The sequence below is a fragment of the Vidua chalybeata genome, chromosome 2 (genome assembly GCF_026979565.1).
Source record: "Vidua chalybeata isolate OUT-0048 chromosome 2, bVidCha1 merged haplotype, whole genome shotgun sequence".
Classification (NCBI taxonomy): Eukaryota; Metazoa; Chordata; class Aves; order Passeriformes; family Viduidae; genus Vidua; species Vidua chalybeata.
This window is the reverse complement of record NC_071531.1, coordinates 70,471,708-70,753,152: the sequence shown is the minus strand read 5'-3', so window position 1 is coordinate 70,753,152 and position 281,445 is coordinate 70,471,708. Positions and strand designations below refer to the sequence as shown.

The 281,445-nt window shown below is 42.5% G+C and overlaps 5 protein-coding genes and 2 long non-coding RNA genes across 22 annotated transcripts; 5 read left to right on the top strand and 2 right to left on the bottom strand.

Moving 5' to 3' along the window:
• Window positions 1-2,269: 2,269 nt before the first annotated feature.
• Window positions 2,270-19,407, top strand: LRRC58 (leucine rich repeat containing 58). Its single transcript, XM_053935496.1, has 4 exons — window positions 2,270-2,787; window positions 11,944-12,072; window positions 13,361-13,638; window positions 15,074-19,407. Exons 1-4 carry the CDS (start codon window positions 2,270-2,272, stop codon window positions 15,280-15,282), a joined length of 1,134 nt encoding a protein of 377 aa, XP_053791471.1. The 3' UTR covers window positions 15,283-19,407.
• On the bottom strand, window positions 11,738-32,964 carry LOC128784174 (uncharacterized). The gene is made up of 3 exons (XR_008429393.1): window positions 32,609-32,964; window positions 20,237-20,346; window positions 11,738-11,885 (listed from the first exon to the last, which is right to left on the bottom strand). It is a non-coding gene; the product is annotated as an uncharacterized LOC128784174 (long non-coding RNA).
• Window positions 32,965-33,107: 143 nt separating this feature from the next.
• GPR156 (G protein-coupled receptor 156) lies at window positions 33,108-57,475 on the top strand. 4 transcript variants are annotated; one of them, XM_053936590.1, is made up of 12 exons: window positions 33,108-33,219; window positions 40,115-40,229; window positions 41,347-41,491; window positions 41,603-41,744; window positions 44,376-44,512; window positions 46,697-46,832; window positions 47,693-47,803; window positions 48,826-48,951; window positions 49,392-49,487; window positions 52,188-52,424; window positions 54,622-54,780; window positions 55,335-57,475. In XM_053936590.1, the coding sequence occupies exons 4-12, from the start codon at window positions 41,640-41,642 to the stop codon at window positions 56,514-56,516; spliced, it is 2,289 nt and encodes a 762-aa protein (XP_053792565.1). In that variant the 5' UTR covers window positions 33,108-33,219; window positions 40,115-40,229; window positions 41,347-41,491; window positions 41,603-41,639; the 3' UTR covers window positions 56,517-57,475. The 4 variants fall into 4 exon arrangements, with proteins under 4 accessions (XP_053792565.1, XP_053792561.1, XP_053792563.1 ...); XM_053936586.1 differs by having other exon boundaries at window positions 41,600-41,744; XM_053936588.1 differs by lacking the exon at window positions 40,115-40,229 and having other exon boundaries at window positions 41,600-41,744.
• An 18,325-nt stretch (window positions 57,476-75,800) lies between these two features.
• On the top strand, window positions 75,801-218,754 carry GSK3B (glycogen synthase kinase 3 beta). 2 transcript variants are annotated; one of them, XM_053936528.1, is made up of 12 exons: window positions 75,801-75,981; window positions 130,001-130,194; window positions 155,019-155,102; window positions 167,749-167,859; window positions 170,750-170,880; window positions 172,682-172,788; window positions 181,935-182,032; window positions 192,958-193,053; window positions 203,269-203,307; window positions 205,657-205,843; window positions 211,527-211,625; window positions 218,556-218,754. In XM_053936528.1, the coding sequence occupies exons 1-12, from the start codon at window positions 75,894-75,896 to the stop codon at window positions 218,621-218,623; spliced, it is 1,302 nt and encodes a 433-aa protein (XP_053792503.1). In that variant the 5' UTR covers window positions 75,801-75,893; the 3' UTR covers window positions 218,624-218,754. The 2 variants fall into 2 exon arrangements, with proteins under 2 accessions (XP_053792503.1, XP_053792504.1); XM_053936529.1 differs by lacking the exon at window positions 203,269-203,307 and having other exon boundaries at window positions 75,805-75,981.
• A 4,156-nt stretch (window positions 218,755-222,910) lies between these two features.
• On the bottom strand, window positions 222,911-262,629 carry CFAP91 (cilia and flagella associated protein 91). Of its 11 annotated transcripts, none has more exons than XM_053936520.1 (18): window positions 261,656-262,505; window positions 261,126-261,199; window positions 259,325-259,476; window positions 256,380-256,463; window positions 255,014-255,094; window positions 253,927-254,108; window positions 253,039-253,216; window positions 252,545-252,702; window positions 252,120-252,302; window positions 251,826-251,968; window positions 245,579-245,695; window positions 242,479-242,550; window positions 241,029-241,175; window positions 238,312-238,533; window positions 236,926-237,074; window positions 235,603-235,694; window positions 232,114-232,384; window positions 223,081-223,165 (listed from the first exon to the last, which is right to left on the bottom strand). In XM_053936520.1, exons 3-17 carry the CDS (start codon window positions 259,450-259,452, stop codon window positions 232,131-232,133), a joined length of 2,190 nt encoding a protein of 729 aa, XP_053792495.1. In that variant the 5' UTR covers window positions 259,453-259,476; window positions 261,126-261,199; window positions 261,656-262,505; the 3' UTR covers window positions 223,081-223,165; window positions 232,114-232,130. The 11 variants fall into 11 exon arrangements, with proteins under 11 accessions (XP_053792497.1, XP_053792495.1, XP_053792491.1 ...); XM_053936516.1 differs by lacking the exon at window positions 223,081-223,165 and adding an exon at window positions 262,529-262,623 and having other exon boundaries at window positions 231,778-232,384; window positions 261,656-262,400; XM_053936521.1 differs by lacking the exon at window positions 223,081-223,165 and adding an exon at window positions 231,778-232,034.
• A 133-nt stretch (window positions 262,630-262,762) lies between these two features.
• LOC128784700 (uncharacterized) lies at window positions 262,763-267,147 on the top strand. 2 transcript variants are annotated; one of them, XR_008429583.1, is made up of 4 exons: window positions 262,763-263,740; window positions 263,864-264,254; window positions 266,188-266,331; window positions 266,915-267,147. It is a non-coding gene; the product is annotated as an uncharacterized LOC128784700 (long non-coding RNA). The 2 variants fall into 2 exon arrangements; XR_008429582.1 differs by having other exon boundaries at window positions 262,763-264,254.
• A 7,186-nt stretch (window positions 267,148-274,333) lies between these two features.
• On the top strand, window positions 274,334-276,731 carry LOC128784681 (cytochrome c oxidase copper chaperone). Its single transcript, XM_053936504.1, has 3 exons — window positions 274,334-274,750; window positions 276,207-276,315; window positions 276,523-276,731. Exons 1-2 carry the CDS (start codon window positions 274,632-274,634, stop codon window positions 276,289-276,291), a joined length of 204 nt encoding a protein of 67 aa, XP_053792479.1. The 5' UTR covers window positions 274,334-274,631; the 3' UTR covers window positions 276,292-276,315; window positions 276,523-276,731.
• Window positions 276,732-281,445: the final 4,714 nt, after the last annotated feature.

The window sequence follows — 281,445 nt, the reverse complement described above, 5'->3', positions numbered from 1 at the left end:
AGCTGCCTTGCTTTATTCCACTTGGTGTGCTCCTTCCAAAGCTGTTTAAAAAAGAAAACCAAACAACTCACAAACATTGGCTCTTCCATGTTATTTTTCACACCAAATGGCCTCTTTAGCATGTACCAGCTGCTGCACATGCAGTCTTTTCTGTGGCATTCACTGCTCAACTGCAAAGTGAGGCTGTTTATTACTGCAATTTCTACTGTGAGAATTTCCCAGGATTTTAAGAAAAAATTAATGGAAGCAGCAGCCACAAATTTAGCTAGGTGGCACTACAAATATTTTGCCTTGTGCTCCAGGCATATTTACTAAAGCAAAGTGGTTTTGAGGTGGGAAAAAGGAAAATCAAAAATTCTGTTGCCTGCTGCTTGTAGAGGCCTGGGAAAAGCTCTGACCTGTTTATGGAGTTGTGTACATCTGAGTATTAAATTACTGCACTATAGTTACATACCCTTAATAACAATTCTGCAGTGCTGTTAAGCTTCAGGTTGAGAAATAGGCTATTTAAGTGGTAGATCAAGAGACTGAACTGAATTTGTAAGGTATTTATTAACTTTAGTTCTGAAGACAGGAGCAGACTGATCTGTAGTAAGACTTAGTTCCTGAACCATGTCACAGGACACACCTTGAGGATAACCAGGCTTAAAGCACTACAAAAGCACAGAGCAAAATCCAGATGACCTTATACTTGTGCTTACGTACTCTCCTAAAACTATCCTGGAACAGCACAATGTTTGTAAAGTGGGAAAAATTATGTTGATAAGAAGTTAATGATACTGGTGAAGTGTCTGTTCTGCAGCTATCTCTGGGTTCACATCAGGGCTTATACTTGTGAATCCACAGACTCTTGGAAAACAAATGAAACAAGTCCAATGGAAACTGACCTGTTCATTCCTACCCACTATGGCACACTTTCTTGAAGGCTGGGCATAGCCCTGACAACTTCGTCATCTCAGAAACAGGAGCTGTCATGTCAAAATATTTGTGGTGATAAAATTCAGCGTTCATAACAGCACCAAAGGAAGGACAAGTGGACCGTGGTTTTTTTTCCATAGTATTCTGGACACCTTTGAAGTCAGCATTGTTGCTACTTCACATATTGTTTTAAACTCTTGGCTGGTACCTGCAAACTGTGATTTTGTTTGTGTTTCTTCCAGTCTAAGATGACAAAGACTTTTGTGTACATGAAGTGTTTTGAGCAGGTGGGAGGTTGCTATTCCCTTCTTTTTGGCTTCTCTATGCATCACAAGGAAGCAAGTCTGCTTCTTAAGCCTGGACTTAGTCGAGGCACAAGTTCCCCTGGGTTGTGAATCTTCTCATTGTTATCACACATAGCTGCTGCTTCTTCTTCTGATTACTGACTACACTATTCTGTGTTCAAAGAGCAATGAACTGAAATCAGATCCTGACTTGCCTGTTTGCATATGTATGGTACAACAGGGGTCAGCTCCATGTCCATCAGTGACCAGCGTCAGACCACTTCGCCTGACAGACTTGTGTGTTATGGATTAACTCCTGCCAATGCCCCGGCTCAAGACCAAAGCTGTCTTTTCACATCCAGGCAAGGACACGCACTCAGGTACTTCTGGGAGTACCTCAGTACCCTTTTGGTGCTCCACGGTAGCAGCTCACAGAACCACAGAATGTTTTGGGTTGGAAGGGACCTCAAAGGTCGCTCAGTTCCAACCTCCCTATTCTGCAGGGACCAAACCAGATCAACTCTTGGACAAAACACCCGCTGACCAGGGATGCTGGGCCAGGCTCCCACATCAGCTGCCACAAGGGAGAGGCCATGGGGCACAGGGCAGCACCTCTCCTTCGGGCTCCGAGGATGACCAAAAAGGGCACAGGAAAGGCTATGGTTCAATTTTACACTTAGCAGCTCTGGTGTCCCGAGCTTGGAGTAAAACACTTGGCAGGGAGCTGGTGGTATTTCCAGCCGGCGGTTCCGCATCAGCACGGCAAGTCAGGCCCGCGGGGTGCAGACTGAGGCCGCAGCCGGGGCGAGCAGCGGGACCGGGCCAGCCGCGGCCCCCGGGCAGCCACCGCCATGGGGGCACCTCCCGCCCGCCGGCACGCCACCCTCCCGTGCTCGTTCCGGGGCCGCCGAACGCTCCCTCTCCCTCCGCCGCCCATCCGCAGGCACCCGCAACGTGCATAAGAGCGCGCCCGGGATCGAGCATGACGCGGGGGGTGGGGGGGTATGCAGGTTCCGGGGCGGGCCGGGGCGGGGCCACGCGCGGGGCCGTCGGTCGGTGCGGGCGGGATGGCGGCGGCAGGCGGGGAGGGCCCCGAGCTGGAGCCGGGACCGGAGCTGGCGATGGAGCCGGAGTCGGAGCCCGAGCCGGAACCCGAGCCGGAGCCCGAGCCCGAGCCGGCGCTAGCGGCGGAGCTGTCGGCGCGGCGCAGCGCGGAGGCGCGGCGGCTGGTGCTGTCGCCGCGGCGGCTGTCGGGCCCGCTGCCCGCCGGGCTGTCGCAGTGGTTCCCGGCGCTGGAGGTGCTGGACGTGAGCGGGACGGGGCTGACGGAGATGGGCACGGAGTTGCTGTCCCTGCCGTGTCTCCACACGTTGCTGGCCAAGAACAACCGTCTTGGCGGGCCCGGCTCGCTGCCCAAAGGGCTGGAGCAGGCGCCGCTCGCCCGCTCCCTCCGCGTCCTCAACCTCAGCGGGAACCGCTTCTCCGAGGTGCCGCCCGCGCTGCTGCAGCTCCGCGGGCTGCGCAGCCTCAGCCTCGGCGGCAACCGGCTCCACGGCATCCCGCCCGACATCCAGGAGCTCCACAGGTGAGGGACGGGCCCCGCGGGAAGAGGGACAGTCTCGGCAAGCCCGGCCGGGTTTTCTGCCACGCTCCCCTCGGGGGGTCAGTTTTCTCCAGCCTCAGGGTCTCCAAGCACTGCTGCCGCTAACGTGGCTCTTCCTCTTCGTCATGTTGAGTTACCAAAACTCCAGGACGTTCTTTACCTCATCCGCATACATATATATAAAAGTATCTAAAGGGTGGGCATTGAGGATGAAGGCAGGCTCTTCTTGCTGGTGCTAAGCAATAGGACAAGAGGCGGCAGGCAGAAAATGATGATGCACGGGAAGTTCCTCCTGAACATGAGGGAGAACTTTAATGTGGAGGTGACCAAGCACTGGAACAGGTTGCCCGGAGTGGTTGTGGAGTCTCCCTCACTGATTGTGTTCCAGTGGACACAGTTCTGTGCTGTGTGCTCTAGGGTGATCCTGCTTGAGTAGGGAGGTTGGAACAGATAACCTGCTGTGGTCCCTTCCAACCCAACTGATCCTGTGTATTCTTGAGGCAATGATGGGCCTTCTGTGCTCAGAAACTGGGTGACTCTTGGCACTGCTCAGTCCGTGGGCTGCCCTGGTGCAGGGCCGCTCTCCTGGTGATGGTGTGGTTGGTCTGAGTGTTGGCATAAGGAAGGCTTTCTGCAGTTTTCCTCTTATGTCCGCCCACATCTTTGGGTGACAGCGAGCTAAACCCCATGTGTCCTGCAGCTCATGGCTGCACAATGGGTTGCACAGGAGGATAAAGATGTGTTTGTGGCTCATGAAAACAACAGGGCCTTTCTGCCCATACAGCTGCAGTCCCACTGGGGGCTTGCTGTCATAGATGGGGTTTTGTGCTGTTTCTTTCAACCTGTCAGCTCACGTAGATCTGACAGATACTGACAGAAGCGTGGAGCCCTGGGCTGTGCTTGGCTGCGGTGGTACATCTGGCTCTGGGACTGTATCCAGCCACCGGAGGCTGGTCATACACAGCAATCACAGCAATTGGAACAGTAGTGGGGTGGGACACAGGCCTTTGACAGCACAGGGTATTGGCTGCCTGCATAGGCCTGGGCTGGCTGCTCCTGAAGCCTGGTGTCCTCCTGGGCAAGCAGGATGCTTGTTGTGGCTTAAGTGACACAGGCTCCTCAGTGTGTTCTGCTGCATTCCCAAGCCTCAGGCTGGCCTCTGTGTGGCTCTCTGCTAAGACTTTGGATCTGAACTTTGTTTGCTCCAACTCTTTGCCAAGGGACTTGCCAGAAGCAGCCCCTGTTATGCAAAATCCAGCACCCTTGACCCTAAATACCTGGATTCACTCTGATGGCTCAGCAGAGCTGCATCCAGTGGAAGCACAGGATGTGTGGAGGGATGTCTCCCATGGGTGTAGGTGGGAGGTATCAGAACTGCATGAGTGCTGTTGAGGAAAGGTTTTGTCTGCTGCAATATAATACAATTGGGTTTGTGGCTTTGTCCAGGTACCATAGCATGCACCTGTTAAGGATTTGAAGCACTTCTGGGTTAAGCTCTCTGGGCTGAGAGATGCCATGAGACATTTTGAGTGATGGAGAATGCCTATATCCTTCCTGGCAGAGTTGTGATACATCCTGGGTTGGGCCTGTCATGAGGAAGAAGAAGCTCAGCTTTTTTTCTGTGTGGGAACGGGCGCTTCAGGGATGAAAAATGAAATGAGGCAATGGAGAGGAGGCCAGTGGAGGAGGACACTTGTATGAGGAAGGTGATACACATTGTCTCCATACCATGTCTGATAGCATCCAGCATGTGGCTGGGATCTGATAGTTGCTCCCACCTCTGAGTCAGAGGCTCCCTCCTGCTATTTCTGTGGTCTCTGTGTGTTTTGGGTTTTTTCTCTCTCTTTCCTTTTTTTTTTTCCCAAGAAAGCAAACCTCAGCCCTGTTTTTCTTCTGTGATGTCCCGAGGAAGGTACTGGGCTGCGTAGCACGACACATGGTGCTCCAGCAGGCTGTGACTTGTGCTCCACGCTGCACCTCTGTCATTCTGCTTTGTTCCTCTGACCTGCCCTGAAGCAGGGCTCCTTGTTGTCCTGTCCTGCAGCTTTTCTTGGACTGGTCATGCTGGAATCTCCAGAAGGAGAATTTGGAGAGAGCAAATGCAGACAAAGCTGTTGAACTGTCTGTTCATCATTGCAAAGTGATGTGTTGGGTGGAAAAGTTACACTTAGACACAGCTTCTGTCTGCTGCCCATGTCACACTGCTACCTCACTGAACTCTGCTAACACATCAACATAATACAATTGAACTTTAACTCAAGATAGCAAATCTGTGCCCCACCAGGATTGTCAGCTTCTTTACCACCCTGCCATCAGTGACTTCTGTATCTGGGTCTGCTTAAGTAATGAAAGGGAGCTGCACACGGCTTTGCCAGTGCTGGGAGAAAACAACATTTTATAATGTGTTGTTTCTCTAGAGGGAATCCTGAATCTATTCATTGCAACCCAGATAACCAGTGGCCCTTGCCAAAAACACAGAAAGTACATTCTGGAGAGAAACTGCTGCCAGACTCTGCTCCTACCTGCTGACAAGAGAGATGTCATCAGTGTGAGTGTGCTTGTTGTGAAAGTGGGTAAAATGAGCCTGAGCAAGGACAGAACAGAGCTAGCTGTTACTTTCTGAGGTCTAGAAGCTGGAGGTGGGAACTGGTGTTGTGGCTTTTATTAACCTCACAGCTCAATCTGCAAATGCCAGTCTTGCTGTTGCTGACAAGCCAAGACCTTGACCCTTTTTCTATGTGCAATATCTCATAAAAAGAAATTTTTCTTTTATCTCAGGGACTCTGAGACCACAGGGGAATGGAGGCTGTCTTACTGATCAAATTCCTCCTGCTGCTACTAGACTTCCTGAGACCAGCAGTGATCTCTTCCCGTGACCCATTTCCTCCAGTCACTGATTATAGAGCATACTGGAGTTGCAGAAATCTAGAAATGCTTCTTGGATTTCCAAGGAATGTCTGAGCTGTGATGAGTTTTTAAAAAAAAAATACTCCTGTTAACTAAGCTTCATGTCTTTCCTCTGCACCCCATAGATCCTGTTTTAGTTTTTGAAGAAACAGCATGTCAGTTTTAGTGAAGGTCAGGAATATAGCAGGTAAGGAGTCTGTGTATGTGGTAAAAAATGTATAAAAAGATGATGGGTCTGAGCTGCCAAAGGAGAAGGAACATGCCGGTGACTGAATGCAAAGGTCCTGGAGCGGGAGATGTGTGCCATGTATTGTTATTCACAGGAAGATAATAAATCCACCACTTCACACGAGCTCTATTTGGGTCAGAAATATTGTGCAGGAACTTCCCTGGCATGTTCCTGGTGTCTTGGTAAGTTAATGAACTTGGTGATAAGAGCCACAACCAGTCCTGCTGCTGTCATGTCTTGCTCCTTCTGGCTTCAGCGACCTGCCCCATCCTTGCCCACTCAAATGTTTTGTGTGCAGTGCAAGATCCTGCATGGAAAGTGAGTGCTGTGTTCCTGATTATTGGTTGTCTCCTAGGCTGTTGTGGAAGGACCACCAAAATGCTTGAAGCTTCTTTTGCATGGCTTCATAAGGTATGATTGTGATTGCTCTGGTGTTGGCAGTAGGATGATGCTAATCATAGCAAGCTGGCACCAGGGATGAATAACCTTTGCTTCATGTTTTCCATTAGGAAAATTCAGTGCTCTTTCATTATAGTTCTACTGTAAGCATTGAGTGTGACCAGCAATAGCCTTGTGTGTTTCTGAGAAATGTAGGTGTTGAACCTGCTGAGAGCTTTTTCTTGATCATGTTGAGGCCATGCCAGGTCCTTCTGTATACCCAGCATCCCCAATTCCTGTCACCTGGTGTGTCAGTACAGTGCAAGATCTGAGTATTGGCTCTTGCTGTGAATTTAGAGTGAGGAATGCACCAGACATGTGAGAGCAGCCATCTTTGCATTGCTTTCCTGTTTGTTGCCAGATGAAATACAAGCTTAGCATAGGCAGACACAAGTGTTATCTTTGTAGTTCTTCCTGCTGACCTTGCTGTGTTTTCAGTGGGAGATGTTATGGTCAGTCACTCTCTCTGACTCAATTCACAGTCCTCAGCAGCTCCTGATCTGCTGAGAGATCCCATTGCACATTGGCTCTGCATATCCTCCCTCTGCTGATCCAACTGGGGATGCACTATGGGGCAAGGTGTATTACAGCTGGTGAGTTAGATATGTGGCCATCTACTTGTGTCCATCCTGGCACAACATTTGAAGGGCAAATCTGGTAAAACATAGCTCTGATCTTCACAGTGCAGCTGTGAGTTTTGGATTAAAGGGTGCAAGGTTTGCCCTGATCAGCGTGCAGGCCTGGGGAAACGTCCTGCAAGTGTCCTGTGAAATTAATAATTCTCAAGGGCCTAGTGAAATGCAGCTGATACTTCAAATCTCCCATGGGAATTTTGAGTTTAGTCATACTCTCCTGGTGAATACTCTCAAGCTCTGTAGAGCCCTGGGAGCAGGCAGAGCTTGGAAAAGACCCGTGCATGTTCCTTTCCTTCTTGCTGGTATTCCTCTAATAAAGCCTGGCTGTGCGAGGGCTGGGATCAAAGACCTCAAATGCCTAACTGGATTCATGCAAGGTTTGTGTAAAGGCTTGGATGCATTGAAAACCAAAGTGTTTGCTTTCATTCGTGGGTAGTATTAAGCATGTTAGACAAGCATACACTTAAAGGATGGCTGTTAGTGTGGGAAAAAGGGCAAGCAGAGCTTTGATAAAGATACAGCATTAGGAAATCTGCTTGCTGTCTCCCTTCTTCTTCCCCTCTTCAAACGTTTTGCAAATAGTGTTCAGACGACCGTTTGATCTTAAATTTGCGTGTCAGCAAAGGCTATGCAGTTCTCTCAGGAATTAGCAAATCGTAGAACAGGGTTAACAGGAGTGTATTGTGGGCTGCTTTGAAATTCCTCCCTTGCATGAGCCTCAAAACTGCCCTGGAAATTTCTTGCTAAAAAGTTTATCTTAAAAAAACCCGGAGCTATTTCAGGCACCATTGTTGGTTTGAGTTTTTTTATATTACCTATTTAGATGCATCTGTTTGATGTCAGCTGTTAAATTTTATCCAAAGAAGCATCTATGGGGAAACAGGGTGGATTGAAAATTTGAGTATCTCCTATGCCTGAAGACATTATCCCCTTGAAATATGACTGTGGGAGTGCTGTGGTAATTGATAGGGTATAAAAAATACCTCTAGTGCTCAGAGTGGCTCTTCTTATTTACTGAATATTTGGGGGCTTTTGGGTTTGCTTTGTGCTATATGATGACCTGAAAACATCAAGGACATACTCAAGCAAGAAGGTACAGTCTCTTTTTATGTTAAACTTTGCTGCCACCCCCTGAATTGATCAGAGTTGTTTGAGCATTTCTCCACTCATTTCCTAGTAGGTAAAAGTATTTTCATTGCTACCCTACAGCCCAGTGGTGTGAAATGCACTGCTGGAGAGGAGCACCACATGATGGACTCAGTGTGCTGGCTGTTCTTGGCTGCAATTAGGACTGGTTGTGCTGAGCAGGGGGCTGCTGGGTGTGAGGCTGAAAGGGACTCTGGCCTTTTATTAGTGTATTTGTCAACATTGCTAAAAGACAGGAGAGTAAGTGTCAACCCTCCTTAGTAACTCTGTCACATGGTTGTTGGGGTTTTTTTCAGATTCTGTTGAGATTGGTTTTGTGAGTGTTTGTCCCCTCTTGAAACTCATTCAGCTGAGTCTGTGTGGCAGGTTGGAAGTAAATCGCTCATTCTAGCTTCAAAAATTGGAACTGAGCTTATGTCTATTTGATGATAGTTGATCTCTGGCTTTTTGAAGGTTCTGGAATTTTGAAAGTACAGAAAAAAAAACCCAGTTCTACCTCTGTGTACACAGCAATTCATAAGACTGATCGATCAAAATGACTGTAAAGATTAATGATTGTCAGAAGGACTAGGTCTAAGTGTGAAAGGTTAGTTAGAAGCATTCACCTAGCTCAGTGCTATCCCTGCTGTGGTCCTCCTGTAAAACCTGGGCTGAATGTTGTGGAATTGCCTTACTGCAGGCTCTTGTGTGAAGAGGGCAGAGCTGAGCAGTGCTTTTGCTTGTCTTACCGAGCAGCAAACTGCCCTGCTCTGAGCAGGACAACTCTAGAGCCAGCATCACCTTTGCCTCCCGATACAGGCTTAGTAGGAGTGTGACATGAATATCAGGCCAGGAGCAGATGAGCTGGGAACAAACTGCTGGGAACAAACTGCTGTGGTCAGTGCTCTTGATAAAAGGGTCATGCCTCTTGAAAATCCTTTTCTGTGCCATGATTAGCTTTGCTCAGACAATTCTTGACACTTCAGTTTGAAAGACACTTCAGAAATGGCTGTTTGTTGATTCCTTCACCTTCATCGGCCTAGATCCTTCTTCCTAGCAAATTGTACTTAAAGGGATGAGACTTAAGGATTTTGTTTTCCTATTGAGAAGTGTTTCAGTGGAAGCTATAAGAATCTTTCCTATGTTTTAAATGAAACTTTGTAGTTTCAACACTTCCTTCCTGTGTTTTTTTAGTAAATTAATCATCTAATTAATACCATACGTTGATGTGGAAGTTCTGAATTTGCTGTACCAGACTGGGCCCCATGAGTTTTCAGTCTACTGACCCCAAAAAGGTGATTCAGAAGATGAGTAAAAAGAAAACATTTTTTTAAGAAGCATTTTGTTGCCAGTGAAAGAGTTAACTTATTTAGTGGGTTTTTGGTTAGAGACAGTTTGTATTCTGATGTTAGGTCTGTGTATCCTTCCTGGTATGACTGAGTGTTTTCATTACAGACTTTAAAAAGAACAAATTTGAAGCTGTAAGAAGTTTGTAGGCAGTGTTTTTGCACACTTAGTTTGTACAGTAGGCTGCCCTTGAAACATATGCATTTTATGCCTTGAAATGAATTCCCAAAACATTTTTACTGTATAACTTGTGCCCTCTTTTCCTTCCCTGGTAGGAAGTGCCTAACCTTTTCTATGCCATGTCACTTTACAGGCATTAGTGTTCTCAAACACAATGGATGAGGAGTTAATTACTCATTTTTCCTAGGAAGTGCAAACTCATACACATCTAAACCTTGTTTAAATATTGAAATTCACATTGCTAGAATTCCCTTGCCCAACAGCTTTTGGTGTGGGCTCCAGCAATGTTATGGAGTTAGGAATTGTATGGAAGTGTATACTCAGCAGTTAAGTCCCTAATGAGAGCCAAACAGCCTAAATCTACCTCAGGAAACAATGGAAGTTTGAAGGAAGAATTTTGGTTAAACTCAGAGCTTTGTTAGGGGATCAAAAGTTAATTAAAAATAATCTCTCCTTGACATGGTCTCTGCACAGCAGCCTTCCTCCTACCCCCACTCCTCAACATAGAGGTTGTTGGAGTAGAAGAAAGGTTAAGGTTACTTTGGGTTACTTTGAAACAATGGCTATTGGTGGTGGTTTTTCACTGTGCACTTTCTTGCACCTTCAGAGTAACCTCCAAATGTGCTGTCCCACTTGGTCTGTAGTTACTGCCTTCCATATAATCCAATTCAGTTTAAGGCTTAATTTTCTGTCCACTTTGTCCAATTTCTATTATTTTGCTTGCCTTTGATATACTTGAAAAATATGAGAGAATCCAGGGAAAGCTGAGCTCTGTGAACATCTGGTGTGTTGCAAAGGTCTGTCATTCTGTTCTTGCTGGTGGGCAAGTGCATTTTTGCTGCAGTAGTGGCCACTGTAGTCCAAGCAGATGCTGTCATCGGATCTCTGGGGTTCAAGTTTCTTGCAAGAACTGAGCGAAATAGACTCACTGTGTAGTTCTCCTGCTTCATCCCAGGGGAAGTCTCAGGGGGGAACTTCTCTGCACTCCACATATGCTGTGACACAGTTTCAGGGCTTAGACCTTGTCTGGGTGGATCACCATGTCCTTTGGGTGCTTGTTCCTGTGTTTCTGTGCCAGTTGTATCCATAGCATTTCTCAGTTGCTGGGGTGAGATGAAGATGTCTTCTACTCCAAGTTATAACCTATACTTAAAGAAAGGCTGATGGAACCTGGATGAGTTTACTTTCCCTGGCCTGTAGGCAATGCTTGCAGGATCAGAGAAGGCCAAGGTGCATTGGAATTAGGCAGCCTGAGCGTGTACTGGAGATACTGAACCAGGACTGTGGGATCCACCTTTTTCAAACATGGGAAAAATCTTGGCTGGACTGTGGTTAGCAAGATGTACCCAGACTGAGCCTGCCTTTGCTCCTCTTTCAGACAACATCTGAGAACAGGGAAAGAAAGCTACTTGAGTCTGTGGAATGGAGACTTTAAGCTATTATGTCAAAGAGAAATGCTTGCCAATTTTTCTTCCTAGAAGGGCAGAGATGTGCAGCACATACTGGCTACTCCACCTGGCAGAAGGGATTTAGTGCCTCTCTCTGTTCCTGTCTCCCATCCACTGAGTTTTCACAGGACATCCAGTGATTCTTTTATTTGGGCCCAAACTACAGTGAAGTCCAGCTATGGTTTCTGGTTTGGGCTTCATGACTTCAGAGCAGTGAAATCAGTCTCTCTGAGAAATTGCATGCATGTACTTGTGTGACTTAGGTGCACTCTGTGCTGTTGCAGCTGTGGTGTTGGTATGTGAATTGTATCAAAGGGGGACTGGCTTCCTCTGACTAATGGTTCCAGTTAGTCACTGAGGAGTCAGATGATTCCACAAAGAGCAACTAGTGTTGGTGCAGGGCCAGGATTCCCAGGGAGAGACACTGTGCTTGTGCTTCATTCCTGCTGGAACTGAGAGCTCCCACTAGCTGCAACAGGATCTGTGGAGGTGCTGCAGACCCTGTGTTTGCAGGCTGCACGTCCTTGGAAATAGGAACAGGAACTTGGCATGAGGGGTTGGTGTAGGATTATACAGTTGTCCGGTACCTACCTGCAGGTGTAATGGTGACTGCAGGAGTCTGGAGGTAAAAATCTCAACATTATCTGTTGTGAAACAGCAGTCCTGTGGTAATTTTGATGTGCAACTCAGCGGATTTTTTCTTGCTCAGCAAATTACCTCATAGGTAGTCATCTGTCAGTTTCCTTTAAGAAATGCAGTAGCTGTGAAAACCTAGGTGTTAAAGGATACTTGAAATTAATGAAATAATGCACTCTTTTCTGTTTTTCAGTTTAGAGTTTCTATACCTTGGAGGGAATTTCATTACGGCAATTCCACCTGAATTAGCAAAACTGCCTTCTCTGAGGTATCTAGTTCTGTGTGACAACAAGATCCAGAGCATTCCACCTCAGCTGGCACAGTGAGTATTTAGTGTCATTAGCCACCAGCTGTAATTAACTCTTTGAACTTTTTCTTCTGTGTGTGTGGATAAAAGTACCTGGGAAGATCTATTTGTCCTTCAGTTTGTTAATGTGACTGGAATAGAAAAAGAACATCCTTGGCATGGTGCACTGCAGGCAGAGCATGAATATATGATCTGGAAAACTAAATGAAAGGGTTATATTAAAAAACAATCACCGAGATTACACCTTACAGTGAATTAACAGGTTTTTATAGAGGACCCTGAAAAGTACCTGGGCAACTCAGAAAAGATAGATTGCTACTTTAAAAAGTAAGAATAGTACTGATTTATTATTAATGAATGCTTGATGGGTTTTGCCTTTCACCCAAAACCTTTTTGTGTGTACTTTTGTCTTGTACCATCCTCTGTGTTCCCTTGGCATTCCTTACCTTAGGATCTCAAGAGTGTTTCTGTAATCCTACAGCACAGTTCTAATGGCTAGGTTACTGCTTTATCTGTTCATAATGGGGGAAAGAGGACACTGCAGTCCTGTATGTGTAGCCTAAGATGGGAAATGAAAATGGGATGTATAGCTGTAATCCTAAAAACAATTGAATGGCAGCATGGAGTTCTCCAAGTTGGAATTTGAGGCTGTAGTGGGATTATTCTTAAAGTACAATGTCTTGTAACTTCTACAAGTTTGGGAGCAGCCCTGGATGCTGTGCTGGAGCACTGCTTTGTGCTTCCTGAGAGGAGAAAGCCTTGTCCAAAAGCAAAATAATTGCTTGTCTCCTGTGCTGCTGCTGGCCTGGCCTGACCTCGTTCAGATCTGGTGGTATCAGCGTGAGGTGGTGCAGCCGCAAGCAGTGAAAACATGGGGCTTTCCAGGGCTGGCTCCCTCCCAGCAATCATCTTTAATGCATGAGACAGAGCAGGTGACTTATTCAGAGCACTGCATGGGACTGTTCTTGATGCATGTGCTGGGTACAAGGAAATGTTATGTCCCTTGAAAGCACTCAGTTTGTACACTTTTGTTCTACCTTTTTTGGGGGCTGTGTGTGTACTGAGAGGGATAGCAGCATGTTTAAGACTGTGTTTCTTTAGCAGGTATTCTGGTGCTGAGCCGAGTTTTCTAGTGCATTGTGTGTACTGGAGTAAGAACAGTTATTTTAGTGTGAATTTATGTTTTAAAAGGGAGAAAAGCCAAAGAAAAAGTAGTTGGTGGGAGAGTAATTAGGTCTGCTTAATGCAGCTGTGGGGCAATTTTGCTTGCACATCTTGACAGGGTTTCCATCTCCATCCTTAGGCTGCATTCCCTGCGTTCCCTTAGCCTGCACAATAACCTGCTGACTTACCTTCCCCGAGAGATCCTTAACCTGGTTCACCTCGACGAGCTGAGCTTGCGTGGGAACCCGCTGGTGGTGCGGTTTGTGCGTGACCTGACCTACAATCCCCCGAGCCTTCAGGAGCTGGCTGGACGCACAATTAAAACTCGCAACGTTCCCTACGCTCCCAGCGATCTCCCAGAGAGTCTTGTCCGCTACCTGAGCTTGGCCAGCAACTGCCCCAATCCTAAATGTGGGGGTAAGTTCACCTTTACAGCTCTGCTTCCTGCTCGTACCTTGTGGTTTCCTCTCCCTCTGACTTACTGTGACTTTATAAGCTCTCTCGGGTTCAAAGTGTTACTTACTGCAGCCACATTCTGGCTGTATTTCTCTGGCTCCAGGTCTCCTGGAGACTTGTTTTTAAGGAGCTTTGTTCACTTAGGAACAGTATTCAGAGTTGCAGTGATGTTTTACTGTATTTGCATGGGAGTGTAAGACAGCACTTCTGTCAGAGTGTTTATAGCTCATCCCAGGTCTCCACTATGGTTTTATGATCTGAAGTTTCCAATCCATTTGCCTTGAAATAGCTCAGAGCAAGTAATGGACAGCAGAACTTTTGCACATACTCTTGGCTGAATGGTGAGCATCATTTCTGGGTGGAAAAAAGGAGAGTGATTAGCAGTTACCAACAGCAACTTGCTTAGCTCTAGCTTGGGACCACTAGCCTGCAGTTCTTGGAAGGAGAGGACTTCATAAAACAGCCTGGAATGATTTGGCTTAATTTGGCTCAATGCTTAATCTTTAACCAGAGTAAATGATCTGCACATCTAGCATTTAGAAGAGTAAGGGAAAAGAAATCATTAATTAGTATCTACCCTGCAGTCATAATGCAAGCTGTTATCTTCTTACAGGACAATATCAAAGCATGCTCCATAAGCAAAGATGGAAGGGCCAGGACTTATATTGGGAGGGAAAGAAAAGTTTCTTTTTTTAAGAGTTTTACACAGCTTGGATAGCAGTGCTTTTGTGCTTTTTCACTATGCTGTATGTACTTGCACAGTACTGCAGCATTGCTCTAGCACTGCAGGAGAAAAGTATTCTCCTGACCAGCAAGGACTTTAAACACTGCTGGAAACTTCTGAAAATGTCAGCGTCTAAAATCACTTGCTGTGACAGGAAGAGAACATAATTGTGTGTTACAGCAAGACTGTTGCCATGGAAAGTAGCATCCAAGCTCAGCATGGTGGCTTCACTCAAGCAGAAGAAAAGTAGAGCTGTGAAGGTCTATTCGTGAATGCATTTTTACTAACTGGTAGAAGAGGTTTTACAAGTTTGAAGATAGAGTGCATTAATTCATTTGACGTTGAAGAAGTTTGCAAATTCCCAGCCTGAGTTTTCTCCGTAATGAAGAAATTGCCGCGTTATTTGGAAGTAACTGCCCTGTGTCTTTATATGAAGAGTGTGCTGTTCTGAATCACCTATCAAATACAGTTTTACAGGATTTTTTTACTAAGAAAAGAAATTTCACATTTTCAGAGGTATTCCACCAGTATCCCTTCTGCTCCTACATGTAGTGCAGTACAGTGCCAATGAAATCCTAATTGAAGGCATATGCTCCAGGCACAAGAGCCCTGTGGATTTTGCAGGTCTCTGGGTTCAGGGTCTCATGTGTTTCTGTTCCCTCTCCCCCACAGGTGTGTACTTTGACAGCTGCGTCAGACAGATCAAGTTCGTTGACTTCTGTGGGAAGTATCGTCTCCCGCTGATGCACTACCTGTGCTCCCCAGAGTGCTCCTCTCCCTTCAGCTCTGCCTCTCAGAGCTCCACTTCCCAGAGCGAGTCTGACTCTGAGGATGAGGCCAGCGTCGCCGCGCACAGGATGCAGAAAGTCCTTCTGGGATAACGGGCAGCCAGAGGGGAAGACGGGAAGGAAAATGGATTTGAAAAGCAATAGTGGAATGGTGAAGCACGAGCCACCGGCCTGAAGGGCTCATGAGAAATTGTCCTCAAGTTCATGCAGGGACAGAACATCTTAGCAAGCCTGGACTTGCTTGGTGCAGTGCTGCTTAGGAGATCTAACTCAGTAGCGTGCTGCCTGTAGGTTGCCTGGGGTTGTTAGAAATGTCTCCTGGCTGGGAGGCACCCCCCCTCCCTCAGATGGGCTGGGAGAGGGATTTGTTCTCACTGGCGGATTCAGAAGGATTTTAATATATGAAACTTGACTGGACTTCAGTCATCCTGCAGAGCAAAGGAGACTGTCCAGATCCTTTAACACTGTGGTAAATCAGAAACAGGCTAATGATGCCATGTGAGTATGTATGGACCCCAGTGTTTTACATAACAGTTTGATTCCTTTCTGTCTCCTTTGATCTCAGTTACAGATTTTATACCCATCCACTGAAAATGAAAGTTGAATTTTTTTTATTCAGGACTAGATTTTTCCAAACTCTGGTTACTCTTCCTTTGCCTAGAGGTGTAGGGTTTCTGAACTGTTACAGATGTTTTCGCCATCATAGAACTGAGCCACCTTTTTTTCTCCCTTGTTATACTGAGCTGCTCTTAGTGTTTCCTTCTAACAATATTTGTTATTTTTCCTCCTCCTCCCTCTTACCATTACACCTGAAGTGTTGCTGTCTTTATGGTGCCTTCAGAAAACAGACAAGTTGTTCTGTTATAATTGGTATTACTTCAGACTTGTGGCCTGTGCAAGGGACCAGATGTGATGCTTTGTTTCATACTTTTGAGTCTCAGCTTACTGGAACAAATCTGCTTTTATAGCTGTGAATTGTAGGAAAGGTCTCAGTTGACATTTTTTGTTTATAAACAGACACACTTTCCCACAGTTTGCTCTGCTGTGCTTGGTACAGAGTACTTTCCATCTTTAAGGTCATGGGCCTGAGGTACATAGCAGCTCAGTGAATTGAAATACCCAGAGAAATGCTGTGGAGAATGTCTTTTTTTTTTCCTGATTCCTAACAGGAGAGGAAAAACTGGTAGGGAGGCAAAGGCATGTTATCTGACTTCTTGCACAAGGTGCTTTTGAAATGTCTTCCTTATTTGTTTGCATTTGCTCTTGTGGCAATAGCTTTGGCAGTCTGTTGATAGTTCAAATAATACACTCAGTTATCTTAAACTATGTTTAAGGGAAAGCTGCAGAAAATAGCTCAGAATTTTTAAGCATCAAGAAATATCTTATAAAATTAATATTACAAATTGACAGCTATCTATAAATCTACTTTATGAGGCTGTTGTGTGCTTCACTCAGTGAGAGCTGCTCCTTTATTAATATTTCATGGTAGACAGTCCTTTTGATGCAGTTCCTGATAGAGCAAATCCAGCTGTGCCTTTGAATGCACGAACAGAGCAAAATCATCATGTTAAGAAGCTGAAATGAACAAGAAAAACTTTCTTAACCCACTTTGGCCCTGCAGGGTAATTAAAAACCTGTGCTTCTCTCCTGCATTCAGAAAACACATATACCTATTTGAACATCTCTGTGTTAATGGTCCTGTTTAATTATGTTTGACACTTCATGTATTAAAGCACTTTGATAATTCTGCTCTTTATAACTAGCTTTAGTGATTTTTTTTTAATTAGACTACAATTCTTGCTTTCATGTAACCTGAAGAACATGGTCTGTGAAACTTTGTATGTTCCAGTCTGTCTTGGTGTGCAAGCTGAATTTCTTGCCTTGCATTTCCTTGACAGAACTCTTTATTTCCCCAATTTCCCTTGGACATAACTGGAATTTGAAATTATCTGATAGTAAAATAATACCCTGTTCATTGTTAATCATTGCAACTTAGTTCCCACACACACGTGATTCCCTGTGTGCCTTGATCCACAGGGAATTAATTGCATGTGCTCTATGCTTTTCCAAATAGTTTTTTAAAGTATATTTTTAAGACACAATGAGGAGTATGTGCCAAGCAACTGGACGTCTCTTTAGCAGATTCTATGAGGTTTGCTTGGGAAGAAGAATCTACACGTTTTGAGAGAAACCGACTGCATGCTGTTAGTGAAATTGCAACCTGTGAGCGGCCTGTTGTGTTCATCTCTTTCAGATGCTCCTTGCTGTCCCAAGTGAACATAGGCATAGCAATGCTGAATGACAGTAAGATGATTCCAGAGCCATAGTTTTAACTTGCCTGCTGGTATAACTGTAGCAGTCAACTGAGTGATCTAGAGCTTGACTCTCCTGCCAGCAAAAGTGAGCCACACAAGTTGAGATCTCAAGATCTTTTCAGCTCAGGGCCATGAGGTACCACCTTCCTTTCTTGTCTTTAGCAGCAGCTGCCTTGAAGTCATGCATTTTTTCACTTCACAAAGCTAGATTTCATCAGAGTTCCTGCTTGCACAGTAGCACCTCTGTGTGTGATGAGTTCAGTCCAGTGGTGGCTGGTTCTAATTTAGCTCGATCCTTAACTGCAGTTTCTTTCCTAACTGAACAGGCATCCCACTTCTGCCCAAATATTATATGGCCTATTAGGGTAATCTTTTTTTTCCACAGATTCTTCACTGTAGCCAGATCAAAACTTGACAGCTTACACAGTTGATATCTATGCATTTTTAGACTTGATAAAATGTGTCTTAAAATTATTATATATATATATATATATATACATATATATATATATATATATATATATTCCTGAATATAGCTACCAAGTTTTCTTTTTGCTGCTGGGCTTTAAAGTGCAATTCAAGTAAGTCAGAATTTAAAACAATCAAGAACTTGTATGAAAAACAAATGTTGGTTGGTTGTTTGGATTTGAGGTTTTTTCCCTCTGAGGTAATTTTGAGAAGACTAGGGATGTGGATATATTCTGTAGTGCCTAACACATTGAGCCCCCATGAGTCATTTTTCAGCAATTGTTCGCCCCCAAAGACTTGAAAATGTACTGGGCAATAACATAGGTGAGACACAACTCTTAAATACACAGGTGGATGATAGGCACTAGCTTCTACCATCCCCTTCTCAGGGGCCCTGAGAAGTAGGCAGTGTTTTTGCCACTGTCTGTCTGTTTGTTTGTTTGTTTTCTGCCAGTTTGTAGCAGATCTCAGCTCCTGAAGATGCATCTTTAAGTGAAGTCTTCAGTCAATGTTTTGGTATCCGTCCCCTTGTTGCTGCAGCAGCCCAGCATGACCAGCTTTTGAAGCTGTTCTTAAGCTGAGACACAAGTGTGTTAAGCAAAGTTGCTCATTCCTTCTTCCATGTGGGGCCTGGGGCCCTGCCTGCATTCATCCACTGCCCCACTGAGCCTCTGCCAGGGAGAGCTGCTGGTGTGTTTCTGAATGCAGGTACTTGATGGGAACAGTGGGGTCATGTTAAAAAGAAGCAAAATATCAATTCGATGGGAAGCAACTTAGACAGTTGCCAATTCTTTTATGTTTCTTTAATAAGAGGTGAGACCTGAGGAAGTCAGTAATGAATATTTAAACATACTCTGAAGTGGCCAGATGCAGTTTTTCATGGGCTTCTGTCCTGGTCATTTTAAGTCTTTGAAATCTTGTGTTGAATTATAATGGGACTGGGGGGGAGGGAAGGGAGAACCAACTCCTTTTTGTTCCTTACTCTTGTTGGCAATAATGAATGGAAGGAATTTAATCCAATGAAAGTAATGAAACTTAATCCTTGCAATGCATCTTTGTTGCCCAGTTCAAAGAACTATTTTAATGCATCTTATTCACACCATGCCCTCCCTCCCCAACTGAAGACACTTCAAATAGACTGCTCCAGAGTGCACACTAATAGAGCAGTAACTCTGTCTTGGAAACCTTTCTATTGATTATTTCACTTGCTTGCCTGACTAGAGAATTGATCGTATACTGACCAGAACACTAAGGGTAGAAAGGGTTCTCATCCAGCCCTCTTGTTGAATTTTTATATAAGCATTTGTTTTGGGACATCTTAAAGTGCCTTATGATTTTAAAACTGTATTTTGCCTGAAACATATGAATGTAGACTATCTCTATTTCATTATAAGCTGTAAAACAAATTGCAAACACTAAACCTACAAAAATGTTATTTCTGCTGTTGTCTGTCCATTATTTCCCGACATCTCAGTTCTGGTGTTTCTGCAGACAGAACTCTTGTAGGATTGGAAGCATTAAAAGGGGGCCGTACGTGGGAGTGGATGGGATTTGATCTGTGCTGTGTAAAACCACGGAGTAGGTGAGACTTCCAAAGGGAATGCTGAAATTCCTGGTTCTTGGGGCCTACTTGTGACAGACCAGTGTGTGTTACAGGACCAGACCCTGTTTTACTTCTGGAAGAGTGTTGCAGAGATTTGCTCCACAGTTCAAAGGCAGAAGTAACTCGCAGACAGGATAAATACCCGAACAAGAGCAAGTGGCATCATGGTGGAGTTTTCCAACAATATGGAACAGTTCTAAACGTTGTGAATTGTTTCCTTCTTAATACACTAACCTTGAAACTTGTAAATGACTTTTTGAATGCTAATTTTCTGATCATGTTAACTGGCTAATGTGTTCCCATTTCTTGAGTAATCCCATGTTTCCTCCTACATCCTGAAGAGTTTTGTGATCTATTGCCAAAATGTTTTGGATCCTGCCATGCAATTACCAGTTGTCAGTGCAGAAATGTGGTGTATTGGAAAATGGGACAGTGGGAAACAAGAATGACTTGATACTAACTTCAGCAGGGACTATTTCAGAGATGGTTCAACTTCATATGTAAGGAAAAACCTCTCAAATTATGCAGCAGCTCCATTTTGAGTAACATAAAGCACAGAGGAATGCAGTGACCTTGCAGTAATAGCCAGGCTGAGAATATTCTTATTTCTTTTTGTTAACTAATTTAAGGATACATTTTTCTTTGCCTTCTTAATGCTTACCTTATATGTGGAAACAAATCCTTGAAGTGATGATTCCTGACACGAGTTGCCCGTGTTTTCATCTTTAGGAGCAAATCTTGGCTCTCAGACCCTCTCCTCTGTCGTTAGCACTAAAACAGCAGGAAGAGTACAGAGGAAATGTGAGTGACTAGGTGGCTGAACCAGATGCTCAGAATGTCAAATTGACGTTTTAGGCTCATGCAGTTGCACAGATCTAAAGGGCAGTATTATGTTGTTGCATTGGAAGTGTGTCATCATAAAGTAGAGCTGTACTTCTCTTAGACATGCTGCCTTAGGTGATCAAGACAGTTAGAGCTGAATATATGCACCTTTTTCTCTGCACTAGGGTTGCGAGTTGCAGTTGCCAGCCTTAAAAAATAAAATTCTGGGAGAAAGTCCAAGTGCTGCATTGAAGAAGAGCAGGGCCATCTCTTTGTCCTGGCCTGGGACTTACTGGTAGCAGCACAAAACTACTCTCAGAGTGGTGAAGGATTAATGTATCTTCAGAGTGTTGTGCAAGTGCCCTGTCTGTAACCCCTTCTTGACTCCATGGAAAAAGCAGGACCCAGAGTCAGTACTGGTAAGTGAGTTGTGTTGGCAAATAAATGATTTCATGGAGCTCTATCACTCCTCCTGTAAGGGAATGAGGTGGACCAGAGTGTAACAGGGTCCTTGCCGGAGCTTGACTTGGGCACTAATGAACAGGTGAGTTGGGAGGGCAAACAAACCCTTCATCTGAGTGATAGCTTAGCTGGGGGCAGGGGGTCACAGAGTGAGGCCAGCAGGTCAGCATGTCACCCTTTGCATCTGCAACGACACAGATACTTAACACTGGTGAAAGGACATGTATGAAAGGTACAGCATTGTTTTATTTGGGGGTTGTCCCTGAAAGAGTAAATTTCAGACTAATGCCTTTGAAAATGGATAGGAAATGCCATTGTGGAAAAATGTTTTTCAGTAATTCCTGGTGTTCCTGGCATCCCTAGTAAAAGTTAGTGTAACAAACATGCACAATATTGAGCAAACAATGTCCTTTTTGCCAGCCAATGTTCCGTGGTTGCTCTAAAGCCTTGCTTTGCAAATGCTCTTTGTTGACTCGGAAGGGCAGCCTGTGGTTCCTCAGGAACAGCCATGTCATGGGTGTAGATGACTTAACGGATTCTCCTTGTGAGCAGGGTAACACTGAACAAATCTTGACCAAACTGGCATTTCATGGGAATGGGGCAGAATATGGATGAGGGCCTAGATGCTAGAAATGAGGGACCTCTCATTTCCCTTAACAATAACCCTCTACTTCAAACATGCTGGGTATTTCTTGAAGGCTGGGGTAAATCTGTCCTTTTGGGGACGTCCTTTGTATCAGGTTAACGGCTCACTGCAAGTCGTGTACTTTCCTGGCAGCAGATCCCACTGGGCCACTCAGGACAGGGATTTGTTTCCCTGTGGGTTGTCCTGCTCTCCCTCAGAGGGCCCTGAACTCAACCCCTGCTCATAAAACCTCCCCACAGGCACAGGGGGCTTGGTGAAAGCACTGGCTGAACCCAGCACTTTGTTTCTGTTGTGAGTAGTTCTGTTCTGTTCTGTTCTGTTCTGTTCTGTTCTGAGGGCCTTGCTGGAAGACTTTAAAACATCCCTTGCATTTATAAAACCAAACACCCTTTATAATCTAAATCAGACCCGAGTGGTTTGCAGCAGTGGTTTTTATCTTCAAATAAACACTGCAGTGTGTTTTCCAAAGTTGGGTTCCCTACTTACTCTCTTCAGGCATTTGGAGTTAAATTGCATCTTTTTGTTTGTTTTTCTTTCTTTAAAGCAGTCCTGAGTCTTTGACTGAGAGATATAATCATAAAAGGCCTTGCAGAAAACCCCATGCAACTGGGCTCGTCAAAACACGTTTTGAAATGGTCCAGGAATGTCTGAAACTTTGTTGGTCTTTCACAACTTGCAACCCCATCTGGCTGCCTTGCACTTTGAAAACCTGTTGAGAGATGACCCTTTGCCATGGTTTGTAGGGAAAGCCCACACTGGTGCCTGACCACAGCTCGTCCCTAGTCCCACGCACAGCCCTCCAAGAATCCTGGCTAGAAATGCTTCATAGTGCTTCTAGGAAAACAGATTTTGTTTGGTGTGTGTGTGGAGGGAACAATTATGGCCTTGGGAAGCAAAAATTGCCCTTGACTGAATGCTGACAGCTGGCATACGCCAGGTGTGTCCTGGCAGCAGGTATTTTCAACCCTGTGCTCAGAGGTCCCTACAACTGTGGGCCATGAGGAAGAAAACCACTGTGCAGCATGTTCAGGAGCATCTTGTTTGCTTCCACACCTCTCAATACAGGGCTGTGGGCATGTTACATTTCAACTCTGCGTGAATAAGGGATCTGCTCTGGTTTATTGCTATAAATATGGTCTGCATTAATAGTGGCTGGCAAAGCCCTGATGGGGTATATTCCTGCTCCTGTGATCCCACTTCAAGCAGGGCATTGCAGCTAGTGAATTCCCCACAGGAAAGAGGGCAAAGGCAGAGCGTCTCCCAGGGCCAACGTGTTCCTGCAGCAAGGAGGAGCCTGAGCTTGTTCTTGTTTACCTGCACCAGTTGCACATAAATGCCATTTGCACAGGAGGGGATTAGCAGGGCTTGTCTTCCACCAGCAGCCTGGAAAAGGGCATGTGCAAGGGCAGGGGGTATCACTGTAATTGCTGCTGATGCTGCAGGTGGCTGGCCCAAAAACAAGTTATAAGAGAACTGGCTGCTGGTGAGGATGTCAAAAGGGCCCATCCCTGCATGGTCCAAGGGAGGCTCATGTCAGGTGTCTCCTTAGGATTGGGAAATGGCAGATGCCTTTGCCATTATACAGTTGAGTATTTGCATCCAAAAGGTCATTTCTCGTGGAGAAAGAGGTTCACCAGTGGCTGCCTGCTTCTGCTCTGGGTTGTCACAAGAGCTTTGCTCCCAGAGTCACAGATGTGCCCCTCCAAGGTGACTCCCTTTGAGAAGCGTACTGAAAATGGGTGGCAAAAGTGTCACTTTTGTGTCACACTGCCAGTTATCTACATTTTTTGGGGATTCACATTATGAAATAACATTGACTCCAGGGTAATTCCTCAAACCCAACACCAGCTTCTGAACCAAGGGTGTCGTGGCAGAGAACACCTTCCAACATCATTTGTAGTCTCCTGCCAAAAGGACATCACCAGGGGTGATCTCTGCTATCCATCAGGTGCTCTGAAGGTGGCTTCTGTACCAGGTGAGTGAGGAGGAAACATCCTCTTTAATGGCATTTTCTGATTGCCACTCCCTCTTCAGACAGCTTTTCAACAAATATGCCTTCTACACCATTCCACACATCACAAGTGTCTAGTGAGGGTGTCTCACATTATGCTTTTTAAACCATCATGGTGTTGTCCCCAGATTTCTGTGGCCAAAGGTGAAGCCTGATGATAATTTGATATGACAAAATGAGGCCCTGGGCGGACATGACTAAATAGCAACAGTGGTGTGACAAAGGGCCTTTGGATAGTGCAGAACATATTTCATCCTGTGTAAAGGAAACAGATGCTGCTTTTTTCCAAGGAAAGGGATGTAGGAATATGGAAATATGCCCCACAAATAATTCTTTCACATTCATTAATGCATCAACAGATGAATCTTCCAGTGATACCTGGGATGGATGAGGAGGTTCATGGTTATCATGACCCAGCAAATCTTTAAGGTGATGGCTGGTTCATCACCAGCAGAAAAGCCTTTCATCCTTCCACAGGCTCTACAGACAACTTTATGTTGGTTATATCTCAGTCCAGGCAACCACAGGAGTTGTGCATGGGTCTGCAGTAACTTTGCTCATTCAGTGCATTCATTTCTGAAGTCCAGAGTAATAGCCTGGCAACAGAAAGGCTGGAATGACATTTGAAAAGGCTGTTCCAGTCATCTTTTGCTACTGTTCCAGGTGCCAGCATAATGTATTTCCCCAAGCCTGCTTCCCAGAAGCCTGCTACATCCTTGGGTTTAACTAACCATTGCAGAAGCTGAGTTGCTGTTTCATGAGAAGACATCAATGCTGGCACTCCTGGCTACAGTAATAAAAACATCCTCCCTTGCCTGTGTTTTCTCCTTGTCGTAAAGGGCCTGAACATCCCAGATCTGAGAGCTATTCCATGTGACTTTTGAGCTGTACATGGCAGCCCAGCCATTTCCTCCCTTCTTCTCTCCTCTCTTTTTACAGTAACAACCTTTTCATACTTGCAAGTCCTGTTGCTTTTGTCACAAACTTTCTTCAGAATTCTCCAGGGTGAATAAAGCTGAGAAATGTCTTGTCTTCACAATCTTTTATTCAGGAACAAGTGTCTTCTTCATGCAAATTTCATTGGCAAGCATCTAGTCAAACTTTTTCAAAGACATCCATTTTTCTCAATTTCTTTTTAAGAAAAGAAAGGTGTGTTTCTTTTATTTTTAAAGCATCTCATGATGAATGGGCTGTCAGAACCTTCAGAGAGACTGAGGAGTTCACAACTTCAAGGCTGGTGTGTGTTGTCCTATGAAGCCTGTGATTATAATCCCTTTAAAGGACAGTAAGCAGAAACTCTTGTGAGTTGTACATTATTTTCCCATCTCAGATTCTAAATGTTGGGGTAAAGCAATTAGCAGTTGCTGCTTTGAATTTCTTAGTGGCAACAAAGCAGTGAGCTTATTGATCAACATACTTCACAGCTTAGTTAAAAATTCTGTACTAAAGATCTGTGATTTTTCAGATTCATGTCCTTAACTCAAAATAGCTTTAAAGGCCATGGAAAATCTATCATGTGACTTGTAAAATATGAGCATATTTAGATCAACATCCACCAAGGGTAAGGTGTACTTTAGTGGTTATTCAATTGGGTGTTGCACATCCACAGAAAGTTGTATTAGAAACAATACTTTTGCTTCTAAAATTTGTTTGTGCCAGCTTTTACACAGAATAACTGTTTCCTTGCATGCCAGGCTTGCATTTGTCTTGTTTCTCAGTTGTCACCCCTCCTGTTCCTGCTCTACTTTCCTTGTTCACTTCAGCTGACGAGCTCCTGGCTTTTAACTTCCTATTTAGTAAGTTATTCTTGGCATTATGGATGCCCAAATGTAGATGGTGGTAACTTTCATTTCCTGTCTCTGTTTCTCATAACCCCTTCTGCCTTTGTCTCTGAAGTCAGCAGCGCTGTCCTTGTGAAAGCCAAGGCTTTACATTGATTTAGCAGACTGATTCAGCTTTTCAGCATTACAGGCTTATCTTTACTCCCATTTGCCTCCACACAGCACCTCCTTCCTGTCTTCTTGCTCTTCCTTCTGCACAAGGATTTTTCCATGGCCCCATGGTAAGCCATTTCCCTTCCATTCCTCACACGGCAGCCCCTTCTTTGGCAGCTAACATAGACATCCACTATGCCAAGGAGCCCACTCTCATGGGCGTGCTTTTCTACAGGGCTTGTTGGTGCAAGTTGTTTGTGGCCTTTCCTTCTGTCCTCACATCTTAGTGCCTCCTCTTCTTCCTCCTAGTGAGCCCAGAAATACCTTCCACAGCTGGCCCCCAGCACTCCATGGCTGTCCCCATGGGGACAGAGAAGGACACATACAGCAGGTCTCTGCTCCAGGATGGCCCATTCAGGATGGATGTGGGACCCTTCTCATTCAACACATTCCCACCAGCATCAGGAACTAATCTTGAGTGATGAAATCTCCCCCTCAATGCCCTCTGTGCCACATGGTTCTCAGCCTCAGCCTGAAGTCTTTGTTTCTAAGGATTGCCATGAGCAAGAGGGCATTGTCTGTGAGTATCTGGAAACAGGGATGTGCAGTCCTTACCTGGCAGCAGAGTGCTTAGCATCCAGGGAGACAAGTGCCAGGCCCCTGCGGTGACAAGGGAACACCTTAAAAGGAAGGCAGTGGCCTGTCTTTCCTGTTCTTAGATGGAAAAGTACTTCAGATGGGGCAGCTAGAGCCAGAAACAAGAGATGCTTCTGTTGTGCACTGTGTGTGCATTAGATCTGTATTAATGGGGATTTGGGTTTGGTTTTACTCTCTACTGTTAGAAAGAAAAACATCTTCACTGTGTCAGGTAGAAGAAAGAACATGGTGAATAACTGAGATGAGATCATTATATGACTTCATGAGTAGTCATGGACTGCTACAATTGAAGGAAACTATCATTTACCACTTGTTATTTAGCAGATGGGCACAGCTGAAACTCGGTTCCACTGCAAACTTTATTGTTTCCCTGTCAAATCCTAAGAGGCTGAGATACCTCCCAGGAGACCACTAATCACTGCTGGCACTGGGTGTTGCTGGCAGCACGAAGGGAACCTTAAAAGCTTTGGTGGTTCAGATTAGCATCCAAAAGGCTGAATGTTTCCTCTGGGTTCCAGGTCATGCTAAACGTTTAATAAAAATCCTACCTTAAGACTCAGTATGAAAGGAAAGAGTGGGCAAGCTTACTGACTGCATCTGGCATGACCAGTCCCTTACCTAAAATTAGCTGAACTCCTCCTCTCCTGTGTCAGCATGCACTAGAGCTTGGGCAGAGCCTGCCTGGTCCTTCAGGAGCTCAGACCTCTGCAGCCTTTTCTGCAGTATGGTACCAGGCATGGCCTTTCACTGAAGCACCATCCAACCTTGGAGGGCATTTGTTATTCCCTCACCAAAACCAGGGACTGATGAAAACCAAGTCTCCAATGGAAAATACAAGTGGAAAAAAAAAAAAACAAGAAAAAAACTGTATGGTTCTTCTTCTGCTTCCCTCTATCCTACCTGCACTATTTTTTATATTATGGTAAATAAAATGTGTCAACCTGTGGACAGCTCAGTCAAGGATGCCCTGTCCTCCCACTGGCAGAACCTTTGCTTTGCCATAAAATATGATTCTGCCCCATCCCATTCCTGTGAGAGGGATTTGCTGATGTTTAATAAAAGCTGTGCATGTGCTCCAACCATATGTGGAAGAGGGAATGATCCACCAAGTTTCTCTCTCCACTTTGTGCTGGTTTTGACTGGGGTAGAGTTAAGTTTCTTCACAGTGACTGGTATGGGGCTGTATTTTGAATTTGTGCTGTCCACAGGGTTGATAATATAGAGATGTTATTGTTGAGCAGATCTTACACAGAGCAAAGACCTTTCCTGCTTTTCATGCTGCCAGGCTGGGGAGGAGGCTGGGGAGTCCTGGGGGGTTGGTCACAGACAGGACAGGTGACCCCAACTGACCAAAGGGATATTCAACACCCTGTGACTTCATGCTCAGTATGTAAAGTGGAGGGAAGAAAGAGGAATGGGGGGACATTTGGAGTGATGGTCCTAACTGTTTGGAAAGGATCTCATCAGAGACGAAGCCATTTGTCTCTGAGTCCCAGGACCAAATCTGTATGAGCATCCTTGTTTGTAGAGCCACAGAGCTGCTTGGTGCCTCCTCCACCGGAAAGCTTGGTCACAGCCTCACTTGATTCCCACACAATCTGGTTACACACTGCAGCATAGGATCATCCTGCTGCTTTCTCAGAAGCTGTACCCTGGCTCCCTTTTCCTTGCCACAGTACCTAATTCATAACCTCATGTTTTCCCCTTGATGCTATCCCCCAAAAAGGCAATAATTAGAAAGCATGTGGGAAACCAGCTTACAACAGCTTGTCAGCCTCTCTCCCACATCCGACAGACTTGACTGAGGGTTTTCTCCATACAGCTGGTCCCCATCCAGCAATGCCACTGGCAGGATGCAAAGAGTCTTCACACAGAGAGCTTCTAACACCCCACAGATTGGCTTCATGGATGGAGCAGAAAGGATTAGGAAGAGTTGAAGCAGACCAGCCTTTCTTCCAGTAGTGAGCACCAGCTTCGCTTCTACAGGGAGTTGCCAAACAGCAGCTTTGAAGGAGGTCATGTCTCAGGCCCAAGCCCTCTGTGACTTTCTGACCTGGCCCCCTGTCAGGTGATTCTGGGATTAGCCTTACTTTGCATAAGAGACAGGCAGGATGAGCAGGGTGTTGCTAACAAACCAGTTTTCATGGGTGGGAGTGAGCTGCAGTTCTAAGCATGGTGGAAACCACGCTGGAGCTGATCTTCCTGCCCTAGACAAGTTCAAAGTGCTGTAGCTTCTACTACAAGGGGATGTGGGTCACATGTCACTCTTCTTCACATGGTGCTATTCTTCCACCATATTCTTTATCCCTCTGGTTTTCCCCACACTTTCCTATTTCTTTTTCCACCTGGCTCACTCCTAAGATCTTGGCTTGTCCATCTAGCAACAGTGGGGTCCAAATCAACCATAGAAAGATCATCTTTCTGAGAGACTGATTCTCTCTCTGGGAAGATGCAGAGCCTTGTACGACAAAGGTTTTTTAACTTGCCCTGGATGGAGAGGCACTAACTGGGCTCAAAATTTTCTGTGGCATGAGTGAGTTACAAAGTTATCTTAAAGTAGTTCACAGAGCCATGGAAAATGGGCTTTAAAGGGAATGTGACCTGGTTCATACTCATGTCCTCAGCTGCACCTAACTACTCCTGGCAGAGATTTCACCATCTGAATGGACAGTCTTCCAGGATGTACTGGGAGGAACAGAGTGAGCAGTGGCAACCTCCCTGAGGGCAGTTCCTTTGTATAAGAATCGTCCACACATGTTCCCAGTTGCCTTATCAAGGTAAATGGTTACAATGGGGAGCTTCTGTCAAGGGGAATGAAGAGGAGTTGAGAAGAGGTTGTTTGGAAAGTGACAGAAAGCCAAAAGGATGGTGTGGGAACAGCAAAAGATTGTTCAAGCCTTCAGAAATCTCAGGAAAGTAGAAAAAGTCCCAGGTCCTGCTCCTGAGAGCTGGAGAAGAGACTAGAAACTCCTGAAGGTTGAAGAAGTGGCTGGTGTTTGCTGAGAGGCTTCACTGTGTGGGGCACAAGCCCTGGTTCTTGCAGATGGGTTCTCTGGATGGCTGTCTGTCCAAAGTCCAGTGCCCAACCTTATGGCCTGGAAATGGGCTGGGAAAGGCAGGATGGCTTTAACAAACCTTAAAATGGGTAAAACTTAAACATTTTACACCCAAAGGACCATGGACTAGGTATGAGAAAAGAAAATTATCAGTTGTTTAAACTCACAAATAGGAAACTTTGTAAGAGGAAAACGTGAAGAAGTTGCCCTTTTAGGAATGCATCGAACAAAACTGGTGTTGCCTAAGTGTGGCTAGATGCTTTTTTAAAGGAGGATGTTACAACTGCTGGCTGCCACATGCTGAGAAAGGAGAGACTGCCTGAAAGACAGAAGGGTGGTGCTTCATGCTAATGGCAGTATTACCCGTTCTACAGCAGGGACTCAGAGCTGACTATGTAGATCAGGAAAGCCCAAGAGGGAGCACTGTGTGCAAGCCTGTGTGTACCTGACTGCCTCATCAAACGAGGCCCAGCACGGGTCTCTCTCTACAGGCTCATTTGCAATGTGTGAAAAGAAAACTGTATTTGCATAGATAATTTAATTCTGGGACACATCTGTGGAGATTGGCTGCAGGCCACAGTCAAGTCTCATGAGAGTTTCTAAGTGTTCTGGATGATAATTTCTCAGCAGAGGATGCGTCCATCCAGCACATCCTGTCTCCCTTTTAGATCCATCGTGATGGGTAGAGACAGTGGAGCTGAGCAGTTGCAATGGACTTGAGCAAAGTCAGGACAATCATAGGTAGTCATATATCAATTTGGCTTTTCCAGGACACTAATTTTCCCCAAGATGAAGCAAAAACTGAATGCAATTCATCCTAAAGAAAACTCAGGCAAATTTAGTGAAATTTGACTGCAATGTAAGTTGCTTAAGAAGAGTTTAGCAGATGACCAAAAGCTGCAGTTAAAGTACAGCGTATTTTTGATGGTTCTGTGTGATACCCTGGTTTGGTGTGAACCCTTGAGGATGGACAAAGCATAACTGTTAAATGGGCTAAAACCCTTAGCCAGACCCCAGAAGAGAAGTGTTATTTCATTAGTTATAGCTAATGACTGGCAAGCAGGGGGGGGTCTCAGTCCACAAAAATCAGCTCCAAGCCCCCTTTTTTCAACAGTAAACTTGAAACAAGGATCCAACCGTTATGTACGTCTTGGAGCAAATGATGTGGGCCAGACCTCCAACATGAGGTGCTGTATCCCAGGTGATCACAGCTCCCACAAGGGATCCAGAAGCTGGAAGGTGTAAGTAGCTCCATGCAGGATGAACAAGGTGCTAAGGACGAAGAGCCAGAGCAGCAGTGAAGAGGCATGAGCAGGTGGTTTATCCTTCTTATCAGGCAATGTTGTGATGGTACTGAACCTCTCCAGGGAGCTCTGAATTCAACTCTTCAACAGGATGTTTAAAAAGAGTAAGGGGTGAGAAAAGACATGGAAGACGGAGAAAATTGCATCCTGCCTCCCCTGGCAGTGTCAAATGAGTTCAGCTTTTGCTTTCCCTTCCTAGGACCCAGCCTCAGGCTGAGCCATGCTGCTGCTGGGCTCCAGCTATTCCCTGGCACAGGGTGATGTGTTCCCAATATGGGGCTACTGACTGTGCTTTAAGCACAGCAGAACCCTCGTCCCTGGAGAGTTTGTAATACAACTCACCTTAACTATGGGCTTTCTGCCCTCACTTGTGCCTTTCCAGACCTCCATTCCTTCCTGCTCGGCAGCACAAATCCTTCTTTGGTGCATACCTGTAGTGCAGCAGGCACTTTCCTGCCTCCAGACAAAATACCCAGGCATTTTTCCCAGACTCCCCAACATCCTGGCTGCAACTACATGTTCTCTGACAATGCCAAGTGACACCGAGAAGGATGTCCCAGCTCTTGTAGGGCTGCAAAGCCAACTGGGATGAGGTTGTGGGGTCCCACTTCTGCTGGGTGAGGAATAAGAGGTGATGCACATCCACGTGTTTGTAACAGTTGCCAAGGACAGTTGTCCATACCTCCAGAATTTTGCACGCTTTTTTTTGTTTGTTTTTTTTGTTTTGTTTTTTTTTTTTTTTTTTTTTTTTTTTTTTTTTGTTTGTTTTTTTTTTTGTTTTTTTTTTTTTTTTGTTTCAGTGCAAAACTGAAGCACACACAAAGCGGGCATTTCTCATTATGACAGTTTACAAAGTGCTTAGTAAAAAACATGAGTCAGTGGGGCAACAGGAGTGTTCTCTGCTAGCTTTGGGAAGAACCAGAAATAAGTCACTTCACTCCTGCTCCTGTGTGGTCAGGGTCTCACTCCTCTCCCCTCATTTCCTGATGAGAGATGTTTCTACTTATGGTCCTGGTTTCATGGAGGCAGAGACCAGATTGTTAAATTGAGTCTAAGAGCCTGTGTGTTTTAAAAGAGATCAGATTTCCAGAGATACTGAAACTTCGTTATAGCCACTGTGAACTGCAGATAATCTGCACCTCTGTAAATTGGAGGGCTGCTTTCAGTGCCAAAATTCAGAATTAATCCATGGGTCTCCTTATTTGAAATTGCTGGATCTTCATCTCCCAAGGCTTTCCAAGAGGCTTTTTCATTATGTGGCAGTAACAAGGCTCCTGCCTCCTTCACCTGCTCTGGATGTGACCCTTGGCCCCACTGAGCCTTCATTGCCCATCACTGCCCAGGCTGGAAAATACTTTCTGGAGCATGGTGTTAGACTCCCTGGGCAAGGTTCGTGCCTCTGTTTCACTTCAGAGGAGGATGGGAAAAGGGAATGGAGAGTTCCTATAGCAGCTTCTCCTCTGGGACATCAGTCAAATCTAGTAAAGGGCAGTGGGAGCTGCTGCCAGAACCAGAGGCTGCAAACTGGATGCTTTTACCAGGCTTGTGAAGTGAGAGGTCATTGTTTGCTTCTGATGGTGCTGTGGGGCACAGCGTGACCAACAGTGCTGTGCAAACCTCTCTGCTCCCATTCAGACCACAGCTGCCCCTGGTCCATGGCTCTGCAGGTCTGAGAATGGGCAGGAGTGGAAAATTAGCACAGTTCATGGCAGAGCCTAGCAGAGTTGGGTAAATGAAGTAAACAGAACAGTGTAAAGGGAGAAAACCTGCACAACCTACACCTGTCTGCAAACAGCCCTTTCCAGCAGCACCTGGCACTTGGCTGCAGGCTGGGAGAGAAACTACGGTGTTGGAGCAGAGCTTTTGGCTTTCAGAGTTGTGGAAAAGTTCTAGTAAAATGGTGTGGGTGTCTTGAGGGGAGAAAGCACAAAATTGATGCGAGCGAGCTGCACGACCGTGGGAGGCAAGACAGGGAAACGGCCAGCACGGTGATGCTGTCAGTGACGGTGGGTCTGTCCACAAGACACTGAACGCTGCTCACACAAACATACCTATTGCAGTAGTCACGCTGGCTACCACTAGCCAAAGGGCGGCACAAGCAGGTACAGAGCGCGAGGTTGGCCGCCCTCGCGTTTACTCACCTTCTCGGGCCGGTTTTGCCACAGACGTGGGGCTTTGTGCTGCCTCAGCTGCCAGGAGCACCCGAGCGAGGCGGCCCGTTCCCAGCCGGGCGCATCCCGCCGGCAGCAGCGGGACAGGGGCCGGAAAGGAGCTCGGCCGCGGGAGAGCGCGGCTAAAGGGCAGCGGCGGCGCGGCCAGGTCAGCCGGGGGCTGTGCCGGGGAGTCCCGCTCTCCTGGCTCCGGGGTGTTCTGGGGAGGGTTCGATGCTACTCTCGTTTGGAGGAGCCGCCGCCGTGAAACGGGATCCAGCCCTGCCGGGACAGCCCCGGCCTCCGGGCTTTTTCCCCGCTGCCGAAAAGTTTTGTCCCGGCTCAGACGGGAGCGGGGCCGGCTCCACCGCCCCGGCGGGAGGAGCGCGGCCGCCCGGGCCCCTCCCGCCGCCCGCCTCCCCCGGGCCGGGCCGGGCCGGGCGGAGCCGGGGCGCTGAGGGGCGGCCACCGGCGCCGAGCTTCGCGCCCCGCAGCGGCTGCGGAGCTGCTCCCGGCCCGGGCGCGCCGCTCCTGCCAGGCTCCCACAGGTATCCGCAGATTTCCCCAGGTTGGCACCCTGGGTACGAGTGCCGTCCCCGCAGGTGGGTCGGGGCTCCGCCGGGCGCGGTGTGGGGAGAGGGGCTGGCAGCCGTGGCTGGGGCTGCGAGCGGGATGGATGAGACGAGGGCGCCCAGGTTACCTCCCGAGTTGCCTTCCTGCCCTGGCTGTTCGCTTTGGTGGTTTTGCTGCCCGTGCCCCTCTGCCCGTCGCCCGCGGGGTGCCGCGGGTGCAGCCGGCCGGACCCCAGTGCGGCGAGGTCGCGGGATGGGCTGGCAGCCCCCGAGCGCTCCCGCCCTGCGGCACGGAGCCGTGCTCTGGGCGCGATTTTGGGGGATGCAGAGCTCCTCGTTCGCCCTTCGCTGGCTTGGCTGTGCCCGGAGTGCACCCCTGAGCTCGAAACGGGGCGGGCTCGGGCCGGTGTTTTGTAGCTCTCCAGAAAATACTGTCCCAAAGGTTCCAAGCAGCCCCCGGGAGGCGCCTGTAGGAGCGGGAGCCTACTAGCACCTGGCGATGGGAAAGGGCTGCCTTGCAGGATGCCAAGATGGGAAGCTGCAGCGCTAGGTCAATTTGTGCTAACCAAACTGCTATTACCTGGGCGAGCCGTGTGCCTTTCGGAGTTCAAAACGGGGAAGAAAAGTTACAACCAACTCCACAGTGCAGCAGCCTGCTGGGTGGAGAGGGAGAGAGAGAGAGAGGGACCCATGTGCCCTGGATTCACAGTGCTGCTAAGGGGTGAGACCCCCGCCAGGAAACACTCCAGGACCCAGCTTGTTTGCTTCTCCTTGGCTGCCAGAGCATGACACAACTCCCAGGGACTTGGTCACCTCTCAGGGAAGGGTGGCTCATGGACCCAGAGCTGGATTTTCTGCTGCCCCACAGGTGCTCTGCATCCTCAGAAGGGCAGGGAGGAGGCCAAGGGAACCAGATCCCGGGTAACCGGGAGCTGCCAGTGTTGAGTTGCAGCTGGCATTTCTAATGCAGCCTTGGCGCAGCTGCCACATCCCCTCACCCACCTGCTGCCGGGGCACTGCACGCTCCGCTCTTACTGTGCTGTCAGCTCTGTCCTGCCACAGTTTACAAGTAGCACTTCCCACACGGGTTTGGTTGTGCCTCCAGTTTTGGAGCTGCCCCTCTCCACCCCTGAGCAAGCCTCACCGCTGTCTGCAGGGAGCCAGGCTGGCAGACCTCGTGGAAACCTTGATGTGGCCCTGCCCCTTGGTGGGGGGCTTGTTTTGCCCAGCAAGGAGACTAGAAGCCTTGAGCAGGGCAGCACTGGGTGCAGTTTGGCAGCCTGTGGTACCCGGGAGGGGAGCCAGAGGAGCTGTGGACATCTCTGGCTTTCAGAGCCTTAAGTCAAATCTGTCTCCTAGGGGGAAATATGCCCTGCTGCTTGGTCATCAGGGGTAAGGTGAAAGAGCTGTAATGCTTTGTTTTCCTGCCTCTTTAAGGACTAAATGTGTCACTTGATTTCCAAAATCCTGCCAGATTTCAAAGAAAAAAAGTAAAATAGAGAAAAAACATGCTGACCTTGTTAGGGCTAGAAGCTGTCCCCATGCTTGTGGCTGTGTGGCTTTGTAGCCTGGCCGTCCTAGCCCTGTTTGTGAAAACACAGGTGTGCTGGTGCTGCGAGGGCTGTGAGGGGATGGTGTCTGATTGCATGAAGGAGCAGCTGCAGCTTTCTGCCAGCTTTGGAAAGGGAGAGCTCTTGAAGGCATATGCTTAATGTGAAATATATCTTTATGGAAATACTCCTTCTGAGGTCTCTTCCTCCTCTGCATTTGATAGCTCGGCAGCAAACAGCTTCAGTGGGGGTGAGCTTCTGCTTTTAATTAAGTCACACACACCTCAACCACAAGGTAGATCTCCCTTGTAAATCAAACTTCTAAATCATCAGGCTTTTTTTACCTCTTATTCATGGTAGCTCTCTAAAGGTGGTACAGTTAAGACAGAAAAAAATCACAGGCAACACCTTCCTGTAAGACTGTTTAGCATATTCCCGTTTGCTGGGCTGATGCTAATACCCCGAAGGCAGAGGGAGCTGATGGAAGGAGGGGATGTTGGAGCCTCCAGCAGTAGTGCTTGGAGCTGAGCTGTGCCTCAGAGCAGCATATTGGGGCACGTGCCCAAAGGAGAAGGTAGCAGCAGTTGATGGGAATGGCCTGGGAAAAGGCCTGGGAAATGCCACAAAAAGGTTTCTGAGGCAGGTCATGCATGTGGATGGATGGGAGCAGGTATAAAGGTAACAGAGGCACCAGGAATGGGCACAGCCCTGAGACCTGGTAATGCTGCACCAGTCACAGCACCTTGAATCGGCATCCTGGTGGAAAAGTGTGAGTGTCACACAGCTACAGTGGAGCCCTGCAGCCTCCTTGTCCTGTGACAAGGTGCCAGCCTCTCTGGGACAGGGATGTGGGTGTGATCCATGGCAGGGATCCATGATTGACCAGCCTGGCAGATGGGCGGGCTCCTGGTTTGCCTGCAGCAACTACCAGGGCAAATTGTGAAGCAAGATGCTTGGGAATATTTGCACACCTTCAAAAAGCAATATTTGAACATTGTTTCTCTTTGGCTGTGCCTGGCAGTGTGGCAGGCAGGAGCTGTGTTTCTGTGGGCATCAGGCATGGTGGCCACACAGTTTGGCCCTTTAGCCAGCCCTGGCCACTTCTGCCTCTTCATGGTGAAGGTGCAGTGTGTTTCTGGAGAGGTAGCCCCTGCCATCCCACTTTCAGGCCATCTGCCACATGCCCAGCACTTCGGATGGAGACCTTCCTGACTCAGGGCTTGGGAATGAGCAGGAAGGCTGTCCCATGGAGGCAGAACACCTACAGGTGTGGTCTCACACTAATAAATGAAATGATTGGCAAAGTTGTTACAGAGTGAAGAAAACCCAGGATTTTTCCCCAAGTGGTGAAAAGCCTCTGTGTGTCCTTCCTGTCCATGCAGCACAGCTGCTGCTGCCCCGGCTGTGGGCAGAGGCTTGGGCATGGGAGCAGCACTGCTCCTTCTCAGAGTGGTGCTTGGGATATGTCCCCTGCCCATTTCTGGGGGAGGTAGCTGTGTCTTCCTTGGCCCCGAGTGATGAGGCTGCTGTCTCGCAGCAGAGGTCCCACTGCCTCTCTCACTGGCTGCAGGAAGGTGAGCTTCCCCCTGGGGGTACCGTGGTGTCACTAAAATTTGGCTAGAAGGACTTTTCTGGCTGTTTCCTCTGTCGCGTGGCTCTGTGTGAGGAGGCTGCCTGGCCGCCTGGCCAAGCAGGGATGAGCTCAGCTCAAGGGGCAGTGGGGTCCCGACCTCTGGACTCCCAGCCCCCTTGGGGAGGCAGAAACCTGGAAATTTCTGCTCATTTCTTCCACGTGCTGCTCAGCAGCTGCTGCAGCTGGACACAAGGGAGGGCTCAGATCTTCAAGTGGCACAAAGTCACTCCCTGGCAGCTCCAAGGATTTGGTTTACCTCCCCATCAGCTCTGGTCATACTGGTCTCATCTGTGGCATGCTCCCTATGCCTCTTGGTATTCCCTCCTAATTTTCCTTCTTCTGAGCATCTCCAATCTATTCTGTCTCTGTTTCTCACGTGCCTGTCATTGTATAGCAATTATGGTTAGAGAGTTAAAAGCCTTATCAGCTCCTTAGTGGGGGAAGTGTGAGTCAGCTTCTTGCAGGACTGTGTGGTGGTTCAAAAAAAGTAATGTGGGTTTTTTGGGTTTTTTTTGTGCATAGAGGTTTCTTTAATTCAAAATGTAAACCACAGAACTGGAAAAAGCCAAGTGGGTATTCAACCTGCACTTACAAAATTAAAAAGTCTAGAGGTAGACCTAAATGTGCCAACCTTGTGCAATCCTCACAAGCTGAGGGAGCTACAGTGGACAGACAAACAGTAAGATCAACATTCAGAAGTTACTGCCTTCATGATATTGGGACATGCTTTCCAAAATGATAGGAAGCTTGAAAATCTCACCTAGCTTCAGTCGACACAAAATTTCAGGTTTCAGTCACACAGCGAGCCCCCCATGCATGCAGTGAGAAGCACCTTGTCCTGCATCTCTGTCCTTTTTGTGCAGTGGGTCCTGCAGCTCCTGGTGGTTATCCTCACTGAGCTTGCTGTCTGTCTGTGAGGTATGAAGATATCTGAGGGGCCTGGATATGGCTCTGGAAATCCCAGGGACAAGAGCAGAATGAAGCACGAGCACAGGCAGACCCTGAGAAGAAGGGTGACAACTTTGTAGCTCCCCAGTGTTCCTGGGGATTCAGCCTTTGTAACCCAGGTTTTAGGATGATGTGATGGGTTTCTTGGTTTTCTTTCTTTTTCCTTTTGTGTTTGCAGGGAAAAGCATGAAAATGTAAGTGCCAAATTTTTAAATATAAATTAAAAATAATCTTCAGATATGCTGTGTGTTTTAACTCACAGTTTTTAAGTAGCTTCATAGTGGGGGGTGTTGCAGTAAGTCTGGCTTGTGACTTTTTTTTTTGATCGCCTTGGGGATGGCAATATTGCAGGTTTCTCAGGCCAAACTCGAAGGGATCTTGTTGGACAAGAAGAGCAGAAAGAAAAAGCAGGAGCCTGTCTCGGAAGCACCAGATTTTGAATTGCAAAACCCCATCCCGGGGTGTTCATGTTGCCGGAACAGTTATCCGGCTGATTTCCCACTGTCAGCGTGCAGCCCTGTGTCCTGACAGCTGAGGCTGCTCCACGCCAGCAGAGCTCCATCTCCCACTAGGACAGGCAGTAGCAGCACAGACCCATCATGGGTGAGCCGAGGTCTCCTGCTCCCCTCCTGAGGCAGCAGGAGTGGCTCTGCCCTTTGCACATTGCTCCTTCTCTCCAGTTGTTCTTCTCTGCCTCTGGCCACACGGCCACCTTCCCAGAAGTTCTTCTCAGCAGATGTTTCTCCAGATGTGCTCCTTGCAGAGGTGTGCATGTACCATTTCTCTGTCAGGGTTGGTGTGACCAGGATTGCAGAGCTCATGAAGACTGGCACATTTCTGAATGTGATTGTTCTGTTGTCTGTGATTTGACATCTTTGGTTTTGCACCTTTTGATTTACCAGGCAGCCATGTCACCCTTGGGAAGAAGACTCTCTTTCAACACTACATCAAAATGAACCTGTTGGGGTGAAAAGTTCATTCTGCCTGCTCTGGGTCTATACATGCTGCACCAATTTTTCAGCTTCTTTAAAGGCTTTTTTCCTCTGTTTTTTTTCCTGAAATAAGTGTTTTGAAAGAGAAGAAGAAAATTTGAGAGAGTCAAGATGTGCATTTAGATGACATCAAATGCATCTATTTTGAGGGCTCTTTATGTGTTAGTCTACAGTTACTCAGCATTGTTAGATATTTGACTCAGTGATTTTTGAGGTGTTTTCCAACTTTAGTGATTCTGTGATTCTGTATATGTCCCTTGAAGTGTTCAACAAACATGTAGATGTCGTGCTTAAGGACATGGTTTAGTGGAGGGGTTGGCAGTGCTGGGTTAATTGTTGGACTTGATAATCTAAGAGCTCTTTTCCAACCTAAATGATTTTATGCTAAGTATTCCTGGGTCTCGACAGATCTAAGGAAACAGGTTTTCCAGGCCTGGAAATCAACCATTGAGGTGACCACAAATTGCTTTTATCCAAATACTGTTTCTAGCGGTCAGTGCTTCCCTTTTATCTGAGAAGATGGTGGTGCTAATATTTTTCATGTGGTCCAGTCACTTGTTTCCTATCGAGTTTTGGCTTTTTGGATCACGTCTGCATGCAAGCTGACGCTCCTCTGTGGCCAAATACTCTCCACCATGTCCCAGACAGCTGGCAGGTGTAAGGCTACAGAGACCAAGGGCAGAACAAGGCAAGCAGAGCTCTCGGGTCCCTTCCAACCCAAGCCATTCTGTGATTCTGCTCTGGAAGTGATCTATCAGAACTGGTTGGCATTTTAAGTCTTAAAAACACCCACAAAAAAACAAACCCCACAAGTCTCTGTTCTCAACAGTCCCTTTCATTTTAAGGATGTGGGGTTTTACCTGTGTTTTGGGCTCTCCTGACAACCATTGGCCAGCCTCAGCCTGAAGGTCAGTGACCCCCCAAAGTGCTAGTCCCCTTCGGATCCTCTCCAGGCTACAGAGAAGCATTCCTGCCAGCTCTCACAAGAGGCAGGAGCTGGGCTGGAAATGCCTGTTGCCTTTCAGCAACAACTGCCCTGGTGCTTGCTTTGTTGCATACTAATGAACACTAATTAGCCTCAGCTTGTTATCAACTTTGTGTGGGAACCGTTTGCAGAATGCAGGGGTGGGGGCTGGGGAGACCCCAAGGGGCTTCTGCCTTCCAAGGGGTGGCCTCCTGGGTGGATGAGGGCTCAACTGGTGCTCCTTGTGGTAACACCTCAATTTGTGAGCCACAGGAAGGCTGTGCCTGCTGGCCTCATGCCAGCCTTGGTAGTGATCCACCTGCCAGGTGTGTTCCCGCTCTGACATGGCAGAAGGTTACAAGGAGTTATAGGGGTTTTTGTCTTAAAACCCACCAGGGGCATGGGGAGGAGCTGAGCCCCTTGGAGGCTGGGCAGTGCTCACCTTCAGGTCTTCTCAGCATCAAAGATTCAGTGCCCCTCTCCTACCCCCATCCCCAACCACTCCACACTGTCCTTTGGTCTCTGAATTGTTCTCCTGGAGCCTGTCTCCTCCTCTCCACTGCACTTCCAGCATTTTAGCAATCCTGGCATTCACTGCAGCAGCTGGATATCTCCTGCAGCCATGGCTCTTGTCCAGTCACTCAGCCTGAGCTATGGAGGGCATGAAAACTCCCAGAGGATTATCCTGCTGCAGAGGGGAAACACCACCACAGATTGCTATGAGCTAGAGAGAAGGAGGCTTGATGGAGCTGGGTGGCTTCAGCACTCTTGAAAAACACATCTTTACACATCATGTGTGTAAAACTTGTCTGGCTGATGTGTGATACTGTGTTTGTAGGACACAGCGAGCTGATCTCACGCTGGGGGAAGTTCTGGCAGGAGCAGGACAGTGCCTGGACCTGCAGTACACGAAGGCTTCTGCCAGCAGGAGAGCTGGGGTTATTGCTTCAGAGGTGGGTCTGCTGATTTTGGACAAATAGCCCACTTAGCTTGATGTGCTTGGGCTGGGAATTCTAGGCAACTATTCTAAAGCTGAAAAATCAGCCTACACTTGAGCTGAGAACAGCACCTGTAGCTTTTCTGTAGTTTGAATCTCAATTATGCCCCCTGATGTACATCAAGTTTCAGACCAGGTCCTGATGACCATGCTTCTTTTTAATTGACTCTTTCTTTGCTTACATAATGACAAGAGTTTTTCCAAAGAAAGGACTTGGAAGGAGAGGGCATCACAGGTCAGGAGCAGCAACAGGGAAGGTTGGAGCATTGGCCAGTACAGGGGATGCTTAGCCAGGGAGCAGCACCAAGGAGCAGGATAGGGATAATTTTTTCCTCCCACCTGTTGTTAGGCACAAATAGGGAGTGAGCTATTGTGCCTCCTTCCCTGCTGCTAAACGAGGGAGACTTGCTTATGGTCGTGCACTGGAAGCTAATTAAACCTGGTGACAATGGTAATTGAGTAAGGATGCTTGAGGATAAGTATGACCTCATGTCTAAAATGGTAATGAGGCCTATTAAAATCCACACCAAAAAGAGAAATGAAAGGGGGAACAGAGGCAAAGGTGGTGCAAAGGGAGCAGGAGCAGGCAGGGACAATACCTGCCAGCCAGAGCACCGGGAGGGAGGGAGGGGGAGCATGGAGGTGTCAGGCTTCTAAATCTCCTTAATAAACAGCCAGCTCTTCAGGTAGCCAGGCTGCATCTCGGGCCGAGTCAGCCAAAACACTGCGTTCAAGCACCTTCCCCTCTGCTCACCCAGGCCTGGATGTAGGTCCTGGTAAGCAATGGCAACACTGGTTGCTGTTCGTTGTTGTCTTCACTGGCTGGTTCTCTGCTGGAAGAAAAGGATGTTCCATGGAACCAGCAGTCACTGCCAGCACAAGGAGGGTTCTTGCAAAATGACCCTGAAATTGCTCCAGTGCAGGAAAATGCATTGGCAAAGGAAAGATGCAGTTGAGTTCAGGGTGCCAGGGTGCCATGTTCCTTCTTGGACCAGCACAGCACCTAATTTCAGCTCCCAGCTGGGATATAGGGTCTGGGGCCACTGTGACCCTCCACAAGTGTTGTTTTACAGGGTGGTGTAGCAGTGCTGGGGATGCCACCGTGCTCCATGGAAGCCTGAGTCCCAAGCTGACTCTCCTTGCTGCAGAGGACACCCAAGGGACACTGTCAGGGGGCACTCCCTGTCCTGGCTCTGGATGTGCATCACATCAATTTGGGTAAGCTCAGCCTCAGGCTGTCCACAGACCCTTCCCTGCTGACAGGGGGGATGTGGTGTGTGCCAAAGGTTTCTTCTTGATGGAGAAATCCAACACTCATCCTTCCAGCAGGGCAAAGGTACGGTTGGATGACAGCTGAGGATGTGCTATGGAGCCAGGATTCAACTGCTCTGAGCTCTGCGATGGCAGCTCCAGTTTTGGCAGCCAGGAGCAGCAGCAGTGGGCCCTGCAGGAGCTCTGCACTGTGACAGTGGTATGTATGGATGCAGTGGGTTGTATGGGTGCAGGGGAGTGCTCTGGAACATGAGGTTTGCTCTGCAGAAGTAAATTTGGGGGAGGGATGAAGAGGGCATTGCAGCTGCCAAGCAATCCCAGTCCATCTGAAGGCAGCACACTGTCACCTGGTTGATAGACAAGACATGCCCAGTCTAGGTGACCCCCAGCAATTATCCAGAAGGGAGGAAAGCATCCACGACAGGCAAGTCATGTCAAGCAGTCCTCCCATGTGTCAGCCAGCTGCTCAGGATTGGCCTCCGATGGCCCCATCTCCCCTTGACCTTTCCTGTCCCCTATAACTTCAAAGTGCTTTTCAAATATGAGTAGAGTAGGATTTAATTAGAAGTCATCATCTGTAATAAGTGGTACCTTTACCCCCTCCACCAGTAAGGTGGTAGAAATGACACTGGGATGCACTCAATTGCAGCTGGCACCACGCAGGGCTGCTGGATGGAGCAGCGAGGCTTGGCCCACTCGGCTCTCCATCACGTCCTGCACGACCATGGGCCTTTAATTAAAAGACTGTAAGCTGCTTGGCTCCTCTGGCTCTGGCAGCCGGCTTACAATTAATATTCCCCCTGCCAGGACCAGGATTTACTCCGCTCAGCAGCCAGCAAAGCGCTCCATCAACTTCAAGTAGCATCAACATCCAGGGAAACAGCAGTCAGGTGGGAGGGTGTGTGGGAGAGAAAAAGTGGAGTTCATAGGGGTGTTTCTGATCCCTGGGTGGTTGCTGGGAATAAGGTGCAGTAATGCTTTTGAAAGCAGATAGAGGTGAAAAGATTTTGTTGGTGGGTGCATCTGGAAGTGAAGTGCAGAAGCCCCAGACTGCTGAGTTTGTCCTGCTCACCTCAGTGCCAAAAGCCAGCTGTTACCCTTGGGCTCGAGCAGGCAGGACACAGAAATAGAATGGCATTACAGCCGTGTACCAGCCCTGTCTGCTCCAGGCAGGGGGAAGGATGGGCCTGATCTGTACTGAATGATGGGGTTTTTACACAGAGAATCCTGGTGTAAGCAGGGCACTGACCTGGCACTGGACCACCTCCACCATCTGGTGTGGTCTTCATTTCCCAGAGAGGCAAAGGCTCCCCAGGGAATAGCAAGAGGGAAGAGGAGGTGGGAAGCAGTTTTCAGGAGGAAGATGAGTATCCCCCCAGGGATTCCTCCATGCTGCTGCAAAGTGATGCTGAGATATGCATGCAGCTGTATCCCAGCAGCAGCTCTCAGCTGGATGTCTCTCCCAGGCAGGGGTTTGCCTTTCCCAGTTGCCCTGTGACCAGTGTGGCACCAGCATGTGAGCTGCCAGGAGCCTGCAGATCAGCTGTGCTCATGTGGCAGTGACATGTTTTTGTGTCAAGAATTATGTGGTGGCTTTAATTCTGCAAGCTGTGCGTTGTTCTTGCTCGCCCAGAGGAGATGAAGCCTGGCTGGGGAAGAGGGACATGAGGCATTGGCTCTAAACAAATGCCTTTCTTCTGCCTGAAGATTTATTTCTAGCTAGATTGGAAGCAGAAACAGCTTAGACCTTGAAGTAAAAATTGGGACTTTGGGGCAGTGTCAACTGTCAGGAAAAGTAGTCTTCTGCAATAGAAATTGGATGCAGGAATACCTGAGAAAGAACTCAGCACTAGAGAAGTTAGTGAGGAGGTGTGTGATCCAGCTCAAACCCCATTCTCCTCTCTCCCCCCCTTAAAGGGGATGTGCCAGCACTTTTATTAAAGTGATGCTTTTTTTAAGGGGAAAAAAAAAAAGTTGGTAACTCACACATGCAGATCCTGTTTAAAATGCAGGAGCATTTTAGATCAGCAGCGGAAGTAGGTTTCTTGTTTCATGTGGGATCATTTTATCCATTTTATGTTAATAAGGAGATAGCAGGGAATATTTTAAATGGAGATTTAAACTCATAAGGTGGTTTGTGTGTAAGGAGAGAGGTGCCTCCATCATACCCACTTTGGGAGTGTCCCTCAAAAGCCAGTTCTCAGCTGATGCCTGCCTGGGACCAAGTTAGTTTCCGTCCGGCTGGGAGACGGGTGGATTCCAGCTCAGTGTGTCACTGCCTCTGAAAATCGCTGTCACACTCCCTTTGCTGAGCTCCTGCACAGACTGGCAGCTCTGCTGCTGGCTCCCAGTCATGTCCGCCAGCTGATCAGTTGTCTGCTGTGGGGAGGGGTAAGGGTGGGAACCAAGGAGCATTTAAAGAAGCATGATACCAACTGGGGCATCACGGGGCCTTTCTCCAAAGATTTCTTTCCAGAGGACAGTGGGGAACCAGTGTCCATGTTCCCGTGTCTCAGAGGCAGGGCTGCCTGAGATTTATGAATGACTTGTACAGCTTCATTATGGATTTGGCTAGTTGACCATAGGAAGAGGGCTCTTGGATTGCTGTATACTCCTGAACACTCAGCAAATGACAGAGCACACGTCCTGTCCGCACACATCTCAGTGGCCCTACCTGCAGGACTTATTCTGGTGCTGGAGTGTCTTCTTACTGGGAGCTGTGGTTTCTGGCTGAGCAGGATAACTGTGGGAGAGATCATCCTGGAGTAGGGACCTTTTTTGCTGAGAGCCCCAGCAGTGTCCTCTTCCTTATCCTTTTTGCTTCCTGCAGACATCGTTTGACCACAGTATGAAAAGCTCCCCATCCTTCTCTGCTGGTCTCCTGGGAGTTGTGTGGACATTCCTGACTGGAGGTGTCCTACTAGCACTCTTCTTTTTCATCTTCACTATTCGCTTCAGGAAAAACAGGTAAGGGCATCCCTCTTCTCCTGGGAGGTTTCCCCTGAGCTGGAGTAGTGGAGTCAGGCTCCTTCAGGACCAAGCTCTGAGCTGATGAGCAGCTAAGGATCAGGAGGGTGTAAGCCTGAAAAAACAGCACAGGGCAAGCAAGGGTAATGCCAGGGATGTTGCAATTTGTTCCATCACACAGAGTTTTGATCACTGGTGGAGACAGTCCTGTTTGCACTGCTCCTTTCCTCCCCAAGGCAGGGAGCTGTAGACAGGATGAAAGGAAATTCATCAGGGGAGGTTCAGGTTGGGGACCAGCAATAATTTTTTCACCAAAAAGGTGTGTCAAACATTGGAACAGGCTATCCAGGGAAGTGGTGGAATAACCATCTCTGGAAGTGTTCAAGACTGGATGTAGCACTTAGTGCTGTGGTTTAGTTCATATGGTGGTATTTGGTCAAAGGTTGCACTTGGTCTTAGAGATCTTTTCTAACCTTAATGATTCTATGACTCTATGGGTGCCCTCTGGCACAGATAGTGCTGCATGGTCTCATTCGGGTGTTACTCAATAAAACCATCAACGGGAGTGGGTAAAAAGAGGTCTCCGTTCTGCTCCACATGCTTGAGAGCATTGCTCTGAGCAGCACAGCTCCATAGCAAGGCCATCATACTCCCCACAATGCGCCATGTCCTTCTTACTGTTGGGCCACACATACTTTAAAGATATTGATAACCCTTTTTGTTCTTGGTGGTTGCTCGTATTGGTGGAGAACATGATCTCCATTACTGAGAGAAGCTGGTGGTGAAGTGTAGACTTTTTTTGGTGTTGTTCAGTCTGCACAGAGTAGATAAAAGTCCTGCTCCTCTGAAGGCAGCATAAATCCAGCAGAAGGCTTGGCAGTTCCTCATAGCTCAACCTGTCTCAGCCAGTGCTGAGCCTTCCTCAGCAATTCTGGATGTCTCTGCTGCCTCTTTGCCACCTTCTCCTCAGCCTCCTTGGTCCCTTGGAATTTCAACTGCTTCCTCCTCCGGGGATACATCCCTCTCTCAGGCTTCACCTGGTAAAGCCTTTGCTCTCCATGTGCCATTGTTTTGCACAGAGGTGTACATCTGAGTGCAGCCTGGACTGATGTTGTTTGACATTACTGATGGCTTTAAGGAATTTAATGCTCCTGACAACCACGGTGCTGTTGGGAGGGTCCTGCCCATAAGGGTTTGTGTTGAGAGCCCCGTGCCTGCTGTGCTGCAGCAGCTGCATGACCTGCATCCCAACTGCATCCTGGTCTGAAGCACTTCATTTACTGAGTGGTGTTGAGTTCAGTGGCCACTCGAATTTATGTTCTCGGAACATGCTGTAATGAATGTGTGTTATTTATTTGCTCTGCGGTAAATAAATACTGGTCTGCCTCCTGAACCTGGGAGGGCAGAGGAGACCTTTCTCGGCTGCAGCTGAGAGAACGAGCTGGTGAGTATCTTTCTCCAAGGGCTGAGACATGGTGAGGAAGGCAGGGAGGGAGAGAGACAAGTTGAACCCCAGGCCTTGTGACTGCAAGACAACAAGCCAGGAAAGAGCTCAAGGAGAGAGAAAAGTAATGACTTGGCAGCAGGTCAAAGGGGCAGAGCTATTGGAGGGGATGGCAGGAGGACCAGCTTTCACTCAATAGACTTGCTGGGGAAGGGTGACAGGTCGTAAGAGATCAGTGGGTTGATTCTCCCCTCCCTGAATACAGTTACAGGATTATGAGTGATGAGGTGAAATTACAGAGGGGAGACTGTAACCTGAACATTGCTGGCGGCTTCCTGTGCTGAGTGTGGCGATATCTCCTCAGAGGAAGGAGCAGTGGGAAGGGCCTGTTCCTGGAGGCACACGTAGCTCTTGCACCTAAAGCTTACTGCCTGGGGACAGTCACCCTGGGCTGTGTTGGTGTGGTTTTCCACCTCTGCCCCTCTGCAGCAGAAGTTAGTCATAGGGCTAAATGAATACTTGAAGGATTGTGAAGCACTCCAGCAAGAAAGGGGAGAGGATGGGAACCATGAAGTAATGGCTGAGCTTTTGGAGCAGTGGTGAACAGCACAGGCAGGGGGTGGACAGTGTGTTAGCATTCATTGTGACCGTCATCATCCCTGTAAGGGGACCTCACCCCTGTGCTGCCAGGTCATGATGCTCAGTAACTGTCATCAAATTCCCTGCTTTGTTTCCTGGAGGATTGTGAAGATGTCCAGCCCCAATCTCAACATTGTGACCCTGCTGGGCAGTGGCTTGACTTACACAAGTGCTTACCTCTTTGGGATTCAGGAGCAGAGCCTGCCATCTGGAGACTCAATGGAAAAGCTTATTCAGGTGAGCGGGGGTTTTGCTGGGATGGGCACCTTGAGGCATGTACTGGCCTGTTTGTACATGCTCTCTCCCAACCAGTTGTCACCTGTACATGCTCTGTCCCAACCACAGCCTGTCACCACCACGTTGCTCAGCTGGGCTGTGGCTTTCACATATGCAAAAGGCAGCCAGACACTTTCTGTCTGAACGGCCTTCACTGTTTTGCAAACCACATCTGCACCAAGGAAGGGATTTGAGGCAGGTCCCCGGGGGACAGGTCCTGCAGGCAGGCAGGCTGCTGGGCTTGTAGAGGTGCAGCAGGCAGAGGAGAGCACAAATGGAGATGGTATCCTCCACACTGCCTGACACAGCACAGGTGCTGTAAGGCTGTGGGTGAGTTTTTTTGGCTGCAGATCTTCATCAAAACGCTCACCTGTGTGATGAACCCCCATGTCCTGGCCTGAGGCAGCCACCCTGCCAGACTGAGGACTGGGCATGCACCCATGTGGGAGAGTGGGACGGTGCACATCCTGCATTCTGCTCAGCCACTGGGCTGAGGATAATTAACGGAGGTTCCAGCAAGTGATTTATGGGTGCTGGGACTTTCTGTGCCCCTGCTGCTCACAAGCTGCCTGTCTCTCCCTGTCTGCCCTTCCAATGAGAGTCTCTAGATAGGTAGAGAAAGGCAGCAGGCATGCCTACAGAGGAGTACTTGCCTTTCAATTTATTTCACCCTGTGGTCAGCTTTCTAGTGTCCGATATCACCCTCCAGAAATCAGAAGAGTGTAGACATGTCCCCAGCCATCCTTACTGCACCCCAGGCTGGGAGGGTGTGTGGTGTCCCTGTGAGCCCCTTTCAGCGCCCTCGCTCTGACCCCTGGCAGGTGAGGCTGTGCCTGCTGTGCGTGGGGACCTCCCTGGTGTTCGGTCCTGTCCTGGGGAAGAGCTGGCGGCTCTACAAGGTGTTCACCCAGCGGGTGCCTGACAAGCGGGTGGTGAGTACCCAGCATCTGAGGCGGGAAGGGGGGAGGACAGACTTTCCATGGAGGGCAAACACCAGCAAGTCCCAAACCAGATGAAAATGGCACATGACAGGGATGGATGCCACAATGACAGGTCTGGTTTCACACCTGGCTGGGCATGGGCCCTTCATTTATTCCTGCACAATGAGGCAGGAGCTTTTATACTCTACAGGCAAGTGATTGCTCTGCCAGGCTGCCTTTTCCCCAGTGGAGTCCCAGCCCCATCACCAGACAATGTTCTCATTTTACATTGGCCACATGCCTTTGTTATGCTACACACCAATGTTTGTGTTCAGGTCTGGGCTGATTGTTTTTGTGGAATGAAAATAAACCAGGTGTCCTCAAAAGCATCTGATCTAGGGCCATCCCCAGATGGATCCGATTTGCTCTTGAAGGCAGGAAGGGAGTGCTAGGCTCTCCTCTGCAGCACTTAAGGATGAGGATTCAGAAACTGGGAGAGAAATGGAAAATACGTGCACAAAAAAGTGCACTTAGAACTTTCAGTGGTCACTTTCCAGCAGTGAAAAATGGGACAAGAGGCTTTGCTCAGATGAAAGATGGGACAAGAGGCTTTGCAGGGGAACTGGGTATCAGCAAGGACTCCTGTTTCACACTGGGATCTGTGTTAATCTTGGAAAATGATGATCCTACCAGGTATTTTTCTCTGCCTTTTTTGTCTCTGCTGATGATATGGTCATAAGGGATGATAGTCTTGTTTTGGAAGAACTGTTTTCTGTCATAGCATTTACCTGCTATCCACACCATCGTGCAGGGTTTATACCTGGTCTCAAGCCTGATTCGGTTCCCAAGAATTTGGGAGCTGAAGACAGAGATCTTGTGGCCAACTCAAATGTAGGTGCTGGACACCTGTCTGGGTGAAGTAGTAGGAGAGATGTGTGACTTGAAAGAAACAACAGAAAGGGACCCAAGGGCGATGGAGGTCATTGGTGTCCATTCCTTCCCCACAGTAACTTTTACTTCTTGCATGTTTGCAGATTATCAAAGACCTGCAGTTGCTGGGAATGGTAGCAGCATTGGTGCTGGCAGACACTGTCTTGCTCTTGACCTGGGTGTTCTCTGACCCAGTCCAGTGCTTCCGAAGCCTCAGCGTCTCACTGCGGGTAAAAGGATGAGGAGGAGTGGTGTGGGGTTTTGCTGTGTCCTGCCTGAACTCTGTGGACAGAGTTAGTGGGTGGCTAGGCATTTGGAGGTAGTCTTTGAGAAACAACAGAAAGAAAAATGAGGCAGAAAACCTGTGCACTCTGGATTTGGTTTATGTCTGGTCTCGTACAGAGGTGAGAGTCCACTGCAAAATTTCCAGGTCTATGCAGATCACCTGCATGACACAGGGGGGCTCCAAGGCATCTGCTTTAGAGAAATGTTTAAGCAGCCCTGTTGGCAGCAAAAGGCCAAAATCATCTCGCTTTAAGACTCTGCCCCTGGTAGCACCAGCTGTGACCTCTCCTTTCAGAAATTTACAGAGGAGACCAGCTTAGATGCACCTTCCCATTGGTCTGTGCCAGGCTGCTGCCTTCACTTTTGCCTTTGCCTTGCCTTGTAGGCGACAGAGAAAGGCATGACGTGCTCTGTGAGCCGGGTGCAGTCCTGCGCATCGCTCTATTCCGATCTTTGGCTTATTCTCATTTTAGGGTTTAAGGTATGTAACCTTTTTACTGCTTCTTGCATTGAATCTCATCTCCTCCCTGTCTTTCAGCCTAAACTGTTTCGCAGCATTTGTCATTTTGCTACCCTCCCAAGCTACATGCCCATTGCAGATCCCGGCTACTCCTGTTCATCTCGTAAGCCCTCCTATTTCCAGTCCTTCCCATCTTGGGAAGGGTGAAAACCCTGCTAGCTGATTTCCCCTTGCTTCACCATCCCCTTTGTGTACACTGTGCACATACAGTCTCTCTATATCTCTCCCAGAAACCCCCTGAGCTTCATCTCACTTCTTGAAACTCATGTCTTGCTGGTCTTTATGTCACACTCCTCCCCTAAAGACTCCAGTGAATGGCCACTGTCAACGTGGCTCAATCCCTGTGTCCTGTGACTTCAAACCAAGGAGGTGCTGATGACAAGTGCTTGGTCCCCACCTTTACAGGATGCTTATCAGGTTAATTATACCTCTGAGGTACACTTTCACTGGTGAATCTCTGCACATGGCCAGTCTTCTTCCAACAGTGTTAGTTATACTGATGTAACTATGTCAGTATAATTATCACTGTAATTATCTTTGGTCTCATGTGTCTCTGGTATGGCAGAGGCTGGACACATTTCAGAAAGTTGATGTTGGTGAAGCTTGTGAGATCACAGCCTTTTTTTGGGAATGGCTTCATCTCTGCGTGCAGCACAGGCACTTCCTTTGTGATTCACTGTAATGTAATACGAACTGACCATCTACCCAGAATCATAGGAAAAAGAGCAGAAAGGGACCTCAAAATCCAGCCAAGTCCTTCTACACTTAATTTCCTCTGGTTAGGGAAGGTAGGTATTACCTGGGCTGTCAGTGCTGTGTCTCCACCTCTGATTTTGTCTGCAGTTTGTGTTAGGGTTTAGAGAGGTAATGTCTCTGCCTACAGCCCTTAAAAAAATCCTTCTGGAAATAAAACATCCCCATTATCAGTTCCAGGTAATCTTCTTAATGTTGCATTGAAGCTGGCCCTGTTCCTTCCTACTTACTGGGGGTCATGGAGTACTTCCTTGGTGATTTCTCTGGAGTTAGTCTGGATTTACACTAACGTGAGTATAGGCTTTATCTCTGTGTACATAGCACTTAGCATCCACAGCATTAATGTGCTCAGCCCTTTGGGAAGACACTCAGTGTATTATCCTGGTTTTACTGGCACAGAGCAATGAAGAGAAATGACTTGCCAAGGACATGCCTGGAATTAGGAGCAAAGTCCTCTGCTCAAGTTTAAAACAAACAAACAAGCCACTGAGAGTCCTAGTTTAGAAGACGGCAGCACTGTTGTCTGTGTCCCAGATAGACTGTATGAATTTAAATGGGACTTTGGTGCTGTTTTTTTCCTGCTCAGGGATTAGGGGTTGCTTTGCCTTTGGGCTGTTTGGAGGTGCCCCATGGTGGACACAGTTATGATCCGGTGCAGATTCTACAAAGCAGGGTCAGGCATCAGCCCAGTTCCCAGCAAGGCAGGTTTCACTTTTCCAACTCCACCCTGAGACTTTGTGCTGCTTTGAAGTTGGGAGTCTCACCAGAGATTTGGACATGAACCTCCCTTGCTTGTATCCCTCCAGACCTTAATCCTGGCAGTGGCCAACACAGTCATCAACCAGCCACAGCACAGAGGGGTTCAGAAGGGTCTAAAAAACATCTGCATCTCGTGTCTCAAAGCACTTCTTGATGCCCAAATAACCATTACACTTAATAAAAGGCTGACACTTACTGGGTAGCACAGGAATAATGTAGGTCACATTCCCTGTATTCCAGGTCCTTGCAGGAGCTGGGACTTTGTTAGATGGTATTTACAAATGGTCCTGAAGGCAGACCATGCTCAGCTCTATGGAGGCAGGCAAAAAATATTTGGTGTTTCCTGCTAGTGTTACCTAGGGAAGGAGAGACTACCCTGCTGGGTAGTTTTATCCTGAGCACACTGGCAAAATGCGTGCATGAGACCCTTGAGGAAGAGGGTGGTGAGACAGCCTGCTCTGAAACAACGGCTCTACTCAGAGGGAGGGAGAGCTTTTGTGTACAGAGCACTTCTGTAGTGCCCTTCCCTGCTGCTGTAGTCAGGAAACAGCTAAGGGAAGGGAAAAGAATTGCACCTGGTAGTTTCCTGGATTAATGCTATTTAAAGAGACACCAAGTACATCCTCTTCCCTCCGGTCTAAACCTCCATTTCTCCTTGCCTTCTTCTTTTTTGAATTCCTTCTCGATATCTTTCTTGCTCCTTCAGAGGTATGCTGTTGCTCCTTGATGGCACCCACTGCTTCATCCCTGTAGGGACCTCTGCCTCCTGTCTGTCTGCCTTTGCTTCTCCTGCTCCAGGCTGCCCAACAGGTGGCTTATATAATTTCTCCCAGCCATCCCCTGCTCTGTGGCAACACCTGCTGACCTCTGACTCTTGGCTCTTCACGCCCTTTGTCTGGGACCCCCCATGCCCACCAGTGCCCTCACTCCTGCCCTGTGTCTCCAGCCCCACTCCTGGCCTGCAGCAGCGTGCCAGGCGTTTGCTGCGGCGTCACCGCCACACGCTCCAGGTCTGCATTATAGATCAAAGAGCATTAATGAGGATTGTGCTGAGTATATCTGAGCTCACCGGGCTTGGTGCGACATGGGGGTTGACACCATCAGGCTGTAATTTTCCACACTCTGGAAACCTCTTTTTTCTGTTTCCAGAGTATCCTCCTGCTATACGGCACCTACTTGGCCGGTCTGACCGACAGCGTCAGCTCCTCACCAGTGAACCAGTCCTTGACACTCATCGTTGGGGTCAACCTCGTTTTCCTGGCTGCTGGTACCATCTGCTTAGTTCACCGTTTCTTCCGTACTTGGCACAATTTGCTGTTTGGTTTTACCTCTGGAGGCATCTTTGTTTGTACAACCACGATCAACTGTTTCATCTTTGTCCCACAGGTATGCTGCCACCTCTGTCCTGTCACTTGGCTGGGAATGGGCACGTTTTCGGAGTTTAACAACAGCAGCCATGGGCATCACTGCACTCACTTTCCTGCTTTTTTTCCCCAAATGTTTGGACTCACCTGCACAGCTAGTTCTCCAAGCCCCACCCCATGCCACCCTGGTGGTTCTGCTTCCCCAAGCAAGTTCCCTGAGTCTCAAACAATCATAGAATTGTTTGTATTGGAAGGGACCTAAAGATCATCTAGTTCCAACACCCCTGCTGTGGGCAGGGAAGCTTCCACCAGACCAGGCTGCTCAAAGTGCCATTCAGCCTGACCTTAAACATTTCCAGGGATTGGGCTATCCGCAACTTCCCTGGGCAAGCTTGATCCAGGGTCTCACCACTATCACAGTAAAGATTTTCTTCCTTATATCTAATATAAACCTACCCTCTTTTCAGTTTAAAAGCATTCTCCTTTGTCCTGTCACTGTGTCCTTGTAAAATGTCCATCTCCAGCTTTCTTGTTTCTTGTCCCCTTTATGTCCTGGAAAGTCTCCAAGGAGTGCAGCACTGCTGCTCAGAAACCCTCCTGCAGGAATGTGCCACAGGTGACAGCCATGCAGACAGCACACGAGGCAAGGCAGCCACTGGCCTTCTCCTGCTCCATGTAGGGAGTGGGATCTGTCCTTTGTGCAGTTGTCCTTTCCTCATACCTCACATGCCCACTCGCACCAGGAGCTTCTGCTGCTGGCAGCAATGGAGCTGGGCGCAGACCATCCAGATGGCCCAGCCACTCTGAGACTTCTTTGCTGCTGGTGGTCCCCAGGGGAGGCTGTCCTCCTCTGCACTTTTGGAGAAGGAAGCTGGGCTTTGCCACAAGCGAGGATGAGGAGGAGGAGGCAGAGGTGTTTAAAGGAAGCCTTTTGTGGTGAGGTGAGGTACTTCTGCTTCCTGTGTCCTCCAGGAGCAGCCTGGTGTGCCTGGCCACCACATTAGTGGGAATAATGCTCCCATTGTTAGAGGGAAAGGAAACAGTTATTTACTCAGTTGAATGTTTGGAGGGATGTTTGGGCTCAAGGACATGAGGTGAGAAAGGGAGGAAGAGGTGAAGCTGAGGAAAGCACATCTGTGCAAGGGAGGGCTCAGGGGATCTCAGCAATGTATATAAATATTGATGGGGGTGGAATGGGGAAGGGGGAGCGAGGCTCTTCACAGTGGTATCCACTGACAGGACAGGGGACAATGGACACAAACTGAAACACAGGAAATTCTATTTAAACATGAGGAAAAGGCTGGAGTTTTTTCTGTGAAAGTTGTAAAGCACTGGAGCAGAATGCCCAGAGAGGTTGTGGAGTTTCCATCCTTGGAGATACTCAAGGCCCAGTTGGACACAGTCATGAGCAGGCTGCTCCCTCTGACACTGCTTGAGTAGGGCACTTGGAATGATTTCCAGAGGTCCCCTCCTGCCTCAGTTGAGGCAGTGTAACTGCAGAGCCCCCAAGCCCTTAGATGAGCAGCCTTTGGGAGCAAGGATCCAAACCTCCCCTGGTGAGCTCCAGGCCTGCTGGCCATGCTCTGCCAAGCACCAGGTCTCTTGGACTGAGGGTGGAGAAGCTGATGAGCTGTACTTGCATTCTGCCTGTACCATTTTTCTGTGGGAGCCTGGGGCCATTGAACATTTTATTTAACTAGGATCTTTTAATTCATTACCTTGTTTTTCCTAATGGGCTTGCTTTTCTATAGCTCATCTGAGATCGATAAACAGCTGGAGCTGGGCTGCACAAGGCTTCCAGGCAGACACTAGATGAGAAAACAGATACTAAACATTGCTGGTTTTCAGCTTGTCACCAGTGATTCAGGGATAAGGGGGCATGTATGACACTGTCTTTGTCTGTCATGGAGTCAGGGAGTGGGGAGAAGAGGGAGGGGGCTTTTACAGTGTGCTCAGCAGTCTCAGTGCAGCCAGGCACTGACCCTCTCCTGCATTAAAAGCTGGAGCCAGGAACAGGGTAGGGCTCAGATGGATGGGAGGCTCCAAGTGACACTGCAGCCCCTCGCCCAGCCATCTCTGGCTGGCTGTCTCTGCTCCCCTGTCACACCCTGCCTTTGTCTCCCCCTCTCCGTCCCTTTGTCTCCTTCGCGCTTGAGCTGTGCCTGCCTCCCGCTGTGTCAGCTGGAGCTCTGTGGATAACACCCTCTTCTACTCCCCAGCTCAAGCAGTGGAAAGCCTTTGAAGAAGAAAGCCAAACCATGAGCCACATGGCAAAATATTTCACCAGCCCAAGCAGGAGCTGCCGCTCAGTGTACAGCGAGGAGCAGCTCTACCAGCTCATAGGGGAGAAAAACTCTATGAAGCAGCTGCTCACTGAGGTATAGGGCTCTGTCGGCCCCCCTCCTCCAGCTTCTCCCCTTCCCTTTTGTGGGCTGAAGGCTTTGCAGGGTGGGAAGCCCTTCTTTACACCCCTGTCCACACTGGTGATCCCTCACCAGCCTCTTCCTTCCTGAAGGGAAGAGCTGCTTTGTTTTGTCACACTCCAAAGCACCACAATTTAGGCATAATTTGGAGGGCTTAAAAAATTCTGTAGGGAGGAGCACAAGAGAGCCTGGTTCCCACAGCCTTGTCATACATGATTAATTTGGAGGGGAGATGCTCTGTCTCAGAAAAGCCCCCAGCCTCCTGCTCCGTCACCTGCACTGCATGGGCAGGAACACTCCAGCCTGAAGAGCTGCCTGCCCAGTGAGCCCCTTCCCACACACATGTCTGGGGGGCTGCAGGGGAGGCTGAGGTCACACATACTGCTGGTGTGGCTCTTGTCATGGAGAGAGGGGTGATTTTTTTTTCTGGCAGTGCCTGCTTCCAAATTGGCAGCGTTTTCCTCCTCTCTGCCCACCCCACACTTGACAGGCTTATTTGTTTGACACAGAAAAACGCCGTGATCGAAAGCCTGCAGGAGCAAGTGAGCAGCGCCAAGGAGAAGCTGATGAGGCTGATGTCTGCGGAGAGCGGCTGCGACCCCCCTGTGCTGCCATCAGCTCCCTGCACCTGGAGCTCAGGGCAGCCTGGGGATGCACCAGGGGACTGCTGCCCCCCGAATCCAGAGAGGGATGAGTGGCAGCCCCGCTGTTTGCTGGGTACATCACCTCTTGGTAGCAATGCTCAGGCCCTCCAGAAAAATGCAAATCAAGAGCCTGTTTGCACTCAGATGCTGCTTTTTAATGCAGGGGACAGCACTGAACGTGGCCTGAAAGATGTCCAGGAGTGTGGGACACCTGCAGTGCAGGGGCAGCCTCCAGAGCAGCTGCCAGGCCAAGACAACTCAGCTGGTGTAGCCTGGGAGTCGTCCCCCAAAGTCAGCTATGTAAACAGTGAGAAGCTGTGGGAAATCTTGCAGGATTTAAGCTTGGATGGCAAAAACTACAGCCCAACCTTATCTGCAGGACCCCTACTTGGTAACCGGGGCACCTCAGGCAAGGAGAGAGAAACACAGGTGGGCCAGGAGGGCTACCCAGGCACCCACACACCCCTCAGCCCCTACCTGGCAAGGCATCAACGGAGGATCCCATTGCCCCCTGCCTCCGCACGCTTCCCTGGACATGTATCCCCCCGTGCCAGCTGCAGAGTGAAGGAGGTGGGCAGCTGGGGCCGTGGGGAGTCAGCACATAACTCCCTGGGAACGGGAGGGGACATGGCTGGCAGAGGGCTCCTTCACCGCTCGGCACCATCCCCTGCAGCCATCCCAAGGGAGGCTGGCCTCCAGCCAGAGGGGTGGCTGGGATGGCCCAAGTCCCAGGGTGCTTCATTGTGCATCCCGCAGGAGCAGCGGCGGTGGCAGAGCACCCCGAGGGGCCCTGCTGAGCCCTCCTTGCGTTCGCTGTACTATTACCCAGACTCTGACTCCAGCAGCAGCAGCTCCCAGGAGATGTTTCATGGCTGCCACCGACCCTGCTGCGAGGTTTGCTTCCAGAGCCCACGTGGCTCCCTGGACAGCAGCAGCACGGACACGGACACAGAGCCCAGTGACTGTGAGGATCACCAGACAGAGCACCACGGTGGGGCCCAGCCTGTGGTGAATTTCAAAGACGATCTGAAACCCACTTTCGTGTGACTGGGAGCACCCCTACCCCAAGGCCAAGTGCCCTCCCACCCCCAAAACACTGCATGTATTCTGCAATGCTAAAGCCACACATCCCTCTGGGGAATGTGCCTTGTTCTGGAATTTGGGGATTTGCCCCATTCTGATTTGCAGTGTCAGCTCCAGGCTGGTCAGCCGTGACTGCAGCCTGAGTTTGGCTGAGAGGGGGTTGGCAGCACTCAGGGAGGTGACGGTGGCCTTGTCCTGGCTGCTCTGGGCAGCTGCCTGTGTCCCACAGGTAGCCGGCAGTTCTGTCCATCCTGGTGCCAGCAGTGGAGAAACCGGGGCTGGGGGTCTGTGAGAGTCCAAACTTCATCTCCTCAGAGAGCTTCCCCTGTGAGATCTGCTCAATTTGCACTGGCAGGGAGCAGCAACCTGCCTCAGAAACAACCATTGCTTCTTGCACACCTCTCCATATGGACCGACAGAGGACTCCTTCCCCCGAGGCTACCCAAGCAGAGCATCCCACTGGCATCACCCCCAGCTGGGGATGGGAGACAGACATCAGAAGCAGTTGCAGGCTGCCACTCACTTGGGGTGTGCTGCTTCCAGGCAAAACAAGGACTTTGGAATGGGGGGTGCACAGCAAACTTTTGGGTTTTGGCGGGGTTTTTTTGTAGCATCTGAACGAGAAAATGGAGTCCAAAGGTGATGTCTGTGGAGCTGTCTTTGCATTTTGTGTTCTTCAGGTGCATCGTTGTAGGTGAGACTCAGGTCAGAGCTGAAGGGAAAGACAAGCTAGCCATTGTAAAGGAAGATCTGAAAAGGGGTTTCTTTTTTTACCTTGATTTCTGGGTCTTGTGCCCTTCTGTCTGTCTTTGTATGGATGATATAGTCTGGAATAAGGTTGGTTTAAATTAACATGTTCTGTTTAATTTTTATCTTAGAAACACCAAGAACAGTAAATCCAGTGTGTGTGCCTTTTTGGGATATTTATCATGGCATTTGAGCTTATTGTTGCCTCCACAGGAGTTCAGGATGCTGAGACTTGATGCCCAGTGCAATATAAACCTTCTGGAGAAAGGCTTGATTAAAAGAAGCAGGTGTCAGAAGAATCCCAAACCCGGTTTTGAACAAAGCACGTTAGCACTGCCCTCTCCATTACCCTTCATGATGATGAAATCCCTAACTTCTCTCTCCCTTCACTGGTGTCACCTTTTTTTTCTCCCATTACCTCTGCAGTTTTCCAAGCTTGCACGTAGGGCAAATCACCAAAGTCAGTAATCTTACGAGGAACAATGTTCCCATAGCTCCTGTTTGCTTTTAAAATGGAAACACCCCAGACAGAGAGACAAAGTGTGATTTTTTTTTTTTTTCCCCGTCCCTTTTTTCCCTAATAGAAACCGTTCTCTTTCAGTTTTTTTCTGAGCACTTCTGGCTCTGGCATGGGAGACATGCACTGGCTGGGAGGGTCCCCTGCGTGTGCAGGGCAAACCCGGGAGCCCGGCGGCTCCCTGCAGTGGGACTCAGGATGTCTGTCCCCGTCGCCTGCCAGCCGCCTGCAGTTCTGCAGCGCTCGCAGCAGGTGCTGCTGCTGCCACGCCGGGTGTGCCGGCAAACACCATGTACATCCCACGGCATCGCCACGCTGGGACAAGAGGGGGAGACAAGCTCGCTCCAGGGACCCTATTAAATATGGGTCAAAACCTCTCCCCACCCCCAAACGTGTTTAGAATAACACTTTGCTCTGGGGCTGGGAAATACTGCAGCACAGTCAAAGGAAATTATCAACCATGAACCCACCTGGAAGTGGCTGATATAAAAATTAACTTTAAATCCACTGATGAATGCAGAAAAACCCTCCAGAGGACTTTGAACCTAGGATTTGTTTGGAAACTCACTGCTGGAATTTGAGGTCGTTGCTTTTCTGTGCGGTGACCAGTAGCCACCACCTGAAAACTGTGTAGCCTGTGGATGCGCCTGCTAAGAAGGCCAAGACCACTGTGGTTTGTGTCATAAATAATGTGCCCAGCAGGACCAGAGTAGTGATCATCCCCCTGTATTCAGCACTGGTGAGTTCACACCTCGAACCTTGTGTTCAGTTTTGGGCCCTTTCCTTGCTGATGGCTGTTTAGGAGAAGGGTCACATCAGAGCCAGGATGAGCTGTCTCTCCATGCCTGCTTGGTGAGCCTTGGCAAGAGGCAGGAAGGCAAGGAAGCCTTGAGGTTCTTGTGCCACAACCATCTGCCATGGCTCAGTCTGCCTCTGTTACCCCATCAGCTTGCCACTGCTCAGGAAATAAAAAAAATTATCTTGATTGTGATTCAGCTGCCTGGTTAAAAAAAAAAAAAAAAAAGAAAAGAAAAGGGAAAGAAGATGAAAAGAGCTTTGTTAGCTATGGCAGAGAGGGATTATGACAGGCTCTCTGGCATGGGAGTCCTCACCATTGGTGTGGAAGTTTCCCCACTGGCTCATGTTGGCATTAGCAGCTGGCATCTCTGGGAACCTCTTGCTCTGATCTTTGATGCCAGGTGCAGTTATGAGAAATAATGAGTATTTGGAAGTACTGCAGGAGAGAGAACCTTCTGGTGTCCTTTGCCTAGAGTAACCAGACCATGCAATCCCTGGACACAGCGGTGCCACATCTGTGTGGAGACATCCTTGTGGCACAGTAGGGAGCAGAAGTCAGGGGCCCTACGACTCCAAGTAGCCTGTGCTGCAGGTTTTGAGGAGGTGAGGGAGCACCCATATCTATACATGACCTCCACAGGTCTGGAAGAAGCTCCAGAAAAGTCTTCCTTGAGTCTGATGGCCATAAAGGCTGTGGAGAAGCACTCTCCTCCTGAGCAGTGTTGCTCTCCTGAGCCAAGAAACCAAGCCTATCTCTTACCTTGTCCAGTTTTTCAGGGCTGTCTTCTTGGCCTCTGCCTCCAGCTCTGCGCTGCTGAATTTCCAGCTGCTGCTGTTACCCCAAGGTCTGCTCTTACAGCCAGTTGTGAGGCACCAAACCCATCCGTGTAAGCTGCATCCTGATTGTTGGCCTTGTGCTCAGGCAGAAAGTGCTTGAGGAACTCCATGGGGACAGAGAAAAAATACCATTGAAAGAGTTGTGGATCCTGCCATGGCAGGAGAACTATGGATGGCTTAGTGGTTGATGTTAACTGCAGGGACTTTCTGCTACATGACACAGTCATGCCCTATGGACCTGATTGATCCCTGTACACACCTGGCTGGGCAAATGCATGGGACACTGCCACATGGTTCCAAGAGTTTCTTTCTCTCATGAAGATTGTGTATTGAAGCTGCTGGAGCACATTCACCTTGGAATGTGTGCCTCTCAGTGTTTACAGTGGGGTTCCTTGCTTTCACACCCACACCACCACCTTTCCCCTGTGTAGAGGTGCCTGAAGCTGAGATGGTTTTCTTCTAACTCAGGCATCTGTAGCTGCATGCTTTGTGCTGCCAGAGCACAACCATTTACATCATAAGGGTATTTTTTAAATTTGTTTTTTAGTGTGTTTTTTTTTTCCCTGGAAGTTCTTGCAGACAGGATGGGTACGAGGGACTTTGTCCTGCCAGGCAGCTAGATAAAGCACTCAGTGATTCAGCATTTATTGCACCCTACACAGATTCCTCTGTTATCACACCAGCAGGAATGTGGGGCTAGAAGGGATCTCCTAGTCATCATCAAATTTCCCAGCAATGACAAACAATGAATCATAAAGTCCCTCTTGTTAATTTATCACAGTCCATCTTAAGTCATTGGGAATTTTCTTGGCAGGTTATTCAAGAACTTCACTTTGACAGAAGGAAACTTGTTTCTGATTTGCAGCCCACATTTTTTCATAGCCTATTTTTGTCTACTTGTTCTCATGCCAGTGCTATCTTCTAGTCAGTAGCTGTGCTTCCTTCCCATTCTCCAACCTACTCTCTTACATGCCGAAGAAGAATGTGGCCTCTTCTTCCCAAGGATCCCATGTCTACTCAGAGAAGAGACTATCTATTTTTAGTTCCCTCAATTGCTCCTACCTACCCCTCTTTCTGTCTGCAGGAAGGCTTTGAGGAAGAGCCCCGGTTTTATTGCTACTAGGTCATACCCTTCCCTTGGCAGCCATGTGAGGATGGCTGCATACACTGTTCCCTGCCTCCAGCTGCACAGGAGGCCCAGGGTGCTGGGACAGGATCATGCTCAACTTTGAAAAGAGAGAAGAAATACTCATTGGGAGTTAGGACAGCAGAAAGGCAGGCCAGAAGCAGGCAAAATTCCTAAGGGTCATCAGGAAGCTGACATTTTCTCTGCAAGTCTGCAATGGCCCTGGCGTTCCCAGCACCCATTGGGTCCTAGATTTACCACCAGTATGTTAATAATCTCACAGAAGGGCTCCATCCATGTTTCCTTTCGACACACGTCCTGCAATTGCTGAGAGATACACCTCTGTCTGGTGAGTGCAGAAACCATGAAAAGCTTTTTTTTCTTGGAGTTTCCCATGGCTTAGAAAATCCATAAGGACCTGAGTTCCTTAGAAAGCCCCTGGTACCTCTCAAGGGGTTCACAGAAGGGGAAAATGAAAGCACACCCCTCTGCAGTGTCCTGATGACATGATCCAACATAGGAATAGCATGGATATTTTATTGGAAAAGGTGAATATAATGAGCAAGGCACCCTTCTGGAGTTGTACACTGGTTTCCAGGCAATTGCATCTTGTATCTAACCCAAATGAGTCGGGTGATACTTCAAACCAAAGAGAACGGCAGGAATAATATTAGCTGATGCAATCGCACCTTGACTTTACAGCAATGCTAGGCTGCAAATGCTAGTGCTAGATCCATGAACAGTAGAATATTCTGTATGAGATTACAGCAAATTCAAACCCTGTTTGAAAGCAGCTGGGTTTTGGTTGGGTATTTTTTAACAGTTCCTCAAATAGAGGTGGATAAAGACTTCCTTTCATCTGACAGGTGAATCTTACATTGATGGTGACCTACACTTTGGCAAGTATCAGTGCATTTCCTTGCTATTACAGCCTTTTTCATGCCAGTAACAAAAATACATTTAGAGCTCTCCTGCTTCTGCAGTCAATTCTTCACAACCCTCCAATGGTGAGGCCTTTTTCCTAGTTCTGCAAATAACTGACAGGAGTGTGCTGCAGTTAGTGGGGGAGCCAGGCTCTCCCTTCCCTGGAAGCCCAGCATTACTGGGTACCTGCTGTGCCTCAGTACAAGACCTTTGGGCTAAATACTCACTGCCTTGTCGTGGAATAAAGCTCCTAGCCCCAACTGCCTTCAGCCACAGTTGTCTGAGGGCATCTGAATTAATCCTTTAAAGCAGACAAACCCAAGAACAACAAAGTGTATCCAAGGATGACATGGAGTCTAATTTACTCAAGGAGGAAACCTGGGGGTCAACAGCATTGTCTCTTCTACTGACTGTTATGCTCCTATCAGAGAGAAAAACCACAGTCTCTTCTGTCACTCACTGGCATCTGGCATTCAAGTGCCATCTCCCTGAGTTGCATCAAGATTTCTTCACTATATGTTTGCAAAACTGGATCTGCGTGTTTCACCAGCAAGGCCTGAGTGACCAATAGGACCTATGAAAGAACAGGAAAACAAGAGCTGATGCTCCCAGGTGGGTCCTTTTTAATTTCCTTAAACAGCAGGTTTTGGATGGCAGTGAACATCCCAAATGTCCTATTGAAAAAGTGAGAGGCCAGAGAAGATGGAGAAGAAGTTCAGACAACAGTCTGGAGTATTAACAGGGGAGACCAATGTTTTTGCTGTTGAGTAGTTGCTATATGTGGGTGGTTTGTTCACAACAGCTGGTTTTAGTGAATTGAATAATATTTCTGTGCATGTTCATGCATATATTTGTGTCTTTACACAGAGGAAAAACATCCCTCTTTCTCAGGATCATCCCACTGTCTGGAAAAATTGGAATTTGACGATCATCAATTAGAAATAGAAAAGAACCCTGCTCCCCATCAGTGAGTATGCGATTTCTACCACGAGGCAAAGATTTTTCTAGATAATGACAGCATTAGAAACAACACCACAAGCATGTGAGGTATGTCTGGTAAAGCATGTAAATAAAAAAAACATCTTGCAGCTTTCCACTGGGAAAAATGAGTGTCCTGCAACACAATCAGACCCTGGGCTGCAGGGGGGCCACACTCCTAAAAGGAGAGATGACACCTCTATGCTGGACACAGCAGAGGCCTATTTATTTTACAGAATTGGGCTATCCTCCCCCTGATCCAGACAGCATCAATCTTGCAGCACCAGCAGCAGGAGGTAGGGTAGGTTTTGCACTGACCACCTACCTTCTGGTACAGCTGGAAATCTAGGAACAATATAGTTTCCAACATTGTCCAGTGGATTTCAAGATCGGTGCCAAGCCCTGTGTGGCCAACAGCTGAGCTACAGAGATTCTGTCTCTCCTTTTACAGGATTATTGTAAAATAATTTCTCTCCATGAGCAGTTTAGGCTGTTCTAATGCACAGTCATAAATGAGACATTGACTTCTAAAGATCTTCCTTCCCTTAGGGTGGCAGATGAAGGAATGGGTCACAGCTTTGTTCTACCACAACATGCCTGGAAGCGTTGAGAGACACGCTTTCCTCACAGGGAAATTTCCACTGTCTCCTTTGTCTTGCAACCTACCTGTGGAGTATAAAGGAAATGCTGGACTGACCAAAACAGATGTAAGAAATCGATTTGCTCATGCCATTCAAACAGCAAGAGCTGTTCTACTGATGTCTGTGTCTGTGGGAAAGAGCACAGTTACTTCCACTTTTGACATAAACCTTGTGGCTTTTTTTTCCAGCAACTTAGCAGGCATGCCCAAGCCCAGGATAAGAAAAATACCTTTAATAAACCTGAATATCATCTTTGTTAAAAAAACCCTGATCAGTGTAAGGGAATTCATGACACTGTGCTGAAAAGGATATTGCTCAGACCAATTCCGCTGCTCAAGCAAATTGCTCCTTTAACACTGACTATGACTTAAGTCCTCAGTATAAAACCACTATTTTTATGACTCAGCAGTCACCAATTGAATAAATTAATTCAGGGGATGTTTCAGCTAATGATGAGTTTGTCCTGCAGCAAAAAGGTCTCCAATTAAGAGTAAAATACTAGAGGCCCGGAGTATGCAGCAATTAGCAGATTTTGATCATTGATGATAATAGAAATGAGAAAAAGAAAGGTGAAAAAAGTGAAATACTTTATGATTGCATTATCTAACAATTAACATTCCTATGCATAGGGGTGCATAATATGTCCTGCATATTAAGGCCACACAGCATTTCCTATAAAAATATCTTGGATTCACTCACTTATAATTTTCAGAGCGATGAAAAGTTAAAATGAAAGTGATTCAGGACATTAACAAGAAGAAGGCTAAAAAATTGCATTGGTCCCATTTCAAGCATGTCTTAGTTTTTGTCTGAGACACACTATACAAACTGGAAATCTAAATTTTATGGGTCTTGACAAAAGCTATCCAAACTGGACCACACTTTATGACTTTGAAAAATCATAGACCACATAGGTCTATGGAGGCTTATCAGCACTTACTGGACAAAAAGCCATCCCCAAATCATCTCTGGGAAGTCCTGGCTGAGTATATTCTGTGTCCTTGCAGCTGCTGGAGCACCCATCACCTGGGCTGTGCACAGGTGGTGGCCAAGCCCCCCCACCTGCCAGGCATTACAGTGGGAGGCTGCATTGAGCTGAGAGCAAAGTGGGGTTTATCTCATTAGGTGATGACCACCACAGTGGCTGTGAAGCAGCATAGCAGGAGGAGTGGTTGTGATAGCCAGATGTGGGAGGAAAGAGATAAATCTGTTTGAAGAATCTGCTGTGACTGGGGCTGAATAGCTGAGGGAGGAGGTGGTGTAAGAGGGAAAGATGGTGTGACTGGGGAGAGGCAGGAATGGGGGGGAGGCTGATTTTCTGAATTAACAATGAACAGCAATGAGAACAGGGAGAAGGATTAAGCCACCAAGTATTTAGGGTTTGGGAGCAGCTTTTGGGCAAAAAAAGAAGGTGAGGAAGTAGGGAAAATAGCATAAGTCAAAAAAATGTGTGATGGCAGGACAAGCCAGGGGACTGGGAGGGGGACAGAGTTAGGGTGTTGACATGACTTGAAGTGGGATTTAACTAGTGGAGGCAAGAGTGGGAAGAGGAAAGACGCTGACTTGACAGTGGTGCGACAGGGAGCAGAAGATGTAGCAAAGGAGCTGTTTGCTTTCAAGGGTCTGAAAAAAGAACAGGATTGGAGAGAACATGGATGGCAAGAAGCAAAAAGCTCCTCATGGTACATATTGTTTTCCAGAGTTTGGGATGGAACCGAGGCAACCTTAGATTTTCGTCTTATCTGCTCCCAGCATGTGGCTCTGAAAGGCAAGTTTCTGGTGCTTCCCCTCCTACTGCCACCCTAACCTTTGTTAGTTGGAGAGGTCACAGTCACCTTGGTTTTCTCTGCCAGTCCCTGGAAGAGGTCTTTGTCAGGAGGCTGTTACAAGGGGTGAATGTGCATATCATGGCATCCTTGCTAAGCTGGGTTGGCTTTAAAACAAACTGACCAGGATCCTAAAAAGCAGGGCACTGTAGTCTGTGCCAAAATGGCTCTGAAATCAAGCATTCAGAAGTTACAGAAAAATGGAATGAAAACAATGTGCACAAACCTAATTTGGCTTAATTTTGGCATGTATGACTTTGTGGAAAACAGGCCTGGAAGGGACCTCAAGGAGCCATCTGGGGACTCCAGTCCATCTCTTTCTCCCAAGGCAGGAACAATTATTCCTAGATGATTCTTGACAAATGTTTCTCTAATCTTCTTTTGTGAGACAGACATTAATTACAGGGTCACATATTTTTTCTTAATGGCATCCTGCCTTAGTGCATAAAATATACTGGGACCATGCTGTGAAGGAGACTGGGAACACAGCTGGAGAAAGGACAGGTTCATGGTTCAGCTTGTGGACTGCTGCCCTGGAGAACTGTCTGTGCTTCAGAGTTCCTGGGTGGTCATGTAAATCCAACTTCTCCTAGGCAGTAATTAATTGTGTTTTCTCCATTTTTTGGGGATGCACAGTTTGAAAATACTGGCTCTGATTTATTTGTCCATGCTTGGTGCCCTGTTTCAATGCAGTCTTAGGGCTTTAATTTTACCACCACCACCCAGACCGCCCAGACCTGGCATTGGTTCTCATAGAGTGGGAAATAAAACCGAAGTTCTTGTGTGCCGTACTCAGCACTGTCATATGTCACTCTTCTCCCACTTCTCATCTGACCTTGCCCTGTGCACTCTGTCAGCTTCCATCTCCTTGGACCTTCCTTACTCTGCTGAAAGCATGTGTATGAAACCTCACAGTCATAAATGTGATTCCCCGATCCTCTATTTTTTTTTTAATGGACAATTCTTCTGAGTATTTTTTAAGTTCAAGTTTCTCCACAACCACCTCATCCTCAGAGGTACATGCATTCAGTGCAATTAATTTCACCAATAATTAATTACCTCGGGGAAAAATCAGCAAAACACACAAGAACCAAGAGCATACAGGACACCAGGAGCTACTGTAGTGATTCACAGAATCATCACAGGAATGTGGAGAATGGAAGTGACCTCTGGAGATCATCTAGTTCAACCTCCTCTTATTCAAGGTGGGTCAGCTATACGTGGTTATCCAGGACTGGGTCCAGTCAGGTTTTGTACATTTTCATAGATGGAATCATAGAATGGTTTGAATTGGAAGGAACCTTAAAGATCATCTCGTTCCAGCCCCCGTGCTGTAGCAGGGATACCTCCCACTAGACCAACTGTGCTCAATGCCCCATCCAACCTGGCCTTGAACACTTCCTTCACAACTTCTCTGGGCAACATCTTTCAGTGCCTCAACGCCCTCACAGTAAAGAATTGGATACATGGTAAAGATGAGACTCCATGACCTCTCCAGATCTCTGATGACCCGCAGAGTAAGAAGGTGTTTTCTGGTGTTCCAGTGGAATTTCATGTTTTAAATAATGGCTATTGCTTCTTGTCCTGTCAGCCCGCACCTATCTCCCTCTTCTTCATTCTCTCCCATTAGATATTTATACACACTGATGAGATTCCTGCTAAGCCTTTTCCTCTCTGGGATGAATAGGATAAACATTCCCAGCTCTCTGTCTTCCCTCACATGAGATGTGCTTCAGTCCCTCAATCATCTTTGTGCCCTTTGCTGGAGTCATTCCAGTAAGTCCCTGTCTTTCTTGTACTGAGGCCAGAACTGGGCACAGGACTCCACGTGAGACTGACTAAATTCTAGTTCCCCAGATGCTTCTTCTTGTCCTGTTGAAGATAGGAATGGCTTTTGGCTTTCTTCCAGGCCTCAGGAACCTCTCTCCTGATCAGTGTTATCTTTTAAAGAGTGGCCTTTTAATTACATTATCCAGTTTTCTCAGCACTTTTGGGCCCCTTGCTCGGGGGCCTGGGATTGCTGAAGGACACTGTCATCAGTAAGGCTTCCTCCTGGGCTACCTACCCGTGCTTCCACCTTTTGTGCATTTCCGTTTTATGTCAGAGTTTAGGCATGACCTCTTTGCTCATCCACTCATGCCTCCTGACACCACTGCTTGATTTTCTTCTTGTTAGGATGAACCACTCTTAAGCTTTAAGGGGATGATTAAACAGCTCAACCCTTGGTTTCTAGTTCAAGATCTTGATCCTTACTGTGGCCAGAGCAAGATGTTTCAAAGCACTTTATTAATGTTCCTATACATCTACACTTAGAGAGTGATTTGAATTCAAACAGCACGTTTCCAAACAGCACTCTTTACCTAAAAAAAGGGATCAGTCTTATCCAGTTTCTTGCCCATCAGTGATATCCTGCATCAGTGACTTTCAGAGTCCAGTTAGAAATGTAACTGTCTTCCTGTCACCTTGGGGAAGGCTTCTTACTCCAGAGGCCACTTACCAGGCAGGTCTTTCTAGAGTCCTTCCATGCGTGTGGAGAAGAGACAGGCTCCTCTAGGGGCAGTTTAAAAGCAACCACACTTGAGAATTAGAATTATCTCCTGGAGAAGTGTCTCACCTTTCAGTGACTTGCTCAAACTTCTACTTTAAGTGCCTGAAATATACAATAACTACTTAATTTTAAAATACTCCCTTCTACTGCTTTTGAAAGTGCCGCCTTTCCTGTTAATTGCATTGTGCCCTTGTTCCTGTGCTATGAGGCAAAGAGAATATCCTTTTGAACTCAGAATGGCATCATCAGCTTGATATGGCTTAAATCCAGTCCAATTAAAAATACATAAATGTGGCACTTCCCTTAAGTCAGATGTACTGAAATGACTCCTTTATAAAAAGGCGTTGTTAATTCTGCCAGGCCTTTTCTGCTTGCAGACTCTTTTCTTAGGGGTTATTTGTAGTGTCTCCTGCTGCAATCACGATAACCTGGTTTAAGCTCACCCATTTCCTTTCTATGTCCTTACATGCCTGCTCATTGTTGCCTGTTGAGTTCAACCTTGCTCACGCTGCTGGCTTGCAGCCTCTGCAGGGTCTGAGAGGAGTGCTCATCCAAGTCTTGCAGAACAGCATGTGAGCAATAGCGGCTGGGTTAGATCAGGAGATAAGCTTTGCTGACCATTAGCAAAACAATGGACTGTACTCTCAGTGCTGCTAAATACACAAAATAAACAGGGAGAGGAAGAAAAATAGGTTCCTCGTAACAATCACGGTCACAAAATGTTCAGGAGGAAAGGAGATTCTGGAAAAGATTGGTTGGGCTTGTTTTTTTAAGGAATGCAATTGTTTCCATTGATTTCTAGGGTTTTTTGGTACTTTCATGCTACTGGTTTCTTGTTTCCAGCTGGTTAGATCTTGCTGTCTGATCCTGAATCCTGCCTTTTAAAAAGGCTTTTGAATTATGTCTAATAGGCTGAAGCAAAAGCAACATGGGTTGTTAGCCTGATCAAATTAGGTGTGCAGAGTGTAAAAGATTTTATGATATCAAGCAGTCTACAGGGAATTAGGGGAAAGAGTCATGTTTTATGGGAAACACCCAGGACTTGAGTTTTAAAGATACAGCAGAGAGTCTTCTCTGTTCTGATTCCTATGCCTACTTTTAAGTTTTGTGTTTGCAGACCCTCTAGTCTCTCCACACATTTGCTAACTTTTTATATTTGATAGCTCAGTTTCAATGCCATATTTTCCCAGATGTTTTAGAGATTTGAGAGAGAGCTCTCCATTTAAAAACAGCTGTCTCTCCATCTCAGGGCAAAGACAGCTGTCAACACCAGATGTACAATGCAAGATGCAGCAACAATTAGTAACGATTTGCCAGCCAAAGATGAAGGAAGTAGTGTGTGATGGTGATTAGTGAGCAGCCAGGGACAGGGATCATTAAATCAATTAAGAGTGCTTGGCAAAACCTCAATGAACTAAATGAAAATACTGTTACATTTTTGGCCACTTCATAATTAGCTGTGCATTTTCTCCCAGATTCTGAAGAGAATCACAACTTTTAATTCAGGGCTGCAAACTAGAGACCCCAGTTCACAGGAGAGACATGCAACAGCACAAGGTCACTGCTGTAGGTGATGTATGACCAAGGTTTGATGGCTCTATTCAACCATTTTGCTATGTGTTTTCTATTGCAGAGCAATAGTTTCTTTCTGCCGACATACTGTAGCACGGTTTGCCTTGTGGATATCAAGAACAGCTCTAACCCACCAAGCACTATTGTCCTCTTTCTCCCTCACAGAGCTGGCTGCCCTGGGGAGACCTGTACCCATGCAGTTATTCTCAGCCAGGATAAAAACAGCTGCAATAGCAAGAGCTGGATGAGCATTTCACTGCAGTTAAGGATGGTAATTTTGCTCTGCAGAGAGCCCTTCCAGCAAGGACAGCATCCCAGGCAGACTTCACCAGGCCTATTGCTGCTTTCTTTGCTGCTTTGGTGATGCAAACATCTATTCTCAACAGTCTTTTCTCCTGTTGGCACCTTGCACCATGTGCAATGCTTTCTTTCCAAAAACTATTTCAATTGGAACTAGCAAATCCTCTTCCTGCATTTGTGAGAAGGCACAATAAGCCTCATCACCCTGGTGCAACATCCCCCAGCTGTCTGAAGGAAGTGGAGAAAAATCTCCTTTGTTGGCTGTTGTGTCTGGTTCCTGATACAAATTCTAGGTCACTGTGATGACTTGGAAAGCCAACCTGGCTCTTTTCCACTGCCCATGCCTCTTCCATACGTCTACCAAGATCCAGCTAAAGAGTAGTCTTAATCCTGGGGCTGTAGTTAAGGCTGTCTATCCTTCCAGGGTTTTCTCAAAATAACTGAAGGCCTCAGGAATCAGGCTGGCTTTAACTCTCTTTACTTTGAAAGTCTCCTCAACAGCCAGTTTGGAAGTTGATTGGGGAAGCAGGGAAATTACAAGCATGGGACATCCACAGGGCCTTCCACCAAAACCGTAGTACAGAGAGAGCAAAGCGATGTCAGTCTTGGGCTGCTTGTCTGAATCTAACGTGAGTGAGACCATACACACAGAAGAGACCAACATTTTTTCTAGATTTGAACCCTTTCAGATTCCTGAGGAAATGGGCATAGATGTTGTTTTCCAGAAAACAAGAATCTGGAAGACTTGTCAAAAGCTCATTAGCCTGATAGAGCTTCTCTGGCTCTGGACACCAGGGTTATTTTCCAGGGTTATCTATGAAGACAGTGTGGTCATACAAATTCTGGGGCAAAGGCAACTGTCCAACTGAACAAGATATTCTTCTGGCATGATGGGAAACCTGATGCTTTTGTCAAGAGCCAGTGGATAAAACTAACCTGAAACCGGTGCAGAACATCAGCAGGGAGAACTTAATTCCACAGAAGGATGCATCTGCCTGAGTCACTGATGTTTTCTACATGTTGCAATATTCCCATGAACCTGTATTTGGGGTGTCTGGTCATTCACCTCCACTACAAATTGGAATACAGAAGTCTGTAGCTTCTGTTACATTGAACTGTTTGGACCACTCGGCTTTATCGGTTTTGGCAAACTTACCTGGAGTCTTGCAAGGACTAGGAGAACCCACGCACATCCAGATCAGCAGAACATCAGCTGTCTTCCGAAGCAATTGTTGGTGATGACGTATTTTGTGACAGGAAGTGATTACAACATGTCAGGATTAAAAATTTGAGTCCTGCTCAGAAACGTATATGCAACTGGTATGTTCTAAACATAGATTCCTTTGGGTTTTGTTCTGGGACAAAAATCAAAACCACTTTTCAGGATTTATTGTTTAATCATTAACTTCTGGGCAATTGGTAAATTTGTTACTGTTACAATTGCTGATTTTCCACTGGGAAAAAAAAAAGCGCAAAGTTAAAGTTCAACCATAAGTATTGAGTTTGCCCATGCCAATCAAACAAGAGACAAGCCATTACAATGTCTCACTAAATTGTTCTCCGGATAATTGCCTTAGCAATATCAAGGAGTTAGATACAAGACTGGTAGATCCATTAATACAATTTAGATTCTCTAGCATAGCAAGGTTCAAAACAGCCTTGAATCATTGCATCCTTATCAGACTAGCAAGAGGTAGACCTGTCACCATGCCTTCTGGTGGAATGACCCAGCAAGAGCTGCAAGGTAAGGAAACAGAAAATCTTCCTGCTGATCACTTGAAAAGGAAGCAATGGAGAAAGAAAATAGCAGGAGTTCCTGTGCAGGAACATGTCTACCAGTTCCTGTTGGAGCAGGCCTATTCAGTGTCTGATTAGAATGATTGAAGTTCATTGTTGATATATGAAATGCAAACAGACAAATGAAAACCCCTAAACAAGCAAACAAAACCCCTCCCCATCTCTTCTCCTGAGCTCCTTAGAGCTTTGTTCTACCCAGAAGTTGTACCAATTTTCCAATTCACTGCCATCTTATGGCATTTCAGAGAGATAACACCTCAGTAATTTCTCTCGGACACTTGACGTATTCAGGCAATCTCCCTGGGCACTTGCACATCACAGAGACATGGCAGCTGTAAAACTGCCCCATGCATCCAGACTTGGAACAATATTGATGCTTGGGATGCTGAATTATAATGGCGTGTGAAAACTGATCATTAAAACGTCAATTCTATTTATATTTGCAGATTCTAAAGGGAGGTCATTTCATCAGCCAAGGGGCCAAAAATAAATATGGACTTTGCAATGTTGTCAAAAGAGAATCTTTCAGTCTAAAAAAGCAACCAGCTCATTCATGACTCTCACAAATGGTTTTAATTGTCTGTCCATTTTTGAAATTGAGGATGAAAGCTTAATATATGCCCTTATTGTGTGTTTAGGGTTTTTCTGAGAGTAGTCTTAGTTAAGAAAAGAATCTATGAAAAGACCAACAGAAATTGAAGGTGCTTTATGCTTTTCCATCCCCTCAAATACATCACAATTTTCCTTTAAAACACAGTTGTGGTTTCCTGGTGGATGAGAAGATGCTACAACTTGAATGGACAGGCTTTGGAGACTTGGTTGCTTAATTATGAAATGGAAATATGTGCAGGATTGCCAAATGAAATACTGCAGCTGGGATTTTTGTAATATGCATTCCCCCTGTGGATGGGTAGGTTTGGTATTCAGAAAAGTGTTATTAGCAGCAACGAAGTTGTGGTTTTGGTATTGAAGAGGAAACAGGGTGATTTTAAAGAAATAAACCAGATAAAGGTTTACCAGATAAAGGAGGACAAGCACAAATTTATTTTCATGAAGTAGCTTGTTCTCTGTAAGTAAATGAAGTTGATTTCCCATTTTTATTATCAGGTTGTAGACTCATTACAAAGCTTTAAGGGACACTTTTCAAATGGGCACCACCAGTATAAATTATGCATCGGTCTGATTTTTATGTACCACTATCATGACTAACAGCAAATGCTGAAAAACAAAGAGCTCACCCTGCCCCCACCTGCTGTTTTTCAGACTGCCAACTTTTTCAAGAAACAAAGCTCGGCTGTCTCTCCTAAGTCAGTTCTCCTGTTTATATAGTAATTTGAAATAACTTTGTCAGAAAATAAGAAAATGTGATTTGTGTTAGCATTTTGATGCCCAAAGCCAGAAAAAATAATTACTGGAATGCCTGGTGGTACATTTCAGGTACAAGAGAGCTGGCCACTGCCTGGTGGCATATTTACTTTTTTGTTTTATGTAAGAATGCTCTTCAGAGAGCTAACCCAATCTGTAACCCTAATTTTTGCCAACTGCTCTGCCAAACGGGAGAGAAAATGTCATTTTCACTGTTGGCAGCTCATTGAAGGTGTGTCTAAGTAACAATTGACACAGTGGTGTCTCAGAGGGGGACTGGAACGATGAGTATGGTAGGGTGGCTGCAGGAGCACTCCTATGCTGTGACTTCAGTGTCTCTTAGCCCTTGCTAGGGCACACCACTCTCACCTGTCAGGTTCCCAGCTGTACAGAGCTGCACAGGTAGATCCTGAAGAATCAAACCTTAAACAGTCCCATGGCCTTTGTAGTGGGTAAAACCACTCATCATTTATCAGGCAGGAAAAAAGGCTTCCAGCAAGCCAACCACCCCAGGGCAAGCAAAGTGCTGAACAGGATCATTTTGAGAGACTGGGTTTGTTTTTGGCTTTGGAAAACAGCTCTTGTAAAGGATAAATTTCAGCTGCCTTTGGCCAGGTCTTTGTTTGGTCACATAGCAATGGTGTTCAGAACAGGGCTGCAAAAAAAGTAAATCTGGCAATATTTTGATGCCTTAAAAGAAAACAGCAGTCTTAGTCTCTAACACTGGCAAAATATGTTTCTGCTAGTCCAAGTTATTTTGTTTGTGGTATAAACTATTCTGGCAAGAGCAGTTTTTTTTTTGTTTTGTTTTGTTTTTTTTTTTTTTTTTTAATGGCATAAGCAAGCGGTGCTCAGTTTTTGCTGATGTCTGCCGAGTAAATTCACTGAGTTCACAGCAGGCAGCAGTGCTTCAGTGCTGGCTGTGCCAGGGCTGGGAGCTGCTGCCCCCAGGGATGCTCCAGAGAGCCCTGAAGGACAAGTTCTTCCAGAACAGTACCTGGAACTCCAGCCAGGGCCAAGCTCAATCTACTTATGGTGGCAGTGGGACCTAACTCTGAGGTTGTTTAGTGCCTCAATACAAACTGTGTTTCCTGTGAGGGAGCCTTGCTGTTAACAGCTGAATTGGAAGGACTTTCTATGAGAGCCTTGATCTTCTTTCCCCTGCTTGGCCCAGTTTGTGCAGAATGGGTTCACCATCGCTTCATGAACATGACTGTTCCAGCCTCTCGTCTCCTGCCAGAAAGCTGCAGACAGACTGTTCATTCACAGGAGCCTGTCGTGACCAGGCAAAAGGGAATGGCTTCAAACTGAAAGAGGGTAGGGTTAGATTAGATACTCAGAAGAAATTCTTTACATGAGGGTGGTGAGACACTGGAACAGGCTACACGGAGCAGCTGTGGCTGCCCCATCCCTAGAAATGTTCAAGGCCAGGTTGGATGGGCTTGGAGCAACCTGGTCTAGTGGAAGGTGTCCCTGCCTATATGGCAGGGGGGTGGGAACCGAGGGGTCTTGAAGAGCCGTTCCAACCCAAACCATTCTATGATTCTATGACAGCACTGCGCGCGTCAGTGCCATTTCTTTCACCGCTCAATGAAGCAGAACCGCAACACCTATGTACCTGACGGCTTTTAGGCACAAACCCCACGATTTCCAGTTTCCTTTCGCGCTGCCCCAAACACGCTCCCGGCGGGACGGGCCGCGGGGGCGCGCCTGAGGGGCGGTGCCCGGCCGCGCTGCGCATGCGCGCTGCCCTCCCCCGGCCCCCACAGAGGTGAGCGGCCGTGCCCCGTCGGGAGCGGGCGCGCCCGTGGCCTCGCGCCTCGCGATTGGTCCCCTGCAGGCAGCCTCATCGCCGCCAGCCAATCGCAGCCCGCGACCGCTCTCCGCCTCGGGCTGCGGCTTGAAGACGTCCCAGGGCTGGGTGACGGAGGCAGCGCGCCCCCTGATTGGCTCTCCCTCCTCGGCTCCACTCGGGTTGGCCCGGCGATGGCCGGAAGAGAGCCCTCCTTTCCATTGGCCACCCGCCCGCGCTGCTAGGGCGGCGGCGGCGTGCTCCGATTGGGTCTCCGCTTCACTTCGGGGAGAATCGGTCGCGCCCGCGGTGGTTCTGTGATTGGTTCCGGCCGGTTACAGGCATTCTTGTAACCGCCTCAGGATTGGTCCCGATAAGGCTCGGGCGTTTCCGTAACGGCCTCGGGCCGGGGGCTCGCGGGCGCGCCGGGTTCTTCGGCCGGGTATTCACAGACGGCGCTTACGGCTGCTCCGCAGCGTGGGGCGGCGGCGGGCACAGGCGGCTGCGCGGCTTTGGCGCACGCACAGAGCGCAGCGGCGGGAGCCCGGCACGCAGCGGAGGGAGCAGCAGGGACAAAGGGACTGATCGGCAGGAACGGGGAGGGGGGCCCGGCGGGAGACTTCAGCCGGGCGGACGAGTCCTATGTGCCTTGGGCGCCTGGGGAAGCAGCAGCAAAAGCAGCAACCGCCGCCAGCGCTCTGAAGCCGGGCTGAGGAGGAGCAGGAAAACCGCCGCCGTCATGGCCCGTGCCGTCGTCGCCGGCCGCCGCCCGCAGTGCAGCGTGCCCTGCCTGAGCCGCCGCCAGCTGCCCGTGCGGGCGCAATGAGCGGCCGCACCGCCGGAGCCGCCGCCGCCTCAGCGCCGCACTGAGCAGCAGCGTCAGCGAGCAGCGAGGCCGCCCGACCGCCTCACCCCCCTCCGCGCGCCGCGGATCCCGCCGCCACCACCGGATCCTATTGCGCCTGGTTGCCGCATCGCCTCCGCTCGGCGGTGCCCCGAGATCCCTCCGCCAGGGAAAAAAATAGTTCCGTTGCCTGCCGCCTCCCTCAGAGGCGAGGGAGAAGGAGAGGAACGGGGAGGGGGGAAGGAAGAGAAGGAAGAAAAAGAAGAAAAGGGAAAAAAAAAAGAGATAAAGCAAATAAAAGGAGAGAAACGCGGCGGCGGCGGGATCGGAGGAGCCGGGCCGTGAGCCTCCGCCCCATGTGACTGGCGCCCGGGGTGGGGGCAGCGAGGCCCAGCGAACCCCCCTCGCTCGGGAGCGGCGCCGGGGGGAGGCGGCTCTCGGACCCACCGGCGCGGCCGGGAAGGATGGTCGTGTGAGGAGCGGGCGGCGTGAGGAGGAGCAGGAGGAGGCAGGAGAAGAAGAAGCAGCCGCCGGGCGACAGAGACCGAGAGGGGAGGGGGCTTCCCCGGGGGGGGAAGGGGGGGTCCCGGCGTTTCATGTGGCGCGTCCCACCCGTCTCCTACAGCTGAGCGAGCGAGGGAGCGGCAGGCGGGCCCGCCGGGGCGAGGCGGAGGGCGAAGGCAGGAAGAGGAGAGAGGTGATCGCCGTTGGGGCAGAGCGGGAGAGACCATGTCCGGGCGGCCCAGGACCACCTCCTTCGCGGAGAGCTGCAAGCCGGTGCAGCAGCCCTCGGCCTTCGGCAGCATGAAAGTCAGCCGTGAGTATCCTGCCCTCCTCGGGTTGGGGGGTGAGGGCTGGGGAGGCTGCCCCCGCCCTTCGCCCAGGCGGGGAGCGGCGGAGGGAGCCTGGCCCCAGCCCCGGCCTCGGCAGCTCCTTTCTCTCCCCTTCCCCCCCCATTAACCTTGAATAGGCGCACGCCGCCGCTCCGTTCGGGGCCTGCTGGACGGAAAATCCCGATGGGTTTGTCCTCGTCCTTAGCTCCTGGTCGCTGCCAGCGGCCTCTGCCTCATTAAAAAGCCATTTTTCCCCCCTTTGTGAAACGGATTGGGAGCTCCGTAGTCTCTATTTCCTTTTCATTTCCCCCCTCCTCCCACCGAAAGGAGGAAACGAATTGCGGGCACACAGGTATGACCGTGACATTCACGTTCATTATGTATATTTTTGAATTTTTTGTTTTAAAGCACTCCTGGCTGTTAAGGGGAGAGAGCATGGAAGGTTTTTCCATGCACCCGTAGATCGGGTGTGAGCACCTTGTAGTCCAGCCCATTAAAAAAAAAAAAAAAAAGGAGGGGGAGGGGAGCTTACAAAAGGTGTCTCTAATATCCTCCAGGCTCTGGTAAAATGCTCAGAAGAAGGCGCATAAGAAAATGCTTATTTTGAAATAACTGCTCCATGGGCTCACATGTCAAGCTTGGCATTCTTTTTCCAATTTTCTGATCAGAGGAATATTTTTTAAGAATGAGGCCTGTGCTTTATTCTGCACAGACATGTCAGAAATGCTTAATGTGTGCCCATTCTTCGTATTCTATCCGATGGGGTTAGCTAGTTTATGGGAATTAAAAATGTGAATTAAACCTGAACAAATGTTCTGTGCTGATACAAAAAGGCCCGGTTCTGAGTTGCTGTAGATCAGCTATGTGCTTATCATATGGAATTTCTTTACTCCTGACTTGAATATGCTCACATTAAGACCTGAATTGTTCTTCCAGATTCATATGAACAGTGTAGTTTTTAGAGATATTTTCTTTTTTCTTACGGAAATGCAGGATGACATTTTTATTGGACCAGGAATGCTCAATATGCATTCCCATTCGATTGATCTATTTGATATTCGTGTAAAGCCACACCTGAGATGGCTCTGTGGGTACATGCCTGCATCCAACGAAGGGGCTAGTGTGTTTCATGCCAAAGCACTGGGAGATTGAGAGCTTTTTGACAGATGAGAAATTTTGATAGCTTTTTTGTACTGAAATGTCTTCCACTGTTGTTGAAGCCTTGAAGAGAGCATTTGGCTCAGGGGCTGTAGTCCACCTTATAACTGCATGATCAGTGTGCCAGCAGCCCTCCAAAAACCATGGGTGCAGTTAACCCATCTTAGCAGCACGACAGTTTAGGTTTGATCAGGTCCAGCATTAGTATTTATTAAGGATTATTGATCTGTACGGAGGAGAACTGTGGGTGACTCCATTTTAATTTACTGGCTTACTTTATGTGCCTGTGGAATGGAAAGCAGGTCTTGTTGGTCAGTATTTCTGCAGGTGGCTGTCTAAACCAAGTGAGACCTCAGCCTGTCATACTCAGCAATGAAATTTGTCTTATTCAGGCTCTGCAGCTTGATTCTTGAAAGGTCATTGATGCTCCTTCCACGTTTATTTGAGGTCAAAGACTAGACAGATGCTTGCCTTTGAAGAGGGTGCTAACTGATGCAGACTAACAAGTTTGCAAATATGATTCAATCCCAAGTGTATAACACTGAGGGAGAAACAAAGGCCGTAACATAAAGCGCATGCACTTGTGATAACCCCCCCAGTCTCTCTAGTCATGTGCTCCTGGTCCTTCTGCTGTCTGGAAAAAAATGTCAGAACAAAGCAAGAGAACCACATTCAAGGATTCTGTGGGAAGCGCAGTTTCTATTTTCAGTTAATCCAGCCATGTAAGACAGCCTGGGAAGTTAACTTTTTTATTTGCATTTTAAGTGAGAAAAATTCCAGGGTGTCAAAAAAGGTTTTATTTTTTTTTTGGTTAGCAGAGTCTTGGTAACAACACATGATGTTAGCAAGATGTGTATTGCCAGTGTGGAGTGCTTGTATGGTGAACAGAGTTAGGTCGGTTCTTTCATTTTGATTTATATTTATAGGCTGATACTTGGTTATCTTCTGAACTAGTTTTGGTTAAAGCTGGGACAAAAGAGTCCTTGTGAGGAAGGTGAAAATAGATGGATTGGTATCTTCTGAGTGTCTGGGACATCTTTATTGCTTCTGTCTTGGTGTGGGTCTTTGGAAGCAAAACCTGACTTGTTTGGTGTCAGCCTTTTTGCTGTCATTTGTAAGGAGGGGTGAAATCAGATGATGAAGTCACTCTTGTTCTGATGTCTGTTGCAGCTATTGCTTTTCCTGGCTGAGTGCTGCAACAGTTACCTAGGAAGGATAGATTTAAGGGATGAGAAAAGGATTCATAAAATACTGGAGGAGGGTTCATTGTTCCTTGTGTTTCCTGGGAGGAGCAGAACTAGAACTGTACTGTGATTGCACTTCTTCCCAAGTTATATGGGGAGGAAAGCGTGAGCAAGGATTTTTCATCTCTTGGCAGTTGAATTTACGATACTTTGTTCTCAGAAGTTGGTAACTGAATGAAGCCTTGAATGGAAGGATGGGGGTTTACCAACAGCTGCTTCTCCTTTGGCTGTTGGGAAAAATGCCTTCTCATGCATGCTGCTCTCATTGCTCTGTCAGGGATGTTACAAGGATTTTAACATCTCTGCAACAGTAGGAACCCTGTGGCCTTCATGTATCTCTTTCAAGCCATACATCTGTCTTCTGAAATCTAACTATTTTTATTTCTCTATTTATATTTTGGTAGTTGGGAAATCACTCAACCATATGGATTTCTACATTGAAATAGTTCTCAAATAGGGTATTTTTTGTGTGGGTCTGTGTTGCTGGGTCTGTAGGCTTTCCCTGAACAAAAAAAAAGAAGCATGTGTATACTCCTTGTGTTAAGCCTGTCCCTCAAAAGGAGGGAGCTAGGCTTCCAGTTTTCCACTTGCTGATACTATCAACCTGCTCATTATAGTAGGAGAAGAGATGGGAGCTTAAAGTTTTCTTTTGTTCTTCAGCTAGTTGCTCTTACACTGCTTACAGATGTACCTTGTTTCTCAAATGGGACAAAAATAATCCTGAAATACAAAGGGTAGTCATGCAACACATTACTAAAAATATCAGTATAAAAATAGAAGTCTCAAAGCTTGTAGTTTGAGAATTTTCATCTAATAACTGTAGAATTGATGCTTTTTTTTTTTTTTTTTCCTTCTCTGAGCTTCTGGGAAATATATGTGTTTCAAGTAACACCAAGTCCTTGCAGACAGCAGTACTTATTGTAACTGTAGCCAATTGTCTTGATGGCCTGCAGTAAATAATGTCTTGGCTAACACTTGCCATGAAGAGTTTTTGCTTTATGTGTGAGTGTCATGGGTCTGTAATTGGTTATACAGGATTTGTCAACTCAGAGGGTGAGGAAGGCAGTTTTATTTGCTTTAGCTAATTCTGATGTTGACCACATACTCCTGGTTGCAAAATCTAAAAGACAGTCTTGTAATAATTCATTTTGGACTCTGTGGAAGAATGTTTCAGTGGTGCCAAACTTGGGGTTTGTTGAAGTTTTTCTTTTCTTCTTAGATTCACTGGTTTTTTTTCTGTATTGTAAAATCTCCTGAAAGCACAATAGCTTGGTAAGCCTATATTGCTGTGTATTGTTCACACAGAGTGGGATGGCTCTTCAAAAGTCATTCATGAAGGAATAAAGTCTGTAAGTTTGTTGCTCTTAGTAGCTATTCCACAAACCACAACATAAAAGGGACTGCTTTTTAGGTACCAGTGGTGTCTAGGTGACAGTTTAGTTTAATGCTCTGTGGTGTCCAGGTAGGTGTGTGGGAAGAGCCTTGGAAAAGGGCACCCTGGGCGCCTTCAGTGAGAAGGAATGAGTGGGGCTGTTGAAACTGGCAAAACGATTGAGATAATACCACCTGGTGTTTCTCAACCCAGTTAGGGTAGGGCCCTCTCTATTGCTTTGATAGCAGTTTCTCCCTAATAGGTTTGTGAAACTGAAAGCTGCCCATCCTGCTTTCCTTGCTGGAGAGAGGAAAATCACTCCCTTCCAGAAGCTTGCTGGGTGTTATGTGTCTGGCCATCCCTCATCCTAGCCCTGTCCAGCTTTCTGACTGCTGCTGGGTGAGCAGCTTTCCTCATTCTTAGATTGGAAAAAAATGCATGGAGGGGGTCAGCTAATGAACATGTGTGCCTGAGTGGAAAGTGTTTCATGTTACAGTGGCCCAAAGCTGTGCCTTGTAGTCTGAAAAGGAATAGAACTGTCTGCTGTACTTAATTCTGATGCTGACAGACTCTTTCCTCTTTATCCATACCATTAGCTAGTTGAGCATTCCATTTCTGTTCTGCACATTTCTTCTTCCCTACACTGCTTCTTGGAGGTGATCCCCTCTTGTATTACCCCTTGATTCACCTTCTGTATTTCCTAGCAATATTGGAACTGTCTTGTTCATCTGTTTACACAGCTGTGGCTTATGGAGTGTATTCCTTGCCTGTATGCATCCTGGCTCTGGATGCTCTGGTATCACAAGCAGTGCCAGGGAGATGAGAAAAGCTGAAGACCACCCCACATCCTGGAGAGTTTCCCCCTATTGCTCCAAGAGAGTTCTTTAATTTTCTTGTATTCTATCTTTAAGAGCTGTTTTAGATAAAATATAAAGGAATTTTCCAATATTGCTGTTCACTGCTGTACTCATCGCAGATCTTCACAATGGTAATGAATCTGTGGGATATTGGCTGTTGCTGTTCCCTCAGCCCATGCTCTGTCTTAAACTGGAAGGATGGCTGAAGAAGATTCTGAAAGTGTACAGGGTATCTGTGTGCAAAAAGCCTGCAGTTAAAGCTTTGTGCTGCAATCAGCTGTAGCATTTTCTGAAATGAATTAATGCTAAACCCCTTGGTTATTTGAACGCAGTAGCTAAACTCTGCCAGGTGCTTGGAGAACACTTGAAGCCTCTTGGTTCAAGCCACTGGAGTATTTTAGTTTTAAATGACCGAGTCCCATTTTAAATTGAAAAGTCTGTTACCTCTGAATTTTGAGAAATTTTTGTAGACAACTTAAAACTTGAATATTATTCTGGAGTTCTCTCCCTTTAGATTTCGTTAAAAAAATTTAAAAATCAACTTTACTCTGAGGACTTTTAGTCACCCATAGCTAGTGTGGGAAGTGCTAAAGTGGCTGTCTCCTGTAGCAGCGATATGGCTGGTGGAGTTACTTGGCTGCTTTCTGAATTTAATGAGCATCAGCCTGGAGCAGCCTTGAAAGACAAACAAAACTTTTAAAGTAAGGCATCTAGGAAAAGGAGAATATTGAAAGTTTGAATGCCTCACAGAATATCCAAGTCCATGCAAAATTAAAACATTTGTCTTTTCAGAACTTCTTTCAGAAAGCTGCACAGATAGGTGATATTTTATTTATGTATGTTGAAAATAAATGCCAATTACAACATTTACAATGTGACAAGAAAAAATACTCTTTCAGCCATAAAGGCTCAAAACCCGCAGTGGATTTACAGGTCAGACCCCCTTTCTTCAGATGCAAAACCAGAAACTCCCTTGTCACTTCCCATCCTACAGAGACTGTTTCCAAAATGCTGCATGCTGCCATTGCAGGAGGTGTAAGTTTGGAGGCATAGTGGTCTATGCCAGTTTATTTTTTTGAATTTATTTAAAATGTAACCGCTTGAGTGCACTGTAGCAATCTGATCTTGAGGTAAGAAAGGTGTGAGATGTGGTAGCAAGATGCAGGTCTGTGAGAAATGGCTACAACATCATGGTCATGCTCAGACAGATGTTCCTGGTCAGTGCTGCTGGATCTCATTAAACAGAAGTCTAAAATGAATGTCTACCTGAAGCTTTTGCAAACTGGATTTGGTTAACAGCGATTTGTTTTCACCACCTGTTCAGAATCCTTCCAGCCCCCATAGATGATAGCTTACCATGCCCCAGAGAGAGGGTCATTATTTAGGTGTTTTCCATGTAAAAGGTGCATATTTGACTCAGTCCTATAGGTGTTGCTGCGTGATGTTTTGTCGGACAGTAGGAGAGGCGAGATGATGGTATTTCAATAGGAAATCCATGTAGGAGACCTTTCTGAAAGCAGTCCTGTATCACTCTCTGAGAATTGTCAAAAATATGAATGCCCAGAAGTCATACTGCTGGGCCTCTAAAAGAAGTGGACAGTGATTTTTTTCTTGTATGTTCAGTGCTATCAAAGAATCTTTTCATTAGGTGCTCTTGCCACAGATGGCTTGTCTGTTGTTCAGAAAAGGAAATAAAGCAAAGCAGTTCACTCTGTACTTTTATCTCTTGCAGACAGGAAGTAGATCTAAGCATTTAAGGCAATTTGTGTTCTCACCTAGTCTTATAATGGAAGAAAGGAAAGTTGTAAGATAGCTTGTCAATGTCAAGAACTCGGGGCTTTTTTTTTTTTTTTTTTTTTTTTTTTTTTTTTTTTTTTTTTTTTTAACAAAAGCCATACAGCAACAGCTCATTCTGAAGGGATGGCTCCAGTCCTTGCCAGGAGCTTTGCTGTGTCTCTGTAACAAGGGACTATGTATTTTCTGTCTTGGTTTCACCAGCTGAGGGAGGGGCTGTTAAATGTATATCAATGCTAGTGCTTCCTGCTCAGGTGAAAGTGGGCTGGCAGTTATCTTCTATGTTGACTAATTTCTAGATGAGTTCCAGGGTTTCTGTGTGGGTGATACAGAGTCAGGTTACTTGAAGGATCAGTGTTATGGGGCTGCAGTGGGCCTTGGTCCCTGCCATAGGAAATTCACTTTAGCTTGTACAGAAGTGAGAACACACAGCTAAGAAAAATACACCTTTATAGCTTTGTAATATGTCTAAATAGGGCTGAGTTTCTCTTTCTTTGAAGGATATAATAACCAATGTAGCATTGGTGAAAGTATTTTTGTGTCTGGAAAATGTCTCTTAAACTTGATATGTCACAAAAATGTGTAATGATATAGTTACATTGCTTGACGTATCTTTTCAGGCAGCTGGACTGAGTTGGAGAAACATTTTAGTAGTCCAAATGCCTGACAGTAGATGATCATAATAGGAGACCTGCTGATCAAAAGGGAAAGGGAGGATATTTCTTATTGTTGCCACTGGATAAGCAATGCTGTGGAGGGTATATAGGACTTAGAAATTCTGGCCCTGCAGTGTGCTGTTGTATGCACATGAGGGTAAATGTTTGACTGCAGCTGCAAAAATTGCCAGTCTTTTGGGTCAGAGCACTTAGAAGGAGAAAAGTTGGGTGTTGGCTCTGAAGTTATAACCAGAAGGGAAGCAGCAGCTGAATTTTTCCATCCAAGGCAGACTTCTTACAGCCACATCATCTCTTTTGACTTTTTTAGTAGGAATATAATTCTTGTCAGATACAATCCCTGTAGCTCATAGTAATATCTTTTGCCAGGAATGCAGGCAATTGTTTAATTTTCAAACAGGCCAAGAATATGTTTTGCAGAAAGATAAACTGTGACTGTTGCTGCAGAGAAGAATTTGTTTTTTCTTGCTGTGTAGAAAGAGGAAAACTATTTAGTCACAGTTGATAGTGTCAATCTGGTTTTTTGATTCACACCCTCCTGTAAACATTTACATAGAGCATACAATGCTATTTGTACCCCATCTCATCTGCTTAGTTGTTTTAAGTATCTATTTAAGAAAAGCAGCACAATGAATTGACCTGTGTGAGCAGGTTTCCTAGAGGGAGGAAGGGGTCACAAATTCATCAGCCTAAATAAACGGAATATTTGGATGTTGGCCAAGTAAATGTGAATCATTTGGCACAGATCTGTATCCCCATGAATGAAGCCCATAACCATAAATATATTTCCTCAATTTGTGGGGTTCAGTATCAGCATCAGAAAAAAATGTTTTGTGCCTCACTTAGAGAACGAAAGTTTTCTGGCAGGGCAACATCTCTGCAGGTGAGTAGATGAAATGTTTTGTTTTCTTTATATATACAATTGCTCAGTTGAAACCTAAAGAAGCAGAAAATACTGTTGTCCTTGAGAAGAATGTATCTGTTGACCATTTCACTTCCAATCTTTCCGTCTTACTTGTGGTCATGTGTACTGCCTTGTGAGCCACGGGTATGTATAGTCATGCACCATAGCAGTTGCAAGTTAATTGTTTTTCTTGGTGTTCCTCAGAGAATAGAACCTTCCTAATCAAATTCCAGTTTTAGAGACTTTGGAATAGATTTACCAGTATGTTTTAGTAACCATAGTGGATCGCAGATTTGATCTGAGTCTTGGGGAAATGTTTTAGAGGCCCATGGAAAGCTAGGTGATGTTTTTCTGTTTGTCTGGGTTTTCTAGTGAAACATCTATTAAGTGTACTAGAGACAAAAGCATATGGTTTGTGTGGAGTGGGAGAACTTCGCTATTCCAGAAATTGTGGACCCAATCTTCAGATGATATTGATGAGTGAGAGGGCAGGGAAAGCTTTAATTGCAACTCCTAAAATAAGGTACTGCCAGTTTTAGATTGAGCTCAGCTTTAAACTTGCTCTTCCTTGATCAGTGCAGTGGGCATGAGTTGGTTTGGGATTGTGTATAGTTTGTTATTCAGGTGACATGGGGATGGCAGTTGAGTTCGATGGACTCTTCGCATGCACAAGTAAAGTTCGCCAGCAGGAATGTCTGAATGTCATTCAAGCAATCAGAGTATGTTTCAGAAATGTATTGGGCTTAATGGAAGATCTTAGGGGAATGAAAACTGCCAAATCTGCAAGTCTCTTCTATTTTGGGATAGATTCAACTTCAGTGGACTATAGTTTCCCTTCATCTAGAGTAGCTGGCTTTCCGTGTCCATGAAAGCTGACAAGGTTCAAGCATGACAAGTGACATGGATCTCTGACAGCAAAAGAACAGTGGCTGTTTTCCCAGGTGGCATATTTGAAATGCTTGTGGGATTTTGGAGACAGGTAGAGAGATTCATGAGGCAACAAGCAACATTTTCTGTTTGGTGTCAATGCCTTGGCTTTAAGCAATAGCTTGTGAATTTATTTTTTTTCTCTAATAACCCAGGCTATTTTTTCAGTGGTAATGTTTGAGCAGTTAATGATTGACTGTAAATATTTATTACAGTGGACCAACCCTAAAAGGAAGTAGTGCAGAAATGTTTATGCTGTGTCTATAACTTTTAATAATTATGATACTTCAGAAATATTTACTGAAACAATGACACTGTCTGCATTTCAAAATACCTGGTGAAAGCTCAATTTTTATTCTTACGTTGTGGCATAATTGCAAAATATAAATGTTTTCTAGCATTCGTTTAAAACATGTAGTATCTACATATGCTTTTTAGGGTTTTTTGTTATTGTAGGGCGGATTTTTTTTATTTAATCCTTTTTTCTTTTAAGTGAAGAGCAAGTGGAATTATGAAGGTGTTCCTGGTAGACTATTTCAAAATCAATAGATTCTAACTGAGAAAAGTCATGTTAAGTTGTCCTCCAGCAGCTCCTTTTGCTCTATTACTTTTTACATGTATTTGATTATAGAAAGACACACTTGCATGGTCAGAAATATGGTATGAAGGGGAGGAGATGATCTAGAGTTCTGAGATCTGGAATTTAAATGTAGGCCACATGTGAAGGCTTCTGCTTTAAAGCAGACTGCTCTACATGTATGATTGCAAAAGTTTATCTTTACATGCAAAAGTGCTCATGGTATTCTTGTCTGAGTATCTGGGAAGACTGGTAAGGTGTATGTTTTAACTTGCTTGTTCTGGTTACTCACTCTTCATGTGCAATCTTCTGTGCTGTGGTACTTTCAACTCTCCCAGTGTTCTTGTGCACTGCTGTGCTTCCAGTGAAGTTCTGAAGTTGTGGTGCATTGGGATTTGCTGCAGAGGTGAGCAGCCCTCATCTAGTACTTTACAGGTATGCCTTACACTTTTCAGACTTAAGATATGCTAGTGGGGGTAAAAAATGCCAAGGCTGCTAGGGATGGCATCTCTTGTGTGCAAAACATTTTTCTGGGAAATATGAGGAAGAAGTGTATGGAAAATGTATCAGTAGCCCGTTCAATTGTTGAACTGATGCAGGGTGTTTATGAAGTAAGGAGAACAAAAAGTTGATGGGTAGGACTCAGCTTTCTCAAAGAATGTTGTACATAGGCTATTCCAGTTTTGCTTTGAGACTATAGATGCAAGTTTTTATGACTGTATTTGAAAGCCATGTGATTTCTAAGAATAGTAGAGAATAAAGGCAAGTATTTCTAAAAATTCAGTTAATGTCCAGGATTTTGTCAGAAAAAGTGGTTAATAAAGGGAAAGGAATCTGTCTGTAGATGAAGAGGAATAATTAGCTTTCATCTGACACTGAAGAGAGCAGATATTCCTGAACTCCTGGGGATTTGTTCCTTGAAATCCATTGAATTTCTCTGGACATCTCTTGTACTGTTGAACTTTGATTTCTTGTTTTGTCTGTGTTAATATAAAACCATCTCGTACTTAAACATTCAGTGAGTCAAATAATGGTTATTTGATAATTTTTGTTTTCTGCAACTTCTTCAAACCTAACTTGGAGTTATTCTGTGTGTGGAAACAGCTGTGCCATATGTATTACTAATTTTTGTGCTTAGGTGCAAAGTAAGTCATTAAACATTAAATATACAACTACCTCAAAATATGTTTCCCCCATTTTAAAATGAAGATATAAAGAGCTAGTGCAATAATTCTTACATTCTACCAGATTTATAAATTGTATCTGGAATGTTCTCCCTTGTGAAATGTACCTCTTTGGATGTCTGGGGGTAGACTGTATAGAGTGTAACTCTTTAAATGTGAAAAATGGAGTGAAACTATAGTGACATTATTGGAAGCTGGGCAGTCTGACTTGAGAGTTGGTGTCCCTACTGAAGGTTCAAGAGTGTATTTCTTCTCTAGGACACAGAAGAGTAGGCTGGTGCAGTTATGAATCACTTTTGCTTCAACTTGGCATAGATTTAAGGAAAAAACTACTCCTTTGTGCTACTAGCATAAAGAGCTGCAGACCTTCAGAAGTTGTTCAGAAATGCCCTTTCAAAAAATATTGTGCTCTTCAGATTCTTACAAACTGACCCATCCCATGGCTATTCTTTGAAGAAAAGGATATGTAGACCACATGAATGAAACCTCTTAAAAGATCAGCCATGGATTGTGCTGGTAAATGGAGTCAGCTATGTGGCATGAAAGTGCTTGTTTAAAAACACATCATCCACTAAAACCGTCAGATGTCTACTTTTATGGAATACTGTTATTTTTTTTTCCTCCAGTGATTTTGTCACTGCATCATTTTCATTTCTTTGGCTTTATGCAGGTGAGAGCGTTTAGTTCCCTTAAACTGATGTTGGATGTGGGTGACAACATGCAGTGCTGGAAACTGTGTAATTTATTGTTAGGTAAAATTACTGAATGTGCTTAAAATGGGCAGCATTATATATATATATACACAAAATTCAAGGCAAATGTCTATATTCAGACCTCCTGTTAATGGCTTGGATGTTATTCTTTTGGGTGTTTCCTTATGTTAGCTGTCAAAGACAGGAAAGTGGATTAGGCAATGCCTTGATCTGACCCAGTATGTCTGTTCTTACAGATCTATATATTGTGTATGCTCACTTTCACAGCATTAATTACTTTATATATCATGGCAGAAAATATGACTTTTGTTTATCTAAGAACAGGTCTGCAGCCATTATAAAATAAATGTTCTTTGAAGTCAGGATTCGTGTCAAACCAGAAGGATGTGTAGAATCAGGCCTTCTGCACTTTTGTTTAGTGTAGTAGTAATGTTTTTTTGTGACTGATCTAATTAAAATTTCTAGACTTGTGGATTGTTCTATCAGAGGTGCTCCTAGGATTAAGGAGCACATGTTCAAAATTAGTTTAACCAAGTGGTACCCTAACTAGGATAAAATGTAGGAGGGCCTGATGTCATCTGTTATTCTTCAGTAAGGTTTGACTGTGCTGATAACAGGTTTGGGGGTAACTGGGACAGTAGGAGATCTGCAGAGAAGAATCTGGAGTCAGGTATTTGCACAGTGGCCATAAGTCAATCAATGCTGGAGAACTAGCAAATCTTTTACTGGATGTGTTGATGGCAATGTTGTGTAAAATACATGGAGTTAGCCTTCCCACTTCTTGGCATGCTAATGAGCTAATGTACAGCTCCTGGTTTTTGTATTGTACTGGAAGAACAGTTGCAGGTGAGGAAAATGGTCAGAGGTCTAAAAAAAGTGCTTTAGAGGAACTTTCAGTTTCCCCTAAAGAAACTGAGGTGCTTTAGTGCTATTAGGGGAAAACTAAAAACCCTTTGGATGATTTTTTTTTTTTTTTTGAGAAGGCGGAAAGGAGATTTCTTTTGATAATGTTCTTTCAATACATAAAAGATAGCTGGAAAGAAAAGACATCTCATCTTCCCTACTGGAGATGAGACTATTTGTAGGCTTAAATTGTAGCAAACACTATTTAAGCTAGTTAAGTCAACTCTTAAGAACAGGAGCACTGAAATAGATTAGGGAAGGCTGTCAGATTCCCAGTAGTGCCTGTTTGAAAAATGAAGATGCTTGCCAGGTAGTTTATATATAGAAGTTTGGAGAGATTTTAATTAAGACAGCCTGTAGTCCCTTATGGTATTACTTTATGTCATTTCAGTTATTTCTGCATGGTCTTGGGATGAATTTCAGTTACAGCACGCTGATCCTCTTGCTTCTCCCCTTGGGATGAGGTAGCCTTGTGTTGCTGGCAGCTTGCTGGCAGTTGGTGGATGTGGAGATAAGGATTTGTGAAACTGGTCACAGCTTTAACACTTAAAAGCAAGGTAGATTCCTAGAGAGGTCATCTAGTCCAGTCCCCTTGCAATGAGCAGGGACATCTTCAGCCACAGGTTGCACAGAGTCTTGTCCAATCTGACTTCAGAAGTTTCTGGAAATGGGGCACCCACCACCTTTCTGTTCCAGTGTTTCAACACCTTCATTATTAAAAAAAAAAAAAAAAAAAAAAAAAAATCTTTCCTATACCTAGACTCATAGAGCTTCCTCAGTCCTGGAGTTTAGGTAGATGTACTGTATTTGGAAAAGCAGTTGGGGTGTATTTTTAGTCAGGGGTTTAAATCTGCTCTGAATTTAATTTTTTTGTACAAGCATTGTTCAATTGAAAACTTGCTCTTTGGTAGCCTTGTACTGCAGTTGAGAACCACAGACTTTGTGGGGGATTTCTAGATCTTGCTTCATGTGGGTCCTGAGAAAAGCAATGCCTTCCTTCAATTTTTCATCCTGTGATTCTTCCTTCAACACAAAAGAATTTAGCACAAGTCAAGAACTACTCAGAGCTTCAGGCAGAGGCCAGGACCAAACTGCACTAGCTGCATAGGTACTAAGCTTATCTTAGAGGTGTCTGTCTGCTCCAACCAACTTAATAGTGTATTGATTTGGTATATAATGCCAGTGCAAGAAGAATATTCATCCATTAATATATAATTACTGTCTGTTCACAGCAGTTGCTTTAATGTAATAAAGGGACAAGTGTTTGAAGATTGTGTGTAGAAACCAGATGTTACACAGAACATGAACCAAGAAATAAAACACATTCTCAGTCTTGTACATTTGTGGAGTGTAGATAGTTGTTATATTATTTTCATTTTATTAGTCCAAAATGCAAAGATTCGAAGAGGATCTTCAAATGTTGCCTTTTATCACTTTATTATCTGAATTTTTCAGGGATTTTAATTGACTTATATGTAGCTATCTGGCAAGTAAGATGGATGTGTGAGTCTGTTAAGTCTAGAGTTGTCACATGAGAAACTATAAAGGTACTTAAGAGATGAAATGATCATCTGTATTGGTACATGGTTTCCCTTTTGATGCAGAAGCTTTGACTAGAACTAAACAAATGCTTTTTCTGTGCCTCGCAAAGCTATAGTCTTATTTTGTACACATGTGAAGTTACTGTGGAAGGTTGGAATCCTAAACTGTAAATACAACTGAATTGTAAAATTCTGTTGAGTCGTTGCTTCCATATTCCATGTGATTTTGAATGTGAAAAAGTTGATAAATGTCAAATTAATGTTTTTTTCCTTTTAATCTGCTCAAATAAAAGAGAAGAAATGGTAACTCACTAACCTTATGCCAAAGTCCTCGTAAGGTACAGTAGTAGTCCTGAATGCCTTTTATTTTTTCCATTTGAAATCTTTGGCTGATGGAAGGATTAGAAGGTTAGCTGTAAGTGAGGCTCTTGCTGGAGACAGTTGTACTTAATTTCTAGGCAGTGCTTGGCTTAAGGCTGTGCTTTAGTGTTTGATCTGACTTCAACATGCACAAAATAGTCCCATCTCTTAGATGGCTTAGACTGCCTGGGCGTACAGTTCTTTTTTTGTCTGCAGCTGTCATTATCTGAATGATGGAAGAGTTTACAACTTGTGTATTGTGGAAAACTTGTTCCCCTTCCCGGCTGGTAGCTGTGAGAGACTGGGATGCTTCTGCTGACATTCTTCAGCTTCAGTGCTGTGACAGCAACAAGAAAGCAACAAAGTAACCTGGCATCAGAAAAGGCAGGAAGGAAAGAAGTACAGTAGAGCCTAACCAAGTGGTCTTTTGGGTTATGGGAACCATTCAGATTGAGTTTTCTGAAAATGAGGCTTCAAAATAAATAATAACAATAAAATTAAATGCTTAAATCCCCTGTCTTCCCTGAACGTGGCTGGGAGTTTAGTATGCATTAGACGAGTATGAGGCAGTTGGTGAGCTAACTGAAATTTTAAGTTAATGCAGTTCTTATCATTAAAGTATCTTTCTCATGAAGAGGAAATGGAGAAAAGTGCTCCTTCCTCCCCTTCCATATTTGTAAAATACTAGTAAGATGTCTTTGTGTTTAAAGTCTCCTCTGGTTTAAATGGTCACATGTCACTTTCTTGGTCCTTTACATTTGTTGTACTTAGTATCCATTGAAACTGCAGGCAGCCAGAACTCTTGAATGGAATTCTCTGGAAAATGTTGTTTTTAATCTTTGCAATGCCAGAGTTTAGCTGATATTACATTCACAAGAAGGGTATTTTTTTTGTGAGTTTCAGTTCTGTGCAAATCGGTTTTACAAATACAAGAAAGTTTTTTTCAGGGAAAAGAGTAAGTGGAACAGCAAGCTTGAAAATGGGTCTGGTTTAAAGAATGCTGCAATGCACCTTTGGTTTAAATAAAGAAAGCAGTGAAAATTTGAAGTTTCATATCCTACCAATGTCTTAAATACATTTTTTGAACAGAACTTTTTGGATACTGTCTTGGTACCATTTTAGAGATGGTGGTAGAAGCATATGTAAGTGGGCTAAGTTTCTACATTTGGACTAAAATTGATGTGCAGATCAGTGGATCCAGCTGGGAAGTTTTTAATTAAGCATGCTAATTAAGTCATGTGATGTACCCAAAAGCAGCACTTTATTACAGGGGAGAAGAACAGTTTTCTTGGAGGCAAATGAAGGAGAAATATTTCATTGAGCCACTCTTCTAACTCCTGCCAGTGGGAAGAAAATATGGTGTCTAAAGTCACTCAAGAAAATTTGAATACAGAAGCAAAATTTATACTCTTTATTTTGCTGCATCTTGCCTTTTTCTGCTTTTAAACAGCCTTTAATATGGGACAGATTCTTACTTTTGCCAGTCCAGGTGTCTTAGAAATAGCGTGTTTTGGAGAGCCCATATGCTGAAAGCCTGGACAAGGTTCTGCACAAGGATGCTGGCATGAGCGGCACAGGTGAGCAGTATAGCTGTCAGGGTAATAAGTGATTGTGGTGGGTGTTCTGCAGTGGAGACAGGGAAATGAGCAGAGCTGAGCTGCAGCTCAGGATACATGTGGAGAACTAAACACCCACCTGATTACTTGGACTTCACAAAAGAGGAGTTCAATCTGAAACACCAGCTGGGATATCAGGGGAAAGGCGAATCATGAAGTGAAACTGATGATCTTTGTCTTAACTTTAGTAAAACAGTCAGATGTAAATGGTATTTTTTTCTCTGTAAGTACTATGGGGGCAGAGTGAGCAAACATTAATTGCTGCTTTTACTTCTCTCAAGTATGCTGCCTGTGTAAAAATAACAGCACTGAAGTTACAAAAGGATGTATTTTCTGCTGAAATGTCTCTATTTTCTTTTCTCCCCACCCAATGGAAAAGATTTTTTAGAATGTTTTTCCTCAAGAAAAACTATGCATCTTGAAGACTTGTCTTCACTTACATATACCCAGGGCTATACAATATAGCATCCTTCAGTAAAAGTTGCTGGACTTGAGAACCTAAAAGATATTTTTTACTTTTCCAATTATGGTAAGATATATGAGAAGTTAAAGCTGATAAGTTTTCATGATTTTATAACACTAACAACATAAACCCAACCTCAGACATGCTGAGTGTTCTGGTGTATATGGAAACATCCTTTGTTGTGGCTTGAAGAGAAAGCCTTGGTTGCTCTTGTTAAAGAACAATTGTGTGCCTTCATCCAGACCACTAAAGTGACTGAAATAAAGCTAAAGTGAATAAGCAGAAACATTCTAACGTAGTTATTCATGAACATGTATGAAATGTTTCTTTGTGGCTAGTAGTAACTAGAGAAGCCATGTAGTTTTATCAGATGTTGAATTGTCTTGGCTTGCATTGAGTTCAGGAATTTTCTATATCAGCAGACTTATTTTCCAGTTTCCTGTTTAGGATTTGAGACCTGTACAAAAAAAGCATTTTGTCTGTAGGATAATGTAAAATTTTCTCCTGAATTTTTTGTATTAGGAGAAAATAAAATAAACTCTTCGCTGTATTGAATTTGTCTGATTTGTTCAACTTTCCTACCATTCTGGAAGAGACTTTAATATTCTTTGCCATTGCCTCTAGCATATTAGGAATGCTCAAAGATAATTTAGGGGAATCCCCTTTTCATTTTCAAGTCCATAACTACCAGTGTTCTGGTTATAATCCAGGTTAGGGACTGAATGAGTATTATGCCAGGAACATGTATCAGTTGATGTTTAAGTTGCTTGTCACTGTCACTGTTTGTGCAGCCTGGTTGGAAGTTGGATTGTTTGACATTTAGAGGGGAGTTAGATGTAGTGTCTGACATGAAAGAATATACTGACTGGTACTGCATGTTAAAATGTAGTGGAAACCAGCTTGATTTGAAAGTACTGCAGGCATGCCTTACCTTCTGAATCTTAAGGTATTACAGTTAATTTTCTGCGGAATTCCTGAGATAAATGGGGTTATACTGTTAGAGCAGCCTCCTGTAAGCCATCAGTGTGACACCTTGGACTTTTAAATTCAGTGTTCAGAGTATTTTTGTACACATTTGTTGTATTGGAGAAAAATGGGCGAGAATACTTAAAAGTCATAATGAAGTTTTGATTTTTGGTTGGTTTATGCAAAGTACATGTCAGATTTTGTGCAGAATATCCTTATCAAAATTGTAAGCCTTATAAATGAAGGCAGTTAGATGAATTTACTTGAGTTCTGTTTTAAACAAAATTTTACTACTTAATCCAATTTTTTCTTTAGTAGTTTTTTGTATGGTTTGTTTTGTTTTTTTTTTTCTTCTTGTAAGTTATAAATTAAGTGCCTCTTCTTGCTTTTAGTGAAACAATATATTCTAGATGTGGATAGAAGAGTTCTTTCTCTGATCTTCTTGACCCGTTTTGTCAAAGGATTTTGTGAAGGGGGGAAAAAATTGAAACCAAAAGTGGTTTTGGTCAGAATGCCTCACCTATTTCCACTTGCTGTTCTCACATCCCTGACCTACTAACAGCAAAACCTTTTCTAGAAAGTTGTTTTTTTTTTTTTTTTTTTTTTTTTGTGAAGGTATTAGGCAAAAATCTTGGACAAGTTAAGATTGTTAGTGTTCAATGTGGTTGATTATGAAAATCTGTTTCATAATGCTTCTGCAGGTGAGGAGGTTCAGCATGATAAATGCCCAGACAAGAGCAACAAAAATTAATTTTGGCAGGGTCTTAACTCTAATCAAGTAGTAAAACATCAGTACAGTTTGTGCTGTTTCCAAGCATAGGTAGCCTTGATGAGCTTTTGTTTGGATCATGACTCACTAAACTTTTCTTTATTTCAAGTTCTGTTGGACTTGGATAAAAGTGCGTGCAAGTGTCTGTTTATCATGTTTTATTTATTTTTAATTCAGTGTTGAGATGTGCCACTTTGTGTTTTTATTAAGTATTTTTTCTTCTCTCTGTTGACTCTTCCTGCTATGGTTCTTTTGTATTGAACATTTTGGCTAAACTCATGGTTGTTGGTTTTGTTGTGGTTTTTCTTTCTCCAAGTGGCATTTCTTACATGGATAAGCACAGCTTCAAGAGGAATCGTTACAAGGAATTTCTGTTGCTGTTAAGTTCCTTTGGTAATGTGGAGTATGTTGTCCTTGGATGGTTGAGCTCAGTGCCTCAGCCAGTCTGGTGACAATGTTGTTGCTGGAACAGACACCTGCCTCTGATCCTACAGGATGCTACCAGATATGTAGTGCTGGGAAGCCCTACCATGAGCACAAGATTTACTTGTTGTAAATCTGCCTGTTCCATGAAAATAACATGCTTTTTCGGTCCTATCAAGTAGTCCAGAATTGTGTGCACTTTGTTTGTAGCAGATAAAAAGAAACTGGGATACACAAAAATGAAGCACCAGTTTAATATGCTCTTTGAGGAGGTTTCTGCTCTCTTGGTTATTGTGAAGCTTCAAGACTGCAGGCAGTGAAATTAATTGTATGTACAAGACAATCACTTGGTCATTTGAAGTAGCTTGATCACTGCAGGGTTGAGAAGAAGTTTGCTCAACTCTTGGCAGAACCCTTCGAAAACTTCTGTGAAGCCTGGCAAGTCATGGTTATGAGGTGTCAGCCTCTTCCAGTGCTGTCACATATGGTTTATAACTGGACGTAAACAGCCTTGAACTTCTAAACTCTGGCTTAAAGGCTTCTTGTTTGTTGTGGTGTTTTTTTTTTTTTTTTTTTTTGTGAAAACCAAAATGCTTAGCTTTTTTGATGTAGAACCATCTGGTTTAGTTCACCAAAGTACACCTGCAGGTGTAATCTGAGGTGCTAAGGCATTTAAGTTGCTGCATATATCTGAGGGTGATGTTCCATTTTGTAGTACGGCCATGAAATAACCACAGTTACTATGAAGGTGAGAAGTTTTGCATCTGAATTTTGTGTGTGGTCAACTGTGGCTCTCCTTGGTTTCCTCTGACTGCTAGTACATTTCCTGCTGGTGGCTCCAGAAAGAGGAATTGAGATAATTTTGCCTGTGTCTGTCTTTAAAATGTGAATTCAACTTAAATGATCATCTACACTCTAGGAATGGAACTGTTTATTTTGGCCTAATTTTGTAAGTATGCTTTGCCTTTTATTTGCTGACAAACTGGGCACTCAATCTGATTTTTATGTAAGAAAATTTATAACAAAAAAAATAAAAACTCTAATATTATTGGTTGATATTTGAAAATATAACATTTTAGATAAGCATTTTATTCTTTGAATAATTTCCAGTAAGAACTAGCTAGCTGCTTAATCTTGGTTGGAAGCAGACCAAGCACATGGTCTGTATGTCCCTCTGCTTCCAAATCTTGGCCTTCATGTTTTCTTGTGTGTTCAAACTCATTGTTTTGCCTCCATACTTCTCCCAGTATACACCCAAATTGGAGTTGTTGTCTTTGGCTGTGATTCAGGGCTCAGAATTTACTGTTTTACAGGGAAAAAAAAAAAAAAACCAACATGTTTCCACTCAGAATTCCTTGAATTATAATCTGGCTGCAGTACATTGTTCTGAATATGAGGCTAAAACTGTACTTAAATAAAAATGCCTGCCTTCAAAATTTCTTATTTTTCTCTCTTCCCAAAGGAAGTATAGTTACATTGCCATAACAAGCATTCTTCATTGTGGTACAGTAGTACTGGAAAAAACAGTGATTTTGAAAGTCAGTGATTATCTATAGGATAATAGATTTTTGTTTGATATGTTGGTGTCTGAAGTGATGGCCACAATTACTGTTCTGAGGGTTGAAGGGTTTAATGTCTTTCAGTGTAACTCAGAAAGAATGCAAATCTATTTGAATTTCATCAACTTTCGTAAACAACCATGATACTGGGAACTCTGACTGGTGTGGAATATTGGGCTTTTTGAGTCATCTCAGAAGACTCAATTACTTTAATATGTATAATGTATATCCACTTAAAAAATCTCAGAACATGCAGTGTGCTTAGAGAAAGCCACTAATTTGTTGAGAAAACATTAGATTATTTACACAGCAGAGTGTTTGAATCCTTGCTTTAATGGTAAAAATTGCTATACACTTAAATGTCTGAAATAAGAAATGTATTTTTGTTCAAACTTTAAAAATATATTCAGTATATTTGTGTTGTCTTTAGGAAGCTTTATTCCAGCAAGAAGCATGGTGAGTTTTGGTTATTTTGGAATACTGACATAGCGGTTACTTTGAAATATTTTTGTTTCTTTGAAATATTGAATAGAAGTACTGAATTTTCTGCTATGGAAAGAATTGTGAAGTATGTCTTTATTACTTTTTAGGAGTTGTTTCTTATGTTGTGGTAATAGCTCTAAAGATGTCACCTTTGGAGTTACCAGAGTGTAAAACAATTTTCTTTGAGCCTCTGTATGGCAACTACATACCAAATGTAGTTGTTGATAAAATCTTGACTTCCATTCCATGCAAGTTCCTGCTTTGTCGGCTTTGTCTCGCGATTTAGTTCCCTGTATGTGAAAGTCTGAGGTCCAAAAAAGGTAAAAGACACACATTTTCTTCTAAGAGTTGTCCTATGACATGATGAGTCTTCAGTGTAAAATTTTATTTTCATCTCTAGGATTGGTGTACAGTAGCTGCAAGCCTTTGTAGGGCACTTGAGTCAAATTGTTGCTCATTGCCATAGAGCTGGTGGAAATGTGCTCTCTTTTGGCAGAATTTAATGTTACTTCACTGTGGTAGTACATACTTTGAAGCTGGAGAAGTTTATAAAAGTTGGAAGCTGTGTAGACACCAAACACCTTATTCATAAGTTGTTGAAATTCCTGTCTTCTGAAGAGGCTCTGGTCTCATGATTTTATTTTTTTTTCATACAAGTGTACTTTACTTCAGCAGTGACAATGTTATTTCATTGCAGTCAAGCTTTGCTACAGGCAGAGGAAAAATTGTTGGAGTTAGAGATGTTTAGTCTAAACCAGCTGTTCCTGAATTTGGGAAACCAAATGGATTGATCTGTGGTTAGCAGGGGGCTGTGTGCTGGGGAGGCTCCAGCTTCAGTAAACATCCGTATGGTTACAATTTTTTTTACTTTGTGGTAATGATGGGAACTACTATCCAGTGTTTTGCCTGAGTTTGTGGTAAAATCAGTTTATGGTGTTGTGGTAGCTTTTTATGTATTCTAGCTTGATTTGATGTTATAGATAGGCAATATTGGAGTTTTCAGCTTCCCTGGCCAAGCATGTGCATTTCTGATAGGCAAAAGACAACAAAATTTGAGAGGCTGTGTTTTGTAGAGCACTTCATCTTTTCATTCCATGTGGTGTACATTTTTATACTGGTTTTATAGAAATGGTATAACAAATATGTGGGATGTATATGGTGTGTCTTATCCTAAACTCAAGGTATACCAAAGTTGTTAAAATTATAATTTTTAGAATTAAAAAGTTTAGGCGATATTCTCTTTTTTACTGCTTTAGTGTACTTAAAACTGCAACATGTTAGGTAAAATGGCATTTTTATTTAAAAACAGGTGTTGGTTCCTCTTTTGGTTCATAATTTTTCCCTCCATCTGCTCACATGTGCATCTGTAAAACAGAAGATGCACTTCTGCTATCTTTTGGGATGTTGAAGTTCCAAGTCCCTTGTTATTACAGTTTATGTTCTGCAGCCAGCAGTCCTGTACATTGTCTTCAGCTGATGGAAAAACCATGTCGGTGGAGAAACTTACGTCTATTCTTTTTCTCAGATCCTTAATGATGTGGTGTGCCATGTATAGCAAGTTCTTTTGGTAGAAGTCTTAGATATGATATAGGTTGATGACTGAATCAACAAAGACTGATTTGAAGAAGCAGTGAGGAGTTCTTCAATAATGTGTTTATGAAAACGAGTAGTTGTTCTGATCTGTTTAGACAATGTTCTGCTCAACTATTAAGTTGTATCTTGTAACTGTGATTGTAAAGCCAACCATTTCCTTGTTGTGGAGGTAAAGCAGTTGCATTGACCTTGGCTGATCAGGTCAAGGTATATTTAAAGGTGAGTTGTGTATACGTAATTTGAAGTGAGAATATCTGTGTGTAATGTATCTTACTTTAATCTTACTTAATTTTCCTCAGCCCTGTGTAGGTAAGACCTTGGGATGTTTTTTGTATTACGATTTACTAGTTCAGGCAGCTGGTTATGTTGTTAATACACACCAGGAAGCAAATACTTACTGCATAGGTACCTCACAAGGTATTGTGAGGCAGAATTCAGGCATTCAGAGTAAGTTATGCAATGTATACAGAGGTCTTCAAGTCATCAAGTTGGACAAAATGAGTGTGGTAAATCAAACTATTAGGCCTAATGATATAAGACATCAGTGTTCAGTGCATGCTTTTACTAGAAGTTGAAGACCAGCAAAGAATCGAAGGTATTACCAGGTGTCCTCATAACCTAATTTTTCCCCATAAACATTGATATATTTTTTCCTTTTTTTTTTCTTTCTTTCTCTTTTTTCTTCTGTCCTCAAATTACCACTGGAGGTGGGGACAGGGCACTTTGACATTAATGAACATACATTCAGCTGTAACCAAGTAAAGCTGTAGCTGCCTTGAATTGACCCTAACCGGTGACGTTATTATGTGTGAGTGAGCTCATAGGCACCACCACGCACTTCTAAGAATGTGCCACTGTGGAGTCATTCATAGTTCAGAGTCCTCTCTGTTGAATTTCACATCCTCCTACAAAATGTTTACAGGCAGAAGCAGCAGGGTAAGCAGACAGAAATAGAAAACCAAATTGTCAGTTCTCTAGATCTTGAACACTTTGAAACATATTGGCTTAGCTTTTGTATGCTTACAGCAGCAGTCTGTTCTAACAATGTAAAGGTTAGGAAATTGTTCTGCTTGCTGTCCTCTTGATTAGGAGAAATTGACTTTTTTTTTTTTGAGAGTTTTTTTTTTTTTGTTTTGTTTTTTTTTTTTTTTTTTTTTTGAGAGTTTTTTTTTGGCTAAAGATTCCCTTGTCTCACTTAGAGCTGTTTCTCATTTAGTGATGTGTTCAGCTAGAGCATGTGTGAATGCTAACTTCCCAGGCTGTGTGTAGGTTGATTCCTGCCTGTCTCTGAAGTATTTCTCCCAGAAAACCTTGAGCACTTGTGGGTTGGTGGCTTTGCTGTTGAAATCTGTTAGGTGGCAGTAGCATTAAGAAAATGAAAGTAGTCAGTCCTCAGCAGTTTGGAATTCTCCATAGGGTGTAGAATTGAGGTAGATTGGTCAAGTATCTCTTTAATGTAGATGGCTCTGCTTTAAATCTGTTTTGCTCTGTTGCAAAAAAAAAAAAAAAAAAGCCAAGGACTTTTACACCACTTTAGAGATTATGGTTTGGAGATAATGTTAGAATTACATTTATTTATAGCTTCAGATGGTTTTGTAATATTTTTATCTGTCGCTACTTTCATTATGGCCTGTCATACTTAGATGTAGGTAGCAATTGGTGGCAGAGGTGTCCATTGATATAAAAAACCACATCTGGCTTGCAGTTATAATTCAGTTTGCATTCTGAATGTCTGCTTCATACACAAACAGGTGCAAACATGGAGTGACCGTACTGCCAAAGACATAGCTCTCACTATTACAAATTTCTTAAGGGTATGTTTTCAAGATATTAAAACATGCAACGTGAGACAGGACAGGTAAAGAAATTTAAATCAAATATAGGTGGAAACAACCCTGCAATCCTTCAAAGCAAAAGTTCGGAAGTTTGTGGGCAGAAGTTTTGTATGGAGTAGATTTCTGAGCAGTTTTGGGTTTGTGTGGATATGTTTTGGTCAGAGGGAGGCTGCAGGGGTGGCTTCGGTGAGAACCTGCCAGAAGCTTCTCCCGTGTCCAACAGAGCCAATGCCAGCTGGCTCCAAAACAGACCAGCTGCTGGCAAAGGCCATCGGTGACGGTGATAGCAGCTCTGTGATGACATTTTTGGGAAGGGGAAAAATACCTATGCAATCGGAATGGTAGAGTGGAGTGAGAATATTTGAGAATCAGCCCTGCAGACCCAAGATCAATGCACAAGGAGGGGGAGGAGGTGCTCCACGTGCCAGAGCAGAGATTGGCCTGAAGCTGGTGATGAAGACCATGGTGAGGCAGATTGTACCCATTGAGGTCCATGGGAGAGCAGAGATCCGCTTCAATCCATGGAGGAATCCATGCTGGAACAGGTGGGTGTCCAAAGGAGGCTGTGGCTCTGTGGGAATCCAGCATTGAAGAAGGCTCCTGGCAGGACCTGTGGAGAGAGGAGTCCATGCTGGAGCAGGTTTGCTGGCAGGACTTGTGACCCTGGGGGTACCCACAGTGGGGCAGTTTGTGAAGAACTGCAGCCTGTGGGCAATACTGGCATTGAAGAAGTTCATAGAGGACTGTTTCCAGTGAGAGGAACACCATGCTGGAGCAGGGGAAGAGTGTGAGGCCTTCTTCCCTGAGGAGGAAGGAACAGGCAGAGGCAACAGGTGATGAACCAACTGCAGCCACCATTTCTATCTCCCTGCACTGCTGTGGGGAAGGAGGTAGAGAACATTGGGACTGTAAAGCCTGTAAAGAAGGAAAGAGAAGGCAGGGTAGGGAGAAAATGTTAATGAGATTAATTTTTATTTATCATTATCTTACTCTGGTTTGATTGGTAATAAACTAATTTGTCACCAAATTGCGTTTATTATGTCTCTGACAATAATGGGGGAGTAATCTCTTCTTGTCCTTATCTCAACCTGTCAGCTTTTAGTTATATTTTTTCTCTCCCATGTCCAGCTGAGAAAGGGGAGTGATAGAGCAGCTTTGGTAGGCACCTGGTATCCAGCTGGAGGCTGGATTCCACCACAGCATTGGAATTAGTGATGCCCCCTTTATAGGGATTTGCCCGGTCTTATTTATTTATATGCTGTAACTTGGTGACCTTGGTTTCATCCTCTCACAGGCAGAGAAGGCATGGACCTTGACTTGTCTGGAGCAGTATGGTGCCTGGTATGTGTATGCTGATCAGTTGGCTCCCTGCTGCCAAACAGGATCAAAGAGCTGGGGGAGTATTCCTGATTTGCTGATTGACTGGGGATCCAAAATGTCTCTGAGATTTCTGCTCTATCAGACTAGGCTGATAATGACCAATGAGGTCCAGATGTTTTTGTGGTGGGGAGGAAAAATAGATGGGCAAACTAGTGACCAAATAAAGGTAATTAGCTCGGGAAACCAGTTTAAGGGCAGTGGGGTATCCAAGATTCTGAATCTACAGAAAAAAAACAGAGTAGAATACAAAACACAGAAAAGTAGAGATGGACTTTGCTTATAATTTGTCCCTTAAGGCAAAAGTTTAATTTTTTTATCCAACATATCAATTTGCAAGTCGTATTTTAATCCGTATCATTACACCGAGTGCCTTGCAAGCATTTCCTAATGAATCTATCAGGGAATGTTGCCTCCTAAAGAAACTGTCAGCCAGAAAGACCGGATCACTGTGTGAGTCTTTCAGTTCAGTCCTGAGGTCTTTCCCAGTTTTTACTTTTGCCATCTTCACACCAGTTTTTAGTCTTGCTTTAAGTCACAGGACAGTTTTTCATTAATAGTGGAGAGACAAAAGTTGATTTATGGTACTTCTGTATGGCAATGCCTGTTGTGAGGTGAACTCTAAACAAGTGCTTGGTTGCAGAGCTTCTGCAAGCTTTGGTTCTTGTCATCCTGACAGGGAAGAAAATAATGAGAACAGGGTGAAGAGCATCAGCAGTATTTTACAGGTGAAGAAAACATGGAAGCTGGGAGGTCTGGGTTGATTTGCCACCTCCTGCTCTTGCTGTCCTGGGACCCTAAGCAAACTGTGTGTGTCTGGCTGCCATCCTGCTAGCTCTTGAGTTTTTAAGAAGAGTGCCTATACTGTGGAAAGCTCTGGTGTGGTCAGTGTGCCAGCATAGACCACATGTGCCAGCATCTCACATGCAATTTCTTATTCCATGTGGAACTGGCTATACCAGTGTAAAACTGCCTTTATAACCTCATGATTTTATCCATGGTAGGGTTCTTACTGTTCAGGCAACACTGCTGTCTGATGCAGGCAAATAGTGTTTTGTCCAGTGCCTCAACTCAAACAAGTGATTAATGGCCTTTTCTTATATTATCAGACATTCTGAGGCCAGTTACAGTTTATGAGGCCCTTGTGTGTTACAGTGAGGGTATGGACGCGTGACCAACCCTTGCCGGTCAGCTGAGTGAAATGCTACATTTCCGTAGCTGTGTGTGTTCAGTCAGAGCCACAGGAAAAGAAAGTAAATAAAGGGCAGTGAAATATCTCAGGGTGTGATGGAAGGCTGTAGCACACTATCCTATAGTAAGTTCAATCACATAATTGATTGAATTGGGTTGTTTGTATGTCCATTTTCTGAAGGAGGGAATCACAGTCTACCTGAGAGTGTTTCTTCATAAGACTTTGGGAAGGAATTGTAGCATAGATTTTAAGTGTTTTATACTTAGGACCCATTTTCTGTGGTAACATGTGGGGGGAGTAAGAAGTCTCTTGTACCAAGACAGGAGGACGCTGCCAGAATATAATCCTTTCTGGGGCCATGCTCCAGTTCTTCCCCTTGAGGTCAGAGGTACAGATTGCAATGTGCATAGCTGTATAGGACTTCCCTGTACAGCCAAGGGAATATTACTGAGGACTGCTTAAGATTTGTACAAATCTGCTTTTTCCAAAGGTCATAATGTAGCTGGAAAATAGTTCATAAATAGTATGTGATAACAATTACTTTTCTTCTTAGTTAAGTACTGAGGCACTGTAATCCAGTATGCGTTGTTCTATACAAGTTTGAAGTAATTTAGTTAGGAAGAGGTAGGGCAGATTCATCTCAGTACTTGTGGAAGGTAGTGACTAAACGTCCTCTTCCTTTCCTTGCTTCTGATCCCTGCTGAGTACAGTTACTTCATACTCTATGTTTGTGGTCTCCTCTCCTCTTCTTTTCCATGTTTGTTAGTTTTAATCTGTTTGTGGGAAAGAAGAAATCTTTTGAGTGTACTTCTGAGAAGTCTGGGTGGTTTCCTTTCAAGCTAGAGGTCTTCCCTACTCAGATTTGCCAGTATAACTCAATCTGAACGGAATTAACAATCTGAACTTGAAGCCTGACTGCTTAGTCCCTTTCATCGTTCTGTGTTTTCAGTCTTGCGAGGCATGGTAGTTTTCCCTTTGTCTTCCTTGTCTAAATAACCATTGATTGAAAGTAATAGCCAGTTGATTGACAGTAATTTCATTACTGTATTTTAAAACTTTAATAAGGGATGTAGCATTTTATTTTCCTCCTTTTTCTGTTTTAAGCTTATTCTCATTTTCCTTTTTGGCATATTTGCTCTCTTAGTTTTCCTTTATTGTTCTCTATCTGCCTACCACAAAACATGTTCCTTTTTCTCTCCAGGTATCACTACTTCTGTGGCTACTGAGCTTTCCTTTGTTGACTTGGCATCTTGCACATCAGCTTCTGTTGTTACTAATGAAGTTTCCTTTCTTGCTTCTATTTGTGAAGTGCGTGGGATGCCATTCTTTCAGTGCAGTCTGTTGTGTGATACATTGGCTGTAACTCTTGCTTTTGTCACTACTTGTTTACCACTTCAAGTAAAGATTGTGAGAAATAGTGTCTATCCTGACTTGAGGATGAGTCATATTCACACATAATAGAAGGCTAGTTTTTCATCATATGAGCAAATTAATTTTGGTCACAATATCTGTAACAAAACATCTGATGTGAAACTTCTGATAAAGTTAGTTTTGACTAGCCACCTGCCACCGGAACCAGTGAATTATAATGAAATAAGTTGCAACAACGAAATAATTAACTACTTCTCTATCAGCACCTTGCTCATGAGACAGGAGAGAGCCAGCCGACTGTTCTTCTAAGCCTTTCTATTTTTCTGAGAAGTGGTGGCCAAATAAGTAGATGCTCTCAAGAGGGCATTGAAATTACAAGCCTCTGTTATAATGGTTTTTCTACTCACAGCGCACACCTCTGATGTATTTTAGGCCCAGAAATTACTTTTCTAAGAGAACTACTTTGTCAGAGCCTATTTGAGTTTACCCCTAAAAATCCTCAAAAATCAATGACATTATGTAACAGATTCTGAGCCGCCTTCCCTGTTTTCTGTTCAGTGATTTTTCAGGAACAACACATAGTAACAGTAACTTACACAATAGGTCAAAAAAATGCCCTTATTTGTTTTTGAACTCTTTGAAGTAAATTATACATATTTATATTTTTAGATTTTTCTCATGCTATCAAAATGGACTTCCTCTACTGGCCATATTCCTGCTCCTTCTTATATGGTCTCGCGGGAGCTTAAATGACCACACAGCAAGCGGGTTGAAATTGCTTATTCATCAGAAAGTTAATTTTGAGAGTAAACAGTTTTCTGCTGGGGTAGTGAGTTGAATTGGCTTATTTTTTAGCTGTGATGACAAGGGATGGGACAGACTGTATGGCTGGGGGGAGAGGGAGGGCAGAAGGGCGTGTCCCTTCTGATGACAGCAAAGTATTAGGTCACCTTAGCAGACTTGTTTAACCACACCCGTAGCAGCACAGTTAAAGACTAAAGGCACTTGCATGTTTGTCCTGGAGGGCTGGCAGACATCCTTCCTTGAGTAGCAGTTTCCTTCCTTAGATGGAAACCTGCAGTCAGATTCTCAGACACAGGTCTCTGCGCAGATCACTTGCTTCATATGATGGTGACAGTAGGTTAAAACTGCTTAGAGCTGAGGTTTATCATGGCAGTGGCTGGTAAACACTACTTGAAACAGTTTTTCATGTTGCATTCATACTGATAGTTGAAAAACAGCAAGGTTTCAGCTTCATTCAGTGAATAACACTTTCTTCTTAATGTTTTTCAATGTGTTCTTACCACCCCTCTCTCCTCAACCAACAAAAAAACGAGGGTGAAGTGCTTGTTTCAGGTACGAGTGAAGATTACACTTGGATTAAAAATTGTATAATGTATAAGGAAAGGAAGGAGATGGAAGATGGGTGCACTTGCCAAAGAAATCCTGGCAGTACCTAGAGATGTCTTGGCATTATCGTTGCTTTTTAAGATAGTGGAATAGTTAAACAGGTTTCAGACAAGCCCTGGTATGTGGTGAGCTGTACTTGGCAGCTGGTTACTTGTACCTGGAGTTTTTTTGGAAGAGTAGCTGTTCTGGTGCACCAATTGACTTGCTGAGTGTAGAAACTTCTAGTCAGGTCTTATATTTGGGGATTGTCTTAAATACAGACATGATGCCTAGTCAGATACTGCTGTCTGTATGTGACCTAATTAAAATATGTGGTTCGTATTTTGTGCGTACTAGTCATATTTTGTGACTAGTTTAAAGGTGGAATTAACAGCATTTCAAAGATTGATAGACTTCTGGTGCAGCAATATTAAGATAATTTTTTTTATAACTGCAGATAATTCTTGGGAGTGATTTTTATGAAGGAAATTATTTTGGTCTTTAAGGGCATTCAGATTTTCAGCTTTTTGCTTTGCAAGGTGGATATCAAACCTAACAGAGACCAGTTGAAAGTAGGCATTTAAAGTAATTTTATGCACATGAGGCATTCACCTCATGTGCTGAAACTTGTACTTAAAGGGAAGAATTGGAAAGCTCTTGCTTAAAGCTTACATTCTTCAGCCTGTGCTAGTGGTAGTGTAGCATTTCTTGTAACTATGCTCAGCTTGGAAAAATCAGTTGAAAGAAACGGATTTCTGAAATTAAGCAAGCAGTTCCAAAAATGATGTACAATCAGTTCTACTGTTTGCCATCATCGAAGTAATCAGCTTCTCTCTTCCAGTTTGGCATTTGGAGATGTGGCAATCCAATTAGAAGTGTGAAGCTGTCTTGGTTTAGATGCACACATGGAAGTTAAGTGTTGTCTGTAAGCAGTAGCATTTGTTCCATGCAAGTATCTGGAGAATGGGGAGGTAGTGCAGGACTTTTTCTTACTTCATGCTTCATTCTCCTGATAGTAAGTGTGTATAATTCATGTTCGTGTGTTTTAAATATTGTTTGTATGGTGTTGAATGCTGTGATACATGGAAGGCATAGCTGCAGTTGTCATATGACAGCGTATGACAGCTTATGTCTGAAAACTTGTCTGTATTATAAAGACATTTTTAACAGCTGTGTGAATTACAGGATGAAATGAAAACTGTGTATGAATGGAGGGGTACTTTAAGAAATAGTTCTAGAATTTGATATCCCTTTTGGGAGATGATGATGTGTTTTGCTGTACAAGAAATAGAAATGTTTTGAGTTGCTTTGTTTCTGATGTACAGAAATACAGTTTACTCAGTACTTTCTAATCCATCCTTTAAAAAGCATCTATGCTGAAGGCATTAAAAATGACACTCAAAAGCTGCTATAATTGCTCCCATAAGCTTGGATTAGGAGCTTTCAACTTCCCTATGAGTTCTGGATACTTTACAAGCACTTGCTCAACTTTTGAAAGAAGAATAGGTTGCAAAAAAGAGATGTTCTCTTGAGGTGTATACACATGCAAATACCAAAGTGGCACAGCAGGTGATGTACCTGGAGATATCTCCAAATGGAGAGGACGCCAATCTTACCAGTCTGAATGGGCTGTTGGCTGCGTGGTAGTTTGCCTTCAAGGTTGGAAGCACCTCTTAAAAGGTAGCCAGAGGCTAAAATTGACTTAGATTTTAATGTAATGACAGTCTAATAATTGACTTTGTGAAAGCAGTTTCCAGCTGTTGGCCTTGTGTCTGGTCCTGGCATCAGACTGGTTACTGCAGGTATAATCTGTTACCTCTGGCTCATGTGTTTCAGGAGTGCCAGTGCTGGTGACAGCAACTTTGTGTGCCTCTTGGTCTGTAGTTCCTTACAGTTTGGGAACTGATTTTTTGCACCCTGGCCTTTAGGTGGGAGGAGTTTAAATTCTGGGAGATTTTAAAGCCTAATGAATAATGAATTCATTATGAATAATTTTTGTCCCCATGCCACAGGAGCAGCATATTTGTGATTGCTCAATGAATTTGCAGTAAAGCAGGGTAGATGTTCAGTAACTCTGCTGGGAAGAGGATCATGCTGTTTGCACTCCTGTGTGCAGACGTTGGGGAGTATGATTTGTGATGGGTTCTTTCCCAGCTTCAGGATAAACACTCTGTAAACCAACATTTGATTGTGCTTTTTTCTGGACAGTGGTGAGTCGTACAAAAATTTGAGTTTGCCTTTAATCACAGGGAGGCTGTACAGCTGCAAAGAAGGCTGAAATAAAGTCAGTGACTGTCACTCACCTTTTGAGGTAGATTGGAGTATGTTGCTGGGTATGAGGAGAGTTACACTTTCCCATGTGAGGGAATTGGAAGGAGCAAACTAGAGGCTGGCACTGTAATTCTGAGTCACAGGGAAGAAGCAGGACAGGAGAAGAGTTGAAAGGAGCAAAGTAGATCTGAGAAGCAATTGGAGTAAATGGAGAAAGGATATGGGAATACAAATTAGGGAAGAGATAATGAAACTGGGAAGAATAAGGTTTAGGTGGACATAACTAGTCTTGAACATTATGCAAGTTTGAAACATTTATTTTAGTTTAAGTTCAGTAAGCCCACCAGATTTGTGAAGCAAATGTGCAGTTTGATAGGAGTTTGAACTTGTTCTTGCCCTCTGAGTAAACCTAGGTGGGCTGAGCTCCACTTGGCCATGTTTTGCAGTGAAACAATCAGAAACTGCCTGTTGTGCTTACTGTTGTAATTGTCAACTGTTCACAAACAGAATTCCGACACTGCAGGCTTGAGGTGGGACAAGGAAGTTTTTGTCTTTAAGGTTAAGCCTCTTTGTATTCCCCATGATTCTTGCTTAATTATGAGATGTGGGTTGCTTTTAAGGAGACCTGAATTTATGGTATGATAAGTAACTTCAGACTCTATAAAAAAGACTGCTGCCTATTCCAGACAGTAGTAATAAACACAGGGCTTTGTAGCCTTTTTAACTTCAAGGGATTTTATCACTTTTTTCCTTATCTCTGTTAGTTAATTGACAGAATCTCAATGTTTGTGTTAATTCCTGGGCTTCTTTGCTGTTATGTGTTGTCTCTACCCATTACAATGATAAGTAATTCTTGGTGTTTTCCTTTCTCTTTTTGTTGCTCTATTTTGTGTTTGGAAAAGCCCCTGAATTACCACTTAGAATATTTCTCCAAACAGTATGGTAAACTTAACTGAAGAGAGGATTCTATAGATAGACTGCCTTACAAATTAAACAACCATGGAAAGCCTTCCCAGTTCCTACAGTTGAATATGTGATGATAAAAATAGTGCAGAAATTGATCATCTTGCTGATTTCTGTTCGTTGGAAGAAGACTGTTGGTCTTGTCATAGAAAAAAACTACTGTTCTGTTTGGACTTGTATTTTTGATACACTTACCTCACTTGATTTAAAAAAGAACATGATTTAAATGTTGGAGTTAATCGCAAAAGTTACCCTGTTAAACTGTTAAAGGGTATGTGGTCAGGCAAAAGTAACACAAGAAAAATAAAATGAGCTGAAGTCATGCAAGCAGAAGATGTAGGTAGCCTCTGGTAACAGGTTCAATGACTTTTGTACTGTGATATCATAAACACTGTGTTCAGGAAACTGCTTATATTTGAAGAATAAAAATGTGCAGTGTGTGTAGTAAAACATTAACAAGTCAGCATTTAGTGTTAGTATATGGAAAATCCTGAGTTATATCCTTAGAATGGCTAGGATATATTGCAAAACCTCATAATCTTAACATTGTTTTCAACACCCATCCATCAAAACACTGAGGTTGTTAATGCCCTGTGAATCAGAAGAACTGTGTAACTTGTGGAGCAAACAAAAATTCATAATTTCTTCAAGGAGCTTTTATTGTGATCAGTGATAAGGATTTAAATTGTGTGCATGTAATGATTACAAATGAGCTTTTGAACAGTGTAGTCTCTCCATCATGCCTTTGCAACATGGCAGTTCCATCCATATCCTTTTGAAGGAGCTGGGAAGGTTGTATCCTTCTTCACAAGACTCTTAACATGGCTGAACTTCTTTTTATGCTTGGACTTGAACTACTCTTTCAGAAAGTTGTAAATCTAATTTTTGCAGCAATGTTGGGGCAAAACAAATGAAATTGATACCCATTTGTGAATAATTTGGTGGATTTGAGTGTATTGTCATCTTGGCATTTTCTTTTTTAGGTCAGGTTGACTTTTTCTTACTTTGTTTTGATGTTTATTTATTTTCCAACCCAAGGTGAGCAAAGACATTAGAATGGATGCTTATCTTAGTTATACAAAGTGTAATATTTGAGAACTTTGGACTTCCAAGGTACCCTAGTTTAAATATGTGGACAGAAATGGACTTATTTAAAAAACCCACTTTTCCTAATTTAATTCTTTAGTAAAGCATAACTTGTTGCTTTTATACCTGCTTGTTGTTAAATGTGTGGATGTGTTGTTAAAATGACAATTGAAGCATTTAAGTGGGGATGAAACCCTTGGTCTTTAGTACCTTTGTAGTGTTTGGGGTACTCACAAGTGCTGTTATTCCTAAGCAAGCAGTTGCTCTTTGTGGTAATAGAGCTTCAGGCTGAGTTCTCTTTGTTGCTACTTAAATGGGTGATTTCTTTCACTAGAATCTAAAGACATGGAAAAGCCCCATATAATTTTTCTTACAGTTTCTCTGTTGTTGCCATGGGTGCTTGTTCCTCACAGCCTGCAAACGGAGTGAGAGAGAGCATGGTCTTGTAGCAGATTCTGCTGGTGGATGGTCTCCACAGCTTCCCAGGGCCCTGGAAGGCATCACTGAAACCCATTTCCAGCAGGGCTCAGGGTGCTGACCCAAGGCAAGAATTGCACTGGACCTCTTGGTCCTACAAGAGCAGCTGTTTTCATATCCAGCTTGGCTGATCAGAGCAGCTACTCATTCAAGGTCTGTCTGTGTTGCCAGGTCTCAGCTCAGTCCAGTGACTGACCACTGGGTAAGAGTTTTATTCTATGCAAGCTCGTCTCAAAGGAAAAAGAGGTTGTGTGCTCCAGGCCTGTCTTCTGTGTTATCCATCACAGCATCGTGTAGTATTGAAAGCTGTTTTCAGACCATCTTGTAAAGAACAAGATAAAAGTAATATTAATGTGTACTGGCTGTGTACTACTGTCCTGAAACTCAGTCCAGAGGAGGAGACAGCTCTGCCCAGCTGCAGAGGACCCAGTAAATGAAGTTTGGGTCAGAAGATCTGTTCAGAAGCAGAAATGAGGATGAGAGCCTCACTATCACCCTGCTCTGTGGCACTCATTTCCAGGGCAGAGGGGAATACCAGTGAGGTTGCTTTGTTTGCTAGTACTTGAAACCAGCCATGTGCAGGTGTTTGATGTGGCCTTGTCTCTTTTGAAGAAACTTATGTGTCTGAGATACTGGCCAGTGACTCAGTGTTTTAAGCTTGTTATTTCTGTTCCTCCTAATTTAAGATTTAACTGGAGAGGATGGGCATTTGAGCCTTTTAAAGGTGTATTTTACTCCAGGTAGAATTCCCTTGAGATGACATCAAGGAGCAATAACTATGGTTGGTCACACAGCCGGGAGCAGACAGCCCACTTCTAACCTGGGCTGCCTTTGCTGATGTTGAAGCTCTCAGACATGGAGCCTATGGCACAGAAGCTGTTTTGGAACCAAGCTTTTTTGTCTCTTAAGTATCCAGAGTAATGTGCAATTGAAATAACTAAGCTTCGTATCTTCCTTCTCATTCTTCTCTATCCTGGAAACCAGGCTTCTTACCACACCTACTTTAGAATCTGTACTTTTCTGAGACCTGTCTCCTTGTAAGAATACAATGAAAATTACATAATGAAATTGTATTTTAATAAGTTTTCCTGGGATATTAAGCCAGTTTGAAATATTTCATTCTAACATTTTCTTTTCCAGTTTTGATTTAGATGGTAAGAAGTACCATACTGAGTCAGGTATTCGGTGTTTATATTGCCAAATATGTGGTCTTCAACTGTGACAGTTGCATTGCTGTTTAGGGAGTACAAGTGAGCATGGCCATTCTGTGACTCATTATCCTCCCACTTTTCTAGGATCCAGTCATCAGACTGGAAACATTAGAGACTGCATCCTTGTCTGCTCCCTTTAGTGTCTGCTCACACTCCTGAGATAGCAGATTTCCAATGTTCTTTACTAGCTATGTTGATCTTACCTACTGCCATCAGGTATTTACTGCCATTCAAGTAAGCTTTGAAAATGTTAAGCCTTCCCACCCCCATCATCTTGCATTCATTTTGAAGAGCCCCAGCCTCTTCAGTCTTTTCTTCCAAGGCAGCTAATCCTTTAATTGACCATTTCTATACCTTTTAAAAGTTTACTTTGCCCTGCTCATATGCTATTCTTGTGTCCACATCTTGGTTCTTAAGACTGCAATGCACTAAATTTTTACATAGCAGCAAAATTACTTTGACTTGTTCTGAGTTCTTCTGGAATTGGTTATGTCCAATATCTAGATGACATTTCAGTGCATAATTTCAGGACTGTCAGTCATGACTTCAGGATCACGTCTTTGAATTGTAAACTCTAGCTATAAATTTGGTATGGAAGCCTAATGTATTCCTGCAACATCCCCCCCCCCCCCATTTATTTTTGTAGATCTGTTTTCATTCTGCATTTAAGCTCAGCTACCACACTTTACTTACTCAGTTTAGTGAGGGCCTTCCAGAGTTCACTGCCATTCGCTGTTCAATGCCAGTTCGCTGCCATTGCAGCTGGCTGACCTGAAAAAGCTTAGCCTTATCTGCAGACTTGGAGGATTTCACTGTGCACTTCTATCTAGGTCAGTGAAGATGTTGAATAGAATGATTCCTAGCAATGCTGCCAGGTCAGTTCCACTATTGACTCTTCTCTGTAGTGGAAAGTTGACTATTAAGTCTCACCATGTCTTCCTAGTCTTTAGCCAGCTTTTTGCTTATAATTGGATCTTTCCTCTATAGCCTTGACTTTTTGCCATAAACTGTTAAAGGAGCAGTCTGAACTTTTTGCAAGTCCAAGTATGTGTTTTCCTTGGATTTCTTTTACCTGTTTGCTTGGAGTTCTAGCTAGATTTCTCTTAGCCAAAGGCATATTCAACTTGTTTCAGCAGGTTGTTTGCTATGCTCTTAATATTGGCAGTCTTGCCATGGATGGAGATTGCATTTACCTGTCTGTACCCCTAGAGACTCTCACTGGAGAATTTATTTGGAGAGCCGGTTGTTGAAGAGCTTGAGAAAAACTTGCATGTAATGAGACGTTTCCTCTCCTGACTCAGTGTGCCCAAAAGCATAGGTTTGGATAATATGAAATGAAAACTCAGTTACAATTAGAGCAGTCCTGCAGATTTTTAACTACACTGTGTTACAGGGCAGATTAGAACCGAACTGGGCAGATGGCTTTATGTAAATATGTATGTGACTTACAGTTCTAGTACATTAATTCTGGTAAAATTAAAAAAAAAAAATTGGCACAATTGCTGAGCCATTCCTAGTAGTTGTGTTACGTGTCTTTTTTGATAGTGACAAGAATTATCTGTGTTAAGACAAACAAGCCCCTTACCTCTTGCTGCCTGTTTCTTTTTTACATTAGTTTTCCTAGTGGGGAAGGCTGTAAGTCCCTTACCTCTTCAATCCCCCATGCTAGGTTTTTTTTTTTTTCCCACAACTGTGCTGTGAAACCAACTAGTGAGATGATCCAGACTTGCAAATGTATTTTTTAATTAAAAAACATAGGTTGCTTTCCTTTTCTTCATTGGTATTTATAGCATATATTTATATATATTTCTAGCATATATTTATATATATTTCTTCATTGGTATTTATAGCCACACAAACATTTTCATCAGCATAGTTTAGTGTGTGATGGATTATGATAGAGGGGAGAATTGTCACAGTGTGTGGAGACTTCTTAATCTGATTTTTAGCTACCAGACAAAAGCAACATGCAACTACAATATCAACTAGTAAGTTTGTATGTAAAACCCATCAAGTTAGGAGTTCTAATCCTGTTCTTCATAAAAAATTGCTTTGCACTTGTGGCTGCTGTGATGATTGTGATATTATTTTCATGAAGTTCACTGCTACCCTTTTCTGGTACAGTGTAATTGTTTAAGTGCAAATATGTAACATGCAGTAAATGTTGACTTGTGGCCATAGGGTAATAGAATATTGAACTCTTGTAGCATTGCTTTGATCTAGAAAGACTTGTGTTGGTGACAGTGAGTCATTATTGAATCCTGATAGGAAATATGGAAGACAGCAAATTGCTTTTCTGCTTTATGTTGCATTCATTTATGTTGCATATAGATATTCATGAACAGAATATCTATATAACAGATATAACGAGAACATCATCATGCTCTCGTTGATGCTGAAGCTGAAATAATAGAATGTGAAACACCACACACTTGTAAAACTGTAATACATTGTACCAGCGTGTGATTACCTACTTGCAGGGGATGTTCTAGTGCCAAAGCTCAGCCATCATTTTGGAGATGGGAATGTTGGCTGTGAAACCCTGGAGCTCAACCTGTCTGTTGGAAGTTTATTGGTGTCTGTATATTCACTAATTTTTGTCATAAGGGAAAAATCCTGTTAAATATTTTGTTTCTCATAATTGTCCATTTATTCATCTGATCCTGGTTTTCTGAGGACTAATTCTGCTGCCGTGGCAAATGAGCTAAGAGTAAAGGTAGATGGAAGATCTGTCATTGGGATACATGGCAATCAATTGTTAAACTACAAACCCCATCTTTGAGTAATATCAATATTGCCATAATCTTTGGTGTTGGAAATGGCGTGAATTTGGGTTTGAATATTTTCCACCCATCTACTTTTGCTGAATGCACGCGTTAACCACTTCTGATCAAGAGCAATAGATATAAATATTGGAAAGTTTTGCTTTGTTGCTTTATTTGTGATGCAGGCAGCAGGCACTACATCCAGTAGTTTGTATCTGCCACGTTAGCTGTCAGAATCTTTGGATGTGACAAACTAGAAGGAGCAGTATTTAGATTAAAAGGTAGATTGTATTTTCAGGTCATCTTACAGAGAAAATAAGTATTTTGCAAACATTATCACTAATTACAAAATTGTGTACCAACTCAATTATATGCTTCAAGGAAGATACTGGGAAAAGAGCTGGCTCTTTTAATTGCACACTGAATTGTAGGGCTGTTTGATTTTTATCAAGGATCCAAAGTTGAAGTATTAGATGTTTTCTTATATGCAAGTGTAACGAAAAACAGAATCCTGGGTTCATTTCTTGACAGATAAAGGACAATTACTGATTTGATTATTACAAAAACACGTTTATTCAGAAGAATGTTTCTATTATAAGAAAAATAGAGTGTACTTCGTCATAACTTTATCTAAGCTGAAACGTGACCAATTGTCTGCTTTTTGTTGGGTTTTGACGTAGTTTTTAAGATTATGAGTCTCATCTTGCCTTTGCCAAAATCCTTCTCCCATAAGTTTGATTTATGCATTCATTATCTCTCCTACAGTGCCAGGCTGTAATGTCTTAATGAAATTTCATTGTGGGTTTGTGGTTGAGTGGCTGCTACTGTGAAAAATAATTTCTATTTGAGACTTCCTGTCTCAGCCAAGATGCAAGCATTCAAACATATTCTATATGCTCAAGAATTTTTCAAGAATTACTTTCTTCTCAACTCTTACTGCTACTTCATCTTTATTTTATAATGTTGTGACTCTCTCCTATTCCCAAATTCATGCTAAGTGTTTTTAATCTTAGTTTATTTAGTCTATTTAAAGATGCTAGCTTAGATTATATTGTTTCTGTCCAATTGGAAGGTGAAAGATGAATTTATGAGCAAGATGAAGAGAATTGCCATGTAAAAAAAAATGTCTGGATGCTGGGTAATATGCCTTAGCTGGCACATGCCTTAGCCATCTTGGTCTTTGAACAGAATTGTCACTACTTGCTACTGTACATGTTGAGATAAAATTTCAGCTTTCTACTGGATAGTCTTGACACTGATATTCTTCAGAGATGTTCCCTCTTCTTATGCCTGTGTAGAAATGGATGGTTGGCTTACTGTGTGTATTATCTTCAGATCCTGGGCTGGGTTTGCAAACTCAGGAAGAAAAATCCAGAGATATTGCCTCTGGTTTAGGAAGTTCCCAAGCCATCTGTACCTGAGTTCTGGGAGAGTGTGCTGGGTAGCTATCCCTGCAAGTTTGTCCTGTTTTATACTCTCCCTTAAATACTATTTGCTGCTGTAAGACAAGGGAAAATGGAGTAGATGAAGCCATGCTTTCTCTGTTATGTGCTTTTGTTATCTTGATCAATATCATATTTGAGTATCTTTTTTTTTAAACATGAGCCCTTATAATAAAGGAATTGTATTCTTCAAAGTGCTTTGTTGGTTACTGTCTTCTGAGGCAGGTAATGAAACCTTTATCTGCAAGAACATTAGATTGTTCCTCTGTATTTACTCTCCTCTGAGATGGATGTCTGTTATTGTCTTGAAAGTAGCCTCCTTACCTGGACCAAGATATGCATTGCCATTATTCTCCAGCTGTAACAGCAGTAAAAAAATATTAGGCTCCATTATTTCCTTCTAGAAGTGGAAATCTTTTGCATGTACTCAATCCTGGCTTCATAATACCTGGTTTATCTTGCCTGAGATTCCTGGGATGAGGGTGCATGCAAGAAGAGAAGGAAAAGCTAGCAGTGTTGAGACCTGAGTCTGTTTTCTCTTCACTCCAAGACAATCAAGCTTGTAATTAAGGAAACTTGCTGCATTGCTGGCAAAAAAAGCCTAGGTGCCTTCAAAACTTAGATAGATTTGGGACAGCAGAACTTGAAAACTGCCCCTTCTAGATAGATATAAGACTTTTGCAGATATATATATATGGATAGATATAGATAACATAAATGTTTGTTGCCTTAAAAATTGTTCTTGAGTTTTTAGGCTTTTTACTTAGTATAACTTATTTTCTGCTTTGTGACATCTTCAAGAGTGATATTGCCTTTGTCCAGTATGGAAAGCGACAGAATTTGGGAAAGGTCTGATTTTGTACTTATTTTTCCTCTTACTGGCATAATTGAGAGGAATTTTTGCTTGAAAAAGTGGTGCTCTCTTCTCTCTGTTTCCAGATACCTGTCTCTATTTTAGGATTTCAAGCCTCAGCAGTCTTCTTTAACAAACAATTACAGGAACAGTTCAAAAATTTCAGCTGTATGTGTATTTGTCCCTGAAAGCCTCTGTCTGCTCATATGTTGGCAGGAGGGAATTAAATCCCCAGATGCCTGGGCTCGTTCATAAGAGAAGTGTTACTTTTGTTCATGTTTTTCTTTCTGGAGAAAATTTATTCCCATTTTATAGGATTTTATTTTACTAAAGTCTGTATATTGCAATAAAATATTTGGAGACATCTTCTGTAGTTTGAATTATATTACTGTCCTTTCACTGGGGAAAAATTCGTATTGAAGTAGGTGTATTGTTTCTGAGAAAGGAAAAATAAACTTCTTAGTAGGTTTAAGAAACCATAGGAGAAAATTATACTTTCTATTGTAACTATATTGCCTTAAAACATGCATTTTAAGGCAATATAGTTACTCTCCAGAATAGAAGTCTGTGCTGGTGTAATGTAACTTGGTTGTTGAGCATTTTTAAACCATAGTAGAAATATTTTTCAGTTGTTTGACAGTATGAAGTTATGTTTTGCTTTGAGAAGGCAGGGGATGTGGTGCCCAGGTGCTTCCACTTTGGTTCACCCAAGCCCACAGCTTGGCTGATTCAGCCTGCCCTTGGCACAAGCTGTTACGGCGAGGAATTGCTTGGGCTGCTTCCTTCTCCTCGTTCTGCCAGCCCCAGTGCTCACATGGCTTTGGGCAGGCAGTTCTGTTCCTCTGGAAGCAGTTGGGATGCAGTTCACCTTCAGAGAGCAGTCATTTGATACCTGGTACCAGGGCAGTGTGGTGTCAGGGGATGGGAGGGCCAGGATTGCCCCCCTGGAGGCAGCCTCCTCCACAGGCTGCAGCTCTGCCATGCCATTGGGTGTGGGTTTGTGTTACACTTAGCATGGCTTTCCTGTGGAGTACAGGCAGTAAGGAACAGGCTTGTTCCCAGTTCTTCCTTTCCTCAGATCTAGCAACTGCATGTCCTCAAGATGAGTCAGTTCAGCTTGCTGATTTGAGGATTGCTTTATTTTGGAGATGGATTAGTTTGTCAGATCAGTAGGCTAGACTGACTCATCCTCAGGCCACAAGATTGCCAGATTTGCTGTGACAGGAACATAAAAGTGGGAAGTAAGACCATATTTTTTTGGCAGTAGCCCCTACTTTGATCAGATTACGTATAATGTGAAAATGAGCTGTAGTTTCTCTTGCTACCTTAAATAACTTTAGAGATGTCCAACACTTAGTTCTCTTGCTCTTCTTGCTCTACTATTTTTATTACTTAAAAAAAATAAAAAAATTTCAAAAGCAGGACTTGCCAGTGGTGAATAGCTTATGCATCTGGCTTCTACAATGCTGCCTCATCTGTAATGATAGCTCCTTCACCAAGATAGCTACTCCTGCCATGGAGAATATCTGCATTGCATTGATGGCATGCCTACAGTTTCTTAATGTTAATTGAGATAACATTCTCCTTGAATTCAAAACCATCTTTAACCTAAATGGGCTTGTTCCATTCCTGTGCTGTTCTGTGGCACAATCTAAAGCAGTAATTCGAGATGCATGCGGGGGCTGTGGAGTATCTTAAAGATAGTCTATGCTCTGCAGCATGATTTGAACAGTGTAGCACAACTTGATTTTGCTCTCTGGAGAAGCAGTTGCAATGCCTCTTTCAGTCTTAGAATGGTGTTTAACCTCAGCTTACAGTTATCTTAGGGATTCAGATTGGCTACTACTAATTTTTGACTTTTTTTATTCACTGTACTTCCTATCCAAGGTGGATGTTGGTTCTGAACAGCTGGCAGTTCTCTTACTCCTCCAATCTTAAAAGCTAGTCACCAAATGCATTTTCATAATTAGTTTCATCTGTCTTTCTCTTTGGGATTTGGTTGCTGTCTCAGATTCCAAACAATCTGTTTCTCACTGTGATTTTGATCTGTCTCATTTGCTGTCTGTGCTGGACTCTGGGTCCAAGATGCTGATTCTTGGTCATAGAGAGACAAGCATGACAAGTACGTAATGTATTTTTGTGATGTGTTCAGTGAAGCTGAAGAGTAAGAAAACATGTCAGGTCCTAATTGGATGACATAATTATGGAGTACTTGACAGAAAGGAGAAATTGCAAAGGAAAGAAGCGTCCTCTGATATTTCAGAGAGCAGAAAAATGTTAGAATCCACGGCTCTCACAAGGGGAGAGCTTCATCCTTTGCCCTGCCAGGAAAACTTTGCAGGTTAAGTGGGTGTTGCTGTTTATTGCACGTGGGTTTCCAAGTCCACCTATGATGCCCATAAATACAGAAATTGATCTTCATTTTGTGGACAAAATTATATTAAGGTTTGTGGGTGCACCTTTGTGATAAGGTTTGGCTTCACAGTGTGGCAGAAGGGACCTGTCAAGAAGACTCCAGCAGATGTGGAACTGCTTGCTTTGTGCCCTGTTTCTTTCTCCACAGTCTGGCAAGGCTTGCAGAGGCCACAGAGAACTACCCAGAGGCTCTGCTGGCCTGGGCTGCCTGCTGAAGTGGTGACAGCAAGTGTTTCATACCCCTGGAGAACTCACTTGTAAGTTCTCTGAGTTCAGTGTTAATATGCTTACAGTCATGCTCCAGATTCACTCCTAGATTCTCTGCTCTTGCTTCTGCTTCTCCACACTTTTAGGTGCTAGCATTTTGGGGGGTTGGGACATCTTGGTTTTTTTTCACCTGTGTTTTTGCTGTTCCTTACCTTCGCTTATTTTCTTCTTTCTTTAGCCTATTTCCTTCTTGATCCCTCCCTCCCAGCAGGAGCAGGAGCTGTCTCTTATTCCTGGTGCTGTGCCTAGCGCGGTGGGGTCCTAGTCACACTTCATACTTAAGCACTGCTGTAATTAACATAACTGAAAGTCATTTTATTTAAACCTCTAGTAGGAGAGTAGAGATTCCCTCTAAAATGTATTAAGGTGTTCTTAATTTGTGCAAGTGTGTGGTAGAGAGGTTCTTGGCAACTTGCAGGTACTGCAGGTGGCTTTCTGTGGGTTTTGCTTAATGGTGCGGTCTTGCGCATCTGAAGCCTCTTGGTGGATGCAAAGACAGAATGAAAAGGACAAAACAGTGGTGATGTCTGTTCTCAGGGGTCAGAGATGTGCTTGTCTCAGTGTTATGTACATTTAACTGGATTTAAAAACTCAAATGCAGTTAGGGAGGTGTGCAGCAAGTAGACAGCTTCCCTACTGAAGCAGTTTGCAAGAAGCTACTTTAGTGACAGGTTTGCAGGTCATACCAGATATTTTGATGAGAAGATTGTAGACCACCTGGGAATTCCCCAGATGAGCTGTTCATTATTTGGTATTCTTTGAGGGGTGAGAGTTCTGGAGTCTCTGACAGTGGTCTTAAATTAGGCATGTCAGTAGGTGACTAACAATGGATTCCCTCCTCAACCCTGCTAGGAGAGTCTGTTAGACTCGTTCAGGGTCAACTGTTGAATGGCACTAACAAGTGGATAAACACGATATGTTTGTAACTCGGGGTTCTGCGTGTCAGGGCTCAGTTACAGGGGTTTATGAGATACTCCGTGTCAGCTGAACTGCTATAGCTGTCTTTGGCAAATATTTGCTAAATCATGTTCCCTGATGATGTAAGAGGAAAGAATAACTAAAGGAAACTTTAAATAAGAAATCCTAGTACTGTATGGGCTGAATTTCTCAGCTAGCAATTAACTCGGAGCTAAAATGCAAAGGAGAATACTACTGAGGCCACAGTCGTATGCTAAAACGATGTCATACTGTTTCTGTTCATTCCCTGTCTCTGTCCTTGTCTCTTGTACTGCATTTAACTTATAAGCTTTTTGAGGCTGAAATGACCTGATCTAAGATTATAAAAAAAAAAAATCTTATTATGATTTTTTTGGTACTTGCTTCCTAATCTGTGGAATCACCTTATCTAAATTTAAAATTGATTTATATAGCTAAATAGCTTTTGTGAGGTGGGTTCTTCTGCATGTGGGTGGAGAGAGCGGAGAACAGAAAGAGAGCCTACTAAAAATAGCTTGTTAACAAGCATGAGACTGCTTATGAAACCCCTCTGGTAGCCAGTGTTTAGATTACCTTAATTGTATGTTTCTGTGTTTTTTTCCGAAGCAGAAATATAAGTGTAAGCATTCTTGTGGATATTTTGTTTATCACAGAAAAAAAAAAATTATGTACTCCCTAAGGCAATTGTGCAGAATTTTTTCCCCACCTGAGTGTTAATTGCTGCCGTCTTTAGAAATGTATGGTTTTGGTCTGTGTTTGCCATAACAGAAAGAGTACTTGAAGCAAGCTCTGTGTTAATGAGATGGATAACACAGACCTTAAATGTGCCTCAGAAAAGTGTGGGCGCCACCTTACGCATTGGTAGGAGGGACAGCTTATAGCAAAATGAAGGTTTTTTCAGGCCCTGAGAGTAAACATCCCTTCTGGATTCAGCTGTTTGGTTTATAAATCAGTGGGGTGTTAACTTGCTGGGATTTCATGGCGGCCGATGTAAGCAGCTGATTGTTGGAATCCCATCTGCCACAGTTAGATCCAGGGAGGTCATCTGATGGCCAGTGTGATAGGCATCTGGGCTAGATCAACAGGACCCTTCTCATCCTTTTTCCTCTTGTGTTTTTTGTTTTGTTTTTTAAACTGTTCAGAGTCAAGTTTATGCTGGAGTAGAGAAGCACAACTGTGTGGCCAGTACCTTGCTCACTTTGACTTCCGTGGTTAAGATATAAAAACCTGTAGAAAGTCCATGCCTTCAAACTTCATGTGACCTTTCAGTGGACATTTTAAGCTTATCATGTGAATGTTGTGGGGCCTGCTCACTGCCCTGCTTCTTCTTTAAATGTTTGTTTGCAATCTTTAGCATTAAGCTTTCAAAGGGAGTGAATTGAATGCCCCCTCCAAAAGTCTATGATTATCTTGAAAGAAAGACTTAATGCCCCAATGACATTTTGAATGTCTTAACTGGGATGCAGTAAATCCAAATTTTAGTTGGTTTTTTTTAACAGTTAAATAATTGTGGGTAAATGTCCCTGCATCTTGATGTAATTTTATGCGTTTATTACATCAAATATAGGCATATGAGTCATGCCATTACTTGTCACAGTTTGCTGGAAATACATTTAGTTTCTTTTTCTGTTTTTAGTGACACAATGACCTCAAAAATAGGTCAATTGAGCTACACAATTTCATTTTTATAGTAATGTTATATCACCTTTCTAAGCTGTTTACATTTAGTGATAGGATAGTTTATTTCACTAGACAGAAGTCAGTCACTGGTATTCTGTTTACTTTTTGATCAATTTTTCAATTCTTTCCTGCATAAACTTAACACTTAGTGCTTTTAATTTGCTGTTTTAGAAACTGTTGAGCAAAATGTAGAGCTACTGTTTTTTAAAGTTACAGGTTTAGCCTTCTGCAAGGTTAATTTTTTTTGAGAAAAAATATTACTTTTTCAAACAATTGACATGTAAAAAGCGTTGTTACTTGGTACAAGTGGAATGAACAAACATCTTGCTTTTACTTCCTTCCTGTGTATCCAGCTAGAGGTAATGTCGCCTTTGATTTCAGGGTATCTTGGAAGCCTTTTCCCTTGGTGATCTTTGACTTGGCAATTGTTGCTGAAACTTATCCTGATTATTTGTCTTAAGATGGAGCTGAAGTGAATTGACACATAATTAACTGTGCCTATCATTTGATCATTAGCAATAAAGCCAAAGAATGACCTGTCACGCTTCACATTTTCGTTATTTATCACTTTATTGTGTTTTTGTTTAAATTGAATGCAGATTTTGGATTTTGACTGTTGTGAAAAGCAGCATATATAACATTGAGTTATGACACCATTGCATTAGTGCTGAGTTGAAAGAAATAATTTCTGTGGATATTCAACTTTGGTGACCTTCTTAAGACCCTAAGAGACATCATGTTCATCCATCCTGTGCATGCTTTCTTATTTCAAGCCTAGCAGTTGCAGTTCAGCAGTATTTTTTGTTTAAAAAAAGATTCCAGTCTAAAATAAAAATATGGGTTGCAAAAATAACCCTATCTTTCAGAGTTTTTAATAAGGAAATTATTTTTTTCTAAATTTTGTCCACCTGCAGTTCTGTCCTAAACTCTTACAATTTCTGTTTCTAGTCCTTATTTGCAATATGTCCTCCACCTGCAGATCAGAGCTCCCTCTGAAGTGTCTGTTCCTTCTTCCTTTTAGAGATAATCCTCCAGCTTTCTCTTTGACTTAAATTGTCTGTACTCTTAAGTCTCACTCAAAGTAATGCATTTTTGCTGACCTTATGATGTCTAAGGCTTCTTTCTGAATCTCTAGTGTTTTGACTCATCACTGCTGAATTTCAGCTATCAGGATTGAGCATGCTATTCCAGTAGCTGTTCAATGAGTGTGAAATAGCAAAGAGATTATTTTTTTTGTCTGTTTGATATACTTCTGCTTATACATCTAAGGATTACTTTAGGTCTCTGTAACTATGTGTGCTTCTGTCTGTGCTGGTCCTGCAAGTCAGAGTTGATGACTCCACTCTTTGGACGACTTTATTTGACTTGGCTGCATGGCCTATGATCTTGGGTTCTGGATCCCTCTGCCTAATTTGCTCCTTGGTTACTAAGGAAAGTCTGCTCCTTTTTCACTGATCTCTACACAGTGGATAACTCTAAATCTTGTGTCTTAGTACTTCATGGCTTTCCTTTCAGATTGTTGATAAAAGCAGTAAGCGTGAGGGTAAAAATTGATGCTGGCGGCATGTCCTATTATATTTTATGTTGCACTTATAGGCTAGTGTATTATAATTTGATTCATAATCTTTTTTCTTTCTGTATATGTGTTTCTTCATTAATTTGGGATGTGATGGCAAGTTAGAAATCACAGTGCTTGTGTGTCAATACTTTTATCTTTTTTTTTAATTCTAAATGAACCTGTAGTCTCTAACAATATGGAATCCAACAACTGGGTCTCTATGAAGTACCTTACTGCTTCTTTATTCATTATTAAAGTAACTGGTATGGTACTTAAGCCAAAATTGTTGTCAAAATAACAGGATTGTATCATCCCATCCATCTTAGAAGTTCTCTGAGTGTTCTGATTCCTTTCAAAAATCACTTGTCAGACTTCTTAGTTAGCTCTTCCAAAATTCTTGGGTAGAAATCATGAGATTCTTCTGATCTTAAGTAATGTCTAATGGCCACTCTTTTGTTGCAGTATTCAGTTACAGTCAGGAAGTCACGTAACATTTTCTGTGCTAAAACAAGTGTATGTGTGTGTGTATGTGTGTATATATATATATATATATATATATATATATTTCTGTTTTTTAGTGATTGTTTTAGTGTATATATATATATATTTTCAGTGAATGCATCTGCCTTATCTGGGTGATGATTGGCACACTTTCAGGTTTTTGTTCAATATTTGACCTGAACTATTTTTGGAATTCCAAGGACTCCTTTTGTTTGGAGTAAATTGAAAAACCAAACCAAAATTGTGTTTTGTAAGACTCCTTTCTTTGATTCCCTGAGTTTTTCTGTTTTGGTCCATGAATGTTGATTCCAAGAAAGCTGGAGAGGGACTTTTTATGAGGGCATATAGTGATAGGGCAAGGGGGAATGTATTCAAACTGAAAACTTGAGATTATACATAAGAAATTCTTAACTGTGAGTGTGGTGAGACACTGGAACAGGTTGCCCAGAGAAGCTGTGGATGCCCTGTCCCTGAAAGTGTTCAAGGCCAGCCTGGATGGGACTTAGAATAGCCTGATCAAGTGGAGATTCTCTACTGCTTCTTGCAGGGTTTGGAACTGGATGAGCTTTAAGGTCCCTTCAAGCCCAAACCGTTTGTGATTCTGTATGGTTCTAGGCTTTTTTATCTTGTCTCCCACTAGGTAGCGTTCATGCAGTTCACTGATGAAGAAAGGAAGTTGTCTAGTGAAACAGTTCATAAATACCATTTTAATACGCTCTCCTCTGTACTAACTCATAATAATTAGCTCTTCATGCAACTAACTTGTAAAAAATGTAGGAAAAATTAATTAGAAAAAGAAAATGAGTAGTGATTTCTGCTGCTGACAGTGAGTTTCCTCAAGCATACATTGGCCATGTTAAAGACTTCCAGAGCAGCTGCTGACCTCCTTCTTCCTTCACATGCCATGAACAATTATCTAAGAAGTCAGGTGTTTTATTCCATAGCCTAATCTGATGATGAGCACCAGATTCTAGCAGATAACTCAAGAAAAGTTTTCTCTCAAAACATTTGCTTCGCAAAGTAGTCAGATCTTTGACCATCCAGTTATCCATGACTGAGAAGAGCCATTGCAGTTATGATAAACTTCCATCCCCCTCTGGTTGCTCATTTCTTTCGAGGTAGTTGTGTCAGCTACTGGTTGTAACCTGATCCCATTGGCAGGGGCTGGATCCAGCCGTGTCAGATTTCTGTGGAAGTGACTCCTTGACTGCATTGAGCAAATTAAGATGAAGCAGTGCAGCGAAGCCTTATGAAGGGGAGAAGTAGTCAAGTGAGTTAATATTGAGCCATATCTTAGTAGGGAGGTGAAACTGAGATTTGGAACAAATCAGTGAAGATTTTTAAGAGAACAGTTATGTGACCTCAGAGATTGTACAGTGTTTGTTGTAGGTCTGTAAAGTTTTCTTTTAGGACTTAAAAACAACCTAAGTAATATCTAATGGAAAAGCCTGTGAACATGCTGGAGGAGGGAAGCGAGAGGAAACAGGTGAAGTCAAAAGAGAGGAAAAGGTGAAGTTTGTAGACAGTGCAAAGGATCAAGGTTGCATTTGAAGTAGAAGTAAAGCTGCTGTAATCCTGGTACTAATACATTGTTTCTTCACTTCAACTGTAAAACACATTGAAAAGGAGGAAGAGGGCACACATGTATAGTTGAGAGGTAAAAAAGCACTCTTAGATCTCTGCAGTCTGACTCTGTCAGTCAGACACTAAACAGCTAAAGGGATGTAGGGCAGACATAATTTTGGACTTTCTCCAGGCCCATTCAGTAGAAGGTGTGTGTGGGTGATCAATAGCAAAGGATGCCTTTCATGGTCCCTGAGGACTGAAGTGAATTTTATTGAATGACACCTTATTTGGTACAGGCCAAAAATATACATGCAGTACACTTACAGGTGGTCACCTTTGAGCTTAGTAGTAGTAATCTGCAGCTAGTGGGGTATATATGAGACAAAATGCTTGCCCAGTAGCAGGATCCCTGCTCTCACCTGGGTAAAAACAAAAACATCTGCCATCATGTTTTGGTTTTTGTTTTTTTTTTTTTTTTTGTTTTTTTTTTTTTTTTTTTTTGTTTGTTTGTTTTTTTGAGATGCAAAATAGAGTTGTAGCTTGCACTGATGGTCTGTGGTCTTCTAAGTGGAGTATGCTCATTTCTTCCCATAAACTGATGAATATTCTCTGCTTTGAGCAGTGCTTTCACTGATTTTGCCTAATGCTTGTAATTTGTCCCATGTCATCATGTGCTAAAGGTAGAAAGTGAACTAGATCAATCAGAACACTTGGAAATTGAAATGTCTGGATTTTTTTTTTTTCAATTTCACATCAGAATTGTGGAAAGAGCTCTTAATCAAAAAACCTCAAACGCAAATATCACATCATGGATGTTAAACATCAGTATGTGAGGAAATGCTTTAAGGATTTCCTTGAAACATATCACATGCAAGTGTATTACAATGTGATAACTATTTATTTTTCCTTTTGCTTCTACCCTAGATGTTATAAAGGTGGTTGGCATAGATGGTAATTATACAGTCACATGAATTTGCTTTTTGCTTACAGTAAAGCAAGGTCATGTTGCTGTCGGCCCTAGAAAGCGGCAGGCTCTGGACATGTGCTAGTGATGCTTTTCATGTGAGCTGTGCTATAAGTATTTTGCTATTTAGTCCTTTCTTCCTTCTTTAGTTTTTCTATTTAATGTCCTAGTTCTGTTGTAGACCTTACAGTCAAAGGTGTTGAGGATATTCAGTGTTTGGCAGTGCCGGCCTATCCACTGGGGTCACAGAGTCTGACAGTCCTAAACAAAATAAGGGGTGAAGGGAATGAGATGAGAACTGTCTAGGCTTCTCTTTAAGACTTGCTGTGGTGTAATGTTTCTTGGTGTCTGCTGTTAGGAGTCTGTTTGGAGGTACTGAAGATTGCTGGGCAGGGCTGTTTCCTCTCTGCTGTTTTCCATCATGCTGAGGCTAAACCCAGCATTTCTGAAAGTTGTTTAGTGAACTCCTTTATGTGCTGTTTGGCTGGCAAGTCAGTGCTTGCTGTCCAGACAATTAAAACTGGAATAACCATTCTGAACTGTGTATGATGTTGTGAGCAGTTTCTACATCTACGTAGTGCAAGGAGTGGCAAAACAGGCTTGGGGCCTCTGGATGCTGCTGCTGCAATACAGACACGTTATTTCTATACTTCGAGCAGCAGTGAGATGTTTTATTTGTGGAGATCAAAGCTGTCAAGGGTGCAAGGTGAATTTTACCCCTATAGTCCCTCAGGTTCAACAATACTGAAATAGAATGTAACTGAAACTCTAACAGGCTTAACTTTTAAAAGATTGGAGTCCTTATGGTGTGTTTTGTGGATGGTTTGCAAAAACTGTTGTTTCCTGAAAGGACGAAGCTGGGAGAAAGCTCTGTGAGGCGTAATGCTCTGTAAATTCTGGTAAAGAAACAAAGTAATTTTTGGTGTAGTGTTTAAAGTGTCAGTGCATACACTTCTAAGCACTGATGATTTCAGCAAGTTTAGGTAGGAGCTGTTTTCCTGTGGACTTAAAGGAAAAGTGTCTAAAGCTGACTGGTTTTTCATTTGAGCTCTGGAAAAACTTGGCTGGGTGGCTGCTGCTTGTGTGCTGCACATTGGGATGAAACACTTGACGTGGCCTGAAATTCAGGGTTTGCTTTTGTGGATAAGGTGGCCCCTGAGAGAGTTGCAGCTCTGAAGAAAGTCCTTAGAGCAGATCTCTTGATATCAAGTACTTAAATCTCAACCAGTGTTGCCAGGGTCAATTATTTTTATCTCTAAGAGTTCGTTAGTATTGATACTTGGAAAAATGGAGAACAAAACTCAGTAACCACAATCTCAATACTCTGGTCTACTGAACCCTGCCAAAAAGAAAGATGCCCCTCAAAATTGAGCAGGTAGGGGATTACCTTTTATTTGATGAGGATTGCTGTAGTAAAGCAGATGTAACTTATTTGTATATTTGGTGAGTTAGAATGCTAATAATAGAATAGTTGGGCAAATGAAATGCATTGCTGCTATGAGAGTTACACTTCAAGCTTGTTTACAAAAAAAAAAAAAGGCATTTCTTTGTATTTGAGGCTTCCTTCCTTTTATTTCTTACAGTTATCAAAGAGGAGAATGAATTTTCCATGCAGCTAGTATGCTTCTATTTATGCTTCTCTCTCTCCCTGTAAGAAGACTTTCATCTATCTAGTGTTCCTTTCTACCCCTTGCCCCATTTTCTCTCCAAATCTATAAATCTGCATTTCAACTTTTTTGACTATAATGGGGAAGGGCTATACCAACTCTGTATTGCTTGGCAAGTAATTGGCACCTTTAGCACTATAATGTACTTTTTATTTGATTTGTTAATTTGTTTCATAGACTAGTTGTAATCATAAAAGGAAACAATTTGCAAGAACCTAAAAGGCAACATAGGAGATGAATAGTATTTAATGTGGATTTTTCAGGAGGAAATTGTGTCAAGCCACCTGCTTTTCTTCTGAATCTTATAGGTGCAGAAGAAGTAGTAGTAGATGTGGGTATCTTGACTCTGAAGTTTTCAAACTAATTTTCTCACGAGAAATCCAGGAGAACAATGGACTACGGGAAATTCCATGAAAGACATACAAAATGATCTGATTATTTTGTTTGAGCATAACAGGAGTTCCGAGAAAAAAAAAGGAGGAGATGTTTTGCGGGTTTTTGCAGGGCTTTTAAGCAGTCTCATAGGAATCACCAGTTATCACCAATTTCTTAGGTAAATTTCATGTACCTTTGGGAAATGTATCTCCAGATAGTGACTGTGCTTGAAGGATGTGACAAGATGGCAAGAGAGTTCAGTAACCTTGGATGCAGTTCAGTCAGGACAAAATGCAAAATATTAGGCTTTGATAAGAGCAATCAGGTGTGTAAGTGGAGAGTGGATGAGGATTGGACAGGCAGCAGCTCCACAGAGGAGAGTTCGGTACACAAGCTGATCATGAGGTTGCAGCATTGCACAAGCTGCAAGCATTGTGCTGAGCTGTGCAAACAAGTGTGTTGTAAGTTTGATACAATAAGTCATCAGCATGCTGGGTAGAGCTGAGATAAGCTTCCTTTGCAGAGCCTGGTTTTAGGTGCTGTACCTGAATAGTTTTTAGCAGTGAGGGGAGAGGCTCCCCAAAGAGAAATAACTTCTCCATCATAATAACTTTCTTTGCAACAGCCCTCATATTTGAAGCAGACAGTGGGAGGAAAGAGAGTGAGCTGTGCCTTTTTTTTTTTTTTTGGTGCCCTTTTGGAGCAGAACAAGGATCATTTTGCCTAAACAGCAGGTTCTGTTTTTTCTTGCAGCCCTCTTTGATTTTGTAACCCAAGCCTGAAGGGCTCTTTATTGCAACTGAATGGCAAGAAATGCCCAGAGTGTGCTTGTAAAATGCCTAAAGCTTTGCTCCTGTTATGAACAAAATCAGACTTTGAACAGGGTGAAGCGCTGTTGGTAGTAACAGTGGGGCTAAGAGTAAGAGATAGTGGCTTGGGTCTTTTGATGGGAAAGTGGCTGGGAACCCCACAGCTGCTGCATCTGTGCCAAAACACATTCACCTGTGCAGCTTCCACTGTGGTCTTGCATCCTGAGCACTGTCCCTGGCTGTATTACCGTTCATGTTGAGATACCAGCTAAGTGCCTGCCATTGGCATCCTTCTCCCCTTCTTCCCCTGCCCTGGCAGGTGCCTCCCTTCTTTGCAAGGATGTCCAGACGTGGAAGAAGGGAGGAACAGGACTGTGCCATCTGATGCAGCCTGGGTTTTGCTTCAGGTGTACACAGCCGGGTTTGACAAAGGTTATGCTTCCTAGTGCTGCAAGCTGAAGCTTTACCTGTTGGTGGATTTGTAACAAACTTAAAGTGCTCCTGGTTTTTGTTGACAGATAAATGCCTGTAAAGATCAGAGTGCTGATCTGAGCTCGTACTGGCAGTTTGGTGTCTTCAGTTAAGGAAAAATATGGGAAAATGCTTCATTTTGGTAATGCAAACAACACTGTGCATAATATCACTTACTTGATAATCAGGGATAAGTACTTGGCTTCTTTGTACATTACATTTTATTGCTCAGTTATTTGCTTCTGGAGAGCAAATTTTTGTTAGCAATAATCTAAATGAAAAATTGTCACCACTTAATATATGTTGGTAAAAAACATGCTCAGTGCTTTCTTTGCATTTTGTCAGAGATTTTCTATTTTTCTCTATAATATTGAAGTACATATGCTGATCTAAATATTTGTCTTACCCTCCTCTGTTTTAGTCTTGTTGGTCATCTTGTTTACACATGTATTTTGATTATTTGTGTATCTCTTGCTTTGCAGGAGACAAAGATGGCAGCAAGGTGACTACAGTAGTGGCAACTCCTGGACAAGGTCCAGACCGACCACAAGAAGTCAGCTACACAGACACCAAGGTGATTGGAAATGGATCTTTTGGTGTTGTGTATCAAGCCAAACTCTGTGATTCAGGAGAGCTTGTGGCCATTAAGAAAGTCCTGCAGGATAAAAGATTTAAGGTGAGCCTATGCATAAGTTCACAGTATTTTCATGAATGTTATTTTCTTTTCCATGTCTTTGATGGCAGTGGTTTTGATTTTCTTAATTTATTTTCATTGGAGCAGATAAATACACATAAAAATTTTCGAGACTAAAGATTAAACAGATGGATTATGATAAAACAGTAGTTTAACTTGAAAATCAGTGAGTCACTATGATTATTTGTGTATTAGTGCAAATCAGGAAGCTAAAAATCCTGTTTTGATGTGCTGTTTCCATGTTGCCAGCCAGATTTGTCAGACAGTGAGCTGTGGAAACAAGAGAAAAGCTTGTCTTAAGGTTACTTTTTCTAACATAAACTTTCCTCTAATCATTAGCAATTCAACTGCTGGAAGAAACAGAAGTCTTTGGGCTTTGTTTGCTACACATAAAAAGTTGAAGGTTATATTTGAGTAAATGAGAAATTGTAAAGGCCAAGCAAGAAGATAACAAATACTGAGCCCAAGGCAGTTTGGGCTGAAGATCACTTATTTTTCTTGTTGCCTGATTTATAAACGTGTTCTAACCTGGTGGTTTTAATAGACTAGTGATCCTCTATTCTAAACTAGTAGCCTTCCAAAGAGAAATCTTTTTATCTAGTGATTTTTAAACCAAATAAAAGTTAAGAACCATAAGCCACCTCAACACTTCTGTTAGTCCTCAGGTTGGTACTTAATGTGCTTGACCTCTTTCCCTTATAGTCAGGTGGCCTGCAGATCAACTTGTGCAAGCAGTACATGATAGCAGAGGTACTGGTTTTAACATTTCTTGTTTTCACAGCAAGACCTCATGAACAGCTAGTTTCACTGGTAATATTTGTAACTTGTGTCCTTTTTTGGTAGCAAAAACATTGTTTTCAAGTGTTTCAAAGGAAAATGGGAAAGATACATTTAAATTAATGCAATGCAGAATTGTTTACTTCTAATTAAGGAAGGCATATAAAGTTCTTACACAGTTCTTACATCTGAGTTATTTTTGGACTCTGTTATGGGTTGAAGGTAATTAGTACTTGGGAAGTATGCAATATGATGTAAGAGTGCCTTATTTTAGGAGAATTAAAAAGAGGTAAAACAGAAAAGGAAAAACAAATTCTAAACCTAGTACTTAAAAGGAGCTTTTTTTGTCTCTTCCCATTGCATAGGTGTAAGAGGGAGGGTCAGGATATTTCCTCTACCCTGTCATGCTTGGTAGATGTCAGCTAGTGCTTTTGACAATAATCTTTGATTTCTTTAGTCTCGTAACTCTGGGGTTTTGCAGTGTGTCAAAATGAAGACTTGGCCAAGCATTTTAGTTCTTGACCATCAGATATTAATGGTTTGTGACATCTTACTTTTTGTTTTTTAATTACTCTCTCTAGAGTAAAATGTTGGTCTTTGATTTCTTTTTCTTTTGGTAGTTGGTTTAGTGACATTTTATCTGACTATGTATCTTTTTGTTTTTGAGTGTTTCTTTAAGTGATAGAAAAAATTGTCTCTTGAATATTAGCCCTTCTGAAGGCAGAACTGAAAAGCTAAGTAGGGTTTTTCCAGTTTGGACTCTGAATTAATTGTCTACATTTGATAATACAAGCTGAGAACATCCAATACCTGGAGGCTTTAATATCCCTAAACTAGGTGTAATTAACGCTTAAGTCCATGTATAGATTTGCACATAGATAGCATTAATTTAAAAATACTTTTTTAAACTTCATAATTTGTATGGGTCACATCTGTAGCAATACCCAAGTAATGCATTTTTTCATATTCTTATCCCAAACTTTTATCCCAGCTACACAGCGTCATCTACCTTTGGTCTAAGCTCCCTTAGTTTTCCCATCGTTTGTCAGTTCAGTCCTCTCATTTTTTCATATTCTGATCTAGAAGTGTATGTTATGTTGGCAGGAGGTGTAAATTCTTGCAGGCTGGATGACAGCCTCTGCCTGGACAGATTTGGAAGCTAGACAGATGTATATTATATTAAGAATAGCATACAATTTCTTCAGGGTATGCTACTCTTTGGGAATACCTGATCTAGGTAGTATATGCTGGACCACATCATTTACCAGTTAAAGAGGGAGCTTGGAAAATCTGTTGGCTGAGTGGTTTGAGTGCAGTGTAGGAGCAGGCCAGCTCTTGTGTTCAGAGAGCTGAGCTGGGAGTGCAGCACAGCTGGGCTGTTGTCATCCCTGCTTGGCTGCCTGAGTCCAAATCAAAGGCCTGGTCAGTGGAGTTCCTTAAGAAATCTGACACTCCCCTCTCATTAATGCATACTCCCACTTCACCGATGGTTGAGGGGAAAAAGCCAACCTTACTGCAGACAGCCCAAGGCGGTGGCAGCTTGTTTGATTCATTATCACTTTGATAATGAATCAAACAAGGGAAGGAAGAGAGGAGGGGGCACTTTAGAAATACCAGTCTGCACTGATCCCAGTGGTGGACAAGCAACAAGAGGAAAGTGATGTATGGAAGTTGCTTCCTGAAATTTGAATTATGAACGAAATTTTCAGCTGTATGCTTCAGGTTGGTGCCTGCTTATCCCTGTGCTTGTCTATTGTGATATATTTATCTTGGTACATGCAGTATAATTCTTTAGTCATGATTTCTTCAAAAAATGCTTTGGGAAGAGCCAGCATATAGTCTTGAAACTGAAAGTGCATGATTCAGAAACTTCAGCAAGCCTCAAGAAATTGTAAACTCTAGGCTCTTGGTTCATTTTGTGAATGTAGAGGGCCATCATTGTGTAGGTCTGGAATATGCGCCTCAGCTGCCAATTTTAGATCTCTGTCAGGAAGCTGAGATGCTTTTGTCCAGGTTTGAAGCTAGCTTGAAAGTTGGAATTACCAGAGGGGGAGTTGCCTATTTTTATTTTTTCCATTTCCATTACTATGACAAGTCAGCCTCCCAGCATTGGTCCAGACCAGAAAGAAGTTGAGTGTTAAGTCAGTGCTAAAGAGTTGATTCTTAGAGTTTCTGTGATGGTAAAGATAGTTTGCAATGCTCCTTCTTCTTTTTACTCCCTTGTTGCAGTTCAGTGCTTCTTCAGTTTGACATTGCAGTTCCTGCATGACTGTGTTTTAAACAGGGTCTCTGAATTGTTCTGGATTTTAGAATGTGTGTGTCTAGAGTTCAGTGTAATGTGTAGCGATAGTATTGGTAGGAATAAGTGGTAAGTCCCTGAAGGGAATAAATAAAATACCACCTAGAGATTTATGCTTAATTTCAGTTTGTAGTTCTGCCTTCAGTAAGCTAGTTCTCCATACTAAGTGTGAGGAATTAAGTAATGTAATTTTGGGCAATTACCTGCTACTTGAATGAGTAGTTCACAAACTATGTGCTGTTTGTCATTAGTCTGTGAAACAATTTAATTTGTTTAATTTAACTAACCAACTCTTATGGAAGGTTATATTTTTGGGGTGGTGGGTTTTGGATATTTTTCAGTTAAAAGTTTAACAAGGGCGAGAGGGATGTTTCTCTTTGAAAAATAGTGTAAGGCAGCTGTTCACAAACTTTGGGGCCACAGTGCTTTCAAATGGCAAAATTTCCAAAAGACAATGACCTGGCTTTCACAGATCTATACTGTATTTCTGCTTCTATTCCACAAATTTGTAGTAATAGGTTCTTATGCAAAGCATCAACAGGTGCAGTTAAAAGGTTTGTAGTATTTTCAATTATTTTCATTCATGTGTCTGTGCAGGCCCTCAAGTGACACAGCCTAATTGTGATGCTTGAGAAGAAAATACTAGTAGCATAAAAATTCTTGCACTGCTTTTGTTAGCATTTTCATTGGAATATTCTTCAGCTGAAGAGTCTGTCACGTTGCTGTCTCATTGTGCAAAAACCAATAATAAGCAGAGAGGTATATCAGCATAAATAGTTATTTTTTGTTATTTCTGCCATTCCATTAAGGTTTTTAAGACATTCTAATGAAATGAATGTGTGAATTGCTAGAAATATTTCACAGCTGACTGAGAATAAGTAGTTAAATTTCTTGTATCTGAATTGCATACTTGATGTTTCTGCTTTTAGCACTGGGCTGTTTAATCTAAATGATGAAGAGAGTTTGTACTCCTCCTGTACCTTTTCAAACAGTCTAGACTGGGCACCACATTTCTTGTTAATGGCTCACAGAGACATAAAGTGTGCAGCAAGAGAAAGACAAATTCTGTAATGGGAACCATTCATGCCATCCAGTCTGTCAAATCATTCAGGGACTGCCTTGGTTTGGCCATCCAACCGTGTGTGCCCTTGGCTTAGTTGCCTGAATTATTTAAATAGGCAGATCTTCTGGAGTGTGAGAGGATGTCAAACTAGGGCCCTGATGGTCCATAAATGTGAAGCACTGCATTGCTAAAGCTGAGGCCCCTGAATAGTAGGCAGTGCTCTTTCCTATTTTTAGTTATTGAAGGTGTTATAAGTATTTACATGTTTATTGTTTATTTGTTTTGGTTCGTTGGTTTGGGGTTGGTTTGTTTTTTTTTGTTTGTTTGTTAATATGTAAAGTCTCAGTGTTAATTTGAGCCTTAAAGCCCAATAAAGCAGCAGGATGGAAAAATAAGTTTGTGTTGAGGTTCTGGTTTTTTTTCTTTCTCTGCTGGTGTGTGTACTTTTGTGAGCTGTTTGAAATGCTTCTGAAAGCAACAGCTTTCCTTCAGTTCCTGCCTCAGATATATCAAGCTGCTAAGTATAAAAAGATCCTTTTCAAAGTAGCCCATATCCGCTGTTTGTGTTACCTTAGTTACAGCAACTTTGATCATAGCAGCTCCCATGAAAAATGTAAAACCACAAGGAAGACTTTCCATTTAAAAATGACTAGGTGTTTAGGTTTTTAAGTTCTGCTAACTTTTCAAGAGACTTTCCTGTTTAAAGCATTCAGAAATCTAGAGCTGACCCAGTTTTTTTCTTAATAGGTTTTGTGTCTCTGCACATGGTTGAAGATATAATTCTGTAAATATGCATGTGAAAAAGTGAACCTGTTAATTAATGATTTGCCTCTTTTGGTCTCAGAATCTCCATGGTTAACAGATCACTGTGAGAATATGACTTCAAATTGGGTTGAATTAGTTCCACTTTTTCCAACTGCCCCCCAGCTTGTTTCTTAGCTCTTGGTTATCAATGGCCAGTAAACATATAACAGATAGTAGCATTATACTGGAAAAAAAGGCTCCATTTCAGGGGGCTTCAGTCTGTTAAAGCCACTTTCGGTGTATCTGAGCTGTTTTGAGGACAGATGTACTCAAGTTACTCAGGTAACCTGACTGAAAGAAGAGTTAAAACTAAGTTTTGTTTTGCAGTCTGTAAGCTTGGGCTATGGATAGTCATGTCTATATACTGACAAGCAGACATCCATCCTCTTGACATGTGTTGCGGAACCCAGGTATAAAGCTTTAAGGGAAGTGGTATCACTGTCTCTTCTGTGCAGGTTTGTTTTCCCTTTGCTGGGTTCACACAGGATGTGTGCATCATATTGCTTTTTAATGTTTTAGCAGGTCCATCTTCCAGACTCCTATTTCCATGTATTGTAGCTTTGTCATGAGAATGTTAAAGGTACAGTTAAAAGAAGTCATTGCTACTGCTGGATATCTCATAGAAGCCTTGACTTCCTTTACATGTGCCTGAGTTGTAGACCCTTTCTTTCAAGCACACAGGTGGATATTGAAGTCACAGAAAAGACCTCCAAGATTGATTCCAACCTTGTACTGATCACCACCTTGTCAACTAGACAATGGCACCAAGTGCCACATCCAGTTGTTCCATGAACACCTCCAGGGATGGTGACTCCACCACTTCCCTTGGTAGTCCATTCCAAACTTTAATAACCATTCTGTAAAGAAATTTCTCCTGATGTCCAGCCTAAACCTCCCCTAGTTCACCTTAAGACTGTGTCCTCTTGTTTGCTTGTTGCCTGAAAGCAGATACCAACCCCTACTTTACTACAAATTCCTTTCTAGTAGTTACAGAGAGCAATAAGGTCACTCCAGATCTTCCTTTTCCCTCCTACTTCACTCCTTTCTAGAAGGGAATTGAAAGTTATCACAGAGGTTCAGAATGATTGCTGTCTTCATCTTAAGTCAGTGTTTAAAGTTTTGAATACAGTGTAGAGGTTGGATTTGCTCTGATGTATTTGTGTTTATCTTTTACTGTGACCTCTCATTATCTGCACAGGTTTCCTCTCAACTACAGACTGAACTTCCTTTTTTAATGTAATCTATGTGTGAGCTAGATGTGTTCTCTCATCTCATATTTCCATCTAAGGATCATTGAATATTCAAACATTAATTTTTAAGACCTTGTCTTAGAAGAATGCCTTTGTTTACTGCATCTCAGTTGAGCTGGAAGCACCCATGGGATAAAAATTCACAAAGGAAAAACATGGTGATGAGAATTAGTAACATTTAAGCACGTTTCTTTTAAGTCTTTGAGGGCTTGCACATCATAGCTACTTTGAAGATCTGAGGAATAGTGAATCACTGTTCATAAGACTATCATGGAGGTGTTACTCTCTAAAGGATGCCTTAATTTTATTGTTAAATAGCTAGAAAGAGCACCCAAAACAATAGATCTGTCTTCTGACTAATGAAATGTTTTGCGTTTGTATCACAAGTGGGGATGGAAGGCTGAAAATATTTTTCAGTGACTTCAGAAAATATTGCGAACATTAGTTAAACCAGCAGTAGAAAGATAATTGAGCCTGATCAAAACTGCCCTTTTACTCCTAGCTGTCCTCATCTAAGAGAATACAGTCACTCTTTAAGACTGAGGCTATCAGATAAGATTTCCAGAATTGGAGATGCCTGGGCATGTGTTCAGGTTGTTGTTCCATCTTCTAAACAGCTGGAGGGCTATGTTTGCTTTCAGAGAGTTTTTTTCTAATCTATGCTTTAACTCTTGTATAGAGGCCAGATTTGTAGCTCTGGCCCAACTTAATTTATCCAGATTATCAGAGACATTTACCAAGATAATAGCTTTTCTTACAGCAGTACTTGATCTGGCTGTCTCCTGGAAGCTTACTGGAGGAGCCAATTCTATCATTTAGCTGTAATTTGCAGTTGCAGTGCCTGTCTATTTGCAGCAACCAAAAAGGCTGGGTAGAGATCTGAATTTTCGCTCACAATCATTTCATTCAATTTTCCAATTTTCTCAGACTTTCCTAATGGATAAAAAATCTGTTTACCCTTGGTTTTCACAGTCTTTGAAGAAAGCAGTGTACTGTTCATTGTATCAGCTGTAACCTCCCTGGACATACTTCAGTGGCCTAGAAGATCTAAGAACTCTTTAAGATTCATATTTCTCTAACATTATATTATTTTAAAGCCTGTATAAAAAATTATTTGTAGTTATGGCTACTCCTGTAGATGTTTTCAAATCTGACAACTGAATTGGATGCATAATAGCTGTTAGTGCAAAATAGGTCTTCAGTTTGGTACATGAGATGACATGGAGTTTGTGCTATGAGCATTGATTTCAGTTTTCTGCTTTTTAGCAGGGGAGTCTGGACTGATAATTAATGTCCATGGAATGCAGTGTGACCCAGCTGCAGTTGGCCTAGGATACAGGAGGAAAAGCTCTTCATCTGCAGACCTGGCTTTGTGCATGTTTAGACATGCGTTTCCACGTGTTGCCGTGTGGAAACCAACACATTAGAAGAGAAATAGGCCCTAGGAATGTGTTCTTTGAAAAGGGAGGAGTCAAAAGAGCCCTTGAGGGCTTTTCTACTCCTGCCCCGTGGATGTTTGCATGAGGCCTTGTATAGATACGTGCTACAGTTTCAGTGGTGCATTTATTTTGGATTTTGAGTTTTTCTGTGGTACTCCCTAAACTAGGACCAAGATGGGACTTTAAAACAAGATACCTGTTTTGTCAGTTTTCTTTCCTCTTGCTCATTCTTAGTGTATAACTTGAGACCAAAATGAAACCTGTCTGTCCTTTGTGAATTTACTGACCAACAAAAAGAACTGGAAGATACATTACATTTATGAAAAGTCTTTAGTCCCACTGGTCCAGATAACTCATACAGCTGCTCCAATAATGATTTGGTTTATTTCCTGTTGTCTCTCAAGTCTTCCAAAGGAAGTGAGTTCATATGTCTGGTTTTCATAAAATACATATATTTATATATAGTCTATGAAATATATATTCTGTATAGATACAGAAATTAGATACAAATTAGCTAGAGACTGTTTTGAGAGACACAAGTTAAATGGATGCTATTCTGAAATAACGTTCAGAATGGAGAGTGCAGTTTAAAAGAATTCCAAACCCATCAAGGTATGGAAATGCATAGTTTAAAGCACATGAATAGCTGTAACTCGGCCACATACTGACAGCATATTATAACTGTAAGAGCATACTTGGACGTTGCAGAATTCCTGATTGTGGTCAAATTAAGTTCTATTTTGAAAGATAATTTCCTTTCCTTTGACTTTTTAACATTGCTGCCTCTAAGTGCCTGAGAAGGACTGGCATAGAAAAACAGTAACTCTGGATGCAGTAGGAATAATCTCTCCATTTTATATTTACAAACCAGTTTGACATCTGGGTCACACCTGCTAATTAAAGGGAGCCTTGATTATGGCATGGATTTGTAAGTCTGTGTAACAAAAGTAAAAATTGATTTTAATGTTCTTCATTTTGTAGTGTCTTATGGAGGGATCTTTGGTAGCCTTTCCAGGATCACTACCGAGATGACTCTATATCTTTGTGTTTCTGAGACTGGCAGATTACAGGCTGGTGGAGCAGATTTGGGTTTTCTCATTCTTACCTGAAATCAAAATATTTAATGGCTGACGGTCTTAGTGTGGCAATGGAGTAGACTTTCTAAGTGTGCAACCAGTCCAAGTGGAGAATCGAGGGCAGTCATTGTTTTGTGAATGGAACCTGAACTTGGTCAATTAAAAAATTCACAGTAAAATTCCTGAAGTCCTTCTGAAGCTCAGAGATTTAGTGGTCAACTGTGTATGAGGCTGTATATAAATTCTAAGCTAGTTTTATCTTTTTTCTTGTTGGACGAGACGCTGAGATGATCAGGCAGAGAGCAGGCTCATCTAATGCACTTGAGAGCTTGGTAGTGCTGCTGCTATAGAGAGCTTGGGCATGAATGCCGGTGTTGGGTGGAAATGGTGTCCCAGGAGAACCTTCCACACCTGTCTCCTAGTTAGGGAAAAGAGTATTGTGTAGACTATAAATAGAAGATTAGCTTGATGGGATAAAAATGGTGCTTTTGAGACTATTTGGATTTTTGGTGTGTGCAGATACTTCAAGGCTCTTGGTTGTACCATGATGGAAGTCTTCTGGAAGTCCCTCTTTTGGAAGCATGAGATTGCCTGGCTACGGAAGATTTAGCTTAAATAGTCTTTATATCTAGCAACATTACCTACCTGTGACTCTCACTTGCTTACAAAATTCTTACTTGGTTAAATTATCTTTGGTGCAACATTCCAGTCTTGGAGCATGATTGGAATATATCGTTAAATAATTTATCTTCAGTTTTTGCCAGGGAACACTGCGGGGGTTTTGTCTTTAAAATGCATGGCTGATAAATCAGGCAGTGGCAAACTCTGTGTCCTTTTTGAACTCAGTATTTGTTAGTCAAATATCCTGCTGTGGCAGCTATTACGCTTGGGGGGAAAGAAGGGTTAACCTATAAAATGCTAGTCATAGAAGGGACAGAAGAGATGCACCTGCTGCTCAGGGGAGGCTTCCTGAAGCAAAGAGGGACAGATCTTCTCATTTATATGTCACCAAGACAGCTGTGCCCAACCCTCCAGCACTGTGCTGTACTTCAACCCTTTTGGCTCTGTTTAAAACCTTTTAATTGAGCTGTAATTGAGGGTTTTTTTTGTGGCTCTTCCTAGAAGAGGATTAACTCAAAGTCAGCAAACAAAATGAGGAAGGTTTAAATAAATGTGAAAATGGGAATAATTTTTGTTTTCCACTTGTTTTCTTGAGTAGACCTGCCTCTTTATAACCAAATGGCATGCTCCTTCCCGGAAGTGTTCAAAACTTGAAGAGTTTTTAATGGGTAATTGTTTTCTTTGCTGCTAAAGGCAATATGTGCACCGCCCATTGCTTCTTGGAAAAGTAGTACCAAGACGTGGGAAAATAATAAAAGGAAGCTCTTTTAAGTATTTTGTCAAGCATCTAAAGTACAGAAACAGTTCAGACTGTTAGACATATTCTAAAATTAGCAGTGCTGCCATCTTTTTCATTTGTCTTGGATACTTCCTGGGTGAGAAGGTGATATGTTTGTGACCAACAGAATTGTTAACAGCCTACACAATACCAAGAATTACGTTCCTGCTACATTGCATGTTTTTGAGGAAAGCTTGTTTGGGCTTTTTGTTTCACTTTGTTTTCTCCATCACATTTTCTGTCTGCATTATGCAGTGAAATGTGGTCCATTTGGAACATTGGAAGATTACATTTGAAGGATAATGTGGACTCAAGTTTTGTTGGATGACCTAGACTCTGCTGTATAATCTACCACAAGAAATAAAAATGAATCTGATTTTCTTTTTTTGAGTGGTTTTGTAAGGGTTATATCATGTAATAACCCAAAATAAGAAATTCTTGGGAAAGGCAACGAGAAACTTATTCTATTAAGGAACATTCTAATTGCAGTCCTTGATGCTTTGGCATGGTGTTGATACTTCTTTTAAAATACAGTGAGTGATGTCAAGGAAGTGGTCATTGAGCATTTGTAATGTTTTTTTGGCCAGGAGCAAAGAAAGGACTCACTCTTCTTTAAGGTGAAATGTAAGGTGTGATGTTTATCATATTTTTAAATATATGTTACAGACTTTAAACTAAGGAGAAGGCAGTCTGCTTTCTTCAGGGTGGGTTTTTGTTTGTGTAGTGCTTAGTACAGTGAACTGAGATGAGTAATGGACGCTCTTATATGTGTCACGATGCAAATAAGCAGACTACAGACATCTATATTCTCTAGTTCTTCTAAGATTTGAAGCCAGGTCTAATTGTTACAGGCCCAACAAAGGTGCTTATTTCACATCTTCATTTGTGCTGTTCCTTTGAAAGCCCCAGCCATGGTGATTAGACTGCTTAGGTCCTGAGCTAACTAGTCAAAATACAAACATCCAGTCTGAATCACTGAAGCATAACAATGCATGTGGAAAACAACAGCTGGATTTAATTTCAGGGTTTTTTTTAATTTCAAAAATCACTTTGTCACAAAAAGCTCCTTGTTTTCCTTCCTAAGCTTTATCAAGTGATGAAGACAGACTCTATAACTTGATGTCTTTTAAAGATTCATCCTCTTTTTTTCTTCATTCAAAGATTTGTCCAAGGATCTGCTTATCAGAATGAGTTGGCAGGCCCTTTTGCATTCATCTTCCTTTAATCTCAGCAGGCACATTGAGTCATGAAGGTTGTACCAAGTTTTTTGGGCTGGAACAGAGGCATCTCATTTACACCAGATGAGTTTAACACTGTAGGCATGTTGACTGATTATAAGTGAAGTAATTTGTTGCAGGCTGTTTAGTCCCTAAAGTGGGATATTGCCACTTATATGGGTGTTGCAGTGAGACATGACTACTACTCACGGAGCTGTCCACTGGTTGCACTGCTCTTGCTGCAAGTGGACAGAAGAGGGTTTTTACCTTTCTTTTATTTTTTTTCTTTTTAGAGTAAAACTTCATAGTGGATGTTGACATTGCCTGTGGCCACTTTAGTGGAAAATTCAGGTTTGCTGTTAAATAATAGAGGAACCTTTCAAAAGATGTGTTGCTGACTACCATGGGAATTAGTAGTAAGTGTGCAGGTGTGGAAATGAGGACATAGCAGTTTGTTACTCCAAAGTGTAGTGCATGGGCTAGAGAACATTAAGATTTAGTTGAGTATCTTACATGGATGGACTTGCTTTGTTTTCTGATGCTGAGCAACTTTGTAAGCACATTTCAGATGAAGTCTGGCAGGCGTAACAGGATGTAGAGCAGGAGAACTAAGGTGAGTACAGCTTTCTGAAGAATTCCTAAAAATGAGGATAATACTTTCTTACTTTGTAGTGCCCTGCTGAACATATTTTATAAATAGTGAGCAATTCTGAGTTATAAAATTAGAAGCTGGTAACAGCTTATAACAACAGAAAATAATCTTTAGGTGAAGCAATGGTATTTGGAAGCTCTGTAGTTTTTTAAAAAGTAGTTCTATATTCTTTCTAGGTTAGGTTCTTCTGGTCATGTATCATAGTAACCTGTACTAGAATTGCCTGTCTGTGAGGCCTGGAGCTTCCTTGATTATACTGGATTTATTAATCCTATCTACTTGCCATTTAGATATCTGCAAAAGCACAGGAGTATGAGAACATAGGGAATGGAAGTGTTATTTCCTAGTGTGCAGGGAACCACAACAGGTTGATTGGAGTCAGCATTTGAAGAGCCACAGCAAATAAAGAACTTGGTGCTTTCCCCCCCCCCCCCTTTTTTTTAATTAAGTCAGCATAAGGTCAAGAAAGGACATGGTTTGCAGATATGGTTTGCAGTATGCTGGATTTCCTGGTAGGCAATGACTCTGTAACTGCATAACAGGCATAAAGGTTATCTGCCTTTCATGCAGGGCTAACAGATCTAGTAGGACAAGAAAGTAGTATGAGATGTAGGAAAAACTAGGGCATGTTGAGGGTTGCCTGCAGTGTTGGAGGCATAACAGAGTCAGTGTATTCATTGAACAGTTTCTGTGGCAGCATGAAGGCCATCAATTAGCAGGAAGGATAAACAGTGCAAGGACTCTTGTTTGGATTTAAACTGATGAATATCTCTTGGAAAGAATCCTCCTTGCTAGTGGGAACAACCTGTACACAGTCCAAAAGCACAATGCCGTGTGCAGGTGGTAGTAGAAAGTCCCTTCCTGGTGGAGCACAGAGCTGTGGCATGCTGTCCTACTGGCTTGTCTGCATAGATCTGCTTGTGGGTGATAATGCTGTAGTTGACTTCTTGAGTAGATAATGAACTTTTCAAGAGAAATGCATGTGTCTGAGACCTTTCTGAATTCAGCTATTCAGTTAAACAATACAGAAAGTTTTAACTGAGTCACTTTTAAAATCTATCTGAATTTTCCTGAATGTAAGTAGACAGTGAGCACAAGATACAGTGACTCTTGTTTTAACCTAACCTTGTGTGCAGAATGTGTAGGGAGCAATACTGTCTTGCTTACATAAGCAAGGCAGGCAGTATCACATCCTCAGCAGACATTAATCTTCATGATTTCATACTGTTGTGATTTTGAATGTAAAAGGGTCTCAGCATCCTTTGTAGAAAGTTTGATTTCAACAAAATGTGAAAAATATATTTTCACTGGTTGGGTATGGGGCAAGGAAATTAATTCACAGAATCACAAAATGGGCAAGGTTGTAAGGGACCACAGTGGGTCATCAGTTCCAGCATCCCTGCTCAAGCAGTGTCATTCCAGACCACATGGCATAGGAGTGCTTCCAAATGATTCTTGAGTATCTCCAGTTAGGGAGACTCCATAACCTCTCTGGGCAACCTGTTCCAGTGCGTGGTTAAACATCACAGTAAAGTTCTTCCCTCATATTCAGGTGGAACTTCCTATGCATCAGTTTCTACTCATTGTCTCTCGACTCATGGTTTGGCACCACCAAGAAAAGCCTGGCTCCATCCTCTTGATACCCTCCCTTCAGATAATTACACTGATGAGGTCCCCTCTCAGTCCTCTTTTCTTGAGGCTGAACAGGCCCAGACCCCTCAGCCATTCCTCATAAGTGAGATGCTCCAGTACCTTCATCATTTTGTTGCCCTTTGCTAAACCCACTCCAGGAGCTTCATGTCTCTCTTGGACTGAGGAGCCTAGAACTGTTCACAGCACTCCAGGTGTGGCCTTAGTGAAGCTGGGTAGAGGGGCAGGGTCATTATTCAACTCCTGGTCATTTCCACAGCATATCTGTTTTGCATGATGTGTGTCGTGGGAGATATTCTTAAACAGTGCAAATAAGATCATGTAGTGGGAAATATTTGGCAAGTCAGTGAAGGTTTTGACACTTGCATTATTATTAACGGTGGATGTCTTAATGAATTAGCTTATGAGAATCCTGTCTAGCACTATGTGTGGAATACAAAAGAATGCATAGTCCATTGAAAGGGTGGTAGGTGGTGTAGGAAACAATTTCTGACATAATTTGTGATTGACTTGCATTGAGGCTCTTATCTTCTTCTACAGTTGCATTTTTGGAAACAATTTACAGGTTCAGTAAAGAGAAGTTAAATGTCCATGTCTTCAGGTTTTAGGCTTCCTGGTGACTAGGAACTTCCTTGGAAGCATCTCATGATGGCTGCTGACAAACCTTTGGATAAGGTCATGCCAAGATGATTGGTCTGACCAAGTCATGCTTGCTCCCTCAGTCTCCTGTTTTCAGCAGTTCTCTTCCATTTACTTGCTAGAGGGTTTATGTGCAAGTTCTCATTTTATTCTGGAAGCAAGATGGAAGTCAGGATGCTCACAAAGCTACCAGCTCTCCTATGACAACAGGCTGAGAGAATTGGGGCTGTTCAGCCTAGAGAAGGCTCCAGGGAGATCCCAGAGCAGCTTACGAGCACCTGAAGGAGGTCTTGCTTACATAAGATCTATTATAATAGATCTGGAGAGGGACTTCTTACAAGGGCATGTATGATAGAACAAGGGGTAATGGATTTAAACAGAAAGAGGTTAGGTTTATTTTACATGTTAAAATGAAATTCTTCATTGTGCAAGTTAGATACTTGAACAGGCTGCCCAAAGAAACTGGATGCCTCATTCCTGGGAATGTCCAAGGCTGGGTTGGATGGGGCTCTGAGCAACTTGGTCTAATGGCAGATGTCCCTGCCCATTAGAGGTTGGACCTAGGTGACCTCAAAAGTCCCTGCTGACCCAGACCATTCTGTGATTCTATGATTTTTGCACATACTGGGTGAAGGAGGACTGGGCTTCGTGGTAATTAGGTTGCCCCTGCCCTGTATTGGTTCAGCTGGACGTGGTGCTTGAGAAAACTCTGAAACTGGAAGCCCATGAGGTGGTTTTGTAGCTTTTTGAAATTTGCTAAAAGTGTGCCACTTTAAATTCATGGTGCTCACCTGATACATGAGATAATTTCTTTCTGCACCTTTCTTTTTTTTTTTGACATCTCTATTCCTTTTCAGTGTGACTAAGTTGTGAATCTAATCATAGTGCTGTGTCTCTGCTTTTAAATATGTCATTAAAAAACACACCTTGTTACTCAAATAGTTACTAAAACTTGCTTTACTCTGTACTTTTGCTTTTGGGGCAATTTAGGCTAGAAGTGAATGTGAAGATTTCCTAATCTTTTCATTTTAGTGCTGTGACACCCTTTTGCCGAAGGAAATGATTTCTTGAAAAATGGGACAATGTTTGAAAAGCTCTAATGCTGACTAAGGAAAAAACCCTCAAGCGTGAAGTCTGATAACCTGTTTTCTCAAACTTGGAACACTAATTCTTCAACAGCTTATAGTAAATTTGGACTTTGACATAGCTGGCTTTCCCTTTCCAAGTGTATGATAAGTTGTTTGTATCTAGCAAGCATCAAGTGGTGAAATTATTCTGCAGCTCTGGGAAGAATGTGCTGTTGCCTTTTAATATGAAGATATTTATTTGTGGAAGCCTGAATTGGTTTTATATATAAAACTATGAAGGAATGCTGAAACATTCTTATATGTCAGGCTATCACCTGAAATTTGGTAGGGTATTTATTATTTTAGCTTTAGCTTAGATCTGGTATTCACATGTGGTAGTTTTCTTAGTTACAGCAGTAGTTAATAAATTTTGTTATCTGCCCATGACAAACTTAGCAAACCAGGGGGTGGGGAACCCAACATGGATTTGGGGAGAATAGCTTATTGTGTATGTGCACAAGGTAAGGAGTGTAAGTTCCAATTTTAACTTCACTGCTGGAATTGGGCCAATTTCCTCTCCCATTCCCCCAGCCCTAGAGGAGGAGCTGCCCAACCTCTGAATTCAGCAGGGGATGCTTATGCTTTTAAAAGCTTAGCTATTTGGGATCTCATCATTAAGAAATTGTACTTCTTGAAAATTTAATTCTGCTTGGCAAATAATCATTTGCAGGCTAATTCCACTTGCCAGTTCCACTCTCCCTTTACTCCCTGCTCAGTCTCCACCCATTATTTCTCTTTTTTGTGTCTTCTAATTTGAACCTGGTCTCTCAGGTCTGAGCGAGTCATTTAGATTGAAATAAAAGCCCCACATGACTTTTAACATCAGGCTTTTTCATGTCATGTAGCAATAGGCCTGAGACAAAGGTAAAATAAACATTGGAAGCAGTACTTACCTGCTCCCTAAATAAATAAATTTTTTTTGTTGGTGAGGAGAAATTATTTTTGTTTTGCAAGTCCTTTGGAATCTGTTTGCATGAAACATCTGCTACATTATATGTAATAAGAGAAGGCCAAGAGTAATAAAACATTTCATTAATGTTTAATAACATAGTGATTAGCAACCCAGCAAATGTCTTATGCCCGTGGGAGATTGGAACTTATTTGATTAGTAGATTAATTGCAACCTGTTCTGGTTACGATTGCAGGTGTAAGGTTCTATGGATGTTGCAGACTCCCTGAGGACTGATGTTAAAGGCATTTTTATACTTTCTTTCGTCTTAGTTAAAGAATTAAAAATCAAAACATGAGGAAAAATCTGACTGCTATTTCTTTGAGAGAAAAAGGATTTTTACTGTAAGAGTGTTTTAACAGAGATCCTCTGTGCTTCCACTGAAAAAGAATGGCTATTATTATCTCTGAAAGCATAGGGCTGCCTTTTACAGAATACTTTTCCTTTCAGTTCTTCTTCTACTGCACTTTATTTCAATCTTATAATGGACTTGAGCAATCTCTCTGAGTTTCAACTTCTGTCTTGGGTATACTGCAATTCCTCCTGCATCTGGACCTGCTGCTGGCAGAGCACAGCAGATGCTGTAGAATAGAAGTGTAGAACTGAGCTGTTCATCAGGTCAGAGTATTTGAAACAACCACTTAAAAATGTAGTAAATTCCAGATGGTGGTCTAGAAGTGATGTGATGCTGGAAATAAGTTTGTCTTCCGAGTTTAGTCTCAAGCTTCCAAAGCTGGAAGGAATTTAGAGATGGTATTAAAGTCACTGAGAGGCTCTTAAAGTCCACTTCCATTCAAAGAGGCAACAGTGAGCTAATGAATTTGTCTTCATCTTCACTGTTCAATTAACTGCTGAGATACAGGAAGAAAATGAAAGAAAAGTCAGATTTTTTTTCTTCTGTTCCCCCAGGAGAGATCAAAGCTTGTTTTGTCTCTTAAGAACACAAATAAGCCATTTCTGTTTCCAGTTATAGGAAACTATGTGTAATAGCTGTATGAAGATCAAGTTGTCTGCTTAAGGACTGTGTTCTGTGTTGGAAAGAGCAGCCTGGTGATGACATAATGTGGCACTTGCCATCACTGACTGTCTAGGGGAAGAGTTAAGAACTGGAGAGCATGTGGTCTCTTCCTGAGAAGGGATGTAATGCCTGAGTTTATTTGGAGCAGTAATAGAATAGAAGGAATTAGTAGGGTGAAAACAAGGTGTGTGTTAGTAGCTCAGATTTTCATCCAGTATGCCTGTCAGCTCACTCATTACTGCATGGTTGTGGTTCAAATCTGTCTAGTTCTGAAGGGGCTAATGAAATCTGGCCCACCTTTGTGGTAGCTGTGTGACGTTTTTGTTTCACTCATTATTCTAGATCTTTAGTTGAAAGCATATTTTTGACTCCTGCAGCCCCTGCCCGCTCTTAAATTTCAGCCAAGCTGTTAATAATCATGGGTTTGCAGGTTGGGAGTGTGCTGGTGGCCCCACCTATGCTTGCCTGAACCCTGTGCCTTCAACTTGCCCTGGTCTGGCTCCAGCTCCAGCCCAGCAAACTCTGCCTACTGGCTTCTTCAGGCAGGTCCTGCCTGCTGCTGCTGCATTCAGAGCTGACACTTTTTGCCCTGCTCTGTAGCCATGCCAAGGCTGAAGGTCGCTGTGCTCAGTAATAAATTTTGGACAGAATACAGCTGACACAAGCGTTTTGTGCCTGTGATTCGTTCTGGGTGTTGCAGGCCAGCGTATCAGGAACACTTTTGGTGCAGCCGTGCTGTGTGCCTCTATCATTTGCTGCTTCGGGATCTTAATTATCAGATTTTTACAGACAAAAAACAGCAAAAAGTGCAGCAGCGTTGTGGGTCTTTATAGGAAAATGTAGCTGGGTTTTGGAGCCTTTGTTTCCTTCTGGTTATGTAGCAAAACAGAGCATGATGCAGCCACAATGCGCCGAGTTGCACGCAAGAGCATACACAAGCATTTTGTATCTTGGACCCCTGGCAGCTTCCTCTGCTCGTGTCCCTTGCGTGGCACGGTGCACATGCACTCGTTATTCTCATGTTATATAGGTACTTCGCCTCTGGGTTTTCCCTTTGGGATTCCTGTGAATGGCAAACAGGAAGAGATATAAGGAAGGGGTGGAGGGTGAGGGTATTTAAAGCAGCAATTCTATATTTGAACTGTAAACTGCTGATGGCTATCACCAATTTTTTGTTTGGTTTTGATTTTTTTTAGTTTCTTTGTTTTTTGTTTTCCTTAGGGAATCTGAGAACATCAGCAATATATAAATTAGTATTTGATCTATGTTTTTGGGACTTTTTGGGTTATAAATTTCAAGTGTTTCTACAATTGCTAACCTTCAAAACTGCTTCTGTGCACATGTTACACATTGGTAGAGGTTGCAGCAGGACAGGGTATGTGGACTTTCTGACCTGCTGGCTCCCAAGTATTTAACAGTCATTGATGGGACAGCAGGAACTGAGTGGTGGGTGTTGTGGCACTACAACATATGGTATGTCATAGATGCAGATACAGATATTTAATAGATAGTATTTGTTTGTTGGCATTGTCCACTATTTTTGGATTAAAGGTCATGATTGCGTGAGTTTGAGACTAACAGGTGTGCTAAAAATGGAGACCACCCCAAATTAGATCTGCTGGTGCTGTAAATATGCCGTGACTGACAGGAGGGGGAGACTGAGGCTTTGTCCTAATCCACACCTCAAATATAAATGAGGGAGACTATGATCCCTGTTGACATTTATCTCTGCATTAAATTGCTTGCCTAAAAAATGGACTTAACGTGGGTGGGTAGCTATTGGTGACCAGCATGGACAGATTCCCAGCCCAGGCTTCTGTAGTTAAGCCCCTTTTGCACTCCTTTTGCCTCTAAGCACTGATGTATTTGTGATATATTGGGGCAAGATGGATGTAGGAATTGGCCTTTATTCTGTAAAATGCCTGAATTATCATCTATCTAGTAAAGTCAGTTCTGTGAGAGTAGTTTCTGTAATACTTGCACTGACAGCAGGACAGTGTTAAAAGCATTTTTGTGATTGATGATTGATGGAGTTTGAAATCTGTCTTTGGAGGAATGGGTCAGGCAACTTCAGGAGGTTTTAGAGAAGATGTGGTACAGCTTTTATTTTGTGGACTGACTACTAAGCTTAGGACAAACCACATATACTAGGATGGGAACTTTAATAACAATATTAGTGAAAAGGTGCTAAATACGCTGGGGTTTTTGATCCCACTACCCCTTGGTAACCTGCAAGGTGCTATTTCAATTATATCCTCTGTGGCCTTGAGTGTTTTTGTTTTGTTAAGTTTTGCAAAGCTTAGTTTAGTAAAAATGGCTTTGTTGTTGTGCAAGAAGCTGTTTCTGCAAGGCATCAAGCGTAGTTGGCTAGGATCACACTGAGAATCCTCTCAACATGTGTCTGCTTCCCTTTGCTTGGAGTCCAGCCTTTTTCTTGTGGTGGGAGAGAGTCAGAATAAAGAGTTTTTTTGCTGCTGGATGAAAAATGCTTCAAATCTCTCAAGGTTTTGGCCTGAGCTTGTTCTCAGGGCAGGCTCAGCAGTGCAGCAGGTGAAGGTGAGTGGATGTGATGACTCATTCTGGCTGTAGAAGTGGAAAGAAGCAAGCTCTGCTGGCTCATCGTTGTCTTCGTGCCTCCTGCTGGAAGCTGGTTTCTTCCCCAGTTTGCCCATGGCTTTCTCTTCATGCTCTTCATTGTGGGAAGACCTTTATGAAGGATAAGAAATGTGGAAAAATGGAGAAGATTAGGGTGGAAGCAGAGAAAAGGAGGAAACAATAATCATGACACATACAAGAGCAGGAATAGTGTGTATACTGAGAAATTTGGATCTACCCGTGCCACTTCTGTCCATTTGTAATGCTACAGTTCATGCAGTTATGCTCCATATTCTGTTTTTTCATCCTGATAGAAGAACACAAGGTATTGAGCTTCAACATTTGAAGGTATTACACCAAGAATAGCAACAATTACTTTAAAAAGTGCAAAAATAAGCATTAACTTTTGTTGCTGTTCTTACTTGATTTAATCAAGAAGTCTGATGCTGAAGGTACTTGTTAAAGTACCTTCTTTACTTATTAGTAAAGAATTCTTTACTTACAGCTTATCCTGCCTTTTCATCTAAAAGATATCTTCTCTAAAAGTTCAAGACATACATAATTTCATCTGTTTAAAATAACCAGATCATGTCTTTGGTGTGACAGAAAGCAAAAATATAAATTCCTAATTTCTCCCATTTCATCTGCACTGAACATAGTCCTCAAAGAACCTTGCTGAGACTTTAAAAAGGTGATTCAAAAGTAAAAAATCTAAACCCAGCATGCCCTTCAGCTAAGGAAACTGAGGCATTCTCTTCTGAACTGGATCCAAGTTATATTTCTCCACTTCATTGGGTGTATATTGGCAACATCATGCTAAAGTGAGCTGTACAATCTTTCACCATCATTTTCTCTAGTGCAATTCAGGAACTTGCAAGTCCATAAAACCTCATCTCTGATGAGCCAGTCATTTTACCCTGCTGTAAGAAGGAGAGGGAGAAGGGGTTGGGGAGGGTGTGAGGCAGGGAGAAGGGAAAGGATCAGACTAAGAGTGATGAATGCAAACTGGTTTAGCTCTGGAAATCCCTCGATGGGGAGGAAAGGGACTGTATGTGGCAGGGGGAGTGATGGTTATCCTGGTCTGTAATAGCAGATTACAGTAGTAATACAGGCAGAAATGATGTGATACCAATTGCTTTGATGGTATCATATCACATGCAGCATTAGCACAGCTCTGAGGGATTGGGAATGTAGCTTCGGATAGAAGGCATGAATCTTCATGCATGAACTTCAGTGGCTGTGCTTTGAACTTATAAATCTGATGTCTTGGCAATCTTTAACCAAATCTTTAACCTTGATGAGCAACCAGTTTTCTTCAATATAATGAACAGATAAGAGGCAGTCTGGTCTAGGAAAGTTGTCTTCATAAGTGATGAACAGGGTTTTGTCACATGGCATTTGTCTCATTAGTTAGTGAAGGGCTTAAATACACTGATCATAGAGCAGTCTGCATCAGCAGCCTTTGCCTTCTGGATAAAGAAATTTATTTTAGATAAGGAAATCGAACTGCAGAAAATTTGCTGAGTAGTCCGTTCATAGTCCCGTTGGTTTGCGGCTCCTCAAAGGAACGTGTGCTGCAGCAGCACGTTTTGCTGGCAACAGATGTCTGCTGGGTCCTCTCCTGTGGCAGGGCTGGTGCTGAAGGGTGTTGCTTTCTGCAGTGCTTACCAGGCCTGGCACACTCGTTCAGTTAGAAAACTCAGCCCTTTCCTTCATGTTGAATGGGTGGGAGAACAGGGAAGTATAACAACTTCCTCCTTTTTGAGTCTTTGACCTCACATCTGTGTTTCTTGGAAGACAAAAATGATGAGTTAAGGATAAGCATGAGCCTTAGGTTTTCATCTACCCTGTATTTTGAATGTGCACTGTCAGCCTTTCTCATCAGCATGTTTTGAAATTATTTTAGTTGCATTATCTTTAGACATGCATTTTTGTCTCTTGCACTTGGTACATGACATCTGTCACTGTTAATTTCACTAAAGGTTCCCTGGTTATAATCTGATATTTCCCCTTCCTCTCCAAGCAATTCTGCGCTGGTATTTAATAGCCCACATCATAATGTGAAAAGGTTGTTACTTATTTAAGATGTATACAGGAAAGTATATGGTAAAATGAGACGACTGGAAGTATTCATCTGAGGAAAAAAAAATTCTTGAACATGAACATCAGTTCCCTGCCATATCCAATTTGAGCTTTGCAATTATTCAAGTATTTCCAGTTTTAACTCCACCAGGGAGTGGTGATTAGAAATCAGTTTGGTTTTAAGACAGCTGAGGTGACTCTTTGGCTAAGATTGCAGTTTAGATATGTTTCCTTCTGCCTAGTCACAGGATGCAAGATATAGGTTACTGTGTAACTGGTTTATGACTTATCCCTGATATTAGCACCTCTTGAAACACTCTTTGTGCAGCTGCAGCAGATGGTCAGGATGAGAGCCGAAGGAGATGGATCAAAGTGGAAGGCATCACAGTAGGCAGAAACTGTGCTTGTGCTAGGGTGAGATACCAGAGTATAAATATAACTTCAGCCTAGCATTAGAATAACTTCTGCTGATTTCTTTTTTCCAGTGCATCCAATCAGCACGTACACACTATCTAAAGAACATGAAGCAATAACCTGACTTAGAGTATGTACGGGTATTTTAAGAAGCTAGTAGAGATACTACCAAAATAATATTTGCACATTAATGCTTAGCATATTCATGTGTCTTCCAGTAAATCCATGAGATAAAAAGTATTATTCCCATCTCACAGTCAGTAGGAGAAAGGGAAGATGAAATAACTTGCTGTATGTTGGCTATGAAGTGCTGGTGGAATTTGCTTGAAGTGCTAGAACCTGTAGTGTTAAGTTTAATCCTATAGTAAAATGCTGTAAAAGGCAACAGGAGAAAATAATTTTCTGTCATAATAGGTGATTCTGTAACCAGTGGGATCTAGACCCATCCCTTCTTTCACTCATTAATTGAAATCTCCCCCATGTTGTAAGGTCCAGGGAGATACCCCATGGCCAGCAGTGGTTTGGACAAGACAATAGGAGGGGATTCTGTTGATCTGTAGTTCGAATTGTGCTATGCAGCATAGGAATCCCATCCATGACTCCCAAAATTGACTTTTTTTAAAAATTGGATTTAGTAAAGAATGAGTAAGGGGAGAATATGTGAGCTCCTGTTCCTACCAGGAGAATGCTTTACTCTCTGAGATGTGAGGCATATTGATGAGGTTATGTGGTGAAGCCTGTATTCCTTTTTCATAAATTCACACCATAAGATTTCAGGAGCTACATGAAAGCCTCACAGATCTCTCCTTGCTTTCTCTTACTTTCTCTCTTTATCTTGCAATATCGAATAGGCCTGTCTTGGTATGTATTGAATGGTCTTCAGCTTTAATCTGTTCAGAGGCCAGGCAGGCTCAGGGAGGGACCTTCTCCCTAACCAGTGGCTGGGCAATTGCCAGCTGATAACTGTGTGAGATGGCACTCATGTTTGTACAGAGCTGGCTAATACTGAAGTATTTTTCAGTCGGAGGGTGGCAGGGTTGATAGGATTAATGGTACTCCATCTTATGTAGCACCTCTTTTTTTTTCTAATGCTACATGGCTTAGAGGAATTAAAAGTAGAGTTTGTAGCCATGTTCACAGTAGAAGATCTGAATGGTTCTTGTGGAGTTCCTTAATAATTGTAGTGACAGAAACCGTATGTGACCCTCTGATAACACAGACTCTGAAATCATTGTTTTGATGGCAGCACTGCACAAAGTGGGTGTTAGCTTTGTGCATTTAAGTGTGAAAATGTATGGTGGCTAAAGAGTTCTGTTCCCAAATATTCCTGAACTTGGCCAGAGTTAATGATGCTAGTAAAGAACAGTGAATTAGTCTAGTGTATTAGTTTTGCTCTTTTAGGATATATGATTAGCAATCCCATGATCAAAGTAAAAAGTGGAATACCCTCTATTTTTGTAACTGCAGATTGCATATTAATTGAGAAAGGAAAAACAGCGACGTGTAAATGTGACTAGAGGAAAGCAGTATTGTAGCAACAGCTGTGGAATGAAGTGTGACAAACATAGCTGTGCTAATTTTACTTGCTTGTTTTTACTCCCACCTGTATTTCAAAACTTCATTTGTTTTTACCTGCTAGGCTGTAAGATCCTTCATTTGTTCAGGCGTCATTTATGCAACAGATATTGCAGTAAAGTTCCCAGTTTATCATGCATGTGATGGACTGATTTTATTTTAACAGCTTTTTCAGGTTGATATAAAATGGGAAAATAATGCTATTATTCTGTCTAAACTGGTTTAACCTTGGTTGAACAAAAGTGGAGATTGAGTTACCTAATCAATTTCAGGTGCTTTATGTTGGTATTGCAAAAAGAATGGTAGAGAAAAAGATCTGTTACAAACCTCTCTTGCACTGTAAAGAAGTGTGGGCATGTGGCTGGAAATGTTGTTTGCTTTCACAATGTTTGCATTATTTTTATAGTATTCAAATGGGTTAGGCTTCCTGTCCCTCTGGTTGATATATTGTATTATTATAAGATCAGAAAATAAAAATGAAAAGTTAATGTCTTCTTGTCTTTTACCACTGACCCTTTGGTAATGCAAATAGGTAATTCTTGAATTACTTGATGGATTTGTGGATGTTTATTTTAAAGAGAAAATGTAGTCAAAGTTGGCAATATTCTCAATAACAAAGCAATTGCAATAAATACTAATAAACATGTGAAAGCTGTTGCCTTTCCAACTTAGTTGTTCTTTAGTTTGTCAACTAATGTATCTGTATGGTAAAGTGTTCACAATGGTACCTTACCTTTTCCACAGAAAGTTTTTCTAATTGTTTGCTTTTCTCTTGTTTCAGAACAGAGAGCTCCAGATTATGAGAAAGTTGGATCATTGTAACATTGTCCGATTGCGTTATTTCTTCTACTCTAGTGGAGAGAAGGTAAGAATGAAAAACAAAGGAATGTGTCCTGGTAACTGTCTGGGGTATATCTGGACTGTCTGAATGTCTGGAGACAGAAATGTGAAGATATCAGACATTTACTACTGAGCAAACTCTTTAATGGTGCCCAACTCTATAATGGTGCTCCAATGCTGGAGCAGATGTTTTTCAGTATAGAAGTGTGTGGTCTGTAAGGAGTAGTGTTACACTAAAAATACAACAAGGCTGCAGTAGATTTGCATGTACACTGCCTCTTTCTTAATTTAAAGGATCACAGCTGGGCTCTGTGTTCTAGGACTACCTTTCTATAAATGCAGATATGCGTGTTTTCTAGGATTCATTGTTAAGCATTTTAGATTTAAAGCATTTATCTGTCTTTTCCCAGAACCAGTCTTTGTATGCTTCTGTCCCTCTTCATTGTGCATCTCTTCCAGGTACAGGCTGAGTTTTAGAGCCCAAAGGAAAGAATAATACATGATCATGTGATTGTATCATTTGACAGAATGTTTGTGCTCCAGAAGAAAGAGCAAATAGCTGGACTTAATAACTCTCAAGAAGTAGATACTGACATTTGTTTTCATTCAGTCCAGGTTTAAAAGGCCCTTGTTTTTTTTTAAGAAGGGGTTACAAGGTTTAGTTTTAATGTGAAATTATAATGTATTCCTTATCTAAGTATGTATCAGCATTTTACAAATAATTGGAGAATTCAGGATGAAATGGACTTCAAGATGGCATCTGATCCAACCTTATCCTTAAAGCAGGATTATTCATGGAGTAAAAGCAAAGTCATTGTGGTCTATGTGGGAGTTAATGTAAGCTGTGAGGTCGGGAAATGAGCTAGATGACCTTCTAAATTTTCTCTGATCTTTCTATATATCATTACAAATATTTATATAATTTTTAGATAATTTATATAAATGCTGCCATTTTTTTCCATTTTTTAAAAGGAGATTGCATCCTTAACTGTCTTCAGAAGCTGATATACTTGTCCACAGTGCTATAAAGGGCTGTTTATGAGAGCTGATAGCTACTGGCAGGCTGTTAACTGCAGGTTCATGAAGTGGGTCAGCAGACTGGGAGAGGCAACTCACCCCTTTCATGCTCTCTGGAGCCAGAAAAGGAGCTGACGTCTCCAGGATAAGTTGCTTTTGTCTTGTGCTGTGCACAGGGGGATGATTGGAGGAGATCTGCTGTTACCTGAGAGGTGTTTTGCTGGGGACCTGGCCCTGTACCTTGCCTGTGCCTAAAGAGAGCCTGCAAAGCTACAGCATTCAAGGAGAAATATAATTCAGGGGTTTTAAAATTTTTTTTTTAATCAACCTCCCCTTTCCTTCCTTCCTCTTGGATGGTGCTAACAAGCATTTTCAGCTGTGTATGTTTTGTTGGTAGTGCAGTGTCGTTTTTTTTAAGCTGTATTTTGTTCATAAACAGAAGTTCCTCAAGCAGCATGCGTACAAAAAGGAAAATGCTGTGGAGGAGGGCTTGGGTTTGGGATTTTTTGTTGGTTGTTTCATTGGGATTTTTAAAACAGCTTGTAACTTAACTGAAGTAGAATTTCCTGGACAAATGAGACAACTGCCTTATCTAAGGGCTTTCAAAAGCCTCCTGCAAACATTGGAGTGTTAAAACTGCTCAGATCACTATCTCAGGAGCTTTTGTGTAACAGTGACTTGAGAAAAACTCTTTTGGAAATCTTTAAATGAAGTTGAGCTTGAGGCTGGAATTTCCATTCTGCTGCTTCAACTCCTCATGGCTGATTTTTGGCAGCACTAATGTAGCTTTTAAAAATGTCTCTATCCATGGCCAATGAATCTTTATGCTTCACTGAGAAGTTTTCTTTCACGTTACTTTCTTCTCCTTGGTCTTCATGCCTCTGCTCTGTGCCTTTGAGATTTCCACTGCTGCCCTGTTGCAAAAGAGGACAAATGGGAAGCAGTGCCTGAGGCCAGCACACACCCAGCAGAACATCAGCAGTGTAATGCTGCAGTTCAGGTTGCAAGGTCTCTTGCAGTTCAATACAAAATGCCACATAATTGGCTTGCAAGTATTTCCGTGTAGGTGGCAGCATGTGGAGATAACTGTGTGATGGTGTGCGTGACTCCTGCCCATTCTTGCAGCTCTCAGGAAACACCTGCAGAAGAAGCTGTAGCAAACACAAGCTGAGTGTTAGCACAGCAGCTTGCCACAGGTTTTCCTCCATGGACTACGGGGTGTAATAGGTTGCTGTTCTTGCCTTGTAGTAGACTGGTACTCTGCTAGGAGGAAAGGGGCTGGAGTTTGTCTGCTGTTTGGGAAAAGCTCTAGACAGAAGACAGTTGCTGTTCTCAAGTTGATGTGGGAAGGAAGGAAAACATTTCTTGTCATGCTTTTGTCAGTTTGGAGAAGCAATAGCATCTTTTCCTTCATATTTCCCTCATAATCAAACTGTCTGTGGGGTGGAGAAGGAGAAAGTGTAATGTCCTATCTGGTAACCAGGAAGGATGTTTAGGAAGCAGTTGCAGACATAGATGGTATGTCCCCACAGGTTTATATTAACTGATTATTGAAGGCAAGTCCAATGGGAAGAGTAATATAAAAATCCAAGAATTATATAGCAGAAAATGTGGTGGTGTAGTGATGAGTTAGGCTTGCAATTGCTGACAGTCTTTGTGAAGAACTTGATGATCCTCTGCCATTAATCTGTGTTTGTGATAATTAAGTCTGGTAGCGATGGGAAATTCTCAGAGGTAACTCTTTTACTGCTGATCTCATTAATTAAATTTTGATACTTATATATCAAGCATTCTTTTGCATAACGATTTGCTTGCCACTGTGTTTACTCCATCTGTTCATGTTGCTTGGACTTCTCCCTTCTTCCCTGGTGCTTGACACCAGCATCCCTAAGCCCAGAGACTTCTCTTTCTGGATGGGTTTGGGGTTTTTTTGGTTGGTTGGTTGATTTTTTGTTTGTTTTGTGGGGTTTTGTTAGCTTTTTTGTTTTTGTTGGTTTTGTTTTGTTGGATTGGGGTTTTTTTTTTGTTGTTTTTTTTTGGTGGGGGGGGTTTTCCAGTCTCCAAGAAGCTTGAATCTGTCTTGATTTAGAGATATCTCAGGATTTTTCTGTATCTTGTCAGACTGGCACTCTTTGAGAGCCATGTGCCTAACAATCACTTGAGATAATTTCAATTGCTGGGTATTTTTAGACACTGGGAAACCTTAAAACTGGCTTCATTCTAGCAAAACAGGAGGTTTGATTCTTGATTGGAAAACAGGAATAGTATGAAATAGAAAAACAAGTCTAAAAACCACTTGCTAGTAAGACCATTCCTTAGCTGTGTCCAAGTTGTAGCACTAGTTTGTAGAGATTTGGAGCTCTCCATTAGCTGTTTCTGCAGGCTGTGTGGAGCTGGTTGAAGGGTTTGAGCTCCCTATCTTTTCTTTTTTCTTGTGATGAACTCTCCTTTTTATGTCACCCATTTGCTTAAACTTCTTTCCTTCTTTTGACAAAAGCCATCAAGCCATAGCAGCATGAAAATCGTGTATCAAACACAGCTTTGACTGATTTCTTCTCCTTTCTTTTATGTGGTTGGGTGACTCCCTCTTGTCTGAGCATCTTTGGACTTATATTGCCTTTATGTAGCAAAGTGTGTGTGTATATATATACATACATACATATTTATACCTTTATGTGTATATATAGATATAAAAAGTTGTTCTGAGTACGAAGTATTAATTATGTTTGACTAATAATTTCTAGTCTAAAAGAGCTCAAAGAAGGTACATAATTTATATTAAGATGACAGTTGACAGGCTTGGCATTCAACTTGCTTCTATAAGCTATTTCCTCCTCAATTCAGTCTTTTTGAAAGTTTACAGACATTTGTCAGACCTGTTAGATAACCCAGCTTTTTCAAAAGCCTCTTTCTTAATGAATTTATCAGAGTAGATTCTGATTTTTTCTTCTTTTGAGGCTGTATGAGATATCTGATAACAGGGCACTGACTTTCATAGCTGTAATGTGCTTTTCAGTAATCTAAAATGTGTAATTATATCTGGTGGAATGAGCCAGAGGGAGAGAAAATACAACCAAATAATGGGTTGAATGGTGTATGAAAGATTCTTCTTCTGAAAGTAGCCACAAGACTTTTCCATGCTGTATTTCTGTGATTTGTAGTTTTCTAGGTAATTCTTAGAGAAAATGAGCAAGATTTTAGGATTAGCCAGCTCCACTGTTTGATAGCTTTGGTATTATGCCTTAGGATAAGATCTTGAACAAGATGCCTGGTTTGCCTGTCAGCTTTCCACTGCAGATCAGACAGTATTAGGAAGGCATATATTTCAGGGTTAATTTTTTCTACATTTCCTTAATTTCAGGAACTGCTTTGCATGTAGCATGATACAGAAATGTAGGTCTTGATTTACTTTTGCAGTGGGGATGGTCTTGCCACCTGTCCTTTCTAGCCTAATTCTGCGGAGAACCTTTCAAGCCATGTTCCCAGGCAGGGCAAACATGAATATAGGAAATAATTCCTCTGACTCCTTTGCTAAGAGTATTCCCTGATGTTTTACAGAATGACCTAACTTCTTAAATCAGTGGCTGTCAAGTAAAATTACTCAGCTATGTAAAACCTGAAATGAGTTCCTAATTCCACCTTTTTTTATCCCTCTCTATTTCTGGTTAGATCTTTGTGGCATTTCATAACTGTCAGTTTTTCTTGTATGGATATTTCAGAGTGTTGAAGAGCCATACCTTTGTCCAAAAGAGGATGAAAAGTTACTGAAGGGATTTATTTCTGCATCAAATCAAAGTAAAAGTAAATACAATTTTTGTTGAGTAATTGCACCTGCAGTTGTGTCCTTTAGTTTTTCCTCCTTAAGGTGGCTTAGTATTCAGAGGAGTCAGAGCAAAAATGGAAGCAGAGAGAGATCACAAACAGGCAATATGCTGACACTTTTCTGGAGGCTGAGCTGGCCCTTCTGCTTGCTTTAATTGATGTCAGGTCTTATTTAGCTGTAGCTATAAGGGCATGTAGCCAAAAGTCCATGAAGACTCAGGATGGAAATTTACTCCCATGGACTTAGTGTAAAGTTTAAAATAAACATGCAGGAGATACATGCTGAGCTGCATCTATAAGCTTCTGTGCACTACCTGGTGGGCTTTGTCAGCTAATGGATTAAACAGCAATGAAGAAGTTTGGAAGAAAGGGGCAATTGTCTGATTTGCAAATTGTATCCCTATTATGTTCTCCACCTTCAGAGAGGCATGAACATCACCATTATTTCTTGCAGGAGTGTTCAGATGAGTCCTCATGTAAGAATTATCCATTCTGTTCCTGTTAAAATGGGAACCATTTGGTTTCCTAATTGAACTTAAAAAAAAAAAAGTTACTGCATAAAAAGGGCAATTAAGTGAGCCTTGAGCCCAATTTTGTATTGACAGTCTATGCAAATGTTTTGCACCAACCTAGTAATGTGCTGAAGGGCCATCACTAGAGATGAATTTAGTAACTACCATTCATTCAGTCCCTGGCAGATCTTGTGTATTGTCAACAAAAAAGCAATTAATGCCAATTATGAGGAGTTTTGTGATGTTGGTATCTCTGTAGTCCTTGCCTGAGGCCTGCCAAGCTCATTTCAGAAAGGGCATCAGTCATCATATAATGATTATCAGTTACTGCTGTTAGGGTTCGCAACAGGCTGGGAATTTCCTTCATTGTAGTTATGAGCAGTCTCTGATTTTGAGTAGATTTTGTTATTAGAAATAGCAGTTTTGCCTGCCTGTGGTAGGGCTTCACAAGAGCGGAGTAGGCAGCAGTGGCTAGATCCTTAGAGTGGGAGGTGCATGCAGTGAAAATAGGCAGCTCAGAGATTTCTCTCTAGAGAGAAATATGGATGAAATACGGATGGCCAGTGAGCCATCCAGTACATCTGGTTGGTCATTCTTCTGTTCTTGAGTCATTCCTCTGCCAGTTCTAGCTCCTGCTCTCATCTTCCCAGTATTGGATGGCCACTAGGAAGGCCATCCTTGTGTTGTTTGTCCTGAGGCAGGCATGTAGTTTGAACCATTATTGTGTATTGTCTTGCCTTTTTGTCATGGATTTATCCTGATTCAGAAATTCATACTCACTCTGGAAGGTAGTGAACAGTCAGGAAAACAAGTGGATCTCCAAAGACTCTGCTTTTTGTTTCATCACGAGGTGTGTAGGACAGTCCAGTGATTCGAACATCATCTGTTAATTTTCATCTTGCAACAGACTTACGGCCAGTTTATGACACAGTCCCTGCTTGGGAGCTGGGGTTCAAATATCCACAGATCATTTATGTCAAGGATGATAGCTCAGTCCTGCATTTTATATCTTGGGCAGATGTTTCCAACTTGATAGAAATTCTCCTTGGAAGTACATCTATAAGCTTAAGGAATTCACAGGGCATAAAATAAACAAGAATCATCAGGGATTCCCAAATTATTTTAATGTGTGACCTTTTCATTTACAGTAGCTGCTCTTTAGAGGGGAAAACTAGGTCAGAAAATGTCTTTTTTTTTTTTTTTTTTTTCTTCTGACAAAGAATGCTTTAGCGCATCACCTAAGACCCTCTACTCTTTCAGTGATCAAAGGTAGGTAATGTAAATCAGCTGGCTTCAAACAAGACCCAAGAAAGTTCTTAAATACTAATTTTATTGGGAAGGTTGACTTTTGGCCTTATGCTGCCATCGCAGCTGACCCACTTGGCAGTTCCTACCTACATAACTGTCCTACCTACACATGACTGACTGTGTTTTGCTGAAGAGTAATGAGCATTACAGAGCAACTTGGTAAGTTTTGACAAGTAGGCGTAGGAACAGAACTTTTGGTACAGATTTCAGTTCTCAAACTCAGGCATGAAGAGTGAGGGATTAGAAAAGAAGATACTTTGCCCAGTATTTGCGGTACTATTAGAAAGTATTGGTTTCTTTCTGAACATTGAAGTTGAATCTTCACCTGTTCTTACTTCCTTGCATTTATGTGTTTGAAACTGTAACTGTATCTCTAGGCTTGCACGCTTGCACTCCCTTTACTTTGGTGGCAGCCAAAGCTGTTTTGAAATAGATGTGGTTGTAAACTGCAAGTAAAAACAGACACACGTGGCCACTGGATGTCACCATTCCTTCATACAAATAAGGTCAGCTAGCACATATTTTGCATTTTCAAATATTTCTTGTGTATCATGTCTACTCAGCACTTAGAGTAGGAAGGCTGCAAATTTTTGCTTTGTCTTTGAAAGTATGTCTAAAGTCTTTGTATCCTTAATGTACAATGTCAGCCTTCAAGATAAGAGGTGGGTCTCTCATGGTGCTTGATAAAGGAGTGTGAAGTGTGTGCTGGTTGTGGCTTTAAGAAAAGTTAAATAACATTTTTTTTAAATCTAGGGCAAAAACTTTGAACTTTATGTATTGTCTAAATTTAGATGCTTACATCAGGGTGAAGGGCATATTTTACCTCATGCTGACACTCCAGTGTTCAAATAACGCACTCTCAGAAAAGGCATAGTCCGCATGAAATGCTGAAAGGCATTTTCTTGCTTTCCAACTCACAGGTAAATCCCTCGGGTGCTTTTTGACAGAACCCTTGCATTGCTGCATCCTGTCACTAACTGCTTCATGCAGCACCTCCCTCTGAAACATCATCAGTGGGGTGCTGTCATATGGTAAAGAAAAAATCCTCCTGGGTAAACGGATTGGTTTATTTACCTCATACAGCCCTAATACTGAAGCCTTGGGATAATTTTAATAACAAGAAGTACATTTTGGAGGCATATTACTTAATTTTAGGCGTATCGCTTGTCTGTGTGCATTTAGCTAGAGTAGACATATGAAGTGAGTTTCTTCCAAGTGTAATTTCACATTTATTTCTCCTAATGCAAAGTTAGTTTAAGAAACTCCTGTATTGTTCATGTCCTCTCAGTTATGCTCATACAGCTGATCAGGTGGAGTCCATCGAAAACAAGCAAAAACCCATTCCAAACAACACCAGTACCACTGTCATGCTGTTACTGATTTGCCAGGAGATGAAAACTGAAATGAGCATGTTCATCACTTTTTCCAAATGCTGAGCAGTAAATATGGTCACCGTAGAAGAAAGAGTACCCAGAATAGTTTCTTAACCTTTTTATCCTATTACTTGATATTCAGAGAAGTTTTCCTTAGGTTCCATATAGGCCTTGACAGTTCAGGAATACTTCCAACATCTTATTAGATAATGACGTATTTTCAGAGTAAAAATTCTCCTTTTGCTGTCAGTTTGGTGTTTGGCATGTATGACCTCCCTGGCTTCTATCATCATGGTGGTAAATAGGGGGAATAGTTGGACTGTGACTGACTTAATATTGGTTGCTGCTTTATATGTGCATGTTGTAAAAGGAGTGTGTCTGATAATTGAAAACAAAAGCTAACAAAAGCTTGTAGGAACCACTTTTGATCAATTTGAGATTTGTTGAGATAGGGGGTGATCACAGAGAAGCAATATTTTAACTATCACTGCAAGGAACAATCTAGAAAAGTGAATCTTTGAATTCAATACCTATTGCTTTATTTTAATTCAATAGCTGTTTCTTTATATTGGCCTCAAGCACAACTGGAGGATGCTTTGAACAGATTACTTATGTGGACTGAAAGAGACAAGAGTTTTAAAATGGAGTTTGACACCTCTAGCCTTTCCTTTGTCAGTAAGGCAATGTTTTCAATTTTACTCAGTCCTCAGCCACATTGTGTGTAATGTTCATGTACTTTCATCCTGTTTTGTCTCCAGTTTCTGGCACAAGAAAAAGAATGAAGTTGCTAAAACGTTTTGGCTCTTGTGTCCTAGTCTTTCTCATGCCTCTTATTATGGTACAGGTTATGTGAGTATTCACTTGCATTAAGTATTTCCCACCAAAGAGAAGCAGTGCCTGAATTGGTGGTTCTTGAGAGGTGCAGAGCAATTTGATGGCAAAGCATCACGCTGTGGCTCATTTTGGAGCATTGTTCGTCAACTGGGGATTCATCTGCCAAGTGACAAAAAGCATCTTCTAGCACTTGATGCTGGTACATGAGCCGCATTGCTGAGGTCAAAATCTTGATTAAATACTTTGATTCTGGGTTTCAGGATCTGGCTTTCTGCCCTTCCCCTTTTTTATTTTGAACTGTACATGGTTATAACCTTAGGAGCAAGCACAGGAGAATACAAATACACATGAACATTTGACCTGCCACAGAAAGCTAGTAAGCCCAAGGTCTTTAAGGAGAAGTGAGTTATTTAATGACATCTTATGTTTGCTTTCTCTATTTCATATGCTGCAGCTTCCTCTGTTTTCTGTAGGTAATTTCAGACATGCTTGTGACAGTCAGGTTACCTTGTTTTGTTCCCAGACCAGCAGTTTTTAAACAGCAGAATGGAAACAAGTCGCTTGTGGAATATGTGGTGAGGTTCCCTGTAATGGAAAGATAAGCCTTGATCGTCCCAGTTGATCCTTGAGCTGTTGCCCTCATTTGGCAAGCTCTTTGAGCTAACCCTGTTTCCTATTGCAATACATCTGGGTCACTGGAAAAATATGTGTTTAGGAGGAATGCATGAAGTAGGCAAACCAGGTTACATCATGCTCAGAGCTTGTCAAGCCATGACTGCTTCCTAGCTTGTCCTGAATCTTGTTCAGGGGAATCCAGGTAACTTGGATATTATTTTCATCCAGTTCATGCTCACTGAGAAGGATCAGGGCTCATGAAAACTCTTTCCTGTATGTTTATCAGACCAGTGCCAGATGACATCAGGAGGATGTCACTCAAAACATTTGAATAATCTTTAATTTATTATAACAGTCATTAAGAGAACTTCTGGAGTCATTTGCATGTCGTAGGAGTGGAATATGCCTCTACTTACATGGCCAATGGCATAGACCTTGCCTTTATAGCTGCATATTGGAGTTCTGGGTCCCTCAAGTGGTACGTCAAAACTTGATAGTTGATGAGGCAGGGAAAGGTGTTCATGTGCCTTTGTGTTCTGTGTGATATACGTTTACACAGGAGCAGCACAACGCAAAACACATGCTGTTTGTTCAGGTACCGCGGTTGGCATCAAAACTCAGAAGTGAAACCTCTATCTCTAAAGATGCAAATTCCTCAAGGTTTTTTGTGCTTGTGTTATGCTATTGAATTGGTCCCATTTTTAATAGCATGTAAAATTGGAAATAAAAATGGAGGCAAAGATTATATGAACTAGAGAGTAGTTCTGTAATTCTCAAAACTCACTGCTGTGAAGTAGTGTGGACGGGATTTACTTATCATATATTTTACTGTTTTGCATGCATCCTTTTGTTTGTATTATGAGAGGATTATAACATCACTATAATTTAATTTTTACTCTTTTTTCCCCTCTAATTTCTCATGTAAATCTTTTTCATACATGAAACATGAATCCTTGAATCAAAATCACCAACCTCAATAACAGTATTCAGTGAAGTGATTTGTCACCAGTAAGACATTCCCATCCTCTGAGAGGCAGACATTTAGCATATTCATCAGGTTGTAGCTACACTGTAGCAAACAGCATTCATATTCATGTGACTGTTTTCCCTCATAGTTTACAGATTGCTTTACCAGCATAAGCTAACTTTGAATTTTTTAGAACATTTATTTTTGGTATTTTATAACTAAATCTTGAAAGCTCTGACCTAAGACGAGGCGGTGGATGAATTTTATTGGCTTGAAGTGAGAGTCAGGGAAAGAAGAACTTTCCTTGCTGCAGGAAAAGTGCTAAAATACAAGTGGTTTGGTTTTTTTTTTACCTTGTATATATTTGCACGTCTGTGGAGTTCCAGAGCTGTCTAGTATTTCATCTGCACTGCAGGTAGTTGTCCCTTCTCATCCATTTCAAAAATTTTCTTCGCCCCAGACTGGTCCCCAGAAGCCTTCACATTGTTCCCAGTTCCTGGGATGGCCCTGGGAGAAGCACCAGCATAGGCAGGGTCTTGGAGGCTGTTCCTTGTCTGTGTTTGATAAGACCAGATAGATACAAGTTGGTGGGCCATTGTCATTTGCTTGGTGCTGTGCTATTGCCACTGTCATTTAAGCAATAATATTAAGAAAAGAGGTTGTTTTTTGTAGGGAAGAATGACATAGGCAGGGCCATGCAAGGTGACTTGGTCTATTAGGAGGCATTGGTAAGATCTATTAAAATGTCCTGAAAATACAAGCCTTTATTGTCAAATAAGGGCGAACAGAGATCTTGAATTCTGAACTTTTTTAAAAACACACAAAGCCAGCAGTTTCTCTGCATATGTATTCAAAGTGTGTATTTCTCTGTGTGTTACCATGTAGCAGACTTCTGCTGCTCTTTGCTGTGGCACGATAGCAGAGCACTGTGAGAGAAACACACCTCACTCTGCTTTAAGTGATGGGCCAAGTCACAGTAGAGTAGTAGTATTAAATTGCTGTAGCTAGATGAGGTTTGGGTTTAGGTATTAAGATACAGATAGCCAGTGGATCTTCTGACAAGGGCCTCCAGTCGAAGACTTGGGAGCTCTGTGCTGTTTCCATCCATGTAAATTCTCTATGTATTGTCTTTCTCTATAGAAAGTTCTAGGTGATAAAATAGCAGGCAAAGGAGAGGTTATTTCTAGTTAATTCACTAGCTTTCAAAATAATTTTTCATGCTGATCTAGTTAATTTTACCCACTCCCCACCATTAAATGTATTCACAATCCTGGTAGGATTTGCACTGAAGACTGCATTAAAATATCAGAAGTCTCTTTAAGACCTGTTTTACTGCTGAAAATTCTCAGTTTTGTAGTTAGTCACTATATGATTACAATACTTTGTTATTTAAGTCCTCTTTGTTCCTTCTTTCCTTTGCTAGTGTATAATAAGGTACTTTATAATGTAACAAAGTACCTTATTATAAAGCTACTTTTGTTGTTTCTCTGTTTTATGTTCACATGAACTTCTAACTTAATCCTAGATATTAAAAATTTTACTTGAGACCTTGGTTTTGGCTTCTTCTCTTTTGTCATGAATAAGTTCATATGTTTAAGTTGGAGATAACTGAGACCCAGAAATACCTGTAAACAGAATGGTTACAAATGTTAACACTGGCTTATTGTATACAAATGGTTAATATGTATTAATCTCTTAATAGCTGGGAATTCAGTCAGATCAAAGTAACATTTCTAAAAGATGATGGTTGTTTGAACTTTTTTTGATGTGCTGTTGTTGGGGGCTGAGTTTTAAACTTTTAAATTTGCACTTCTTGGGTTTTGGCAGGTAAGGGACTAATGAGTTAATAGGCTCTTTTAACTAATTACGCAGATGTTACGTTGAAATACTCTCTTAATGAAAATATTGACTGGGCAGAACAATTAGATCCTTGTCTCCATTTATAATCAGAAAATATCTTACACTGGAGACCAGAACAAGTAACATAATCTTAAACATAAGTTTGACAAAAGTATTAATGCACGAGTGCAAAACCTAAATAGTTCCATGGCAGTTCACACACTAAAGATGGGACTTAAAATGTCCACAGCTTTCTCATCTTTTAGGTTTGTGGATATTTAAAATGTCCACAACTTTCTCTTTTTAGGTTTCTCTGAACACTTTGATTGTACTTCATGCCTCAAATCTAGTGCTGATTTGTTTTTCTTCTCTATTCTCTTTCAGAAAGACGAGGTGTACCTCAACTTGGTGCTGGACTATGTTCCTGAAACAGTATACAGAGTTGCCAGACATTATAGTCGGGCCAAACAGACACTCCCTATGATTTATGTCAAGGTAGGTAACTGACAGATGTGGTTAGGTGAAGAAAGATACTGTAGAAATACACTGTAGATACTCTTTTCTGACATAATAGTAAATTTTCAGAAATATTTAGAAGCAAATAGATCTTGAGGCAAGGAAAAAAAATTAGAATTACTTGTTGTTATTACGAAGGAAGAATAGAGGGTTGAGACTTAAACACCACTCCCAATTTCTGACCTTACAGAAATCTTGGAATGGGTTGGGGAGACTGAGTGTGGGGGGAGTGTTTTGTTTTTGAAGCAGCTTAGATGATGACTGAGACCAGCCAGATTAGCAGCTTTCAGTTTCCCGAGATGGTGAAGACATAATAGAACAAAGGTCAGGAACTGCAAGAGGATGTTAGGAGGTTGTTCTCTAATCTGTTATCTTCCCCTTTTCCTGGCATATGAATAAGAGTTCATGTGCTTTTGTTGTGGTCATGAAAGGCACATTTTTGTTTCTACTTGAAACTCATTGGCTTGTGTCTTCAGAAGCTACGTGGGGTAAGGTGCTTGTGTGCACATTGTAGTTTCAAAACCTTACTCAAGTTGTCTACATCTTTTACACAGGAGTTAAATAAAATTTCTCATTTGCTGTCCAACGTGGGACCCATCTGGGGCCTCATAGTTCTGTTTCATATCTTGTGGTGACCACAATCCACATACTAGTGAATGATGATGTTTTCACATGGCATTAACTTGTTAACATGGCACACAGGTAATATTTAATGGAAATTACCAACAAAATTTCCTGATGCATATTGATTTCTCCAGACTCCTCTTTAAAAGTATATTGCTTAATGTAAGGGTTGGCTTAAGAAAAAATTTCAATTTGGTTGAAAGAAGATGAAAGTTTCAAAGGTGAAAGCTACAAACAGTAATTATTTCAGTAATGAAGTTTTGTGCCATAACTAAATTGTAAATGACATGTCTCTGCAATAGGCATCACTTTTGCCTGATTTTTAAGAAAGCACAGAATTTTATCATCCAGCAGACTTCAAGGTCTCTCTCTTTTGGTCTGTTGGTGGAACATCATGTCTTCACGTTATATGCTCCCCAAAATCTGTAGGCTTGGCTTTTGATAAATTGTTTATGTATCTTTTGTCAGTATTCTTTCCCTTATTGCTCTCTGTTGTGGGAACTTGAGAAAATTTTTCCTTACACTTCCAGAGAAAAATCTGCTTCAACTCTTTCATCTTGCAGAATGTCTGGGACTTCCTGTTCCAGGTAGTCTGTAAAGCTATTCTTATTTTTCTGGCAAGGCTTTTATATATTTTAAAAGATCATATTACCTTAATGTCATTAAGGATTTTGCAATTTTCCAGGCATCTTTGCTACACGAAGGTCAGATCGTACCTATTTGTTCATTTCTGATGGATAGCTAGGCAGGCAGAGAGCTGCTTTTCCCTGGGTAACAAAGGGACTTAAAGCTGCACAGAAGCTGTTCTAGTAATCTTCTGGTTAAATTTTAATTGTAATTTCTAACCTGCTGTAAGGAGTCCTTGGAAATTTTGGGTTTGCTGTGTGGGGATGAAAGGCATACTTTATAAATCCCACATGTGTTGACTTGACCCCTCAAGTTAGGGCAGTCTTTTGCATTATTTTGCAATACACTTGCACAATACATACTTAAGGGACTAGAATAGGCAATTCGGAAAAAATGTTTGTTTGCTTTTCTTTGTGCAGAGTTGTGGTTTTCAGAAACAAGTATGAAAACCAGAGGCCTAGAGCCAAAATTCAAGCAATTCTCTTCCCTCTCCTACTTGCCTTCCAAATAAATGGTAAAAAACAAGGGGGAGAGAAAGTGTGACGACAAAGATAATGGTGAAAGAGAAGCAAACATGACCTGATATCAATATCAAGTAATTGCACCTGGTTATATAGACCATTAAAGTTGAACTGTGGAAAATGTGCTTGTAAAAGAAAAGTCTGGAGATGCATCTCTGGTATAGTGTCCTGCCTGTAGCTTGGTTTTTAGTGGAAACTTGTGGGGACACAACAAAAATAAAAAATAATCTGGCAGCCTTTTGTCAACCTTAAAGCAGGGCTTTCCATGCCTTTGTGACTGTATATGCTATACATCCTTAATTGTATCCAGCAGCTTTTTATTATCCATAACAAAAAGTGTGTAACTCCAGAAGATGGACATCCTCCCCCTGCCCTGTAAGCTTGTCCTGTGAAGTTCTTGGCTTTGTAATATCTCCCCTTGCTGTGTTCTTCCTTGCTAAGGGGTTAGCCAGCCCTGGAAAGTGGGCAGAGAAAACTCTCCTTCTGCATACTTGTTTGTTGTGCCTTGCATAAACGTATTCTGAACAGTTGGTTTTATTTGCCTTCTGCTTTTATCCAGAGATTTGAAATTAAAATGACCCTATCCCCTCAGCAAGAAACACTGGGAGATTCACTTCAGTGACAGGCTGAGACACTACCCTTGTCTTTGGGCAACATTTAATATAGCTTCACTAACTAAAGGGTTTTCTTTCGGATTTTGTGGGGCATTTTTTAGTTGTTTGTTTGTTTTGGGGTTTTTTAATAACCTGGAATCACTGCTGTGAAGAGGCTGATTTGTAGAGCAAACTGAAACATCTTTATTTTGTGTATGCTTTTTATGATTGCCATTATTTACAAATGTTGGAAAACTGGCACAATTATTTCTCTGGAATTATGCTAATTATGCTGTCTCAAAGGACACATAAAAAGATTTGAACCACATGTCTGTATATGTAGCAAAGGGCGTGTGGGGAAGGTATGCAAATACCTTGCCCACCTTCATAGCCCTAATAGGCATTCAGTATGGTCTTTCTCTCAGTGATTTTGTTTTTCTTCTAATAAGGGTTTGCGCTAAACTAATTGTTTACCCTGATTTGACTGGTATTTCTGTGTTCCAGTTGTACATGTATCAGCTGTTCCGGAGTTTAGCCTATATCCATTCCTTTGGGATCTGCCACCGGGATATAAAACCACAGAACCTCTTGCTGGACCCTGATACAGCTGTTCTAAAACTCTGTGACTTTGGAAGGTAAGCACATTTGTGGCCTGAAACCAGGTGAAAAGATCTTCCTTCAAAGGGAACCTTGATGCAACTTTGCCAAGAAATTCTGTGTCCCTTAGAAAGTCTTTATTTGTATCTTAAAAGAGGATTTACTGATATTCTATTTTCCCCCCAAAGTGAGTTCAAAGGAGTGGCAGGGAAGAGCTGGAAAAGAATATTAAGAGGGAGAGAATTAAACTTTACGCCTCTTATTTTTGCAGATATTAGAAAAATGAAATAAATACACCATGACATAGGGAAAATACTGCAGCATGGAAAAACAGAACCAGTTATTGCAGTGAAGTGTGTTTGGGCAAGAGAGGACAGGCATGGTGGCATTGTAACTTAAAAAGGCTGATGTTACTCTAGACAGTCTACTTGCATTTACAACAATTCACTTAATGTTGCAAATACCATAGAGGCTGAAAATCAGAAGCAGCACTTCCAGTTGAAGCTCTTGGACAGTGGACATCTATGTTCTAGTTTCCAAAGGCACATTTATTTCCAATATCCGCTCAGAATCACCTTTAGAGTCCAGCCCCCACCTTAGAACTGATACAGAAATTCTGGCAATCTACTGTGAGACAGGGCATAGATTTCTCTCTGAGAAAGTTCAATCTTTAGATTGTGCTGTAACTTTGCAGACTAAAATAGTTGGGGTATATGTGTGAGAGGTCACAGAAGCTGCTGTTGCTAAATTTGCTTGCCCATAGAGAATAGGAATGTCAGATGGGGGTTATTCGAGCAGTGCATTGTCATGGCTGGTGCCTTGGGATCTCCTCCTCAGCTCTACCTCACCAGCGTTGGAGGAAGGTAGGAATCATGCTGAAGCTCAAAACTGACAGTGCATAAAGGGAATATCTACTATTTTTTATCAGTGGGAATTTGTTAACTGTAGTTTCTATATAGAAAACTGAAGACTGAGATTTTTTAAATGGGTGGTGGAAGTTCTTCACTGAAGGCTGGGAGGAGTCTCTGGAGAGCTGAACACTGGATTTGACTGGCTTGCCACTCTGCAGTGTTTGGTACTATTTAGGTGAATGTCCTATTTCCAAAAGGGAAGTTTTGTCTTCCAGCTCCTTTTTGTCTTGTACTTCTTAACTAAGAAAGAAGTGTAATATGCCCATAGAGTCATGTTCCCAAAGTAATGTGGTCTTGTGGTCCATTCTTTTCTTGGGTTCTTCCAAAGAGAAGTATTGAGGCAATACTGTAGGTTGGATCCTTTTGAGCTGATCGATTACAGTATAAGAGAAACCTTCATGTTAATTGTGGACCATTAACATATGAATAAAATGGCAAAGACCATGCTCCCTTAAGTAGCAAAGGAGCAGAATATTGTGATGGAAGTTAAAAACCAACTGAACAAAAAAGGAAACCAACAAACAAAAAACCCAAACAGAAAAAAATACTCCACTCAGTCCTTGTGAGTATCCAGAGGTTTTGAACCTTAAATGGTGACTACATTTGACTGAACTGTTTTCTGCCCTCTTTTCCACTGTAAACAAGCCTTTCTATCTGGCAAAAGACAACTGGCAGCCAAAAATTTGACCCTGTTTTTCATCTAGACTGTAGTCAGAATTTCCTTTGCTGTCCCAAGTATAAGGTAGATGTTTGATGGGTTGGACTGATTTCACAGTGAATCAAGGAGTCAGTTTGCATCAGCTTAGAAGAACATGTATTTCAACATTTGGGAATGGGGACTAGGTGAAGAGTACCAAAGCTTAATGTTAGTGTGCACAGCAATGTTGTAGAAGTGTTCATTGCTGAAATACTGTTGTTTCCCTTCCAGTGCAAAACAGCTGGTTCGTGGAGAACCCAATGTGTCGTACATCTGCTCTCGGTACTACAGGGCACCAGAGTTGATCTTTGGAGCCACCGATTATACCTCCAGTATAGGTATGTGTGTGCATTTGGTTGAAATCTGTACCAGCTGCCTCAGTTTTTATCCTGTACTGAAGTGTAAAGGTTTCCAGAGATCTCAAATGTAATTCTCAGGGGCTGAATTTGGTTGTAAATTTAAATACCACTTTTTAAAGAAATACAAATGTTTTGTAGATGGCTGCTGTGCTTTCTACGCCTTTTGAGATTTCAGCATTAATTACACGAGGAAAGGGGCTTTTTCAATGTAAAGGGGGTAATCTGATTGCAAGTGAAAAAAAAGAATCCATGTAATGTTGCCATTTAGTTTAAAAGGAAGTATGAGATCTCAAGCCAGAAAAGCATTTTAATAACTTGAAATAATTGTAAAAAAAGAAAATCAGCTACTGCTTCTGATGTGCTGTGGTTTAGACATAAACCTGTAATTTATTTACTTGGCTTTTAGTAAAGAGGTAAGTGTGGCCTAATAATTTGACTTTAAATTCTCTTTACAACTTTAATATATTGTGTGCAGCAGTCCTTCTAATTCAACTAATTCTGCTAGCCTTTACTGTCCTTTAGTCATTAATTTTGAACACAAAGAACTCTTTCTATATACCTGACACATAGCTGTATCATGGAAATACTAGGGAAGCTGGAGGTTTGATGGAGATCAGGGAACAACCAAGTTTTCTTACAGTAGAGAACCAAAAATGAAGAGCAAAATGAAAAACCTTTGAAATGAAGAACAGTGTGTTGGCTGATTGTTGCTAACTACTTCAGGTTTTCAGTCAAGGTACTGCCTGGGCTCCTTCTGAGTTCTAGTGCAAAAGAGAGCAGATTTGGCTCTCAGCACAATAGTGAGGAACCTTTTACCTTGCTTATGGACTTGAGTCATTTAGGCAAGGTTTAATGTTTTCAAAAGGATTTTGAGATCATGATCAACTCTTGGCAGATTAGGTTTATAACCTGTATATTTAAACTCACTGTGTTTGAACTAGTGTGAAACTCAGTGGCTGGCTGGCTTAACTGTGGAGTTCTTAAAAAGGAACAAAAAACCCCACCTCAACACATTCCTGAAGCCTTCCCTGCTCTCAGGAATTTTTTTCCCATTAATTACTATTCAGTATGTATTGTAGCAACTCTTGCATATCTTCCTGGTAGGAAAAAGCGGCAGAACCAAGAGTAGTCTGGGGAAGGTATGGCACAATAAAGATAACAAGGGCAGAACATACTGTTGGCTGCTGCCAGAAGTAGCAGCCCCACCCCTGCTCTTGTCCCTGGATACCCTGGCTCTCACAGTTTACTGTTTAATTTGCCGATTCAGCATCAACTGACAAGAGATTTTGGCAGGTTAACTTCCTGCTGTGTGAGTGAGTGCAATCAGCAGTATTGTGCAGTCCAGAAAGCAGCAAAGCCCAGGTAAAAGCAAAGAAGTGTTGTGAGCTCATGAATGAGGGGAAGGTGGCTGATCCCATTTGACATCTTTTTGCCAGCTGAGAGCTAATAGATTGGCTCAGCTGCATTATTAGAGTGCACTGAGACCTCTTGTTTCAAAGGATAGCTGCATAAAACGTGTATTCTATGTGTCAGCAGGAGAGAGAGACTGCTTTGTATATAGGCCTATGAAATGTCTCTTGCTTCTACTGCAGACCCTTTTACAAGTTGTGCTTTCCATTTTTGTTGTTTTATCTGCTGGTCTCTAAAATGGTTCTAATAAAAATTTCATTCTAAAGTGCAATTTTTCACTTGCCTCCAAAAATATCTTGAATTTTAGTCATTGTTCTTTCTTGTGCCAAAAAAACCCCACCTGTCCCTCCAAGTCCTTTCTTTGAAATTCGTACTGAATTGCTTGAAAATTAAGTTAATACTCCTTCGTTCCTTCCTATCCTATCCACCTTCCACTTCTTTCTCAGCAGTCTTTAGATTTGGGAGATGAGCAGGACTAAAATGCTTTTGCAATCTCTACAGTTTCCCAGTGTTCTGTAATATGCTAGAAATTCTAAGGGTTAATTTTAGTTCTTGCTGGTAGGCAGCAATGGTGCATAGTGAGAACTTTTCCTTATTTCATGTGGGTTTGTTCATCCAAACTCATCCAGCTTTTTGGAAAACCAATCAACAAGCGTAGAGAGATTTATTAAAAGAAAGAAAAGAGCATGTAATTATTAGTGCTTTATCCATAGCTCAAAGTATAGGGAATTGTGAAATGCTTCAATACTGTAATGCTGCCTTTTACACTTACATGTTGGCATGCTTGGTATTTTTAGTTCTTATTTTTATTGTGAGCTGTTAGCATAACAACCTTTTCCCACTGTAGTCTTTATCATTCTATAAGAATCACTTGTGTGTGTGTGGTAACAAAAAGTGAGCTTTACATGTAAGGCAGGGGTCTTCATTCCCCCAGTTAAATAGCCTCTAGTAAAACTATGGTAAAAGTAAAATCAATGAAGAATACAAAGCCAAAAAGTGTTCCAAGTAGAAATTTCCCTACCTTATCTGCAAGGCTTCCAGCTGTTTTTGTGAAGGTTTTTGTTGTTTGTTAATGTTACTGCAGGGCTTATGACTGCAATGCGCTGCAATAGCATAATGACTGGAAGTATTTCTGAGCAAGAAGTCCTTTTTAAAACTAGGTAGTGACACTGGTGGCCCAATATTTGATGGCACAGCCAGCTGCATGATGACAATGTCAGTTGTTAGTCACCTTGTTTAGCATTGTAACCAGGAGTTGCATTAGGCTGTCTGGCTTCATCCAGGTTGTCTTGAAACACATGAATTTGTCCTCATGACATTACTTGCTCTTCAGTGTAGCAGTTCATTCCAGGATGTGTCTTTTCATCCTGGATGTCACAACAAACTGTAAACTGGCATTTAACTTCTAGGATCTTGATTGTTTCGTTGAAGTGCATGACTTCAATTCTAACCTAAGAGGTCCCTTTAAAAAATAACTGAGCCAGGGATGTGATGTTTGTTACACTTCTGTAAAGCACCACATTAGGGCTGCATTTAAATATATACCATAGTAAGCGTAGCATCAAATCACATTTGCTGCACTTAGTGCCTCCAGCAGACCTGGGGCTCTATTTTTAAAATAATGACCTGGGAAATGACCTATTCGAGTTCTTAAATAGTCACTGTTGCCAAATAGCTGCAAATCCCTACCTATAATAGCTCTGTTATGTGCCTACCTTACAACTTTACAGGATTTTTCAGTGGTCAGGCACAAATATTCATGTCAATTGGGTGCCTTCATAGCTTGTACAGATTGGGCCTTTGTGCACCTTTGACTATGAATTCTGCAAGTGTGTGTGTTTGTTTGTGTCCCTAAAGCTTGCTGGGAATGGACACAATTTACTTCCTGCAGCTGATTTGCAGGAGTTTGTTATTGTTGGTTGTTTGGGGTTTTTTGAGGGGGGCTGGTTTGTTGGTTTTTTTCCCAAACCAAGCCCTTCAGCTATGCCTTGACAGTGTTTTGGCTGAGGCTTCTTCCTTGCCCCAGTCTGTGTTTGTTACAGCATCCTAAAGTGTGTTGATGGCATGGTTCTGGCTGTGCTGGTCATATGGGTGATGCTGCTGCTGAAAAACCCTGGGATGGTGGCACACGTTCCCCTACATTGTCCTGGGACAAGCACTGGAGTAGGGGTGAGTGCAGATGTTTCTGTTGCCTCGAGCTCCTTTTGTATGGAAAGAAGCTGTGCAGCTGAGCTTTGCCTCAGTCTCATGTGTTTTTTCCCTAGGTGAGGTGGCAGGGCAGGGGAGGGCTCACCACATCCTGGTGGTGCTTCTGCACAAGCAGGGGCTCCTGGTCTCAGTTGGCTCCACCACTGCGCTGGTAGGAGTTGAGCGCGTTCCAGAGGGAATATTTATAGCCACTGGCAGGGAAAGATTGATCCGCATGACCATTGCTGGCTTCTCTTGGGGTGTCTGAAAATCAGTATTGTCAAGTTGTTCATTCACTTTCCTAGCAAGCGCGAGTGTTTCACCTCAACAGTCTGGAGCAGAAGCTCTTCAGTAGGTATCTGTAGTTGGCCTGTCTCAGAGTTTCTTGGGGAAGAACCACCACAAGGTGTGTCCTGAACTGTTGCCAAGCAGTCAGAAGAATTTGCTCCTTTCTCAGATGGCAACTTCCAGTGCTGAAAGTAAGCAGGTGTGTTAATTTACTGAACTACTCTACCACCTGTCATTGTAATTTTATCTCTTCACTGCAAAAGAATAGATATACCTGTGTTTAGCTTTTGTTCCAAATACTGGAACAAGCATGTCTTTTCAAGCATTTTCATGTTTCAGCCTTACTCGTTCTCCTCAGTCCATGGGTCTGGGGTAGCTTGATATATGAAACTTCCAGCAGCATAGCACGCCTGCCTGTAATCCTGAATTTTGCTCTTGTTCTGACCGCCCAAATATTGTTTCAAACAAGCAGCAGTGAAAAGCACTTTGGGTCTGGCATTTGGCAACTAGCAGCTGTTGATTTTATGACTTCCCAGGGCTGCTTTTCTGACTCTTGGTTTGTTTCCACAGTTTCCAGAGCAGCAACTTTGAGTCACCTCCAAGATGGAGGAAGTCCATCAAGATGAAGGGATAGTGAGGCAGAGATGAATAGATGAGGGTAATGAAAAAAGTAGGAGGTAAATACGCCCCATAAAGCATCATAAATGGAAGTTCTTAATTTGTATTAAGTGGATAAGAGAAACCTTCTTTTTTTCCCTCTTTCCTCCTCCAAATAACGAGTTAAGAGGAGCTAGAGTGTAATACAATGAATGGTGCTTGTGCTGTGAAGAAGAGAGATAGCTTTTCAGCTTGGAAAGGCAGATTTGGAGACCAGAAAAAGTGAAATTTGTGGACAGGGTATTAATTTCCAACTCAAAATGGCCATTGCACGCTTATAGAATTAAAGCTAAGGAGTGTATTTTGCAGTGGCCCTCCCAGATGCCTCTTCCTGATTTAAAGAGAAATACTTGGTTTTTTTACCTTCTGTAATGCTAAAATGCATTAAAAAGCAAGGGCATTATGAAGATTATATTATTAGACAATGTTCATCTAACAGCTCTGAAGATCAATAAAGTAGTAGAAACTTAATTTAAGAAAAGTTATGTAGTACAAGAGTCCATATGAATTTTTGTGTGTTTAAATTAATGGGGGTAGGTTAGGTGATAATGGTATTTGTCTAAGTGTTCTTTAGTCTAGAAAAGATGGCATTAGCTACCATTGTAATGTGTGAAAACCATCTGAAATAAGCTTATTTGAAGGTTGCTGTTGCCTGGCAGTTGTATATATTCTCTGTATTGTTTAGACTACATTTCTCTGAAGATATGAAGAAAGTACTCTTGCCTGCTTTCTTAAAATGAATAGTTTTCAGTATTTTCTCCTAAAATTTCACATTGTCCCAACTGGTTTGGCATAAGGAACATTTGTTGATGTATTTTCTTTTAAGATTCACTCTTACCTTGTTTATTAGCTAATTTAAAGCATGTGAATGAGAGTCTTAGTTTGCTTTAATTGACTTGCACATACTGAAAAGAAATAGTTCAGAAAATGCTTCTTCTCCTGTGGGAGCAGGTAGTTACAGCACATATTAATCTGTAGCAGTTAGCTCTGACTATACTAAGACAGAAAAATCTCTGTGAAGGAACTACCATAAGCTGATCACTTCCTTTAAGTAACATGTGTTTAAATACAGAAATTAGTACTTGTTTACTTCAGGCTTGAGGAAAAAATCTTGTTATCTTGATGTTGATAAATTTTAAAATGCAAGATATAAAGGGTGTGGGGAAAAAAAGAGCAAACTATCCTGGAACCAAATTTTAGCCAATGGCATAAATTCCATCCAGTTTCAGCAGAGACGAAATTTTAGTTTGTTCCTTATTGTGCATTGCTTATCAAGAGTTGTATAAATACCTGTGTATATTGTGTTTTATTTCATCACTCCTCGGAGCTGCTCAAGTTAGCCTCCACTCTCTGGATTTTGCTGAGGATGCTTCAAGGATTTGTTCACTTCCTTGTCCAGGGAACATTGCCCAAGTCCTAATTTGGAAGTTGGTGAAATTACATGCCTGGAAAAAGATGGGGATTTTGAAATTCCTGTGTTTTACTTCACTGTGTGTTTGAAGTGTTAGCAAGTAAAATAAAGGAAAAGTAAATAGACTTTTAACAAGACATTAAATTGCCTAGTTTAGAAGATTTCAGTGCATAAGGAGCAATAGGTTTCTGATGGATTTTGTTGTATGTTTGAGGGATTAAACCCAGCATGAATGCAGCAAGTATTCCTCAGCCATTGCCACCTATTTCCTCATGACCTACATCCTTGCTTTTTTCCCTTCTGTTCCCATGAGATGCCCTCAGCTTTCTCATGTGCCCTCTGCTGTTTGTGCTTGGCCTTCTTGAACAAGGACTTGCACATTGTTTGACTTGTTTGCAGTTGCAGTTTGGCAGGACTGGGGAAGCCCAGCACTTCCTCGAGGGACTGAACTCTCCTCACCTTGGCAGCAAGGTGCCTGATGCAACTGATGCTCCCCGCTGTTTTTATAAAATTTCTGTATTGGGTTTGAGCCTTCTGCCCTACAGACTTGTCTGAAATAGGCTGGTGGAGTGCAAGAGCATTTAGGGAAACTAGGAAAAGCAAAAACAGCTCAAAGCCAACTTAATAGAGCAGTCAGACCAGAAGGTTATTTAAAACAGTTTAAAAAAGCCACAGTCTAATCTGAAAGTTTCAAAATCTTAAAAGGAAGTAAATCATGATTGAAGACTTACTCTCCTGTCAGGTTTGCGTTTGTATATATTCTGTCAAATATTTTTCCTTGCCATATATAACATTTTCAGTGCAAAACAAGGATTTGAGTTGTAAATAATGATTACAGATTTGGTGTAACTACTTGTTTTGTAAAGGACAGTCTAAAGGACTTGGCTTATTTAAAACCTTTTAAAGGTATCTTTAAATAGACTTTTAAGTTACTGTGCTCTGACTGCTTAGTTCATTTAATCTATCTCTTCAATACTTCTGAAGAAATCTGTGCTGTCTTTTGAACTGTTATGTAATTCCTCTAAACCTAATACGCATGGGAGACACAAAAAGTTATGCTTTGCATCATGATTTTACTGGATATGTTGGTCCAACAGCTATCAGAGAGAGACATTGATTAGCAGTTAGATGCAATTAAACATTCTTTACATAATTCCTTCTTAGTTTGTTGTACAAGAGATCTTAGCACCTCAGTGGCCATATCAGCTTTTATTAAATGTGGCTAAAAGATTAAAAAGCATCATCTTGTATGTTTGCTTGTTAAAATTCAAGATTCAAACTTCAAATTATTTCTGGTACTGTTTACATTGTAAGTAGTTACTTTTTAGGATAAACCCTGATGCGATGTTTGTACCCATACATTAGGTAAAAGTACATCCATTTGATTTGGAAGTGAATAATTTGAAAAGCTGAAGTAATGACAGTGGTGTTATTCTACTGTATGTTCTAATTGAACCATATTCTTGAGGAGGGGAAGTATTTTTGCATAGTGTTCTCACTCTTTCCTTTAGAAATGGGGGAAGGAAAACTGTGTTTTAACTTGCTGATTATTTTTATATAAATTTTGGACTCCTGAAAGTTTTATTTGATTTTATTTTGCACCACTCTGTAGTGGTTGTGACAAAGTGATAATAAATGGCTTGGAGAACTGTCAGAGATGTTTTCCTTACTTGGACCTTTAGCCATAACTGGCAGGGTTGTGTATATCCTGCTTTGCAGAACCATGGAGTCATAGAATGGCTCAGGTTGGAACAGACCTTAGAGATCACCTCGTTCCAACCCCTTGCCGTGGGCAGGGACACCTTCCACTAGACCAGGTTGCTCAGAGCTCCATCCAGGCCAGCCTCAAACACTTCCAGGGATGTGACATAGTTTAAATAGATGAGGGAATAAGGATTTCTGTCATAGCATAGATTATCTCAGGTGGAACAGGCCTCAGGAAATAAAGTCTCCTAGGGGACAAGGCTAGCTCGTAAAAGTACGTGAGAGATGAAAGAAATATGGGTGGAAGGGGACTGGTTTTACCTTTTGGGGTGTTTCTTTATATTATAGGCTTTACAGATCTTCTGTTGCTGATTGTTTGAGATTGGATTTTAGTGTAAAGTTTCAGGTATTCATCAACAATTGATTACTTTCTAGAAAACCTTATAATCAATCTGTTTTGGGGTAGAAGCAGTTTTCTTCATCCAAGTACAATACTTCTACTGTATTGAGCAGCTTAAAATCCCATTTATTTTCTGTGCAATTACATTAGATTCTCACAAACACTGTTAAACTGTGTTTATTGCATTTGCTTTGTTAGATTTTTCTTTTTAGTTAATTACGTTCCAAAAATCAAATGCTATATTCTGTAGTACACTTAAATACATTGCTAAGCTGCTTCTGTAATACTGAATTGCCTAATCATTCAAGAAGATATACCTGTAATAGATTGTGAAAAATTCCCTTATGTGAGAGGAATAGCTCCTAAGGACTACTTGAGGCTTTTGGTATACATACAAAAATTAGTTAAAGGCTTCTTCTACAGATGCTGTTGACATGTGATCTATGACTTGCAATTCTGTTACTCATCCAAGTTGGCAAATGGAATTGGGATAAAGATTAGATCTTTAAGTGACTGGTTAGAGAGGCTGCCTCCCAGATCCCTTAATCATCATGTACTTCAGGATACCAGTAATACTTGCAGTACTGGTTCATCTGTCAGTGCATGTGTGCCTTCAATATATGTGTGAAAAACTGAGTCTGTTCAACACTTGGAAATAGTAAAAACATCAGCCATTGTGTTGGATGATACCTGTGCATAGTTCATGATCAGTGCGATTTAAACCAACACAGGGTTTGGAGAAATTCTCAATTTACAAATGGCAAGCATTTTATGGTCTTCTCCCTGCATGTGTAAGTTTAATGTCAATATATTACAGCATTTAACATGATTTTCCAGTTCTCATTATCTCACAGTTTGACTTCTAACACTGTCTGCACACTGTTGTTTTATACCAAGCACCTGGTAACATTAGGATAGGAATGTTTCTTATTTTTAGCTGTGTTGCACACATTATCAAATATGGCAAAGAATAAAGTAAGTAGCTTAAAATGGCTGGGTTTTTTATTAGTGGCTTAATATGTATATTTTACTGATACCTTTCCCTGTCCTCCACCTTTCCCTTTTTAGATGTGTGGTCAGCAGGCTGTGTATTGGCTGAACTGTTACTAGGACAACCGATCTTTCCAGGTGACAGTGGTGTGGATCAGTTGGTGGAAATAATCAAGGTATGGAATGTTAATTGTTGTTTTGACTGCATTATTCCTTGGGAATCAGTATGAAAACATGCACTGTTATAAAGTGGTGAACATACATATATTCTGACACGATTGTACAGGGTTTTGTATGTAAACAGTGTTTGAAAACACTTCTCATGCTATTTTGAGAACCTGATGATCTTTACTTTCTCTTCTTGCAGTTATGCATAATGATATATTGGGGCTTTTTCCCTCATAAAGGACTGCACTTCCAGTGTGCTTCCAGTATTTATTAATGTATGATTTTCATTCTTTAGGAATCTGTCTCTTTTTCCTTTGTTGCAGACAATTAGTATTTGGCTTTGGAAACAGTGTTGTTAAATTCCTTATGCCACATTCTTCACATATTTAGTTGCTTTCTCTTCTTCCTTCCTCCTAGCTCTTTTAAAATTAAAGGTGAGAAAGGGCACTTGTTTTTGCAGATAGAGAATCAGGACATGTAGAGCAAAGGTACCTTCCACCTGAAGAGTCTTGTTTTTCAAGGTAGATGACTAATGTGTTAAAATATGTAACACTTATATACCACTTATGTCCAAGCACATCCTGACTGATTTCATTTGGAAAGCTGTGAATATTCTATGGTTCTCAAATTGGAGGCATGGAAGAAGAATAGTTCATAGATTGGTGTCTGACTTCCCAGCACCCTGGTCTACTCTATCTTTTTCAACTTCTGCAGTGAAGGAAACAAGATTTCCAGAGAGAGAAGTATAAATTTCGTCTGAATCTATACTATGCACATAATTAGATGGCATTATTGCAGAGGGTAAGATGTGTACACATACTGTTCAGCTTTATTGATTTCATCACCGTGAGGGGACTGTATTAAGAGAATTTCCTCCTTGATTTTGCCACTTCCTTGATGCATAAGTATTTGTGTGGCATGCAAAACCCAAACTTGTTAGTGAAAAAGGAGAATTTCCTACTTGTCTGTGTCATTGATTAGGAGAGCTACCACTGTCTTTGTCCCTGTCCTCAGAGAGTGAACCAACACTGACTGGTCATTCTCCTGCCTGAAGGACATGGGCTCTCAGTGGTGTGCTGTGACAGTTCTAGACTGTCACCCCATCTCTTCCAGGTTTTGACCACGTAAACCTGGCTTCTGTTACAGTGAGTTTCTGTCTGTCCTGCTGAACATTGTCCAGTCATCAGCTTTCTTCTGGAGACTCCATGTCTTGCACATACTTCTGTAATTTTCTTGATGTCTTCTTACTGCATTTCTGCCCAGTGTATTTCACACTCAGTTTATCCAAGTTGGGTCAGTTTGCTTAGGAAACACTAGAGAAAAACTAGAGTTGCTTTCATATGTAGGGCTGATGATGGTACAAGTGACAATATTGTTAACTTTTGAGAAGTGTCTTGGAGTGGTGTGCTGCTTTTTGCTACACTGTTTTTGTGACATGTGAAGGGGTCCATGTCAGATGACCAGACCTCCTCAAGATTTTGCAATAACGTGTGATGTTTGCTGTTGGACATTTCTGAAAAGTCCTGGCTTGTTTTTTAATGAATGTCTAAAATCCTGAAAAAACTAAAGCTAATGAAAGAATCAGCAAGATTGAAAAAGACCAAGTTCAACCAATGACCCAACACTGCCATGTCAACTAGACCATGGCGCTAGAAGACACATCCAGTCTTTCCTTAAATCCCTCCAGGGACAGTGACTTCACTACCTCCCTGGGCAGTCCATTCCAATATCTAATCACCCTTTCTGTGAAGAAATGCCTTCTAATGTCCAGTCTAAACTTTTCCTGGTGCAGCTTAAAACTGTGTCCTCTGGTCTTTTCACTTGTTGTCCACAAGAAGAGCCCAACCTCCACCTGAATTTTTGTAAATAAACTTTATATCATGGTGATTGTCCACGGCTTGATCAGGAATCTGAGTGTAGAGAGACCTTTTTGGCGAAACCATAGTGCTCTGCCCTACCATTGCTTTGATTTCACAATGAGAAAGTAATGAGGAGATAGATGGTCTCTTATTATTGACATACTTGACAAGCAGAAATTTGTGGTTTGGTTGAAAGTTTGCTAAGAAGCTGTTAACATCAGTTCTGCACTACTGAAGAAAACATCCATAAGCACAGTAATTTCACAGCACATATGTTCTTCAATTGTGGCACTTACCTTTTTACACTTCAGTTGTATTGAAGCAGAGGAGTAGTTCAGTTAAATTGCTGATAGCCTTTGTACCATCTGTGGTGGTAACTTTTCTTGACTAACTCATGGTAGTGACGATATATAGTACTGGCAAACTGATGCTATTTCTCAAGGCAACTGAAGGAGTACCCAGTGTGATTGTATTTCAGCAAATTACAGGTTGACATGATACTCACCCTCACAGAAATAGACTTCTGACTAATTTCTTTAAATATAGAAAAGGGGATATTTAATGGTCATTCCACATTTGTGTTGTGCTGGGGTTTTTTCATCTTCTGTCACCTATGTATTTTATTTCACACACAGAAGTGAAGTGAAATAAAATGTACTGAGGCAGTATGTTTTAAGAAAGTCTGGGGAAAAAATACTGTAAATCTTACAGCAGTAATCACAAAAAAGGATGATCACTGAAACTTGAAGAAAGTGTAATGTAAAATGTGAGCCTAAATGGGTGGGTACTGTGTTCTTCTGACAGTACTTGTTACTGGTGCAGCATATATTCTGAAGGCAAGGCTGGAAGAGAAGCTGAGTACAAACTGGAGAAATAGGTTGCTTTTCAGTGTCCTTGTCTCCCTAATCTTCTGTTGTGAAGTTTTGTAAAAAGTATTCAGAAAAGCCCTAGCAGAAGGTGAAGGTGGGAATACAGAGAAAAGTTATAATTGAATATTGTGTTCAAGATCAACAGCCATGAAAAACTGTCTAGGAACAGGATAACAAGGTGCTTCCCTCGTAACGCTGTATCCAATTACAATTATTTCTCATGGTGGGAGTAGAGGGAAAAAGTATGTTTACCTCAAATTTTTCCTCATCCTTTGAAAATAGGGAAGAAGTAGAAAGTGAGGTCAATTTTTTTTCCATTCTGCCCACTGTTGGGAGAAATCTGTCTCATCTCCTGTGTATCCTTTAAAAAAGACTAATAATCGAATTAAGCAGATTTGTTTAACTCTGCAAAGAAGAGATTAAATATTCTGCTCTTACACACTTCCAGAATGATGCTTAAATTCAACTTAAATTTGAAAGGATGTCATAAAAGAAGCAACCGCTTGAGTGAGTTTAAGTTTTGTAGCCTCAGTATGGTTGAGGATTCTGCAGTATAAAACTTAGCAGAAATGTTAAAATCCTGGCACAATGTGTAAAACGTGATGTTGTATAAAGTTTCCTTTAGGGTAGGATTCATTAAAAAAAATTTGACAGATGGCATCCACCTCTTCCATTTGCCATAGAAAATTAGTATTTCAAGCTTTCATTGTAACACAGACTTATTTTAATGCTAGCTGACTGTGGGAGGAGCAGAGCTGTGGGATCTGATGGTTGTAGAATAGCAGTGAGCTTGGTAGAAGCTTGCAGGTTGGGACCTGGGAGCTGCTGTTTGACTATCTGGGGTCCTGCTTTTCAGATAGCTTCATTGTAACTGTGTGTCTGAAACTTAGGGGCAGGGAAGACAGTGTATTTTAAACTCCCAAAAATGGGCTATAGTAAGAAAATACTTACCCACACATTTGGAAATAAGTCAGACTTGCATCCTTTCTGTTTGATTGATTCCACTGGAGGAAGAGGTCAGCTTAGAAGCTTTACTGCTGGTTCTTATCAATTCAAGATGATTGAATCACAGTTACACTTGAGGCATTTTTTTTTTTTGAACCAAGATAAACTTTTCAGTTTTCTCTTCAGTTGCTTACTTAGCAATGATTATTCAGAGTTTATTTCACAACACAGCAAGTGAATGCTACACCTGGCTGTGAAGTTTTTTGCATTAGACTGGATAATGATTTCAAAATACCATCACATTAAATTAGTTCTCCTTTCTCATGCAGTTCTTGATGACATCCCCTGTTTAGCTGTGTTCCTGGTGATATATCAGTTGTCAGAGCTCACCCTTCCTGCAGGCCATATGCTCAACATCCTCAGTCCCTTGCTGCATCACAAGCATTTTTGGCTTTTGACAGACTTTGAGACACTTTCAACAGGCTTCATGTAGTTTCATTTCAAGCAGTCTTGCAAGATCTTCTCCGCACAGTTGCACGTGAGTTTTTCCAGACCTACTGCGTATTTGCAAACAGCTCTGAAAAACTGTGCCACTCTAGAAACACAGCATCATGTTCAATTGCATCAAAAGACAGTCCTTTTTTAATTTTTTTCCTCTTGTTCCTATTTCTTTAAGTATGGTCTTTCCTCATGTTCTCAGTCTGACTAGGAAAGAGAGCACTTTGACCACTTACTCCTGACAAAATTATATTTGATACAGGGGAATACTGTCTTGGAGCTTCATCTGAAGAAATAGTTTAACCCACTCTTCTTGAATACTTAAGCTGTTACAGGAGAGAAATAATGTGCTGTGCTTTTTCCAAATTTTGATATTGAATGGTGACTCTCTTTATTTTTAGCTTTTGCTTGCTAATCCAAATGTTAGGTTGCCCCATTGCTGGGAATATCTCAAGTGGGTAACCCAATATACTCGTTAAAATTCATGCCCCTACTGGCTTTCAAGTGACATCTCCTTCAGAAATGTGCTCAATTTCTGAAACAGTCACAGTGGTGGTAGTGTGGATTTCATCAGTGATCCCATAAAGAAATTATGTACAAGTAAACACCATGCCTCAGAGCAGTCATGCAGCCGTGTACCTGATGGATTCTTCCAGCAGTCCAGGAGGGTTGCAGTTGCCACTTCATTATTTAAAATCCACTGTGCAAGTAGGACCCTGATGAATACAGTTTGAAAGAAGGAGCATTTAGACCACGAGAGTGATTTTTCTTTGAGATACAATCAGGACAGACTCCTTTGTAAATCTCCAGTCTCCTATACACAGCTTGCAGTGCAGCAGTGGTGGCTGCAGGACTGCTGTGCTCCCTGTGAAAGCTTGGGAGTTTGTTGGCATCCCTGGCCTCACAAGCTCTACAGCATCCCAGAAACATCAAGGTAAAGCTGGCTGGCTGGTATATGCTTTCCAAACTTAAAATGTCTTCAAGCACAGTTCTTGCAGACAGTAGTTACTCTTTATTACTCTTGCAGGAAGTGAATCTCAGAAGGGTAATGGGTTTGTTTCTAAGATAATTATCTTCTCAAAGTTTGTTTAGTACCTTCCCCCTACTCCTCTCAAAAGCAGAAAAAAAAAAATCTGTCAAAGAACGAAGCAGGAATAATGAATTATCTGAGCAGCCCTGGGACATGGGGAGGACAGCATCAGCCAATCTGCCTGGTGTTTTCTTTACCGGAAATATTTTTTCCATGTGCTGCTATTTAGAGTGTGAGATGAATCAACCAACTTGTGAAAACTGCAGGAAAGAAGTGGGGGTTACAGGGTGGAGGTGGTGTTTGCTTTGAGTTTTTTGGTTGCTACTGCACTGTGATTATTCCTTGCACCAAAACTGGCATTTCATGGTAATTTAAGAGGAATAATAAAATCATCTTCTCATACTTCCCTGAGTAAGGGGGAGCTAGGGGGGAAAAAATGTATGAAAAAACAAGTTCAACAGTATCAGGAATCCTATTCATGTGTAACTTTTTGGGCTCTTGACAGTTTTACTGCACCTAATGCTAAGTATAGATTGCAATTATAATATATGGCTCATGCTCAAATGCCAAGGTACTATTTTGGGCTCAGTTTTTGAAATAAAATAAATCCAGTCAGAGTAGTTAATGGGCAGAGAGGAGACTTGTCTTCCAGGAGAGTAAGCCACAGAGTGTTTCATTGTATTGAATGTGGTCCTTTGCTGACGACCTGCCTGCCTCTGACATGGGCTTTTGCATGGGTTCTGTCCTCAACCCTAAGGGAAGTCTCCTGGCATTTTTTTCCCTGCTGTCCCCCCCGCCACATCACAACTTGGCTGTTCCTGTGCCTCACTTAATTCATCACTTCCAGTGCTTGCAGGCAGTATAAAAATTGATGGGCAATTATATTCATGTCAGCAGTGACAATGGGTTTCTTCCTATTCCTGATGTATAGCTCCTTTTGTGTTATGAATAGAAAAAATATCTATATTTAGTTGGCTTTTATTGTTTGGCAAGAAAGTGTTTTTGAAAGGAAGTGTATATAAAGTGGGTAAGTTTATTTTACTTTCTACCACAGACCTCTTGAAGTATTGTCTCAAGCTGTGTTAACTGTTTGAGATGTTACACTGAGTTTTTTAAATAACTATTGGCACACCTCTCACAACTTTCTGAAGAGGTGCAGTCATGTTTGCAGAAGTTTTAATTATGCCATCTGGTAAGCCATAAGCATCAGACTTTTAGGAATACATTTCCTCATAAACGTGCACAGTTTTCCCAGGGAAGACCACTATACCACTGCAACCATGGCTTTCTAGAGGTTTCTGATTTAAATTATCACGTTCTCCCCTCTCTAGTTCAGTTACTACCAGCTGGAGCTTCTAAACGCTTGGTTCTTACCTTGGTCCCTATGCTTCTAACTGCTTACATTTTGGCAAATGTTCAGCAGTAATAATGGTTGTCATAAAGGGCCTTTATTCCACTGAGATTTGTTGAAACTCTTGCAGTTTCCTTTTCCTCTGCTGTTGCAACAGTGTGGGTTTGGTCATACATGACTCAGTGCAGTTTTGCATAGTGAAGCAGGTGTGGGCAGCAGCTGTCTTGGTACTGAGGTGTAACTGAAGTGTCTTTTGGAGCTGAATAATCCATCTTTTCCTCCTAAAAAAGTTGATTGTAAGAACATAAACTGAAAATCCTTATTCAAGTTCAGGGCTTATTCCAGGTTCATAAATCCCTGCTTCTTGTTGGGTAAGGATGACATTGTTGTGAGCCTTTCTTTATTGTAGCTTTTCTTTAACTGCAGGAAATAAATACCATTACCCTACCTTCACGAATCCTTTTGTGGAATAAAAATGTTTCAGGGAGCTTCGTCCATTACAGACTAATGGGAAGGGAAAAACTTGACGGAATATAGCGTGAAACCTGTTGTGTTCAATTTTTGTTGTAGGAGAATCAGAGCAGTGTCCACTTCTCAGCAAGTATATTCTTTAGTTACTCTTAGTAGATAATGCTTCTTTATTTTTATTTAAGAGATGATGATAATGACAATTGGTAATGAAGAGCAAAACTAGTTGACCTGGCATCTTGACTAAAAGGAAGATGCTTTATATTCTCACATTGACCTCCCCTTCATTCATTTGAAAGTTGAGTCTTCATTCTAGTTATAGTTGATTCCATCAGACAACTGCATTTCTATTATTACAGTACTTATGTTGGTTCTCTTTTTGTTTTTCAAGTGTTAAATAGAAAAAAAAATTCAACTTTTCCCGTGATAAAATCACTTTCGATAAGATTCCCCAGGAATTAGAATAGTATGTACCAATCTGCATTGACCTGAATAATTCAGTATTGGACCCTGTATTTCTTAAAAGCTCTCTGACTTTAGCAAGATCAGTGGGGATCTTACCAGTGTATAGGGTATGTGAAGGGAAGGTTCAAAGAGAGAGCCAGCCTCTTTTCTTTGGCATCTCATGACAGGACAAGAAGAATGGGCACAAATTAAAACACATGAAATTCAATCTGAATGCTAACCAGCTGTTTCATGGAGTAATTCTGCCAAAAATGAGCACAGTAATTCATGCTTCTTTCTCAAAAGAAAAATTTTGTCCAATTTTTGCAGCAGCTTAAGTGACTGCTGTTACCAAGGTTACTTGAAAGTATTCCTAATATACTGAAAATTCGGTGTAAATCATTAAGGTACAATTTCAGATCATGTAGCAAACAGAATTGGTATGTTGCGGGGTGAGGAGAGATCCACTATAGGACCTCTTCAAGATATGTCAAATACTGGTGCAGTTTATCACTTTATTCATCCCACTGTTCTAATTTGTAACTTGAATTTGACACAGTCTTCAAAACTTCTATTCTTCCTTCCAAACTTATTCTCTTTTCAGTTTTTGGTTGGATTTTGGGGCATGTTGTTTTGTGGTTGGGTGTTTTTTTTTTTTTTTCCTTTAATCCGCTTTCAGTACAAATTGGAAGCACAATCTGGTTTTACAGTCTCGAGAGAACAGAGTAAATATAAATACACTGTGTAGCTGCTAGTAGACACTTTTCCTTTTGTACAGTTATTTTATGTGTCAAAGGCTGCTATGTAGCTCAAAGGTCAGACAATCCCTTCTTTCAGCTACCATGATCCCTCTTCAGTACCTTCTTTTCTAAGCATTCGTGAAACTGAAGTGCTGTTGCTTAGATGCCTGTGCTTGAGCTTAGGAGTTGCCCTCTCCCATCATCTGGAGTTACAGCTGTGCTTTTAGTGAAATGTATGAATAGACATTGTCTATGGGTTCTTCCATGAAATTGCCCTTGCTTATCTAATCTGAGTTACCTGATGCTATAGGTGGTTTTTAAATATACTTGCACTGTGTAGGCTCCTGTTCTGAGCAGCCTTGGCAACCAAGCAAGTTTGATATACTCGGGCTAAATTTAAAATAAATCTATTTGCTGCTTCTTAGAAAAGCTGTTGAATGAACTTTTTGAGGAGAAAAAGGGTAAAGAAGGTAAACATGCTTTAAAAAAAGTATTATTTATGCTAGGGAGGCCTGAAAACCTAGCTTTTAGAAAACATGAGAGAGCAATAGAAGATGCCTGTCATTTTTCAGAAAGTTAATTTAAGTAATCAAAAAAATTTCTAAGGTTTTAAAAATTACTTTTATCCTGAATTGGGATGAAAATAATATTTAGTTGAGTGAAATCCCCTGATCTTTTAGAACTGGAAAGGTTTGAGAGTGATAGTCATCAAAGCTTTCAGAGCAGCACCATCTTGGCAGGGCTGGCAGCTAGTGTGTGCCAGACAGAAAACCAGCAGGGAAAGGGCACATTTTCCTTTCAATTCTTTTTTTCTTTTAAACTTGAGCAAAATATATGGAATCTGCAGACATTCTCCTTTTTTAACTGCTAAGCAAAACCAGTGTTTTCAGACACGCCCCAAAAAAATCTTCTGACATTTCTGTCTAACCCTTGGCTTTTAGAATTAGGTGGGTTTTAAATCCTCATGAGTGATATGATCTACAAAACATTATTGTTCATTTTATACAATTTGTTGGTCAAATTTGATATCCAAGGAGCAACTGTCTGAACAAGTTGTGGAGTTTTTCCTCTGCTGCTGCTCTTTATTTAAAAGGTTGCTTTGTGGATAGGATATTTTTGTGTTGTGCAATTCTTATTTTAAATAGCAAAGAGATACCAGGTTTTGTTCATAACACCTGATGATAGTTTCTCTGTTCCACAAATTGCTCAAACAGCAGTTACCTTGCTCTTTTACCTCCTTACCTGACTTTCTGGAGTGCATTTTTGTAATTCCCATTCTTCTAACAGAATGAAAATGTATACAGATACCAAAATTTGTAACCAGATATTTCTTTATCAAGCAGCAAGGTAGAGTGCCAGCATCGTGTGATCATTTGTTGCCTGGTGGTGACAGTGCAGTCTGAGGAGATGAGGTGATAACATTACGCTAAGCTGTGTGGAGGGGTTTGTCATGGGGCCAAAATAGTGCCACTACAGGTTTCCTATAGATGAGCCTGAGCCCAGCATAGAGGAGTGACTCCTGCCTTCTGCCATCTCCCCTTCTCTGGGCAGAGCAAAGAGGTGCCCACAATTGGCAAGCAGAAAACAATGGAATTTCTTGCAGATACTTTGCAATTTTTATATATAGCTAGAAGACAATGACTCTTTCACACTTGGTGCTAACTGAAAAGAAAGCACTAATGCCATATTATCAGGCATATTCCCTCAAGGGATTTCTGAAATCCTTTCAAAATGTACCCAGCCCTACAAAGAGATGTGCAATTGTTTGTTATTTCTCATACAACTAATTTGCATCTATAAATGACATTGTGCAGATTCTGGGAATGAGAAATACAGCTTGGTGAAGGTAAACCACAGTTGGTATGCCTTTTAGATACTTCCAAGTTTGATTTAAACTAAGTCTATCCTCCATGTGGAAATACTGAGATGAGGAAGCACTGCCCAAACCCACATGGTTTTGTTTGCAGGGAGAGCAGGAGATGCTTAGCAGTAACTGGCTGATCTTTTAAGCTTGTCAGAGGACTGCTGTTTGTGACTTGTAAAATGCAGTCTGTGCTACTTGTCTGATCCTTAATCAACCATATGCAGTGAACTGCAATCCCTGAATGTGTTTGGTAGTACTGTTTTATATAAACCTAATGAACATGAGCTCTCTATCTCACCAAAATATCACTAAGTTTGAGAGAGGTGCTTTAATTTTGTGAAAAACTCTATAAGATAATTAAATTTTTGGCACTAGGCTTGGAGCATGAACTGAATTGCCCACGAGACCACTGATGTTGGAGCAAGGGCCACAAAGGTGATTAAGGTGCTGGAGCATCTGTTGTATGAGGAGAGATTGCAAGAGCTGGCACTGTTCAGCCTAAAGCAGAGAAGGCTTAGCCAGGGGTGGGGGGATCTCATCAGTGTGTGTAAAAGCCTTGTGATGTGAGGGAATGAAGAAACAACCAGGCTCTTCTTAGGGTTGCCCACTGGCTGGGCAAGTGGCAGCAGCAAAGAGTTCAGCACAATTTTTTACTCTGGACAGTGGTCAAAGACTGGAGAAGGATGCTCAGAGAGAGGACTTCCCTCTCCTGGGTGCAAAAGTTTTGTTTTGCTCTCAACGTTACATTAACTTACTAGTTACATAGATGGGCTTCAGTTGTCTCAATGTCTGCTAGGTTATACTTCAGTCCTAATTCCATATGAAGCATATCTAAACAATTTGCCTTTTTCTTTCTCCTGTATAGGTTCTGGGAACGCCTACAAGGGAGCAAATTAGAGAAATGAATCCAAACTATACTGAATTCAAATTTCCTCAGATTAAGGCACATCCATGGACTAAGGTGAGTCTGTATGATCTGAATAATAAAGATGCAGGCTGAAAGTAAAAATTCAAGTTGTTCAGTTTGTTCAGTGATTTGGTGGCTTTCATCTAAACTGGGTGCCTTTAACTAAGCTGGGGACCTGCAGACTTTTGATGTAGCTGAGGAGAAGTAGATATTGAAGCAGTACATTGTAATATCTGTTGTTCTGGGGCTTGCTTATAGGTGGGTTGTGTTTCGTTTTGTTTTGTTTTTTGATCATAGTGTGTGTGTTAGTAGCAGATTGCAATATTCTACATACTATCATGCTATTAGCTAATACACACAAAAGTCACACAGAAATGAGGAAAGTGTTCCAATATGTATGTGGCACTTTTGTAGCACTATTAAATAGTGTGATGAGGGCTGAGAGTCACTTTCTTAAATGCTTCTTTCACAGATAATAATCTGTTTGCACTTCTGTAGGTGTGCTGTTGAGCAGAGATGTTTTTTCTTGGAGTTACTTCTTACAATTTCTTGTTCTCTAGCTTTCATAGGGAGACACCAATGTGGTACATGCAGGCAATATTATGACCTCCATGAGCAAAGAGGAAACTGCTAGCAATGAAACAAATACATTGCTGCACAATTAACTGGTTTTCCATATATCAAGCAACGATGAATATTCAACTTCAAACAGAGTAACAATCATTTAGTCAGCTTCTTGGGTGTGGAATAAATGAAATACTGAGTCTCAAACAGTTGAAGCCTGGGTAGTTAACATTTCCTCTGGCTGCTTGAGACCTGTCTCTTATAGTCATCGTGTATTTCCATCCTATCTCAGCATTCAGGTTTCCTTCTGCTAAGAAAGTAATATCTGTGTGTGGAAGGGTTGCATGCCTAGCTAAGCACATGTCCAGGGCAGATTCTTTTGGACCAAATACTCTATGGCAGTAGAAACATTGAATAAACTAATTGGGGCTAATTGATAGCAGGCCATATACCTGACAGGTACATGCCAGGGCAGTACTATACATCACTGTTCTTGTGATAGATTCTCCAATGAGTTATGTACCTTTCTCCCACTAATCCATGGTTTGTGTTTCCATCTCAGAGTTACTTTCTGTGTGTTGGTTAAGTGATGTATAATAGTATGGGAGGTTAGTTAACATAAGGCTTTTTAATACCTTATGTTACTGAGGGAAAAAATTAGAGCAGAAGAAGTCCCTGGGAGTGATCTCTTCAGTTGTGAACTGTATCCTGGCAAAAGTCAGAAGAATAATCCCAAAAACCTTGTAGCACTGAATATTAGGTTTGCATCTGAATTCTTGCACTGAAGGCATTTGGATTAGGGGAGGTTAAATTAATATATAGTGGAGTGCAGAGCTGTACTGTAGGACATGGAGTGGAGTTGCACAGTTAGTTTAAATGCTTATCTTAGCTTGAACAGTCTCATAAATCATCTGTATGGACTTGATGGTCTCTTAGAACACAAAGCAAATGGAAGCTTCATGAAAAGACTGAAACTTCCTTCTATTTATAAAGAATGGGTTTTTTATTTTAGTAGAGGATCACAGGTGAAATTAAGAAGTGAGACAAGCTTGCCAGAAGATCAAATTTGCCCTCTCCATTAGGTCACAATTAGTTTTGGAGAATTGTGTTTGCAGTCTAGCTTCTCATTCTCAAGTCCTTCTGCACACAGCCCTTCCTGATGTCAGCTGGGTGTAGAATAGCATTTAAACCAGTTTATTACAGTTGGGTTACATGAGACTTCATTTGTGAGATCTGTACTTATTATACAAATGCTAAATTTAAAAGATGGATTACCCAGCATGATGCTGGTAATGATGCTTATCTTCTTATCTTCTCAGTTTATTACTTCTCAAGATCCTTTCCTTTCAACGATTTGAGCATGTTGAGCCATGATAGATTTAAGTAGTAGTATTACATAGAATTGGTTCTTCTTACCCAGTTGTATTGATAAAACATCTGACAACATGTCAGTGGGCATAGGCAATCTTCTCAGAGCTTCTCTATCTTACAATTGAATAGTGACAGAAACTTCTTCAGAGCTTTAGCTTTGAAAAAAAACAGGAGTGACTCAAGAAGTGAAAGTGATAATGTTGGTTGGTTTTGTTCTTTTGTTACAACTGTGCATGTAACTAGACTGCTACAGCTGGTTGCCAACAGGACTTGAACTTGCAGCTTCAGAAGCACAAATCTTTGCCATCTAAGCTGAAGAATTACTGAAGATGACAATAAGCAGAAGGTGGCTATTTTTGTTGAGTAGTTATGACCAGAGGACTCGGCAGACAGGAAGGATTTTTTTTGTATGTGTGAAATAACTTCTAGGCAGTACTTTCAGCATGTTTAAAAGAGAACTACTGAGAATATAGTCACTCCCTGCTGTAAGCTCTTAGACATAAGAGCATTCTCCTTGCTTTGTGCTGTTTAACAGAACATGGGTATTTGTCAAAGTTGGGTTTGTGAGCCCTGCCTGGCTTGAGTTTCATGCAGTTGAGATGCCCAATGCATGTTTCTATGCAGTCTGGAACTGGTTGTTTTCAGGCCAGTGATCTATACAAAAAGAAGGTCTTGTTTTAAGGGAACTTCTTTGGTCTGCAAAAGTATGCATAGATGGTAATTAAGAATTTTCTTTGGAAGCTGTAGTATCTGTAGGTTGCATCTGAAATTCTGTGGTGCTGACTTGCATAGGATGTATTCTGGTCTGCGCTCTCAGGCATTTCTGGGAGGAACAGATATGTTGCTTTCCTAGTCAGTATTGCTGTGATGCTGTGTAATCTGCTCACACTTGTTCTTACCTACTTGTGAAGAAGAATGGTGGCTGGTGCTATAGTGCAATGTAATATATTCTGGATTTTTTAAAGACACAGAGAAATTGTTTAACTCTGAAGATAGACAAATCTATGAAGGAATATTGGTTTTCAGATTCAATACATTTTGGGCTAAAATTGGAATTTTGAGCACAAGTTTTACAGATGTTTGAAGCCTAACTTCGTAGATGAATCTTAGGCTTTTCAGTAGAAATGGATTGGTATTATCCTAACACAGTATTGATGCCTTCCTTCTTAAATTATGAGAGAAGTATTAACTAACAGTCTAAAAAGTACTTTTCTATGCTGCAGCAATAGTATGAGTTTGTAGTGCAAACTGTTCTCAGACTGATTTTTCAATTTGTTGATAATTTGAGGTTGAAGTAAATTTGTAACTTAAGAGTTACAAAAAAAACTTAAGACTTGGAATCTCCCATTATAAAACTTACAGAGGCCTCTTGTCTCCAGTATAGTTTTGTGTTGGCCAAGCATGCGTGTTTTTATGCCAGTTTACATGCATGAGGCACATAATGATGGAAGTTCAACGTGTCCCTGGCTAGCCAAAGAAAGAGAATCTGAACTTTCCAGGAATCTCTCAAACCATTCTTCAGAAACAGGGCTTCCTTCTTCTTTTCCTTTTATCACCTATCCCTACAACCCCAGCCTTAACAGGAGGAATCCAAGACATTTTGGTGCTTTCGCAGAGGGGTCCTTTTCAGAATACCTGTTTGTTTAGTAACTTAAATGTTATTTTCATCCAAACCTCTCTTTATTTTCACTTTGTATAGAATATTTTGTATTCATGGAGGTGCATCCTACAGCCTGTCTGCCCTTGGTCTGTGAAGCAAGTGGATCATGTTATAAGAGAAGCAGTGTTTTGCAGGGATGTGAATATGGCTGACTTACAACAGTCAGAAAATAATAGGTAGGCTTTTAAACACACAGTCATGTCTTCAGGTATATCTTGGGTTGGAAAACCAGTCCATTTTTTCCAGTGATGTCAGATCATAAAATAAAAGTTACTACCCTGTCTTGAGATTTCCTGCTATTGTTTTTACTGGGTCATATTTTTGCTTCTGTGTCTTTCAGCCACCTCGACTTCTTGAGCCTTCTTTCTTCTCAGAAGTGCAGTCTGATCTGTGCTACTAATCTTTATACTTCTTTCAGTTCTTCTGACTAAGCTTCATCTATTCCATATAATTCTGCAACTGGAAAGCCAAGGAGGAAATCCAGGATCAAGTGCAAGACTGTAAATCACAGGGCTGTTGAAGTTCAGCTTTGGTGCTTAGTTTTCTGTGAATTTTTTGGCCCTTTTGGAAGGGGGCAGGGACAGTGGGACAGCCAAGAAAAGGTCTAAAGGCATTCTTTATAAGCTTGCGGTAGATTGGTGTTACTTACCATGGCCCCATTACAGCTGCCCTTTATCCTGGCATTACTCAGATGCTACCTTTAGGTCTCAGATCCCTGCAGTAACGAAAAAAAAAAAAAAAAAGGCAGTGCTGTTATAACTTCCAGAAATATATAAAATGTCCAACTTTGACAGCCTGCCTTTCCTCTTGCATCTAGCTAGTAAAGGATCTCATTAAGATTGTAGTAAATGTAATAGAATTATGTATATTAGACCCTTTCTGTGTAGGGAAAATGACTCTTGGATTTTTTCTTTTCCCCACCCAAGGATACTGCCACATGTTTGCAGATATAATGTCAGGATAATGAAATATTTATGCCCATGTTTCATGATGGCAGAAGAATACAAGTTGTAACAGCAAAGGCAGTTTTCTTTACTTAATCATAACCTCTGCCTTGTCTCCATTGTATAGACATGGAAACAGTTTCTACTGCAGGCAGCTCTTAAAAATGGAAAATGAGTCTCTTCAGTGCGCTGTGGTTTGGTTGCCTTTGTTTCTCCTGTTCTGAAAGTACTTGCAAGATTTTTCAAACATGCAGGCATTTTTAAAATATACTTTTGATGAGATAAATTCAGGTGTACTCAAGAGAATGGTTTTATTCACCATCCCCAAATCTATACTTAGCTGGCATCTGAGTAATAATTTCCAAGTCAGTGTTGAGTTGGAAAAAGACAGGAGTCATTTGCCTGACAGTGGAAGAGACAGGGAGAAAAACTGTCATGTTTAGATGAGTTTTGAGCATCTCTGCCCCTCTGTTGTGCACTCTTGTGGATAAATACACAGGGACTTTCCTCTGCATTACTTTGCCTTCACAATAAAATTGTGGGAGATTTGGGCAGGATCCCTCCCAACATTTTAAGCATGTCCGTTTTGTTTTAGGGGCTTTTTCATTGTTTGTACTGTTCAGAGTATTTTTTTTTTGTCTGTGTCTTTAAGCGAGATGGTTGTAGCATAAGAAAACAGTGCCTAAGATGAGACTTCAGACTCTAGCTCATCCCTTCTGGCACTTCTCCAAAGCTATTGGCCAATTCTAGCTGCAGCTGAAGCTGTGCAGAACCACTGTTGGTTGTGCTGAAGAGTAGCTTTGGATATTGACTTCAGAATTCATATTTCTGCCTACATTATGAAATAATTTCTGCTAATACTATAAAATGCTTGCCTAATATTTTGGTTTTGATATCCTCTTGTGTACATGTGTGTTCTGTATGTATGTCTTTCTAATACCAATCACTTTATCATGAATGTTGAATAATTCTGTGCTAGTAGCAGGCAGTCTTGTTGTCTTTCCCACACTCTGGGACTGGGATGAAGACCCTGGTCTCTCTCATAAACATGTTTTTCCACCCTCCAGAACTGGTTTTATGTCTTCATCCTGTCCTACTCCTGCTCTCCTTGTTCTTGTCTAGTTTTTAAGCAGATTGTTTTGCTTGTAATGCTTCCAAAGTGACTGCTCATACTGTAGATTCAAGGAAGAATACCAAACAGTCAAATGGATAAACAGACAGCTCATTTTGTCACTTCTAATTGTAACTGATGACAAAAGAAAGCAAAAACTCTTTTGTCAGAAATCTTGTAAGTGGACTTGGATTTGGATTCCAGATGAAAATGCAAACTCTTCTTTCTGAGATTTTAGTCTGCTCTTTTGTAGAAGAACAAAGATACAGTGAGGATGAGATGTTTCTTTGGTTGCAGTTACATAATTGGTATTAAGTTCATCATGGAGCCGGGTCAGTTCTCCACCTCCCACCTGCATATTCCTGAAATGCATTAGGCTTCGCAGGGTGGTAAAAACCTCTTGAACAACACATGCTCAGAATTTGAATCAATTTCCTTTACCCTAACTGACCATTCTGACCAGACTGCAGATATTGGAACAAGGGACCAGGGCAGACCTGCATGTCCAAAAGGGCAGAACTCCCATTTCCAGCATGAGCTGGACTTGATTTATGCCTGTTGTAAAACTGTGCCTTGACCTTTTTCTAAAGAGTACAGCTCTGGTTTTTGCTTGATGTGTAATGACTTACAAACAAAGAGTGAAAACAGCTCTTCTAGAGACTAACTTAAAAGAAAAAAAAAAAAGTTTTTCTGGCAAGTTCATATTTGTCAGCTCCTTTTGCAGCAGCAATGATTTTTGACAGTGTAAATCTCTTATTTTACATGGCTGAGCAAAGAAGCCAGGTTTGCTGGGTGGTAAATTGCCCTGCCTCTGCCCAATTCGTATGCAGTAAAGAAAGTACTGCTTAACAGTAGATGAGTGAGCACTAATGCAACATTAGGAAAGGATTTCCATCAGTGACTATGGAAATCAAATGCTAAATTTAACATGTCTTCTGCAGTGTACCATCTGTTTAGCCATGCCACTGCAACACATCTGTCTAGGCTATTCATAGCAGCTGTCCAGCGAGATTGAGAGCACTGAGGTACATTTTTGGGGGTTCTCTCTCAGGAGAAGGGGAGCTGTTCAGTTCCTCTTAGCTTTGTTGCTTTCCTTTGGAGCTCGGTAGAAGCAGAGCACATGCACTGGGTAACAAACGCGAGCTCGTTCTGTCTCCACAGGGTCCTCAATGGAAGGAGCCCAGTAAAAAGTGTGTGGTCTCAACAAGAAGTAGCTTTGAAGACAGGTTCCTGGTCCTGTTCCCAGTTCTGTGTTGGCTCATTTGTAGGCCACTTAACCCTTCTGTCTTTACTTCATTTTCCCCTGTCTAAGTGCCATCAGACAGGAATTCTTGACTAATCAGGCATTTACCATTTCTGAGGTGCTTTTAGAAAAAACATAGAGGGAATTAATCAGAGAAGGAAGTTCGGGGGCTTATATATATTTTAAAATATCTCCCAACACCACTGCCTCTTTTGTGGACATCTTTTAACCTCTGTTTTTTATCACATGAGTTTTGTACACTTCAAAATAGCCAAATGGCATATTTCAGAAATCCCATGTTGAAATTCTCAGGCTTTTGGAACAAGAGCTTCAGATGCAGCCTTGGGGTTTTTTGTGCCCGGTAGAGCTCAGTGCATACATTGCTGTCTTGAGTGTGTCTCTTCCCTCTTCTTTTGTTTGTGAATGTGTTGTGTTTCTCATGAGCCTTATTGTGTTAAATTTGGGTGATCAAAATGATGCTTCATAGTAATTGTATTGTATGATAGCATTTTTTAAAAGTTGATTTGAGGGTTGTGTTCTACATTGATGACTTGGCTTGTAAACAGCACAAGGTTTTGGTTGAAGGGAGGAGCTTTCTCTCTTACCTAATGTTCATATGCAATAAAAAATGTGCTTACAAGCCGAAAGGATGTGCACAGACTGTCAGCCTTGAATCGGTGGTGTGGGTGGTTCTTGGCAAAGCATGTGAGTCTGAAGCTGGTGAGGAAATTTTTAACCATGGTGTCACAAACTTGATGTGTTAGCAACAGGTGTCATTTCCCTAAGCCTCTGCTCTCTTAGGTAGCACAGCATGCAGGCAATATTCACAATCTGCATGCAAGACACACAGTGGCTGATGGCATGAAATCATGTCTTTTAATACACACTGACTAGAAGAGCACCTTGGTGTCACATTGTGAAGCTTTGGCTTTGGGGCTTAATTACGCCAAGACGATGGAGCTCGTGTTGTGCATGGAAAGTTTGTTTGAGGAATGTCAATGAATTGAAAGTCAGAGCAACCATTCTGTTAAAACAATACTTAGCTCTTGCCCCATGTGGTTTTATTTGAGAGCTGAATGCTGATGTGGGTGAAGTGAAATAGGAGAATTCTGTGCTTTCCATCCTTTTTGTTTCATCTTTCCATATGTGCAGAAAAATAAAATTCAGAAGAGGCGTAAAGTCCGCTACACTGGTAGGAACTATTTCCAATTAGTAAGATAAAATGTGACTGCTCTGCTAGTGCACAAAGCCTTCATCTGAATTGAAGTCTCTTGGTGATGAGAGCTGTGTAGTGCACCAGGGGAACTTAAGCCTGAAATGTTGAAGAAGGTGGTAGTTCCAGAAAAATGAAGGGGGAGTAATAATAAAAAAAATTGCATTGATAGCAGTTCAGCTTAAGAGGAGGGAGGAGTGTGTCAGGCCTTGCTGACTCGCTCTTATGGTCTGTCAGTATTTGAGCACCACTAGCAAGCCTGAACAAAGAAACAACTCGCACTGGTCCCTCAGCTACTTGGTGAGGTACAGATTTATTGGCATCTGAAGGGGGGAAGGAAAAACCAACAAAAGCATCAAAAGCTGTGGCTTTGGATGAGTCAGCATTTCCATTTGACATGATCATCCAGAGATTTTTGTAACTCATCCAAAAAAACCCCCAAAGAAAAACCAGCAGCCTGGGTCTCAGCCTGAAATTCATTTGCTTTGCAGAAACAAGAGGTTTTGAGTTATTCAAGTGCAAATTTTTCTTGAAGAATATTGTATGTAAAGCCTTTTTTTTGCATTTGTTTATCTCCAAAACAGGTTCATTTTTTAAAATGAAAACTTGAGCCTTCGGTCCCTCCTGTGGACAAATAGCCTTACACAAGGTCTTGTTTCATTTTAGAAAAATGAATTGCTGCGCCGGTGGGGTAGTATTTGATTGCTTTAAAAGTTCCTGTCAGTGTTTTATTTTTGGTTTTGATTTTGTTTGTGGACTTGCTGTGCCTTTTGCCCGGCCATATTTAGTCTGCATACTAAATGTTAGTCTACCCAAACACTTTGTGCACTTAGCTTTTATTCCTTTTTTTTTTTTTTTTCTCTCTCTTTTTTCTTTCCTTTTTTTTTTTTCCTTTCTTTTTTTTTTTTTTTTTTCTTTTGCTTTCACCCAAATGTATTTTAGACCGAGACAGACTTTGCTCCGATGGGCCGGATTTTAGTCCGTGCACTAAATTTTAGTCCGCAGACTAAAAATAATCCGCGGATTATTTACTAAATTGATTCCCTCACTGAGAACTACAGAGACTTTAAACTCCTGCTGAGACATATGTGCAAGGGGCTTCACGGCTCACAAGTCCCACTGTTTGTCCATCCTCCCGCTCCTTCCCACCACGGAGCATCAGCCCAGCCTTGGCGTTGGTGCCCTGTGGCATGGAAGTGCTGGCATAGCCATTGCCGTGGGCAGCAGCTGCTCGTGTAGTTCTCGGTGGGTGAATTGGGCAGCTTTCCCGGGGGAACTTTGCTGAATGGGAAGAGCTAAAAGACCGTAGAGGGCTTTGCTTTTATTTCTTAGGCTGTTATTCAAAAGGGAGGCGGGAGGGGACAAATTGAGGAGGAAAAAAATTCTTAAGTAACGGGTGCGACGGGTATGAGGGGGAATAAACCCGCAATAGAGAGAAATTTAGTCCATACCCGCACTCCTGAGGTGGTACGTCCAGTTCCTGAAGAATCCTAAAGAGATAATGCCAGCAAACAAAACCCAGTGGAGGGGGAAGTCAATCCAAAATGGAGAATAATCCGCGGCGGCCTGAGGTACTTGTAGTGCACACAAATTAAAAATATCCAAATTTAAAGCGTAGATCTCAGATTTTTACTTCATCTTCAGCACAAATTACAAATTTCTAGGGATTTGGGTTTTTCTGAGAAAAACCCAAACCCATTCAAAAGTTTACATTTTGTGTCTGGGACAGATTTACAAGTGGGATGGATCTTTGGAGAGAAACTAATCTGGCCACTTGGTTCTGTGGACATTTATATCCAGGACCAAGGACTGAAAATTCTTTATTATGGCAATTTCAATTACCCTTTTAGTTCAAGTTAGAGTTTTGATTTCAATTTTTTTTATTTTTTTAGTAAATGCACTGGCATTGGAACATAAATTTCATATAGAAATGTTTCTATACTATGCCTCACCATTGCACAATCGATTTTTTGGCATACACTGTGGTGAAGTTGGACTTGCTGCTATGGAGACTGATGTTTAAAGTTCTAATTGTATAAACATTTACTATGTCCCCCACACCATGGATTTCTTATAATATTGGCTATATTTTTCCTTGCTGGACTATTCTCTTTTGGATTGACTCCCCCTGTTTGGATTATTTCACTGCATTATCATCTTTAGGACTCGTCAGGAACAGGACATTTCACCTCAGGAGTACGGGTATGTACTTAAATATTTTTTCAAATTACTAGGCCTAGCCTTGAAAAAATAAAGGAGAGAAATGCTAGAAGTGGAATAAATGAGTTCAAACTGCATCCTTGAGGCAGTAGCCAGGCAAATGTAACACGAGGTGATAGAGATGAGATGGGCATAGACCTGTAACTTGCTTCATGTGTTAGTCACCCCTTGTTGCAGGGGAAGGCTATGTGAGCCCTCCTAGTATATATATATTTTTTTTCCCCTTCCTGGTTTGAAGTAGTGAGGGCAGACTTTGGGAACTGCCTACCCCAAATGACTAATTCCAGATCCAAAAGCAGGCTGAGCAGTTCATAACAGGGTTTAGGAAACATGTTAGGGTTTCAAGGACTTGAAAATGAAGGGTTTGAATGGACAAGCAAGTACTCCTTTTACATGTGTCAGATTTGTGACTGTCTGCCTACTAATTTTCTCAATATAAGGGCTTGTCATCTTTGCCTTAAGGAAATAAAATTATTTTCTTTTTAAAATCTGTATAGTGCCATATATGTGAGCTGAGGAGAAAAACACAGCTAAGAGTGAAGTACTAAAATTTCAAGCTGTGATAAATCAATCTTGTTAAAATATTACTGTGAAGGTGCATGAGGGAGGCCTCTCATTAAATTTTACCTCTCATTAAATACAGAACAACTTCACTTCTGTGGGTTTACCTCAAGACATACACATTTGTGCTACTTACCGTGTGGAGGTGGGGGGAAGCCAGAAGGCTTTTTGTTTTTTAACTGGAGACAGTCTTGGATTTTGTTCTGGTCAGGCTGTGACTTGGGAGTAATAATTGCATCCTCTCTGAGCTGTGGTCACAAGCTCTGCAGGCAGCGGGCACAAAGCAGCTTCTGCTGCCTTTTCAGTAACACAGTCGTCAGTACAGGTTCTCTGCCAGTAGTGTTAAACTAAAGCCTTTCTTTTTGTCATTATAGGCCTCATGTGAAAACTTTAGCAGTCTGTTTTGCAAAAACTTGGTAGTAGGAATAAAGTCGAGTCTTCCTGTCTGTGGCTCCCTGACTCTACTAGTCAGGATTCCTTGCTACACAAGTTAGCACAGCACACACTGCAGCAAACCCAGTGCTGCTGGCCCTGCTGGGTACCAGGGGCAGGAAATTTCAGTCCCTGCAGAACTTGGCTTTTGTGTTTGATTCTCATTCAAGAGAGCATATATGCCTGGTTTAAAACCTTCTTTCTAAAAGAGTGCCTGTGCAAGTTTTTTGTCTGTGATTATCTAGCATGTCATGCACTGATTTTTTTTTTTCCTTCTTTTTTTCTTTTTCTTTCTCTCCTTGGTGCTGTGTGGCTTGAGTTCACCTGCACTGGTGCAAAGGCATTTTGCATTACCTCAATTTTTACCAAAAATGCTGGCATCAGAACTTAAAACTCACACCCACCCTATTCCATTTACCCCAGACTGCATTTTACCTGCAACATAGCAAGAGACAAATGCTTGAGGCAGCCATCCAGGTCATGTACATGATTTACTCCTATTTTGCTTACAATGGAATGAGAAAGGATTATGGAGAGTGTGGTTAGCAGTGGGTAGAACAATTCTTAGAGGCTTAAAACAAAGCTGCAGTGTAGAACTGCTTTTTGTAATCACTCCAAGTGAAAATCTGTTAGATTAAAATAGTTGGTTTTCTTGACAAAATTTTCAGCTGTCCTTATAAATACCAAATGTGCAGGAATTATCCCTATAAACTTACAGGAGTAGTTTGCCAGAATAAGGTCGCAGAAGGAGTAACTTGCAAATTGGAGCTAGACATTTCCTGCACCCCACCCGTGCTTTCCTTGTTGTTCTCCAAAGCTGAACAGCAGCCTCCATAGCAACAGTCTGACCTGCCTGCCTGCAAAAGTCCGTGTTAGTAAGACTTCCTTCACTAGCCAGAAAAAAACCCAACCCAAAACCATAGCGGGGCTGTATTATATTTTTACATTCAGTGAATCCTGCTCATTTTGAACCTTCTTCCCCACCTTCACTCCATCCCATATGCATGGCTGGTAGCACCTGTGTGTGTTTGTCATGATTTTTTGAATGAGTTTCCCCTTCATTCTCAAAGTTGTTTTTCTGAGTGCGCTCTCATTAAGTCTCTTGCTGGCATTGCACCTTCACTCTAGTGCAAGGCGTTGCAATTAACCCTTTCTCAACCCCAGGAATGGATTTTTCCACACTTACTGCAGGACTTTGATTAGCGCAAACTGCAAGTTTGTTCCAGCTTGCTGGGCAATGAGAGGTTTAATTGCTCTGACTTGCTTCTGGTCAACAGAGAGACGAGACCTAGCCAGACAACATGTTTCTCCTTGCTTGTTTTCTTGCTGTCCCCGCAGGTCTTCCGGCCCCGCACTCCCCCCGAAGCAATTGCGCTATGTAGCCGCCTGCTGGAGTACACCCCCACGGCCCGCCTGACTCCCCTGGAGGCCTGTGCGCACTCTTTCTTCGATGAACTACGGGACCCAAACGTCAAGTTACCAAACGGGCGAGATAAACCTGCACTCTTCAATTTCACCACTCAAGGTAGACTGAGAGCGTTGAAGGATCCCTTCTTTAGGAGGAAGCGGTGGGATAAATGTTGGCTGCAATGCAGATGTTACTCCCTTGGGAGTAAAAATCTCTGAGTGTTACTAAGTTTATTAAGTAATTGCATAACAAGGTGTCCTTTTCAAAAGGAGAGGAAGGGGTCTTGACGTTACAGGATTTTCAGAGTCTTGGTTCCTCCAATTCGGTTTTGCTGAGGTGCCGAGGGTGGTTGTTACTGGACTGCATCAGGAAGGATTACAATGCTTATAGCATGTGTCTGCAGAGTATGAATATGAATAGGTCAGAGTCTGCAACTGGGCTGATGGCTTTGTGTGAAATATCACAGTCAGTGGACCATGCAGGTTAGAATATTATTTAGAGATGGTCCTGCTTCTTCTTACCTGAAACACCATAGCCAAGTAGTAATGCATGTTAGGTTTGGCAGGGAGGTTTGTAGTGTTGCTGCCCATTTTGGTTCTGGATGCAAGATAAATACAGATGCTTTACTGTCCAGATTTTATATGCTGTACAGTTCATCTGGCATTACACTGACTCAGTCATTTAGAAACTGTAAAAATACATGTACAACTAACTTTCTTATTTGAAGCCAGGCTAGTATCAGATTTTAAAACCATTCATCTCTTTTTTTTCTACAGAAGTCAGAAATGCAAAACTGATATCCCTCCCCCCCAGAATAGTTTTGCCTGCCAAAACAGAACATGTGAGAAGTATGGCATACAAATATGCTTATCATTAATTTTGGAGCACTTTTTCTGTTGTTTTTCTTTAAGCGATTCGCTGCCAACTCTCACCCTTTGAGCAAGAATGTTCTGTATGCATTTTCTGTTGAAAGTCTAAAAAACATCTTTTGGCCCATTTAGCATTAATGTAATTTTTCAGACTCTTTAGTGCATGTTGTGTCCTTCTTACAAAAGGTGAAAGAGCTCTCTCCTTCCACTTGTAGAGCCTTTTTATTTAAAAAATAAAAGGCCATTTATGAAGCATAAACACATTAAAGTGGTCAAGTAAATAGCTTGTGCTTCCAGGTCACTGTCCTCTGTGCTGATTTCTATATCTGTTGTTAGAAATTTAGTAGTTATGTTACAAGTGCTTCGTTGTACTCCTGGATTGCCTTTTGTTTTGCCCCTCTAAGGCCGTCTTCGGTAGCTAAAATAGTTTTGATCCCAGTATCTTAATACAGCTTCACCCCTGTTCTTTTTGAAAGTACTGATTAATTGTTTCATGATGACATTAAGATTGAACTTACCTACTACACAAAAATAAGGTTTTTAAAAATATTTGGAAGGCTTTATAGTGAGTCAATTCAAAATGTTTTTCTTAGGGGAAAAACAGTTACATGTATTGGGAGTGTGTCCCTGGTTCCCCTCAGATAGTGTAGAAGCTGCTGGCTAAGTTACCCTAATGCTGAAGCAAGTTTAAAGCACCTCTTTTGCCATCCTAAAGAGCTCATGTGCCTTCCCTCACAAAGCAGCTCCTGGGAATGGTAAGAGAAAAGAGTTCCTGTGGAGCAATTTCCTTAAGATAAAAAAAGGAAATTTCTATCATCTACAGGTCCCAGTTTTACCATCTATAAGGGAAGATAGGACACAGGCTGATCATTAATGCATTTCCAAACATGCTTTGTTGCAGGTGACCAGTCAAACTCAAAATAAACCCCAAACCAGAGTTATTTTTAAATACCTCAATACGTTGCTTAGCACAGTGATTTGAAGAACTTTGTAGTTGATAAATGTACAGCAGTCCTGACTATGAACTCAAGATATACAAGAAGCTTTTGCTTCTTCTGTGACTACTGTTCAGTCCTTGTTCTTTGGTCTTTACTGTTCAAGGTTCCATCAAATTGGCTACTCCAGCGCAGAAATCCCAACTAGGAAACAGATCATTAGATGGATAATGAGTGATGTTGAGTCATCTGTGGTGATTTAAAAAGTAATGAAAGACAATTTTGTTTTAAATAGCATTTGTTTTCAACAGGCAATATTAAGTTCTAGAAGTGTTTGATTTGGCTGTAGCCAGTTGCCTGAAACCCATGAAGTAGGAGGTGACTGCAGAGGGCTTGAAGGCAAAGCTGTTAGAAATGACAAGATAAATCTGACCATTAAGGCATTGGACTGATTTTCAAAAAGAAATTAAACAGCATATCAAATCTCCTGATTTGGGTGCTGATGCTGCTCAGATAGAGTCTAGAAAAAGAGCAGTGAGGGTATATGGAAGATCAAGATCATGGTCTTTGGCAGCCAGCTGTAGTTGTGGGGCATGTAGTAGGTGGGTAGCCATGTAGTTGTGGGTGTTTATCTTAGAGATTAAATCTGTTGAAGAGACCATTGTCTGGTCATTTGTAATGAAAAGTTTGCCTGAAAGTTTTTCTTAATTTTTAAAAATTAGCATTATATGCTAATTGGGTTTTGAAAAAGTTATTTTGGCTAAGGAAGTATCTCTGCTAGCCACAGAGCTGCAATTCAGTTAGGCTTTTAGATCTGCAAGACAAAAAACAATTTTTCTCTTAGAAACCACATTTTCAAATAGTCTGTGAAATGACTGCCATTTCCTAAATCACTTATAACATGCCAGCAATTGTGCTGTGTCACAAAAGTTAATGTCACTCCATGTTGGCCACTGAAGACTGTAAAATTCTTTCATTGATTCAGCACTTAATAATGGTTATCATGCTTCACAAAGATGAATTACTTTTTTATTGAAGGGGGAGTGCATTGGGATTTTTGCTTGTTTATATTTTAATGACCCTACCCTGTGACCCTTAATTCTTTTTTTCTTTAGAGAGATATATATGTGTATGTTTATGTGTATATATAATGGAAAGTTTGTTATTGTGACCAAAAAAAAGCCCTGGTAGAAGAGCAATTTTTCCAGGTAATTCCTGGAGTGTTGATTTATCAAGTATAATAATACTGAAAAAGAACACTGCACTGTTTCCCAATACCAGGCATTTTCTTGTGTTTGGAGAATGAAGGTGATCTGGTCTTCTAGTAAAACTGGACATTTTCATTCCTGCTCCTTTTTGGAGATCGTAAGTGGCTGCAAATGGTATGATTTGAAAGCCAAAGGTGTTCTCCCAGGTGATGTGGATGGGAGTTGGGTCTCATAAATTAATTGTGATAGCTGCTCTGTTCACATCATTATATTGAAAACTTTTGTCTGGATTGCCTTGACCACAATAGCTTCTTGCAGCTGTACTGGTTGTATTAACCCAGCCCTGAGCTGCACATTTGGTTTCCATAACCAGGCTACAGCTGAACACCCTGCCCAAATAAGGACAAAGATTCTCAGTATTTTGTAGACTGCAGATAATCACAGGTCAAACTTGCTCCTCAGTATTGCCATGTCTCATCCTTAGAGATGGGATAGGTGCAAAAATAAATTATAGCAAAAATTCAAACAAGTTCTCAAGCAAAGCTGCTATTAAACTTCAACCAAAAGAGTCCACTTTATTTTGTTTATATCTCTTCTGAATTGGCCTGCTCCTCTTAAGTTCAAGACATTCAGAGTATGCTGAATTTAAGAAACATCATATTGAGAAAGATAATGTGAGGTTTGAGAAGGGAACAAGAACAGTCTTCTAGTCCCTATGAAAGTTCCTTAAGATAGCTTCAGAGAAATGGTTGCACTTGCATTAAGCACAACAAAAAGCCATTATTATTGCCACAATACAAAAGGAGGTGTTCTGACAACATTAGATGAAGAAGGAATGAGGAGAGGGTCAAAGTGCCCTTGCAAGGGTGGTGTTCTGTCTGGTCAACTAGTTTTTGGGCTACAGCAACACTGACAGTCTGTAGCTGCACCTCAAGGCACTGTGCAGCACCGGAAGGTAGCAAGTGTCATGGGATTTCCTTGTTTTAGTTCTGCTTTTGTTTGGATTACAGCTCTGTATTGTTTCAAGTGATGAGCAGAAAATAATGCAGGGGTGATAGAAACTTTCAAAAGAGCAATGTAAAGAGTAAGTTCCCAGTAATAACAGACTTGAGAAACAGATTTGGAAAAAAATACTAAGGGAGCAACATTTTCTAGCACAAAGCAGCTATAATACCCAAGATAGTATTGAAGTATAGGTTTATAACTGGTGTTCACTTTGACATGTAAGGATTCATGTTTCTTCAGTTTATTTTTCCATTTAAAATGGAGATCCATAAATTCTGCATAACATTATGAATATATGAATTCTGAATTACTCCCACATGAATTGAGGATTTTGTATTTGTACAAGTGCTGTGAATACTGAGGCTTTCTAAAAGGACTAGCTAGGTCTGCTTAGACCTGAATGGAGTATTACAAGATATATGGGTTGCAGGTAGTGTAACAACCTGCTTGCATTCATAAGTGCCGTAACACCAACTTAAAATGTGTAGTAATAAGAGGCTTGTAATCGGGAGTCTTCTGCCTCTTGCCCTCCCAGCGGTAATGAAACTTAATGTAACAGCAGAGAAAAAAATATCAGCAAGTGGACTGCTGCTCCCTTTAGGCCCTGAGTTTAGAGCTAGCATTAAAAAATAGCAATAGCCTCTTAAAAATGAGCCCAAATAATTTGAGACTGTGTCCAAAAGCTCCTTACTGAACCTATGCCACAATTTGGCTGGGCTTCTGTACAGCCTGTGCTATCTGGAGGTCTTGCATAAAAGGCTGTCTATTCTCCTGTTCTCATTTCTCCTCCAGATGACCTCCTGGAGCTCCAAAAGTCATCAGTCTCCTTCTGTGAGGTGACTGTTCACATCCTTTTTACCGGATGTTGCTTTCTCAGGAGACAGCCAGTCGCTCCTGTTTCTGAAACAAACAGGACCTGTCTTGTCTCGGCTCAGTCCCACCTTCTGTGAGGCACTACATTCTCTTGAAAGGGTGCCAGAAGATTGTCATTTGTTGGCAATGTGTTGCCCTTAATCCTCCCACAGTTGTGGCTGTAAGATGCCTATTTCTCATTCTGATACACACTGGAGCTATATTAGATTTGGAGCCTAAAAGACATTACTATTTTTTCCCTGGTTAATGTCTTCAGACAGAATGATTGCATCATTTTGTTGTCCATTTAAATTGCCCAGCTGACCAATTCCCTTTGCCTTTCCCTGTCCTTTCAAAGGATACGTTACCTCTTCTTGGCCTCGCTCAAGGAGACTGCTGTGAGAGATTGGTCTTGGGTTCCCGGGTCCTTGAGAAAAAATGATGCTTGAGTGAGCCAAAGAACTAATCCCTGAAGCTCTTGGAGCAACTGTTGCAGCTGCTTGTTTGCTGAACCAGTGCCCAAAGCAGCACCACTGTTATCAGCCTTCTCCCTGGGACTGATTGCAGGTGGGCTTGTGAAGAAGGGGATCCTTCTCCAGTGCTCAGAAGGAAACAGCATTGTCAGGCCATTGACAAGGTACCGGCTTGGCTGGTTCTTTGCTCACTCCCAAGCCACTCTCTTTCTCTAGGAAGTTTCTCCTTTGCACCACTGTCTGTAGTTTTGGCAGTCTTGCTCTGGGAGACTGCCTTGCTAAATATCGCTGTGGTTTCCTCTCACTGGTTGGCAAAGCAGAAAATGTAATGTGACCTTGGGCTGTAAGGGCATGTGTTTCACCTGAGGTGCCGTTACAGGGGAAACCCTGGGAGCTGATCCTGCATGTGGAGCACTTTGTGGATGATGAGCTAACTGTTTGTTCCACCTCCCCTCCAGAACTGTCAAGTAACCCATCTCTGGCTTCGATCCTCATCCCTGCTCATGCCCGGAACCAAGCAGCTGCTTCAACCCCTACAAATGCTACAGCAGCCTCAGGTGAGAACGTGCAACTGCCTGCCTCCTTCCCTCCCCACCCTCGCTCCTGCTGCCCAGGCAGCTTCCATCTGCTGAGGCCACAAGCCACCTCAGCCCACAAAGTGAATGGGGAGGAAGGGATTGTTTTAGTATCACCTGAACTTTGGTCTTGGTAGGTGGTCATTTGTGTGCTAGCTGTGGTCACCAGCCCAAATCTCAACCCAAGGCACTCAAACTTGCATTTGATTGCTTAATTTGTTGGTCCTTCTCACGGTTGGTTTGCACCTAATTTCTGTGCTCTCAGCCATCCTGAAATTAACACTAAGTTGGTGAATGAGTTGTGATGCCTAGAAAGAAAAGAAACAGCATGTGGCCTCTGTGTAGTGTGGATGGAGAGAGAGGATTTTTCCCTAAGGGCATTGGCATCTAAAAGTCTAGTTAGGGAGTTCAGTCAGCATGCTCACTGCCTCATCTTAGTAGTTGCAGTTGCTTACTACTGAGTTTTCTTGTGTCATCTTCAGGCACAAGGCAGATATTTTTGGGTTTTGGCCAGTACTGAGTGAATTTTTTGTTTGGCTCCTGGTCTCTCAGGTTTCTGTCAGAAACCTTTGAAAAGCTCACTGTTGACCTTTAGCCACTCCATATTCTGTTTCCAGTGAAAGTTTTAATGCCTGGTAATACTAGCTGGGAGACTCCCAAAGAAACTCCCAGGTGCTGCAGGATGTGGCAGAGGTGATTTAGTACATGGAATTCTTCCTCTGAGTCAGCCCTTATTCAGCATACCAGAGGCTTTCTCGGGGCTTGGGCAACCAAAGGCAGGCTGCAAAACAGGTGTGCTTCCACATGTCCTGCATGCACATCAGCCCCAGCCCACAAGGGCCGTCAGCCCTTTTGCAGTGCAGGACACTTCCTTAGTGTAGGATAGCTGAAGAGGAGAAGGCCTGATTCAAAAGCTGCTCTTGAAATATGCAGGAAGGCATTTGCTGGTTGATGTGCTGGACAGTTATTTGATGCACTTGCTCCAGCCAGTGATGAAGAGAGAATTTTCATACTCTGGGACAGATGCACCCAGGTTTGAAAGATGAGATTTCTCTCTGAAATTGTAGTAGCAGTAGATTAAAGACACAGCTTGTACCATTTATGTACTCTGAATTTAGGAGAAAGCAAAACTGCTATTTTCAAATTTACTATGTTTGTTTCATACACTTGGTGGTATTTTGCAAATAGTCATGTTCTCTGTTTGCCTCTTATGTTGTTGAGCATCTGTTGCTCAACAAGTGAGAAAACAGATAAAGTAGTAAAAGTGATTAAAAAGTACAAAATACAAACATGGAAAATTATTTTAAGCTTTTCTGGAAAATAGTTTCACCTAATATCCCTTTCATGCCTTTTAAACAGTTCTCTCCACTAAGACACATGTCATGAAGAATTAATGGGGTTAAGAAATCTGTTTTCACTCAGCACTTTTCAAGGGCTTGTATAGGGAGAAAATGCAGTAGTCCAAGTCCTAAATGTGAAGTATTAAGAAAAACAAGCCAAAAAACACTAAAGCCAAAAAACCCCAACCCATCCCATATTATTGATGTCAACATTTTTAAAGCTTCTGTTTGCCAGCACTGCACTGAGTTGGGATATGTCCTCCTATTTGTGGTTCAAAACCAAAAATAATATCCTTGCTGATTGGAAAGAAATTGTGAAATTAAGTTTAGTATTGCACAGCTTCGGATTTCTGCCGTTGGTCGTTTCTTACTGACGCGGGTTTCTCACAGCAGGTGGTGGGAATGTCATCAGAGTTATGATGTTTAGGATTACGTCCTGTTGAGGTTATTATAATCTATTTTGCTTTGCATGCTGTTGCTACATTTAGCAAGAGATTTTCATACAAGGAGTCCCTTCTTTCTCTATACCCCCTGCATCTCCCAAAGCATTAAATGTTAAGTTCCTCAGTAACTGCTAAAGCAGTGTGGGAACAAGTCTCCCACCTAACCCAGGGCATCCTGATAGCAGGAGACTTCTCTGCAAAATGTTTGTGTGAGTAAGCAGTACAGGTTCAGAAACTGCTTTTTTGAGTGGCAGTGATGCAGCAAAATGTAGCTCTCACAGCAGTAAAGGGAAGAGCAAATATGTAATTGTAATTCACATTATTCATGTGTAACTTGTGCCTCTCTCTAGCAAGCAGTGTTAAAAACCCACATTCGTTGTCAATTTCCTCTTCTCTTGAGGCAAAGCTGTACTTGCTCTAGTAATGGAACCTGGCTTTGCAGTGGGAGTATGTAGCCTTGCTGCTCTGACATTAGTAAATTCTCCTAAACATTTATGAGATTTATTGGCCCCTTCTTGAAATGATGTGCTAGCTTTCTGTGAATTATACTGCCATTGATGAAAAATGCCAGTGCAGTCATATTCCCGGGGATGGCTAGAGGAGGAAGAAGATGGTTTCATAATTGTGCAGCCACAGCATCTGAGAGGGAAGTGTGCAGACCAAGCTGAATGCAATGCATATCTGCTTGTGTGACTACATTTTTCTTCCTGGATCAGCCAGCAATAGTAGCTACCTCTCTGTTAGTCAGCATTAAGATCGGAAGAGCATAATTGCCATCTGCAGGGAAATTGTGCCAGCAGGGATTCTGGGGTCATCGTCTTAGGCATCTTGCTGTGTTGATCCCATGTGACCCCAAATGCAATGGTGTGCCTGAACTTTCACCAACAGAACAGATTAGAGCTGGTGTTGCCTGCCAGTGTGTCGTAGTTGAAAAACACCACAGTGCTCCATGAAATAAGATTTAGTGCATTTGTGGTATTCGCATTGGAGGAATTTTGAAAAACTTGAATTCCTTAACCAGGAGAAGATGGGCAAGCAATTCTCTCAGAGTTCTACAAGCTCAGAACAGGGATGAATCCACGACAAGAGAAGTAAAGCTTGCACATTTTGCCAGGTTTGCTCAGAGTCTGGATTTCTACATCCATAAGCAGGCACAATATGAAAATCAGGCTATCCTCCTCTTTCCACTTGGCTCCTCAGATGTCCTGTGAGGATTCCCAGGCTGGTGGTAGCTTTGTTTCTTTGCAGATGAGCAGCACAGCCTGTCAGCATCACAAATGCACCCAGCTAATGCTGTCAGCAGTGCTAATGGGCTTTCTCAGTCTGAGTTGGCACCTCTGTCGCTCTCTGTACTGTAGCCCTGTCTTCTCCTTTCAGGAGGTTTTAAGGAATGTCATGTACCCTCCAAGAAAGCTGAGGCACTCCTTAGAAGGAAAAGCTGAATTGGAAGAAGTTCTCTATAATGATGAGAGAAGCTTTTGCCCTCTGTTTGAAAGAACTTTTGGAAGCAGCTAGCACTTAAGCCCTGATGACGCTTCTTTGCCTGCACAGGCAGAGGTGTCAGGCAGTGGTTCAGGACAAAGAGGCTGCCCTGACCTTGAGCTCGGCACTCCTCTGTCCTGTGCCACAAAGCTGCGTGCCAGCTCCTAGCTGTGCTCCCCAGCAGGGCTTTGCTGTCCTCTGTCAGCACTGCTGAGGGCCTAGATTTCCTTCTCTTAGGCCCAAATATAGATTTTTCATTGTGAGAAATGAATGCCCAGAGAACCTCATACTCCATTTGTGCTCTTTTTCTGGTGCTTCAGCAAAGCAATGCTGGAATAAGCCCCTCTTTGTTCCTCAAACGTCCTGTTGAAGCAGAGTCAACAAATTGGCTGAATTGTTAAAATACTGCATTTTCTTGCAGGCTGGGAGTCAGGGCAGCCTTAAGCTTGCTCTGTACTCTGTCCTAGCCTGGGGAGACTTCTGTATTCTGTATGTATATATTGTTGTGAAAAGCCCCAAGAAAATGTTCTTGGCCTGCATCACCTGATGTATTTTAACACGTGGCATGTATATTTCTCAGGAACTCTCCTGTTACAGTGATGACAGAAAAGGAGCTTATGTTACTTGAAGTGGCTCTATCCCCTCCTCTTTTTTTTTCTTTATCTCTGTGTAGTAGCAATGTAATGATAACAATTTCAGCCTCTACTGTCTTCAGGAAATTGAGATCAAAAGCCATGTTTCATTTCAGCAAATGAAATACGAGCACTTTTTGTACACATACAGAGAAATCCTCTGCCAACAGTATAGAATCCAGCTGGACTGCTTGCATCAGGCACTGCCAGCAGATGTTGCATTAACTGCAGTTTATCCATACTTGAAAATTAATCTAGAACAGGCACAGTGAGAGTTTAAAATGTAGACACTATTATCTGGCCTGCTGGGTCACTTCTGATTTCTGTGGTCATTTTTGGTCTGCACGCATGTGAGATTTGGGAATTGCTCCTTCAGGGAAATTCTCTATGTAGGAGGGCGTCTCTCTTCTGCAAGGCCAGCTTCCCACATAACACTGGTACTGTTGTCATGCTGCCTTTGTGCTTTAATTGCATGAGCTTTTTTTTTTTTGTCATGATGGTCATTCCTTTTTAAAGGAGGTGATGCAATTAATTTGGGGTGAGATGAAAGGGAATCAGAAACTCCCAGGGCAGTCATCTTGCATGCTCTGCCCACAGGACGATTTGTCTTTCTTCCCACACATTCCTTGCAGCATTTCCTTTTCAAATAGGCATCACCCTCTCTTCCCACTTATCAGTTGTGTTTCTGGATGCTGCCGATTGTTTGATTTCCTATTTTTGTCGCTGTTGTCAATGTTACTTAATTTGTGACTCAGCAAGTGCTGCCCATTTCTAGCTGGCAAGTTGGCAGACTGGAGGGAAGAGATGCCATCCAGAGGGACCTTGGAAGGCTTGAGGCGGGCCTGTGCAAAGCTCACTGAGTTCAATGGGACCAAGAGCAGAGTCCTGCCTCTGGGTCAGGGCATCCCAGGCACAAATACAGGTCGGGCAGAGAATGGATTGACAGCAGCCCTGAGGAGGAGGATTTGGGGGTGTTGGTTGATGAGAGGTTGGACATCAGTTTACAACATGCACTTGTAGCCCAGAAAGCCAAATGTATCCTGGGCTGCATCAAAAGCAGTTTGGCATCAGGTCGGGAGAGGTGATTCTGCCCCTTGACTCTGGCCTGTGATGGGTTGTGCCCAGCTCTGTGGCCACCAGCATAAGGATGTGAACCTGCTGGAGCAAGTCCAGAGGGAGGTGATTAAGATTATCAGGGCCTGGAGCACCTCTCCCTTGAGAGAGCTGTGACTGTTCAGCCCAGAGAAGAGAAGGCTCTGGGAAAACCATATAGCAAACTTCCAGGACCTAACAGGGGTCTCTAACAGAGAGCCAGAAAGGGGCTTTTTTACGAGGGCATGAAGTGTTATGACAAGGGGAAATGAGTTCACACTGAAACAGGATAGGTTTAGATTAGGAAGAAATTCTTTACTGTGAATCTGGTGGGGCTCTGGCACAGGCTGCCCAGAAAAGCTGTGACCCCCTGGAACTGTTCAAGGCCAGGATGGATGGGGCTTTGGGAAACCTGCTCTACTGGGAGGTGTCCCTGGCCTTGGCAGGGAAGTTGGAACTGGACATCTTTAAGGTCCCTTCCAACCCAAAGCGGTCCATGATTGAGTTCATTGCCCTTGTTAGTGGCTGTGGTCAGGTCAGTGTGGCTGAAGAGGAGGGGGTTTTGCTAACAGGTGACTGCAGAGCCTTGCCCAGCTCCTCTTTGATGGAGAATCCAGTGCCCACCGGTGTGTTTTGTCATGCCTGGTATTCCTCCTGCTAGTCACAAAGCCCTTCAGGCTGAGGTCACCAAAGCTGTTCTTTCTTTTTATAAACCCTTTCCATGTGTCTTTTCAAATACACAGTTTGCCCAGTCGGCCCTCTTCTGTACCAAGATAATAAGTCTTTATGATGTTTTTTCCTGTTGCAGTATCAATAGCTTTGCAGTTAATCTTATGTAAATTAAGTGGTGGGTGAAATGCATGACAGTCTCTTGGAGAAAACCTCATTTAATACCTCTTTCCCATCCTGTATTTTACGCATTTAGGTGCTCACCCACTTATCTATAAGTATCTTACAGTCTTTCTGACTTGGCTAATTAGATACTATATAGAATGGTTCCAGGTGAAATTGGTGCATTTTCTTCCCCTACCTACTCTTCTAATACTAAGAATATTTTTTAGAGGAAATACCAGATGCATGCAGCCTATGAAAACACAGCTAATTTCCTTTTGTTATTTCTTTGCAAACCCTCTGTTCTCTTGAAATGCACTTTGACACATGTCCTTGATCCTGTGACTTGTCTCTTTGTGAAGCACTGTCCCTCCCTGAGAAGGTGTTGGAGGCATTTACTGCAGAGATCCAATCCTCGAACATATCATGTGCTTGCATAAACCTCATTACTGGCTTCAGGCCTTGATGTTAATGTGCTTCAGCAGTTCAGAGGGTGGCAGATCCAACTTGGGTTGAGCAACAGCAGCAAACTTGAAAGACTTTCTCAGGCAACAAGTGTATGAATTGCACAGTAGCACACCAGCTGTTTCTGCCAGGGGAGCAGGCTTGTCACATTCCTTGTCTGCGTTCATTCACACAACTAACATGCAGACTTAGTACAAGAAGGACTAACTAACAATGTGAAGCTTTCACATTCACCAATGTGAAACCTCATAGTGACCACAGACACTGGTGTTTGCTTTGGCAATGCTAGTGTACCTTGTCCTGCAGTTATGGGATGTAACACAGATGACTTGGCACTGAGCAGCCAGTGTTACAAACTGCAGAACTGGCTGGAGCCCAGCCCACAGCCCTCAGCACTCCTGGTTGCTTTTGCCCTGCTTAAAGACTATCTTCCATCTTTCCCCAGATTGGATTGTTCTATCTGCATCTCCTGAAATCAGGGCAGTCATCCTAACCACACACCTTCTTGGTGGGAGTTATGGGTTTCCCCTTGTGGAGAATGTCATAGCTGTTGTTTCCAATGTGTCTCTGTTTTGGAGGTAATGCTGGGTTTTTTTTCTCTCTCCCCTTCTTGTCTATTGTTTGCAGATGTTAACGCAGGAGAACGAGTTCAGACCAATAGTGTAGCTACAGCATCAGCCTCCAACTCCACCTGAACCAGTACCAAGCAGCCAGCTGCACAGGAAAAATCACCAGTAATTTGAGTCTTGCTCAGCAACACTGGTCACATTTGGAAAGAAAATTAGAAAGAGGAAAAAAAAATCCAACAAAACAACAAACCAACCAACCTGTTCATTTTAGTGTTCAATTTTTTATTATTATTATTGTTGTTCTTATTTAACCTTGTAAAATATCTATAAATACAAACCAGTTTCATTGTATTCTCACTCTGCAGGGTGTCCGGGGCAGGGGACTAGGTGGGGGGAGGAGGGAAAGTGGAGCAATACAACACACCAGTGTCTCCCCTCGACAATCTCTTAATGTTGGAAGTTTGCTGTTGTGTACTTCAGAACCAGGACTCTTGCCTCATACCCCCTCCCACAACAGAAAGAAGGAAAAAAACGAAACAAACAAATCCCAAACCTCATTCTCTGCTGAAGTTCCTTTTTTTTTTTTTTTTTTTTTTTTTTTTTTTACCCTCTTTTTTTATTTTATTTTTAAGTGAAGTTTTGGACTTTGATGTAGTGCACAGCTTGAATTTGGTCGGGAGCTTAGCAGGGGTCATTCAACAGAGCTCAGCGTTTCTTGTCAGCAAATGCATATCCCAGGTTATCTGAAGAACTGGCGTGGCTCGTCACGGGGAGCGGGCGACGTGGTAGGAAAACAGGTTGCCATGGGGGGGTGGGGGAGGGTTTGCCATGTGTCTAAGGCTTGAACCACTAGCGGAAGCCTTGCATTTTAAAAATCAGTGCTAGTGATGAGAAATCTGCAGCTTCATGTGGGAAAAATCTTGCCCGAGTGGGTGATATATAATATAATACACACACATGCACCAACAGCAGCAGTCGGCTCTGCCGAGGCATCCCCTTAGCCCAGCTGGAGCTCCTGCTTTCTGTGTCTCAGGCCGGCTCCCAGCTTCAGCAGAGAAGAGCGGACGAACAAAATCCTTGGCAGGGGCAGGGGCCCAGCTGGTGAATGGATGTTAAGGGACTTTTTGGGAAGTGGCCACTGTGAAAGTGTGGGTTTTTTCTCTCCCCACCCCTCCTTGGCTCTTGATTTGAACAGGCTTCCCTTTCCTAAGGTGCATACAGGAAAAGGACACCAGGGTTTATAATGTGAACTGTAACAGGCTACTGGTTTATTTTGTAATACTTTTTTTTTAACTGCAGTTTTAACTTGCAGGATGCCACATTCTCCGATAGTTCTGATTTTAAATCCACAGGTAGAATCTGTATTTAATTTTCATCCTTTTTAACCTCTTGCTTTTTCTTTTTTTTTTTTTTTAATCTCTATTTATTGATGCGTGTTGCCACGTCACCATTATGTTTTTACATTGGTAGAATATTAAAATACACATCCAAATGCTCTTGATGGTAATTTGTACCTGCTGACTTGTAGGAAAGCTGGCTCTATATGAGTGTGTGTGTATATATATTATATAAATATATACATGTATACATAGACACAATACTGCTTTTTTTATTTTGTCGACGATCTTGAAGCAGTCTGACTGAAGCGTGAGGTGAATGCTTGTTCTAGTCCATCAGTTCAGGGTCCAGGTTTCCTCCCTGCGACGGCGTGTGGTGCGAGCATCCACGTCTCTCTTCCTGAAGTCAAAGCAATATTCCTTGCAAAAGGGGCAGGTGAGCGTCCGGATGCAGCCCCGGCGCGGAATCGAGACTTTTGGAGACCTGATCTTGTGGTAGGCTTGCGGTTGGTGTCCACTCCAGCCTTATCCTTCTTCAGAGAAACTGTAGTCGCCTTTGGTGCTTACCGAGCTGTTCCTTGACCTGCGGATCTCTAAGGCAAGCAGTTGCTTTTCGGGAACACGCAGAACTTCGCGTGGCCCGGGGGGAACCAGCAGTAGCGGCTTTGGAAGCTTGGCCGCTGCAGGGGCGGCAGGGGCTTGGTCACGAGCTCGGTGTGTTTCTTCTTGTACCTTTTATGCTGTTGACGTGGGATTTTTTGGAAACTGTCTCTTAGCAGCCCTGGAAGTGATAAAAGCTCTGCCCTCTCCCTCCTGCCTGGCACACGGTGGGTTTGGGGACGCAGGAGCTGATTGAAGAGGTGAGTGACCACCTACCATGAAACCGATAAACCCTCAAGTTACACCCCTCGGCGATTTGCTGTTGGGCACACACACAAAAAAAAAGGTTTTAAAGCTTTTTTGCATTCTGGCTGGCTGCAAAGGAAAGCACACCCACGTTGAGAAACAAGGCTTTCCAAATCCTTACCTGCAACTTAATAGAAAGGGCTGAAGAGCGTCTTGACGCGTGCGCTTAGCTAGTCAGTGACCTGAAAGGTAAGTGAAGGGGCTTGGTTGACCCAGTGATCCAAATTCATGCAGGAGACTCAAAAAGTAGGACAGTGGCAGGGTATGGATCTGCTGTATAGACAAGACTGCTGAAGCATTGGCCACAGGCGCTGTTATTTGGAGGCAGTAAATTACAGAGTCTTTAAAAAAAAAAAAAAAGTAATAAAAATACATCGGAAGAAAAATTGCTGCTTGTGCCAGGACATGTGGCTTTTCTTTTTCATTTTTTTGTTAAAGACTGGCGGAGGGGAGTCAGAGCGTTTCTCTCTGGTTTTGTGGCTGTGCCGGCGTCTGTGTGTGTCTCGTGTGTGTGTTAGGCTGGGGGGAGGGTCAGGGGTGCCCCTCTGGTTTTATTTCTGTTTTCAAGGATCATAGCAGGATCACACACTCTTTTATACAAGTTAGATCCAGGTCTTTGAACAACCTTTTTTTGTAAATAAGAAAAAAAAAAAAAAAAAGGAAAAAAAAAACCACAGAAAAATAACAACAAAAAACAAAGCTCCTCACCAAATTCAAGCTTGTACATTATTATTTTTGGTTGTTTTTGAATTTTGAGTTTTATTGTTTTGTATGTAAATATGTGGACCCAGGAACTGTTATTAATGAGCAAAAAGTTACCGTTCAGGGCAGTGATTCTGTTTAATAATCAGACAAAATGTAGACGAGCTTTTTAAAGCCATATAGTTTTAACTCTGTACAGTAGGTACCGGCCTGTATTATTGTAACAATAACTCTAGCGATGTATAGTGTATCTATATAGTTTGGAGTGCCTTCGCTTCCATGATTTTTGAATTTTATTTCCCTTTTATTTTTTTCTCCTCCTTCTTTATTAACAATGTCTCCCACCCCAAACCTGCATCTTTGCTTCCCCCTCCCCACCCCGCTTTCTAACTCTTTGAGTGCTGTAAGGTTTCGGTGATACCCTGATCAGTAGCGGAACGAAAAGAAACCATCTCCACTGTCATTCACTTCATTGGAGCCGTGGCTTTGTTCTGGGAGTCTCCAAGGTGCCCACCCTGCCCTCCTCCTCCCGCTAGCAGCAGCTGGTTTCATTCGGACCCTTGCCCTAGCAGCCCAATTAGATTTTGCTTGTCTCTCCCCTCAACCCTGTCTCTCCCCTCAACCCTGCACCCAGGAGCATCTGGGCAGCAGCAGCTTCCAGGAGGCTCAGCCTTCCCACCCTCCCTGCGGCTGTGCCAGGGGCAGTGGCGAGCAGAAAGGGCCCCCAGGGAGGGAAATCCCCACATCCCCCAGGGTTGGTGCAGCTCAGAGCCATTTGGCTGCAGTGGGAGCAGGGCCATCGCTGTAGGAGACTGCGGTGGTTTTTTCTGCCGGGAGGACTTTCTGTTCCCTTTCTTCTCCCTGTTTTTCCCCCACATCCTTCCCTGAAGTCACTTTTGTTTTCTTGAGATAAGTTTAACATGACTCTTGATTTCTTGTGCCCAGCACGAAGGCCTTGTTTCTAAAACTAGTTTGCTTGTGTTTTACTACCTTGTTAGTATTCCACATATGATTGTCTTGAATGGGAAAACACGTAACTCTTTACCAAACCAAAGGTTGCTGTTTTATTTCGAAGCATCTCGTGTTCATTCCAGTGAAGCAGAGGCTGCACTTTCTTTCTGGTGACACGAAGGTCAGTGATGTCAAGCTGTTGGCGACAGTCTGCTCAGAGCTGTCCCTCTCTTTTACACTCTTTCGGGCTTCTTTTTTAACCCAGTGTGGTCTTGATATGTCCTTTACGTCAGCCCTGCCGTAGTGGGTCCCTGAGCCAGGCTGGATCACAGTCTGTCTCCCCCGATGGACACTCAATCAAGACACTGGTGTTCTTGACTATTAAACTTATCTACCTTGCTAGGGAAAAAGAAAAAAATTACCTGCAAAAGAAAATTGACTGGTAGAAGACCCCTGAACACTCTGTCCCCTTATTTCAAAGCCAAGCTTTACATAAAATAATGGCAGGTGCCTGCCACTTGCAACCTAAAATTCCCCCCCAGTTTTCAGTACTTGGAAAAGCAGAAGTCAAGCAGCCTGTCAGACTCGTACTCCTGTACTAGGAACCTCAGCCACCGCGGAGAAAAAGGAAAAGCTGATGAGGAAAAGCACAGTAGGGTATTCGATCCGGGCTCTGCCTTCCGGAGACTGCCAGCGGGTACCCCTGGGGTGGCAGCTGATTTCCACGGAGCTCTCGGCCGGTTCTGGTCGTAGTTGGCTTCGTTTTGCAACACTGCAATAATGGCAAAACGACAGGAAAGGAAAACAGTACCTAAGGGGTTAGCTCGAGAAAAGTAGCTTCCTTGTGTTGGTCTTTCTCAATTTATTTTTAATATATATATATAAAATATATTTATATATATATAATTTGCTTGCCTGTAAAATTTGCGTTCATTAATGTGTTGCTGATGGATCACTTGGGCCTGTACACACCAATTAGCGTGACCACTTCCATCTTAAAAACAGAAATCTAAATATATATATATTAAGGACTGTGGGTTGTATACAAACTATTGCATACACTTGTGCAAATCTGTCTTGATTTAAAGGAAAAGCAAAACCTGTATAACATTATTACTACTTGAATGCCTCTGTGACTGATTTTTTTTTTTTCATTTTAAATATAAACTTTTTTTGTGGAAAGTATGCTTAATGTTTTATTATTTCCCCCGCCCCATTCCCCTTGTAAATACGTTTTGTTCTGTGTGACTCGGTTCGGAAATAGTTAACTGGTACTGTAATTTGCATTAAATAAAAAGTAGGTTAGCCTGGAAATGAAATTTAAAAAATACCAAGTGTGTGGTCTTTATTTCAAAAAATTGCCCTATTCTTCCCTCCTCCTCTCTCCCTTCTCTGACCCTTGTTCCTCACCCTTATGCCTCTTTCCACTCTGCAAGAATAGGTGGACGTGAATCTTTGTAATAATAAAGAAAAACCTCAAGAAATGAGCATGTTTTCTTAAATGAGCTGTGTTATTCCATGCTATTTTTAAAGAGATGCCAGCTTGTCTATGACACCGTTTGATTTGATGGAGAGAGGAACCCTGGGACATAAATATTTCAAATTGAAACCAACCAATCTTCCTTTACCGTCCACCTATAGATACAAACTTAAGAACCTGTGTAAACTGCTGGCTTTGAATCCTGCACTCATGGTTGTTTGGGTTGTTTTTTTATAAATCATTGGATCCCATTAGTAATGTTATTTGGTGGTGATCTGTAAAGTTTGTCGAGACCACGTCCAGTGGACCGTTCCTCCAGCAAATCAGCACATAGCTATCTCTGAGTTGGGTTTCCGGTACTGGATAATGTATGTATTAAACATGACATGTCTATTAGCGCAAAAAGAAAAAAGAAAAAAAAATAAAAATCCTTTTTTGGGCTGGCTGACCTGGCCGAATCCATTCTGTTGCTATCCTAAAGGCTAGATGCGAGGTCATGTGACTGCTGCTTCAATAAAAAACAAATTTATATTGCAAAGAGACTCCTCTTGCTTTGTTTGTGTGCCACGAGCCGCGGTTTTTCCCATGACACCTCTGCTGGGCTCCAGGCTGGAGCTTCTACTACAGAGGCCCTCCAGGACAAATGGGAGCAGGGTGGGAAGGGGCCCTTGCTGGGTCCACACCATGAGTGTTGAGTCAGGATCCCCTTGATCCTCTCCTGATTGCCGAATGTGTGTCTAGGAGCTGTTCTGGCCCCTCCTGGGTGCTGGAGCTGTGCCTCTCAGAGCAGGTGCTGGCACACCCCAGCTCCCTGAGTGGGCTCGGGGCTTGGGTTGTGCAGGCTCTGGGCACCGGGGTGATAGGGCCAGGTGGCCACCCGAGCCTGGCTGCCCCAGAAGCAACACAGTGAGTAGATGCTGCTGTCCCTTCACTTACTCTGTCCCACAAGGTCACCAGGATTCTGGGTGCATCCAACTCGTGCTGAGACTGGGACTGCTCTCCTCGTCAAGTCTGGCCCTGGCCGTTCAGGGTGGCCACTTACACCTGCAAACACATTGCTGCCAAAATTACAGTGCCTCTCTGGGTGAGTTTATCTACTTAAAGCTTGCCTCTAGTGGGAATTCATCACAATCCCTGGTGATTTGGGGTGGTGGTCAGTCATCCTTGGGCACGTCTCTGGATGGACTTGCACTGGGATCTCCTGCATCTGCTGACCTTCCCTCACCTGGAATGCAAGTTGTGGGCTCTCTTTATGCACTGTCTTTGCACAGGAACTCTCATCTGCAGTCTTAGGTCTCTTTTCTGAATGTCAGAGCCAAATGAACAGAACTCAAGCACCTCATAACTTTCTGCTAAGCTGATTGGAAGGGGATCTTCAACTCCTTCGCATCTTTGTAACGTTTCCAATTTTATCTCCAGTCATTTTGAACCCCTCCTTAAGCTGTAGTACCAAAAGAAGCCAGAGGTTCCCTACAGTGCTCTCCTCAGTGTCAGTGAAGGCACTGGAGAGCATCTGGTAGCTGCTGCCTGTCTCCTTACCTGAGGATTGCATTCACCCTTCTGCGCAGAGGCTGCAGCTGTCCAGTTTATCCAGCATGCACTCTCATTGTAACTCCTGCAAGCATTGCCAGTGGGACTGTTGCAGTTTCATATCGTGTTTATATTCCAACCACCCTTCTAAAAGATGTAATGAAACACCTTAGCATCGAGAGCCAGTCCTTGCACAACCTTCCAGGGAACATCATTCTGTCATTCTGTGGGAAAATACTTTTTGAGACCCATCTGCAAACCAGGGTCAAATCCACTTAGCTGTTGGTCAGCAGTGCTTTGGGATGATTTAAAATGCTAATCCGGGAGTAAAGCAGCACCGAGCTGAATGCAGTACAAGAGTCTGCTCCACTGATGTGCTTTGTCTTTATCGAGCGAGCTGCCAGCCATCTGCGTTGGAATTAAAAGTCAGTGTCAAGGCTACTGGCACCATTTGTTATCTTGAAGGGGGCAGCTGGTGGGAAGGTCCAAGTGGCTTTCCATGCAAGAAGAAGAAGAGCCACAAAGGAGGAGGAGGAAGGAAGCGAGCCGCAAACTGCAGAGGGGAGAGAAGAGCACTGCAGTTTATCTGAGGCACCACGTCCAGTTGCTTGGAGACAGCGAGCCCAGCAGATGGTACACAACCTCATCAGCCAGCCTGGAACCTCACTTCCCTCCCTGGGCTCTGGGAAGGGTTTGGCTGGGCCCTTGTCCTGTCATCCCTTGATAGTCTTGAAGAGTGGTGTTCCTGGCTTTGCTAAATCAGCTGTGCACAAAGGCTGCAAGACCCGACGGCTGCCAAATCCAAGCTCCGGTAGGAAAGGAGGGTGTGTAGGTGTCAATTCCCCACAGGGCACAGCAGGAAAGCCAGGCTCTGTCTGGGTGTGCGTTGTACAATGTGAGGCTTTGGAGCAGAGACCAGACCCCCAAAAGAAACTGCTGCTGGAGCTCATCTCAGGTGAGAGTACAGGTGAGTGCTCAGGGCTGTAAGGGGGAACTGGACTTCACAGCAAACACCTGCCTTTGGCCAGTGCAGGAATGCAGCCCTGGATCTTGCTCCACACCCAGCTAATTCCTGATGCCCTGGCACAGATACTACTTGGTGTATCCTATTGCTCCCTGAGCCTGCATGCAGTTGGGTAGGTGTCCCATGCAGTCAGTGGAGTTAAGCCTTCTCTTCCAGGAATTCCAGGCTCTCTGCATCACCCCTCTCTGCTCACATACTCCAGAGGTAAGGCTGGATCCTCCAGGACAAGTGGGGAATGAACAGCCTCTTCCCTTGTGGAAGCTTGCGATTGGCTGCAGCAGGGTGTTTCTGACCGGGGTGCTCTGCCCCGAGAGCTGCAGTGAGGCAGTGTGCCCAGGCCCAGGGCCCAGGGCCATCTGCAGAGCCCCCTCACTTGCTGCAGAGTGAGAAAATGTGGCTGTGGGCAAACAAACCCTGGTCCCCAGGCAAAGCTGTCTGGCAGAGCACAAACACCTGTCCCAGCAGAGGAGCTGCAGGCCCTGTGCATGGTGGCAGGCCCAGGGAACTGAGAATGAAATGGATTGCTAAGCAGAGAGATTGAAGGGTTTGGGCTTTTTGGTTGGTTTTTTTTTTTTTTTTTCCTAAGCAAATTTTCTAAAAACTGGTGCAGGGCAGGAGTTGGAGCAGGACTGTTCATTGTCACTGGCTGCTTGACCTTCCTGTGCTTTACCTCACCTCCAAGTGCTGAGCTGGGTCACAGGGTCCAGATACCTGCTGTGACAGAGGGACGTGTAGCAGGTCCTGTCAGAGGGACACGGGGGCTGCAGGGAGCGGGGCAGGGTCAGGTGTGTGGTGGGAGCTTGAGAGGAAGCAAAGGGCATTCCCACCCCCCTCACCAGATCCCCGTTATCACCTTCCACAACTCCCCAAGGGCAGGCTGCGGCCAGGTGGGGGTCAGTCTCTGCTCCCAGGTAACAGGTGAGAGGACAAGAGGAAATGGCCTCAAGTTGCACCAGGAAAGGTTTACATTAGATATTAGGGGTAAAATTCTTCATGGAAAGGGTTGTCAAGCCCTGGAACAGGCTGCCCAGAGAAGTGGTGGAGTGATCCACTGTCCCTGGAGATACTTAAAAGAGCTGGCACTTGGGGACATGGTTTAGTGGTGGACTGGCAGTACTGGGTTAATGGTTGGACTTGGTGACTTTAGAGGTTCTCTACATCCTATACAATTCTATGATTATCTCCTCTGGCATGACAGCAGCCATGCCCTCTACCTCCCTTCTGCAGCTTATTCCTGTAACCAAATCCTTTGCCAAGCCAGAGTGTTCAGGAGGAAGATGGTGCTTACTGGAATAATCCAGGTGGTTTGAGAGTGTTTTTACTCAAGGAGATCATTGATGTTGTTTGGAATGCTGCCATAAGTTAACAGCCTTGGGAAAAGGACTGCCCAGCTGGGAACTCTTTGGACCATCTCAATTACACCTCTTTTAAGATTTTTGTTTCACAGCACCGGGCCTAGGAAGAGGTTGGTCAATGGAAGCTGTTTCTGCTGGAGACAACAGATTTGGGGCCCACACAGCAATGAAAAAATGGTTTGCATTTGGCTGGGGGCAGAAAAATTATGTTGGCAGGCAGAGAGAGGCTCCAATTCAACAAGTAAGGAACCAACAGGGTGTTTGCAAGAGGCTGTTACTGACTCAGTAACAGACAAAAGGGAGATTCTTAGGATCAATCCTGCAGCAACTCAGGGAGAGAGCAGCAAGTGCAGCTTTCAAGTCTCTACCACCTTTATCTCACTGCAATCAGCCCTGCAGGGGCACTGCACGCTCCCCCCAGGCACTCCCTGAGGACAAAGACCAACATCCCCAGCACTGACTGAGGAGCTCCAGGATGGGCCATGAGTGCAAGCTGCCCTGCAAGCTCCCCACTGGGGGAACTGGGGGGGATAAATCTCCTCTGGCCAGGCCCTGCAGTCCAAGCTGCTGTAGAGCAGTGGGCAGCTGCAACAGTGGGTGCTTGCTGGCAGGAGCAGCCATAGCTCTCAGGTCCATTGGGGATGGTGTGCTGAGCCAGGCAGCACATGTGGATACAGGTAAGCAGCCCTGCAGGAAGGAAAGGGGAATAGGACATTACTTCCAAGTGCTACTTGAAGGATTGGGATGTGACACATGGGAGGAGGCCAAGAGAAGTGGCCTTGACTCCAGCCAGAAGTGGAGGAAAAGGTGTGTGGGGTTGATGCAGCATGTGGGAGAAAAGGAGGAATGAGAGGAATGAATGATATGATCAGAGCAGAGAGCCGGAGCTGCCCTGCTCCATGGGTGTCAGCGTACACCCTTCCCCTCGGCCTACTGGCATTTTCTGTCTCGTGCAAACAGTGTCTGTTGAGATGCTTTCCTTGCCAGTTCTGCTCCAGGCAGTGGCTGGGAGGAGGGGTGGGAGCCTTGGTCCAGGGTGGTCCCGGGAAAATTGAATTTACTAATGCAGGTGTACACATTCTGTCTCGGGGAGTTGGCAGTTTTGGCAGGTGTTCAAACCAATTCCCACCTCCCAGGTGGGATGGAAGGCAGGCACAGGAAACAACAGCTCCCCATCCAAGCCCAGGCCTGATTGTGGAGGGCGCTGTGGTGAGGAGGCTGGATACCAGCACAATTCTGATTCACCAATCATTAAAACACAGGAAAAGTTGCATGAGCAGGACTTTGGTGAAAGCAGAGAAACAGGACTTGAAGGAGATAGCAATAATGCTTTGTTAAAAGCCTTGAGCATGTGAGGATCATACTTGTAGGGTTAATCCCACTCTCCTAAAAGAAATGGTGTGACGGCTGAATTGAGCCCAATGAAGTATCAGGCAAATCCTGCATGCTTACAAGACCAGAAGCAGAAGCAACAGCTGTGCTCAGAAAGTGGCAGGAACTCTTTTAACAGCACCACGCCCAGGTCTATGGCTGCAGCTCTTGTGATGGTCATACTGCTTTTGAGTGAGGCAGGAGAGATGGGGGAGTGTGGGTCTGGTGTGGGTTTCTGTTGACAGAAATGCAGACACTGTACATTTCCAGTAAAGAAGGACCCCAAGTCCTTTCTGCTGAACTGTTCTTGGTGCCATAAGATTTTCTCCTCCCACACCACCAGAGCCGTATTGGCAGGGAAGCCCTGGGACAATTTGCATTCATTCACTTACTGCAAAGACTAATTTTTCACCACTCTCAGGGCACAGTGACCCCAGAGCCCTGTTTGGCTCAGCCTTGTCTCCCCCACCTGCCAGGAGACAGGAGCCAGCAGAGCGGCACAGCCAGGCTCCCTCCCCGTGGGCAGCTGGTGAAAGAAAAGGGACAAGCTGAATTTTCCCCATGTTTGCACTGTATTGGAGCAGCCCTGGAGGCATCTGCTGTGTTTGTTTCGGGTACAGGCTCCTCCCCAGGGTTGTTCTGTCTCCTGCTAGAAGAGGGAACGGTGCATTCTTATGCTATTGATTTATGATCCCAACTCCCTCTCACTGTGCTCATTTTCTTTCTGAAAGTACATTCTGCAAAGCTTAAGAAAAAAACCCCACATGACAATTGAAAGCAGTTTCTACAGAAGAGTTTCCTGCAGGAATCCTGCTGTGGCCTTCAGTTTACATGGTAGGCAATGTCATGTGGAAAAGATGGCTTTATCCTGATGGTGTCTCTTAAATCATGATAGAAGGTGAGACATTTATAGCTCAGCCTGTGCACAGCATCTGGAGTCCTCTGAGTCCCCTGCCCCCTTGTTGTCATGCAGAGCTGTGTCCCTACAGAAGACCAAAGTGCTGCAACGTCTGTCCATTCCCACATCTGTTGGAATACTTCTTTCTAAAACCACATCAAATTGTATAGTGAGCCACATGCAGAACGTTTATTTTGACAGACCATCTTCAGAAATACAGCAAATGCCTCAATGGATGGGTCTTCCACTGTTCTGCTGCATCAAGTTTTCCATGCCTCTCCTATTACATTGGATCTTGTGATTGTTATCCCCCCTCCTTTTAACCAGGATAAATTTGTCCAAGGTGGCCTGAGGCTACAGAGTCAATTCCTGCACAGCTTCTCCTCCCACACTGTGGAGAGTGTTTTGTTCTATATTTTTGTATTTCCAACCTTCCCTTTCACTGACTAGCTACAAATACCATGAGAATTGCTCCAAATCCCCAGTCCCCATCCTCACAGAGTCCTAATTAAAACTGGTCACCCCCCTCTGACTCCTGCCAGCCATTGCAGCATTTACAGAGGCTGCCTGACCCCAGCAGTCCCCTGGTGCCCCTGGTTCAGCGACCTGGAGCCCAGCAGTGGTTTGGTGCAGCTCTTTTCCCTCTTTCCAGCTGTTATTTATTCCCCAGTGGAATACAGGGGTATCCAGACTCCGTTCTCCTCCCTCTCCCCTCCCTGTAAATTCCTTTCCCTGTACCCTGCCCCAGCCTAACCCACAGAGCAAAGACCCAATGCAGGAATTTTATTGGAATGCATTAATGAGCACCATTTTTGACCAGCTGCTGGTTTGTGTTATGTAGGAGAGGCACTATGGCTGGGATTAGCTGAACCACACCTGAGCTTTACAGACCCAGCACAAGGAAAAGATGATCCACGGGGAGAAATGATGGCAGCAGGGAGAGATCAGCCTATTACCACTGTAGCACTGAGGGCCAGTACTGCTGTTGGCTGTGTAAGCTGTAGCCATCAATGAATGAGCATTTTGGGTGTGGTGTCGTGGCTGTGCCCGCCCCTCCAAAATGTGGTGCTTGGTGTAAATGTCCCTTTATGCGCTAAGGCCACAGCCCTCAGGAATTCTGACACGTGAGTGCTGGAGAGCTGAGCAAGCCTTGAGCTCTGTGACAGATGCACTGCGCCTGTCTGAGCCCGCTGCTTCCCGACATCTGGAGCTGGAGCACCCCCGTGCCTGCAAACACGGCAAAGCCAGCACACAGCAAAGCCAGCATCCTTTCTGTGTAGCCCCCAGAGCTGGAGAGCCAGAGTGACCAACACTGTTCCAAGCAAAATAAGATTCTTTCCAGAACTGCTCTTTGCAGTGATAAAAAGCAAGAACCAGTCAGCCTGAAGAGGAACACTTCTGGAAAAGGCATCAGCCCCGCCATGCCCGTGCCATGCTGCTGTCACCTAGGCTTGTGCCAGACACTGCCTGCTTGTCAGAAACCACCCTGCTGAGGTCAAGGACACCTTTTCTTTCTCCAAGGACTAATGATGTGAAAAGATGATGCAAAATCTGACTGTTTTTGTTCAGCTCCTGTGCTTTATTAATAGCAGTGCTAATGCAGGAAGCCTCTGGGCCTTAAACCACTAAAGAAATCAGTGGGACATGCTTGTCTGTGGATGGTCTCAAAATTTCCCACTTATGGAGTATTTTTTCATTTAATGTTATTGAAGCAAGGAAATACCACTAAAAGCCCAGATGCAGATTTTTATTGGTCTGTGCCAGGAAAACAAACAAGGAATGCTAACACTGCTTTCTCACTAAAGCTTCTCTAAATAATCAGAGCAAGAAAAAAAATAGATAATGAAGTCCAAAGCAAGTTGGGGAGGGAGTGGAGGGAGCTGCCACACCAGAATGTATACAGAATGATTCCAGGACAACACTGCTGGCAGGCAGCAGGAGGGACAGCCCAAGGGAGAGAGAGGGTTTTCCATTCAGGGTGCCCTGAAAAAGTAAATACAATGTGCTTCCCTTTCCCTCACCATGCTCCGAACTCAAATCACAGAGGGGAAGAGAAACCCACCTCACTCATCTTCTGTCCTAGGAGGCTGTGGGATCCTTGTGGAAGCCTTGTGCAAGTTCACGTGCAACTGTGGCAGGGTGAGTGCTGTCAGCTGCACTTGGTCCAGCAGCTGTCCCACTCAGAGCTGTGCTGGCTGTCCCAGCAGGAGAATCCTCATTTCTCTTGGTGGCAGATGCTTCCTGATGCGGTGCCAGATCAGCCAGAGCCCTCTCTGTGCCCCTGTGGATGATCCGATGAGCAGCGTAGATGTGTTTTCTTTGGGACTGCCTCACTGTGCATAAAAAGAGGTAAGGCTTTTACTTGGAAATGTGCAGCAAAGTGTTCTCTGTAGGGGAGAAGGGAGGAGTAGCTTTTAGCAGTCCTGCAGTGGTGGAAAAGTCTGTCTCAGGAAAAAAAATCATGCCCTTCTAACTTTGGCTGAAAGCGTTCTACTGCCACCTAATAGCAGCAACCAACTTTGCATTTCACTTTGAAGACTGGCCCCCACAGTGGGAAGCACAGCCAAAGTGTTCTCCTTTCCAGCTTTGGGAATGACTGGCCAGGATATATTATCAGGCTTTAAAATAACTTCTCCTTCAGTGTCTGTTAATTGCAGCAAGCCTCTGGAAAGATCCAGCTGAAATCTGCCATCTCCTGTGCCAGGATTTGACGTGCACTGAGAAACTCTTACTAAGTTCAAAGTAAGACTCGGAGCCACAACTGACACATGAAGTCACCTGCCTACCTTATCACCTCCCTTCAGCTACTGCAGCATTGCCTCCTTTCATCCAAAGTCATTTGTATGTATTTCCAACCCACCTCCTGGGAAATAATTACCCAATCCTAAGTGCTCACCCTACAGCTCTCTTTATTGCTCTTCACTGTTCTTTGTTCGCCCTTTCCCTCTTTATTTCAGTCACGGGGATTGAAGTAATGTATGCCTTACAGAGAGTGTGAGGAATGATGCAGGAACAAGGGGTGGCTCTCATCCTGTCACCTCCCTACAGAAGTCCAAGACTTACTTTGGCCTGTTCCAAGGCTGGTTTGCACTTAGACTGTGAATCTGAAGCAAGGGTGTCCTGCATGCTGGCACACAGTTCTGCTGTCCCTGTCTCAGTCACTCAGCCTTACCAACCCACCCTGTTTATGTTTATCCATCTCCCAGGTCCACTTTGTCAACAATGAATGCAACTGGATCTCACTTGCATTTGAAAAGCTGATCTTCACCAGCCAGCCTTCACTCCCAGGAGAGGTTTCTCTACCCAAGGCATTTTGGCTTCAATCATGTTTGCATCAACTGCATCAACTATACTGGGAATTCTCCCCTGGAATTGCTGCAGGCCCTTTCTCCATCCACAGTGAATTCTGTCTCAAGGACAGCATGCTGAAATTGGTGAGTGACTGTCCTTTTCCAAGCAAGGTTTTTCATATCAGCACAGTGACTTCTACTTCCATTGAGGCAGGGTTCAAAATCGAGGTACAGAGGTTTCTCAGGGTGAGCCAGTATTGGATAATCCCTGCTTTTATGCATCAAAATGCAACAAAATGAGGAGGAAAAAAAATCCCAAACTAGGTAATGGCAAAACAGTTGTTTAAGGGGAAGGTAAAGTGTAGACAAAGACTGAAACTGCAGGCCCTCAAATATTTGTTCTACAAATGGATTTGCTCCTTTGACAGGCCAGATAACTGTTCTCTTAGATCACTTTCTGATAGTTTCAAGGAAGGTGAATGCTCAAGCATGGGCCAGGTTGCTAAAACAGTTTCATAATGAATAATTTGGCTCACTATAGGGAAGGCTTTAAAAGCCACTACAGAAATGCAATACACTCATGTGTTTATGAGATCTAATGCCATTCTTTGCTACCATTTCCTTTGGATTTCCATGGAATAGTTAATGATTCTGCTTCCCTGAAAGTATCACTGTGCAGGAGGTTTACAGCAGGGTGTGTTCATCAGAGTGTACATCTGGTAGAATTCAACTGTCTTAAGTGAATGGAGCCCTCTCCACCCCAGGGAGCAATAGCAGAAGAGAGTATGAGCCAGGTCTCTTCCTGACATTTGATTTCTGCCATCACAAGAATATTGTGACAAATTTCTCCTGATCGCATTAGAAGGAGCTCTCTTAACAGCCTGCTGCTTTATTCCACCAGCATCCACTTTGATTTTTAATTGTGTCTAGCTCTGCTTTCCAGGCAAATTCACTGTAGCTATCACAGATTCTGAAGATTTTTTTTCTTCTGTTGTTTGGGAGTGCATCTGAGGTGTTTTGTTCATTAGCTGCTGTTGCATTTAAGCCCAGTACGTATTTTGAGCCTTGATGTATGTCCTCAGTATGTCCAGAATCCTAACCCATCTCCAGGTCTTCTTTCTGCTCTCCTTTCTGAGACAGGCTAACCTGTGTGTGTTAGTGCCTGAGCCGCAGGCTTCACTGACTACCATTACATCACCTGCTCTGGAAGGCTGGCAGAAGCAGTGCTGGAGTGAAGGGAGGTGATATAAGCTTGTACAGAAATCCCAGCTGCAGAACAGGTCCTGTTGTTGTAGCAATGCACAAGCCAGGAAGAAGAAAGTTTGCACAATTCAGAGACCACAAAATGCATACTCAGGGTTTGTATTTTCATTCACAAAGCAATAAAAGAGGCAATGAACTAAGCGCCTTTGTTCTCAAGGCAGAGAAGTGCACTGCAGCAAGGACCCCCCTCCCTTCAAGCTCTATTGTGATGCAGTTGCTTTGCTTAGGTCATATTCACTTTCTGTGGGTGACTGCTTTAGTAAGGGTCTTCCACCTGTGCTGGTCAGTGGAAACATTCCAGTTAGGAACAACCACTTACTTATGACATTACTTAATGTAATACACAGCTTTCCAGTGTCTTCCCCTCTGTATTTTGACAGATGCTATTCCATTTTTGTTAAACAGAAACATCCTCTTTACAACTGCGAGGTTACCTCCTTACAACATGATGCCACTACAGCCAACCTTAAAACTTTATCTTTACCTCTTGCTCTCAGCCCACTGGGGAGGAGAGGGAAGCATAGGAAAGTGTATAACCTTCCTTCCATATATGACGTATATTTAAGTAATTTGCTTGTTAAAGTCTCACGCAGTTTTAGAAATTGCACACAATTCACAACTGTTCTACTTAAAGATTTTTACCAGTTTGTTTCTGAATGTGCAATGGGCTGCTTCTTTTTATGCAGTTTTATTATTGCAGATACACCAACTTTATCATAGCGAGCCAGGTTGGAAGGTACCTCAAGGATTATCTGATTCAACCTTTCCGGCAAAAGCACAGGCCAGATCTTACAGCAGGTCTGAATTTCAGTCACCGTTTAAAAAGACTAAAGAAACTGGTGAAAAAAGGGTGAAAGAGCTTAACTTTCTACCTGCAGAGTGCCAAAAAGCAATCTCAGGGAACTGAAACAACTCTTGGCTACATCATTCCTTTCAGGGAGCTAGAATAAGGAGAGTGAACCAGTTCACAAAGAAAATAAATTTACTGGATTTCTTACCTCTTTCTCTCATAAAGATTTTCTCAGCTTCTGGGATCAGGAAATTATAAACCAGCTCTGCTACAATCTCTTCTGACTGTAGGCGAGTTCGACTACAGGACAGATGCACAGTGGTATTAGCATTTTAATTTTCTCTGCAGACCACCTCTGCAAAAACAGGTCTCCCATGTAAATGCCCTCACTCTTTCCAAGGGAGTGTATTGTCATGGCAGCAGTTGTCAGCTGGGTCTGTCTTTATCCTACAAGTAGGTGACTATCCTACAATATTGTAGTATTGTATCCTACAATAGTGTGACTATCCCCCTTTGCACTGCCAGTGTGTTCAACAGTGCACTGGAAAGCAGGATCATCTTACATTCCTTATCCTCAAAGGTACTGAGAAGCTCAGTTCCCTCTGATGACAAACTGAATTAGGCACACAGATATCGCTGAGGGTTTGTGTCTTTGTCAATTTAGTCTTTGGTCCATTGCTGAGTTTGCTAAATTCTTCCCTTTTGTGACTCTGCACTTGGCTGCCCCTGTGCTCTTTTCCATGCCAGTGTTTGGTGGGTTCCCAGTTGGCTCAGGGGCTGCATGCATTATCTACGCTTCATTCCCCCAAGGATTCCAATGTTCTGCTTGTATTCATCTAGATACAAAATACACAGCTTCTCTACCATAGGAGAGTCACTGTGTCATTGGGATTTTTATGGCTCAATACCAAAAAAAGAGCATAGAAACTCATAGAACTGGGGGTTTGGCAGGTCCTAAGAAGTATTCACTGCTGATACCCCAGCTAAACACAGACTGTGGTGTTCTCAACAACTTACTTTACTCAAAGTGCCTTGTCAGACAGCCATCAGTATGAGTGACCTCCATGGAAATTGGCAGTTCCATAAAGAAGAGCCACCCCAGAATGAAAGGCTGTGTATAGCTGTATCTTTTAGGATCTCTTTCAAATGGATTTTCTGTAGTAGTGTAAATAAATGAAAAGATTGGTATGAATGGGTATTGCTTTAGGCAGTTCCCAGATTCACTTAAAGCTCAGTCACAGCCTGCACTGGTGTGGAGAAATCTAAAAAGGGTGATTCACAGATCACACAAGTGATTTGCAAAGGGAACCTGGCACAGGCTGTATGGAAATAAGGCTCTGATGGATTTATATGTGTGTAGCAGGTAGGAGCAGCGTGGTTCCCATACAGCAGCCACACTAATGAAGTGACCACGAGCAGCACTGCTCTGCCCTTCCCATGGTTTGGGTGATGCACACAGCCACAGATGCACCTGGTCAGGCAGGTTCTAAACTGCTGTGAACAGCCCCTCACGTGCTGTTTAATAACCTACCGACTCTCCATTTCGTAAGCAATGTCATTGATTGCTACAGCCCTTTTCTGAATCTCTTCCCTGGCTTGCTCTTCAGCTGTCCTCTCCATGCTACTCAGGATAACATCTTCCAAGTAGGTGTCAATAGTTCTGTCCTGAACATCCACCACCTAGAACAAAACACCAAGATATTGTTCCCCTGCCTATTGCTGTGCCAGGAACATAGTGGAAGATTTCCAGAGAATCATGAACAACAGATTTTCATAAGACACTTTATTTCAGGCAGGCCAACCTGAGATTTGTTTTCAGAGATGCTGTCTGTAAAAATTTCTTTTCTAGTAATTCTTTCTGAGAACTGATTGAACAAGTGCAGGTGAAAGAAAACCAATTCACAGATCCAATTCTGGTGCAGCAGGTTAGTCCTGTGAATGCAATGGCAGTTGCTCCCTCAGTTCTCATGGTCCCCTGAACAACAATTGCCAAGTGATAATCATGGGTATTGACTTCAGTAAATAAATCAGTTTTTATTCAAGCAAACCCTGAAGGAGAAAGTTCCATCAAGCCAGTCAAAAACCAAGATAAAATTATTGGTTTCTTTGTAATGGTTGTAGAGCTGAGATTTTAGAAATGGGTGTTTTCCATCTGCTAATCTGCAGGGCATAAGCTTATGGCACCTTGGCCTTACCTGCTTACCACTCAGAAATACATAAAAGATGAGAAGCTAAAATTAAAAAAAAAAATAAACGTGATGCCAGACCCTTTTGGTATTAACCGCCTTCCACAAAGTTTGAAAATTATTGGTTTAGTCAATTAGACTCCCACTCATGTTTTTCAATGGGGAGAAATATGCTTCATGCAGTCAAGAGTTAGGAAATAGGAACAGGACTATAGAATAGTTATGGAATATGGTAATACAGTTTTTTTTCCTTGATTTCAAGGTTACTTTATCTATTATTGTTACTTCAAAATAAGTGTTGTACCTCTTGTTATTTGCAGTCCACTTGGGCTGGGGGGGGGCAAAATCTTTCCAAACCCTTGCTTAAAGGATTCCTTCCTGGAAAATCACATAATTGTTCTGCTGGGCAGAACAAGTGCTGACAAAACACTATCCTAGAGATGATCTAGGTACATCTGTTCTCCATAGGTGTTTACTGGAGAAATTTAGAAACCTACACCCATTCATGACAGGCCTAACAGAACTGTCTGTAGGGGTATTCAGATCAACCTTAGTTTAATGGACATGACTATCAGGAAGGAATCACCCTCTCTTCACTAAGCTTTCCCTCTCAATTTTAAAACTAGCCATCCCCAAAGTCAGTGCTGAAGCAGCTCCCATCCATCTGGACCTTCCCACAAGGAGGCAGCTCCTACAAACAGCCTACAGTCCCAGCAGTCTCCCTCTCTTGCCTGTCTGAAAAGTTCATCTTCCTCCTGCCGCCGGCTCTCCTCCAGCTGCCGCCGTCCGCTCTCCTCTGCTTCCCGCATCCGCCTCTGCCTCTCAGCCAGCATGAGCAAAGCATGGATCTTCTGTTCTTCTTGCAGCCTCACCAGCTCTTTGGACAGAAAATCAAGCATGTTCGCCAGTGCCCTTCCTTCTACCGTGGCCAAGTCTCTTTCCAGTGCTGACAGCTTTCAGAAGAAAAATGCAAAGAATTGTGTTACAGACCCCAGGAATGTTGTACGAAGTCCCATGACTACCACAGGCAGTGGATGCTCTGCAGCATCCACTCAGACCAGCCATGGGACAGTCCCAGGAGTTTGGCACTCTTCATGTGTTACATGCCATGACTGGTTTCTGCATAGTGCAACCATGAGTACCTGCAGCTTCAGGCATTGCACCTAAAATTGTACAAGTTACTAACTGCTGACAAATTCAAATTGACAGTAATTATATGAAGTTTGCAGAAGTGCAAATGAGACCTCAAAATTCCGGGAAATGGAAAATTCAAAAGTCTGTGGCAGAGTTGAGACAAGATTCCAGGTGTTCAGCATTACTGTGCCATTCACTCCTTGTTCCAGGCACATCCTGTTCTATGGACTGGGTATGTGTGATTGCACTACAGAAAGAGACAAGATCTATGGGGAGTTCATTATCTCCAGAATGGACTCTGAAGCCACAGGCCTTGGCAGGAGGGAATGTCTGGAACTGGCTGAGATGCTGTGTTCTGTTGAAATAAACAGGCAATTACAGAATAGACCTAAACATAAAAGTTCAAGTGGAGCTGAAATCTCCCAGACAAGTAATAATAAATCAGCTTTCTTATACAGCTGAGCCATGTGCCCAGGCAGTGTTTCAAAGGAAGGGGGATTGTCAATGTTGCACACATCGAGAAGTGACAGCACTTAGCCCACAGGTGTTTCAGATGGAAGATGGTGATGCAGTAACTGCACCACCTCACAGGGAGGGATAACATGGAACTAAAGTGCTCCCTCCTCTTCATTGCTCCAGGTGCTGTATATAAAACTGGTGTGAAATGGAGGAAAACAACTCAGGAACACTCTTGTGTTAAATTTTTGTTATATACGAGTCCAAAATTTTCAGCTCCTCATCTCTGACTGTTTTATGTGGAGTTTCCATCCTCTTTAGGCAGGAAGCATTTACTTTACATTGAAATGGTCAAAAACCTGAAAAAAACCTGTGACCACCAAACCCTATAGAACTGAGAGTTATCAGTGACTTTCTGAAATAGCCACACACATAGAAAACTCCTGCACATGCATTCCAGAGAGTTTTAAAGTTCAAAATGTTTGACAACCTGAGCCCTGGACTGTGAACCTTCAGAGACAGTTGAAAAAAAAAAAAAGTGAGAGGAGGCCGATACCAGCAGAGGGGGATAGTGGCTCTCCAAAAAGGAAATTCTGAGAGCAGAGGTCAATATCTTTACCATTTGCTCTCTCTCCTCTATGAATGTCATTGTGGTGTTTGAACTGCTTTCTCTTTCACTCTCATCTGGGCTTCTAGAAGAAATGGAGCACTGCAAGTTTCTAAGGCCTAAGGCTTTTATTTTTTTCTTAATTCCTCAATAGAAATATTCTGTATTCCTGCATTCTACACCTGGGTTTCCTGTGCATGAAGGAGTATTTGGAAATGCTAAATGGTAAAACTCAATCACCTGGCTCAATTTTTATTGAGATCTAAAGGGAAATTTTGTTGCTGCCCAACCAGCAGGAAACAGTGAGGCTTCATCTCCACCAGGTCAACTTGCCAGTGGATGCTGTTCTTGTAATATGAAAGCTGCCAAATTGCTTCACAGCTGGACATTGAAAAAACAGCAGAGTAGTAAAAATTAGAAGAAAACTTGCAGGAATGTGATAGATACTGCATGTTCTGAAATGTAGTGAACTATGAACAAAATTTCTTTATGATCCACTCCTGACCAGCATCTGCCATTTCATTCTCTTTCCTCTGGAAAGCTGTGGCACTGTAAGGAAACAGGATGGGAATTTGCATCCCTGGTTCTCACTAGATCCTTGGCAGAGAATGGAGCCCTAAATTTCTTTACTCTGCATACAGTGGCAGGTACCTCAATGTGTCACCATTGCTAAGGTTCTTGAAGTCTTGAGCCCAGCAGGATTTACAAAATAAGTTGGCTTTGGCTGCCTTTGTGAGGTTTTATGTGTGAGGAGGAGCCTGAGAGGGTGCCAAAGTAGAAAAGGGACAGGAAAATGACAGAGCAGTAACAAACACTCAGGAAAACATCCAACAGATGTGAGTGACAAGCACATATTGTGATACTAGGTCACAGTACCAGTCAAATGGATTGAAATGTGGTAAAACTGAGGGTCATCTGACAATGCAGTTTGTTCAAAGCCCTGTAAATATAAATAAATGCTCTGTCTGCAAACAAAGCAAACACAGGCTGCATAGCAGCTGTGGTCAGGGTGCCTCAGTCTGTTTCTGAGATTCCCCAGAGCCTCCAGAGCAGTGAGAGAGCAATTTTAGCCCCTCAGGCATTCAGTGCTTGGCCTTTGCTAGGAGAGCTTTATTGCTATTGGGGTGCCTTCTGTGCTTTGGATAATAGAAAACATAAAAAATTAAATGTGAAAGAGTTGTGGTACTGCAAGCACAGAGTGTCTAGTTAGGACAGAGCTGTGAATCAACCTTCCCATCTATGCAAGCAAACCTGCTGCATTTGTGAGTCACGCTGTCGCTGTAAAGACAGTGTCATCTGCTTCTGTGCCTTCAAGAGCAGCTGTCCATCCTCCTGGAGCGCGTGAGTGGTGCGCAGCTCTTGGATCAGATCCAGGTGCCTCTCCTTCCCTTCAAATATCTTTAAAATAAAGGTGAACAACTGAGCATAATAAATGGAGAATATAGAACAAGGTGTTTTTGCCAGCAAAACACACCCTTTTTCTCCAAGTTGCAAGGTCAGCTGTTACCAAGACCTAACAAATTTGTGGTTGCATTTAGGCAAATTCTACAGCTGTCAGGTAATCTGCTACGTTTTTTTTTTTTTTTTTTTTTTTTTTTTTTTTTTTTTTTTTTTTTTAAATTTTTATTAGTATTATTATCCTGTTTGGCTTTACCAAACTCAAACCACTGGAATGTAGAACACCACCGCCTATGCAAAAGGGTAATAGTCTTCTGCATACCCTGTTATATCAGCCTCAGTGTCAAAGCTTCACAGTGTTCCAACATCTCATGTCGTCTGACCTTCATTTTGAGGTAGCCCAGCAACAGCCCAAAGCCATAAACTGGTGGGGAGGTTGCTTAAACTGCTGCCATCCCTGTTATGGGGTTATGTGGCCCCGCCCTCCCTGACACTGTTTTACTCTCAGTCCCACTCTCTTCCAACAGGACTTCCAAGAGCAACAAAAGATCACTCAACCCTGCTTGTGTCATTCTCCACCTCAGTAATGTATTTCTGATCCAGCAGTAGCTGGAAGAAGATTCCTAAAATGGTGGGACATTTCATGCTCTGAAAGTCAACAGTCCTTCAGTGGCCTCAACCACAGATCTCTCACACATCATCACACAACGGTAGAACACTTGGGAAGTACATATTCCATCTCAAACCACTTTCACAATATTGTACTGTTTGCTAAAGCTCAGAGTCCTGCATGGGAACAGTTCAAAACATTAAATAGTTACTGCAAGAGAGAGTACCAGTTCTACTTTTTGTGGACACAAAAACAAACCTTCTGGACTGATCATAAGTGACAGACTTGCTTAATATAAAGCCCATGAGGCATGGCTACTGAATTAATTTTTAGTTAGACCCCCTTCTGTTCCCTTGAAAGCAGAATGATGGGTCTTGCACATCATGGTGGTAGGCTTCACTTGCTCCTCATCTGGGGTCCAGCTCACCACCAGTGGAAACCAAAAAGATGGTATGAAATACAGGCTGCCCTGCTGGGATGTGGGACCTTTCTTGTGCATGGGATCTTGGCATAATCATGGCAGAATGTACTCATGGTCCAGATCCAGTCTAGAATTTGCCATTTGAGTAATTCTGCTGTGCAGAGCCTCACTACCCCTGATTAGTGCTGTGGAAGAAAGATTGCAAACACCCTTTGCAATCAGTCATTCCCACCATCATTCTGAAGACTGACATAAACAAAGAGACAGAATACCATGTTCTGAAGAGCCCTGCCTCGGAGCAACTTCTGCAGACAGATTGCTGCCAGGTCTATTTCCTCTTCCTCCTGCCAAAGTATAACAAATATCCACACAATAATTAACTATTTCTTTGGAGGCTGGGATTTCTGTAGATTATCTGTCTAACTGTTAAACAGTCTAACTCATATCCTGTCTTTTCTTGGTTGTTTTGCAACATCATTCTTCTAATTTCTAGGGAAAGGAAGGTGAGTCAGAATAACATGTACTTTTGTGTTTTACAAGGGATGGGGAAGAAAAGTTGTATATTTAGATTCTATTTGAAATTTTAGAGGGTCTTTAGAGATGAGAACCTAATGATAAGGAGATGTTGATGGAGAAAATTACTGTATGCATTTTAAGTATTATTTGTACCTTGACGGTATCTAAGCTTGCAAAATAAACCATCAGCTACATTAATTTAACAGGTTGAGACACTAAGAGGACAGAATATGTCCAAGAGAGCTGTTAACCATAAAAAAGGGTTTTAAATTAAAAGGGAACATTTACAATTTTTCTTTTGATATTTATTCCAGTGGTGATCTTTATCAGAGTAACTCAGTAAATTTAAGACTCAGAAAGTGATAGTTTGGAAGTAAAATTAACCACAGTCCATTGTGATTTGTCCCTTTGAGAACTTTACTGGCCTAGTGTTGTGTGATTGATACCAGCTTGGAATGGAAGAATGCTGGAGCATGGTGGGAAAGGGAACATGACCATGGAAGGTAAAAAAAAAAAAAAGGCTTATTTTAACTAGAGGAAGTAGACAAAGCACAGATGGCAGCATTTTTCTAGGTAAGGGGTTTTCTAGTTTGGAGTTGACAGTAGGAAAAGGAAGAAGTTCATTGGGCGCCTGGGAAAGATAAAAAGAAATCTTAAAATTGGAAGCATGTTTTTTTTAATAAAGAACCTATGAGGTCTGCATTGACATGTGATATTTAAGAAGCGCTGGAAAAACAGGGAAGAGTGTGGGATGAGAGAAGTTGTGTGGGCTTGAATCTCAGTTATCTGTTTTTTCTTATGTGTTGAAGAATGAATTTTCCAAATGCAAAAGGAAGCATTCCTGCCTTTCCGCACCAGCAGCCAGGAGGAGCAAAACAGAACTAGCGAGAGGACTTGTGATTTGGTATGTTTTTCTTCTCTGAAAAGAAGGAATGAATTTCCAGTCCTAGAGCGCTAAACTCTACCACATCACCTGTCTACAGTGTGAAATCCCTTCAGGACAGTTTGGGAGATGGTAATGGCACACGTACTGGTAAGCCAAACTGCTTGGTGTGATATTAACTAAGATTAGGTTTGAATTTTTATGAGGAGCGTTTTTCTGTACTTCTGTTTTTGAATGCTGCAAATGATGTCTTAGCAAGTGTAATCATCAGCTTGTCCATCTGCCTGCTACAGACCAGCAGGAAAGAATGAGGGGAGATGAAAAGCCTATCATGCCCTGCAGGGAAAAAAAAAAAAAAGGATATAGAAGAATCTAGGAAATGGCTGCAAACTAGAGGAGGCTGGAAAAATGTTGTAAAGTAATGAAGGAATTCAGAGGTGCTCTGTGAGCTTGTTGAGGCTATTAAGTATTAAGTCCATTAGAAATGACCAGGGGAGAGAAGCTGAGGATGCTTGAGTAGTGCCTCCATTCTCTCCACTTTATCCTGGCACAGTTTCTTTCCAAGATCCTCAGTTCCAGTGGGAAGCATTTAGCAGTTGGTACTCATATGGGTGTGTGGCAGGAAGAGAAGCATTAACAAAAGAGAAGAGCCTTGTTTTCACTGCTCCTCACAGCCACCTGGTAGGAGAAACCTTACTTGGATGTGAAAAGGCAGGAGATGTTAGTGCTGCACTTCAGTGGCTCAAGTGATTTTACAGATGGAGCTTCACTGGAGAGCTCCATCTTTTATGTGTTCACATAAAGATTAATGAAAATAAACCAAATGTTGACAAAATTCATGAAGATGGAATTCTATTGTATTGGATTTTTTTTTTTAAAAACACCCAACTATAATCTGTGAACACACTCAAGAATGACTACAAGTGGTAGAAGTTTTTTTCTGATTTCTTTACATATTACCTCAAAGTATTTAAAAATCTGACAAACTGGTAAACCTGACCAGTGTAAACCCACCACTGCAATACAGTATCTAATGCTTAGAAGTAGGTAAAGCTGTGGAAAGCTCTCCCCAAGGAAATAAATTTTTGTTCCAGTCATCTTAAAATGGACTGCATAAAACATAGAATATCATACTGCACAAAGGAACACAGCAGCATGGATGATTTAGTAAGACTTCATCTCTTCACTTCCATGGTTGTGTGACTCTTAAATTCACAAGTTTAAATGGTAATTCTGTCTGATTCCTAGTACATCATGAAAATGGTGTTCGTAAGAAGACAGAAGAGTCCACTGGGACAACCAACTCTTAAGTATGTTACTTTAAGAAAGGAAAGGAAGTTGCAGCTCCCCTAAAAAGTAATTTTTTCCTACAGTATATCACAGCCCCCGTGACACATCATTACTGCTGTTTCAATCTCTACAGGAGAATCATTATCTGTGAACTAGTGCATGATCATCAAACACTGCATCCTGCATGATGACAAGAGCTTCCCTCCAGAAAACTAATGAAGTGCACGCTCAGTGCTAAGCAGCCAATGTCCCTCTGACTTCAGTAAGTCTAAATGTAATTGCCTCACTGGATTATGATAGTGTTGTCAGATCAGAAGATTGGAAGCAACTGAATAATGATGATAATAATAATGATAATAATAATGATGATGAAGATGATGATGATGCCTTTTTGTCCCCCAAGAACCAGGGAATAACATGTCTACTTACTTTTGTCTTTATAAAATAAAGTTTACTTCAAGATTTGACTAACAGATACTGTAAATTATTTTCAAATCTTTGGCTGCTAGTATCCTTATAGAATAGAGACTAAGAGAGCCTTAAGAAATAATGGCTATTTTTAACATGGATGCACACAAAAAGGATATAGCTCCCTTCTTTTATTCCCTGGCATTCCTTTAACAACTGTGTAGGAAACAATCAGGGATCAATAGGGAAAAAAGTACTGAAACCAGCTCACTTACAATTGATGCTTTTTCCAGGATTAGAGTGGGTGGCTTAGGAACAGGGCTTTCTACTTTTTCACAGATAGGGGGAGACTTCTTTGGCTCCTTGGCTTTATTCTTCTTCTCCAGCAGTGCCTGCAAAAGACATCCAATTTAATAAGAACATGGGTAGACAGAACAATATAAGGCCAGTCCTCTAGATGTTGACAATTTCTGACCACACTGACTGCAGGGAGCTGGAAGCTTTGCAAGCTTGTGGCTTCTATTTCTTACTGCAGATCAACTGAAAAACTGAGTATGGTGAGTAGATGAGGTTACTGGTTGGTCAGAAGACATTGATGGGAATGTCAAAATCATATGTAAGAAGGAAGCAGGAGTTATTTTGCTGTATTTACCAATAAGTCACCAGCACTTGTGAGTCACCTAAAATTAATCTAAAATGGTTACGAACTTCATCTCTAATTCTCAAATAATTAATTTTCTAATAATGCTATAACTCTTTGCCTTTAACAATAGGTAATGCTTGTTACTGTGGTTTAGAAATGTTATGCAATCGGGAGGTTTTATGAAGGGGTCACTTGAAGAGGGTATTGTCACTGTTCTGTGACAGTGAAATGTCTTTGTATGATAAGCTATTACTGCACAAGGTTGAACCAAATGACCCCTTCTTAGCAAAATATGCTTTGGAACTCTGCTTTGCTCACCTACAACTGCCCAGCAGCCCTGTGGCACCCACAGAAACTGTACATACAGGTGGACTGGGGGCAAAAGAGAAACTGTCTTGTTCAAAAACTTCCTTCTACCAAGAAAATGCAAAAGGCCATTGGGTGTGGGTTTATCTTGCTTGCAGCTGATTGGCAGCAGATGCCACACTTTGTCAGCAGATTAGAGTGGAAGTGCCACCATAGCCTCAGCTCCTTCAAGACATTTTCAAACTGTTTCAAAAGCCCAAGTCCTGCCGATTTCCCACCACCAGCCCCTTAGAACTAGATACTCAGATAAGCATTTCCAACTGCATGGCAATGCCTGCCTGCTGCAGGACATGACACTTTGTCTTGCACAGAAATGCAAGGGAGTATATCCATTTAAAGCTTCTTCAAAACTATAATCCTACTACTGTATAGGTTGGATCTTTAGTCTTATTATTGAAAGATCATATTCTTCTCCTTTTTTCACTCTCTCTCTTTCAAATGTTCAAATACAGTATTTCACCAGGGAGAGAAATCAAAAGAAAAACTTTAGAAAAAAGTTCAATGCTGAATTTAGCTCTCCAGTACCAGGAAAGTGATGGCATTTGCACAGAATTTAATTGTGAAATTAATGAAGTTTCAAAACTCCAGTAGTCATTGTACAAAAATCCTCCTTGCATGTAGGATCTGATCTTTCAGGTCAGGATAATGAATTGCTCCAGAAAAGGAGAAAGGTTTCTAGGTGGAGGGGATACTATTGAAAGCTTCTTAAATGGTCCATGTTAATAGTGGAAGAATCAGAGCCTATAAACTGCTTTTCAGCCATGTGAAATGGTTATAGCTCAAAAATGTTGAGAGATTTTCTGAACTGTGTTTTGTATGTGAAGACCTTAGAGCTCCCTAGCATGAAGATTACGACAGTGATTTATAAGGAGATTTGCATGGCAGGGCAAGGGAAGCAGAAAGAAAAAGCTGCTGTAGTTGTGACTCTCTTGAAAACAATGGCTACTATGTTTATTAGTACAATCTTGCATTCATAAGACTTTTCCTAATAAAACTGTGGCCTCCAAAAATGTTTCCTGCTAACCAGAACAACAAAATATAACCAGACCAACAACTTTTAAAGACAGAAAAATCTATTATTAATTTGGACAAGCGGGAATCCTCATTAATGTAGATTTGAGATACACTGCAGTTCTTAGAAGTGGCTTTATATTTTCATGTCAACATTATCTAGTGCCTGCTTGACTATTTTTACTAAGTAAAAAAAAAAGCTTACGATTTGCTTTCTCTAATCTGATGTTTTAAATGATTTTAAGATTTTAACATTAGAAAAGAAAAAGAAAATATAGGGGTTTTGCCTAAACTGGTTCTGTCCAAGTTAACAAGTTCTCATTTTTGGAAACAGAGACACCAGGACTCAAGAATCACTACAAAAATACTTGATTTTAAAAGTGCTAAATTTCTGAGCAACATACACCAAATGTTACTGTCTACATATCATACTCCCATTTTCCTGATACAGACTACATTCCTTTATTCAAGTAGCAGGTTCAGAGTCAAAGTGGGATCTGACTGGATTGGACAGTGAAAGAACAAAAGTCATCTCTTTTCCATTCTCCTGGCAAATGCAGTGAACAGCAAATGGCACTCATGCTTTTCACCATACACCTTGGCTTCTCAGCCAGCTTCTGAGAGAAGCAGAACTCTTGACAGGATAACAGCTTAAGAAGCAACTCTCCATTCAAAGAAATCATTCAATCCATTCTTTAGATTCCTCCATTGTCTTCTCTGTGATCTTCTCCATCCCACAAGATCCTAGGTATATTTGATTTTTGTGTACAGCACAAAGTATGCAGTCATGGTTCTCCTTCTTCCTTTTTGCTCACAAATGATAATTGTGGGATTACAGAATCACACAGAATCAATGAGGCTGGAAAAGATCTCTGAGAACATTGAGTTGAACCCATGACTGAACACCACCGTAGCAACACGTAGAACACCATGGCACTGAGTCTTTTATTCATGTCCAGGCTTTCTTTAAACACCTCCAGGGACCGTGACTCCACCACCTCCCTAAGCAGCCCATTCCAATGTCTAATCTGTGAAGAAATTCCTCCTAATTCCAATCTAAACCTCCCTTGGTGCAGTTTAAGACTATGCCCTCTTGTCCTGTCACTGGTTGCCTGGGAGAAGTGGCCAACCTCCACCTGGCTACAGCCTCCTTTCAGGTAGGATCACTGAGGACAGGCTGCCAAGCTGCTTAGCAATGCAGTGTGGCTGCTGCATCTTGGCTGATCAAGGCTGCCATAAAAGCTCTCAGAGCTTGTCTGACCATGAGCCAACTAACACTGTGAGGAGATCTGTTCTTGAAGAACTAACTGCTCAAACAGCCTTTCCTATGCTTTGAAATTGGCAGAGATTTTCTCCAGAGACATTCTTGGCCCCTTTACTTCTCTAGCTCTTTTCAGCAACTGGATAAAGGAAAACAGACATGGTGAGAATTGCACTTAATGCTGAGGTGAGAAGTTTCTGGTTCTGACCTCATCTTGATCTAACACTTTGAAACCACCTGATGCTTTATCCCTCTTGAGTCACCAGAGCACAGAAGGTCTGCCTAAAGTCATGTATTGTTCTGCACTGAGATGTCTTCTACCACCTACTCCATTCCTTGGTGTATTCACTTACTAGTTGCATTCACTCCCTGCAGTAGATATTTGGTTTTGGGTATTATGTCCTTAATGCCTTGGATTTTCATACTAGGCTGTCTATATAATGGCTCACTTGCACCTTAAAGCACTGTTAGCTGTGCTGGCTAGGAACTATCTTTCTCTGTCCTTTTACTGATCTCGCTTAAGATAAAGATTTTTGGTTTTACTGTAAATTTTGGGTCACTCCTGGTTTTGCCATGTTCTCTTATTTTAGAGAATTATTCAAAGACTACTGAGTGTACATAATACTTCTGCAAAAGGTTTCAGGGTGGTCCTAAAAAATTTGCTTCTAAAATCACTTCTTTTTGGCTTAATTTCATGTCTGAAAGAAGCAGCTCTCATTCTTAGGAGGACACAGATCCTTTTTGTAGTTATTTGGATTATTGCTCATCCCTTCTAAAAAGCTTTAAGCTTAGGAATACCCTCAATATGGCGAACAAAGAGGAATATAATGAGGAGAACTCATCCATCTTTCCTCATGTTTGGCCAGAGAAACAAGCCTTGAAAACTTCCTTTATTAAAACTAATTACTTCTGAGGCCAATATCTAGCATTCCTCCTATATTTGTCACTTCTAGATAATCCAGGAAAAAAATTTTAAAACTCATTGTAGAGCTAGATCTCCATGGACTCTCTAAATTTTCTAGGATTACATTTTATTTCTAGGATTGTGGGAGAGAATTCATGGATTAAGTGTGCTAGGAGAGCACTAAAATAAAGCTTTAGGATAGAAAACTGATCTGGCTACTCAGCTATAGAAATAAGGCAAAGCAACAGAGTGCCCTTGTAAGATGATCCCTAATTACCTACTTTAAACTTCTTTTCTACTGTGTGTGATAGGAGTTTTGTTGGCACAATTGGGACTGCTTATTCCAACTGGTCAGAGAACTCCTCTCAGGGAGGATTAATGAATTCTATTAATGCAACTACTCTGCATGCTTTACTGCTCTGACAGCTTCAGCAGCATTTGAAGTGGACTTGTCAGCAAGGCTCTGCTAAGCCAGAACATGCTATAGCCATCGAACTTCAGAAGCAAAAGCCTCTGATGGAAAAAGTGACCAGGAACAGCACCATAGAGCTCAAGAGCTAATTAGGGCAGTCATTTCTTGATTCTCTGAACAGAAAGATGGTTTAAATGTAACAGTGGAGGCAGTCTGGGTGTTTCACAGTGTCAGTACTTTCTGCTTGTCTGGACCAACCAGTCTAGTGTCTTTTTCTGTATATCTTACAGCAGCGTTTAATTTTTGCATAATGGATTTATTTTAGCATTTTTGCCTGCAAAGGAAACGGTTTGTGATTTTAAAAGAATATACATTTGGCATTTTTATGGTGGGGAAATGATTATTACTTATTTAGCCTCTCAGTTGCTATAAATCAATGCAGACCAAGTGATTGACACTGATTTAAGAAAGAAAATGTGCAGAATTGTCTGCATTTGTTCTGCATTCCATCTTCCTTTGTCCACCAGTTTTTCTTTGAAGAGATATTATTGTGTGAGCAGCCAGCATTTGGCTGCTCACACTTCTTCTCTGTGGCTACAGTTTAGACATTTCACCACAGTCTTTCAAACCATGAGGAGTATTTTAAACAAACAGAATACAAGTGCTGTAACTGGAATTCAGCTCCAAAAGCTTGGACTAACATTCTGCTGCCAATGAAAACTGTTATGATGCAGATTACACAATTACTTCTTGAATTTTATGCAAACCCACCCAAACTCAAACCCCTTCAACACTTCTGTGTCTTTAAAACTACGAGTTTTGTCCTTTCTCTTGCACAATTCCTGTAGCACTCAAGCTTTTCTTTGAAAATCTTCTTTCTGGATAATAATGAAATGCAATACTTCATCTTTACAAGATCCAGCAGAACTTAAATTTGAGATAATATGATTGATTTTTCAGAGCAAGATTTCAATTTAAAATTCGGCAATAGCAGGTTACTGTCTGCTTTAAAATTATTATAACATTACTCTAAAACAAAAAGGTATACATACATACACACATACATACATACATATATAATATATAAAAATGTAAGTGAAACTTGCCAAGCTTTACAAATTAGAGTCACTATTTTCCAAAGATATAGCAGCCAGCCAAGAATATTCCTGATTTTACATGAAGGTAACCCTCAACAGCATCACAAGAAGTGTACTTAAAGTACATGTAATTTACAAATATTGTGATTGCAGGTGCAAATGAGGCACTACTTTCTTTGGTGGTTAATTACATATATGGACACCTCATCTGCATGAACAGTTGTGATATAAATTAAGATATGCTAAATGCATTAGCATGTTTGCAAATCAGATGCTGTTCTTAGGGAACAACAGTGATATGCATCCACCATGGTGACCTGATTTTTTGAGCAGGGTCATTTTAATCATGCTTTGCTATAGATGTTTTTATATAATATATACTTAAAATGTACTTTTAAAATAATGTACAAAATGTTTAGAATATGAATCCAGATTCACTTTCTTTAATTATTGGAAGCTTGACAGTGTAGCCAGTAGTGTATTATAAAATGGAGCAATGAGAATGAGAAAAGGGTGAGAATTTCAAATTGGCATAATATGTTCAAATCCAAATACCAAATACTTGATCTGTAGGAAGACAGATTTGTTTGTGCTTGTTGTCTATAGGATTGGAGCAGAAGCAGGAGTGAGAGTACTGATGGGCTGAGTATCAGAGCAGTACTGGTCAAGCCTGCAACAGTCTGCATGTTTGATTCATTCTGTCCTAGAAGCTGTTTTACAGAATAAGAATTCAGGAAATTGGGAAGAAGCTTACACATCTTCCCAATTGAAATTATGAACAGTTCAAATCTAAGAGGAACTGACATGCTGTTGGATGTAGCTTCATACCTGGTGAACTTGTGCCACGACTACCTCTAGTCTTCCCGACCTTTTAATATAGCCAGTCTTAGTGATAATGCATTTAGGTTTTGGAGCTTTAATCTTGAGCGGGAAGACAGAAGGCTGGACAGATTTTTCCAGTTCACACAATCCTAAGATTATAATATGAAGGAAGATTATAACATATACAAGGATTTTAATACAAACAGTGGTTAAGTAGTGGAGTGATGGGGAGGGAAACTTGAATTTTGGTAATATCTCAAGTAAGTACCTCCCATAACAAAGTCTTCCAAAATGCCTTACCTGCAAAGGTGTTAAGATAGTAGTTTTTTACCGCATAGTAGTCAGAATTGCTGTCTGGGAAAAAACCAATTCGAGACAAAGGAGCGTATGTTTGTGATGAAAAGTCATTATACTCTCTGATGATATCTCGTCTCTCCAGCTTTCCCATCCAATTCTTCCTCTTAGCTATCAGTTTCCTGAGCACTGAAAAGGAAATACAAATGTGAGACAGTTCACACAAAAAGTTCTATAAAAGCTGTATCTTTTTAAGTTCACAAGAGCTTTTGCTAGATAAAATAAAAACATGACAGACCAAATGCTGGCCATGCACATTTATACTGTGGATGCAACATATTTAGTTTTGAATAGATGATAACCTTGGGAAAATAGAAATGGCTTGTCTGAAAACTGTCTCATACCCCTCTCTTCCTGTCTTTCAGACTTACTCAATGCACCGTCATGCTGAATCTTTCTTATTTTCTCTTCTTTAGCCTTCTGATGATTTTGCCAGTGGTTGTTCAAGCGCATGGCATTCAGCTCATTCCGATTCTCCTCTCGCCTCTGTAGCAGCTTCTTAAAGACTTCCATTTGAACCTTCTGCAACCTGCAAGGAAAGAAAAGGTCAGACAGTATTGAGTGTACTCTGCAGTGTTCTGTGCAATGCTGTCACCATCAAATCCTACATACCTTTCCAAATAGCTCATAATGCATATCTCATATTCAATCTTTTATTTTAAAAAGGGAGATAAGCATTGGTAAAATGTATTGTGGTAGCAGACCTGGAGACTAAATTTAAGAAAAACACCCCTTCCCAAAATCAGGGTATTTTCACAGAAATAGAAGGCTTGTTGTACCCTTCAGCCAATTCCCTAAACCTTCTTGCTCCTCCTCTATTCAGCCAATAATTAAAAGAAATAAAAGAGTATAATTGGACTCCTACTTATCTATTTCCTCTTCTCTATAGGCCCACTCCTTCCTTTCCATAGCCTCCATCATCTTCAACCTCTTTGCAATGTTTGAGGGACTGTCCATGGGTGGCAGAGCTGCTTCCCAAGCACGCTTTTCCCGGATGCGATCAATAATCTCCATCTCAGCTTGTCCTGCTGGCAGTCCCCGACCTTACAGGGACAAGAAGCATTAACTCTTTGGAAGACTGGCAAATCCTACAAATAGCCACCACCAAAAAGTATGAGAGGGCTGGATGGGTACAGGCCCATGTGGTAAACACAAGCAGAACTGTCAAAAGCCAGAAGTAAATACTTCTAAGGCCAGTGAGATGCTACAGTATAAGGCATGGTAGGACCTGCAGTTGCTACAGTTCAGTGCACACTAACAGTGGCACTTCATTCTTCTACTGCAAAGGGAGAGGGAGAAAAGCTTTTCTAGGAAGATACTTTCTGAGAATGAGCACTTTCTTTGGCATGTGCAGTGTCCATCATCATTACAGGTGAGACACTGGGAGATGAGGATCACAGGTATGTTCCAAGGCAGCAGTCTTCATACTGTTTGTTTTAAATAATGTTCAAAACTCAGAGTAGCTGAAGAACAGTGGGTAAATGGAAAAACTGCTCCTAGTTCACATCTGTGAAACATGACCTTTTTCTATTGAATGGTCCTCAAAACTCTTCATGAAATGCCCCAGAACAGCACCATTAGGAAGGGAAATATCATACTTATTTTAGAAACAGATAAAATAATTGCCCCAAATGCACACAAAAAAAGACTGCCAAAGCTGACAATAGACTTGAAACCTGACATTGAAAAGAAAAGGACTTCCTTCTAAAGAGGTGACAAGATTATTATCATTTATCTTAATTTCACAACTCACCCCAAGTGAGTGTAGCAAGTGTCAGAATTTCAGGGACTGAGCCACTGCGAACTATATATTCAGGGGAATAGGGATCTGTCTGTGCTTCACCATCCCTGTAATCTGTCTGTGTCCCCAGAGTTCGGAACATGAGGCCAAAGACCTGGCTGTCTCCTGCAGCTGACAGGACATATGGCTCTGTCCTAAAAAGAGGTGCAAGATGGAAGATTGGTCACATTCATTAAAAAAACCTCCAAGCAAACAAAGCAGAAACACATCAGTCAAAGGTGAGAGTCTTAAATGTGTTTTGGTTTGTCTTAACATTACTCCCATTGATGTTAACTCCATGATCTTTGATAAAAGCAGACAGAGGCTACACTGAGTCTGAAACACACTTCTTAAGTAAATAATCCACAAAGCTTCTAGTTTCATCTCTCATGATTATTACATACAAATCGTCCCTACCTATCCATTCTAAAGCATTGCCTTTAATAGACACAAAATTGTTGAAGTACTACTCCATGAAGCAGGACTGCTTCAATTTAGTTTACATGTTTCTCTTTCCAACAATTCCAGAATAAAAATTTAATTCTGATATAAGCATGTGCAATTTCCACTGACTCCACTAGGAAGTGAATTTTATTATGTGACCTCAAAATTTGATACTCTCTGAAAACCACATTAGACTGTATTACTGATGCTCTACATCTCTGAGCAGCATTGCATCTATCACAGTGATTGTAAGAAAATATCAGAAGATTTTTCAACAATATTGCTCTACTAGAGAATCTTCTTTGCAATGGTATCTCTTCTAGAACTCAGAGATATCTAGCTTTCTGTTTCAAGCTTCACAGTCTTAACACACTAGAGACACATCCTTTATTCACAAAGCACTACTTATATACTGCAAGCAAATTCTGAAACAGTCTATCATCTATTTCCTCTAGAATTCTCAATGATGAGAGCAGCACCTTACGTCCTACCAAGCTTTTCCTGTTGGTTCATTATGAAGAATAGTGGTCACCAAGCTGGTGACCAAATAGTTGCCTGATCTTTTTCTGGTGAGATGTTACCCATTACAACAGTAATTTTCCAAGTCACTACTTACTCTGTCTTTGTATCAGCAACAGCTGTCTTTCTATCAGCTTCTGGAACACCTTCTGGAAGCATCTTAGAAGAGCTGAGAGCTCTGAAGAGAGAGAATGAAAGTCAGACAACAAGAATGAGCCTAAAAGATCATTCTGGTTCAGAAAAACTGCAGTCCACTAAATTCAGTGGAGTTAATACTGATTTTCCACAACTGTGGTTCTGTTAGTTGCATGTTTAAGAATTATGCCTAAATATTAAAGAACTCTTTCATAGCTAAGGAGGAACAGAGGAAGTTTCACCAGTAAACACCAGGACTAAGTGTTATTCTTATAAGTCAAAGCAGAAAGTGGAGTTGCAAAACAAGACAATTACTAAAGTTAGTTTTGAGTGTGTTCCCAATATTTTGTGTATGTTTCACTAATTAGCTTAATTTTTTCACTTCACTTCCACCTTTTTGAAAGAGTAGTGGTTTTTTTTTAAATAACTGTTTGAAATCCTGAAATTCATTCCTACAATGAGCTGATAAGCTGGTTTGGACTTATCTAATTTTATTGTTTCATTTTTTGCAATACTTTATGAGGTATCTTGAAAGTGATTTGGGCTCAACTACATATTAGTAATTCCTTCCTAGGCATTCTTATAGTTTGCATATTGCAGCTCTCTATTGATTTTCCTTAGCCTTTGGGAGACTGTGAAGCTTAACTTCATATTGCAGAAGATAACATCATCTTTGTTCTTTTAAAACTGATGATAAAAAAAAATGTAATAGACTTCAACTTATTACACTTAGCAATTTTTTTATATTTAAAGTGGATATAGTGGCCAATAGCTGCTGAGTAAAATAGTGAATGCAATTCAAAGTGTATGTGACTAAGTCAAGAATGTTTATATGGTAGCTATTGGTTCAGACCTTGAGTCCATTGCTGACCTGAAGTGTCTTTGTGGAAGGAGCAGAGCAGTCCTACAGTAAGGGATATGGATGAAAAGTTAATCAGGCTTCCCTTTGTTCCCTTTCTGCTCCTGGCAGAAACTGGGAGTTTAAAGGTTCCTTCTTAAGGAAACACCTTTCTAGGGGTCTGGAGAACCACATTGGCTTTGTAAATATCTTCTTCCTTTGCACAGGATGATCTACAGCCCAAAGCTTTCTTATTAAGTACAGAATGTCTGATATATTTGCTTATAAGGTAACTCATAATTGAAAATTCTGTCATAGTGTGAATTTAGAAAGACCTTGTGTTTTGAGACCTCGTTACTATTAAAATTTTCTCTTTTATCAAAGTACTGACAGAAAATACAGAAAAAATAATGCTCTGGCCTTTACTTAGGTGCTCTTGAAAATGCACAGAAAGACGCTGAGCCCTGTTTCAAATCAGTTCATTCCTTACCGTGCAAAATATTTGTAGCGATTCCTTCCATCAACTTCAGGATCTTCATACACAACCTGAGGTATCTGAAGAGAAGACTGACCTCTGAAAGTCAAAATACAGGATATCATTTAGGAAGTACATTCAGAGCAGTTATCTTTATTTCTTATGTATTTTTTTCCTCTTTCTCCCCTCTGGTTGCACTATCCAACATGCAAACTACAAATTCCCCCCAAGCCTCACACTTACACAAGCAATTATATTTTGGTTTTTTCACATTTACCTGTGTAGCAGAACCGTTTGACACTTTATGTTTATTTCCCACTACATGTGGTCAAGAAATGGTCTTTGCTGCATTTATTAAAACTTTCTTAGGAGCTTGTTATGAAAAGCATTAACCACTTGTACATGCTTGACTTTGTAAAGGAAACCACTTTTATTGGAAGTGGGGGGAGCAAGCTTATTATCTTAAGAATTAAACACTTTCCAAATATGTGTAAAGACACAGAATGAGCAAAGGAGAAGACATTTTATACCTTTGGAAAGCAGGTAAAGAGATTCTGAGCAAATGTTTAAAAATTTAGAATCAGCAATTTCAATTTGAGTTCTCCAGTAAAGGAGAAAAATTAGGACAATCACAGGAATGTTTCAAAAATCTATGCTGGAACAACCATATCTTTTGCAAGAACACTTTTTTTTTTTTTTCCCCATTTTGAATTTTAATTAGGCAGACTGTTTAAATTTTTGACTCAAGCATCTTGAAGAGTGTTCTTTAAGGCTTTGGAAGATCATGTGGAAAACCTCATTAAGGCAGTCAGTGAGATAATAATAGGTAAAACTGAGAAATTTCGAAGTTATTAATCAGGATTGCTATTTGAGTTCACAACTGCTTTATACTCCAGTCTTACTCATCTCAACCTGCACAGTTGTTAAAGACAAAAAATAGAAGTTATTTCCAGAGAAGTTGTGGATGCCCCATCTCTAGAAGTGTTTGAGACCAGGCTGGATGGAACTCTGAGTGAAAGGTATCTATGTCGATGGCAAGGAAATTGGAACTACATGATCTTTAAGGTCCCTTCCATCCCAGGCCATTCTATGATTCTATGATGATTTTACTTCTTTGAGCTATGTATAAGGCAAGTCCTGAAGGCCAGGTTTTCTATAAGACCATTTTTGGCAACTTGTATGAATTCTGACCTCAAGATGTATGGGCTTGTGGGTATTGGGGTTGGTTGCTGATGCCTGATTTTAATTACAAAGGTATATTTACAGAGATACAATTAACAATACTTAACATTGCTCGACAGCTGAGATCAAAACAGAGGATTACATGCTGAGACCAGATGCCCTCCAAGCCCTCGTCCAATTCCTGCAAACTGTGCTGTGGAATCTGGGGAGGCACAGTATGGCTACCTGCCACAGGAAAGCTTTGAGCGAGATGCTTCATTAACCTCCTGTGACACACAATTTATTGCCAAGGTAAGTTTAAAGTCATCTCTTCCCAAGGCTTTCAGTCACATCACATAAGAAAAGAGAAGGGAATATTTTGAGATGCAATGTCCTAACCTGATACACTTGCTCAGCACTAATCAACCTATTATTGTGAAGTTGTGTTTGTAATTCAAATGAGTTAATTGAGCTGATGGCTAGTTCCATTAGCTGACTCTTTACATATCAGACTGTTGCTCCATCCAGATGGATTTGTGTTTCATTCAGCACAGGTGGGCACTTATTCTTATGATCTAACTTTATTAGCATAAACTGTTCATCCTGTTATGGTATCGTTATAGGCACAATGGGAACCCAGGGAAATAGCCCTTTTTATTCCACAGATCCTGCCTCTTGCATGTCCTTGACTTATATTTGCTGACTTTGCTGAAATAAACGAGCATTTATTCCCAGTAACCTTGCAGAGGCAATGCAAATACTGAGAAGACAGCTGGGAAATATTCTGTCTTCCATATCAGCAGCACTGTCAATCAGTGCAGGTTGAAACAGAGGGGATGTATTTCTCATTTTTTGTTAATTGCAAGACATTTTGAAAATACAGGTTGTTGAAATGTAAATGAACTTTAAAGCAGTGCAGGTGTCAAGTTGTTACAGAATTGCAGGCAAAATGTAAGAAGCCACCGAGGTGTTCATGTGCTGGGGACAGTTTGAAACACTGAAAATAGTATTAAGAAAAAAATACTCCAAATTTTTTTTTTATTGTGGAAATGAGAAGAATATGCCTTTGAAACAGAACAAAACTAGGTGTGAAATCCACTGTATCACTCTTGAGCATCTTTGATTATTGTCTGGCATGTGGCAGAACTCAGTTACCAGCAACCCCAGAGCAAACACCATCTGAAAAGCCCATGGTCTAAAGTTAGTTGCTTAAAGCAGAAAGAACCTTTGAAGACAAAACCCTAGGCTGCTGCCCACATTCTTGAATACAGCTACAAGAGGACTTAAAAAACCTGTGGTGCGGCAAAACGCATAAACTTTTTTTAAATGTATCTGCTTAATCAGAAGCCAAACTGTGACATGAGGAGAAAGCTCAACTAAGAAACCCCTGCACTAAAAATGTGGTGCCCTGGTTCAGGCCTCAAGGACCCTGGAATGAGCAGCAAAAGCAACCTAACCAGCTGCAATTGCACAGTACTAAAATCAAAGAGCTCCCACTGAAGTAACACACATGAGTCACTGAAGTCTTCATAACTCATCTGATCTGTAAGAGATTGAAATAACTCTCTTCTTTTTCATGGCAACTGATGCAAAGCAGATAGCACAGGGATGAAGGAATGTGCAACATCCACCCTGTAAGAAACAGATGGGTAACCATACTCCACAACAGCTGCAATCTCTTGATTTCAAGGGAGATATAAGTAGGAGCAAATTGCAGTCATCTCCACTTCAGTGTGCATGGCTTTTTGTTGGTTTTGTTCATATGTTCATTTTAAATTGTCCAACCATAGAACACTTACACAGCAAGCTGCTGAAGAGCCTCCAGGCGCTGCTGAGCCCTCCATCTTCGACCAATATATGCAGGCACTGGATCTTCACCCTTGAAACACAAACTGCAGGCTGGAAAGTGAATCAGTCCAGTAGCCATGCTTCAGAATATCAGTGCCTTCACCTAGCATTTGTGTAGACACAAAGAAGAGCGGCTGTAATTTAGCCACTTCAAACAGCATTAAAGAGAGCAGAATTCCAGCCTGCTGTGATTTACAGGACTGCACATTTGGGATGGGGAAAGAAGGCAGCATATGTATGCTAATGATGTCAGCTAGTTAGATGGTTCTTCTCAAGATGTGGAGCATACCAGACTAGCAGCAGATGCACAGATTTGTCTTCTGGCTGTTTTCCAGTGCTAAACTTATACTGAAAATCAAAAGGTCTAACAGTTTGTTACATAAAGAAGTTAGTGTGCAGTAACTGTGAATGTGCAGCAATGTGAACTTCTAGCACATTACCCCATGTAACTCCCTCCTATTTCTAGTGCTCTAGAAATTAAGTAACATATTCCACTTGCAGGGTAAAGTCACATTATTTTATACTGGAACAATTTTAGCATTTGTTAAAAATAACTCAAAGGGAGCTAGCATACAAAAATGATTACATTAAACATCTAAACCCTTCCTTTTAAGGACTATTTTCCCTGGGTAGATATGCCTTAAATTGCTAAATTTATGGTTGCCAATAAATCTTTGCAATCATAAGTGATGTAGCTCTATTGGCTTGAGCTTCTGTAAAGACTAAAATCAGAACTGAGTTGTGAATTGACCCTTTCATTTCAGCAGGTGCTAACTCAAATGCATACAGGTGACATTTCAAGAATACTCACCAGAATGTAAGGCAGTGTCAGTTGATGAAGATCTAGGCACCCTACCACAAGTAGCTGCTTGCTGTGCCCGAAATTATATTTTTGTTCCATTTATCTTCAAAAGGAGTTCAACTTTTGAGCATTTGGAATACCCTACGAACTAATAGTATCACAACCTCTGTCCATCCCAAATTGTGAAGCTACAGATTAAGAATTCAAGGATGTAGGGTTTCGAATTGCACATGACACACTTGCTGATTGATTCTAAAACATGTTTTATGCAAGAGTCTGCCACCACACCCATCTGCACCGTTTCACCTGTGACACGGCAACTTTAGTGACAGGATGCCTGTTTACTTCATCTGGCCTGAACTGTTACCACAGCCATATTGTTGCAAGGGTCTCACTGATAACAGGCAGTGTTCCCAGCTCTGTCTCTCTACTGACAGGCAGACAAATACTTTTTTGTTTTCATGTAGATATAAGAAATATTCTGAAATAATGTAGTAAGAGATACCCAGCAACATTCTTCACAAAAAATTCTCCTTGACTCCATTGTTGGAAAGCTGCTCAGGGCTTTTCTCCTTGCTGTACAGCAATGAAGTCTGAGTTCAGAATATCTGTCTTGCAGCCTCAGTCACATGCCTGGCTTCAGGAAGACTCTGTTTAAAATCCAATTCATTGTGCAGTTGCAGCATTTGAAGACAGTCTATTAAAAATACTGACACATAGCTTAGGAAATTAGTCAGAATATGATGCTGGGTATTTCTAGGCTGCTGTTACAGAGTCACTGTAGGCCAGCAATCATGGCTACTCCCTGTGTTGTCTTGTTTTAGATAAAACTTATTTCTTTTTATTTTGCTGGTTTTAGGGAGCAGCTTAGGACTAAGACAGAGTTTCTACTCATGCATATGCAGAAGAAGACAAGGTGAACATGTGAGCTGTCTTTGGCCAACACCTACCAGTCTATCACCAAGGTGAGCGTGGACATTTGACTTTGGAGGCTCCTTCTCACTTCACAGTGTGTACAGAGGGTCTGAAAGACAAGTGAATAAACAGAACTACTTACATATTTGAGTAATCAGCACGAATCATCAGGCTCCACTTCCCTCTTTAAAAGTCTGTCTAAAAGAGAGTATAAAACAAACTAAAAAGAAAGAACTGAAATATATGTCTCTGTATCAAACAGATGTCACCATCATGCAAATGAGCCTCAGAGCTGAAATCCTACTGTTCTGTGGAAGATACAGGTGAAAAATCTAGTAGAAAAATCTGCTTTCTTTGGAGGCACTGTCAACTTGAACAGAAAATGTGATGACATTAAACATTAAAAGGAAGGCATGGTGCAATGGTAATCAGGGGAAATGCCATACTGTACATGATGCTTCCCTCTGGGACACAGAGCTGGCTTTGCTCCAGCTAATGTTTCATGGTCCTAGCCTCGCTGGAGCCGCCAGCCCTATCGCTTGCCCGCTGCCCGGGCGGCACCCACCTCGTGCCGAGCTCGTCGACGGCGCCGGGGCCGGGGCCCAGGGGGGTCCCTGGGGCAGGGGGAGGCCCTCACGCCCCGTCCCGCCCAACTCCCGGCCCCGCGCCCCCCGAAGGGCTCGGCCTTGGCCGTACCGGGGCCGCCGCCCGGGGCTGCAGCGGGGCGGAGCCGCGGGCAGGGCGCTGCCCTCTCGGCCGGGCTCGGTACCGAAGGAGCAGCCGAAGGTCCGGCCGGGAGCCCGTCCCCACCGAGCGGCTCCGGCACGGTTGCGTTCCCATGGCCACGGCGGGCGGGCGGGCGGGGCCGGGAATGTCCCGCCCCTGCGGCCGGGCGTTGCTGCAGCCGGACCCTGCCCTGCCCGGTGCTGGGGGCGGCTGATCGTGCCTCTACCGCGGGCAGGCGCGCCCCTCGGGGTTTTCCCCTGCTGCTTGTGCTCCTTGCAGCGCCCCGCGCCCGCTTTCCGCAGAGCCCTAAGGCTTCGCCCTGCCGCCTCCATCTTGTGCCGCGTCCGGGAGAGCGGCGCTGGTGCGGGGATGTAGCTGGACTTTGAGGGGACAGAGCAGGAATGAGGCCGGGATAGGAAGGACACGTGTATTTTTGCTTTTCAGCAGCTGCTGCTGGAGTTGTTTCATGTGATGCTCCCGGGACCCTCGGTTAGTGCTCAGGAAATCTGGTTTAGCAGTTACAGGATTCAAGCCTGGATATTCTTATTCTTGGGTTTGCTTGTTGTCATTTAGGACTTCTGCAGCTGTAAAGTGGTGAAAGTGAGTCCAGAGAAGGGCAAGGGAGCTGGTGAAGGGTCTGGAGCTCAAGTCCTGCGAGGAGTGGCTGAGCGAGCTGGGGTTGTTTAGCGTGGGGAACAGGAGCCTTGGTGACCTTATGTCTCTCTAGAATTCCTTGAAAGGAAGGTGTAGCCAGCTGGAGATTGGCCTCTTCTCCCAGGCAACCAGTGACAAGACAAGAGGACACAGCCTTAAGATGTGCCAGAGGAGGTTTAGATTGGACATTAGGAGGAATTGGACATTGGGATGGACTGCACGGGGCGGTGGTGGCGTCACTGTCGGTGGAGGTGTTTAAGGAAAGACTGGATGTGGCACTCAGTGCTATAGTCTGTTTGACACGATGGTGTTTGGTCGTAGGCTGGACTCAGTGATCTCAGAGGTCTTTTCCAACCTAATTGCTTCTCTGGTTTTATGAAAATAGGCTTGCTACGTACTGCCTAGAGAGGCTGCAGGGTTTTTTTTTATCTCTAGAGCATCTCAAGAGGCCTGTAAAAAGCATTACAAATAAATGTCATACTTTGCAAAATATTGCTGTTTCCTCAAGGAGGAGGCCATCCTTTTCTATAAGAAACAAAGTTGGAAGCTTCTTCATGGTAAATGTTATAACCAGAAAAGGCTAATGCTTTTGTGAACATAAGGAGATTTGCAGCAACGCTGCCTAGGAATAGGACACAAAAAACAGAGAAATTGAAAATGGGCCCGGTCCTCTGTCTATAACCTTGAAGCAAGTTCCTTACGTTAGTTATTTTGTGTACAAAACTGTGTATCAAAGGGTTATTCACAGCTTGTCACATCTGACATAAAATGCTGGCCCTTCAGTACCTCATTACAGGAAAGCAACTTTAGGACTGTAGTTCCAAATGCCTTGGCTCTGTGAATTGTAGACAATTTAACTTTGAATGCTAGTTTACTTTCTTAAAGGCCCACCCCTTGCCTGAAGCAACAACATTTTTAGGTTAATGGGTCAACTGAAGATGCGTCTGAACTAAGAAATGCTGTCTCAGCTTTGTTTCTGACAGACATCATCTACATCTCTACATCTGTAGGATGTGACTTCCCACAATGGATCATCCGTGCCCTAAAGATACCCAGCAGGCTGTAAACACCCTCATTTTACTAAAGAGCTTTACAATGTGATACCTTATTATAATTTTTGATGTGGCAACAGAAGCCACTTTTTAATAGAGTTCCCTGGCATTTCTCATTATCAAGTTCAGTTTTCCTTTCTTCTATCTTATTTCATTAAAACCTCATGATTTCCATGCTGAAATTCTTCCATGCTGAACATCTGCCTTGGCGTAATGAGGTGTGTAAACTGTACTTTGGCCAAAAAATTATTCTTTGTTGGCTTCACCCTCTGATATTTTTCCACTTTAAGGTTTTCAGAGATGACTAAATACAGGCAGCCTGGACTTCTTTTTTTCTTTAGGTGGAATGGATCAGATGGAAACCAGGTTGAGAAGGAGCAATGGAATAACTAAATGGGTTCTTGAGAGTCCTACAAGATGCCAGGGCATAGCCAAACAGATAAGTACTCTCTGTAGTCATGTACGACCAAAAAGGTACAGTCCCACTATTAACTTTTACTGCATTAAATTGGACTAAATGTGAGATATTGCCACGTTTTTCTTTGTTCACCATGAGCTGCCTGGCCCCGCTGCCTCTGATCTGCCAAGTGTTAGCACCTGAAAGACTATGTACGGAACCAGCTCTGGAGACTGATGTGGCAGAAAACTAACTTGTCAAAAAATAAAAGATAAAAGTTTTCAGGGTACTCCATAGCTGCCTGAAGACCGGTACTCACTCATAGGAGGTGACAGGTATATGTGGCTGAGTGAAAAAGCTCAAGGTTAAGGTTCATGGAACTTGCTTTGATTAGAGTGTATGTGTGGGTAAAATATTGGCTAATTTTTAACTATATTTCTAAGAAATCTCTGTGAACTACAGGTATAAACAGTGGACAGCCTTACAAGAATTAAAAGTTGTATTGATTATTACTATATTGAGTGTTCTTTGCTTGAACAAAGTTCTGGGCCTGAAGCTGTGTGAGACCTGGCCAGGGCCCCTAGCATACAGCTGTGTGCTGTGGAATGCACTGTGAGGGCTAAGTGGTTTGGTCTGAATGGGTCTTCTTTATTTAATTATTTATTTGTCTTTAATATAAACCACACATTTCCAAAGAAAAAGATTCTAAAATACACAAGACTCTGAGGAAATACTTGATCCCAGGCATTAAACTTTGCCAATCTTCTCTATGATCAGTACTTTTGAAAAGTACTCAAAGCTTATCTGGTAGGTTGGTCTGAGTATGTCAAGGACAAGGACATATCCTGTTGCTCTGGTGAAAGTGAGCTGCAGTCAACTGAACTGTAAGCAATCAACAAAAATTCCTATTTCCTACAAGAAAAAAAACTTGACTGATGAGCTCTCTGCTTAGATCTGTGGGCCATAGGGTTGGGGTTTGGTTTTTGGTGGTTTTTTTTTCATTAATAACTTTTCCAGAACAAGACTGTGTTGGTGAGCTGGGGTGTTGTCTATCTGGATCTTTTTTTTATAGCCACTTGGCTGCAGGGCACACCAGGTGCTCAGATGTATGAGTAAACTGTCCACACCCTTGAGAGTTCCTGCACAAAGTCTGAGTGGATTAACTTTGCATGTTGCAAAATGGCAGAAAAGTGCACTAGTTTAGCTGCCTGTGACAAAGGCTGAGCCACATTAATTTTACCTCACATTAACCTTGAGATAAGATGGTGTCATTTGCTGCAAGATGAATTACTGCTACTCTGTTGATGGACTTGTTATGCTGTGATGACTTGCTGATGTGTTTGAACTGTAAAATCAGACAGCGGGAAGTAGAAAATTTAGCAGGGTAGGATTAGGCACTAGTTGGGAGCAGAGCAGTAGCTGAACAAAATCAAGATGGATTGGACATGAATACGTGATTTTAGAGGAGAAACTTGGCTGGCTGAGCAGAGAAAAAATAGTAGGAGAGTGAGGTGGTAGAGAACCAGTGTGGCACAGGGAGGAGGGAGGGACAGGGTGAGCAGCCAGTAGAGTAGAACTGAAGAGGTTTGGACAAGAAAATGGGAGACAGACCTAGGTGAGGAACTGAAAAAGTGAGGAATGGTGTGGAAAGGCAGGATTAGGGAGGATAAAGCAAAGAAGTTGAGCTAAACAGATGATGAGTCTCTAGTCTGTTTTCCTTCTGTCCTCCAAAGCCTGGGAGGGAACTGGGTTTCCTGAATGTGACTTTTATCCTGCAATCCATGACGATCTGTGAAGCCCCTGGCAAGATGTCATCCATCTGGCTTTAAGTTTCATTCTGTAGATGGTCATATTCTGCTCTTAGCAGGGGTCAAATGACAGCACTGTCATGGTGCTGGATGCCTGTGATACTTCGTGGCAAACTTTTCTAGTCATTAAAACAAAAATCTAAGCTACAGGCAACAAAGTTCTAGCCTTAAAAGCACTGTCGAAGCTTTGATATCCGTAAGTTCCAAAAGTAATCTATTTAAAATAGGCAACCGTTAGTGTGCCATTTCACATTTTTCCCGCACGGTGTCACAATTCCTCCATGTATGGTCCTGCCCGTCACAGGCTCGAACCTGGGTGCCCCCAGTTCAGCTGTTGTATCCAAATGTGAATTGATGTAAAATAGATTCGGACCCGTCCAAGGTAATCCCTTGGATTCGTGTTTGTTCGCTGTCTGTTCCACACAATTCACTCTCTGTGTATAATAAACATCTTTTCCAGGTGTGTGATTCAAAAGGAAAGCAGCAGCACAAGGCTGCAGTCAATGTCATTGCTAAGTTTTTAATCCAGAAGAAGGGAGCCTTCCTTCCAGCCAGCAAAAAGAAGGAGGCAGATGGGGGTCACTATTCCCATCAGAAAGCAGAGGTAAGTGTCAAAAAGATGTGAGGAGACAGGTGCTGTGAAATCTACTGCTTTGTAGATTGAGACTTTGTCTCTGTATTGACCTTTGACTATAGTAAGGCATGGTAACCACTGTGGAATACCTCACTTGTAACTTGCGACATCTTTTGTAAAAATGGCCTCAGAGTACTGATCGTGGTAAATGGAGTTTCACTAAGGTGAAGTCTGTGGTTAATTTGTGCTGTTTTTACTAAGAGCCTTGCTAAGAGAGGCATCTTCTCATACAACAGCTGAAATGAAAAAAAAAAAAAAAAAAGATGAGAGACCTGTTCTCTCTTGCCTTCTGTTTCTTTGTATGACTGTGCGCACATTTCCTGTAATAAAACCAATACTCAGATGAGGATAGCCTAAAAAGTCAAAGTTCAAAGGAAATGAAGTAGTGGTACTTTGTGATCACAGTTAAAGAATTCACTTCAAAGCCTGCTAAAAGACTTCTGTAATGATTTTGATTAGCACTTTTTTTTTTTTTTTTAAGAAGGCAGAATTAAGGACATTTTCGGCCTATGGTTCAAGCAGTGATAAAATCCAAATTTTACCAATATTTCAGGCATCCTCTGGAGGACACTCATACTTAACTTCACTTGGACTGAGTCATCTTCTTAAATGCTGATTTTTAAAGAACAGAGCTCACATTTGGATGATTTGCAGGGCTGCAGTCAGGTGTGTTGTCTTGCCTCAGGAGGAAAAGGATCTTGGATTGAACTCCTTAGGGAACTAGTGAATTCCTAATGTTCTCACTCCTCTCATGTAATATTCAGAGGATTAAATGCCAATACCATTGTGTTAGCTTGCAGGTTTCAAGTTTCAGTGTGTTAAGACACTTTTCTGGGGACTGAATTTTTGTGCTTGTCTGATCTGAAGCAAGCATTAAAAACTCCTGATTTTCTGTAACTATTTTAGCCACTCCTTTCACAGAAATTAAATATCTAGACAGAAATGCTGCAGAGATTAATTTCAGCTTATTATGACAAAGTATAACTCTTCCATATATTACACTCTTATTTACTCCTAAACATTTAGTGCAACATAATACAATCTGTTAAAAGTTTACAGCATTTTCTTATAATCTTTCAACTTTAATAAAGCTTTCAGCATTTTCTTATCATCTCTTTGCTTTATTTGCAATCCACCAGATGAAGGTCAGGTGAGGGCTAGCACACATCCAGGGGCCCAGGGGTTCGAGCCTACCGGAGACAAAAAGGTGAGGAAGCAGTGACAGGACACTGGGGCCATTGGAAGAAAAAAGCTAGAATCAGATGGGGTCTCAAGGGAAGGATGTAGAAGTATCACTTCCTTCTTGTAAGAGAACACAGCCTGTACTCTCTTCAGTCTTGAAAGTTCCCTAGCTTTCCCCTCTGTCTTTGCCTGCACGCACACAGTCCTTCCCTCATCACTTCCCAGTCTCACATGGTGGAGACTGAACCAAACACGATCTAGAGCACGTCATCATTGTCTTGACATACCAACTCTGAGAACATGATAAGAGCTCAGCCTCTAGCATGTTGATCTGGAAACATCCTCTCTTTGATACGAAGTCTTTGTATGGATCCCTAGAAGAGAACCAGACCTTGAAGAATCCATTCTCATTTTAAATAAGGGACTAGAGCAGTTAATGCCAGACCATACAGGAAGCATGGATTAAAATGTAGAATTATACAGAGTAAGTACCAGCCTAAGACAGCCTTAGATAAAATGCTGCACAGCATATTGAAGGTCAGGGCAAAATAGGATGTGGGCTTGAGCTGAGCATTTAGAGGAAATTTTCTGCCATGTAGGTGACATATGTTCCCATGTCACTTTTAAAAAAATAATTGTACTCCAGATAAATGATGTATTAAGGACGATGTCAGTGTAACTAGGCTCTCTTGAGAATCCCTCCACCTGCATATGGAGATGTCCTAATGCTTGTTAAAATCTGACCATTAAGCACTTAATAGTCAAGTCCCATTGATTTTGGTGGGGACCAGGATTCTTCTAAAGATCCTTGAGAAGAAGATCAGTAAGAAGAAAAGCAGAAGAAAACAACTGCAAATGAATGAGGTGTTCAAAGTTGAAAACTAGAATGACCATTGATGAGAAAGAAACGGCTTCAGAGTGACTGAACTTTCTACATTATCTAGTAACTTTGTGAAAAACAGCTGTGGGGATTCTGAATGGATTCAGAAGGTATGTGATGTTGCAGGCTCTTTATAAGCAGCTTGCAGCACTGCACAACATATGTCTTGATGCAATATTTAAAAGACGTGAGATGCTGGAATGTGAGTACATAGAAGTATGCAGCTGCAGTCAGTGACATCTCAAATATGGAAAGACTCATGTATTTGTAAATACTAATGATTCCTTCCAGGCTTCCAGTTACGCCCTGCAGTTCATTGAGAATGTTAAATCATTTTCTGTAGTGGAGCTTCACATTTCATAAGATATGATCATGAGAGACTTGAATGGATTCAAACAAGCCAGGTTTGCCACTGACACAAGCATCAAAATGGCCTCCATGAAGCAGGATAAAATTGTTAATAGCAGCAACACTTACAGGGAAAAAAAAAAAGGACAAATGGAATGTGTGCAGTAGAAAAGAAGTGGACCTACAGTTTTGCTGCTCCTCAGTTGACTGACAACACCATTCACAAGGGTTGCGGAAACACTGCCTGGTTTGCAGCAGAACTGATCAAGGTTATAAGTTTGTATTATGGAGGATTTTGTGGAACTACAGTGACATGTTTTTTTCTTTAGTACACAGGCTCCTGGACTTGGGCTCTGAATGAGGTTTTTTTGTGATATACAAGAACAGACCTTAGGCAGCATTTGTTTTTTGTGGGGTGACTAACTGGAGATGCATCCATGTAGTGGTTTACATTAACAGTGGCTCAGCTGTCTGATTCTGCTCAGTTCTGACAATTCATATAGGTTTTTTTGCAGAAGTTTGAAAATCCTGCTCTTTCAAATCATGAGAACTGGGAATTGAAGAGATTTCCTCTTTGGAAAGATCTTTATAGGCCACTGTCTTGGGTAACTCTGCAATATTGGGAAAAAAAAATTCCCCATGGGTGACTAATGTGTATCTGCTTCATGCCTAAGTGCTTATAAACCTGGGTTATTTTTTTCTGGTTTTTACCCGAAAACAGTGAGCCTGACTGCAGTGTAGGGACAGTCCTTTGCAGATTCATGTCTTTTGGAGGACTAGTGATGTTTTTTCCCAAATGCAGATTAAAATTTTCTAAGTTACTATGTGCAACTTAGAAAACAGACAGTTGTCTTCTGTCATGCTCTTTTGTTGTGTTGGTAACAGATGCAGCCATTTGAGTGCAAACACCTGTCCTTCCCATGAGTCTGTGCAATAAGATTTATTTCAAAATGCTCAGATTTTTATGTGTGTTCCGTCCACAAAAGGGAACAGCTGGTCAGTCACCCCAGCAAGCACTGAAATAAGCCTGACCTGCCTTTAAATGCACATTGAACATCAGCTGCTGCATATCTGCATTGTGGAAAAGCTGCCACATGTCTTGTGCCTAAAGTCTCATAGTTCCTGCTTCTAACATATGTGGGGCAAGCAGGTTATTTTGTGGCATAGAACAAAACACCAGCTTCCTTCTTTTGCCTTATTACCAGGGAGACTGCACACTGAACTTGCTGATCCAGATTTTGCAGTGTTGCATGCATGGCAAATTCCTAATCTTTACTAATATGTTTGGATATGCTTTCAATGGACAGTGACAAGAAGGGGCATAGTATGAAAGTGATGATAGTCCTAATCCTAGCACAAACTGGTGAGAGATGTGCAGAAAACAATGTGAGGAAGACATTAATATGTTTTAAGTTTATACCAAAGCTTGTAGGAGGGTCACTGTCTTCTTTACTGGGAGGGTGGGGCCAGAGTCCTAGTCCCAGAATGACACCCCAGAACGTCTGAGATGCTGTGGACTGAGTCTTGCTGTTAGAGACAGCAGTTCTGGTTTTAAACTGGAAAGTGACTTCATTCTTTCAAACTACCTTCCACCTCCAGGCTGATGCTCTGAAGATTTGGCTGTGTTTCTGGCAAGAGATGATTTGTTGCAGTACTGGCTTTGTAGAGCATTCAAGAGACACAAAAACCTTTAAAGTAATCTTGATTCTGCTCTTGTGTTTTTAAGGGCTTGCTTGCCAGTGCAAGGAGACTTCCTCCATACTAACCTCCAAAGTGATCTGCCAGGAAGGGGATGGTTCAGTCCTGTGGTACAGAATCATTGTGTACAGAACTCATACTGTAGTCCTGAAACATGAGGATTTGCCTCTTCAGTCTGGGAAGGGACTGGTGCACTGCTTCTTGAGATGATATCAGTCCAGTGCTTGAACCCCTTGCCTTCACCTAAAGGTGGAGTTTGAAGCTTAGAGGGGGTGTAACTAATGACCTTAGAGTCTCTTCCATTGTACTAGATTGGAGCACAAGCCCTTCTATCCCAGCATTCATTTTCTCTCTGGTCCCACTGCTGAGCGATAGCATTTGGTAGTTGCAGGTCTGCAGTCTGATCAGAAAGAGAAACTCGATCCTGTTCTTGGGCAGCTAATATAAGAGGCAGCAGGGTCCTGACAAGACATCTTGTTCAGAGCTTTGAAATCCTTTGTTTTCACATTATCTAAGCATTAACACAAAACACAACTTCTTTGACAGTAAAACACAGCATATGGTTGACTGGGCTGCTGGAGCATTGGCTGTCTTATGTTTATACTCAGTTAAAACCAAAAATACTTCTTTAGACTATACTGAACAGGTTTTTTTTCTTCAAAATTATAAAGTGGTTCCCAGAATAGGCACTACATGGAAAATATCAAAATACCTTCAGCTCAGTTTCATCACACAAAATTTCCACAGCTTAATATACTTTCTATCGGAGGTGTAAAAAATCTGGAAAACCCTAGACTACCCTAGACTGTTACTTTCAACTGACATTGATAGGGGCTTACCCAACCTAACAGTAATAATGAATGTAAATACATTTTTGAGGTTTCTTGAAAAATCCGTCTATTGGAGACAAGTACATATTTTTTTGGGTAACCATTCTTTTAGTGGGTGAAACTGAAGACATGGGAAGGCAGTGGCAATGACTGCAGTGCTGCTGTGATGTTCACACATTATGAGCCACTGCTGTTATGTTCTTCAATTCTGATAAAGGGCTGTACAGGGGAAATAATTTGGAAACCCATGACAGCTGGGTAGTCTCTCCCTATTTCACCCTTAGTCCTTTAAATCAAGAGCTGTAAATGTCCAGTGCTACCCTGCAGTCCTTGTACTCTGACATGTGGCACCAGGCTGCCAAATGATACGGCAGCTTGAGGGAGGGTCTTTTCTCATTATCTCTTTCAGAGACTGAGATTTTCACTGGATCTTTTTTCCTGGGTACTTGTTCTGACATTTTTCTCGCAGTCTCATCTCAGTAGCCTGCCCTTAGTTATTCCTTGTCTGCTAGATAAATCTGTTCATTCTGACATAGCTCTCTAACATAATTCTTCTGCCACTGTCAGTAGGCAGAGGAGAAATAGAAAACAAAAATGACTGAGGTAACAATCAATTCTTATGCACAATGCAGTGTCAGAAGAGAAATGGCTGTGGTCTCACCTCTGCATTGTACTCCAAATTGGTGCAATCAGTATTGAAATGTGTTAACCATGCTTTAATGGGTATTCTTTTCCTTCTCCTCCCTTCCAGCCTCTGTCCTTTCATCCCAGCAAGAAATAATTCCTTATTCTGAGGCAATTCTGTTACATACTGTTATCCTGCAGGGAGCATGGCCAAAATAGCTGTGCTCTTCCTTATCTATTTGGAAGGCTGCTAGAGTGGAATGCTGCTTCCAGAGATGTTTAGTCTTCAGAGGCCATACCTTTTGTGCAGACCCATCTGAAGTCATCTCTCAAGATGAACTAAATTTTAACCTCCCTCTGCCCTTGGCATTCCATAACTTGGGCCAGAGTATAAAATGTATTTTGTTTTGTGTCTTCCTGGTTTCTGCAGGCCAAATCAATGTCTTTCAAACTTTATTTTTAATATTAAAAAAGCTAAATAAAAGATACCATTCAACTGCAAAATTAAGAAACCCTCTTGGAGGTTTTATTACAGTCTTTCCCTCACAGTTTGTGTTACATAGAGCTATCAACAGCTCTATCTAGGCCTTTGGAAAGTGGCCAGCTGATAAAGCTTTAGGAAGGAAAGACAAAGCTATTTAATTTTAAAGGAAAACATGCTTAGTATGTTTAACAAACTAGGAACAAGGCATTGCTTTGGAGAACTGATGTGTGCTTTTGATAGATGTTTCAATCTCAGCTTTTATCGTGCAGCATGTTTGTGTGAATTTGGGAAAATCATATTTTGGTCAACAAGTGCAACCTGTACATGTTCCAGATCATCACACCTGGCTGCATGGCCTCACAATGCACGTGTGCTGAATCAGGAGGCTGCGTGGGTGCCGCTCACCTGAACAACCTTGCCAGAGAAATGGCATGGTGGGGGGGAACAGGCTACTGAGCAGAAATCCATGGATAATTCAGTGGTGATTAGGTGAGTGAGTGAGTGAGTGAGTGAGTGAGTGAGTGAGTGAGTGAGTGTTACATGACACTTGCTGTTCCTCCTTGCTCTTGTCAGTGTTCCTATGACTTTGGATCCCCTTAGTACACAACAGAAAGTGCCAGTTCTGTTTTGACTCTTGCAACACTCCACTAAAAGGCACAGTAGCTGCATCCCAGTGGGCAATATTAATTTTTTCCCTTTGCAAAGTCTCAGCAGTGTCACATCCATTGCTATCCTGCCCTTCCCCCATTACCTGTGTGGGTCATCCCTTTGGTCTGCAGTGTGCCTGCCAGTCTAACGTGTAAGTATTATGCTGGAATCGTCAGGACTGATGGCAAAAACAAATGTAGCATTGGGAGGTGACAGACTATGGCCTAAGAGTCAAGCTGTGACTTGTATGTGGCAGAGATCTAAAAGGCAAGAGTGGCTACTGATGCCTCAGTTTGGAACAGACTACAAAGGAAAAGCAGCTCTCTATCTTCTCCCTTATTGCTCATGCTGTTGTCCACAAAAGTTGGATTTATTACCTGGTATGCAACAACCCAGTAATTACACACTCAGCAGAGACATTGATTATTTATTTTAGAATTGTGCAAGCCTGGGTGTTCTGTGGTGTTCCACAGATCAAGCACACCAACTACCAAAGCTTTTTACTATTTACACATTTTAGCAAACAAAGGAATTTGTGTTCATTGGTTACAAGTTACATAGTTCTCTTATAAAGTAGTATTCAATGTTTTATTGGTTAATGATTTTCTCACTTTTCATGCTAAACAGTCTGCATGCTCAGTCTTCTACTTGAGTCAGTACGTTTCTGGGGTCAGTGGTACCTGAGTTGGTGGACACCATTTCCCCCTACCAGAATTAATTTTTATCAAGTTGGAGCTATTTTAACACAACTGCTGAGTTGGTTTTATTGCTTTCTTCCTTATCTTGGCAGTTCTGCCAGATGTCCTTGTGGCCTGTACATTCTGCATTCTTTGTGTCCAGTATCAGTGCACATTCTTCTTTCCAAGACTTGTTACTCCCTCCCAGGTCTGAGATCACTGAAGCATGTCAAGCATGGACAGCACTTGGAGCTCGTTAGTTGCTCTCTCTTTCACAAACTAAATATTCCTTCTTGTTGCTTAGGCTTGAAAGCATAAAAGATCAAGCATCAGAGCACATCCTTTTGCAGCAATGCCAAGGGCCGGCCCTGCTGGGCCGCTGCCGTGAAACCGCGACATTAATGATCCCAGCGATGGTGACTGTGCTGTATCCGTGTAGCCACCCCCACAATGAACTGATCCTCTGTTTTCCCCACTGGCTGAGTAGGAAGAAAGAGGTTTAGGTGGCTGGGCACAACTTTAAGGGTGGAGCCGGCGCTGGCAGAGCCGAGGGCGTCACTTGCTGCTCTTGTTGACTGCGGCGGGAGCCAGCTGCTCTCGCCTGACGCCATTTTTCCTCCCCGCTGCCAGCTCCCTCCGTCCCCTTCGGGTTCGTTCATTACCGAGTGACCCTGGAAAATGTCACTTTCGTCCCGCCACGCCCCGGGGTGACGGCTACGAAGAGGCGGGGCGGCCGGCAGGAGGAGGGCCCGCACCTACCCCTCCCAGCAGGCCGCGGGCCGGGAAGGGGCGGGTGAGGTTTCCCGGAACCATACGCGGTTTCCCGGAGCCAGCCGAGCTCACACGGCCGCCGCCGGCCCGTTCTCCGCGCGGGCTGAGGGAGCCGGGAACTGCCCGCCATGTCCTCGGTGGCCGCCGCCAGCTGCGACGGCAAGGGCGCGGGGGAGGCGCGGGAGGAGAAGAAGCCGCTGAAGCCCTGCTGCGCCTGCCCCGAGACCAAGAAGGCGCGGGACGCCTGGTAGGGACCCGGCCCCGGGCTCCCCGCGGCCGCCCCTCCGTGCCCGGGCATTCCCCTTCCGCCGGTGTGTGCGCCCTGCCCCGCCGGCATTCCCTCCTTCCCGGAGTGTGTGCTCCTGCCAGCGGGCGCCGGGCATTTTGGGGGCTCTCCCCGCCCCGGATGCTGGAGCATCCGAGGGAGGAGGGACAGTGTGGAGAAGGAGAGGAAACTGTCTTAAAAGGATACTTTAGAAATGAAGGGTTTAAAACAGGTTTCAAAGATCAGCTTTCAATGCTGCTTGTAAATCTTCACTATTGTTGATTGAAGCAACGCATATCAGCAGGTGATAACTTCTTTGTTTTTCACCTGAGTATAAATTACGTTGTCTTTTAAGTAAAGCAAAATACTCTTGTTTTTTGAGTCTCAGAGGATGACATTTCCCAGAGAAGTTCAAAATTTGACAGTGACCTGTATAGCTGCATTGGTAATTATAGGCATAGTCATGATTGTAGGACCTATAAAATTGTATGAAGTGCACCCTCAAAATGGAGCTCCTTTGTCTTTGACAGTGAATCTTTAAGGTTTAAAAAACTTTAATCTGATGACCAAATTGTGTCTCTTTTTTTTTTTTTTTTTTTTACTTTGCTGGTGGTATAGATGGTACGTGACGTAACACTGAAATACTGAACACTATTTTTGCTAAGTTTAGGGGGGAACATGTCTAATTACATAGTATAGTGAGGGTGAATTCAGGGCCCCCTAAGATGGTGGGATGGATGTTACTGGTCAGATGCAGTTGCCCTGGGCAGCCAGTGGACGTGTCTGTGCTCATTGTAAAAAAAACTAAGAAAAAAATGAAACAGCTCTGTCATTCAGTCAGAAAGCAAGTCTGAACTGCTTTTGTGGTATACATAAGATACCAACAATAAGAGACTCTTACTTGGATAGATGAGTAACATCAAAAGTTACCATATATGGTGAATCATTTTTTCAACAATAGCTGGGCAGGTGTTGTGTTTTGTTTTGCTTTTTGCTTCAGGGTCCTTAAATTGCAACTGAAGTTGGACTAAAATATCATTTACTGATTAACCTGTTCTCTATTGTTCTCTTAGTGGAGAAATGTTGCTTCCCTACTGAATAATTTGAAACTGGCCAGCTCAGCGTAATTGATGATGTGACAGCCTTGTGTTGTATAACAAATCCCCATCTGGACTTGCCCAGAATAGACCCTGGCCTGTGAATAGGAAGTTGTGTTATGCCTGTTGTCAGAGTTTTAGGTGCACAGCTCCAGGTTTTGGTAACTTTTTGGGATAGTTTTATATTGTCCAAAACAGCACTAGGATAGGAAAAAAAAAAAAAATCTCTGGATCCTAATAGGGATTTTTAATTGTCCCCAACAGTTTGTCAATTCTGTTTCTTTGACTAAAAGTAAGTGAACATTTTATTGCTGAACCCTGGAAATCTTTTTGTTTTGCAGCATTATTGAGAAGGGAGAAGAAAATTGTGGGCACCTAATTGAAGCTCACAAGGAGTGTATGAGAGCTCTGGGCTTCAAGATATGAGTGAGATGAGCAGGACTGAGTCAGGTGGGTACAGCCTTCAGGAACTCTGCCTCTGAGGTGCCCTGGCACCTCAGCTGGTGCCACTGCAAGGCCCAGAGTAGTGCTCATGATGGTGTTGCCCTTATGAGAGAGAAGGCAGAACAATCCTCATTGACATTACAGCCAACATTGCTGTCTCAATATCCAGTGGAAATCCATGTTTTGTGAAGCTATGTTTCCTTTCTCTTCTAGATGATGTCTTTGGTGTGACTGTGTTCTGGAAAGCTGCAAAATAAATTATTTCTGCAAGTTACTTCAAAGAACAAATATAAACAAAGAGTCTATTTATGAAGATTCTTTAATGATAGAGTATGCATCACATCTGTAACTTTTCCACTGCTTGCTCTTGGCCACTGCTACAGAAAATATATTTTTTCCTCTTAATAAAAGCCTGAAAATGACCGGTGTTCCTGACTTCTGTTTCTTTTTAAGTAAAGAAATGACAGTGCCCTCCATACTGAAAACAGCATGCTGCAGGAATGAGAGAATGAGAAAAGCCTGCTTAGTCATTAATGTAGGAACTCTTTCTTCCTTCTGATTACTGACGTGGTGTGGTTGAACAGAGAGAACTTTGGTGGGTTTTCCCACTGATGCAAATTGTGAAATCATGCTAGTAGCATTGCACTCTAGCAGCTTTCAGCAGCCATGCTGAAGCTTGCAGTGCTGTTTGTGACAGTAGCTGTAACTATGTTTGTACAAAGGTGACCACAGTCTTATGAAATTAACTTCCTTAGAGTCAAAACTGTATTTGATTTCCCCATGTTCAAATTCTTCTGATGGTTTTTGAATACCGTTACCTGAGCTTGATTCTTTGTAATGAAAAATTAGGTACTTCCCGTCTCAAACTTGCTTGAGCCAGTAGTACTTCAAGGGAAAGGGAGAAGCGGACTGCTCCCTGTCACTGCAAGAGACTTTTATGTACAGGTTACTTGACTGAAAGTAAAGCTTTTTTTTTATACTGAGTTTTTGTTGTGTTGGTCTTGTGCTATGCATGCATGGGCTTTGTTTTCTGGCTGTTTCTTTCACTTGTATGAGATGATAGTGTTGTATGAGATGGTAGTTGTTGCTTTTGATTCCTTCTTGCAATCTAGAGAAACATTAGGTGCAATTTCTGGTTTGTTACAAGTGAGGCTTTTCTGGCTTCATAATATGTGACACTGCAACCCTAGTGTTACTCTTCCTGTGGTGAGTTGGCTTTCCTGAATATGGTGTCACTAATTTTTCTCCTGATGAGTTTTCTCTTCAGAAACTGAAGAGACAAAATCTGTGCTCTGTCTTGATTTTTCTCCTGACTTTGATGCTGCTGGAGGATTGAGTGTAGTCATGATCGTTTCTCTGCCTGCTGGGCCCTGTGTATCCTGAGCTAGCAGTGGCTTTTGACTGTGAACATTTAGTATGTGACACTTGGTGCTGCCTCTGCTGAAGTCACAAGCTGTGTGAGGAGAGTTTAGATTCTCCCTCTGGGAATGTTTTCTGAAGGTCCTGCCTTGAGGCAAGAGTTGTGTCCATGCTGACTTTCTGCCTCAGAGTAGGGATGCAGGTGTGGCTCTGGCAGAAAGCATTCAAAGCTGCCTGTGGCACTGTAGCTGTTTAAGGAGCAGGACCTGGTGCTCTTCTTGGTGTTTATTATTGTCTTGAGGTAGGAACCTGAATAAGTTCATTCCTTGTTGAACCCTTGTGTGTCAGAGCATGAACTGAAGAGAATGGTAAAGATGGATGAGCACTAGCTTTGTGGTAGCATGGTCTGGGTAAACTGTGAAAATGGTACCACAGGAGCAGGGCAGGGAGTGGCCAAATGAGAGTGGAGTGCTGTTTATATCAGGTCAAGAAAAGAAAAAAACATATTCCTGCACAATTTTACACAAATTCTATTCACTTAAGAATTGGGATGTTTAGACCTCCATGAGGGTAAAAGCATGGCTAGTACTTTAGAAAGTTGTTGGAAATGAGTGGGATGCTGATGTACCTGTGTGCAACAAGTACAGAAAGGATACTAGACAACTCTACACTTAAAGCAACAAAGGAAAAACCTTGTAGTCAAATCAAATTCCTTGCTGAGTAGCTTAATTTCTTACTATGGTATTCCTGTGGAATGGATTCAGGGCTTCATTCAGGGAGTGGGAGTTCCTGTGTTGATACTTACTGACAGTGTTGGTGACAGGCACTGCCCTGCACGGGGTGGTGTGTACCTTGAGGGAAACGTGGCAGTAGCAGGAAACTTGACTAAACTATAGAGCAGCAGAACTAGATACAGTACATGCCATCTTTGAACCTTTGTAATTCACCGTGAGCTTGTCTGGAGTAGGCTTGAGACCTTCCCTAGCAGTTATAAATCAAATGTGTATATTTTGGAGCTACGGTGTTTATTCTGTGTAAGTAACAGTTCTGCAAACTAATGCCAGCAATGCACTATATAATAAATAAAAAAAGAGGTGTTTGATTATGCCCTCTCTGACTTCAATCCACCAAGGTCTTAGTGTCCTCAACACAGGTGATTGAACTGGTTTTCAGCTTATGGGATCAGTAGTGAACCTGTTGACTTCCTAAAGGATGGGCAAAATAACCAGTCATTCAGCTGCTGTGAGATTTGGGACTGATAATCTCTGTGTTGTGTGGCTCTCAAGGACAGAGGATTTATTTGCCAAACATAGTGCAGGCTGTACCTGTGTTGCATCATCACATACAGCTAAATATGAAGTGCTACTGGTTGAGTCCATTCTAAGTGGGGAAATCAGTGAAGCACCTGTTTCCACACTGCCTGTTTCAGTGCTGGAAAGTTTGACATGTCTGTTTCTGTTCTTCACAAACACATTTTGTAGTAATGCTTATGTGTTTACTTCCAGGGAAGGGTGTTAATGCTGCTCATGTATTTTCTATGAACTTGCCATCTTCATTCCAAATTGTTTTCAACTTTGGTATGTCCATTTCCCATTGAATCAGTACTGGCTTTTGAATACTCATCTTGGAGGAACCAGCATCCCTGGATGAAGGGCATTTACTCTAATCTAAAGCAAGACATGAAAATAAAATATCTCTTTGGTAATAAGAGAGTTTTTTACTTTTGCTGGGTGGAAAACTAAAAGTGCTATGAAGATGATCTGTATGGCCATGGTACTGCCAAGGGAGAAAGGAAGATTTAGTCTTGGTGGTTCAATCACTTTACAAATCTTCCTTTTAGAAATTTGAGTCTGAAAACACAAAGTTAATCTCTAGTGTGTACTCTGAGATCTACCTTTTAAAGTGCTGTATCATTCTCTCTACAATGTCACATTGGGACCCAGTAGAAAAATTGTGTAGTTCCTAATGAGAGCTTTGTGCTGTTATTGCCATGGGTTGAAAGCTTCTTGTCTACCTTTCACAGAGAAATCACAACAGGTCATCCTCACCCACGGTGCTTCACTGCATTGCTGCAACACCACTATTTGTGTTCTGGAAGATGTCAGATGAAGGTCTTTCTTGCCCTAATGAGTCATTAATACTGTGTTCCAGTTTATTTTTTACTCAGGAATTTACCTAACAGAAGAATGAAATTATTAACTTCCTTTTTTTTGCACTTTCTTTGATGCCCCTGCAAAAGGTTTTGGTAGTATGAAAAGGTAGGAGAAATTGCAATGGTGCTTGTCAGGATGCTTCCTCTAATGTAGTTCTACATTTTTTCTCATAGCAGTTCAGTTTTGTCTCACAGATCTTAAGTAAAGTATCTTTCTCCTAAGTGTTCACAATCTTGATATTCCAACTCCCCATTTTATCAGCTGTCAGCCTATCTTGGAGAGAAGGCTCCTTACAGATTTTTTGCAGAGGCCTAAAGGTAGACAAGTTGTTGTCGGGATCATATAGTGAGTATATGGCAATGGTATGAAAAACAGAACCTGGATCCCAAGATTTTTATTGTGGTGCTTTAGCTACAAGATCATCTGTCCTGCTTTGCAGAGAAGGTCAAGAGAAAGTTCTTAATTTCCCCCATAACTCTTGCAGGTGAGTGTTGTTCTGCTTCAGTAGATAGGATTTATTTCTTCACTTAGTTAAGGGGCCTCTGAAGACCAGTTTCCCTGTTTCACTTTACCCTTAACAGAAAGCACCTTTCTGAATGGACTGGGCTCACCCTGTGCAAGGCTTAATTTGTCTTCTTTCCTTCCCACATGTCAACCTGCCAGGATGGCTCTTAGGAGCCATGCAGCTCTGTATTGCACGTGGCCTCGTCATTGTAGAAATAAGATTGTACTGGCCAAGACCATGATGAATTCTTGAAGGTTGCCATAAAGCATTGCTGCAGCCTTGCCTGGGAGACAGTGTTATTCCAGAGTACTATTAGTTAGGAGAGGTAATCAGTGTGTCTTTAACTGAATGGTGCCAATGGGAATGGCATCTTAGGCAGGGCAGCTGCAAGCTCGGTCTGAAACACAACCACCCTTGAAATCCTATCTCTACCCCACTGACCCATGCAGGCTGACTTCATACTGTGATGGGAGACCACGTGGGTTGCGTCAATGCCTGAAATGTAACTGCATCCTGGCAGTGGGGCAGATCCTGCCTGTGTGACTGATAATGTGTTACTTGAAGCAGGGGAGGAATTGCATTTATGAGTGTTTTGTGTAGCTGACCATGGAGGACTGACCTCAAAGGCTCTCTCTTGTGCCTATGTCCTGGGTTACCTGAGTGGGAAGTGTTGGCTCTCCTCTTTGGGCTAAATGAAGGTCTGGGGCAGGTTCTAAATAGCTATTAGAAAAATGAGAATGTGGGATGATATTTCTCAAGGGTGCTTCCCAACAGAGCCTGTAATCCCTCAACTAGGATTTCCCCACAAAATGTGCTTCCAAGTGTTATACGCTCACAAAGCTTTTGGCAGGCAGGATAGTCTCATCTTCATGATAGATGAAACTGGGTGCCAGAGGCTCATTTGCTCTAGTTTTATCCCTTGCATTCACAGTTCTCTGGCTGTGCAAAGCTTTTCCTTGTGCCCCTTGATCTAAAACACCCCACGAGAGGAAGCTCCCTGGAGTAAGGGGAGGCTGTAATGGACCTGGAAAGTATTAATTGAGAGCCAGCCTCTCGTCCTTTGCTAAGTCCTTGTCATAGTTATGAACCACAGTGGGAAAAGGGGGTGACCTTTTTCCT

Coding starts and splice junctions, on each gene's coding strand:
- LRRC58 (XM_053935496.1), top strand. CDS start 2,270: ATGGCGGCGGCAGGCGGGGAGGGCCCCGAGCTGGAGCCGGGACCGGAG. Junction 12,073..13,360: donor ATTCCACCTCAGCTGGCACA/GTGAGTATTTAG, acceptor CTCCATCCTTAG/GCTGCATTCCCTGCGTTCCC. Junction 13,639..15,073: donor CCCCAATCCTAAATGTGGGG/GTAAGTTCACCT, acceptor TCTCCCCCACAG/GTGTGTACTTTGACAGCTGC.
- GPR156 (XM_053936588.1), top strand. CDS start 41,640: ATGGAGCCAGGATTCAACTGCTCTGAGCTCTGCGATGGCAGCTCCAGT. Junction 44,513..46,696: donor ATTCGCTTCAGGAAAAACAG/GTAAGGGCATCC, acceptor TGTTTCCTGGAG/GATTGTGAAGATGTCCAGCC. Junction 48,952..49,391: donor GCCTCAGCGTCTCACTGCGG/GTAAAAGGATGA, acceptor CTTGCCTTGTAG/GCGACAGAGAAAGGCATGAC.
- GSK3B (XM_053936528.1), top strand. CDS start 75,894: ATGTCCGGGCGGCCCAGGACCACCTCCTTCGCGGAGAGCTGCAAGCCG. Junction 170,881..172,681: donor AAACTCTGTGACTTTGGAAG/GTAAGCACATTT, acceptor TTTCCCTTCCAG/TGCAAAACAGCTGGTTCGTG. Junction 205,844..211,526: donor CTTCAATTTCACCACTCAAG/GTAGACTGAGAG, acceptor CCTCCCCTCCAG/AACTGTCAAGTAACCCATCT.
- CFAP91 (XM_053936518.1), bottom strand. CDS start 259,452: ATGGCTACTGGACTGATTCACTTTCCAGCCTGCAGTTTGTGTTTCAAG. Junction 241,176..242,478: donor GCAGGGCTCTTCAGAACATG/GTATTCTGTCTC, acceptor TTTATTTTAAAG/ATATTTGAAGGGAAGGAGAG. Junction 238,534..241,028: donor GTGACTCACAAATGCAGCAG/GTTTGCTTGCAT, acceptor TTCTTCTGAAAG/CTGTCAGCACTGGAAAGAGA.
- LOC128784681 (XM_053936504.1), top strand. CDS start 274,632: ATGTCCTCGGTGGCCGCCGCCAGCTGCGACGGCAAGGGCGCGGGGGAG. Junction 274,751..276,206: donor AAGAAGGCGCGGGACGCCTG/GTAGGGACCCGG, acceptor TTTGTTTTGCAG/CATTATTGAGAAGGGAGAAG.